Source organism: Malaclemys terrapin, chromosome 7, assembly GCF_027887155.1.
Source record: "Malaclemys terrapin pileata isolate rMalTer1 chromosome 7, rMalTer1.hap1, whole genome shotgun sequence".
Lineage (NCBI taxonomy): Eukaryota > Metazoa > Chordata > Testudines > Emydidae > Malaclemys > Malaclemys terrapin.
Window position 1 is genome coordinate 30994053 of NC_071511.1, and position 265985 is coordinate 31260037.

Consider the following 265985-nt stretch of genomic DNA (forward strand, 5'->3'; position numbering starts at 1 on the left):
TAATCTGGGACGGGGAGGAAAAGAGGGGGTAAGAGAGAGTCCCTAATGTAAAAAGGGGATGAAGGAGGAATTTTCCTTTAAAAAAAAACAAAAAAACAAAACTGGGTTTGTTTTAGAACCTTCCACCCCTTCCAAGAAGATCTGTCTGTATGTTCACAATGAAGAGAATGAGCTGGTAAAAAGATAGACAAAGTACAGTCACACACACCAATCTGCTTTGGGATCTAACTGGTGACTCCATTTATGATAGGCAGAAGACAGCGAGGAAAGCAAGGAGAGTGCCCAGAGGAGAAATTACTATTTTGCTTTTTTAAGCCGGCCTAACTGCAGCTAGCTATAAAATTCACCCACTATCACACATGCCACAGAGCAGTTATTGGGCTGATTGACATAAAAGGAGACCAACTCCAGGAAAAAAAGTGGCAAGGGAGTCATTAAAAAAAACAAACAGAATCCTTGTATTGGTTGGAATTCACTGCTTGGCAGAGAGCTACCCAGATTCATCAAAGCTTCCCTATCCGGCAAAGCACCTGAGCACGTGCTTAGTGTTAAGCAGGGCTTGAGTCCCTGTTTAAACAGGTGCTTCGGCTGAGTTGGTTTAGTGAGACTGAGGGGTAAGTTTCAGAATCCAGTCTGAGGAGGAAAAACCACTACCTGGGATCACAGAGACAGACTGAAGGAGGATTTCATATGTGGAGAAAAGGAGAAATTAAACAACACAACCACCCACTATAAACACACTACATTCCCCCAAACTTGGTACGTGGCTTTCAGACACAGCCCTCAGAGCTAAGGAGTCAACACGGGGTGTTTAGAGGGTCAAGAGTCCAGCGTACACAGCGCTAGATTTCTCAAAACAAATCTAGTTGGGACACAGATGCCAAAACTACAGGCCAAGAGTTGTCAGGTCTTAAACCTGACCTGCTTAAATTTAATGCAGTTTGACTCCCTCAAAATGCTTCCATGTTCTTTGATACTAATCAAAGCAACCTGATATCAGCAGAATGACGCGCGTGTCTGCTGAAAGACAAATACTGGGTGCCAAGGGGTTAAAACCACCCTAGGACTTCACTAATAAACTGAGTAGGGAGATAGTCATTTTCGGAATTGGTGAATTACTGTCATTTTCTCAGACATAATAGCAGGGGAATAGCACGAAATGCTCCACATCCATGTGCCATGCAAATGCAGCCTGCTATGTAGCTACAACCGGTGCCAAAGTAATCCTCTGCTCATTGCACATGTGGTGCCAAGGCTATGCTGAAGGGTGGGAGGAAGAGGGCTAACATTGGCTGCTGATGCAACTTGTTAGAAAGAAGAGGAAGGGATTCTCACCTGGCTAAAGGAGAATGCCATTCTGGCTGGGAGTTTAGCCTGCAAATAGGCAGTGAGCAGGAGTGGAGCACCAACAAAAGATGACTTGCTGTTTACAGGGTCCTCCTCATTTAAGGGATTGTGATGATTTTGATGTGGAAACAGATGCTCCCTGGTTGCAAGCAGCCCTGCCTCTGCCCTCAGAAACACAGAGCAGAGGGGCAGCATTAAGTAGGGGGTGGCAAAAGGAGCCGCAATCACAGCTGGCTACTTAGGAGAGGATGTAAGCTCATCCCTGGTATAAAGAGCTGGAGGAGGTGGCAGCAGCAGTAGGGTCCTGAGGCTTTCATGTACAAGAGAGGCACTCAGAGGAGATGCAGCACCACCTGTCCACACGCCAGGAGAAATCAGACATGGGAGGGGAACACTCTTGGAGGCTGAGGCAACATTAGGCACTACAGCCATAAGCATTAGCCAGACTGAACTGGTCAAGACAGGATGATCGAATCCAAAATGATAGCGCTGCTGAGGCTGAATCCGGGGCCACATGCCTCTGACCTTGAGCGAAGCAGGAGACATAGTGGCCATTAAGAAAGAATATCCCATCAGTTTAATGACCCGGTGCATACTAAGCAATGCCAGCAAATGACACTGGACATTGCTGACCCGGAAGAAAGGTCTCAAAAATCCCTCATGAATGTGTGGAAAGTCGCAAGTCATTGTGGATCCCCTTCATTCAGGCTGTAGGTTAATGGCTCTGCATTTGTGTTTGAAAGGTGTTAAGAGTTCAGCTTTAAACCCTGAATTCTCCATGCAGCGGTAGGAATCTTCTCTGCAGGTCAGCAGCTAGCCCCTTTTCAGCTAGTCCTTAGCCACAGCTAAGGGAGGAAAGCATGCACTGGTCGGTAACAGTTTCTACAGTGACTAGTTTATTTTTGGTTCTACCCATCTAGAGATGCCTCAGAGACATCAGTGCCTTCTGAAAACCAGGCCTCTTTTAAGATGTCAAGTTAGGAATATAAATATGGGTGCAGCCAAAATCACTAGTCCCTTCAAAAATCCTGGCCTCCATGCCCAGCAAATCTGAAGAGTGAATATCAGCAGCTAAACAGCAGCATGATTTATCCCATTGCTCCCAATCTCCCTTCAAAATGAGCATCTTTGTCCTCAAAGACGCGAAATTGCAGGGTTGTGTGGGCCAAAGTTTAAAGCATCTTTCTCGCAAAGTGCAAGTTGGCAGGGGTGGAAGGAGGCAAATGGTTAGAAGAGAGAAGCAGATCTCAAGTAAAAAGCTATTCCTGTAAAAACAAACAGGTTATTCCCTGTCCCTAAATAACATGCCTTTGTAGAAGAGCTATGGCTGGGATTTCACAGGTGCTTATCAGAATTATGGGTCCAATTCCCATGGCAAATGGGGTGTTTGACTCTCTGAAAAATCAAGCCCATATTACGTTTCTGTGCAGCAAGCCCAGCGAATGGTGGTTCTCAGAGCTAGAAAGTAGCTAGCTCAACTAGACGCATTTCACAACTCCTCCCACCCCAGAAAGAGGCTAAATTGCAGCAGAGTTCAGATTGTGTCTCTCTGTGGCAGGTAAAGCAAAGCGCTTCTACATCCAGACCCTGGGCTGGCAGTGAAGTGCTGGGGCTGCCACAGGGCATGGGAGGCTGAGAATAATGGAGCTAAAAACGACAGATGAAGGGGAGGCTCCACCCCGCAAGGAGCAGAAACAGAGGAGCCCATACTGGACCAACTGGGAGAGGGGATGGGCATAAAGAACGGCAACACTTAATGACGAATGCATCAGATCAAAAGGTCTCTGTAACTGGGTGTGCATGGTGCAACATGGATAGAGGTCCTACCCCCTAGCAGGTGCAACACTTAGTGCAAGATAGATTGATGTCCTACCCAGCATGTGCAATGCAGATAGAGGTCATTACTCCCCCATAGATGCAACACCTGGTATGACAGACAGAGGTCCTACTCCCCCAGGCAGAGGTTGGAACAGGTATAGGTCGGAACCCCCAAGTGGGTGAAATGCAGATAAAGGTTCCACCCACAACAGGGGCACCTGATAAGATGGAGACAGAGGTCCCTACCACAACAGCTGCTCTGAGACAAAGGAGATTTAAAGAGTCCCATTGACTCCAGTTGGGCCCCACCAGGATCCCCAGAGAGGGCTTGGATGCCAACACACCTCACTGAGGCAAAAGGGGGAGCATGCCCTCCTGTTTCCTGGCTCAGGATGGAATGCCATGCTCTGAGGAAGGGTAAAAGGCATCTACTGCAATGAGGAACTTGTCACTGTTCCTACCGACAGTTTGGATTTGGTAAAAATAGAGGCTGGAACTCAAGCAATGAGTCACTGGCCTGTTCTGGGGGTATGGGAGATGAAGGATTGTCCTCTCCATGCGGTGGGGGGACTTCTGTGAGCAGCTTAAGAATAAAAAGGAGTCACAGACTCCATGAAGTTTCCTATCCTTGAGAAGAAAAAGTTAGAGAGAGGCCTTAACAAAAAAAAATAAAATAAAAATAATCACAAGATCCAGAATGTTCCTACCACTGGCTGCTTTCTACAACCTCTCTTTCATGAGGCCAACAGACCATGGCTAGACCTACATTATGGATCCTTTATGCTAACCTGGTTCTCAACATGTTTCCAGTAGAGCACTAAGCTATATGACTTGTTCCAGCCAACACTGGTGTGGCGTCTGCCCCTCTCCACCCTCCCATCCATGGACTATACTCGGCCAGAAAGACTTTGTGCTTCCCTAGCGCCTGCCATCCCAGGGTCTCAAGTGTTTACAGACATTAGCTGGGTCAGCAGAATCCCGGTTACATATGGGGAAACCGAGGCACAGAGAGGGGAAATTACTTGAGCTGGGTGTCTTCAGTAGAACATGGAAGCTCAGTTTAGTCCCATACTCTTACAGTCAGGTGTAGGGCAGCTATTGCAGAGAGATTAGAGCCATCACATGAGATCTGACTATTATTGATCACCCAGTCAATACAATCAAGTAATCCCATTACAGTTGCTAGCTCCCTCAGCCTTACAGAGCTCCCAGGTCTGCTCTGCTTCAGTGGAAAGCACACTATAGCTACAACACAAGAAAGCAACAGGGTTGTGGCGTGCCAACCTCAGACTGAGAACCATTGCACATCTGCACTCAATCCCTGACTGCCACATGTAACTGCCAAGCCACATGCATTTCAGCTGAGCCAGAAATGTTCCCAATACGATGATCTTACAATCCACTTCTATGTCTTCTTAGTACTTGGTACCAACCTCAAGGAAGCAAAAACACTAAAAAGCCTCTCCTTGCCCTAGCAAAGAAAGTGAAAGGAGTTTTGCACACAAAGTTGTTAGGGATGTTTTTTTTCATCCAGGTTTAAGATCCCAAAAGTTACAGGTTGTAATTTACATTTTAAAGCCAGGAAGAGCTGGAAATTGCCCATCAAAACTTGAGCATGGCCCTCTGCATTTCCTCTGCAGAAGCCATCACCATAAAGGTGTTACAGGTGATACATGGAACCTTGAACTTGGGACCCATGAGGGCTGGGTGAAGCATAAAGAAATTCTCAAAGGTTCTAAGATGTGCCTGTGTTATTTGGCTCAGAATCTTGTATTTGCATTGAAATGGGTTCTAAGGCTCCACAGAGCACCTTGGGAAAGAACAATGCTAATCCCTAGATGGTGTTCGCAGGGAGTGAGATGTGGGTAATAAAGCCATGTCATTGCTCTTGCTCCAAACCTCTTACATCACGCAGGTCGGTGGGAGGGGGGTCGGGTGAGAGAGAGGCTACTGGCTCATTGTCCTCATTGCATGCCCTGTGCTATCGCCGCTTCCTTAACCTATGCTTTGAAGTTGCTTTCACTTAGTGTCCTCAGACTCACACCTTTGGTGCTTCCTGTTTGAGGTCAGAGCACTAGGTCCAAGAGCTGGACAGGACTTTGACTTCTAGTGCCTCCTGCACAGAGGAGAGCAATTTCATACGCACTCCGGAACGTGGTCTAAGTCTCTTGACTTAAGAGGCAGGCGGTGACCTATCTTAAGGAGTATGTGAAGATGGGGATGGCAGGGAAAGAAGATGAAGGGGTGCGTTTGCAAGGAGGATTACACAAAGAGGCGGTTCAGACTCAGTGGCAGCAGCCTCCGCAGTGGCTGCCCGAGTGAGAGTGCTGGCTCTCACCAAATTTAGTTCTTCGGCTGAGGATCTCATAGGAGCAGTCATCCCCGCAGCAGCCAGACATGCTGGGCGAGGTGTCATCAATTTCAAACCTGCAGAGGTACAAAACAACAGAGAGAGAAGCTACTTTCTGGCGCCTAGGAACTTAGGAAACACACCACGTTAGAGACTGCTTAATACTAGTCACCTTCACTTAGCCTTAGGGATCTTGCCCTGACCCCTGCCAATGGTGCACAGGTTGGGTTATCCACACCCCTAGACAGTTCTCCCATTGCACTCTTCTCTGCTTTAGCCTCAATTTACAAAAAGGAATCAGAATAACAGATTTCTCCCTAATCCTGTATTGTTGTAAAGGTGAAGTCCTGCATACACAATCCCCTGGTACAGTCTACTTCCAATTATCCGAATAGCATGATAATCAAGAGGCAGGAGCCATTCAGAAGCAGGGTGACCTCCCACATAGCTGGGAGCTCCTCCTCCTCACAGTCCTGGCTGGGGATCTCTGCTCTGCCCCACCCACTCACTCCCCTGACAGCAGAGCTGCACAGGGCTCCCTGCAGGACCGCAGCGGCTCCTTACAGAGATCATGTGTCACCAGCTCTGTGGCAGTGCAGGAAGCCCCCTGCAGCTCTGCTGTCACAGCCCTTCCCAATCACTCTGGTGACAACAGGGCTGCAGAGGGCTCCCTGCGCTGCCACAGGAGCCAGTCAGCAGCAGGATGGCCTCCCCTTGGCTGGGGGCTCATCCTCCTCGCAGTCCTGGCCAGGGGTCTCTGCTCTCTTATACGAACCGCCACATTATCCAAATCCCTTCCTTGTCCCCCAGCATGGCACACACATGGGGAATGAAAGCTGACGGAGTGGAAAGCATTGTTGATAAATCTGAAGTGATAACAAACACATCACCCAAAGAGGTGCGTTTGAGTGTGGGTGCTTCCCATTTCAGTTGGTAAATGTGTTTCTTCCCCCGTCACTTTTTGCTCTAGGCAAGAATTAGCTATGAGGCCCAAGAACCACTCTAAAGACAATATAGTTTTAGATAGCATGGTCCACCGGACAGGGCACAGGACCAGGGGTGGGGAGAGATGGGTTCTGTTTTCAAGTCACTTTCCCTCTCTGTGCATCTGTAAAACTGGGGTAGCGTAGTGATGGTTAAGTATGAGCTTTGTGGATGAAATGCACTAGACAGTCAGTAGCTAAAACAATCCTCCTCTGCATCTATAGTTAAGAGACAATAAAGAGAAAGCTCAACTGACAAGGGAACAAGCATTGGCTATAGTTAATGCAATTCAGTTCCAATGGAGCTACCTCTGTGTCACTTGGGGTGGGAGGGTATCTTGCAAGAAAGGCTGCTAGTAAGCAAGAGATGCAGAGAGACTTGAAAACCCACCTCTCTATGGTGCCTTTAAGTAGTGAGCAGATGGCCAGGTCCTCGTGCACCCGTCCTTATCACCACCACCCATTCCCATCCATCCTAGTCTACCGTCCCCACGGCCTCTCCCCTTTAGCGTAACGTTGCCATAGCACTGAAAGACAGTTGTGTGAACAACGTGTTACAAATGGAAATGACGGAGCAGTCAGTGTACTACCATATTAAATAAATAACAGGCCTCCCCCCATCCAGCTCCCTCCATGGAAAGCAGGAAAGCAAGAGTTAGGGTAAGTTCCTTACTGTAACGCTTCTCTGAAGAATTGATAGGCCCCATGATTGTGTTTAAATACTGTTAGCATGACTTTCTTCATCTGTGTGCTGAAAGGCAAGAGAGAGGCCCAGCAGTCAGTGTACAAAGAATAATACAAAAGGAATCCAAGGAATACTGACACTTAATGATCCCGTGGGGAGTTGGGAGACTCCGGGCATCTGCTGGGCCCCCTACAGGAGCTCAGGGCACGTCAATCTGAGAGTGGGGAGCCGGGTGGGCACAGCTGACTTGGGAGCGGGGAGCCAAGTGGACGCAGCCCAGCTCAGAGCTGGGAGCCCAGGCAGCAACTGGGCTGAGGGAGCTGTGACCTGGGGGACAGCACAGATTTGAGCAGGGCGGACACAGCCTGGTTGGGAGCGGAGGCCCTGGGGGCAGACGGGCTCTAACTGGAGGTTGTGGTCAGCAATCTTGTTTTTCTGTCAGTGGGACTTCCAGGTTCTCAGCACTTGGCACCATTCTGTTGGGTTCAGATTGGGCTTCAAATGCTGAAAAGCAACATTTCAGGGCCTGACTCTATACACACTTATATGCATGCTGCACTTTATAGATGCAAGTTGTCCTGTTGACTGCAACAGGTCAACTCAAAGACAAGACATGCCTAAGGCATGGTCTACACTTAAACGTTTTACCGATATAACTGTCTGTGATGTTCACCGTTCAAGTATAAGAGGAGAGAGCCAAAACTGCAACATTCACATTTTATTCCCTCTTTCACATACGCTGTTCTCTCTCATCAAGCACTTCTTGAAAGTAGTTGCTGTTCCTATGCATAATCATAGAGGAGCGCTCCATCTCGGGAAGCTATTTATCATAACAGGCTGGGGTGTGATTTTCACCATTATATCAGTATAACCCCTAATGCGGATGCAGTTATAGCAGTGTAAAGATGTCTTAAACCGATAAGTCTTATTACCTTATTCAGACAGGAAGATCTGTACTGGTATAAGCCCTTTTAAACCAATGTAACTGCATCCACACTAGGAGGATTGTACCACTTTAACTACACTGGAATAGTGAAAGCAGTACAACTTGTGTATGTAGCCAAGGCATTATGTGTTTGCAGGACATGGGCCTCAGACTACAAATGTTATTTATACAGATGCACACACTATGGCAACACACAATTTGTTCATTGAATCTTTTTTCCTACTATTTGGTTTCACAAAATTTTTAACAAGGGTGATTAACTTTGGAACACTTTGCCAAGGGAAGTGGCGGATTCTCCATCTCTTGACAGATTCAAGACTAGCTGCCTTTCTTGAAGATGCTTTAGTCAAACAAGTTATTGGGCTCAATGCAGGGGGTAACTGGTTGAAATGCTCCAGCCTGTGCTATACAGGAGGTCAGACTAGATAATCTAATGGTCCCTTCTGGCCTTGAAATCTATCAAAAAGTTTATTCATAGATTCAAATAAAGTAAAACCAAATTTTAGTCCAAGCTAACCAAAACTGACCCTTTGAACACATGCCATTTGAAGCGTGGGTGTATTAAAGATATATTTCCTTATGTTTAGCAACTCTGACTCCAAAGAGACAGAGAGCACTTGGTGGGTAAAAGTTTTCTTTTACTATTTTATGCTTCTGTGGACCTCGGAAGAGCTGGCCTAGCTGTGGAAGAGGAATCTAGAGTCTACTTTTGCTGATGCATCTTCCATCGAATTGTTAGCTACAGTCCAATTGCAGAATGCTTATCACTTGTGAGGAGGTGGAAATTGCAGAGGACCCAGCTTGACTGTCAGATCCCAGAGTCAGTTTACAATACTCGCAGGGAAGGGGGGAAAATCTCTCATCAACTGAGCAATTCTGATCAGGAGTGAGACAGACACTATGAGCTCAGAGGTCCCTGGAAAAAAAAACAACATTGTGGGGAAAAAAAGTGACAAGACAACAACCTTGTAAGTTTAGGGGTGAGTATGTGAGAAGATGGTTGTCCAACAGTCTTTGCTTTTCCACAGTGTACTAGGTGCTGTTGCTTTTACTGTGTGATGTTATGACTATACAGAGTAAGAGTTTAAGGCCACATTTAGCCTGAACTCCTGTATAGCACAGGCCAGAGAATGTCACCCAGTTATCCCTGTATTGAGCAAATTATCTTGTTTGACTAAAGCATCTTCCAGAAAGGCAGCCAACCTGGATTTGCAGACATCGAGAGAGAGAATCCACCACTTCCCTTAGGAATTTGTTCCAATGGTTAATCACCCTCAGTATTAGCAACTGGTAGCTTATTTCTAACATGAATACGTCGGGCTATAATTTCCAGCTAGTGGTTTTTGTTCTGCCTTTCTCCACTAGGTTAAAGGAATCGTTGGTACTTCAGAAGTTCCCCATGATCTTCTTTTTGATAAACTAAACAGATTGATTCACACTTTAAACTGAAGGCTATAAAACTGACAATTATTTCAAAACAGACTTTACGTGCCATGTGGAACAGCAACTCACCTGTTTGCCATGAGCTGCAGAATCTGTATGAGGAACTTGCCAAGACCTTTCCTTCTGACTTTGCTTTCCAACTGCACTTCATAGCTGGGAGGAAAGTGGGAGGGGAGAGGAAACGAATACCTTACAACATGAAGTTTCAAGATCTTATACGTGCAACGTCCTGAAATCCATACAGCCAGAAAATTTGCAGGCATCACACTAGCAATGCTTACGCACACCCACGATATATTTGTATTGCTCAACTTCTTCATGTCTTTGTTCTGCAAACACTAGCAGATGCAAAACAACACAACTTGCCTCATCACACAGAAAAAATTTCCCATTTAATTCAGGATCCAGTTCACAATTACCTTCCACGGACTCATTCCAGCCAATCTCTGAACCCCTGTCCCACCACTGTTGGGGTGAGACCCTTGTGTTTAAGAGAGACCAGCCTTTCCGTAACTCTCCACTTCATTGACTCTCCATCTCATCAAGTATCTCAGCCAGAAGCCTCTCTCTAATGTTAAACCAGCCTTGCCGCCCACCCCATGCAGCAGGCAGGCATCAGCCATATTCTGTAGAGGAGAGTTTGAGGCACCCTGGGGGGAAGGTCAGCAAATCAGTAGCAAAGCCAGGATTAGAACCCAGATTAAAACACAACACCCAGTCCTGATTCTAAGCCAGTGATACTCAGACCTCAGGGGTTCAGGAGCCAAATTAGTGATCAATGTTACCCAAATGAGCCACAGTAGTGTGAATTCGTTGTTTCATTTACTATAGTGTTATATATCCATATCTAAACAGTATGACAGAGGGAATATTTAGGTTTTTATATACATATATATATATAATTCTCAAAGTAAAACGACTGACCAAGTATTATTTTATCAACTACAATTGGTTAACAACATAGTAAAAGCATCCTGATTGGTTAATAACTTAGATTGATAAATTATTAAATCACACAGTGTTTTAATATCATATGTTGCAAAAAGCCGCAGGAGCCACTTGCAGCTCACGAGCCTCAGTCTGACTATCACTGGTCTAAGCCCTAAATCACACTGCTTGAGGGGGCAAAAGCGATATAGGACCATTCCCTGGCCAGCAGCAGCACTCTTTCCTCTTAGGAAAGACCTTGACATGACAGTTATGGCCTATAGCATGAGGGTGAATCCAGGAGAGGCACATTCTGCTCATGGAGCAAACAAAGGAATGCAGCAAAGGCAGGGCAAAGGGGTGGCAGTGTAATCTAGTTGACAGGGAACTGGACTGGAATTCAGGTAGATAAAGATCTACTTCTGGCTCTGCCACTGGCAAGCTGTGTCAAATCACTTCCCTACTCTTTCGCTCTCTGTTTAGAGGAGATGGGCAGAAGGCAATGCTTGTTCCTAAAACAAAGGGAGTAGGTGCTAGGACACATACCAGTACAGGACTTCGTCCCCGCACTCCACGTCAAACCTGAAGTGCGAGAACGCCACAGGGACAGAGCTATCTTCCCAAGCGATCAGGTACCAAGCTCTGTCATCTGTCATCTCCTCCCGCTTCTCTCGGTCTTTCCAGCCCCACTCGCTCTGCTCGTACCTGCAGGCAGGGAGAAGAGGAACAAGGGCAGCTCAACGCTCCTTCTGCAGGAAGCATGATGGTCCCAGCACTCTGGTCCCCTTGCTTCCTGCATACACTGTTCTCAGGATTTCTACTGCTGGCCCCTTCCATCTACAGAGATCCAGATGAGAAGATCAATAGATTTTAAGGCCAGAGGAACCATTATGATCATCTAGGGCACATCTAGACAAATACTTACTGCAAGACAAGTTGGGGTGTAAATATACAGCACTCCAGAAGGCCACAACCTAAATGTCCGTGTGGACCCTGCTACTGCACACTAAAAAGTTTCCTAGCGCACTTTGACCTACTGCTGTTTCAAACTGAATTATGCAAAGCGTATTAAGGAACTTTTAGTGCATAGCAGCATGATCCACATGGACAGTTAAGGTGCAGCATTCTGGAGTGCTATAGATTTACACCCCAGCTTGCCTTGTTCATCTAGACATGCCCCTAGCCAGACTTCTTGCATAATAAAGGGCAGAGAATCTCACCCATAGATTCACACATTGAGCAAGGTTGAGAATGTGTCATTTTTAGTAAGAGACGTGTGATCTTGATTTGAAGACTTTAAGTGATGGAGAATCCACAATATCCCTAAGTAAGTTGTTTTGATGGTTAATCACCCTCCCTGTTAAAAATCTGCACCTTATTTCTAGCCTGAATTTGTAGCTTCAGTTTCCAGACACTGGATCTCATTCTGCTGTCGTCAACTGGATTCAAGGCCCCTTTTCTATCTGCTCCCCGTGTAAGTACTTCTAGACAGTGATCAAGAATGAGGAAATACTTTCGCCATAACCCTGTCATTGGGGGTCCCACTATTCCCTACAGATTCAGGATTCTGCAATACTCTGGGGCTAGGTAGTAGATCTGGTTCAACCCAGGTACAGAACCCACAGTAGGATTTTGATAGATCCACAGATTTTAAAAGCCAGAAGGGAGCATTAGATCATCTAGTATGACATCCTGTCTGACACAGGTCAGAAAATAAAATTTGCTTTAGAATCATAGAAATGTAGGACTGGAACGGACCTCGACAGGTCATCTAGTCCAGTCACAACTGTGTCTAGGCTGAAAGGGGGGACACATTCCCCCATGGAAGGCTGATCACATTAACTATCCCTAGCAGAACAATACTCCAAGCACAGCCTGTGGGACCTGTGGCTATTCTACAACAGCCTAGGAAACCATCTACCAGGATGTGTGCATTCTGGAAGGGGGCAGCGCTTCTTCACAATATCCCCAGCGCCTGGTGCTTGGTTCTCATTGGTAGCCTTGCAGTTGGGGGAGGTTTTACTTCAGTATCTGTGGCTGCCAGGGAGTCCTCAGAAATCATGTCAGCACCAGCTTGCCCCAGGGACAGGGTCCCCCACTCTGGCCTGGACTTACAGAGTTTGCATATTTGTTTTGGTTAGTTCGAAAGCCCAGTCGACTGTAGCCTGGTTCATGCCCGACACCCGCTTACACTCGATGGAGACGTTTAAACTGTGAAAAGAGAGATGGGAAAGCAGCACTTAGCACCAGGCAAGCCATGCACCAAGATACCCAAGCAATTTCAGCTTGCTTTTAAACTGGCTGGTCAGATTGAACCAGGGACCTCCACAGCTCAAAGCATGAGCTATTACAGCTTGAGCTAAACAACCAAAGCTCCCTAGCTAGGCCTGTAGCAGACTCCTCTCCTGTGCAGATCAGGCACACAGAGGAATCTGTAATACACGCTCACCAGTGGGTCACACTTACTGTACAGGGAAGCCTAGTCAGCCACAGATGAAGAAGAGGGGATTTGTATCCTGACCTCAGCACTTACATGCAAGCAAGAGAGGTTTCTATTGAATTTATATATCTAAAGCACCCAGCACTGTGCTATCCCGGCATCAGGAATTCAGCCTAGCATTATGTGTATGAAGAAGAGGAAAAAGAGAAGGTAGACAAAGACTGGCCTTGTGCTGGAGACTGGAGGTCAATTGCCAGCTTTATGGCAGACTCCCTCTGAGACCTTGGGCAAGTCACTGAACCTCTCTGGGCCTCAGTTCCTCCAGCCGTAACATGGAGACAATAATCCTTCCTTTGGCTATTTAGATTGGAAACTCTTTGGGGTAGGGATTGTCTCTGATGAGGCCCATGCAGTGCTCAGCACAGTGCTGACCTCACCCTTCATCTGGGGCCTTTTGCGGGTAACACACTACTAGTATTTAAAGTCCCAACCTTTCCCCTGCCCAGTTGAATCTACTTCTCCCCACAACTGAAACCAAGTTCTCTCTCTCTCACTATGCTGTAACCTCATCTTTCAGAGAAAATAAGGGGCATTAGCAGACAGGAAAAATACTTAGTATTAATATTTTCCTTCACAACCCATCCTAGCACCAACACTGGCTTTATCTTCCTCTCACTACCTCAAAGTTGCTCAACAAGCTTTATTTTTATTAGATACATTATGGATCTAAAGCACACTCACACACACCCCACAACTGGGATGGGGGAGCCTTGTTGTGCCAGGTGCTGCACAGGCCCATGGTGAGAGAGCCTATGCCCTGAAGAGTTCACAGTATAAACCAGCAAAGTGTGGGAGGGGAAACTGAGGCACAGAGAGACGAAGGGACTTTCCTGAGGTCAGACAACAGGATAGTGACAGACTTGGGATTAAAGTTCAGGTGTCCTGGGTCCAGTGCATTGCTCTAGCCATTGGACCACAGTGTCGTGAAGGACTAAGTAAGGAGCATTTGCTCACCCATTCCTGTCGTATTTCTTGAACACTGGGAAGGCTTCTAAGGGGTCTCCAAGCTACAGGGGAAAAAAAGAGAAATCACACCCTAGAAAATTAGATGTTAATGCACATGAAGCAGTCAAACTACAGAGTGATGTTGGGTGAATAGAGGGTGTCCGCCTTCGTTCATGATTCTCCTCCTTTCATAGCTTTAAGACTCTGTTTTTACCTTGCTTCCTGAAATGCTCTGGAGAAGGATCGCTAGCCCCGTTGTCTTATATAACGAGGCACAGATGCCTTGAAGGGGGAAGAGGGGAGGAGCTTTCAGCTGTTTAGAAAAAACAAGAGAGGAGCTTTGTTCTTTCAAGGTCTATGTTCAATCACAACAGCTGAGCTGCAGCCAGCACCTGAGAAGCATTATTGTGCACCCCACATCAACACTCCAACAAACCATATTCCTTAACCCTTGCTTATTTCAAAAGCAGTCAGACTGGCTGATCAGACCATAATTACAAGAGGAGCTCCCTTCCCGTGACAGGGGAAAACTGCAGGGTATTAGAGCAGTAGAGTAGGCTGCAGAAAGTCAGAAGGAGCTGGTATTTCGCACAGATTGTTTGGATTCTCTTCATGCACGGTGATCAGAGATGAATGAGTGAGGGGTCAGCGCCATGGCAAAGAGCAGAGCAGTAGCTTATTCTGCAGCTAGAATGGTAACTCATGGGCTGACTTTACAGGGTGCAGCTCATTTTCTAGACTCTTAGCTGAGTTTAAAAGCCAAGTTGGAAAGCATTTCTGAGAACCAAGGGCACCATAGTACGGGCACAGGTCAGGCAGTCAACAAGTGGCATATGGCACATCTTGGCCTCCTTCTTTGTTTGCAGAACACTAGAGTGTCTCACAGCCACATTCATGTTTAGTGACACAGCGTTCCCCTCCCTCCCTGCTACAGTAACCACTGCGGCTCTTGCACATTAGATTCCTTATTGTCTTTGGATACATTCTTCATGATGGCTTAATTGCTTGGTTCCATACACAGCCTTACTGGAGGATGGACTCAACCATTCTTCCATTCTACAGCCAAAACCAAGTATAAACAAGAAAAATCCACTGTCTTTCTATATCTCTTATTTAAGGCCTGGTCTACACCTAAAAATTAGATTGACTAACTCAGGGGTGGGCAAACTTTTTGGCCCTCGGGCCACATCTGGGTATGGAAATTGTATGATGGGCCACGAAGCTCACGAAATTGGGGTTGGGGTGCGGGGGGGGGTGAGGGCTCCAGCTGGGGGTGTGGGCTCCAGCTGGGGGTGTGGGCTCTGGGGTGGGGCAACAAATTAGGAGTTCAGGGTGTGGGAGGGGGTTCCAGGCTGGGGCGGGGGGTTGGGGTGCAGAGGGGTAGGGCTCTGGCTGAGGATGCAGGCTCTGCGGTAGGGCAGGGGATGAAGGGTTTGGGGTGCAGGAGGGGGCTCTGGGCTGGGACTGAGGGGTTCAGAGGGCAGGAGGGGGATCAGGGCTGGGGGGCAGGAGATTGGGGCGCAGGAGGTGGTCAGGGGTGCAGGCTCTGGGTGACGCTTACCTCATGCAGCTCCCAAAAGCAGTGGAATGTCCCCCCTCTGGCTCCTATGTGGAGGTGCAGCCAGGCGGCTCTGCGCGCTGCCCTGTCCGCAGGCACCACCCCTGCAGCTCCAATTGGCCGTGGCCCACCTCTGGACTAACTACATCGCTCAGGACTGAGAAAACTTTCATGCCTTGTGTGACATAGTTAGGTCGACTTAACCCACACTGTAGAAATGGCTAAGTCAATGGAATAGTTCTTCCATCAACCAAGCTATTGCCTCTTGGACAGGTGGATTAACTACACTGAAGGGAAAAATCCCTTCTGTTGATGTAGGAAGAGTCTGCGCTACCGCGGCATAGCTGCAGCTGTGGTGAAACCAAGGAATAGAGTGATTTACCCAAAGTCTCAGAGGAAGCATGGGACACAGTAGGGAATTGAACTAATCTCCTAAATCCCTGGCTAACACCATAACCATTAGACCAGTGGTCTCCAACCTTTATAAGCCCAAGATCACTTTTTGAATTTAAGGGCAACCCACGATCTATCCCGCCCCTTCCCCGAGGCCTTGCCCCTTACCCAAAGCCCCGCCTCACTCACTCCATTCTCCCCCACCCTCACTCACTTTCACTGGGCTGTGGTAGGGGTTTGGGAGGGGGTGCGGGCTCTGGGCTGGAGCCGGGGGGTTCGCAATGTAGGAGGGGACTCTGGGCTGAGCCTGGGGCAGGGGTTGTGGTGCAGGAGGGGGGTGAGGGGTGCAAGCTCCAGGAGGGAGTTTGGGTGCAGGAGGGGGTTCTGGGCTGTGGCAGGGTGGGGTACAGGCTGCTGGCTCTGGGAGGGGGGTCAGGGCTGGGGCAGGAGGTTGGGGTGTATGAGGGGGTATGGGGTGCTGGTTCTGGAAGGGAGGTCAGGGCTGGAGCAGAGTGTTGGGATGCAGGAGGGGGTGGGGGTGCTGGCTCTGGGAGGGGGGTCAGGGCTGGGGCTTGGGGTGCAGGAGGGGATTCGGGGTGCTAGCTCCAGGAGGGGGGTCAGGGCTGAGGCACAGCCTCCTGTTGGGCAGCACTTATCTCCAGCAGCTCCTGGCTGGCTGCCGCTAAGGCAGGCTCCCTGCCTACCTCGGCCCCACGCCACTCCTGGAAGGGACCAATGTGTCCCTGCGGCCCCCGGGGAGGGCAGGTGGTATGGGACTCCGCGCGCTGGCCATCTCTGCAAACACCGCCCCCGCAGCTCCCATTGTCCACAGCTCCCCATTCCCGGACAATGGGAGCTGTGGGGGCGGTGCTTGCAGGCAGGAGCAGCGTGTGGAGGGAGACTCCTGCCCCCCCACCCGCGCTGGCTGCTTCCAGAAGCAGGCATGGGGCCGGGGTAGGCAGGGAGCCTGTCTTAGCAGCAGCCCCGCTGTGCCCCCAGAGATCACGATCGACTGGGAGATCCTCTAGGATCGACCAGTCGATCGCGATCAACCAGTTGGTGACCACTACACTAGAACATCCTTTCTCATCTCTCATTCAAGCACCTTTGAGTGTTTTATAATTACTATTATTAGTGCATACATTCCTAAAGTGCCCAGCATTATAGCACATGAGCACTACAAGACAACAAGCACCCTTGTGTGGTGGCAAAAGCATAAGAAGCAATCAAGTCACCCACCCACCATCTCTGGGGTGGGAAGTAGCAGCTAACAGTGCACGGCAATGCTAAGCAGTTAATAAACAGAACAAAAAATAGTGCATCTAACTGAAACTAAAGGGGAATTCTGGGTAGGCAGATAGGCCACTACACTGACAGCCATCTGTGTAAGAGACAAGATAGAAGGATTGTAATCACCTTTTTGTGTTTCATTTAACACTGATCTGTGAAAATATACACTGAGGCATACTTGTTTAAATGGCTGTATACTTCAAGCAATGGAAAACCTATAAAGGACTGTAAAAAGGAACATTAGTAACTACTTACGGTATGTCTACACTTCACTCAGAGGTGTGACTGCAGCATGTATAGACATATCCGAGCTAGCATTAATCTAGCTAGTTCAGGTACCAACAACAGTGAGGCCATAGCAGAATAGACTTCAGTGCAGGACAGCTGGCTGAGTAATAATAATAATTAATAATTAATGGAGATATCCCATCTCCTAGAACTGGAAGGGACCTTGAAAGGTCATCGAGTCCAGCCCCCTGCCTTCACTAGCAGGACCAAGTACTGATTTTGCCCCAGATCCCCAAGTGGCCCCCTCAAGGATTGAACTTACAACCCTGGGTTTAGCAGGCCAATGCTCAAACCACTGAGCTATCCCTCCCCCCATTGTACATAGCCAGGAGACCAGGTGGGCTTGTACACCCCACATTGAAGCTTGTGTTTTCATGACTTCACTGCTATTGGTACCCGTGTTAGCTAATTCAGATGAGTCTACACACGCTGCAATCACACACACCAACTGCAGCATGGACATACCCTAAGTTTAAGTGTGCTACATGATATGCTGACAGTTTCTTGCAAAATAATGCCAGTTATATAGGAGTTCTCATCCTTGTTCATGACCTGTGTTGACAGCTGGATTTCTCTGGGACAATGTGGCTTAAAAAGCGCATAGAGCGCTCCTGGTCGTGGGAGTCCAGCTGAGGAATGAGCATCCATAGGAGATTAAAAAGTGTGATCTGCAGTCTGACCACTTTCAGGGACCCTCCTCCGAGACAAAGCATGTTTGATCTTCTCCATAACTGGCACTGTAAAGGGGTTCTTTACTCATTGCTAGGGTGTCTCCTTGTGGCTGCATCTGGAGAATGGAACTCCCTGGCCTGATAACTCCCTGGCCTGATACCTCCCTGGCCTGATACTCCCACTATCTATCTTTCATGCTGTGTCCCCTCTCACACTCCAGGATTTGGGGTACTCTCGCTCTTCATGATACAAGGTGTTCTCTCTTCGTGGCTTGGCCCTTCAGCCAGGTCACTATGTGATTTCCCCCTTCCAGGGCATCAAAGTCTCTCCATATGAACTGTCTCAGGAAGTCTTCCAATTCACTGCCCAGACTGTGCCACTTCTCCAGTGGCTGGTAGGGGAACCAAGGCCCACCCACTAGTCTGGGTTCTAGGGACATTTGACTCAGTGGTCAAGGTCTGCACTGTCCCAAACCTGGCTGCTGTTCCCCTGAGCCTTTTCCTACTCCACCTCTATCAGGCTTCCTTCTCCACCACCTCTCTGGTTAAGTTCTTTCCTCAGGGACAGAATCCCAGGGCTTCTTCTCTCCCTATGGGTTTTCTCCTTTTCCCTCTCTAAGACCAGAGAATGACTGCAGGCTTCCACACCACAGTCTCCTTCTGCCCTCACTGGCCTTATACCAGCTCTGCCTGCCCCCTGGGGTCCATCCTCAATCAGGGATTGCCTATCAAGACTAATCCTCCTTTAGGAGTGGCCTATCACAGGGGTGGGTAAACTACGGCCCATGGTCCGGATCTGGCCCTTTGGGGCTTTGGATCCGGCCCACAGGACTGCCCCCCGTGGGGCCGCGGACCCCGCGACGCTCTCCAGAAGCGGCCGGCACCAGGTCCCTGAGGCCCCCGGGCGGGTAGGCAGAGGGCTCCGTGCGTTGCTGTTGCCTCCAGGCATCGCCCCCCTTGGCTCCCATTGGCTGGGAACAGGGAACTGCAGCCAATGGGAGCTTCAGGGGAGGTACCTGGAGGCGCAGCAAGGGCAGTGCACATGGAGCCCTCCACTTTCCCTTCCCCCCCCAGGGGCGGCAGTGCTTCCTGGAGCGGCGCAGAGCCAGGGACAGGCAGGCATGCAGGGAACCTGCCCTGGTCCCGGTGCACACCGCTGCCACCCCGGAGCCCGAAGCCCTTCTGCATCTCGCCCCCCCAACTCCCTACCCTAACCCCGCTGCCTGCACCTCGCACCCCTCCTGCACCCCAACTCCCTGCCCTGAGCCACCTGTCACACCCCACACCTCTCCTGCACCCCAACTCCTTTCCCTGAGCCCCTTCATACACCCCACACTCCTCCTCTGCCCCAATACCCTTGCCCTGAGCCCCTTCCTGCACCTCACACTCCCGCACCCCAACCCTCTGCCCCAGCCCTGCATACAATTTCCCCTCCCAGATGTGGCCCTTGGCCCAAAAAGTTTGCCCACCCCTGGCCTATCAAGTTAATTGGCCCCTTCTGAGCCCTGTTAACCCTTTCCGGGCTAGTCTGGGGTGAACCCAATCACTGACAGGAGGAAAATTCAAATACATAAATGTCTTTCTATGGTAGGTGTCCTCCACATCGCCATAGTATTTGAGCGCTTCACAATCTTTCATACATTTATCTTCACAACTCCCCTCTACTATTATCCCCATTTTGCAGATAGGCAATGGAAGCATAGAGACTAAGGCTATGGATACATTGCACACATTATAATGGGGAGCTGTGCTATTGTAAGGTGTACTGTGCAGCCGCTCTTTATCACAGGGAGAGAGCTATCCCAGCAACAAAATAAAACCACTTCCAACGAGGGGTGTTAGCTTTGTTACCAGGAGCATGGCTCCTGCCCATAAAGTGCTGTCCACACCGGTGCTTTGTGTCGTTAAAACTTTTGTTGTCCAGGAGCTGTTTTTTCACATTGCTGAGCAACAAAAGCTTTAACGATGAAAGTGTCAGTGTAGACAAAGCCTAAGTGACTTGCCCAAGATCACAAGCAGGGACTTGAACCCTGATCTCCCAGGCTACTTTCCTAACCCCTAGACCAGGGGTAGTCAATTATTTTTTGTCAAAGTCCATATTTCTTGGTCAAGATATAATCAAGGTCCAGACTTCAGAGAAATATTTTTCACAGTGCAATAACAGTAATGATAATAGTAAGTAAATAAAACGATTTTGCGGTCCATTCAAGTGTCTCCCGGTCCAGATATGGCCCGCAGGCCACCTATTGACTGCCCCTGCCCTAGACCATCCTTCCTCTCCTCCTTCTTTGGTTAAGGAGAGAAGAGCAGAAGACTCCATGAAATCCAATAGGCACCTCACCCTACAGATTTAATTTATCACTGGAAGTGCATAGATATGGCAATGAGAGCTATAGAAAACCACTAGAGAGCAACTGCCCCGGAGATTCCATTTATCCATAGAATGTGGGAGTGGCAGAATGTATTCTCTTCCCTAGTAATAATTCTCAGATATAGTACAGTAACTCCTCTTACTTAACGTTGTAGTTATGTTCCTGAAAAATGTGACTTTAAGCAAAACGATGTTAAGCGAATCCTATTTCCCTATAAGAATTAATGTAAATGGGGGGGGTTAGGTTCCAGGGAAATTTTTTTCACCAGACAAAAGACTATATTATCTATATCTATATCTACACACACACACAGTATAAGTTTTAAACAAACAATTTAATACTGGTACACAGCAATGATGATTGTGAAGCTTGGTTGAGGTGATGAAGTCAGAGGGTGGGATATTTCCCAGGGAATGCCTTACTGCTAAATGATGAACTAGCAATCGGCTGAGGCCTCAAGGGTTAACACGTTGTTAATGTAGCCTCACACTCTACAAGGCAGCACGAATGGAGGGAGGGGAGACAGCATGGCAGACAGAGAGACACACCCTGTGTGAGAGAGAGAGATGCGCATTGCCCTTTTAAGTACGCTGACCCCACTCTAAGTACACTGCCTTTTTAAATAGATCAGCAAGTTGAGACAGCAGCTTCTGCCAGCAAGCTCCCTACGTCCTGAGCCCTGTCATGTCCTGCCCCTGCTCTATGGAAATGGGGTAAGCAGGGTGCAGGAGCAGGAGGGAGAGGGACACCCTGACATTAGCCCCCCTTTCACTCCCCATGTACAGCAAGCAGGAGGCTCCAGAAAGCAGCTCTAAGGCAGAGGGCAGGAGCAGCACATGGCAGTGGGGGAAGGGACAGCTGAACTGCCAGCAAATGATAGCCTGCTGCGCGGCTGCCACACAGGGAACTTAGGGGAACGGGGAGCTGATAGGGGGACTGCCAGTCCATCCTGGTTCAAAGCTCCCACCAGCTAGCTCCCACAGGCTGGTCCTCCTGCAAGCAGTGGACAAAGCAGGCGGCTGCCAAATGGCATTATAAGGGAGCATTGTGCAACTTTAAACGAGCATGTTCTCTAATTGATCAGCAACGTAACAACGAAACAACGTTAACCGGGATTACTTTAAGTGAGAAGTTACTGTACTTTTCATCCACAGATACCAAAATGCCTTACAGAGATCAGTATCATCATCTCCATTTTACAGAGGGAGAAACGGAGGCACAGAGCTTGGATGTAACTTGCCCAAGGTCACGCAGCATGCCAGTGGCCAAGCTGTGCCCAAGTTTCCCAAGTGCTCTATCTACTAGACAACACTGCCTCTCCCCCCTGCATAACCCTACAAGGACTCCTCACTCCTGATGTGTAGGAACCCTCTGTAGAAAGAAGGTGGCATTTCAATCTCCAGTCTTTCAATGCCTGGTCTCTGAGGAAACTGCCAACACTGTTGTCAGCGTTGATGGCGGCTTTTGTAACATGGATCCATCAACTCATTTCACACGTACCATGGAATGGCCACCAGACCGTAGTGACTTTTAGGACACAACAAGCTGGAGGTGTAAAGCTCCTCATCCCCTAATATTAATCCTCTGAGCTATTCAATTGCCCAAACCCATGAGGGAGATTGGGTCTCTACCATTAGTCTCCGTGTACCCCATTAACAATCTCAGGGCCAGCTAGTCCTCAAATTATGATAGGGTGGAGTTAACGCTTGTTTGGGGGGAGGGGCGGAGGAGACACTTACTTTATTGGCTGCTTCTACCTTAGCACAAACAGCATCCATGGCAGCCCGTTCCTCCAGTCGCTTCTGTTTCTTCTCCTTGGCTTTACTTGACTTTCTCTGAAACAGAATGATTCAGGGTTACAGCACGACAACCCTCACCTTGTCTTGAACTCAAGGGCACTACCTATAATGGGCATAAAATTGAGGGCTGGTGGCAATCTGCCAGTCTGGCCCAAAGGGACTCAGCATGCAATGGTCCAAGAGTCATTTGCTTGATCGAGACAGACTATTGCACTCAGAGATCTGTAGTCTCTATAGGGCATTAAAGGACAGCTGCACGCAATACTGCAGAAAGAAGCCCAGTGGCTGCTGTCTGCCCATCCCTACATTATGCCAAGTTTCATGACTGAAACAGATCAGATATTGTTCAGCAATACCGTTCTAGTTACTGCAAAACAGACCACAGAAATTCAGACTTGGGACTTTAAAAAGCCATTTTATACCTGCTTCCAATGAAAACTGTTTTATACCAAGGTGGGTTGTTGGGGTTTTTTTGGTTGAACTATCAATGCAAATATTTTATATTAGTTTTATTTTAAAATACTGCCCACAAATGGTCGAACAGAAACACTCTTTTCACTAGCAGAGACCCACAGGCATGAAAAACCATAATCTAAGGATCAGATTCATGAAACACAACCAGTTTGATTTTAGGAATTTATCAAATAATTCCACCCTATATCCCCAAAGCAGAAGAAATTAATTGTTTACTTTAATGTAACTTGTTTAGACTTCATTCATATGCATGTTTAAAGTTTTCCTTTTTTTTAAATTAAGAACTACTATCTTTTAATATTTATGAAGCATGGGCCAGGCACTGCTGGGGACTTTCAGGGATAGCACTGTATTGGGATAAGATGAAAGTATAGTAGGAAATGCCATTCTTTAAAGGGAAGCCCTGCACACACCTCTACAGAAGTATATTTACTGTATAGATTTTCAGTACAAGAGGAGAAAGGCAAATAATGACATCTGGCGGAAGATGAGCTATGCAGTTAGCACAGCTGTTGCTGTACAGTCTGTTGGATTTGTGGTTGCTTCACAGCCTCGAAATCACTGCACATGCAGCCCCACATCCTAGCCAGCATTTGCTTTGGAGCTGATCATCCAGATGAAGAAACTGCTTTATGAGACATGAGACACTTGTTCCCCACAGCACTGGTGCTTTGTAGAGCAGATCAATATTGAGAATCTAACTCATGTCACCACTTAGGGATCACAATAGTAATTTTACTCTGCTCCACTACTCACCCTACTGCAATCATGCTTGGAAATGCTGCCATAAGTCATTTGTTTTCTGCAGTGCTGTAAAGTTTAGCTGGGTCTGCAAGTCACTAAATACTGGTGGGTGTGAGCCAGTACTATGCTTAACCTTAATGCTCACATAAAAAAATAAACCACGCAAGTTCAAATCAGGACATCAGTTCTCCTGACACGTGGCTGGCAAACATGTTCAGTCTGCACATGAACCAAGGGGAAGTGAGGCAGGAAAGCTGCCAGGCTGCAAGCTACATAAACACATGGCAGCAGAGCGTCTCGTGAACCTCCTTTGCACAGATCAGACTGAAAGTTGCATTCCTGAAATTACTTGTTTAACCCAAAACCCTGACATTGAGAAAATTCCTAGTCCCTTGCATGCACAACTTTATGCTGCCTGATACCAGGGAAAGCAGATACGGGTACTTTCTTTGGGGATGCTGAAAAAGACTCTGATTGGGATGAACTCCCTTTCACCCATGATTGATCAAAACTCCTCCCACTGAATTGAGAGTATGGGCTCATGGCAGATTCATGTCCTGATTAGCAAACTTCAGCACTTATTTCATTTAATAGCTATCCATTCTGACTGGGGTCAGTCGGGGCAAGATTGCCAGTAGTTTAAAAAATCATTATGGCAAGAGGTAAGTTCACCCTTAACTATCCCTTATTTTAGTACTGAAGTTACACTGGACTGCACTGTAACTTGCATTCTCCACTCTCTCATTTGGAGTTAATCCTTATTCTAATGCAGAGAGGTAACTTTTAAAGCTGTCTGTCTGTGAGAGAGAGAGAAAGTGCAGGTTGGCATAGTCAATCTTCTGTCTGTTCCCAGAACACGGATAGCCGCAGGCAAGCTTCCCACATGGTTTCCAGCCATCATGGTACTAGGAGAAAGAGGGAAATGGCTTAATTAATCTCCAGCCTCTCAACAAGGAGGCCAAGCACCAATGCTGGAGGTTGTTTCTGTAACGTGAACATTTGCTCACTGGGGACCAGACTGAGATCAGCAAATCATTACACAGGGGCCACTAAAAGACCATCAGATGGGAATGACTTTTAGTTGCTCCTGATCCAACGCCATATGGGAATTGATGACCTAGAAGTAAGAGACTCATTTCCAGTCTCCTGAGCCATCCGGTTAGTGGAGCACAAGGGAGAGATTTCCCTTTGGCCAGCCATAAATGCTCATTGGGACAAAACACGGGAAAAATAAACACCTGTCTAACACTAAAAAAAAGCAGGATGGTGCCAAAAAACACATGGCACCAATTATTGAGGAAACAGCTCATCCATGGAAGGATTCAACTCCAGTGTGATCTACCACAGCTTCAGGAAGACCTAAGACAAGCTTTGAAGAGCAAAATCCAACTTCAATATTACACAGATGTTTAGGCCAGCTAGAATCCTGTTTGTTGCTGGACCAGATTAAGGTCAGACATCAGTATCATGCATCTAACAGTAGCCACTATCTGATGCTTCCAGAAGGCATCAAGCAAAATTACACAAGGCATCTATGCAAAACTTGAAGTGATCTAAACGCTCTTTGGATCATGTCACCTAGAAATCAGGGATCCACAAGAAAAGTCTTATCTCCATTTTTGATACTTCGCAGAAAGGAACATCCACAGCATGGATGATGCACTATTCCTGAAAACCCTGCTAATGCTGCAGTGGTCTAAACTCACAGGATAGGGCTTGGGGTGGGTGCTGAAGTTAACCTAGCTTGTTTCTTCCAGAATTACCTAGATTTAAAACCTTAAACTTTCCCAAAGTTGCTTCTACAATCAGCCCTGCTGTTGAAGTTAATTGGCATTCTGCTAATTTAGTTATAGTCAGAACCAAACATACAACTTGAACACAATTTTAGAATAAAAAATACCTTTTCACCTCAGAAACCATTTACCACTAAGAGGAGTGATTTATTTGGAGAGGTGGAGAAGGAAGAAGACACTACCACACTTCAAAAATATGGCCAAAAGAAAAATAAACTGCCCGGTATTTTCTTTATAAGTACTTCCTCTTCTCCCTTCCCAAACCCGGATAGAACCCCATAGTCCTGACTCCCAACCGCACTGTTCCAACACCCTGCACCCCTTCCAAAACTGGGAATAGAAACCAGGCATCCTGACTCCCCGCTTTAAGTCATGGGCCACACTTTTCCTTCTAGAGCTAGGAATACAACTCAGTAGTCAGGCCTGACTCCATGCCATGCTCTAGCATCTAGAACACACATGAAAAATTAGTCAACATGGCTCACATGCAGAAGCCTCTTCTTCAAATTAAATAACTCAGCAGTCTATTTTTAAGACAGCCACACCACTATAACAACTAGAGGCCAATGAAAATAAAGACTCCAATGACTTCATAAAGTTTATTTTCGGAGGTTTCAATTGCTGAGAGTTGGGGGATGTATGTGTTTTTAAATAGACTCTGGGTCCCAATGTACAACTAGGTGCAGGGAGAGAGTCAGCATTTAAAATGCTGAACAGATTCCTTGGTTATAGCACCAAAACCCACCTCTCCTCATGGGACCAACACCCACAAAAGTCTTCATTCCACCACAGATGTTGAAGCATGAGCCTCTCCCCTAAAATAGAGCCATCTTCACCATACATGTGGTTGCATCCCAGGGAGAGAAAATCAAAGCATTTTAGTTCAGGAATGTATCTGAAGCAAACTATTTCTGAGAGTTTGCTCTCGGGGCTATATTACCTGAGCCAATAAGTTATTCCCCTTCAGTACTTGCACTTCTGAAGTGGACAGCGAGAAGGAAGAACTACATTATTTGGTTTTAAATAAAGAGATTGATGCTCTAAAACTTTACACCTGGATCTCATTCAAACATAAAAGCCTGATGCCACTTTTGGGGCAGAATATACAAGAGCAACTTGACAAGGAAAAGTATTCTTAAAGCACAGAAATCCAATAATAAATAAACTGGTATTTTTTGAGCTTGCTCCAATAAATATCCTCCCATTTGCATTAATTTTTTTAGACTCAGTGTAACCCTCTCCATTAGGGTCGTGATTTTTTTTTTAAAACGGGTACAAGTGCAGTGTGGACACAATTATACCACAACAAAGGTGCCTTATACCAGTATAGCTTATTTCCCTTCCCATATGGCAACACACTCTACCGTATAAACATGTTTGTATTGGTCTAATTACATCCACATTAGGGGGATGTACTGCTTTAATACACTGGTACAGTTAAAGTGGCATAATGTGAGTGTAGACAAATCTTTAGCAGCAGGTCTGAAGAGAATTTGTTGTGGCTCATAACGCTTTGCATTTCTTTAGCCCATTTCAACAGTGGCATTCAAAGCACTTTCCAGCTCCTCATTGCTGTGAAGTAGGCATTTTCCCCATTATGTAGATGGGGAAACTAAGGCACACAGAGGGGAAGTGATATGACTCAATATCACACAGCAAGTAACCAGTTCCTGGTTTCCCTCCTATTCTAACCACTAGACCTAGCTCCCATCCTAGAGCTGCAAATAGGATCCACTGTAACCCACTTGACACCACTCTCCTCCAAGAGCTAGAACTCAGGAGTCCACACATCCAGCACACACCCTTAACTATTAGACGTCATGCCATCCATTGCGAACTGACATTAGTGCAGTGTAGCCAGGATCTCTCACACATTTACTGATAGATGTTCTTTAACTTGTATGTTCATCACATGTACAGCCCAGGAATGTGTGCGTGCATGCATGCGCGTGCACACAGACACACTATGGCCACCTCGTACTTTGGAGTAGGTTGGGTGTTTGGGAGCAGGGCTTGAATATGATGATAAATTGGAGAGAAGAATTACAACCCCCAGACCCCTTTATGCCACCCTCCCTCTGCAGAGAGGTAAATGCACAGTCCATGGCCTCCTCCCATCCGAGGTGAATCCAGACCCCCACTCCATGACCTCCTCCCATCTTCAAGGGGGATGTAGATCATCACTCTCTCCCTTCTATATATCTCTTCACACCTGTTCACCATTTATCCACAACTTCCCCCTTATCCCACTGCTCCCCACCCTGTCTCCCCATTTGCATGGAACTGCCCAGCTCCCACTTTCACTGTTCTCCCATCTCTGATCCCTAGATCTTCAGACTCCTCAACGCTCTGCTCTCCCCTCACATTGACCTCCCTTCCCCAGATCCCCCTCCATGGACCATCCCTAGTTCCTCCCTCAGGTCTCCCACCCATGTGCCTCCCCAGATGCCCTCCCCAAAGCTCACACTCTCCCTTGACACCCTCCCACCTCCACTCAAGTCTCCCCCTCCATGACATCTATGTTGACCCCCTCCAGGTCCTACCTTAATGAACTCATCCCAGAAACCCAACCTACCTTCTCCCCGTCCCCCACTCCGCCCAGTCACACCCATGCACCCTCCAACTTATTCTCTGGACCCCTCCATTAACCCCTCACAGACCCTCCCCCCAGCTCCCACCTCACAGGACCCCCGCATGGGCCTCCCAACTCCCCCCTCAGACGTCCCCATGGACCTTCTTCATCCCTGCCACAGACCTTCCCCCAGCCGCTTCTCACCGGCCTCAGGCACCCCCACGGACACTCCGTCATGTGTGCTCCCCCAGAGACACCCCCCTTCATGATCCGCCAATTCCTCCATCCCTGGTTCCCCAACTACCCCCCTCAGTGACACCCCAGGGGCTTCTCTCACCCCCAGACCCCTTCACAACCCCTCCATGGATACTCCCCCCTGGACCACCTGCACCTTTCCTTCCTCACAGCCCCCTCACGGATCCCCCCGCCTGACCCGGGCCTCTCCCCTCCCTCTCCGGCCTGGTCCCTCCACCGGGGCTGGGGGACCCTGACCTCACTCACCCCCATGGCGGCGACAAGCGGGACCCCACCGACTCCTCACAAATCCGCGGGAGGGGGGACCCACAGGGGGAGGGGGCGAAGGGGGAACAGAAAACGGTCGGTAGGCACACACTGCGCCTGCGTGGGGCCCGCGGACGGAGAGGAAAGGGGCAAGGGGGCAGCGAGGAATACTCTGCGCAGGCGCGGAGCCAAGGGAATACGGGGAAAGGGAGGGACATGTTGCGCAAGCGCGGAACCGCGCACAACTCGCCGGCGCGCGAGGGAGATTCGTGCGCATGCGCAAAAGCGGGGGCGGGCCGCTAACGGTCGAGACCGCGCCCAACGGTCGGCGCGAGGACAGTGTTCCTCTGATTGGGTAATGGCCGTCGAGTGAGAGCCCAGCATCCCTCCACATCAGTGTGGGCGCCAAGAGAGACCCCTCCCCCTGCCCAAGCTCCCCTCTCTGGACATGTCTCCACTCTGTCCCCCATCCTGTATTTGCCCCCTCCCCTCCCTGTACTGCCTCCCTGTAACCCCTGACCTTGCCCCAACACCCTGACATCCTACCCCTCCCTGCACCCCCTGACTGAACACCCCCACTCCCCTCTCTGTGCCCCTGCCCAATGCCCCCATGTCTCCTGGCCCACCAGTATTCCTACATCCCTGCCCAATGCCCCCATGTCTCCTGGCCCACCAGTGTTCCTACATCCCTGCCCAATGCCCTCATGTCTCCTGGCCCACCAGTATTCCTACATCCCTGCCCAATGCCCTCATGTCTCCTGGCCCACCAGTATTCCTACATCCCTGCCCAATGCCCCCATGTCTCCTGGCCCACCAGTATTCCTACATCCCTGCCCAATGCCCCCATGTCTCCTGGCCCACCAGTGTTCCTACATCCCTGCCCAATGCCCTCATGTCTCCTGGCCCACCAGTGTTCCTACATCCCTGCCCAATGCCCTCATGTCTCCTGGCCCACCAGTGTTCCTACATCCCTGCCCAATGCCCCCATGTCTCCTGGCCCACCAGTGTTCCTACATCCCTGCCCAATGCCCCCATGTCTCCTGGCCCACCAGTGTTCCTACATCCCTGCCCAATGCCCCCATGTCTCCTGGCCCACCAGTGTTCCTACATCCCTGCCCAATGCCCCCATGTCTCCTGGCCCACCAGTGTTCCTACATCCCTGCCCAATGCCCCCATGTCTCCTGGCCCACCAGTATTCCTACATCCCTGCCCAATGCCCTCATGTCTCCTGGCCCACCAGTATTCCTACATCCCTGCTCAATGCCCCCATGTCTCCTGGCCCACCAGTATTCCTACATCCCTGCCCAATGCCCCCATGTCTCCTGGCCCACCAGTGTTCCTACATCCCTGCCCAATGCCCCCATGTCTCCTGGCCCACCAGTATTCCTACATCCCTGCTCAATGCCCCCATGTCTCCTGGCCCACCAGTATTCCTACATCCCTGCTCAATGCCCCCATGTCCTTGACCCTGATCCAGTTCTCCCTGCACGCTTTGATCCAAATCCATCCCTGCACTCCTGATGCTGATGCCACCTCCTTGTATCCCAACCCAACAGCCCTTGTAACTGAGACCCAATGCCCTCTTGACCCCAGCCCAACATCAACTGCTCCCTCTCCCTGTGCCCTTAACTCCAACCCAACACTTCCTGTGGCCCCAGACCCAATGCCCCCAAGATCCTAACACAATGCCCCTTTGACGCCTTCCTGGGACACCTCACCCCAAATCAATGCCCCTGACCCCATCTCAACATCCTTTTCCTACACCCCCACACACTCCTACTATGTCCAATGCTATTCAACATTTCCATCAATGACCTGGAATAAGTAAATATAAAACCACTACTGATAACATTTGCAAATGACACAAAAATTGTTGGAGTAGTATGATGAGTGGAATGAGGAGGACAGTCCTACACAGCAATCTGGATTGCTTGGTAAGCTGGGCCCCTTCCAACAAAATGTGTTTCAATACAGCCAAATGCAAAGTTATACATCTAGGAAAAAGTAATGCAGGCCATCCCTACAGAGTAAGGGACGGTATCGTGGAAAGCAGTGACACTGAAAAGGATTTAGGGGTCGTAGTGGACAAACAACTCAACATGAACTCCCAGTGTGATGCTAGGGTTAAAAAAAGGGCCAATAGGATGCAATCCTTGGATGTATAAAATGGGAGCAGGGAGATGGTTTTACCTCTGTATATGGCATTGGTGAGACTGGAGTACATCATCTAGTTTGGGGTGTCAAATTTTTAAAAGGATGTTGAAAAATTGGAGAGGGTGCTGAAAAGAGACACAAAAATTAGTTGAAGGCTTGAAAAAAGGTCGTATAGGGGAGACTTATGGAGCTCAATCTATTTAGGTTCTCAAAAAGAACATTGGGAGGTGACGTGAAAACAGTGTATAAGCACCTTCAGGGAGAGAATATCCCAGGTATGAAAGGGCTCTTTAGCCTAGCGAAGAAAAGCAGAGCAAGAACCAATGTCTGGAAGTTAAAGTTAGACACATTCCAATTAGAAATAAGGCACCAATGTTTCACAGTGGGGATGGGTGAGGAGGGAAAACTCCAGAAGGCAGTGGGGGATTCTCCATCGTTTGATGTCTCCAAATCCAGACTGGCTGCCTTTCTGGAAGATGCTTTAGTCAACAACAAGTTATGCCCCCACCCAATGCCCCCCTCCTTATGCCCCCAGCAACCCATGCCTCCCTTCTATGCTCCTTCCCCAAAGCCCCATATCCCTTTCTGACCACCTGAAGTCCCCTCCTGAAAACCTAACATCCCCATGCCCCTCACCATGCTCCCTCTCTGCACATCATGCCCTCACTTCCAAAATGCATCCCTTTTGTTTATGCCCCCTGCACCTCATCCATATGCCCCCATGCTCCCTCCATATTTTACCTTGCCTCATCCCTATGCCACTCCTCCCCTTCTACTTTGCCTCCTTATGTCCCTGCCTACAGGCAAGCAGAAAAAGGGGATGAAAGTGGAGTGTGTATGATGGAGGGGTAAGGGGAGTGTGTAGTGTGAGGAGAGGTAAAGGGGAGGATACTGGGAGGGAAGGGGAAGCAGGGAAGAGGAGGGCACATAGGTGCGGGAACAAGGGATGCAGGGGGTGCTGCAGCACCCCCAGGTTTTGCGTGGGGTCCCAACTGCCGGCCCCATGCCCAGGGACTCCGCTGCTAGTCTCGGCTGCCAGTCCCAGGTCCTGGCTGCTCCCCCCGCACTCAGGGGCTCCACTGCTGGCCCCGGTCCCAGCTTCTGGCCCTGCACCCAGGGACTCTGCTGCCACCTCCACACGCGGGGTTCCAGCTGCCGTTCCCACACGAGGTCCTGGCTGCCAGCCCCGCGCCTGGAATTCTGCTCCTGGCCCTGCACCCAGGGTCCAGGCTGCCAGCTCTACAGCTGGGGGCTCGGCTCCTGGTCCTGGCCCTGGGCTCCACCCCCACCCCTGGCCCAGGGCTCCACCTCCAGATGTGGCCCCAGCCTCGACCCCTTTGCCCCATCCAAGGCCCCCCTCCTGAAGGCCCTGCTCCCAGCCCCAGCTCTAGGGGCTGTAAGGAGGGCGCACCTCCACTCTAAAAACTGTTCCAGCACCACTGGGAGGGCAGGCGGGAATGGGAGGAGAGGACATAGGGGAAGAGGGAAGTGGGAGGAGGAGAAGGCACAGGGGGAAAAGAGGGGACCAGGAAAGGGGGTGGGAGAGGAGGGAAGACAGGGAGGGGTTTTAAAGGAGGGTGATGGATAAAGCAGGGAGGTTGTAGAGGGGGGCAGGAGATGAACTGGGTAGTGGGCCCAGCTGATCATGGGCTGACACCACACAGGGTTTGGAAGGCCTCTCAGTTGCTGTTCTTACTCCTGGCAATGGCTTCAGCCCCTAAGCATCAGCTTCACAGTTCCTAGTGTCCCCAGTTGTACTAATCCCCATGTGTCCAAAGACTTAAAATCCCCTGGCACTTGGCATTTGCCTCAGTGACCCCTGAACTCATTACCATGCTCCACCCAAGAGGCAGTGGCATCGCAGGAGTGTTCTGTGTGTAGAAGTTCTGCAGCACAGTGAAGTGAAAGGTGCAGCGTAGCTGCAAATGACTAAAAAGCAGACATGGGACTGGGAATTAGGAACTCTGTGTCTGATCCCAAATGGCTGGCGAACTCAGGCAGGTCCTTTTGCCTCTCTGTGCTTCAGTTTCCCCATTCATAATTCCAAAGGGGCTAGATTATTTTACTCATCTTGCTATCTAAATGTAGAGCGGGGTTCAAAATGATCCTATTAGGATCTTAACAAAAATAATTAATAACTCTGCTTGTCAGCTGCCATTTACTTCAGGCTGCAACACCTTCTTCATCCATTTCCCCAGGACGGGGATTTTTTGGGGTGGGGTGGGAGTGGGGAGACCATTTTTGTAATTGCCCTCAGACAAATAGATTTTGTGCTTGGGATATTGAATTTTCATTACCCTTTTTGGCAACAGGTTTGAGGTGAGACGAGAATGATTGTCTATTGATCTAAAATTTACTTAGATTGGAGCAGGCACCGTCCTTTTGTTCTGCACTACTGCAATACAGATAATTAGTAATAATAATTGCGATAAATCAATTGTCGATCCGGGCTCAAGCAGACACCAGAGGGCGCCAGCATTGCAGAGTCCCTTCACCAAGGCCAGTGGAAATGGCAAGGGGGAGGACTGAGACCCATCCTACTTGGGAGCAGAAGCGGTGAATGCATGGAAGTGGGTCGGGAGAGGACTGGTAGGGAGCGCATAATGAGGCCTTTGCCTCATTGCATTGTGGGAAGACTGCCTGGCTTGGCTGGGTCATATGATCCTAGGCTCAGGTTGTGCTACCAGACCCAGTGTCACCTTTAGAGGAAATGCTCCCCGCTGAAAAGAGCCATTTTATAGTGGCTGAGCTGAGGGGAAATGGAATCACTAAGCATGGAGGGCCAACCCTGGGCCTCGCAGGCTGCCCACAGGCTGCTCTGAGAAGGTCTCGTCAAACCTCCTCCTCCATAGCACTATCCCCATTTCTTAAGAGGGAAACTGAGGCACAGAGAAGCAGCTTGACCATAGTAGCACACATCAGACTTTCCAGACCCATGTTCTTTCTGCCTATGTGAATGAATTAACTTTACCCTAACTCTGAGAAATGCTCCTGGGAGCCTAGTGAAACTGGTTGTTTACCAGGCAGCAAGCCACAGGGCTCTGGTTCCGAAAGTATCAATGCAAACCCTAGGCTGAGGAGAGCAAGGCCAAGGGGGGGATTACAGTGGCTAAAAGGATGGCAGAGCTTCCAGGACACAGGGTGAGAGATGACTCCTCAAGCCCACTCCACAGCCCTTTGCTATCCAAGCCCTGGGGTTCGTATGTGCATACTGAGCTCTGCAGATGCCCCTCAGTCCTGACTGGAAATCCGCCAACATCCACTGTTCCAGTTCCGGGTCCCTCCTGAGCAGGAAAGATTGTGCTGGATCATAAAGCATAATCTGTGGCCTTGACTCTGCCCACAAGCTCCCCCCTCTCTTTCTGCTTGCAAACACAGTATCATTTACCCGCAGGGGTTAAAAGTGGGAGATACTCTGTCCAACATCCTCCCCAAACTCCCATCCCTGCATCACACACCCCGCATACCCCAGCAGCCTCTCTCATCTCCTCCATCCAGCCTGGCTTTTGAGAGGGTCTGAGTTTGCTACCCAGGAATTGCATCCATCCTCTTGCGGGTGGAGGTGGGGGCGGGAGCAGGGGGGCCATGCAGGGCTAGATCGCCTTTCTTTAGCTCTGCACGCAGCCAGCTCATGTATCCTGTCTCTGGGGAAAGGACGAGGGTGGTGGGAGGGGGGTGCGCTTTGCCACGTTGGCTCCTTTCCTGGCCTGCTGGAGACGGCAAGTTCCTGTATCCTTCTGGAGTGGGGAGACCCTGGAGCCCAGATGAAAATGCCCCTGCCCCAGTTAAAAGCAGGAGCCTGAGGTATGAGGGGGGAGCAGCTAATCCCAGACAGAGCAATACACCCTCAACACACACATACAAAACTATTGCATCTGCACCAGTCCCAGGAAGCTCACTGCCCCACACCCAGAGAGCTCCCCATCTTACGCCCCATTTCTCTGTCCCCAATGCTGCAGCACACTGGCTCCCTGCCTTAAAATCATCCCCATCTTAACACCACCCCCCACTGTTCTGTCCCTCATTGGTGCATCTGCACCAACCCCAGGGAACACACTGCCACCCCTTCACTAAGAACCCCCCATTTTATCACCCGTATTGCTCTGCTCACCAATATTGCATGTTCCCCAGGCCTGGGAGGCCTGTTGCCCCGTCTGTGCTGAGATTTCCACCATCTAGTCCCTCATACCCCATTGCCCAGACCCAGGAAGCGCACTAAAATCCCCCCTCTGACCTGCCTTCCCATAGCAGCCCCCTGTGTGACTGGATTTGTGGGCCTAGAATTGGGGATTCATTTCACTCCCTTTCACATGGGACTGCTCATAAACCCAGTATCCGCCCTGCCAGCTTTAATTGGGGGGAAGAGAGGGTTGCTGAGGGGGAAGCCTGGCTCGTTCCCCTCCTAGTCTGGTAGAGCGGGCAGCATCATGGCTTGGCACAGAGTGACAGGATCAGCTGCCACTGCTGAAGGTGTAATCCCTGGAGCGGTGGGACATGGGGCTCCGGGCTCTCATCACCCGGGTGTGGCGACGTGTGACCACAGGATCCCCTGTGGCTGGGTGATGTGCGCATGCACAGTGCTGTGTGTGCCCATTATTTGTTGTGTGGGCAGAATGCCCATCTAAGCTTCTATCCCTAGGCCTCAGCCTAGTGGTACCCAGCATGAGGGTGGTACCCATGTTTGTTCCAGTTAGCTCCTTCCCCGTCATACCAATGCCTCATTCAAGCAGATCTGGGGTGTAGTGAGAGACCCCTTCTTCGCCCTCCCCCATGCTCAGATCAGAACAATGGTAGGCCTAGCACCCTCCCTCCATCTCTGCAGCAGCTCAGGGTAGGATGAGGCAGGAGGGGAAAGGGGGAAAAGAGTCGGTGTCTCTTTAAGACCATCAGGTTGCAGGGAGCAGATGGCATCTGCTTCCAGTCCTTGTTCTTTGTGTGGCTGCACAAAAGAGGGAGTCTGTCTCTCCTGATCTTACCCCCGCCCTCCACTGTGGAGGAGGGGGGGTATTAAGATGTATGGGATTGAGGGGAGATTTACTGCAAAAAGTAAACTTGGATTTGCCAGGCCATGTACACTGGAGAATGGAGCAGATAAGGGCATTTGTTGCACAGGCTCCTTCCCCTTTATTGGTGGTGGTGGGAATACAATACAATTCCACACAAGGTCCCCATAAATCCCATTCAGCCCCCCCAAATCCCATCCAGAGACCACATAAATCCCTTCCATCCCCAATATCCTATACAGAGCCTCCCACCCACCTCCCAAAAGATCCTATCCAGCCCCCACAAATCCCATAGAGTCTCCCATAAATCCCATCCACACCCCAAAAATCCCATAGAGACCCCTAAAATCCCATCCAGTCCAGCCCCACAAACTACTGTCCAAATCTCTCCCCTAAAATCCCAACTCCCCCCCCCCCCTCCCCCAAGCAGATGCTTCTGGGAGCCAGCCTCCTGGTGCAGCCATTGTCTCCCCCTGACCCAACACACATTTCTGACTGGGGGTGGGGTGGGTGCTGAGGTCACAGTTTGCTTGGTGGCAGAAGCTGAGAGCTTGGGGTACACAGGATTTGTGGGAGGAAGGAGTGAGCAAGGCTGGGGGGATAACACTGGAAATACCAAGTAGTGGATTGGATAAAGTTGTCAAACAATAGCCTTAAAGTGGGGGGAAGATATGTGTGTTGGGGTGTGTGTGAGTGGGCTGTGTGTTGGGTTGCGAGTGTGTATTGGAGTGGGAGCATTGGGGAGGTAGGTGAGTGTGTGGTTGGGTGTGGGTGTTTTTATCTGTTGAGGCTGGGGTGGATGTGTATGGATGTGGGGGTGGTACATGTGAGCCCGCGGAAGGTTGTGGGAGTGTTTGACTGTATTTTGAAGCCTGAGTGCATGCGTGATTGCAAGAAGCATATGTATAAAGTGGCAGTGCATCTGTGGGAAAGAGAGGAGTGTGTGATGGGGGTGGGAGACAGCAGCCGTGTGGTGTGATTGTGTGTGTGTGTGTGTGTGTGTGTGGAGTAGCAGTATGGTTGTGTGTTGGAGGGGTGGGGGCAGGAAATATATTATGCCATTGTGTGTGTATAGCTGTGGGGAGTGCGTCTGATAGGTTTGGGGGAGAGGCAGCATGTGGTATCTGTGTGTGTGGCTGTGTGTCTTTGGGAGGGGGAGAGGAGGCAATGTGTGGTGCTGAGTGAGTGTATGGTGGCTGTGTGCGGGACTTGCAGGGCATGCAATGTGTGTATCTGTTGGGGGTGGGGGGCGAGGCAGCATGTGTTGTGTCTGAGTGTGTATGTGTTTGGGGGTGGAAGTGCATAGTGCATGTGTGTGTGTGTTTGGGGGTAGCAATGTGTGGTGCTACATGTTTATGTCTGGGATGGCAGTGTGTGGTGCTGCGTGTGTGTTAGGAAGTGGCAGTGTGTGGTGCTGCATGTGTGTGTTAGGAGGTGGCAGTGTGTAGTGTTACGTGTGTGTGTTTGGGGTGACAATGTGTGGTACTGTGTGTGTGTGTTGGGGGTGGCAGTATGCGCTGCAGCGTATGTGTGTTTGGGGGTGGCAGTGTGTGGTGTGTGTGTGTTTTGGATGTTAGTGTGTGGTGCTGCATGTGTGTGATGGGAGGTGGTAGAGTGTGGTGCTCCATGTGTGTGTGTATGTGTGTTGGAAGGTGGCAGTTTGTGGTGCTGTGTGTGTGTGTTTGGAGGGGTGGCAGTGTGTGTCTGTGTATATTGGAGGGTTGCAGTGTGTGATGCTGCATATGTGGGGGTGGCAGTGTGTGATGTGTGTGTTGGGGTGGTGCTGTGTGTATGTGTTGGAGGGTGGAAGTGTGTTGCTCTGTGTGTGTTGGGAGGTGGCAGTGTGCTGTGCTGCCTGTGTGTGTTGGCCAGTGACAGTGTGTGGTGCTGCACATGTGTGTTGAGAAGAGGCAATGTGTGGTGCTGCGTGTGCATGTATATGTGTGTTGGATGGTGACAGTGTATGGTGCTGCATGTGTGTGTGTTGGGGTGGCAGTTTGTGGTACTGCATGTGTGTTTGGAGGTGGCAATGTTTGGTGCTGCGTGTGTGTGGGATGGCAATGTGTGATGCTGTGTATGTGTTTGGGGATGGCAGTGTGTGGTGCTGCATGTGTGTGTTTGGAGGTGGCAGTGTGCAGTGCTGTGTGTGTGTATTTGGGGGTGGCAGTGTGCGGTGCTCTGTGTGTGTGTTTGGGGGTGGCAGTGTGTGGTACTGCGTGTGTGTGTTGGGAAGTGGCAGTGTGTGGTGCTGTGTGTTTGTGTTGGAAGGTGGCAGTTTGTGGTGCTGTGTGTGTGTGTGTTTGGAGGGGTGGCAGTGTGTGTCTGTGTATGTTGGAGGGTTGCAGTGTGTGGTGCTGCATATGTGGGGGTGGCAGTGTGTGATGCTGTGTGTGTGTTGGAGGGTGGAAGTGTGTTGCTCTGTGTGTGTTGGGGTGGCAGTGTGTGGTGCTGTGTGTGTGTATTTGGCGGTGGCAGTGTGTGGTACTGCATGTGTGTGTTGGGGTGGCAGTGTGTGGTGCTGTGTGTGTGTGTTTGGCGGTGGCAGTGTGTGGTACTGCATGTGTGTGTTGGGGTGGCAGTGTGTGATTTGTGTGTTGGGGTGGCAGTGTCTGATGGTGGCAGTGTGTGGTGCTGTGTGTGTTGGAAGGCAGCAGTATGTGATGCTGTGTGTGTGTGTTGGGGTGGCAGTGTGTGATGCTGTGTGTGTGTTGGATAGTGGCAGTGTGTGGTGCTTTCTCTGTGTGTGTGTGTGTGTGTGTGTGTGTGTAGGCAGCAGCGTGTGATGCTGTATGTGTGTTGGGGGTGGCAGCATGTGGTGCCGCATGTTTGTGTGTGATGCTGTGTGAGTATAGTGGCTGCATATGGGGGTGGGGGGAGGCTGTTATGTGTCTGCTGGGAAGAGTTAGGTACAGGCAGTGTGTGGAGCCCCAGTCAGGCCCCCCTCCCTGCTGCTCCAGGCTGGTTGCAGCACTGCCCCAGCCACTCCCAGGAGGGGGGCATGGCATCCTTTCATCTGCAGCAGGATGGAGAGTGGCTGGAGCTGGATAGAGCTCTCCTCTTGCTGGCCCTGCATCATCCCCCCCCCCCCCCCCCCCCGCCGCCCTTTGGCTTTGATGATCAGCCTCTTCATGATGAAACACCCAGACCTGGGAATTCAGAGCTTGAGCTGTGTGTTGCACATATGCATGCACACACATACACAAAAGCATGCATACGTGCATGCAAACACAACATACACAGGCATGCATGTACACATAATCCACATTAATGCACAAATACAAACATCCATGTACATGCACATGCATACACAAACATTCACACACATGCACATGCAATCAGTCTGAATCCCCAACTGCGAATCGCCCTGCATGCTAGGAGGAGCAGGGACTTTGCAGCAGGAACTCCATTCTCCCCAGCCTATGGGTGCCTCATCCCACAGCTGCAGCTGGAGGGCGGGTGGATGAAGCAAGCACTCCTGCTGACGGTGGCAGGCAGGCCCCAGTGGCCTCATGCTCGGCAGGCGGGCGGGGGGGCCAGGCTGCCCTCATTGGTGGCTGCTAAATTTAGGAGCCTGATTATAGTTTGGGGTTTGGAAAGGAGAGAGGAAAATTCCCATTGAATAGACACAGGGCATGAGTGCACGTGCGAGACAGAGACACATGCAGCATGAGTATGTGAGACACATGCACACAGAGTCACACGCAGAGTCACATACACAGGCAGCCTCTCTCACACACACAATCATACACAAAATCTCTGTCATAGTCTCTCTCTCTCTCTCTCATGCACAGTTTCAGTCGCATATACACAGCGTCTCTCTCCCACCCACACACACAGTCCCTCTCTGTCAAGGGCCAGCTGGCTCAGCGACCCTGCAGAGGGAATCCACCCCCAACCCTGGTGACCCTGCCCATCCCCCCTGTGCTCCTGCTGACTCCCTGTGACAGGTGCTGAGTGTTAAGTGGGTTGGGAGCAAGGGAACCAGACTTCCAGCGTAGGGGAGGTCCTGGGAGGGGAGCCCCATGGATGGCCCTCTGGGAGGGGCAGTATAGTGCTTGAGATTCCCAAAAAGCCCAGGGGGCACTAACTCAGGGGCTGGTGTGGGGGGATGACTCAACCCATCCCGCTGCTGCCATGGGAACAAAGTGTGGGCCTGTATCTCACACTCAGACTCCCCAACAGCATCTTGGCACCCCCCCCCCCATTTCTCCACTGCAAAAAGAGTGGGCGGCCAGAGCTCCCAGCTGCTGCCATCTACCTCCTGCCCTGACACTGAGCATCTGAAAATAGCTCCCTCCATCTTTGGAACATCCCCCAGGGGAGAGGGGGTCTGAGCCCTGTGCTACCATATGGGGAGGGAAAGGGGCCCTGATTCTGGCCTCCTGGCAAGAGAAGAATTGGGCCCAATGCCAACCTGATGTCTCTGCTGAGACATTTAGCCTCCTACCCCCACTCCTGTAGCATTCAAAGTGTGTGAGTGTGGTGGTGGGGGGGGCGCGGGAGTAGCAGCACACATTCAGCAGGGAGTCAGCCGATATACCATGCATGGAAAGAGGACAGGGTGGCCTTTCACTCCTGTTTGCTGCTGCTGTTCCGCCTACATTAGCACTGGGGTTCCCCACCACTCCTGCACATTGCCAGTAGCACCAGCTGGGTGGGGGGGAGCTCCCCCATACTCATGCTCCCCTAGAGTTCCCCACCATCCCTGTACCAGCTTCCCCCCAGCCTCCTGCTCCCATTTTGTCTTGCCCCGCCTCCCTCCTGCCACCCACCAGTGGTGTGTTTACAAACTCCCTCCCTGCAGCCCAGCCGTTTCTCCAGGCCTGTCTCGGTGGTGGAGAGGGAGGGCCAGGCGAGCAGGTGTCTGCTCAGACAATGGCGCTGCTTTGTTGGGCTGCAGGGGGAGGGGGTGGGGAGAGGAGAAGGAGAAAGAGGGGGGAAAAAAAGGTCATCAGAGAGCTTCCCTTACACTGGGGGATGGAGCCTGGGCTGCATCTTCTAGCTGACAACAGTGTGGAGGTTGACAGGGGTTGTGGGAGCATTTAATGGGGGGAGTTTGTGGCACTGGGGCAGTGACTAGAATACTGCCAGGATGGGGGAATTTGAGATGTAGGGGTGTCTATGGGGAAAGAGGAAGGAATGCATGGATGGGGATGGATGGATAAAGGACGTATATGGGGGGTGTATGGAGATGGAGGAATAGAGGTGTGTGCATGGGGATGCAGAGGCAGGCAGACAGTTTGTGGCACTGGGGCAGTGACTAGAATACTGCCAGGATGGGGGCATTTGAGATGTAGGGGTGTCTATGGGGAAAGAGGGGGGAATAGATGGATGGGGCTGGGGGATGGATGGATAAAGGACATGTAGGGGCTGTATGGAGATGGAGGAATAGAGTGTGTGCATGGGGATGCAGAGGCAGGCAGACACATGTGCATGGGGTGGTGGCTGGAGGCAGGGGATTGCCAAAGCTATAAGAAACTAGAAACAGGGTCTTATCATGGGAAGCATTGGGTAAACTTCTCTACCAGCTCTGCCTAGTTAGCTAGATAGATAGAGAGATAGTTTAGAGGGCTATATATGGGGCTGGCTGGATGGATAGAGAGATAGTGTTCGCTCCACTGTTGCTGTTGTCTCTAAACACAATACTAGCTGGGCAGGCCAGGGTCTCTATAGCATCAGGGGGAACAAGGGACTGGGATCCCCTTCTGCTCACCCCGCCCGGCCAGGGCCTGGAGATGGCTGCTACAGTGGAAGCTATGCAGTCTGCCAAATCCCTGGGCATTGTGTATGTTCCTGTTCCCATCCCCACCCCATTCTGTGCCGCTTGTGCCAGGCTGTTTGCTAGTGGTCTGCAGAAATCAACCCCCTTCTTCCTCCCTCAGTCACATCCAACATCGTTAGCCCTTGAACAGACCCACCAATACAACACAAGCTAGTTGGACCTAACCATCCCATTGCCTGGTTCTCAGCTGCAGCCCACAGAGACATGCTCAGGGTACAGTGGGTATGAAACACGAGCAGCACAGAATGGCAGTGCTGGGCACTTGCTTTGCACAAGATGAAGTGGGCCCACTGTATTTGTGTTTGTGTGTGCTAGTTGTGTATGATACATGTCAGTTGATTGTGTGAACTGGTTTTGTGTACATGTGTTGATTGTGTTTGCTGCTTGTGTGAGTTGGTTATGTGTGCACACGTCTGTGTTGGTGGTATTTGTGTGCTGGTTGCATGTATTCACCGCAGTCCTTTCCTGATCTGAGGTTCTGCTATGTGGTGTAAATCTGAAGTAACCAATTTACATCAAAGTAACCCAATAAATACCTGACTCCTGCATTCCAATCCAGCTAATAATCTGGGAAACAAGCAAATCTCCAGTCAGCTCCCAGAGGGCCTCCCCCCATACATACCCAACCCCCAGCAATACCAGCACCGTGAAGGTACAAACAGCCTATGCTAGAGAGTAGCTCAGCACCCAACCTACTGGAAGATCATAGAGTCTAGGGATAAACAGCTTCTTCTCTCACCCCCTGCTACTTTCCCTCCTACTGGAGAGGGATCTGGTCTGCTTTTTTGCACCTCAGAACTTTATGCAAAAGTGGGGGAGGGTTTAAAACCAGCTGGCAAAACCCAGCTATTAGCAAAGATGTGCCTTAAAATCTCCATTGGATTATTAACCCCTTTGATCCCTTCCTGAGGTTGGGGGTGTGAGTAGGGCATGAGTTTATTCTTAATATTGTTAGCATGGTCCAAACAATGTATTTTCCCCTAATCTCATTCTCAGGAATGGCTGAACTGTTTTATCTGAGATTTGCCAAAAAAAGTTTCTCCCTGAGGCAGACACCCACTATGGAAAATTTCAGGCTGAATGGTTAAAGTTTGGCAAAGTTATAAGCAACTGGAAACAGGGTCTAATAATGGGAACTGTTGGGTAAGTATGGGCTCTGCCTATACTACTTAGATAGATAGATTTGAGTTTTACTTGAGGATGCCCACTTCTCCTCTCCCCACCCATGTTTAAAGGCTTATGTTTTAAGATTTTTTTGAATGCAGTATTACTTACAATTGTGTTATTTAAAGTGCCATTGAACAGCTGCTAGGGTATATTTTACCCCCCCCCACACACACACGTGTCTCCTGGGGTGGCTAGCCGGTGACAGGAGGGCTAGAAAGCTAAAAAGAAACAAATCGAAGGAAGCATTAATTTACTTTATATAAACATATAAGAAAACAACGTTAATACTGTGCTAATAAATATATTACAAGGGATTCTCCTAGAAGTGATAGGCTGAGAGAATAGATGTTATAGATCTATATCTATCTATCCCTATACAAACACCTCTATCTATTGATCCATCTACCCATAAATATCCATCACCCTATATACCTCTCCACTTATCCATCTCTATCTGTCTCTCCCCATATATACTCCTTTATCTAATCTAGCTCTCTCTCTCTCTATTTAAATCTATGTATGCATATCTATAGTCATCCACATACGCTAAGCACATCTGGTCCAAGAAGGCAAACAGTGCAATAGACAGAAAGGGGAGGGTGTATTCTGGCTGGGGAGAAATATATCCATTGCAAAAGCTAAGCCGCCTAGTCTCCTGCTGGGGGTGAGGGGTGTCACCATAGGTGCTGGAATTAGGGGTGCTGGGGATGCCGCACCCCTTGACTTGAAGTGGTTTCCATTCTATACACGGTTTACAGTTTGTTTCAGTGGCTCTTAGCACCCCCACTATAAAAATGATTCCAGCACCCCTGGGTGTCTCTGTCTTTTAACAGCCCTCCATTTCTCTCATTCTCTCCCTTTCATCCCTTCTGCAGGGAGAGGGGCATTTTAAAAGACAACATAAAGACCCACCCAGCAGCTCCTCTCATTCAGTATATTCCCCTCCTTACATACACATCTGGGATCAACTCTCTCCTCCCCTCCTTCCGCCTGCCTCTTGCCCCTGCCTGCCCCCCTCTGGCCAGATGTGCATCCAGGCGGAGGGGTTCAGCTGGGAGGTGCTGAGGCCAGGGGAGCTGGAACTACTTTTCCCCAGCAGCAGCAAGCAGCAGGAGCCGACCGAGGAAGCTCCAGTCTGACTCTCATTGTGTGTGTGTGTGAGGAGAGACGGAGGCAGGCACAGGAGCTCCTGTAAAGCCTCCTGCCCACGCAACTTTCCACCAGGGTTCCCCCCTCCACCACACACACTGAGTCAACCCCCCTCTTCTTGCAGCATCCCCAGCCCCTGGAATCAGGACCCCCCCATTTCCACCCCCTACTCCTGGAGGTCACTTTTATTTTTGTGCACAAGTTGCTACATCTTTGGAGGAAGAAAGAAGCCATAGAAGGAAACTGGGGTCAGATCGTCCCCAGGGGAGAGTTGGGGGGAAATCCCTCATTTTTAACCCAACTCCCTCCCCCGTTTTTTGCATTTGGTAGGTTATTTTTTGCGGGGGGGGTGAAGTATCTGGAATCTCAGGTGTTGGGAGCAAAGGGGTTTGTTGGAAAGTCCCCCCCTCATTTCAGGGGAGTTTGGGAAACTTTTGAATGGGAGGAAAGATTTCAATCTGGGAAAAGAAACCCTGAAATCTTCCCCCTTTGCAGGGAATTTTGGGGATCCCTCCATCCTGGGATCCGCCCCCCATGGATTTTTCTGAGGTTGTAAGTTTCGCCCCCTCGCTGTTTTAATTTTGGATTGTTTCAAGTCGCCAACGACCAGCGCGCGCGTGTCCTCCACCCTGAACCAGGGCTAAAGTGGGGGATTCCTGTGGTGGAGGGGGCCGCAAAGCAGAGGGAGCTGGGGGGGCAATGCCTTCCGTGATGGAAAAATCCGGCCCGGCCTCCGGGATCCTGTCGAGGAGCCGGGCGAAATCGGCCACCAATGGCAATCATCAGACCTCGGAGGATGAGAGCAGCGAAGAAGAGCATTCGCACGGTAAGTGCCAGACTGGGGGCACAGCTATTGTGCAAGGGGCAGGGAGCCAGCTACGGTCCACTCCACACACGGATCACGCGTGCGTGTCCCGGAACGGGAGCCGAGAATGATTCACTTGCGACACGCATGTGGACTGGGGGGCTCGTGACACGCCACGAGTGTGGACTTAGGGGGGCTCACGCCATGCGTGCGGTCTGGGGGGGGGTGTCGTGATACGCCACGCGTGTGGACAGGAGGGTCACGCCACGCTTGCAGACCGCACCTCCTCCTGGAGGAGAAAAACTCTGCTGGAGAGCGAGGCCCTAAGGGTCAGAGATAGGGAGCTGGCGACAACTTCCCGGGTCTGGGGAAGTGACAGCGAGTGGCCCGGTTCCCCCAGAACCAGGAGGTGCGCGGGGAGGGAAGATGCTATCTCCCTAGTGACTTGAATTAACCCCACTTTCTACGGCGTCGCGGGATCCCCTCCTCACCTGGCGTCCAACGGGGAGACGTGGTGACCCCAATGGCTTCTGGGGTTAGCCGGGGCGGCCCGGGACTAAAACACAGTGTAGAATACAACAATGCTGGAATATTAATTTTCCTGCAATCCCTGCTGGGGCCCGATCCTTGGAGCGGGCGGCGGAGGAGGGGGTAGGAGGAGGAAGGACAGAACAACACTAGGGGGTTGGGAGCCAACCCCTTCCCAAACTTAGCCCCAGGGTGAGCAAAGGGACGCTCCCGGCTGAACAAAGAGCCGGGGCATCACTGGAAGGTTGCTTTTGCTAACAGCTTCGACCCCATTGTCCCCTGGCGCCCTCGTGTGTGCCTGCTGCCTCCCAGCGTCAGCCGGCTTTGTTAGCCCCCCTCCCCCCGCCGCACACCAGCGCCAGCAAGGGATGTGCTGGGGGGATCCAAGGAGATTAGAGCGGCCGATTCCTCCCACCGGCCATGTGGAATCCGTTTGGGGAATGTGTGTGGGGGGACAGTTACGCCCCTTTGCTGCTGGCTCTGGGGAGGCACAGGCAACCCCGGAGTATGGGGTGGGGGGGGGTCAACAGGGTGGAGTGGTAGTCTGCTGTTTGGACACCCTCCCTTGCCAGCCCTGTTAGCCCATCACTAAGGACACGGGGGCCTCACCTCCGAGACCTCTCATGTTCTTCCCCCAAGTGTGCAGGGGGTGGCGTCCCACCGCCCCCAGCTGGTCAAGATACTGGGAAATTCTGCCAAAGACACCCCCTCCTCCCCAGCGAGAGCGCCTGTCACAGCTGCGCCGCAGGCAGCCACCACCCCCTGCCGGGGGGGGGGTTGCATCCTGGAGGGGGGGGGTTATATTGTGTGCAGGAAGGGGGCAGCTACCTGGGTGGTACCCATCAACAGCTGGGGGCCCTTCCCACTCTATCGTCCCTGTGGGTGTGGGATCCGCCTAGGAGCAGACCTCCTCCCTCCCCACGTCCTCTCCCCACCTTCCCCTCCCTCGCGTGTGTTTCTTGGGCCCCGTTCCGGAAAGTGAAAGCAGGGCAGCTCCTTGGCAGGCGCTGGCTAAATGCTTCCAGATCAGGCTGCAGCTGTGACAAGTCAGGCTTCCTGGGAAAGGGAGCCAGGGGTGGGTGGGAAGTAGAGAGGGGAATGGGATAGTGTAGGTCCCCCCTGGTGAACCAGTGCGTCTAGAGCTAAATTGCTTGTCCAACTCTGATATGCAGCTGCCTGGGGTGGGGGGGGGGATGTTTATATACAGGGATCCCTGGTCTGGTGCTGGGATGCAGCCACCTCTGGGGAGGGCTGTCTGGGCTGATTAACAGCTAAACAAAGCTACACCTAGGTTGGGAAGTGAAGGAGAAGCTGTAGTTGTTTGACAGAGTATTTAAGAAGAATGGTATTTACCAGAGCTAGGAATTAATACTGCATTAGGGCCAGCACTGACTCTGAGGGGAGAGCCCCCTACTGAGCCCCATCTCACTTCCTGCAGCACAGCGCCCCCTAGTGCTTAACTGGGGCATTGGGGTCAGCACTGACTGCAGGGGAGAGCACCCCCTACTGAACCCCCTGCCCAGTTCCCTGCAGCAGAGCACCCTCTAGTGCTGCACTGGGATCAGCACTGACTGCAGGGGAGAGCACCCCCTACTGAGCCATCACTTCCTGCAGCACCTTGTGGGTCCTCCCAACCAACCCGTGTCACATCTCAGTCCTGTTCTGTGCAAGCTTGGAGCTCACAGGAAGGTCCAAGACTTCCCTCCCTTAGGGGAGGGCAGCTAGGGGTTGGGGCCTAACTTCTGGGTTCTCTCCTTCAACTGCAGCTGCTCCCTCACACCTGCCCTTCTCCTTCCCTTGTAGACAGCATGATTCGGGTGGGGGCTGATTACCAAGCTGTGATCCCTGAGTGCAAGCCAGGTAAGGGTACTGATGCCGTCCGGATTCCTGGGGAGGGGCAGAGACAGCAGGAGGCACCGCTCCTTAGAAATCCTTACTCCAGTCACCCAGGACCAATGGCTGTACAGTGCGGGCTTGATGGGGGGAGCAGAGAGAGGAGGGGGTAGTTGGTCTGTCTGCAGGCAGCCTCCCCCCTCACATGCTGTGGGAGCCTCCTCCCCCAAGACAGTGCCTGGGTGGGATTGAATGGGGGTGCTGGGCTTTGTTAAGGTTCAAAAGGGCGGAGGAGCAGAGGGGAAAAGTGTACTCGCTTCCTCCCTGCATGGTGCCTGCCCCTGCCAACGCCCCACCTCCCCCATTACCAGGAGCAGAGCAACATACTCTGGGCCTGATTGTGCCCATAGTCTCTCCTCCCCTCACTTGTGCATTGGCACAGTAAGAAGCTTTTCCTGGCATAGGGCCACAGCTGCCTCCGCTGCCAGCTGGGCTGCTGGGGGGCTCAGTACAATTGCTTTTCTCTCATTGGGGCTGTGGGTTGGGGTTGAGGGGCATCATCAGAGCTGTGTGGTGGGCGGAGCCCAGGGCCATCATAGCAGGGGGCTGCGGGTCAGGATTGAAGGGCACTGGCAGAGCTGTGGGGTCTTGGTCCCTGCTGCCCTCTTCATTTTGTGGAGTGAGTCCTAGAGCAGAGCAGGGGCTTGGGGGCTGTGTGATGGGTGGGGCCCAGGAGTGTCTGGTGCTGGGAGCTCCGTGCTGACCCTTTGTCTCCTGTCTGTCTGATGCAGAAAGCCCCGCTCGCTACAGCAACAAGGAGCTGAAGGGGATGCTGGTCTGGTCGCCCAACCACTGCGTGTCAGATGCCAAATGTGAGCAGCCCCTAGCCCTTATCATTAGCACATGGGCACCACAGCCAGGGCACCTGCTGGCTGGGGCTGTTCCCTCGCCCGCTTCCCTGTCTGGGCAAGGCACCAGCCCAGCAACTACTCCCCCTCCCCTGGCCCAGAAACCTCCCCTCCCCTGCCAATCAATGCCCCAATCCAGCTCAACACATGACCCTCTCTTCCTCCCTGACCAAGCCCAGCTCACTGCCTCTTTCCCCTGGCCCAGTGTACTGCCCATCTCTCCCATCTCCCATAGCCCCCTTGTTTGCCAGCCCAGCATGCTACCTCCTCCCCTCCCCAACCTCTGTCCCCCCCAGGCCCACCCAGCAACCTCCACAGCCCAGAGTGCTCCACCCTCCCCCACCCAGCAATCCCCTTTGTCCCCAAGCCCAGCATGCCTTCCCTAGCCCAGTGCACTACTGTCCCCAGCAAACCCCTCCCCCCAAGCCCAGTGTGCCGCCCCCCTTTCCATGGCCAGCAAATCTCTCTCCCCCTTTCCTTGGCCTAGCAATCCCCTCTGCCCTTCCCAACATACTGCCCCCTTACTCCTCCTCTGGCCCCCACATGCTGCTCCTCCCCTCTGCTTACCCCCACAGATACTCTAGATGAGTCATTTCTAACCCTTCAGCTCTTGCTCTGGTGGGGTTTAGGACCTGGGGGAGATGGCCATGGAGGACCTGGGGGAGATGGCCATGGCTTGCCCCCCTCCTTCTAGACATATTCACTGCCCAGGACATTGCTTCCCCATCCTGCAGGGCAGGGTTGGGATCAGAGAAACGGAGAGGGGAGGTTCCAGGCTGGGGATCAACTTCTCGCCCTGCAGGGTGCAGGGGGATTGTGGGCTTAGACAGAATGCCTAGCCTATCACTCCCACACAACCCTTGGGTGAGACGGGGCATGGGGGCTGGATGGGTCTCACACCCCAACACAGAAAGACAAACATCCAGCCCCACAGCATCAGATACCCCCCTTGCATGCATACCCCGCGTGTATCAGAGATGCCACCCTGCGTGCGCCCCTCGTGTATCACAGGTCCGCCCCGCATGCATAACCCCACATCAGACATGCTCCCTGCGTGCACACCCCTGTGTATCAGACACCCCGCCGCAACATGCATGCCCCCGCATCAGACATACCCTCCGTGCATGCACACCCCCTCGTCAGGCATGTCCCCACATGCACACCCCCTCCCCCCCATGACCCGGTATCAGATCCCTCCCACACACAAACCCAGTGTTAGACATTTCCCCTCCCTGCACATACACAATCAGTATCACACCAACCCCCACCTAACATCAGACACTCCCTGCCATGCATGTGCTGTGCTGTCTCAGGCCCATCTGCACAGTAGATGTGATACCTTGGGTGGTGGGAGTTGTGGGGGAGGGGAGGGTCCAGCAGGAAGAAGTTGTCCTGATGACTTGTCTTGTCTCTTCTCTCCCCCCATCAGTGGACAAATACATTGCAATGGCCAAGGACAAGCACGGCTACAACATTGAGCAGGTAGGGGCAATCCCCACACCCTGCACACTGCATGGGGCAGCCGTGTAGGGATAGATCCCACAGAGTTTGGCCCTTTTGATTCTTGTGTCCCACAGGTCCCAGGGATACTACCCCATCTTACCTCACCATGCCCCAGGATGCCTGACCTGGCCCCTCCAACACACACACCCCGGAATGCTACCCCGTCCTTGGGATACTGAACCCTGTGCCCCATCTCACCCACCCTCCATTGCCCTGGGGACGCTGACCCCTCCCGCCCTGTCTCACCATCTTCCCCATTCCCAGGGACACATCTCCCCTACCATACCCCCGGACACCCCAATCCCTCACCCTAGCTCATCTCCCTCATTCCATCCTGGGGATCCCCCTCATCCCCATCTCATCGTCCCCTCCCCACCCTGCGGATGCTGCTGCCCCTCTCACCCCCCATATCGCCCCAGGCCCTGGGGATGCTGCTGTGGCACAAGCATGACGTGGAGAAGTCTCTGGCTGACCTGGCCAACTTCACGCCCTTTCCAGACGAGTGGACGGTGGAGGACAAGGTGCTATTCGAGCAGGCGTTCAGCTTCCATGGCAAGAGCTTCGCGCGCATCCAGCAGATGGTACGTGCCTATCACGCCCCCTCAGCCAGCAGATGGTGCTTGCAACTCATCCCTTGCAAACAAGCAGATGGTACATTCCACTTCACTCTTCTCCCCCATACAACCAGCACACGCTACCTACAATCTCCTTGCAGTTGGCACATGGCACCTGCCACCCTGTCTCCCCGCCAGCAAATGGTACCTGCCGCCCCCACCCGCACAAACCAGCAGATGGCACCTGACATGCCTGCTCCCCCCTGCCAGCAGATGGTACCTGCCATCCCTCCTGTGGTCAACATAATTGGCATATGCTACAATTCCCCCCCCCAGCCACCACATAGTATGTTCCATGCACCCCCACCCAGAAGCCAGCAAAGATGGTACATGCCACCAACCGCCACCTGGCAGCTAGCAAAGATAGCTTGTGCCACCCTCTACTCCCATAGCCAGTGGATGGTATGTGACCCCCTCCCCCTGTAGCAGCTAATAGATAGTATATGGCACCCTTGCTTTCCTCCACAGTGACCAAATGGCATTTGCCACTGTCTCTCCCCCTGCAGGCAGCAGGTGGTATGTGCTAATGACTGCACCCCCCCCAGCAGATGGTATATGCCATGATGTCCCCATCTCCCCCTGAGGCCAACATATGTGATATATGCCAACCCCCTACCCTGTGTGATGGTGTCACCTTACCCCGTAGGGGCCTGGCATGGGGGTGCGGACTTTGTGAACCCTCCATAGCTAGGGACCCACCTTCCTTCTCATGGGGATCCAGGCAGGCCTCTCCCTCCTCTCCCCCTCCTACTTTTTCCCCATGCAGGCATCTCCTCCCCCCCCCCACCCCCGCATCCCATCTCTCCCTCCCCCTGCATCTCCTCCCACCCCTGCCCCACCCCATATCCCATCTGTCACTCCAATCTCTTCCCCCCCCAGCATCTCCTCTCTCCCTCATCCCCCCGGCATCCCTTGCCCCATCTCTCCCCCCCAGCATCTCTTCCCACCCTCGCCCACTGCATCCCATCCCTCCCTCCAATCTCTCCCTCCATCTCCTCCCACCCCTTCCCCCCCACATCCCATCTCTGCCCCTCATACCCCTGGCATCCCATCTCTTGCCCCATCTCTCCCTCCCCCTGCCCCCCCGCATTCCCATCTCTCCCTCCAATCCCCCCCTCCCCACGAGCATCTCCTCTCCCCATCATCCCCTCAGCATCCCATCCCTTGCCCCATCTCTCCCCCACAGCATCTCCTCCCCTGGCATCCCATCCCTCCCTCCATTCTTCCCCACCCAGCATCCCATCCCTCCCTTGAGTCTCTCCCCTCAACAGGCATCTCCTCACGCTCCCTCCCATTCCTTGTCATCCCATCCCTCCCTGCACCATTCAATCTCCCCACGCACCTCACCACTCCATTCCCAGATATTATATTCCCCCCCGCCACCCTCTGCCAAGCACTTCAACCCCCCGCTCCCTCCAGGCATCTGACCCCATCCCCTATCTGTCCCCAGCTCCCCGACAAGCTGATCCCCAGCCTGGTGAAATATTACTACTCCTGGAAGAAGACAAGGAGCCGCACGAGTGTCATGGACCGACAGGCCCGCCGGCTGCTCAGCAAGAAGGAGAGGGATGACAGGTGAGGTGTGTGGGGGGGAGGTACAGGCATGGGCAGGGTGGGGGGTTCTGGATGAGGAAGGGGGGCAGGCTAGATGGCCACGGAAGGGGTGGAGGGCAGACAGTGGGGACAGGGGGTTTGTGGTGAGGTGGAGGGCAGGGGCTGGGGGGTCCGGTTGGGGGGCAGCCTGGGGTTCTTGGTACCATCCCCTCTAACCCATGCCATGCTCCCCCCAGTAACGACGAGATGGAGGAGGGACGGGCAGCCAGCGAGGGGGAGTTTGATGCCATGGACCCCAAGAAGGAGGTGAGGGGTTGGGGGTGGGTTGGCTCACAGGCAGGTGGGTGGGAGAGGGCACATCCTCACTCGCTTGGGCTCTGTGCTGAGGGTGGGAGAGGGACCCTGGGCTGCAGTGGATCATTAGAGGGCAATATGCTCCAGGGATCAGCATGGGGCCAGTAGGGGGCACTGTGCCATGGGATGGTGAGGGGGGTGCTGTGCTGTAGGGGGTGTTGTGGGAGGAGCCAGTCCATGGCACTGTGTTGCAGCAGGAGTCCCTAGGGGGCGCTGTACTCAGATCAGCTCCATTCCCTGCCCAGCCGAGCTACCAGAAGCTGCCGAACAGCCGGCCGGGCCCAGGATCGGGCTCAGGGCCTGTGAGGAAGGAGGCGCAGCTGTCGCAGTATCGGCACCACCCACTGCGCTCACGCCGGCGCCCCCCCAAGGGCATGTACCTGAGCCAGGATGACATCGCTGGCATCTCGGCCAGCCCTGACGTGGGCACCCTGGCGCTGCGCCACCTCGACTCACAGCTCGTCTCCCTCAAGCGCCAGGTAACCCCAACCCCCCCCATCACCCCATCAAACCCCCAGCCCTGACATGGGCACCCTGGCGCTGCGCCACCTCGACTCACAGCTCGTCTCCCTCAAGCGCCAGGTAACCCCGACCCCCCATCACCCCTGTCAAACCCCCAGCCCTGACATGGGCACCCTGGCGCTGCGCCACCTCGACTCACAGCTCGTCTCCCTCAAGCGCCAGGTAACCCCGACCCCCCATCACCCCTGTCAAACCCCCAGCCCTGACATGGGCACCCTGGTGCTGCGCCACCTCGACTCACAGCTCGTCTCCCTCAAGCGCCAGGTAACCCCGACCCCCCATCACCCCTGTCAAACCCCCAGCCCTGACATGGGCACCCTGGCGCTGCGCCACCTCGACTCACAGCTCGTCTCCCTCTAGCGCCAGGTAACCCCTGAGCCCCCAGCTCTCACTGACAGTCCCCTTTTCTCCCCTCCCCTCAGGTCCAGTGCATCAAGCAGATCAACAGCAGCATGAAGCAGGCCCTGGAGGGTGGGATCGACAAGCTGCGGCCCCCTGAGGTGAGATGAGGGGCACTGACCTCCATGTAGGGGGAGAAGGAACCAGGCCGTTGGGGGAGGTGAGGTGCTGGGCCCAGCTCCCATGAGGCACAAGGGTTGGGGAGAGGACCTGCCCCGTGGGAGGGTGAGGGAAGGGCAGGTCTGAATCCCAGCCTGATGCTCTCCACTCTCCCGCCAGGGGAACGGCAAGTTCAACTCGCGCTGGACAACGGACGAGCAGCTGCTGGCTGTGCAGGGTGAGCTGGGGTCGGGGGAGGTGGGGGTGGGGCTCCAGGGAGGGAGTGCCGGGGTGGGTAGGCGCCCCTCCCATCATGGCTGCCCCGTGGGTATGTAAGTGACGCCAGCCTGGGGATGTAGCTGCCCCTGGACTCCCTCCCTGCATGCAGGGACCCTGCCTCCCCTGAGTAGCTGATCCCCTTCCCTCTCCCCAGCCATCCGCAGGTACGGGAAGGATTTCCAGGCCGTGGCTGGTGTGATCGGCAACAAGACGCTGGCCCAGGTGAAAACCTTCTTCGTCAGCTACCGGCGCCGCTTCAACCTGGAGGAGGTGCTGCAGGAGTGGGAGGCTGAGCAGGGGGGCTCCCCAAGGGGCCGCTCCCCCCCCCATGACACCAAGAGTTCCAGCGTCTCACTGGCCAGCAGCGAGGAGGACGATGAGGTGAGGGAGGGGTGAGACCCCTGACCTGTACCCACAGACCCCTCCAATCCCAGGCCAGCTGGTGCCCCTCAGTCCAACCAGTAGCCCCCAGCCATCCATTCGCCACACACAGCCCCCGGCTCTGCCACTTCCCTCGGTCTGACTGATGGGCCCGGGCCCCCCGCACGCTCAGCCAAGGCCCCCCAGTCCGACCCACGACCTCCTGCCCTGCCAGCCCCGGGCTCCCCGCACGCTCAGCCAAGGCCCCTCAGTCCGACCCGCGGCCCCCTGCCCTGCCAGCCCCGGGCGCCCTGCACGGCTCCCCACTCACTCTGTTCTCTCCTTGCAGGTGCAGATCACAGCTGTGTCCCGCTCTGCCCAGCAGCAGCCGCAGCCCCCAGCATCCACTGCAGCGGCTCCGCCCTCTGCCTCCCCCCGGCTGCCGCCCACCACGTTGTCGCAACCTCCCCCCTTGCTGCGGCCCACGCTGCCCACAGCGCCCACGCTGCACCGCCAGCCACCCCCCCTCCAGCAGGGACGCTTCCTGCAGCCCAGACTGTCGCCCAACCAACCACCCCCACCACTCATCCGACCTGCTGCCTCCCGCCACCATGGGCGGGGGCCCCAGCACCCCTCCTCGCTGGTGGGCGTGGCCCTGGAGCCCCCTCCTCCGTCCTCCTCCAGCTCCCTCTGAGGTGCGGGGGGAGGCCAGCTGAAGCCCCCTGCTTCCTTAGTGGCCTGGATCCTGCTTGGTTAAGGGGTCAGGGGCTCCATCTACCCCATAGTGACACACTGGGGGTGTCTCTAGGACCCCCCCTCCCCAGGGGAGGGGAGAGACTGAAGGACTTGCATTGGTTGAACCCGGCCCCCCCAGCGTGGTCCATTTGGGCTCTAAGCGAAATCCAGGCAGGAGAGTGGGTACCAATGCCAGCTGTGGGGAGCCTGGGGTAGTGGGGGGGGAGGGGAGGGGTCTTTACTTGTAGAGGGATCAGGTCTATGGAGTGGCATGCCCCCTGCTGGTGAGCCATGCCCAGTGTGGGGCAGGGACCCCTCCTCACCCCTAGGAGCCTGGGCAGGGGATGGGGGGTGGGGCTCCTATCTGTGGCTCAATGAGCTGTGGGATGTATCACCTCCTGGGGGGAGGGGCGCAGGAATGTTCTCCTGGCACTGGGGGCGGGTGGGGGAGGAGAGCTGACACTAGCCCCTGGCTGGCAGAGCAGTTGCTGGGGGGGGGGGGGGTGTTGAGGGGCAGGAGTAGCACAAAAGCCCCCCCCCAAATGGGGCACAGCTCCCTCACCTTGGGGGGCAGCACTGGCTCCCAGGGGGGACCTGAGTGCCAGGGTCCAGGTAAGAGTAACCAGCGCTAACACTGGGTGAGGCACTTGCAGGAGAGTTGGTGGGAGCAGCATGGAAGAGGCCTTGGAAGAAGCACAGAGCTGGGGGAGGGGGTTGGGCATCCCCCTCCCCCATCTAGAGGACAGCAGCTCAGTAGGCACCTGCGCAGCCATGGAGACCCCCCCCATGCTGGGTGCATGCTGCTTTGCTGGGGGAGGGGGGTCTGGGCAATGGGGCATTTGTAGGCAGGGCTTGTAGCTGCAGCCCCAGGGGTGGGGTAGGGGGAGGTAGGAGCTATGGGGGGGGGGGAGAAGGGGGTTACATTCATGTTGCATTTTGAATAAAAGTATTTTACTAGATGTGTCCTGAGCCCATCCATGTGCTGCCCCCACCCCTCCATTTCCCTCTGCCACCCTCCTGCCCCCCATTCCCCCAAACATCAGCTGCCCCTCTTCCTGCACTGCAGAGGGGCCGTGCACTCCCTGGAGCCTCCCACCCCCCATTGCCTGGGGCAGGAAGGGCCTGTGCTTGGCCAATGGGCACACCAGGCTCTTGGGCTCTAGGTGGGCTGAGCCCACAACTCAGCTGGGACACTTCCCCCAATGCCAATGTTGTCGTCATCGTGTCCCCCCCCCCCCCCCCCCCCGAAGCCCGGCCAAGGCAGAGAGTGACAGGGCCGCCCCAGCAAGGATTTAACCCCAAGCTTAGGCAAAGCTGGGAACAGCAGCCAGCTCCTCTGGGCCCTGGGCAGGCTGGGTCTGCCCCCTCCCGGCTGGATGCAGCAGGGCCCAGACTACCAGAGACGAGGCAGGTGAGGTAACAGCTGTTACTGAATCAGCTTCTGCTGGAGGCAGGGACAAGCTCTGCTCTTCCTGGCTGGAACTCAAAACGCTTGGCTGGCTCCCCCCACCCCCAGAGCTGGTCCAATTCGAGCTACTGCCTCAGCCATCTTGCCATGGGGCTGGGGCATTAGCGTGTCCCTTGCAGCAGCCAGGCCGGCGGGGCCAAGGGCAGGACGGGAACCCACCAGCAGTTGGGGCTGAGAAAGGTGCATTCACTTTGGTGGGGACAGTCCAGGGGGCCAACGCCCCTGGAGCTGCTGGGCTGGAATCTGTTGCCCTGGATTCCTGGAGCTGGGATGGGCCTGTACAATCAGCCCCTCGAGCCTGGGTGCCTGGGACAGGGGCCCTGCCAGTGACACGACACAGACAGTGAGGCTTGAGGCTCTAGGAGCATCCAACTGGGGGCCTCCCCTGGGGTGGGCCGAGGCTCCTGCACCTGTACTGCTGACTGCAAGGATGCCTGGAGGAGGGGCAGCGCTAGGGCCCAACCCAATATGTGTTTGGCTGAGCAAACTCCAGGCCCCACCCTGGCTGCAGAGCACAGAGCCAGGCTGATGAACCCAGAATGGCCACAAGGGGAGCCAAGACTCCCCCTAAAAACATGATTTCTACAGCACCTTCCAGTCCAAGCTCTGGCCAAACCACCTCCCCCCGTGCTGGGAGAGGGGGGACTGTTTATACAGGCACTGCAGTTGCCTCTGGGGTAGTGCCCAGAGAGCCCCAGTTGTGCAGCTCCTTTGGGGCTGGGGAGGGCCACCAGGAACTGAAGGAGGAACACGGGGGGGAGTGGGAGCAAGAGGAATACAAAACAGGAGGCCGCAGCGGCTCTTTCTGGAAAGTTTTAATCTAGAACCTGGAAAACTACATCGAATCGCAGCTCTGCTCCAGGGCCCCAGCGGGGCCAAAGCCCTCCAGGATGGGCCAGTGGCAGGGCCCCCCCTCCCTCCCCAAGAAGGGGGCAGCATAGAGCCCATTCCTTGACCCCCCAGCAGGGGACAGCGGCGGGGCCAGAGCAGATTTGTGTTTTTTTTTTTTTTTATTTAAAAAAAAAAAAAAAGGCATTTTCTGATCAGAATAAAACAAAACAAAACAAAACGAAAAAAACCACTCACAAAACCGAGGTATCAGTACAGATATATACAGGCTGGTGGGGAGAGGGGGAGAAGAGGGGAGGGGCAGCCCCCAGGGGCAGGAAAGTACATTATTTAGCATCACAAGTGTGGCTATGATGCATGGAGAAGCCTGGTGGCGAGGAGGGGGAAGAATGTTAGTGCAGCCAGTGCAGGGGGTGGGGGTGGGAAGCAGGGGAAATCCTGTAGCCAGTGTAGGCCCTGAAACACTGGCTGAGGGGTCCCTGCTGAGCCAGGGCCAGCTGTGATCGGAAGGGGGATTAGACCCTCTCCCCCCCAGCACCACACAACTGCTGCCTTCCCCCTGCCTATCCTTGGCTTCAAGTACCTGTGCCCCCCCACACACCAAGGCAGTGCCTCCCCCCCCCCCCCCCCTACAATGCCTAACCAGCAAACTGGAGCAGCTCCGGGCTCAATCAGGACCTCAGCCATGTGGGCAAGGTCCCTCCCCCTAGTCCCGCCGAGGGAAAGCCAGAGCCAAGAACCAATGGCTGGAGAGTGGGAGGAGCCCCTGTTCCCAGGACAGCAGGGAATCATTTGGCATTTCCAAACACAGCCCCCCACTGACAGGGGGCCCCTGCAAGGAACACTCTGTGGCTCCCACAACTCCTCACCCTGGCACAGGGACCAGGGCCAAGCACACGGGCTGGGGGAAGATGGCACTACCTCCACGCTGGAGCGGGACTTGCTAGATAGAACCCAGGAGTCCTGACTCCCCCACCCCAGAACACTAGGCCCCTTCCACTGCTCAGGGTAGGCCCCCAGTGATGCCCACTGCTGCTAGGGACCAGACTATGTGGGGGGGTCCATGCAGCCAGTCCCAGGGAGACCCTGCCCCGCCCCACATGGGGCAGAGGGCACAGCAGCAGCCCTGGTGGGCAGAGGCGGAAGCTGAACAATAGCTGGGGGCAGATCCAGAGAAGGGCCCTCGCTGAGAGCCCCCTGACACCCAACAGCCCCTCCACTGCCCCCTGGGGTCCAGCTGTGCCCAATGCAGGCCGGGGGGGACCAGGGGGTGAGCCAGCCCTAGAGCTGGGGGGAAGAACACCAAAGCTGCAGTGCAGGTTAAAAACATTCTCTTTATTGTGTCTAAGACAGGGGCTCAGCTCAGGGCAGAGCCCCCGGGGCAGAGGCCTCGGACCCCTCCAGCCTGACACCCCCACACCTGTCCTAGGGGAAGTCACCCTGGGACCGGGGAGATTCGGTATGAACCACCCCCTCTTGTGAGATGCACGGGGGGGGGGGGAGAGGAACACATCCATCTGCACCCTCCATCCAAGCAAGGGAGAGGAGGCTGCTGCCAAGAGGCCCCCTCCCTCCATCCCAGCCAGTCCCTGCACAGATTCCCTCCCACCCCCCTCGGATCTCGGACATGGCCCAGCTGGGGGAGCTACTGCCAGACCGAGGGTGACGGGGGGGACGGGGTGCAGCTGGGGGAGGGAGCCCATCAACCAAGTGCTCCAGGCCAGAGGAGGTGGAGCTCACAGCCCAACCACAGCACCCCTCCCCCTCCCGCATTGCCCCCCCATCGGGAGCAGAGCTGGGGAGGGGCTTGTCCGGCTGGGCCTGATCATCCCCACTCAGGGCAGGGGCTCAGCCTGGGAGCCCATGTGCTACAGCTGGCTGGGGGGGAGGCTGCCAACAACCCCACCCCCATATTAATGCCCATTGGGGGCACCCGCAGGAAGGTGGGGCCTGGCTTTCCCAGCTCCCTGCTGCTGCCCCAGCCTGTGGGAGCTGCCCTCAGTGCCCAGCACAGCAGGTCCAGCCCCAAGCAACCTGCCCCAGGGGAAAGGGCAAGTTGGCACCTGCAGCGGGGCTGGGTGAAAGGCATTGTGGGAAAGGGGGAGAGGTGAGGGGTGAAAGGCATTGTGGGAAAGGGGGCCAGACTTCTCTGGCTTTTGAACCACTTTTTTTGGTAAGAGCTCCCGGCCAGCATGGCAGGCGTCTGAGGGGCAGTACCACGATTTGCTGGAGCCCGCATGCTGGCGGCAGCAGGGGGCAATGTTGCCCCCCAGCCCTCCCCCTGCCACCGTCTCTGCTGCCGCCCCCACCGGGGTATCAAAAAATAAACATTTCTCCAATTAATTACAATCCTGCGAGGGGAGAAGTGTGCAGCTCTGGGCCTCCCCATGCACTGTGGGGGGCGCATGTCTGCACGGGAGGCAGCTGTGCCCCCCTCCCCTGATGCACGGCCAGGGGGCATCTCGGCACAGCAGTGGGGGAGAGGAGGCATGTTTCTGCACCCCCTGTCCTGGTGCACGGCTGTGGGTCCTTGCAAGGTGGGCAGGAACGTCTCCAATGCCCCTCCCGGGCACACAGCTCGAGGGAGGAGGGTCTGTGTCTCAGTGCCCCCTGGCACACCGCCATGGGGAGATCCTGCAGCTCAGGATCGCCTCGTCCCAGCCCAGGGCACGTGGGGTGCAGCGCAGCAGGGGGCTGGTTAAAGCTTGAGCTCGTTGGCCACCTTAGAGGCAATGTTCTTGAAGGCCATGGAGGTGCCCGTTATCCGTTTGAAGCGCACGCCATTGAGTGACAGCCGCGGCAGCTTGCACACCTCCATCTCCCACTGCACAAAGGAGTCGTGGCCGGGCGCCCCGTGCATGCACAGCAGCATGTACTTCTCCTGCAGCTCGCATTGGCAGCTGTTGGCGTCCAGCACCTTGCGGATCTCCTTCATCATCTCGTTGGGCTCCATGGAGCTCGTCGTCTTCATGCTCCAGGTGAAGCGCAGCGAGCGAGGCTTGGCCTCCCGGTTCTCATCCCGCTCCTTGTCCCCACCCACCATGTGAGGTCTGCAAGGGGGAGACAGCGTCAGTGCGGTGGGGGCACCCCACCCCAACTGCCCAGCCCCCAACCTGACAGCTGGAGGAGACAGAGTCGGCATTAAGGACAGATGGACAGACAGGAGCAAGGGCTGAGACAGAGGGTGCACTCCAGCCAGGGGCCCCCAGAGAGCCCCCAGCCAGCCGGGGACCCTAGAAGAGAGGGAGCCCCAAGCCAGGGTTCCCCACAATGAGAACCAGTCAGGCAAAATGAGGCTGAGCTGTGCCCCCCTCCCCGGGTTGCCCACTCCAGATCCCATGGCTGGGGGGCCCCAGGGAGCAGGGAGGCAGCTCCGTTCTCACCTGAGGGTCTCCACTCGGTCTTTGCTCTCTGGCTCATGCGGGTTCCTCAAAAAACAGAGTGGGAGAGTTTAGTTTGGAGGGGGACGGGGAGCGAGAACGCTGACGGCCGCACCCCACAACTGGGGAATGAAAATGCTGATGGCCCCACCCCCGGGGGCAGTCCCCTCAATTGCAGGGGGACAGGAGGGGAGTCCCCTGCCTCAGCCTGGGCATTGGCACGAGACAGCTCCTTGCATGCCCTGCTTCAGCAGCCTCACGCTTGGTGGAGCGGGAGCAGTGCATGCTGGGAAAGGGTGCTGTGGAGAAAGGGTTGCTGGGAGCCCTGCTGCACTAGGAGGACTCCCAACACTAGGGCACAAAGGAGACCCAAGAGGCAGGAGAAGCCGGAACGGACAGGGTAGGACTCCGAATGCCATTGCCTCCTCTCCCCTCAGGGAAGAAAGGAGCTCAGGACATGCTGGGGGTAAGCCTGGAGCAGCGTGTTGTATTCAGCAGCCCCAGGACAAGCTGCCACTTGGCAGCAGTGCTCACCTCCTGTCCCCAGGCAGGGACTGGGCCAGGCTGGCATGAGTACCAGGCATTCACTGGCAGCGCCCACCCCCTGCACTGCAGAGATCAGGCCAGTTTGAGAACGGCACAGTGAGTTATGGACCTGAGAACAGAGCCCAGGAGGATAGAACCCAGGAATCCTGGCTCCCAGCTCCCCACATGCTCCTGCTGGAGCTAGGGACAGAACCCAGGAATCCCAGCTTTCAGCCCCTCAACCCCTCCTGGAGCTGGGGATAGAACCCAGGAGTCCTGGCTCCCAACACCTCCTGCTCTAACCCACTAGGCCCCCTCGTCCCCCGGAGCCAGAGTCCATTCAGAAGCAGATTCGGGGGCAGGGACAGGTTTGGCACCTGCTGTTCCCAGTAATGAAGGGGCAGAACCAGCTCAGAGCCAGGACACTACCAACCCCCCCACTCCTTTCCCCCCAGATGTGCTTGGAGGAGAGCTGACTAGAGACCCCCTTCTCTGTGGCCTTTTGGGGTGCCCCCCTCTGTCACATGATGCTGCTGATCACTGTCCTCCGAGCCCACCTGCTGCACAGCCCCTGGGCCAAGGACACAGCCTCCCAGGAGCAGGGAGAGGGGCAGGCTCCAGCCAGCAGCCAGGCGGGGGGGGGTGGTGGTGAAGGGGGACTGGGTTGGGGGAACCCCCCCCCACTTTCCATTGAACTCCCACCCTGCATGCAGGAAGCAGAACCCCGGAACCCTGATCTGTGCCAAGCCCTGCTAAGGCAGCCCGAGTCCTGCCTTGCACCAGCCACCCTGCCCCACTAGGGGCACCAGCACTGCTCCCCATTTCACCACTGCCCCACCCTTCCGCCCTTGCTTCCCCTGAGGAGGGCCCCCAGCCCACACTGCCTCATGCCCACTCTCACCCAGGGCACCACGGCCCAGCTGACAGCAGCACAAGTCCCAGGGGATGGGCGTCCCCGCATGGCCAGGGCCAGGGGTCAGAGCAGCCACCTAATCCCTGCCTCAGCCATCTTCTGCTTCTCCTTGGGGGAGGGATCCCTAGGACGACACCCAGCCTAGGGCACAAACAGTGCCAGGGCCCTGATCCCAGCTCTGACAGCTAGCGAGGAAATGGCACAGAAGGGGGCACAGGAGTGGCGGGGGCAGACAGAACGTAAATCCACGGCCAAATCCCAACTCTCGCCCCAGCACAGCAGCCTGAAGCCCATCCGCTTGGCACAGCCCGCACTGCCTGGCTGGCTCCCTTTGCTGGTTACAGGGTGGTTACGGGTGCAGAGTCATGCAGGGAGCCATGCAGCACAGCGCAGCCGCCTCCTCCTCATACTCTCAGGGCCAAGAGAAGCTAGAGTCCAGGGCTCTGCCCCAGTCCTGCCTGGGCCCCTTCATCCTGAGCCACCCACTGCCCCAGTTTGCTTGTGCCCTTCCATCCTGACCCACAGCCCCCCCCCCACATCCACTGCCCCAGCTCTGCCCCCCAATCCTGACCCACAGCTCCCTGCTATTCCAGCCCTGCCCCCAGAGCTCTGCCAGGAGTCCTGACTCCTAGCTCCCTTTGCTCTGCCCACTGGTCTGATGCTGTCCCCAGGGCCTATCCTTTCTATTTTCTCATGGGAGCGACCACCGTGAGGGGGGGAGGAGCTCGTTCCCTTGTGGGGCCAAGGCGGAGGCCCCACGCCAGGCTCTCCTCATGGGGAATGGTGACAGCCCAGGCCACAGGCGGGTGGCTTGGCTGGTGAAGAGCCTGGCCATGTTTGCCAGCTGCAGTAGGGGGGACCCTGCCAACCCTGCGGATCTGAGAATGAAGCATGGAGGGGGTGCGGCTTCAAGAGCAGCCAAGCGCCCCTTGAAGCAGCCCTGGGGGACCCTGGCAGCCCCCCTAGAGCATATTCCCAGCAGGTTAGCAGGCTTGGCGAGCACCCCACGAAGCCCCGCTCCTAGTGCCACATGCACGGGGAGAGGGTTAGTCTGCGTCCGGTTAGAGATCAGAGCTCCAGCACTGCTCACCAGGGAGAGGCAGGGCCCCCTTAAAAGGACAGTGCAGCCTATCAGGCCCCGTGCCATGCCACCCTGCCACCCATGGTAGGCTATGACTGAGATAGCAGGGACTCTTCCCCCAGTCCCATGAATGCAGGGGGAATTGGAAGACTCAGAGCCAGGTGTAGGGGCGCATGCCCACAGTGGTGACCCCTCCTGAGCAGGCTGCCCTCAGGGGAGGGGATTCTAGCCAGCTCACTAGGCAAGAGGGGGCGATGCCAGGCGGGGAGATAAGCCCATTGTCCCTTTAAGCTGCTGTCAGGGCACCAGCCCAGACCCCCAGCAGACGGGGTGGGACGGGGTTAGTACGGGACGGACAGGACAAATCCGGAGAGACGCCTACCTTCTGGCAAACCTGAAAGACACATTTCTACAAAAACACAAACAGAGAAGAGAAGGGAGAACGTTGGGTGCATCACTGCGAGACCCCGGCCCATGGGGAAAGGAGAACCATGAGGATGAGATGGTGCCACACCACAGGGCAGGGCAGCACCACCCCTACACACCCACCCATGGCACAAGACTTTCAGCCATACCTAACCACTAGGTTCCCCTCCCCCCAGAGCTGTGAGTAGAATCCAGGAGTCCTGACCCCCAGCCCCGCCCCCCCAACCCACTGGACCCCACTTCCCTCCCAGAGCAGGGAACAGAAGCAAGCAGCTTGTGCTGGGTGGAGTGGGGGTTAGTGCCTAAGCAGAAGGAGCGGGGGAGCTGCCACCACGAAGGGGAATGTTGGTGTCTGGGGACCCATGGCTCCTCTCCCGGGTTCCTGGAAGCAGCCAACCTTCACCCCAGCGAGCGACAGCAGAAGGGATCAGGGTAGAGGCTGGGCTTGAGGACAGGCCTGCCCAGATGTGAAGCTCAGAGCACTTGACCAAATTCCCCCCAGAAATCAGCCCCATTTCACAGGGGGGAATCTGCCACACAGACACAGCAGAGAGTCACCCAAGACGCCACCTCTTCCTCTCCCCGAGCTGGGAATAGAACCTCAGAGTCCTGGCTCCCAGTCCCCTCCCCCACGCTCTAACCCACTAGAACATACCAACTCCAGGCAGTTCACAAGCCCCCAGTCTTTGTGGTCTCCATTGACCCCAGCAGCAGCCTTACAGCTGCCCTGTGGGTTCTGGGGAGCCTGGCAGCCCTGGGGCAGGGGTTAGAAGACACTCCCCTGCACCAACAGGCCCTGGGCCATCCCAGCCCAATCTCCAGCGTGGTCCTGTGCTCAGGGGCAGCTCGCCCAGCTGCTGGCCCTAGAGACATTTCTTCCCTTCACTCGGCATCTATTCAAAGTGCCCCCTTGTACTGGCAACGTGCCCCCACTTTATGCCCACTGCCAGTAAAGGCTTTCCCACTTCTGTACCCCCTGCTTTTTGCCCTACCCTCCAGTTCTGCTGGTGCCCCTCAAACCTGATTCACACCCCCCTGCTGTCTCAGCCCAGGGCTCCTCCCACAGCTCTGCAAGTGCCCCTCAACTCCAACCAGCAACCCCCATTATCCCAGCCCTGCCCCCCCAAACAGCTCTGCAGTGCCCCTCCACCCTGGAGCCCCCTGCCATGGGCACATGGTGGTTTTGCGATACAGGACTTTACACAGATGCCGAGGGCAGCCTAAGCCAGATCAGAGCTGCACAACACAGACAGCAGCAGACAACAGCGCAGAAGGGCGATGAGCCAGCTGGGAGCCCAGGGGTGCCAAGCCCAGTGCCTGGCACAGCACAATACAGTACACAGCTTGCTCTCAAGTGCCCTTGCCAGGGCTGCGCAGGGGGCTCACTGCTGCCTGCCAGCCTAGGATGCTCGGTGCCTTTCCCTGGCCTGGGGATGCAGGTATTCTAGGAGCAGGTGAGCCAACCGCAGCAAAACACCTTCCTCCCCCCTCTGCATGACACAGACACACGCAGGCCCCCCCGTTCTCACCTGCGCACAAACTTGGAGGTGAACTTGCTGAAGATGCTGCCAGAGGCACCCCGGCGTCCCTGGCTGTTCCCAGAGGGTGAGGCAGGTGGTACGTTGTAGGGGAGGTTCTGCTGGTCCCGGACCTGCCGGAGCTGCCCGGCGTGGAAGGTACTGCGGCTGGAGATGCCCCGTGGGAAGTTGGTGCGTTCTGGGATGGCACTGCTGATGTTGTGGGCAGAAGGTGAAGCCCCTGGGACCCTCTGGGGGGCAGTGCTGTGGTGGGGGCAGAGATCCAGTCAGGGGGCAGTGCTGGTAGGCATGCCTACCCCCCCGGGCTTCCAGTCTGCAGGGGGCATTGATTGCCAGCATCCACTCACTTCCTGACACAGGTGCCATCTGGTGCCAACCAGACACTGGGCACCTCCTCCTCTGGGGACCAGATGGATCCAAGAGACTGCTGGTGGGGTAACCTGGGGCCAGATCAGACCTGGTGCCCCCTGGAAAGGAATGGACCTGTACCCCACTCCCCATACCCCTAGGCAAGCCAGTTCCCCCCACTCTGGGCCAGATCAGAGCTGGTTCCCATGGGAGGGGAATGATCCCATATCCCATTCCCTGGACCCCAAGCCAGCCAGTCTACATAGCACCCAGTCTAAACACCCGCGGCTGGCCTGTGTCAGATGACTCAGGCTCTCAGGGCTCTGGAACCTGAGCATGGACGTCTACGCTGCCGTTTTACAGCCCTGCAGCCTGAGTCAGCTGACACAGGCCAGCCGCGGGTGTTTAATTGCTGTGTTGACATACGCTTAGTATCAATATTAAGTGTAGTAGGCACAGGCAGCTACAAAAGCCACGTCAGTCAAGATCCTGCCCCTCACCCTGGCCCCTCCCTGCGCAGCGCGGCTCCTTAGGGCCCGGGAGCAGAGGGGAGATAGGGCACTCTCGCATGCAGGAGTGGAGGTGCCATGGAGGCCAGTTGTCCCAGGGCCTCCATCTCTGGTTCCACAAGACTTCAGAGGGGGCCGTCCCCTGCCAGCTAGATGTGCAGCAGATGGTCATCTCCAGCAGCTGACCCCTCAGACTCCCCTTGTGGCTGGAGCCCACAGATCAGCTGGGGTGCAGTGAGCTAGTGTGTGGGGGACCCTAGGGAGTGGCTAGCAGGAGCTATATGGAGGGAACATTAACCCAGGGCTGAGACTCCAGCCCTGCACAGGCTTCCACCAGTTCTGGCCTCAGGGGGATCATGGGATTAGCCATCCCCTCCCTGAGTGGCTGGGTGGGTCCCTGGGCAGCGCTGGCTGCAGGGATCACCTGATGCCACCCACCATGGACAAAGATGGGGGTTGCCACATCTGCTGGGCCTCCATGGCCCAGCATCCTCTTGCTCACTCACTTGCAGGCCCGGTGGCCCAGGGAGGGGTGCGCAGGAAGTGGGCGAGGAGCAGACACTAGGGGGCACCCTGCCTGCCTACTTGCCTGGGTCTCTGGGCCTCACAATTATTTTCAGTGGGGGGCAGCGTGGGCTTGTTGGGGTGCACGGAGGCAGACATGGATTTCTGGTGCTGGCGCGGGCGCGCGGAGCCCACGGCGGCGGAAGCGGAAGCCGTGGAAGCCCTGGACCCCGGAGTGGTTAAACTAGGAAACAAAAGCAGGGGAGAAGCACAGATTTAAAGGGAGGGGAGGGGGAGGGGACATGAGGCTGTATCCAGAGCTACACCTGCTCTCAGGGTCTATAGGGCTCTCCCACCCACCCTCCTCCACAGTGCTGGGACCTGAGGGGTGGCTGGATTGTTCTCTTGCACAGCCATGGGCCAAGTAGCATCAGCTGCATTTGGCCCACTAGCCACCAGCCCGAGAGCCAAGCTTAGCTGGCCCCAGGATCAGGGAATGAGACTTGCTCTGTGGAGAGGAAAGCCCCAGCCCATGAGCCAGCTGGCAGTTCCTGCCCTGGGGCCTGAGTGCAGCCAGTGCCCCCTAAAGGGGAAAGGCACCAGATCCCATCCCCACCACCCTGAACCAGTCAGTCCCCTGCCCTGTGGCTGGACTGGAGCCGATGCCCTCTAGAAAAGAAAGGCCTCAATAGCTCAGTCCCTTAGCCCTGCTATGGCCTCCTTGCCACATTCCCTACAGAGATTTGGGGGTAGGGGCACCCCGATTTATAGCCTTACAACTTTTCAGGAAGACCTAAGCCCACTCAGGAAGAGAAATCCCCAGCCCCCCTGTGCTGCCCTAGAGATACAGTCCCATGTTGGCAGAGACAGATCAGGGAGCAAAATATACAATATACAGCCCAGTATATGTGTATATGGGGGGGGGGGGGGGGGGGGGGGGGAGGGACACACACTCAGATGCAGAATGGGCAAGGGGCGGGTGCTGATGAAGGTGAGGGGTAAAATAAAGGAGATGGGCAGTGGGCTGCAGGTGGGCACGGAGCCTCTCCCCCAACTGGGGTCCTGCAGCAGTGGGGGTTGCTGGGTGCACAATGAATGGGAGCGGAGATGGAGCAGCAGCAATGGGAAGGAATGGGGGTGCCATGCTCCAGATGGGGAACCTTTTGCTGCTCCTCAGTCTGAGCTCAGTGGCGTCTAGAAGCAGTCGGGCACCAAGAGCCCAGTCACCTGGCCCTGGAGGGGAACAGGGGACGCGCAGAGCCCAGTCACCTGGCACTGGGGGAGGGGGAGGAGATGGACAGCGGGATGCACAGAGCCCAGTCACCTGGCACTGGGGGAGGGGGAGGGGACGGACAGCGGGATGCGCAGAGCCCAGTCACCTGGCACTGGGGGAGGGGGAGGGGACGGACAGCGGGATGCGCAGAGCCCAGTCACCTGGCACTGGGGGAGTGGGACAGTGGGATGCACAATGCCCTGGCACTGGGGGTAGGGGAGAGCTGGACATGCAGAGCCCAGTCAGCAGGCGCGGGGAAGGGAGAGGGGCACGCGGAGCCGGGCACGCAGAGCCCAGAGGCTGTGGGAATGGGTAGGGTACTGGCCTAGGACTTTCCCAGCTGAACGCGCAGAGGGCAGAATGGTGTGATCCAAACCCTGGGATGGGGGCCTGGCATGACCCCCTTGCCAAATGCCCCTCCCACGCTTGCTACATCTGTGATGGTGGCAAAATGAGCAGCAGTCCCCAGGGAGCAGCAAGTCAGCTCCCTTGGGCATTGGAAGGGGAGAGCTGCCAGCTTCCGTGTTGCCGTGCCAGGGCCCCTGTTGCCCAGGCAGGAAGCCCCCTCCACTCCTCCTCAGCCCTGGGATGCAGCGCGCTCCCTGAAGTGGGGCACCACGCAGAGAAGATCGTGGTGTTGCCGAGCCCCCAGGCCCCAGCGTGGCAGAGATGGGAGACAGACGCCCTGGCGGACTCCCAGTGTGGCACTCCAAGGCTCCCAGGGATGGGATGGCCCCCATCTAGCCTCCTACCCGGGACTGCCCGGGGATCCCTACCTGTCCTTGCCATTCTGTATGGAGTTCTGGCCCAAACCAGTCCGCTCCAGCATGGGGGAATTCCGGCTCCGGTTGGTGCTGGTGGAGAGGACACTGTTCTGTGGGGGGACAGACATGGAGTGAATGGGGGCGTCTGACACCTGCTGCCCCTCACCTCATCCCAGGCCCATCCTGCACAGGGGGAAACTGAGGCACAGAGGTGAAGTGACTCACTCAACTTCACAGAGCAAGTCTGCAATCGAGCCAGGAATAGAACCCAGGAGTCCTGGCTCCCAGCTCCCCACACCCACTAGGCCCCCCTCCCTTCCCAGAGCCAGGAACACGATGCAGGAGTCCTGACCGTGGATGGGGTGGGTGTGCTCTTCTTCCTCTCGAGCCCAGTCAGCGGGCTGGCGGGCACTTTGACGGTGCTGCTGGCCTTGCGCCCAGCCTCACGCTCCTCCTCGGGGCGCTTGTTCTCCGCGTTGTTGCTCTGGGTCTTCTTGGAGTATGAAGTGGAGGTGGGGATGGCAGGGACTGTAATGACAGTGACGGGCCTGCGGGCTGAGCACGGGCAGCACCAGATGGACCCCACCCACTGCTGCTGCTGCTGTCTGGCCAGCCAGGGGCCAAGAGTCCCCCATGTCCCCACCACCACCCAGGCTGGCCAGGAACCATCCCACCTCAGTACTGTTCCCCAACCCCCTGCCACTACCACCCAGCCAGGGGCCTCAAGTTCTGCTTCAGTGCCCCCACCCAGCACCACTACACAGCTGGGAACCATCCCCTTCCACTGCTACCCGCCCCACTAGGCTCTGGCTCGCCCCCATCACCACAGGGGCCAGGCTGGCTGCCCTGGACATCTCCATGCCAGGAGACTAGAGCAGCTTGGTGTTCCTGCTTGCTGATGGATTCCAGCCCCCGAGGGGCGACCCCTGCTGCTGAAAGGGGGCTGTGCTGTCACACGGCCCTGGGATCCCTGGGACCATGGCCTGAGGGAGGAGACCAGGGAGAGAGACTGCAGATCTGAGGGAAACCGCTGCCAGCCATGGCCGAGAGCAGGGCCCCCTTTCTCTAGCCCTTCCCACTAGCAGAGCTCACAGCATCAGCCGCACCATTCACCATCAAAAGGGCTGCCTTGGGTCACATTGCTAGTCCACAGCAGAGCTGGGGATAGAAACCAGGAGACTCCCACCCTTCCCCGCTGTAACCACTAGACCTATCCCATAGAGATAACTGCCAGAATAATCATCAGCTTTCCTGTTTGCCCCGGCTCTGAGAGGCTCCAGGGTGGCCAGTGGGGCGCTGCCTGGGGGGCCACTTACCCTGGTCGCTGAAGCGCCGTTGCTTGGGGTTGGCAGAGACGCTGCGTTGTACTTTGTGCGAGGGGGAGGGGGCGCTACTGTTGGCCAGCTCGGCCTGAGGCCTCGGCTTCAGCGTGATGTTGTCGTTGTCCAGCTGGAAGAACAGGAGACAGGCTGGGGTTTCCAGAGAGCTCCAGGGAATGGCAGGGAGCTGGGCAGGGCATAGGGTACTGCACCAGCCTTCACTGCCAAAAGCCTGCATTGGCAACAGGCTGCCACCACTGGGATGGCCAGTTTCAGGGGCTCAATCCAGTCGCTGCCCAGAAAGATCATTGTGGAATCACAAGGGTGTTAGAAAACAGCCCCTACCAGAGTCCGAGGCTGTGGGTTAAGATTGAGGGGTGGAGGAGAGAGCCCAGGGCTGGGATGGCAGGGGAGCAGCTGACAGAGCCGTGTGATTGCTACTGGAGCCCACCTCCCCACAGCACCCACCTCTGAGTTCTTGTATCCCAGCAGCAGGTACGTGGCCATGACCTCGTTATACTTCTGCCCTATCAGCGACTCCTGGATCTCCTCCCGCGTGTACCCCATGGAGATCATCAGCTCTGTGGAGAAACAAACATGCCATGGTGAGGAGTCCCCTAGACACAGCCCCACACCCTGCCTGGCACAGGGGGCATCCACTGCTGAGCACAGGGGGAGAGGGGTGCCCTGGCGCCGAGGTAGCCCACAGCCCCAGTCCAACTGTGCACAGCACCGGGTGACTGACGGCGTAGGTCCCCACTAAGGTGCCCCATCTGGGAGGTGTGCCCGGGTGATGGGCAGCTGGGGAGGGAGCAGGCCCAGGTGTTTGGCCTGGCTTGTTCTAGCTCCCAGCTGGCACTGAGTAGCTCAGTGCTTCCCATGACAAGGCTCAAAGCACCTGCTGGCACCAACTGCCCCCTAGCAACAGGTACTGGGGGGTGACGACACTGAGCAGGTCAGGGACAGGTACAGTGGGGAACAGCCTCTGTGACAGAGCTGGGACTGAGCCCAGGAATCCTGGCTCTCAGCCCCCACTCCACTCCCAGAGCTGAACACAGGCATCTGGATTCTCAGCTCCCTCTAGTCACGAGCCCCCACTGCCTCTCCAGCAGAGCGTCTTGCACCTCTCCGTTATCTCTCGCCCCACTGCAGAGGGGGAGCCATGTACACAGGGCGGGGATGGGGAGCACTGAGGCCTAGGCACAGGCAGCACCGCTGGCTTGTCTGCTCTCTCCACAGCCAGTTCGGGGGGGCCCAAGCTGCCATGCCCCCGGATGCTCTGGTGCCGTACCTGTCCGCCGTGGGTCCTTGTAGTCAGGGAGGGGCTCCATGTAGGGCTTCAGCTCGTCGTCCTCATGCCCCACATTCATCCAGCGGTCTTTCATGATTTGCTGCAGTGGAGAGGGGGAGTCAACAAAGGGATGGGAAGAGGACACCCGGGGATGCAACATTCACCTCGACCCCCATTGTGCAGCCATTGAAGGAACCCGCCTGCCCCCAAGTGCGTCAGGCACCCAATGGGCCCAGCACTGAGAGGGATTTGGGCCTTCCTCAGGAGCATCAAGGTACAGGTCACTGCTGGAGAGAGGATCCTAGGCCAGAGGGGCCAATGGGTCTGATTAGGGGGTGGGGAGGGGAGGGATACTGGACTGCACGGGCCCATGGGTCTGACCCAGAGTGGCAGGGACTGGGGGGATGCCAGGCTGGCTGGGGCCCATGTGTCTGATCCACTGTGGAGAGGGTGGGCAGATATATTGAGCTGGCTGGGCCCATGGGGAAGAAGAGGGATATACTGAGCTGGCTGGGCCCCATGGGCCTGACCCAGAGTGGCAGGGACTGGTCCCATTGGCCTGGTGACAGAGGTGAATGCTGGGCCTGCTTGGCCCATTGGTTTGATTGGGGAGGGGGGAATGCTGGCTTGGATGGGTCCACTGGTTTGATGGGGGGCAGCTGCTGTTGCTGCAGAGGGGAGGAGCACTGAGGGAGGCAGGCAGGCTCCTAGGCCATGTCTGAGCATTGCCCCCGCCTCATTCTGCCTAGGCACAGGCAGCACCGCTGGCTTGTCTGCTCTCTCCACAGCCAGTTCGGGGGGGGGGGGGGGGGGGGCAAGCTGCCATGCAACTGGAACGAGAGAGGCTCCCCTTGGAGCCACCAGGGCAGTGGGCCCCGAGTGCAGCCTTCGGAGGGGCCTTTGCCCCTGTGCTAGCTCCAGGCTGGGGAAGGGGCACTACAGAGAGATCAGAGTGCTCTGTTCCAGAGCAGGGTTGGGGTGGGGTGGGGTGGGATGGCAGCAGGAACTCCCACCTTTGCCAGGCCCTCCCAACCTCTCCACAAACTGCTCCCCACAGAGGAGGCCCACAGCGCTGAGGGCATACAACAGCTCCCAGCTCCGGTATCAAGCCAGACCCCCCCGGGCCTGTGCCTAGTCTGGGAACACTCCAACTAGCGCAGTGGGAACAGCCAACTGTAGCACAGGAGACACTGTTGGGATGCGCTGGCAGGACCCCCTTGCCCTCCAATCACCTCTAAAGTGCCTCTCTTGCTAGGGTTGAGAATGAGGAATTTCTTCAGCAGGTTCTCACAGTCCGTGGACATGTAGAAGGGGATCCGGTACTTGCCCCGCAAGACCCGTTCCCGCAGTTCCTGGGGGGAAAGGAAGGGTCAGCAGGAGAGCACAGAGGGTGGGTGCACGGAGACACACGTGAGCACACACAATGTCCCCACACACAAACTCCAACTCTGTGATGCAAGGAGAGGTGCAGGATGTGATTATCCTCATTAGGCAGACGGGGGAAAAAAATCCAACAATTTACCAGGGTCAGACAAGTCAGGGAACCAAGAACAGAATCCAGGGCTCCTAGCTCCAAGTCCCCCGCTCTAACCACCAGACTCTTCGCCCCTACCAGAACAGGGAGCAGAACCCAGGAATCCCAGCCCCCTGCTCTACCCATTCCCTGTGGTAGATCTAGGAACGGAACCAGGAGTCCTGGCTCCCACCCCTTCTCGGGGTGCGCACGGTGGGTATGCAGGCTCCCAGCATGCCCAGTGCACGTTGGGGGGAAAGGTGCCAGGGGCTGATTGGGGGAAACCGCCAGTGGCGGAGGTGGGGGTGCTGTGCCCACTCACCTTGAGGTTCTGCCCATCAAAGGGCAACGAGCCGCTGACCAGGGTGTACAGGATGACCCCCAGGCTCCAAACGTCCACCTCGGGGCCGTCGTACTTTTTGCCCTGGAAGAGCTCAGGCGCAGCATAGGGAGGGCTCCCACAGAACGTGTCCAGCTTGTTCCCGAACGTGAACTCGTTGCTGAAGCCAAAGTCGGCGATTTTAATGTTCATGTCGGCATCGAGCAGCAGATTCTCGGCCTGCAGGGTATGAGCAACATGGCAGGGGGGGGTCACTGCTGCCTGGGCATCCCTCGCAGGGTAGGGAGAGAGGACAGCCAATGGGGCTGTGAGTTGGGATGAAAAGGCATTGGCAAAACTGAGTGCGAGTCCCATGCCAGTTGAGGGGAAGGGATCAATGTAGTGGGAGCGGCACCTTGAGGAGCAGGGGGAGCAGATCTGAACAGGGGCTCTGGCAGCACCACGCCCTGCTGAGAGAGAGTGTCTCTTACCTTCAAGTCTCTATGTACAATGAACTTCTGGTGACAGTACTGCACAGCAGACACTATCTGGAAGGGAAGAGAAGATCAAGATGCGGGGGGGCGGGTCTTCACGACAGAGCTGCCCGTGCGGGGAAAGGGACGCAATCACGCTTCACAATCCACCTATGTCCCCTTCAGCCTCACTGTACAGCTCAAAAGGACAGCTGAGCCCCGCTCCCCCACCTCAGGTGTCCACACGGTGCCCACCTTCATGCTATCTAAGCACACTGGCACCACTACAGACAGAGAGGAGAGTGCCCTCTACACAGCCGCCAAAATTTCCTGCTTCGTCCCAGGGGTTCACAAGGCTAAAACCTGCTTTGGTCGGACTCTCCCTCAGCAGCCTTGGGCTTAGCGGGGTCACTGTCTCAAGTGGCCTCTAGCTCAGAGGCTGGTGTGCTAACGCCCACATAACGCCCAGCACCCCTGCACCAGGGGTCAGGGCCCCGTGTCACCAGGAGCAGAACTAACCTGTCGAAATTTTGCCCTGGCTTCTTTCTCTTTCATTCTTCCATGGGCTACTAAGTAGTCGAACACCTCACCTGCAGGGAGCGACAGAGACGTTACACGGAGAAGGGTGTGGGCCTGAGCCCCCCAGAAGCCTTTGCTCTGGCTGAGGGCAGGAGGGTGTTATGGATGCCCCTTCCCAGCCCGGCGGGCACCTACCCCCGCTGGCGTACTCCATGACGAGGTACAGCGTCTTCTCCGTCTCTATGACTTCAAATAATTTAACTGCAAGACACAAAACGGGGAAGTGGGTGTCCTAGGGGTTGTGGAAGGCTGGCTGCATGATTGGGCTGATGCTCCCCCTACTGGTGATGGCAGGAGGCTCACGGGGCCAAACTTGGTGTAGGCACCAACCCACTCACATTAACTGGAGTTGTGCCCACTTGGGCATCCAGTGCTGGCATTAGCTGTCGTGCCCGGATCAGCGCTGGGAGCTCTCCAGGTGGCCGCGCACCGCAGCCCAGAACTGCTACAACTGCAAAGAGCATGAAATCCAGCTCACCAGGGCTTGGGTATGTGGCTCTCCAGCCCTGAAGGTAGAAGCTGTCTGGGGCATTTCACCCTCACCAGCTAGAGCCTGCCTTCCCCACTGGGGTGGGTGGGAGCTTGCCCCTGGGCGTCTCCGCCATCCCTCTCCCAGGACGAGCGAGCCTGGGACTGGGACAAGCTGTGTGCACTGTCTCACCTATGTTGGGATGATTCAAAACCTTCATTATTCGCACTTCCCGGAAGAGCTGGAATAAAGCAGAGATGAGAGCACACAGCTGGGGTTAAACAGCAAGGGAAGCCCAACAGTATGAGGCCAGCGTATCCCAAAGGCCCAGACCCCTACTCTAGGGGTCACTGCACAGAGCCAGGACCCTTGAGATCAGGCTGGAATAGGGTGGCCAGCCCAAATAGCCACACACCCCCATAGGCCCATCTGCCTGTCAATAGCTGAAGATCTCAGAGCACTGTCATAGGAGGCAAAACTGACTTGCCCAAGGCCACAAAGGCAGAGCAGGGACTGGAACCCAGGAGTCCTGCCTCCCTTCCCCAGTCCCAGGTTTCAGCTCCTAGGGGAGGCTGCTGCACTGCAGAAGGGTCTGAAAGCTATCTTGGAAACGGGAAGCAGAGGGACAATGCCCCCCTAACAGGGCTGCTGAGCAGCTTAGCATATGTTTGGACAACACAGCAATTCTGTTAAGTGGGAGCGCGTTACCCCTCCCCTGGGGTCAGGTCGGAATCCCCACCCCAGATTACAGATCTTGTTACTGTAATCCATTAATTAACATAGCAATCCGCTTGTGTGTAACCAGCTGGGGTAATCGGGCACCAAGACTGAGCCTCCTGCCACCTTAGCTGGGCTAGGTGGACGTGCCCACAACAAGAGAGACACCAGAACACCTCACACAATTATGCTAATAATCCCTGGCTCTTCTATAGTGCTGCCCATCCGCAGAGCTCAAAGTGCTTTACAAAGACTATCGGTATCACTATCCCTATTTTACATATGTGGAAACTGAGGCACAGAGGTCACAGCAGAGCTGGGACTAGAACCCAGAAGTTCTGAGTTGTAAGTTAGTGCTGTAGCCACTAGGCCACCCTGCCTCAAAGTTACTGTGACACAGGAGGGTCTCAGCTGCTTAATTCAGAAGGGAAGAAGCCACGCAGAGCAGAGGTACGCTAACTCTCTCACCTTCAGGCGGCTGGTCATGGGCAGGCGTCTGCAATGTGTCCCCCCCTCCCCATAAAAGAGAGAGAGAGAGAACCCAGCACAAGCAATTATCTACCAGGAGATTGACCTTGGACTGGAAATGGAGTTGTCTCAGGGGATGCCACTTCATCCAGCACCTTCTGCCACAGAGGAGCCCAGAGCTGCCCCGGGGCAATGCTGATGAAATGCAGCCACCTCTGGTGTGGAGTGAGTCAGCTGCCAGCACAGGATTTTGGGGCCTGATCTCTCTTGTGATGGGAAGCGCGGTGCAGAGTAGACAGGGCCTTTGTGGGTGATGCCCCTGCATGTCAGCATGTGAACACTGGCTCCCTGAAGCATCTGGCTCTGTGGGTGAGCATCAGGTCACGCTGAGCTGCTGCTCTGTGTACCATCAAGGGCTCAAGGGGAAACTGTCTGGGCAGTGCTCCGGGGGCTGAGAGTGGGAGCAGGTGTGGATCTGAGGGGTTGGCTCCTCTGTATCCTGTCTTGAGCCAGGGCATTGCTACCTTTTGCTGAGGGTGGGGTGGGGCTTGAGGAGCTGTGTCTGCCGGGGAGCCCCATGGCAGATATCCCATGGAGGGAAGGGGCTGGAGTTGACCCCTTGCCTTGCACAACCCACAGGGGCAGCATTGCCATGCTGGCATCTGCCCAAGTCCTGACCCAGGTAGGTGGGGCCACAGAGGAAGCACTGGGATGGGCCCCAAGCTGAGGCCAGGCCGCAAGGCCCCCCGGGGTCTGGGATTTGCCTGGATATCTGTCAGGCTTTGGAGGGGGCCATGCTTTAGGTGCTGCCAGCCTATGGGGTATGCTTGGACTGAGTGCCCAGCCTAGCAGGAGAGGGGGAGTGGTCGGGATGTGGGGCTGTCTCCCCCCTTCCACACACAGCTTCCCTCCACCCCCTCAGCTCTGCCTTGGGCTGACCCCCCTTCACTTAGCTATCCCCCCCAAGGCTCTGCCCAGGGGCTGAGCCCTTGTCCACACATGGGCCCCAGCACTGTTCTCCCAGCTCTCTCTCGGGAAACAATGCCAAGTGTCTGACTAACACTTGCCTTGTTACCAAGGCAACAGGCCACAGACAACCTAGAGTTTTCTCCTCCATTCCTTCCCTTCACGTCTTGGCTTGCAGGGACGCCCACTCGGCATCTTCCATGCCCCTACTCGCTCAGCCTCCCTGTGTGTGGGGAAGTAAGGGGGGAGCTTTTCCTTTCCAGGAGGATCTGTGAGTTGGGCTAATTTGAGGTCAGTCTCTGGATTCTCAGGCTTTTGCTCAACTTCCTGCGTGACACGGCTAGGTGGACGCGGTCCACTTGCAGGCCAGGGGAAAGCAGGCACCCTTGCCCCTTCCTCAGGGGGCCTGCCACCAGCTACAAACCCTCCTGAACAGGGGAACTGCCTTCCAGCATACAGCACATGGTCCTACACGGGGCAGGAGAACACTGCACTGGTGCCTCTGACATTGGCAAGGAGGGCCCAGGGCAGGGCTCCAGGCAACTTGGCCGTGGGTCCGTGAGAGCTGCTGCAGGGACTGTGCTCTGGCCATCGGAGCAGTCAGGGCGCCTGTGATCAGCTTCGTGCTCTGGAAAGGAAGTGGAAGCTAACGGAGAGAGCAGGGGACCGATGAATTTTGGGTCTGTATCTCAGTTTCCCCCTGGGGAGCGAGGGGGATACCTTCCTGCCAGGGAAGAACCCTGAGGCTTTCAGGATGCCATGCTGAGTGCTACCCTGCTCCTGGGCACAAGCCTGGCAGCATGCACCCAGGTCCTGCAGTGGGCAAGTGCCTTGGGGCCGGGGAACAAAGTGAGGCCCCATCCCAGGCCCTGTTTTCTGCATCACAGCTTCCCTTTGGCGACTGGCGGGGACGTGACAGAGTGATTTCCAGGAGAACCCTCCCTCCCGCAGCTGGTAGCGCAGACGCATCCCGCCCCCTTCCCCGCGTCCCAAAACCACAGCAATTAAACGGTCTATGGGCTCCCTAATGACCATACATGGGAGAGAGCTATAAATACCTCCCCAGCAAACATCTGGAGACTGAGCCAAACTGAAAACTGGCAGCCAGATGTTCAGACGCCACAGCTGCTTGCACAGAGTCAGTCACTCTGGCTGCTGGACTGTTAGCTCCTAGCCGGGTGCCCTTCGATTCACTTGATCCACAAATGCCCCACAATGGTGCGAGTATGGTCAGGTGTGAAACCGAGGAGCTGTCTACTTGGGTTCCTACCCAGCCAGGATGCAGTGACATGCATCTCCCCCCTTGCCCTGAAGAATCCTCAACAGCTTCCCAGATGGTCCACTGAGCTGAGAACACACTGCTCCCAGAGATCTGCACTGGCTCCCGGCTAGCCCGGGACACCGGTGAGCTGAGAACACACTGCTCCCAGAGATCTGCACTGGCTCCCGGCTAGCCCGGGACACCGGTGAGCTGAGAACACACTGCTCCCCAGAGAGCTGTGCTCGTTCCCAGCTAATCTGGGCCACAGGTGAGCCAGTGCTCACTAGATCTTGGTCACCCATTGAGCTGCAGTCTAAGACAGCAGCAAGCCTCTTTGTAGGCATTATTCCCCAACGTCCTGCTCTTGGAAGGGGCTCTATTGAGGCTTTACAGCAAAAGGCTTTTCCTCCAGCAACCATCTGTCATCCCCACCTCCATCTGGGGCTGGGGTACAGCCAAGGATTTAGGGATAGCTTGGGCTAAACAGCGCAGAGAGAAACAGGAGGGGATCAGCTCCGCTCTCCACTCATGGTCACAGGGATGCCTCCACCAGCCAATGTGGAGACTCTAAGTGGATGAAATGGTGCAAACCTCATCGGGACTAGTCAGCGAGGGCATCCCTTCTGTGTTGGCTCGCGAGCCTGGACAGAGCCTTCCAGCAGGACAAGGCACGTCTCTCTTCAGAGCTCCAGAGAAAAGCACTCAGGGCACCAAAAGCCATAGGTGCATGCCCGGATACTGCACCAGAAGTCGGATGAGTTACCCACTATGCCACAATACCCTTCCCATAGGAGAGCTCCCCTCCACACATCCCATAAGCCACTGCTCAACACACAGCTGCTCCCCAGGGTCAGGCATGAGGCTTTGTGCTTAGACTATAACCTCTCTGGGGCAGGGACTGTGTCCATCATGAGTTTGTATGGTGCCTGGCGCAGCAGGGCTCTGACCTACCAGAGTCCCCTACAGGACACCATAGTAAACAATAAGGCAGTGAGCAGCTGGGCTGGTGAGAAACCCCCAGGAAAGAGCTCCAGCATCCCCTCCAGCCTCAGCTCCACCCCAACAGGGTGGAGGCCGGGCCCAGTGCACCAAACTGCCTTGTGACTTGGGAGCAAACTGGGCAGGGAGGGGTTAAATGAAGCGCTGGCACCCATGCAGGAGGCCGAGGGCTGAGCTCACCCTCACCCACTAGACACCCCCTCCCAGGATGTGCCCAAAGCAGAGCCCAGAGCCTACGAGCTGGAAAGGCTGATTCTGGAGGTGGGCGCAGCTCTGTGCTGGTTGCCAGGGATGCGACGGTTGCTATGGCTGGCTTTAGAATGGGGGGGAGGGATTCCTCTGCAGGGTGCTCTGGCTTTCTGGGGGAAGGCGCCACATGCTTATGCCTTGAGCTGGAGAATCCGGGGACCAACGTTCATAGGGGCAGGAGATGGCAGGGATCACTCCTCCACAGCTGGCCAGGTGCCTTATGAGGCAACACAGCTCACCTGGGCCACATGCCTGGTCTCACATGGCAGGAGGCTGGGGGGTGGCTGGAAAGCTCCTAAGCACACGTCTCCCAGCTCCCTTTATTCAAGCCTGGCTGGGGAAAGCCTCCCCTGTACCTAGGGCTGGCATTCCTCTGGCAACAGGGCCCATCCAGCGAGGGGCTCCGCATCCTCCACTCCAGCGGGACCCAGCCCATGGCAGGGGGCTTGGTATAACCAGAGGTGGTGCTGGGAAGTGGAATGAAGGCCTGATGAAGATAAGGGAGACCTACATCTCGGTGGGGAGGGACACACCAGGGGGTAGTGGGGGGTCACTGAGGTAAGGTGGCTCCAGGAGATGCATCCTGACATGGGGAGAAATGGGATAGAAGAGGCCTCATGGTCCAGGCCCCACGCCAGTCCCTCCCTGGGTGTTCACATACCCTGAAAGCTGCAGCGGCTGCCAGCTCAGCCGCTTTGCTCAGGCTCTGTTGACAAGGCTGCATCAGCGGCTGCCAAGCCATGCAGGGCTGCTGGTGTCAGGCTCTGAGTCAAACAGGACATGGAGTAGTCTGGGCACAGAGTGCTGCACCTCCCGCATGGCCTTCTGGTGACCCATGCGGGCGGAGGATTGGCGACACCTTTGGCCATTTGGAGCCCGACTCCTGCAGGAGCTGGGGGTATCTGCCGAGCGGGCAAGAGGAGCAGTCACACCCCAGAGCACACTGAAGGGATCCGCTGGCATGGGCTCCCTGCCCCACTCACTTCCCACAAGCAGAGCTGTATTCCTTTTGTGGTGGTGGTGGGGAAAACGGGTACAGGGTCAAGCTTCCGGGGCGGGATATTCTGTGCCCATGGACATTCATACCCCCCCCCACCACTCTAGGGAGCCCATTAATGACACATCATGACCCCCTGGTGCCATGGCAAGGCTGACTGACCTCCAGCCCTCAGCAGGATGGAGCATTGGGTGTCCCATTGCTTAGCTTTGACCTCATGGGGCACAGCTCTGTGGTGTCACTCAGTCAGTACTTCACGAAGGTAGGCAACATGTAGTCTCTCCCATTCTACTTAGGCAGAGCAGGTCGGAGCTGGGAGTAAAACCCAGGAGTCCTGGCTCCCCGCCACCCCCGTAACCCACTAGACCCCACTCCCGTCCCAGAGCTGGGAACAGAACCCAGGAGCCCTAGCTCCCAAGTCCAATAGTTAGAGCAGAAGCACAACACACCTTGCCAGTTATGCTGGCAAACTGAAGCCTTGGAACTTGGTTGTGCTATCCCAGGGACTCCCACGCTCCGAATCCCCCATGCAGGCAGGTGGTTGGACAGTGCAGGGCTCAGAACACAGCACGAGCAGCTGGGCAGAGATTTTACTCTGTTTAATTCAGAGCATCACCATGACAGTGAAGGGCGTGCTGGGGGTGGTGGTAGTGGAGGGGCAGTACTTAGAGCACCTCCTGCTGTCAGGGTGCTATGCCCACATCTGAACATAGCAGAGACAGGGCCCTTACCTTCTGCAGGCTTGATGAGTTGAGCTGTGTCTTGTCAATGATTTTCACAGCCACCTGGATGGGGGGAGAGAGGAGCTCAGTTATCTCTCCCATAGTGTTGGACAAGCTGGAGCAAAACATGCCCGAGGGAGAATCCTAGGCAGGTGCAAACAAGGATGGAGGCCCCGACAATCCTCAGGCTGGCTGTTCGCTGCTGCCTCTGCCGCCCCGGTTAACGACAATGCGTCTCTGTTCCGCCGAGCTCCCCAGCGGGCCCAGCACAGGGTTGGCAGCAGGCCAGCGGGCAATTTACAGCCTTGGGAAAACTCAGATTATAGGCCAGTGTGTGTCAGACCGACTGTGGGGGCGGTTCTTCATCCTGTCTCGAGGACTTGAACCAATCGGGTGCGAAGCAGTGACTGTGTCACACTGAAACACGTGGCAGGTTCCTGGAGTCGGGCAGGGAACCTGCAGTGAATGGTGTTCAACTTGGATCCTTTTGAGAGAGCCAAATGAAGAGCCCAGACCTGCTGGCTAATCTCACAGGTGGCAGAGAGCTAGCACAGCAGCAGGTTCCGCGAGCAGCGTGCGGCAGAGCGCTCCAAAGAGGCTAGCGAGCTGGGCTGGGATTAGCCGGCTTGGGCCAGTAACCCACAACTGGGGGATGGCACTCAGTGAGGATAGTGGGGAAGGTATTTCCACCTTCCCTCAGGTACCCAAGCTTGGCTCTCACTGCTTGACAGGCCCTTGTTGCCCCACCTGTCATTCCTGTCAAGGTTTTGTCCACATACAAACTCCCCAACTTGCACTCATCCCCTGCTGGAGCCTTAGATCCATTTAGAAATGGCTGAAGCAAGATCAATCTAAGGCTACCTGGTGCATACATAAGCACTGAGACAGAACCCCCACCACCACCCCCAAGACCCAGTAGGACAGGAAAGGCAAGACACGTGGAAGAGTTTCAGCAGGTATCACCCTTGGTCATGATGCTAATCTGGAGTCCTGGGCTTTGGCAGATGACAGATGTTGTTCAAACACTTCCTCATGGGGGCTAAAGCCTATGGCTTCTAAAGTCTTTACAGCAAACACACTACTGGCTACCAGCTGGCCAGTGCGAGCCACTGACTACAGCAGCTCCACTGCAAGCCAGCATGTCAGGAAAATACAAGTCTCCCAAAAGGGAGCTCTAGCTCCCTGAGCCCCATTGAACTATGATCCAGCGAAGGGACAGCCAGCTACCACTTCAGCCAACCAGGACCCCCAGGGTAATGCAATACCGCTTTTCCTCCAGCAAACCTATCCCAACACTTCATCCTCCCTTGGATCCTAAACCCTCTGCTGCGTGCAAAGCAGGGAGGAATAGCTTGCTGCCGCCTCTCCCCACCCCCCTCACAGCCAGGGACACACACAATAGCAGGGCCTCAGTGCAGCTGTAAAAACCCAGCTAGCCTAGCAGCACCACAGCCCGCAGCCCTGCCAGGCCTCTTTAACTCTTCCCCGAGACCAGAGTTCAGTGGAGACACTGAAAGGGCTGGAGGGGTTAGGTGGAGAGCCAACAGGCTAAGCCAGGGCTGGACAGGGGCAGCAGTTGTTTGAGCACGTGTGTTGAAGGGCATTATGGCAAAGGGAGAGAGGGTCAAATGATGGGTCAGATGTGAGGGGGTTAAAACAGACCAAAGAAGAGGCTAAAACCTGCTGGGAGCCAGATCTGTTGGGCTGTGAAACTCTCCCAGGGGATGTAGTGGGAGCCCCGTGGGTCAGGACACTTAGACAAGGCATTGGGGACGATCCTGCGCTGACTCCCAGGGATGGATGTGGCTCACAAGGGGGATCCCAGCTAGGTCTCACAGCACTGACCTGCAGTGCTGACCTGGATCAATCCCTCCCACTAGTCTGGACAGGGGTTAATGCAGGAGGCAGCATGTGCTGAAGTAGGACAGAGGGAGGGCTCTTCAGAGCCAGGGGAGCATGCCTTCCTGGCTTCCACGCTTGCACTTGGGCCCATCAATCAGAATGAGAAAACCCCTCCTCTTCCTGCAGCCCCCCCTCCAGGAACTATTCCCCCTCCCCCCAGCGGAAGCCCCTTAGTGCCCCTCACACAGACCCTACTCTGTTAGCTGGAAGGGGCAGGTAAGCTAGGCTGGTGTTAACTGAGCACCAAACCCAGTGCTCTGGGCTGCAGCATAGGCAGGGGCAGGCTGCAAACACAGATGCCCTCCAAGGGCAGCCTCAGCAGTGACAACGCTACAAGAGCTGTTGGGAAACAGGCGCAGGCTTCAGGCTGGAGATAACCGGCTTCTTCAGCCTGTGCAAACACCAGGGCCCTGTGAACAAACCGGTATTTCCACACTGCCGCCAAGGCTTATTTACAGCCTACAGAGCTGGGGGGCGGAGAAAGGACGCTCACCCAACGCCCTGGCCCTGCCGCTGAGCCCATGAGAAACTGAATCCAGCTGATCCATCACTTCTCTGGTATTTCACACCCTCCTGGGAGTCTGAAGAGGAAAATGCCCCCATCTGACTGGCTGCCCTTTCCTCTTCCCGCCATCCTGAAGAGGGGCAGCCAAGCAGAGCTGCTGTATGAGGGGCAGGGGGGAAGCAGAACCACCCATGATCTGCTGGGTTCTGTTTGCTCCCTATCCTGGGAAAAACATGGTGGGACGGGGCCTGCTCTGTTCCTGTGAAAAATACACGTGTGCTCAACCAACGAACACCCACACACCTCCCCAAAGAAGAGGAAACAATGGCACCTGCCCTGGCTCCTGGTGTGGAGCGCTGCCTGGCTGAGCTGCTCTCGGGGGTGGGGCCCCAGCCTCTCAAGGAGCCAAGAGCCGTCTGGATCACTCCCCGTTTGTTCGCCCCACTCTGCCCCCAGGGCCCTTCCCGAGGCTGGACAGCCCCTTCAGCAGTGTAGCCTGTAGGGCCTGTCCTAGAGGGGCGGGATGGGAAAGCCAAGCAGCCACAAGGCTGGGTTCTTCCACCCTCCTGCAGCCCTTCGGAGCAGAGCAGGATTCTAGCACATTCCTACAAGCACAAAAGGCTTTAAGGCAGTGGGATAAACCTGTCTGGCCCCTGGTTAGGATTCAGGGCTGCCTCTATAACGGCCCAAGCGGCTGCAGCAGAGCCACGTGCTGGGGTGCATCTGTTGCCATCTGCTCCGGGGAGTGGGAGCCTGGGCTGGGCGCCTGGCAGCTTGGCAACGAACGGTACTTGGCATTTCCGAGTGCACACGCTTGTTCTGGGTTGGAGGCCTCACAGACTTGCAAAGCGCTCCAAGCAGGAGGGAGCACAACATGGTGGCTCAAGTGCAGGGCTGAGAGGGTGCGTCTACACTGCAGTTAGCCACCCTTGGCTGGCCTGTGCCAGCTGACTTAGCTTGGGCTAATAAGCTGATTAAATGCAGTGTAGCTGTTCAGGCTCTGACCTCTAGGACCCTCCCATCCCACAGAGAGCCTAGACTACAGCCTGAGTCTGAACGTCTACACTGCAATTAAACAGCCCCTTCGCCTGAGCCCTGCATGGGCCAGCTGCGGGTTTTTAACTGCAGTGTAGACATACCGGTGAGTCAGGAGACCCAGGTTCTGCCTCCCCTGGTACTTCAGCTTACCCATTTGCCAGAGGGGCCAACCCCCCACCCCCGGATGTGGCGCAGACTCTGCGCGGCAGCACATCAGACCCTGGAGAAAGGCCCATGGGGCTTTTACAAAGAAGGAAATGGAAGCAGAGATGGAAAGGACTTGCCCAGGGTCACAGTAGCGAGGCCAGGTGCTGAGATTCCCCTTGGCTCTAGCCACTAGGCATGGGGTCATAACAAAATAGTCAACAGAGGGGACCAAGCCTTAGAGAGATTGTCACGTGGATACTCCATCGCAAAGCACATCCCCCCTCCCCATTGAGCCCCATCCCCCGGCAACGCCGCCCTGGGAACATCTGCCCTGGCCTCTATCCTGCATCCCAGCCTGTGGGCTTGGCCTCACACCCTTTCCATTTAGATGCTGCTCCCCCTCCTCCCTACCCGACAGATCTCACCTCTTTCCCTGTCAGGACATGGCGCGCCAACTTGACCTTGGCGAAGTTGCCCTTGCCGATGGTCTTGAGCAAGCGGTAGTTCCCAATGTGCGGCTGCTCATCAGTGGAGGTGGCAGAGTTGCGGCCCCGCAGCATGTTGGATTTGCTGCTGGCCTTGGACTCTGTGTGGCCCAGCGCCGGCTGTGGAGACAAACACACACAACTTAGGCTAGGGAAAGCCACCAGAGGGTCATGCCCTTCCCTGCACCATCCCCTTGTGCTCAGCCCCAGTGCCGAACTGAGGCTCGGTGTCCCCACCCCTGCGTGCTCTGCGGGGCCCACTCTGGTATTCAGCTTCTCACCCTGACTGGCGGGATAGAGCCCTCAGGAGACGGGTTAAACCTTTTTGGGCCCTGCCTATGCTCAAGCAAGCGTTGCCCAGCCCCTTCTTCACTGCAGGGGATCAGCCACCACTGCCCTGCCTCAGTGGGTTTGAGCCCCAAATCCACTGACCTCGTCTCCACTCCATGCACATGTAAGGCTATGCCATGATGCATTGGGAGGGGACTCCCTTCCTGATCTCTACTGGGAACCAGGCAGTGCCCTGAAGCATGAGATGGGAAGACCCTTGCCCCAGCATGTGTTAACTAGGAAGTGGCCCCAAATTCATTCAGGCCCTTTTAAAAGGGATGCACTACGGGATTCAGCATAGGAGGGGGTGAAAGCCAAGCCCAAATGCAAGGTCACCAGGGATCATGAGGAACGACATGCTACTAACCCCTCACCCACCTGCACACACAGAGACCACGGCAAACACACCAGTCAATCTGGTTGGCTGGCAGTAGCCTCAACGTGCCTGGAGCGCAGGTCCAGCCCACACTTGCCCGAGAGGAAAGGGATCGACAGATTTCATTGCCACTAGAGCCCACCTAGGATTTGGCTGGGGTTGCTGTATGGCCTCTATGTAGCCCCTTGCTAGAAAGCATTTCACACTGCTTTGTGGAGCAGCAGGAGCCAGATGGAAAGAGCAGCATTCTCCTGCAGTCATGGGACACAGATGGGGCAGGGACACACCTCCACTAGGTAGAACAACCCTGCAAACCCCCAAGTGCAGTCCTCCATCCCTTAATGAGGGAAGCAGAGTCCCACCACCCACACTGCTTTGTTATTTGAGGAGGGCTCAGCCCTGTGCGAATGGGAGGGATTCTCTGGTCTGTGTTATACAAGAGGGCAGACCAGTTAATCTAACAGGCCCTTCCAGCTTTAAGAGCTCTGCATTGCCGCAAACTCTTTACGATGGGGATCCTGGCACCAGCCCCATACCAGTAATGCGCAATGCTGAGTGTGGATTCCTGGGTAATGCTCTACCCAGGAAGGAAAAGCAAACCCAACCCGCAGTGGGCTATCTTCCTTCCTGATGCCAGGGGAGGGAACAGCTTAACCCAGCACATGTAAGACTCACCACAGATCAGTGGCTAAAGATATCAAGTGTGTATCTCGGTGGGATGGATTCTGCCACTACCCTCCTAGACAACTGATCCAGTAATAGCTTCTGCCGCCATTAAGCCTCAGAGCCCGCCTCCCCCCCACCCGGGTATTTCCATTTTGCAGGTTGGGGATCCCGAGGGACAAATACATCTGTGCAATACCAGCGTGCTGTGTGAAATTTCAGCTCCAGCACCTGTCTCAGAGTTGGTATGAACGTTCTCTCCACTTTACAAAGGGGAACTGAGGCAGAAAAGAGTCAAGTGATTTGCCCAAGGTTGCACAGCAGGATAGTGACTGAGCTAAGAATGGAACCCAGGAGTCTGGACTTCCAGCTCTCCTCCCTCTAACCCAGTCAGCCCCGCTTCCCTCCCAGAGCTGGGTATAGAACCCAGGAGTCCTGACTCCCAGTCCTCCACTCTAATGAGAAGGGGCTGAGTTACATCTCTGGCTCTGACTCCCACCCTGCACAATCTAGACACAGAAATCATTAAATTGCATCCTACGTGTTTCCAGGGAAAATAGAAAAGGCAGAGCTGGGGAGATGAATGTGAGAAGAGATTCAAGTCCAGCACTGCTCCCATCCACGCCCCAAGCTAACAGCCACACCTGTTCCCTTACTGCGGGTGTCCAGCCAGGCACTCATGTAACATAAGTGCAAAGGAGGAAGAGATCAGAGGAAGCTGCCAAGAAAGCTAAAGTTAAAGGCCCACCTGTGCCAAAAGTTAACTTAACCCTTTGGAGGTCAGGCAGGTGCAGTGCCTGGCACGGCTGCCCTTGCTCTCTGTAAATCAATTACAGGGCTCCCCTGAGAGATCACTTCCTCTCCACATTCATGGCAATAGGATCCCTGCTAGGCAACTCAGGAGGGGTGTGGCAAAGCCTGACACTTCCACAGGCTCTTTCTGACAGTCTGGGAGCTACCAGCTCAGACCCAGGCAGCCTGGCTAGCACTTCCCAGAGCAATGAGCATGTTTTGGGGTTACACAATGAAGTGTCTTCCAGTAAAGCCTCCAGAAGCCAAAGGTTTCCCTAACACTGGAATTGCAGCCACACAGTACCAGACTCCCCTCCCCCCCCACCCTTCACTAGAAACCAGCCTCACGGAGGATTAGGCACATGCACTGCTGTGAGTTCAGACATGACCTCCCCGCGCCCCAATACACTCACACAGAGTCAGAAACATGGCTGGGTTATAGCAGCTATGGGAAACTGAAGACACTAGAAGAACAGGAGTACTTGTGGCACCTTAGAGACTAACAGATTTATTAGAGCATAAGCTTTTGTGGACTACAGCCCACTTCTTCCGAAGAAGTGGGCTGTAGTCCACGAAAGCTTATGCTCTAATAAATTTGTTAGTCTCTAAGGTGCCACAAGTACTCCTGTTCTTTTTGCGGATACAGACTAACACGGCTGCTACTCTGAAACCTGAAGACACTAGGTTTTCTATTCCTGGCTCTGCCACTGACCTGATGTGCTACTCCCGTCTGCTCTGTGCCTCAGTTCCCACTCACATCCTTTGTCTATTCTGATAATGAGCTCTCTGGGGCAGGGACTGCCTGGACTGTGTTGAACATAACATAAGAAAACATAAGAACGGCCATACTGGGTCAGACCAATGGCCTTCCTAGCCCAGTATCCTGTCTTCCGACAGTGGCCAATGCCAGGTGCTTCAGAGGGAATGAACAGAACAGGGGAATCATCGAGTGATCCATCCCCTGTTGTCCACTTCCAGCTTCTGGTAGTTAGAGGCTTAGGACACCCAGTGTGTGGGGTTGCATCCTCGACCATCTTGGCTAATAGCGATCGATGGACCTGTCCTGCATGAACTTACCTAATTCTTTTTTGAATCCTGTTATTGTTTTAGCCTTCACAACATCCACTGGTAATAGTGTTCCATTGATGGACTGTGCATTGTGTGAAGAAGTACTTCCTTTTGTTTGCTTTTAATTTGCTGCCCATTAATTTCATGTGGTGACCCCTGGTTCTTGTGTTATGGGAAGGGGTAAATAACACTTCCTTATTTACTTTCTCCAATCATTCATGATTTTATACACCTCTATCATATTCCCCTTTAGCGGTCTCTTTTCCAAGCTGAACAGTACCAGTCTTTTTAATCTCTCCTCAAATTGAAGCGGTTTCGTCCCCACAATCATTTTTGCCTCTCTCTCTACCTTTTCCAATTCCTGTATATCTTTTTTAAGATGGGGCAACCAGAGCTGCACACAGTATTCACGGTGTGGGCGTACCATGGATTTATATAGCGGCATTCCTTTCCTAATGGTTCTTAACATTCTGTTCGCTTTTTTGATTGCTGCTGCACATTGAGCAGATATTTTCAGAGAACTATTCACAATAACTCCAAGATCTCTTTCTTGAGTGGTAACAGCTAATTTAGACCCCATCATTTTGTATGTATAGTTGGGATTATGTTTTCCAATGTGGTATTACTTTGCATTTATCAACATTGAATTTCATCTGCCATTTTGTTGCCCAGTCAGTTTCCTGAGATCCCTTTGTAACTCTTTGCAGTCTGCTTTAGACTTAACTATCTTGAGTAATTTTGTATCATCTGCAAATTTTGCCACCTCACCATTTACCCCTTTTTCCAGATCATTTATGAAAATGTTGAATAAGACTTGTCCCAGTACAGATACCTGGGGGACACGGCTATTTATCTCTCTCCATTGTGAAAATTGACCATTTATTCCTACCCTTCGTTTCCTGTCTTTTAACCAATTACTGATCCAGGAGAGGACCTTCCCTCTTATTCCATGACTGTTTACTTTGCTTAAGAGTTTTGGTGACAGACCTTGTCAAAGGCTTTCTGAAAGTCCAAGTACACTATATCCACTGGATCACCCGTGTCCACATGCTTGTTGATCCCAAGAATTCTAATAGATTGGTGAGGCATGATTTTCCTTTACAAAAGCCATGTTGACTCTGTTGTATTTGTGCAGGTGCTGAGGCATTGCTGTAATGCAAATTTTGGGGGCCATTGTGATTCAGGATTCCTGGCCTGAGGTGGAGGAGTTTCAGGCCACATTTTGAGAAAGTCTGAAGTAAGGCTTGTGAAAAAGTTCCTCCTCTATCTTGGTGGGTCCTGCGCTTATTGGCGGATTTTCTTGCCTCAGAGATTCACCATGTGGGTTGGGGAACAGCCCAGAGACCTTCCTCTCTGGGAGAACCCACAGTCCAGGTCAATTGGGAGGTTTGGGGGGAACCCGGGTCCGCCCTCTACTCCGGGTTCCAGCCCAGGGCCCTGTGGACTGCAGCTGTCTATAGTGCCTCCTGTAACAGCTGCATGACCGCTACAACTCCCTGGGCTACTTCCCCATGGCCACCTCCAAACATCTTCCTTATTCTCACCACAGGACCTTCCTCCTGGTGTCTGATAACGCTTGTGCTCCTCAGTCCTCCAGCAGCACTCACTCTCAGCTCCTTGCGCCTCTTGCTCCCAGCTCCTCACACTTGCCCCACAAACTGAAGTGAGCTCCTTTTTAAAACCCAGGTGCCCTGATTAGTCTGCCTTAATTGATTCTAGCAGCTTCTTCTTAATTGGCTCCAGGTGTCCTAATTAACCTGCCTGCCTTAACTGGTTCTAGCAAGTTCCTGATTACTCTAGTGCAGCCCCTGCTCTGGTCACTCAGGGAATAGAAAACTACTCATCCAGTGACCAGTATATTTGCCCTCTACCAGACTCCTGTACCCCACTGGTCTGGGTCTGTCACAGGCTGTGAATCCAGTCACCATGATTTTGAAGGGTCAGTTCAGTAGAGGCGGTTTCTATCTAGGGATGTCCCAGTGTTTAGAGCTCTAGCCAGCAAAGCACTCCTTGTGTGGACCCAGCTTATACCAACAGAGTTGCACTTTCATCAGTCTATCTAGCTTATTCCAGTCCCCCTCCCACCCGTGAAACAACAGTTTTGGTTAAGCCCTATTTGCCAGCACAGCTCTGTGGCTGTGGCTTGCACCTCTTCACATCCCTGACCAACAGAGCTGTGCCAGCAGCAGCCCCTAGTGTAGTTCTGGCCTCAGGAGACCCAGGTTCAAGTTCCTGCTCTGCCACAGACTCCCAGTATGACCCTGGGCAAGTCACTTAGAAGCACCTGAAGTCCTGTTTTCAAAGTGGCCCCTAAGTGCCTGAGTCCAAGGCCTATTCTACACACAAGTTTTTTTGCTGATATAACAGTGTCAGTTGGTGTGCATGTGATTACCAATATAATTCTACCAGTACAAGCCCTGGTATGGATGCAGTTATATTAATATAAAGGTGCCTTTATACCAGTGTAGCTTATTTCTCTTCCTGGATGGAAACAGCTGCATTGGTATAAAGCACCTTTATAGTTCTATAACTGTCTCTATGTAATGTATTTATATGGCCTCCATCACTGCAGTACCACGTGCCTCACAATCTAACGCATTTCCCTCCCAACCCTCCTGTGAGGCAGGGCAGTGCTGTTATCTCCACTGTACAGATGGGGAACTGAGGCACAGAGAGACGTAGCGATCTGCCCAAAGGTCACCCAGGAAGCCTGTGGCAGAGCAGGGAACTGAACCCAGGTCTCAAGTCCTAGGCCAGTGCCCTATCCACTGGACCATCCTGCCTCCCGATGTGCAAAGCAGTCACAAAGGGAACCACACTGGCGATCTTCTGATCCACCATACTCACCAGGCCTCGTGATTCCATCATCTCCATCAGCAGGGCTGGGCAGCTCTAATGGGAGCGGGGTAGTTAAACCATTTCAAATTGTGTTTAGAAAAGGCCTTAGGTGCTTGTGAATATTTTTACCCGAAGTCCCATTTTCAAAAGTGACTGGCGCAGGTAGGAGCCTAACATTGTGTCTACTCTGCACCACAGTGCGGGCTACAGGGTGTGAATCGCAGAACACACCAGAGCGTCTCTCAGTAACTGCCCTGCGTGGATGCAGGTGGTGCGAATTAAAAGGTATCCTGTTTGTGTTAACACTGTCCTCTTTCAGATAGGACTATGTTTCTGTGAACTAGATACCTTTTCATTCACGCCGGCAGTGTCCACATAGGGCAGTTAGTGTGAGACGCTTGGGTGCGCTCTGCGATTCACACTCTGCGGCACAGTGTAGACAAGCCCTAAATATCACTGGAAGTCAATGAGATTTAGGAGCCAGTGTTCCTGAGACCATTTTGAAAAGGGACGTAAGCACTTTTGAACACTACCAATGGGCTTTGTGCCCCAGTTGCCCATCTGTAAAATGGGAGAAGAGCACTGGCCTGCCCAACAAAAGTATTGGGAGGCATTTGGATCCTATGGTGATGGGGTCCAGGTAAGTGCCTTAAACAGACAGATCTATGTTGTTATAAGCTCCTGTCTTAGGGGAACCTGCTGGCAACTGCATATTCCCATCGACATGGCTTGATCTTGCATACTAGTTGGGACAGGCAAGGGTGTTTGTATTTCAGTAGGACCTACAGACATCAAGGAATTCGCTCTTCTAGCGGCCACTGGGATTTTGGGAAGGGGAAGGCGGCACTGCAGTGTTTGAATTGTCAGACTGGCATCTGCTGTAGAAAGGGCAATGGTAGGAGAAGCCTTTGCCTGGAGCAGCACAGAGAAGCCTGGCAGGGAAGGGAGGGGTATGTGGGCAATACACTGGAGCCGATGCTGCCACGATACACTTTAATTGTGCTGCCTGTAGGATTGCTAGCCATGAGCCCAGTGCAAAACCTTCCCGGAATCCCCTCAATCAGCAGGGCTAAGGGTATTCCTCTAGCTGGTCTATCTGGAATAGCTCAGCTCCTCAACCCCACGGAGCAGATCGCGAACAAGCGCTACTGCTAGCGGCAATCCCCAGCCAGCCCCAAGATCAGGCTCCTGCAAGAGACACAGAACTCATCTAACCCAGGAAACAGCTGCTGTTTAATTAGCCAGGCAAAGGTTTGCAAACAGACAGAACAGGGCCCATGAGCTGCAGAGTTCCCTCCAACCTTCCCTCACCTGAGGTGCAGATGGAGGCTGCTCCAGACACCCCCGTGGCAGGGAACAGATCCTGCTCTCGGGGGAAGAGCACAGCTTGTTGAGAAGCTTGGAAGAAACACTGCAAGCCCAAAGGGTTTGGCAATATGATCTGAAGTCCTCAGCACTAACAAGCGGGCCAGAGGGCCCACCCACAGAGCCGCCTCACTGGGTGTGTGTGTGTGTGTGTGTGGGTGGGTGGGTGGCGGACGACAGCCAGCAGGAGTAACCTCTACACACACTCTCAATTGCTATTGGTATTGCAGGCATGCCTAGGATCCCACTGTGCTATATGTGTACGGAGACAGAACAAAGACACAGTCCCTGCCCCACACAGCTTTCAGACTCAGTATAAGAAGGGGCAATTACTTTAATTTCATCATTGAGGCCTGTATCTCTGTAGTATGTGAGTGCCTCACAGTCATTTATGGACTCACTCCTCTGGTGGGATAGGGAAGGGTTACACCCATTTTACCTGTGGGGGGAAACTGAGGCAACAACGCACCTTAGCTCTTTGGTGCAGGGTTTGTACAGCACCTAGCACAACGGGGGTCGTGCTGGTCTGTGACAGGAGCTCCTTGGCCACTACGGTAATACAAAGAAATACACGGAGTCTGTGGCTGAACCAAGAATGGAACCCACCTGTCCTGAGCTCCAGCCCAGCCCTCTGCCCACTAGACTACTGTTCCTACCCCAGACTGGGGAGGAGGGGAGTGAGATTCTTCTCAAGTCCAGAAGAATCAACTGAAGTGAAGTTCGCTTTGGGTACAGAGTTGCTACTGGACTTAAAAAAAATAATCACATTAGGCGTCCTCCAAACGGTACCCAAGGGCAATCAGGTTTGTTTCAGCCCTGCATCTACTGTGGACGTTTTCCTCAGCCACCACTCCCCGAACAAATAACTAGCCAGCAACACCAAGCTCAGGGCAGCAGGGTCAGACTAGGATACAAGCCCCCATAACACCTCTGGTCACACAACACTGCCCACTAATGATCTGGCGCTCAAAGGTCTTGGAGAGAGCAGAAATGCAGCTGTTTGTCTACAGGGGCACCCAAAGCAGGGGAGGTAAGATACAGATGGAAATGAAAGTCCCCTTTGCCCCTAGGGGTTTGGAAGCCAGGTACTGCTCCGTGCCCCCATTCGACCCAGGGATGCTGGCTCCACAGTGTGAAAACATAGTCTGAGAACATCTGTTTAGACAGCACACACACCCTTCCCTCTGGGTTCCTGCACTGCTTGGGTCTGGCTCTTCAAGGACATTGTGGGCCTTGGCTCTCCAGGCTCCGCCTCGGCAGGTGAGCCACTATGCTAACAGCACCAAGGAGCTGCTGCATTGCTCATCTATAATTCATGCCCTGACAGGGAAGGAGGGAGGGGGAATGCCAAGCAGAGGGAAAGCCAGAGAGAACCTTAACCCCTCTGTGCCAGGCGTGGATGTGCTTTCACTAGGCATGGACAGCGGGTGCACAGCCATCACCTGCACAGGCTGCAGGGTCTAAAGCTTGGCCAGGCCAGTTATTTGGGTGGACGACTGCAGGGGGTTGTGGGTGACTTTCCCCATCTCAGGACTCGGCACAAGGCATCAGCACAGCGTTCGGGGACAAAGCCCTGCCTGAGATGCTGTCTTCCCAAAGAGGCCTAAGATTGTGAGCAGATCAGGCTGCCAATCATGGAAGATCGCATGCCACTTTCTATGAGGATAGGGGTGTTGTGTCAACCCGAACCCAGCTCGACCTCCTGAACTCCCCTGCAGTTTGCTGGGAACAGTGTCCCTCTTCCCCATCATGAAGCGGTTGTACAGCATTGCTGGGAACCGTTACAACAGCTGCTACATTACACCTCAGAGGTTGGCACAGAGTTAAAGCGGACCGAGGAATGACGAGGAGTGTCCAGAATTTAAAATACAATCAAAGCGTCCCTACTGCCTCACGGGCTCTTCCCTGCTAGCCTCAGCCACCCTTCATTGTCCTTATTAGTTCTCCTCTAGCACAGACAAACACCCCTCATCTTGACATGAGATCTGCTACCATGGATCACTTTGCTTATATGCTGCATCCCTTTTCCCCAACTCTTTGGCTTGTCTTCAGGCCGCATGCTCTTCAGGACAGAAACCATCGTGGCTGTCTGTACAATGCCTAGCACAATAGGGCTACGCCAAGCATGGGGAAAAGACTGCCTGCCAATCTGAAAAATCAAGGAAGAGACAGTCTCCTCTCTTCCTGCAGATTCAGAGATTTTCAGGCCTTAATGCGCCAGTGATCATCCAGTCTGACCTCCTGCATAGCTTAGGGCAGAGATGTTCACCCAACAGTTCCTGCATGGAGCCCGTATCCTCTTGCTTAGCTGAGCATGCCTGGGTGTGATGCATAGGGGAGTGGCCTTTGGATATATTTGTAAGACATGTTCCAACTCCAGTCTATGAGCACTCAGATACAGACAGTTCCCCAAAGCCAGTGAGTTCAGATACTCAGGCACCAAAGGGAAATGAAGCCAAGGAGATGTCAACCAGGATCAGACCCAGGCCTGGTGCCAGGCTCTGTTGGATGCTTCAGCTAATGGCGCAAGAAGCTAGTAGTAGATGTTAGGGGAAGACCTGGCCCCTGGAAAAGTCCCCAATGGTTAGAGATTAGTTTAAGGCCTGAAGCACGAGAAGGTTCATCTCTGTTCCAAAACCTCTCTCTTTTCAGCATTTGCTACTGTAACCTAGGATATTCCTATTCTCCAGGACAAATGGGAATCGTGGCAGAAACAAGAGCCACATCTTTTCCATCTCCAAATCCAACAGAAGAATCTGTCTTCCTCCACTCCGTGCAGATTCCAGCTTCCCAAGGTCAGGCCAGCCGCAGGAGTCCCTGGCACCAGAGCCCCGTGTGACAAACTAACAGCAAAGCATGCCACGAACCCACGCCTCGCAGAGGTGACTCTGCAGAGGCAGCTTGTTCCAGCTATTCCATGAAGCTAGCATTTTAGGAAAAACAGAGGTTCTGTGCTCCTTGCTTCCCTACCCTCTGCTCTGCAAGGGCGTTCTCTAAGCCTCCATGTGTTCATCACAGCCTTTAGCGTGGGAAGCTAATGGGAAGGAGAGACCAGTTTAATACGAGGTGCAGCAAAAATAATCCACCCAGCAGGCCCCTAGGTCTGAGCAGGAGGTTTGATCTGTTGGCATTACATGTTCAAGAGCAAAACAGCTCTGTGTTTAAACTGGGACCTGTGACAAGCAAGAGTCTCCTGCCTGCTGCAGCCTTGAGAACTATACCCCAACCACGGCAAGATTCCCCTGTCCACTGCCTAACCTTCCCCTCTGGTGTGTGGGATCATTTCCTGCGCTGGGACAGATTGTAACAAGGAGAGAACCACCTCACTCCCGCCTCCAAACCCAGGCTATGTGCTCCCAATTCTGGGCAGTAGCTGAATTCATGTTCTCTTTGCTGGGATGTCTGTGCCTCACAAGTCTCCTCCTATCTGACACGACTCCAGAGCCGAGGTGTTTCATGCCTGGAGTAACGTTGCCTGGGTAAGGAGCCATGCTGGGTTTGGAGTTGTTTGAGTGCTGTTACTGATCCCCGGATCAGCCCCTGTCTGCAAACAGTCTAAATCTAAGCTGCTCTTCTGGGAGCTTGCTGGGAAGCTGTTTGCCAAGAACAGCTTAACATTCTGGCTATGACTCCCCCTGGCCCCCAGGTCTCTCTGCAGGAGGCCAGCACCATTTACTTCTTCAAACAGGCTCACAGCAGTGCTCCTTCCCTGAGTCTCCATTTTACCTTCCAGCTGACCCTGTGCTGCACTCTAAGAAACACACCAAGCTCCTGCTGTAACTCCAGACACATCTAATTAAACTACTGGCTGTGGAAAAGCTCCCATTTCAGCAAGCTTATGTTTTACAGTGAAATGAGTGCTGGTCTATTTGATTTCCCTGTAGGTAGGAGGAAGCCCTGGCCCCTCTGCTCTGATTCTAAAAGGGTCTATTCTACCCCCTCTACAGAGGGGTCAGCAGCAGGGCCAGTTCTCCTGGGCCCTCTGGGACATGGAATCCCCTCCCATAAGGATCAAGGGCCTGGTTCATTGTCCATGGGGCAAACAGTCACCAAACAGTAACCTGTTGCAGCTGCTGAGGAGGGCTTGAACTATCAACAGCTTTGCTGCTTTCATAGCTCCATGAGGAAGAAGTTGTGGGAGGCAGTGTGACCTAATGGATAGAGCACTGGACTGGGACTCAGGAGGTCTATTCCTGGCTTAGCCGCTGGCCGATTCTGGGGCAAGTCACTGCCTCTTCCTATCCCTTGGTTTCCCCATCTGTCAGTAATGACCCTGATGTCCTTTGTAAAGTGCTTTGAGATCTTCTGATAAAAAGCACTATAGAAGAGCTAGGGATGATTATTTTTAAAGATCTCAGAGGAGCTGCCCATCTCTTTGAGATCCCCTTCCCACTTCATAGGGATGTATGTAGATTCCATTAGCCAATCAGGCTGCCTGTAGCAGCCTCCTGTGAGAGGTTCACTGGGGTCATCTAGCTAAAGGATGCTTCTCAGGAAAGTCCTCACACTCTGTCACGATCCCCTGAAATGTCACATACCAAGGAGCAGCCAAGATCCTGCAGGATGTATGTGCTAATATTTGCAGAGCATGTTAGAAACATCCCAAGTTCAGCTATGGAAACAATCACAGAAGGGAGAGGAAACAGGAGTCATCATAACTAATGATAAAAATTTGGGGAGGGATATTAAACCTCATGCTTCAGGGCTTGAGCTGATCCCTGTTGATCTATTAGAGACCAGGCTGAGCCATATATATGTGGGGAAAAATTATCCCACATCTCCCCGTGGTGGATTTCTTACACCTTCCTCTGAAGCAGCTGGTGTTGGCCACTGTTAGACAGGATAATGGGCTAGATAGATCTTGGGTCTGATCCAGTCTGGCAATTCCTGTGCCTTGGTACTCTGGTATTTGCTCTTCTAACAGGTGGCTCAATAGACAATTGCTAGCAATAATATCTTAGATTTCAATAATACCTTTTCACTCCAAGGAGTCCCCCGCAAAAAAAAAAAAAAAAAAAAAAAAAGCACACACACCACTGAAATGCAGCCACCTCTGGGATGGGGAATGGCAGCTGTTTATCACTAAGCAGTTTTGGACAAAGATATTGAGTTACAATTAGACATCAGCTAGAGAGGCAGATTAAAATAACCCAAACTGGGGCTTGGCCAGGATACTGGGATTATCACCCAAACTCCTTGCAATACAGATCACGGATGTTTGTGGTCAGCACCTCAGTTTTAGCCCTTATTTGAAAGGTGGCACCACTAGCAATACAGCCTCTCCAGCACTGGGCTGGATCCTCATTTGATGGGAGACCAGTCCCTATGGAATCGCTAATCCCACTTCCTTCATGGGACACCTCTCAGAAACAGAAGTGAGATATGACAGCCACAAAGGGCCATAAGCTCAATAGTGCGTGTGCCCATAAAGAATTCTCCACAAAAAGTCAGGTTAAAGCTTAGTATTTGGGGGAAGCATGGCCACAGTGCCTTTGGAAGGCAGAGGGGATTCATAGATTCCATAGCTCCATCCACTGTATGTTGTGACCGATCACTAGCTGGCTAAAAAATACTGTCTCATTGTTTCCTTGTACTCCCCCATTGTCCTCTCTGTATCCCCCTTGTCGCCTTTCCTCTTCTGCTTAGACTGGAAGCTCTTTGGGGCAAGGACCATCCCTTTGTTCCATGTTTGTACAGTGCCTAGCACAATGGTACATGACTGGAGCTCCTGGTGCTACTGCAATACACACAACTATCCAACCTAATCTACACTGTTGCAGCAATCAGTTTGCAGTGGGATCGCTCGGGGAGCTGAATTAACTCAATTATACAGGATCAAAGATGTCATATAGAGTGGCAGCCGGTAACCAGCCAACCAACTTCCATCTCCTAGAAGCCCACCAGGCAGGCCCCTTTGGAAGTGGTTCAGGGAGCTAGTTTCCACAGCAACAGCTCCCTTCTTAGGAAGGCACATGGCATGTCAGCAAGCGCAGGGCAGGGAGAGCACAAAAGGGTGTTTGGAAGGAGGGGAAACTGGCCACTGAACCAGTGGCAGAGACACTGCAAAGTGGCTTATCATCAGGGTTGAGATTATGATGCCACCCATATAAGATGAAAGGCTCTAAAGCAGGGGTGGGCAAACTATGGCCCGTGGACTGGATCCAGCCCGCGAGATGTTTTAAGCCGGCCCGTGAGCTGCACCACGCGGCTCGGCCCCACTCCTGCTGGGGCGTAGGGTCGGGGGCCACACCACGTGGCTCGGCTCCTGCTTGGGCGCAGGGTCGGGGGCCGCACCACGCAGCTCCCGGAAGCCACGGCACGGCCCCACTCTGGCTCCTACGCACTCCAATGGCCCCCTCCAGCGCTCCAATGAGAGCTGCAGAGGCAGTGCCTGCAGATGGTGCAGCTTCCAGAGCCGCCTGGCTGCACCTCTGTGTAGGAGTCAGAGAAGGGACATGCCACTGCTTCCGGGAGCCACTTGAGGTAAGTGCCGCTCGGAACCTGCACACCCCGGAGCCTCTCCCCACGCCCCAACCCTGATCCCCCTCCTGCTCTCCAAACCCCTCGATCCCAGCCTGGAGCACCCTCCTGCACTCCCAACCTCTAATCTCCAGCCCCACCCCAGAGCCTGCACCCCCAGTCGGAACCTGCACCCCTTCCCGCACTCCTGCCCCAGCCCTGATCCCCTTCCCACCATCTGACCCCTCGGTCCCAGTCCAGAGAACCCTCCTACACTCCAATCCCCTCATCCCCAGCCCCACCCCAGAGCCCTCATCCCCTCCAGCACCACAACCCCAATTTTGTGAGCACTCATGGCCCACCATACAATTTCTATTTCCCGATGTGGCCCTCGGGCCAAAATGTTTGCCCACTCCTGCTCTAAAGCAAGTTACCAGACATGACACCACATCCACAAAGCAAGAGGATATGCAAGCCTCTGCCCCCAGCATGTAATGGAGAGAAGCAATGAGCTACAGAGAGCAAGGAAGAGTTTTCCCTAAACAGTAACCTCAGATATAGAAAGGTGTGCACCTAACTGGTAAAGCGGGGGGGGGGGGGGGGGGGAAGGGGGGGAAGAGGGAATGCAGCCAGGATTCCTGGGTTCTGTTTTCAACTCTGGAGAAGAGTTGGGTCCAGTGGTTAGCGCTAGGGAGGCTGGGACCCAGGACTAGGAAAGCCCATTCCCAGCTTTCCTCAACAACCTGCAGTTCGACTTGCACACGGACACTTCATCTTCCTATGGCTGAATTTCTACCACCACACCTCCCTCACTGGGGCAGAGGCTGCTTAAGGGACCCTTTTGCCTTTCTATAGTGCCTTCCCCCGACAATCTCCAAGTATAAGACTGCTACCCTTTCTGAAGGAGATTCTTAGGCTGTGGCTGCCCTAGGCTGTGGCTGGGAGCAAGGAAAGCAAACATCCCTTATCTCCATGTAGCTTTCATTCCCCTGCCCTACCCCAGTTTATCGGAGCTATACAGTCAGAGGTGCTTGCTCTCCATTTTGCAGCAAGAAGAGTTTACCATCAGTCTCCATGAGAGGTGTACATTTTAAAATCAAGGCTTTCAATGGCTCTATGCACTCTTGGAGTCCAACACTAGAGCTGCCAGGAAGTAGCTGCTGATTGGAAATGCATGCTGGGTAACTGTATGCAAATGATAATCCAGAGTTTCCAGGGTTTCTGTGCAGCTTTTATTACCAGAGCAGCATGCCCTGGGCAAGTATCTGCCCCAGGGTGTGGCAGCATGGAACGCTGGGCACTGAATGGGGAAAGCCATGCTGTTATTCTGGCTGGAGGAGCAGAGCGTGGGAAAGGCCACATGGGCACCCTGGTCCACGAGCTCAGATGCTGGTGCAGCTAGGGGATTGGGGCTATCTCCAAGTGCTTGCTAAGATGTTACAGAAGAGCTTGTTTGTTAACAAGCATCATTGTTCCTTGATGCATAGAGACCTGGGGAATACCCTCCCACATAAATTCCCTACCTGGGGTCGTTTCCCAAAAGCCAGCGGCTAGAATCCTGGTGCCTGGCACAGTACTGCTCTGGCTTCGGTGAGCCACTACCTGTGACCTGGGGCTGCAGAGGAAGTGCAGTTCCCAACACTCCTGGAAGGCGGGCACACCTAATTAAGTGCTGACTTGGCCAGGGAGGGAGGCAGACAGCTGTATGGCCGCTGAACAAGCTCCAACCTGACTGGGGCGACACACGCGGGGGTGGGTATCGCATGTACAGCCTGTTGCAGAGGAAGGCAATGTACCGACCTACTGCATGGGATATAGATAGAGGACACCCGTGATCCTTCATCAGGCTTTGTCTCTGAATCCAACAGCTGAACTCTAAGGTACGCAACAAACCCAACCCCCCTATCTCCCCAAACCCAAGACCCAGCTCTTTGATCATCTCTCTCCCGTTTATCTCAGGATCACGCCCTGAACACTTACTCCAGCCATGGGCCTTGTGTATGTGCTCCCTCTGCTCATCAAAAGCCGTCTTCTCCCCCTCCCTTCACACAATCTCAGCAACTCTGGCGCAAGCGCCTTCTCTGTAGCGTCTGTAGTCTGGAAGGGCAGACGCTGTATCTCATTGGCTCTCCATTCCGGACCCCAAATGGAAACGTCTCTCCCCCCTCATTTATATCACTTCAGCCAGCCGGTAAGAGAGGGGAAAATAACTCCAACTTATTCCGAGTGTGTTTGTGGGAAGAGGCACGCCAGGGAACAAAGCTGTCTCATCTCTCCTCGTTCGCCTCCGCAATCCCTCTTCTGAAGTGGTGAAGGAAAACGGCAGCAGCCAAAGTGAAACTCTTCAGAAGGAGCAAAGTACAGGAACAGCCCAGGCAAGCCACTTCCCCCACCAACCGGCAGTGGGACTCCGCCTTCGATACCTGAGCAAGCCACACCTTTCGCAATCTCCCTGATTGCTAACCCAGAGCCCGGCCTGTTTTGCAATTAATCAGTTTCAGGCTAACTCTGTAACTTCCCTAAAAAAACACCACAGGTAGCAGAAGCACTGGGATTACGGAGAGCTTCAGGGTGTTGTCTGGATCTGAATCCCAAGATCCATCAGGGGAGGAAGGCAAACTTCCACCATAACTCACTAGCACTTCTTCCCACTGGGCAAGGTGGGAGAACTGGCCTTAGGCTGGGGGAAGGACGGAGTTACAGCAACTCACGATTCTTCCCCCACAGGAAGTTGCCTGCCCCACCCTTGGTTGCAATGGGCAGGGCTCTTCAGTCAGTGAGTGTGAGAAGGAAATGCTCAGCCTGAAAAGAGAGTATGAAATTAATGCTCTACCTGCACCAGGTGGCCTGCAAGCCCCTAAGCAAGATGAACAGATATGGGGCAGCTCTTACTAGAGTTCAAAAGGGAATCAAATGCTGCCAAATGAGAGCAGTGTATGGGGCACGGGGAGATATTAGGGTAGAACGCAGTGATGTGCCACCCCCAACTCCCCTAGGGGGTGGCTCCTAGCCTGTCACATCCGTGTGCACACGCCCTTTTTGAGAAATCCTTGTACAGCAGCCAAACCACAGGCTGGGGAACACAGAGGCAAGATGGCTAAGTCAACACAATGCACCGGGGCTGTCACAGAATCGGGGGGGGGGTGGGGGGGGGGTGGGGGAGGAGAGCTTCCTCACTGGCTACAAGGAAGTCAAGAGCTATGTTACAGCACCACTTAGTTAAGGCTGTCAGCTCACAACCAACAGCCCCAAGACCCTTGGCACAGCAGCCCCATCCCATCAACAACCTGATGTTACAAGGAAGGGGGCTCAAAATTCAGCAAGAAAAACATTAATTCCTTAGCTTGGTGGGCTTATTTTCTGGTGAAGCATGCAGTATGTAAGGGCTGCGGGAGAACAGTTAGAGCAAGGGGCTGGGGGAGCTACTGGTTAAAGCAAGGGGCTGGAAGCCAGGACTCCCAGGTTCTTTCCCTAGTTCTGGGAGCGGGGCCTAGTGGGTTAGAGCAGGACAGCTGGGAGCCAGGACTCCTGGAGTCTATTATCACAAGCCTTAGCCTAGGGCAAGGAACTGTCTCTTGGTTTTCTTTGTATAGTGCCTACCACAAAGGGATTCTGGTCCATGACTGGGGTTGCTACAATACAAACCATCACTATCAACAACCTCTAACACCGTCAGTTAAACAATATACTCCTCATTAAAGCCCTTAAAGAATTGGGGAGAATAAAATCCCACCCTGTCCTACACAATCTTAACTTTAACCTTCCAACACTTTACGGTTAAGTGATTGAACAGACAACAGGATAAAGCTAGAGGGCCAGCCTCTGCTCATTCACACTGGTGCAATTAGGAGTCACCCCAACCAGGGCCGGCTCTAGGCACCAGCAAAACAAGCTGGTGCTTGGGGCAGCACATTTTTAGGGGTGGCATGGCCGGCGCCAGAATGCCGCCCCTGTTGCCCCTAAAAATGTGCACCGGCCGCCCTAGCTCACCTCCACTGCTGCTGTTGCTGCCGCTCGCGCGCCACTGCTCGCCCTCCCTCCCAGGCTCTCAAGCCTGGGAGGGTGGGGGAGATCCCGAGCGGCCGCGGTGCACGAAACAGCTGATTCGCGTGCCGCTGCTCGCCCTCCCTCCCAGGTTCTCAAACCTGGAAGGGAGGGGGAGATCCCGAGCGGCTGCTCCGCGTGCCGCTGCTCACCCTCCCTCCCACGTTTGAGAGCTTGGGAGGGAGGGGGAGACTCTGAGTGGCTGCGGCGGAGTTGAGGTGGGGCCAGGGGTGGGGTAAGAAAAAAACGGGGGGGTGGGAGGGGGAGGACATGGACGGACGACGACGGCCAAAATTGTTTTTGCTTGGGGCGGCAAAAATCCTAGAGCCGGCCCTGACCCCAACTTCAATAATTACAACTGTAATCAGGTTTCTAGAGACCAAATGGAGGAGACAGCCTAGAGTCTTCACCTGTCCACACCTCAGATACATACGAATACAAGCGTATCCTCGGAAAACTTCTTAGCAACACAGGCTTCTGACTAACAGTAGCAGGATGGTGGGAGCCCCAGTCATGGACGGGACCCCAACATGCCAGACACTGTACACGTGGGGAATCAGAACGACAACAAACAGCACTGAATGCACAGATCCGAGTTAAGGTTGTGCCAACACTACAGTGTGTGGAGTAAATCACATTCTTTTTCCTGGATAGTAGCCATGAGGGAAAGACACCAAGGATCACTGAAGCTAGATTCCCAGCACAGGGACAGATGCACACCATGTTTTAATGTCCATTCTTTTTCCTATTAAACACTGAGAAAAGTCAATTTCAGAGACAACAGGAAACAAAAGTTCCTTTCCACCCCCAACACGCACAGAAGCACAGACTCCCCATGACACAGTCTCACCACTGCACACAGGTGACTCACAAGCCCTCTTGAAACCTGCCTCTCACACCTGCTGCCAACTTAACTTCCCCAGCAGCGCCCTCTCAGTTCCTTGCATTTACGCATGAGATGCTTTGATAGAAGAGCGGATTCAAGCTGCCAAGGGGTTAACCTTTGAACATGACAGATAGCAGATGCGGCATCCATGCACAGCACTAACGCGAGAGGGTATTGACACTGATGGCAGGAGCCATGAAGCCAGAGGCACTGTCGGAATTACTTGCATCGTCTAGTATATTATGTTCCTTCAGTCGCCTTTCTGCTTCACCAATGGGTGATTTCAACAGGGAGCTGCTGAACAGCAGGAAAGTAAGGGCTCTATACTGTCCTAGATCCATACACAGCACTTAGGCTAAGAGCCTGCATGCAGTACGCAGAACCTCACTGTCCTGGTGTGGAGAGAAGCCTAGACAAAAGAGCCTTCATGGGAATGGGAGGGTGACTGACGAAATAACTGGAGAATATAATCTAGTAGCGCAGCTGGGATTCAGGGCTCCTGGGCTCTAACCCCTGCTCTGGAAGGAGAGTGAGTGGGGTCTAGTGGGTTAGAAGAAGGGAGGCTGGGATTCAGGGCTCCTGGGCTCTAACCCCAGCTCAGGGAGACCTAGCAGTTCCAGTAAGGCACTGGAAGCACCAGGACTCCTAGGTTGTTTTCTCAACTGCTTGTGAGATTTTAGGCAAGTCTCTTCACCTTTTTGTTCTTATTTCTCTATATAAGGCTAAAGCTTTATCGTTTGAGGTTTGGAGATGGGGCAGCCCCTCCCTCCCACCCAACCCACCCTTCTATTAGATCAAGGGCTGCTTCATACAGCAGCAGCACTGGCTGTCACTGAGGCACTACCTCCCATGGTGGGGTGCATACATGTGCCCAACAGTGAGGCAGACATCAAACCCAGTGCATTCCTGGCAGGTCAAGGCTGACATAACTGCTTGCAGCCGTAGGAAGCTGCTCCCTCGCATCACAACTGTCTGCACCACACCTCAGCTAGGGATACATATTGGCCTTCAGTCATCTGCTATTGACTAATCATGCTAGTAGCAGCAGGGTTAAGGGGGTGGGAAGAGTTGCCTGTAAAGACCTCCTCCCCCTACCCCTTGATGTAGGAGTCTGGGGAGAAATGGATTCCAGCTGACAAGGCCCTTCCTCCTGTGTGGTTTGGGAAATGCAAGCACTGCCCCTTCCCTCTACCTCTGCTCTTCTCTGTATTCAATTCACACACCCTCTGAATGCCAAGCCTGAAATTTCCACATGCAATCAGCTTCCTAGGTCCCTTGAAGTAAAGTAGGTAATTCATCTGAAGAAGTGAGGTTTTTACCCACGAAAGATTATGCCCAAATAAATCTGTTAGTCTTTAAGGTGCAAATGCTCTAATAAATTTGTTAGTCTCTAAGGTGCCACAAGTACTCCTGTTCTTTTTGCGGATACAGACTAACACGGCTGCTACTCTGAAACCTGTCATCTCTGACAGACATTTTGTGCTACAGGTGGTGTCAGGAAGCAAGGGGCAGCGGGGGAATAAAAGCACAAAGCTCACCAGTGCCTTCCAAGGGTACCTGCCACTCACTTGACCCATGTGAGAAAAAGGCTGATGCATTTAGTGAGACAATTTGCTTCCACGTCGAGAATATGGAGGGTGGGGACTGCAAGTGGGAGTGGGGGAAAGCTTCCACTCCTCCATCCCCTACCACAGTCATCTCCTGCTCCTCCAAGGCAACCACTAAATTAGCAGTGGCTGGAGATAACAAAAGGCTGTTGTTTAAGCCCTAACGGAAGCTCTGCCAACTGGGTAGAGGCTAGATAGACAGAGGACTCCAAGCCAAGGGCACTTCTGAGGCAAACACTGAACAGCCTCTATTGTGCTGTTTTATTTTGGACACCTTGGAGTAAGGACAGATGGTGGGCCCACAGCCCTTACACACCTAAACTCCTTGCAAAGACCTAACATACCCTGTTCTATAGCCCCTTCCAGTCAAGAAAAGCCACACAGCTAGCCCATCTTGGGTAGCTGGGGAGGGAGCACTGCAATGAGTCCCACTAATGTGGCAGCCCAGAGGATCTGGTGTCCATTAAGGCCAGCCAGGAGCTCTGTCTAGAAGCCTCATACTGGAACACTTGTCCCGGGAAGGAGAGAAGGTTGGTATTTGAACCTGTGGAGCTGGGGGGGGAGGGAGGGGGGCAGGGCTCATACATAAGGCTACGTTTTAGTCACAGGTATTTTTAGTAAAAGTCAGACAGGTCATGGGCAGTAAACAAAAATTCCCGGCCCGTGACCTGTCCGTGACTTTTACTAAATATACTGTTGACTAAAACAGGGGTGGGGGGGGGCTGCCCAGGGGCCCCACAGGTGCTGGGAGAGGGCAGCTCGGGTGCTGGTAGGGCAGGCAGCGGCGCATAGCCTGGGACCCCCACTGGTGCTGGAGGGGGATGGTGCTTACTTGGGGGGCAGCTCCCATTGGCAGTGCCTGCAAGCGGAGGCAGAGCGCAAAGCTACCTAGCCACGCCTCTGCCTAGCAGCTGAGCAAGGGGGACGTCCCCACTTCCCCCCAAGTAAGCACCACCCAGAGCCCGCCTCACCCCGTCCCAAGTCTCAATCCCCTGCTCCCTCCCACCCAATCTCTGCTGCTGGGGAGTGCCCAATAAAATTAATATGTTGCTACTTGGGCTTTAATGATAGTAACCAGGGATTTGCACGGTGGCCTGAGACTGCCCCAGCAGTGGCCGGCGCACCTGGCGCAGGGGCTGCCGGCCGCTGAAAAAGTCACAGAGATCACAGAATCCGTGACTTCCGTGACAAACTTGCAGCTTTACTCATTCACAGAATCCTCCCAGCCCTGCTGCCTTTTCCTGGAGCCTGGATCGTCACTATAAGGAGGTTTCCGCTGCAATATGTACAGAGCTATTTAATTCTACAATCTCTGGGTGGCACAAGCCATTCCCAGGACTACTGTGAAAAAGCATAGGGCAGGGATTCTCAACCTTCATTGCACCACAACCCGCTTCTGACAATAAAAATTACTACACAACCACAGGAGGGGGGACCGAAGCCTGAGCACACCCGAGCCCCACTGACCCGGTCAGGGTGATGGGTAAAGCTGAAGCCCCAGGGCTTCTGCCCCAGGCCAGAGGGGCTGTAGCCTGAGTCCCAACATACAGGGCTGAAGCCATCAGGCTTCGGCCTCGGGTGGTGGGACTCGTGCTTCGGCCCTGGGCCCCAGCAAATCTAAGCCAGCCCTGGCAACCTCATGTTGTGACCCACTTTGAGGTCCCGACCCAGTTTGAGAACCGCTAGCATAGGGTGTTAAACTACTCAGCAGCACCGCCTAGTAACAATGTAGCAAGACTAGACTACAACTGGCTATTCCTCCCCTTGCATACCCTCTCCTCCAGCCCATTAGACCTTCCCCTAGCTTCCCAGAGAGATTAACAAAGAGCAATCTCCCCAAGGTAAGGCTGTGTGTTCCATCCCCCCGTGTGGACTCCAGAATGTTTAATAAGTGTTGTCCCCCCGAGGAATGGCAGCATGGCCACCTCCCATTAATATGCTCAAGCAGTTACTTGCAGATGTGCCCAATAAAACTAATATGTTGCTACTTGGGCTTTAATGATAGTAACCAGGGATTTGCAGCCACTGAAAGTCTCTTAGCATCATTTGCTCAACAACCACCTTTTATCTTCTTTCTGCCCCTCCTCCAAAGTCTTCCGCCTGGCACTTGGAGCAGAAAAACTCAGTCCTCTTGCACACGCTTTGAGTCAAACAGGCGGCAGCTCCGATTAGGGTGGGATTTAAGCGCCAAAGAGGCCAGCCTGACCGTCCCTGCGCTCTTAAGCCAAAGGAGCAGCCAAGGCATCTGCTCAGACAGAGAACAGCTGCTCGCAACCCTACCCCAGCCATGGCTAGGATGTCAAGCACAACCTCCCAAGGAGACACACATCAATCTGATTTCAAGTAAATCCTACGTGCCATGAAGAAGGTGCAGCCACAGAGCAAGCAGGCCTGGGTCATTCTGGTTTGCAGGCAAGGGACGGTCATCGAGGCAGATTTCTTGGCACTGCTTGCTAATTGTTTGACCACTGCTTTTGGGTTGCCAAGAAAAAGACATGAGAAGCAAATAACAGTGTACAACTGAATTCAGTCCAGCCTCACAACAGGCTGATGCCAGGGAGGCAGCATAGCTTAGTGGGTAGGGCACTGGGCTGGGACTTTGGAGACCTGGATTCAATTCCTGTCTCTGGGAATTGAATCCAAGCCTGGTGTTTCTGGCCTGCTGGGTGACCTTGGGCAAGTCCCCTCACTGTAACTCAGTTTTCCCCTCTGTAAAATGGGGATAATGATACCTAGCTCCATTGTAAAGTGCTTTGAGATCTATGAATGAAAAGCATTATGTAAAAGCTAGGGATTATTACGATTATGGAATACCCCATCAAATACACTGGTCTACAATTTTTGAGAAGTCGTCTGCTTCAGAGATAAAATGTGCTATTTATTATGTATTTTGATGTGCTGAATTCAAATATGACAATTAAAACAACTGATTGGCTACTGTTTCTAAGATATTTAAGTTTTTACATTTTATGTCTATGTATATTGTGTAGATAGTAGAGTTTTAATCATAAATTGTAAACCTAGGTATTTTCTTGTGTTTATGGTTGCTTTACATGATAATATTTCACCTGTCCTGTTTATGTAACACTTTAAAAATCAGCAAAAGTGTTATATAAATAAAATTTATTATGAAACAAAAGGCAAAAAACTATTATGTACATAGTTTAGTCCTATTCAGTGTCTACTTGGCGCTTCTTGGCTTGTCTCTTGGGCCTGGTCCACGCTAACCCCCCACTTCGGACTAAGGTACGCAAATTCAGCTACGTTAATAACGTAGCTGAATTCGAAGTACCTTAGTCCGAACTTACCGCGGGTCCAGACGCGGCAGGGAGGCTCCCCCGTCGATGCCGCGTACTCCTCTCACCGAGCTGGAGTACCGGCGTCGACGGCAAGCACTTCCGGGATCGATTGCCTGCCGCCGGACCCGGAGGTAAGTGTAGACATACCCTTGTATTCATTAAATGGAGCATCTCTTGTCACTGTCCAGCAATAGTCTGCGAGCATTGATGGGCTCCATTTGCCCTGATAGCGTTTCTCCATTGTTGCAATGTCCTGGTGAAATTGCTCGCCATGCTAGTCACTCACTGCTCCGCAGTTCGGTGGAAAAAAATCTAGATGAGAGTGCAAAAAATTTATCTTTAGTGACATCTTGCAACCAAGGCTTTTGTATGCCTTGAGGAGGTTTTCCACCAACAACCTGTACTTGTCTGCCTTGTTGTTTCCGAGAAAATTTATTGCCACTAACTGGAAGGCTTTCTATGCCGTCTTTTCCTTGCCACGCAGTGCATGGTCAAATGCATCACCTCGAAGTTCACGAATCTGAGGACCAACAAAGACACCTTCCTTTATCTTAGCTTCACTTAACCTTGGAAATTTTCCACGGAGGTACTTGAAAGCTGCTTGTGTTTTGTCAATGGCCTTGACAAAGTTCTTCATCAGACCCAGCTTCATGTGTAAGGGTGGTAACAAAATCTTCCTTGATTCAACAAGTGGTGGATGCTGAACGCTTTTCCTCCCAGGTTCCAATGACTGTCGGAGTGGCCAATCTTTCTTGATGTAGTGGGAATCTCTTGCATGACTATCCCATTCGCAGAGAAAACAGCAGTACTTTGTGTATCCAGTCTGCAGACCAAGCAAGAGAGCAACAACCTTCAAATCGCCACAAAGCTGCCACTGATGTTGGTCATAGTTTATGCACCTCAAAAGTTGTTTCATGTTGTCATAGGTTTCCTTCATATGGACTGCATGACCAACTGGAATTGATGGCAAAACATTGCCATTATGCAGTAAAACAGCTTTAAGACTCGTCTTGGATGAATCAATGAACAGTCTCCACTCATCTGGATTGTGAAAGATGTTGAGGGCTGCCATCACACCATCGATTTTGTTGCAGGCTACAAGATCACCTTCCATGAAGAAGAATGGGACAAGATCCTTTTGACGGTCACGGAACATGGAAACCCTAACATCACGTGCCAGGAGATTCCACTGCTGTAGTCTGGAGCCCAACAGCTCTGCCTTACTCTTGGGTAGTTCCAAATCCCTGACAAGGTCATTCAGTTCACCTTGTGTTATGAGGTGTGGTTCAGAGGAGGAGGATGGGAGAAAATGTGGGTCCTGTGACATTGATGGTTCAGGACCAGAAGTTTCATCCTCTTCCTCGTCTGACTCAAGTGAGAATGATTCTGGTGCATTAGGAACCGGCAGTCCTTCTCCGTGGGGTACTGGGCGTATCGCTGATGGAATGGTTTGGATAATGCACAGTCCACTTTTTCTTCTTTGACACACCTTTCCCAACTGGAGGCACCATGCAGAAGTAACAATTGCTGGTATGATCTGTTGGCTCTCTCCAAATCATTGGCACTGCAAAAGGCATAGATTTCCTTTTCCTGTTCAACCACTGGCGAAGATTTTTGCACAAGTGTTGCAGCATGTGTGTGGGGCCCACCTCTTGTTCTGACCTCCAATTTTGCAATCAAAATAAAGGTGATAGGCTTTCTTAACCATAGTGGTTATACTGCGCTTTTGTGATGCAAAAGTCACTTCACCACAAACATAGCAGAAGTTATCTGCACTGTTCACACAAGTATGAGGCATCTCTGCTCACTTTGGCTAAACAGAAATGTGTCCCTTTGCAAAATCAAACACTGACAAATAAGAGCACGACACTGTATGATTTCTAGAGCTGATATAGGGCAATTTGTTCAGCAGAGTGATGTAAGCTTCATTATGATTGCATCATCCATGACTTCTAGGAATAACATGATGCACTTCATATCATGTATGACGCAATACCAGCTTCAGATCGCATCATTCATTATTTCGCCTAAAAAGCAAAGTACTGTCCAAACCCAGTCATAGATTTATTCATAGATCCAGTCAAAGATGTATTTTAGTCATTTCTGGTTTAAATTGAGATCCCTTCCCTTTATAACTCACTTATCCTCCGCCATTCCCAAGTCAAGGGTCGTATATACCGACCCAATAGCATATCTTGAAAACTAGAGCCAATCAACAATTTTAAGCATAATTTTTGTTCTCAGTGACCCAGAATTATTAAAGTTTGACTACATTTATTTCAGAAGCATTTTGGCTGTAGAGCAGTGATATCAGGACTTCAGATGTCCTAGGCTGCAGTTCTTGTAAGCAAAGTATACAGTATCTGTTACAATCCCAGTTTCCACACAAATGGATAGTCACAAAAGGTATTGTGTGTAGGTTTGGCAGAATTCAATTTTTTTAAATAGTTATAACAGATAACATGGATGTTTTAAGCATTTTAAAAATTTTTTATCAATTGACATTTTCACAATCGCAGGAAATTATGTGGGGGCACAATTATTTAATGACAATTGAAGTTGAGATTCAAAAAGTTAAAGGTTTATTGCCATTAAAACACAAACTGCCAACATCCCATGTCAAAATATACTGAGTAAATATCCTTAAATCAAACTCTAATCAGTTCTCAAGCAGCATCTTTCCTACTTTGTCTACCTGTAACTTTCTATCATCATGGATGGAAATATTTTTGCATTGGTTTGTGTACACATGGCAAAATTAATATTTACAGGTAAAAACCTCATCCTTCCAAGCCAACTTACCTGCACTACTCCGTCCTTCTGACCCCCCCACATTCCCATAGGCTCTGAGCACCTCAAACTTAAATATATTCATCCTCCCATCACCCCTGCTTGGAAGCCCTATTATCCCCATTTTACAGATGGACAGCTGAGGCACAGACATTAAGGACAACATTTTCAAAACCACCAGAGAGGGATGCAGGACCCCAACTCCCGTTTTCAGAAGTGACTCAAACACTAGAAGTCTCCCACGGACTAAGGCTCCTAAGTGCTTGAGTCACTTTTGATAATGGCACTTAGTGAAATTTTCAAAAGTGCATAAGTTATTTAGGAGCTTGAGTGACTTGCCCAAGGTCACACAGTGAATCCGTGGCAGAACAGGGACCTGAACCTGGGTTTCCCAAGTTCCAGGCCAGTGCCCCAAAAAGTGGGCGATCCTTCCTGCTGCAATCCTTGGAAGTGACATCCAAAATGTATTCATTGCAAACACCCCAATTTCCACCATCCTGGCTATTCATCCCTCTAGGAATGCACTGGAAGTCTGCACACAACCGTAACTATAGCAAACACTCTAATGCAACTTCATCAATAGAGGGAGAGCAAACAAGGCCCAGACAACAGAGAACAAACAGTTCTAGTTGAGTTTGAGAGGGACAGGAGAGAGCTGAGGAAGCAAAGAAATTGAGGAAGGTCATTCCAGGTGACCAGAACTGCAGAGGAGGCTCTTGCACTGACAACCAAGAGAGCATTGGAAAGAGTAAAAGAACCGAGTGCTAGAAAATCCAACGTGAGAAGGGTGGCCTTTGAATGGTCTTATCCTGACCAGGGTCCTACGGCATTACTTTGTTTATTCTTCTATTTGAAGCTACTACTGCCAAACAGGAGAAGAAGAGAAGAGAATTTTCCCTCTGCCAGGCCAAAGTGCAGACTGGACCACAGACAGGCTGGACCACACTGAGTTTAGTCCTATCAGTTGTTTTGCAGGATCTACTGAAGAGCCAAGTGTGAACCAGCTGGCTGGCACCCACTGCCCTTGGATGAGACTCTCAGGCCCCATCTAGTCCACAACTGCTCCTTCAGTGCAGTTCCAAGGCTCTACACAGCCTAGCTTTAAATGTCCCAAGCAATGGGGCTTCAGCCTCTTCCCCAGGAGATACGTCAGTGCCTAGACTTGAGACTTCCAGGGGAAGCCCCAACAGCCATTGCAATCTACACTTACGATCTTTTCCGCTTCCAGAATTCTTCACAACTATGGATTTTTGCTCCCAGGAGTGGGTGTTTAAAGCAGGGACAGAACCCAAGTGTCAGCACAGAACAAGGCACCAGATGCCACATTTCTCCAGATGTTGCTTTACTGCGGACTGACATAAATGGGCCAAGGGTGCTGAGTCAGTCAAGGTCTGAATCTCTGAAGTCAAAATCTACTCAACAGCGTCTTCTTTCAGAACACTCAATGACAGCTCCCAGTGTGATGCTGTGGAAAAGAGCTAGTGTGATTCTTGATGTATGAAGTGGGGAGCAGCAAGTAGGAGCAGAGAGGCGATTTCATCTCTGTATACACCACTGGTGAGACTGCACTCAGTGTCCAAATTTTAGAATGGATGTTGAAAAATTGGAGAGGGAGCAGAAAAAGAATAAAAAAATGATTTGATGGTGAGAGGAAAAGCCTTACAGTGAGACGCCTAAGCTAAGACTGAGTTCTTTATCCAAAAGATTGAGAAGTGACTGCATCACAGTGTACAAGTATCTTCGCAAGGAGAAAATACTGGGTACAAAAGGGCAGAAAAAGGCATAACAAGAACCAACAGCGGGAAGCTGAAGCCAGATCCATTCAGATTAGAAATAAAGCATCTTTTAACAGAGCAGGTGACTGATCATTGAAAAAACTCCCAAGGGAAGTGGTGGAGTCTCCATCTCAAATCCAGTCTGGATGTCATTCTGAAAGATGCTTCTCAAGCTACTGGACTGAATACAGGGATTAGGGGGAAAACACTTCAGCCTGTGAAAAACAAGAGGTTGGACTGGATGATTTAATGGTCCCTATTAGCCTTAAACTCTGTGGATCTGTTAAGTTTATCTGAGGCTTTGTTTACCTCCAAGGCATACCTGAGGGGATGTTAGGGAATGTCTACACTGGTGCTTCCTCAGCAAAACTTTTGCCGTTCAGGAGCGCTCTCCTACCGACAAACAGCAGCTACACTGTGTGGCTTTTAGCGATACGGCTGTAGTGGCACAACCGTGTCACTAAAAGCCTCGTAGTGTAGCCAAAGGCTTTGTTTCATTAGTTAACTGTGGTTCATTGACCACTGGTGGCCTGATAGAAAGCTGGATAGGTGGCGAGTCATATAGGATATATTTCCACATTCAATAAAGCTAAAAACACATTGCTAAGGTTGCTTTTCCAAAGTATCACAGGGATGTTCTTTGAACCCCTCCCACTGGTGAAGGAGACCATGCAACCCTGAGCAGGAGGGGAAGCGTCTATTAAGACGTGCCCCACATCCTGACAAAGTTAACTCATTCTTATTTGGATCGAGCACCAGATACTGGCAATAATGAGCACAGAGAGGTTTGTAAACCATTCTGTTCCAGCTGCCATCAGGATGTAGAGTCTGAGGTGATGCATGCAGACTCTCCAGCAACTTGCCTTACGCTGTTTTCACCTTGAAGCCCAACCCAAAACAGGAATACACTGCCCATGCTAGATGTACAAGACAAGGAGGACATCTGGATCACTGGAAGGCAGCATTTGGTGAGAGGCTTTAAAAATACAGTTGCCCGTGATCAGCTTATTCTGAGGTAGCAGTCACACATACAGGTTGTCGGATAGGCAATTTTGCATTGAAGCATCATATCTGGCCCCTGGATTTCATAATCGTGCTTTAAGGGACACTATCAACTTAATGATGCTACTGCTTGGAAATGTTTACCCTTCTTTTAGCTATAACTGAGATGACTGATTACTTTTGTTTACTTTGTGCATGTCACAGCACTTGGTACACGGTCTGCTTCACCATTAGCTGGAGGTAGCCATTTCCCTGGGGGTGGGTCTTTCATAAGGTAGTGAGAGAATTGGGGGTTCGAGTAGGAAAAGGTAACTGCAAAAAAAAAAAAAAAATAAAAAAAAATAAAAATCACATACATTGGCAAGAAGATTCAGGGCGAGTGTTGCACCTGTAACCGTCTTAAACTGCCTGGATTTCAGGTTGGTGCCCCTTTTATGTGCACAAATGCCTTAGATTAGTTCCTAAACCTCAAAAAAAGGATTAGATATGTAATAGATAATGAGAACCTATAGTCACAGGAGAGTGAGTATGAAAAATGTGTAGTGATATAAATCTTCATGCTTCAGAGTGGAAACCGGTTGCTGATTGACAGGGTTTAGGAGGAAAGTTCTGCTTGGGGCAGCTTATTTCATAACAGTCCACTGCAGGGTTTCTTGCCGACACCTCCAAATTTCATCCATGGATCTCAGCATTTTACAGAAGTCAGTATTGTTATCCCCATTTTACAGATGGGGTAACTGAGGCACGGAGAGGCAGAGTGATTTCCCAGAGTCCCCCAGTCAGGCCTGTGGTAGAGCTGGGAACAGAACTCAGGTCACGGTCTAGCGCGCTCTCTGCTAGACATAGACAGAACCGCTGTCTGGAGATTTGTACATTCCTCCGCTAGTCAGATAAACTAAACGTCAACTCAGTGCTGGTCTATACGAGAAAGTGTAACCCAAGGTGATAATTTAAACAGATTGCATTAAGCCAGTGAAAATTTCTTGTGCATGCTCCAATTTAGGTTTAAAAGGTGGCTTCTTGGAGGTTTAGCTTCAGAGGACTAGGAACAGATTTAGGATAAACCTTTCCAAAAGCATGGATGTGACCTACGAGCCTCCATCCTGTCAAGAGCCAGGACCCCTCAAAGAACTCCACTGCACTTTTGAAAATGGAACTTGGGCACTTTGAAAAACCTGACCCTCAAGCTAACCCAAAAGAAGCCATTTTTAAATCAAATTAAGAGTGTCCACACAGAGGCCTGCACCAGATTGAAAATAAATTTAGCGAAATGCAATTTACCCCTTAAGTTTCACTCCCATTCCAGGACAAGACGACCATTGTAGGGGATAACAATTCAGCAGAGCAAACCAATGTTTAAACACATCGTAAACTGTTTGGAGTAGGAAATCTCTCTTATCTGTACAAAGCCTAGCACAATAGGGTCCTGGTTCACGACTGGGCTCACAGGTGCTACCGGAATATAAATAAAGGCACAAACAAGGCAGAGATTGGGACCAGAGAGTCATGGCATGAAGCCAACACTCCTCTTCCTCGGTTCGGTTTTGGATTGGAGGGAAGACGTTTCCGAGAGTCAGGTTACCACTTCCTGTACTAAAGTGATCAGGTTATGCCACCTGCTTCAGGCTTCTCACAGTAGGACAAGTGTGACTAGCCCTGACTAGCATCCCTGGGAAGATTACACACAGTGACAGCAATGAGTGCAAAGCTCAGGATTGTCAAACTGAAATACCTCTCGCTTGACTGGTTACTCTCAGAGCTGTTCCCTCACTGACTCAGCACAACGAGGAGGCGAGGCCAGGACATGACATGGCTTCCCTGGAGGCTGAATTAAATACCACTGCTCCAAGGCAGGATTCACAGCACTCTCAATGAGGTGTTGCTCGCAGATTATCTTCTCCCTTTTCCAGGAAGTCTGGATCTGATGTTTGAACAGTCAGTGGACTGCCACAGGTCTCTGTTACCACAGTAACGCAATATGCCGTCAGTCACTCCGGCAGAGAGATTAGCTCAGGATACCTCTTCACTAGAGTGTTAACTTGGGCTCTCACCCAAGGATTCCTCCCATTCCCACCACCCGGTCTACACATAAATCCCTCTCACCCAAGCTTCGTGTGCTTTCAAAGGGGGCTGGCTGGCCCATCCTGGCCTATAGGCTAAAACCCAAGTGAGGCTTCTACTCAGGCTGGTAAGTGGTTCACTTTGCACTGAGGATGCAGACTAACTCACTCAAGTGCTGATCACTATACAGTCTCTTTCCCACAATTCCCCCCACATGCCCAGGACAGACTTCTCCCACAGTTCACTGGGGAAGAATCAGAATGGCTCAAGCTCATCACAGCATATGCCCCCAGAAGTCCTAGTCACACATGGAGAAGTGCAGCACCACTGAGGACAGAATCACTTGGGTTGGGCTTTGCAGGGTGGGGGCTCGCACCAAGGCTAGGTTAACATGGGTGCTCAGACTCTAGTGCCCATCACCCATGTTAACTCGACAGTGAAGTCATACCCTCAGGGAGATTAGAGGTGAGGCTTCCTGCCTCATTATTAGTTCAAATCCAGCTAGTGACAAATCACAAGTGAAGGCTAGTTGGGTGGCCAACAGAAAAGGCTCTACTGATCTCAGTCCAGTTCCTACCATGACATGTAAGTGTGTGTGTGAGAGCAAGAAAAAGAGACACACACAGAGTCCACTGGTATAACTGGTCCTTCTCTGACAGAGGCTGCCAGTAAACGTCACGGAGCCCCATGACATCATCACAAGGCACACATTAACCTCTCCAAACCTCAAGGTACAATGGGGACCTGCTTGAGGTCAGTCAGCCAGCAGGAGAACCCTGCCACTAAGTAACAACCCCCAGGATTAAGCTTCCAACCCCCTTGTGCTGCTGTTCCCTTCCCCTGCCAACCTGGTTACTGCAATAAGTGTCCATCTCCTTATTATACCACCTTCCCTTGCATCCCTTGCTCCATGCACACGTCCAAAGAGAGTTAATAAGAGATAAAGCCATTACTTCTGGCAGGAGAGGGGCACAAATAGAGTTTATGCCTCAATTAAAAATCACTCGCTAAAATAAAAAGAGAAAATACTCAGAGCAAAGAGTAACTGAATTTAGAAGAAACCTCAAGCCAGCTTTTCTGGGACAGCAACCACTCTTGCAGACCAGCTGTATTATGCAGAAATAATCAAAAATGAGGAATAGCCTTGCCTGTTGTACGATAGGATCTAGGAATTCTAATGTAATTACTTCTAGGAGAATGGCCTGAAAAAATCTTCTACTGGGACAGCTGCAATTGTCTCTATTCCCAACGTGACTCTGCTACATACAGGCTGGTGCTTTGAAATGTGTGAAGCACCATATTCTAGGTACAATTCTATTTGTTCCAGAACAGTGGGGGAAGGAATGGGCTTTAACAGAAACCTCATTTGAAATCCCAATATACCCTTCAGTTATAAGAACCTACCACCCCCAACTTCCAATTATTAGCATTTATATTGTAGTAGCACCTAGAAACTTCAGTCATTGTGCCAGGTGCTGCACAAAGACATTGACAGGCCCTGCCCAAAGATCTTAAAATCTAGGAGACAAAACATACTAAGTGGATGAGACCAAATGAACAGGCTGGCACATAACTCTTAGCCAATTGGGAGCCGGGATCACAATTCAGTTACTGGTGAAATCAAGTGGGCAGAGTTTTCATAGTTGTGTGGGAGTGTGTAAGAAGTGCATGGGTCCAATTTGTGCCATGCATGTCTCAGATTAAATGCCAAGTCCATCTTGCAAAGAAAGAAAGGAACAAAATGATTATGGTATTTGTATGGCCTCCATTGCCATAGCACCTGACAATCTTCAGTGCATTCATCCTGACACCACAGGGAGAGAGGGGAGAGCTATTGCTTGCTAAGGCTCTAGGCACTACTACAATATAATAATCCATTTAGTGTTACAGTAGGGAAACTGAGGCACCGAGATTAAGTGACTGCCCAAGGGTCGGTAGCAGAGCAGGGAACTGAATCCAGGTCTCCCAACCCCCTAGCCATTGGGCTATCCTTCCATTCCAACATTGTACAAAGTACAGAGTGTCAACTGTGCAGACGGCAGTTATTCTGCAGGCTTCTCTTCACTTAGTCTCTCAAAGATCTCCATATGAGCTTACCTGACTGTTGATGGTAAGTATTTCATAGAGTTTAAATCCAAAAGGGACCATTAAGATCATATAATCAGACTTCATGATTACCACAAGCCAAAGAATATCACCCAGTTACTCCTGTATTGAGCCCAAGTAACCATAGGCAGTGGGTATAACAGCAGTGCCCAGGACAGATTTGAAGGGGAGGATGCCTGTCACGTAAAGACTAAGCAGGTTCCAGGTGCAGCATTAAAGATAGCATGGAGAAGTGAGTGAGAGGAAGATAAGAGTGAGTGGTTAGGTGTCAGAAGCTAGGAAAACAAAGGGACACGATGCTGTGGGAAAATAAAAGGAGATCAGATGGAGACTGAAGGAGAATCATGTAGCGCCACCAGGATTAGGAACACTTGCTGTGGAAGGCAGGAAGCAGGCAGTGGAGAGATTCCAAGCACCATGCTATCATCATTGTTGGTATTACAGGAGCACCTAGGAGCCCCATTGTCTTAGGCACTCTGCAAACAGAACAAAAAGACAGACCCTGGGCCAAAGAGTTTATAATCCAAGTACACCTGGTTCAATAGTAGCTCCGAGGGCAGGAAAAGTAGAAATCTACACTATCCAAAAGCACCCAAACTCTTGGGTTCCCTTGGAGAGAGACATGGCCTAAACACAGGCCTAGAAGACAGCAATTCCTATCTTCCTAGCCCAGTTCAGACACCAACTGTTTCCCCAGGCACATGGGTGAGTCATGAAGGCTGCATGCCTTAGCATTACCATCCGAACAATGGGGATAACGGTAGGCATGCCAAGGATTAGATCATGTTTACACAAGGTGTGGAAGAGGAGGAATGTTGGATGAGAGCTAACGAGCACAAGACTTGCCTTCGAAAACTCCTGACGCCAATTCTCTCCTTTTAAAACTCCAACAGCTGGCACCATAGCTCTGCAGAACACACAGTTTGACATCGCAGTGAGATGAACAGATACCCACCCTCCCTCCAAGCGGCAGGGGGCAGTCAGTCAAGCCCAGAGGAGGTTACACATGAGCGTTTATGCAGCAAGCTTAGCACTGTGCTGCATTGACATTTCAGACTCTGATGCAAGGACTACTTTTGGATAGCAGCAAGCGTTCTCGCCATTGTTTACAGTACTCTTGCAAGGGGCACAGCTCTTCTAATTTTTTATTCAATTTTTACCATAAGGGCTTATCAGATGCCTCAAATCAATGAAATGATAAATAGCTTCCTCCAGACAAGCACATTCCACGCAGCTAGCCAGCGGGCTGGTTAGCAGTCTAGAACTGCTGACAACAGCACTGTGGAAGAACCATCCTTAGCAACAGTGCCCTGGCTGCAAGTGCTCAGCTCATAACACCAGGGAGAGTGGCTAGTGGTTAGAGCACAGGGACTACAGACTTCTGGGTCTAAATACTCCCTGTGTGATCTTCAGCAAGACACCCTCCCCCCCTTTGTGCCTCTGTTGCTCAATCTGTAAAATGGAGGGAGATGATCACCCCACCGCAAAATAAGGGGAATTCTCAGATAAAAGGCACTACAGATGTTTAGCATTACTAGGCTGGGCTGGCTGTAGCTGTTACAGTGGACACTCTGGTCATTACCCTACTCCCAAGTTGAGATATTTTCGTAGGTGACTCCATTTCATTCTGAAGAGCTGTCACATGAAACTTTGCAATGACGACATAACCAACACTTTGGCCTTCTCCACAAAGGATCACACAGTGTCTTACAACGTCCCTCTGAGGAACAGAGCTATCCTGCTCATTGTACAAACAAGGAAACAACGGGAAAGAAAGGGGAATTCACAGAGGAACAGAACCCAAGTATCCTAACTTCCAGAGCCTTCCTCTAACCATTAGACATACTCATTCCCCACACCACATGGAAACCCAGAAGATAAACCTAGTTTCTGAGAGCAAAAAGAAATGGCATTGGGGGATATTTAAAAACAGACACTGGGGTGAGCTTTGCTTCTACTGCCTTGAATGGGCAGCTGCAGCAAAATGCCTGCAGCACTGAGCCATAGAGACGGTGGGAAACCTCTTGTTGTGAGCATGTCAAGCAACAAAACTGCCCATTGTTACTATGTGCTGTGGCAGATTTGATTTATTGTGACAGGCGTGTCCAAGAATAACCCATTATCCCCATAGCTGGCTACCGCATCTATATGGACCAGGCACTTCCTGCACAAAGGGGGTTTTCAGCCTGCCCCTCAAGTGCACAGACAGGTAAGCAGCAGAACGGTAACACAGCTACATTAACGCTATTTCCTCGCCTACTTTAAAATCAGTGTCTGCCAAGGTAAAGAGACAAACCTAAGGAAGCCCTAGAGCCAAGTTTGCAAGAAAACCTCAGAAGAGGGAGAGAGGAAGGCACAGAATTGAAAATGTTATTAAGATGTTAAAAAAAGTGAACGGTACAGAGTCGAAGCGTAGAAGTTTCTTACTACAACAGGCCACAAACCTACAATGGGGCGGGGGGCAGCCTCCATCAAGAATGGAGGCCTGAAGGAGGGGGAAGACAAAGGAAAAACGTGAAGTTAACACCAGCCACAGCTCATCCTTTTCCAAACTCGGTGCATTATGCATCTGAAAAATAGCTAAATACAGAAAACTAAAAATTAATTTTATACAGCATTCCTCACAGCATTTGGAGTATGTTCTGCTGCAGCACATATGTCTCTTGCTCTCTTACTATGGGAGGGCTCCAGGCTTCCTCCAGTAAAGCTACCTTCCACCTCTCTTGATCTTTTCTCCCCCTTCTACTCCAGGCTTATTCTGCGTTAAAATTAAGCCACAATTCGCTGCAGTGCCCACAGACCGTTTGCAATCCAAGTATATTTTGCTTCACTCTTAGTCTCTATGTAGGGGGGCCGAGAGGAGAGAAAGACACCAGGTGAGAGAGACCAACAACGGGTGAGGGGGTGGGGGAGAGACACAGAGAGAGAAGTGAAACTGATGAGGGAACACACTGGGCCCTGCCTGCTGGCACTCTGGGGAGCATGATTCTAGTCAGTTTTGCTTGCTGACAGCTGGCGCTGCCTCAAAACAGATGCACTCTTCTAAAGCCTTTGCGCCAGATTTTTTATATATTTTATTTCTTCCTCTCATTCCATCAGCAAGGGATTAACAAGGTTCAGGTCTGATTCCAGTGGCCTGGAAATGGTAAAATATTTATATATGGGCCTATAAAATAAATCCTCCGTACTTGAGCATTCCATTAAAAAAAACCCACCCTTTACTGAGGAAAAAAAAAATAATTGGTACTAATACAAGGTTAATTAAAAATATCTGAGCGCTCGCAACTCTAGACTCACAGCTCGAAAAACATGAGGGTGCGGGGAAGAGACTATGCAAAAGGCACCTTAATTGAGAATACCCTGCCCTAAATTGTTTGCAGTCGTGTTGTAGCTGTGTTGGTCACAGGATATTAGAGAGACAAGGTGGGTGAGGCAATATGTTTTCCTGGACCAACTTCTGCTGGTTCTTCTTCAGGTCTGTGTAGCTCGAAAGCTTGTCTCTCTCACCAGCAGAAGCGGGTCCAAGAAAAGCCATTACCTCACCCACCATGTCTGTCACAAGTACCCATATATGCAAATCTAAAGTCAATGAACTCAGAAACAATGGTGTCTAATCTGAAGGCATGACCAGAGGAATAGTCCCACTGATACACAGGACCCTAACCTCTACACCTTTTAAAGCCAAAATAAGGGCAACCAGATCAGTGTGTGGGCCCAGGAAGATCAGTTACCATTTTACAGGCATTAACTGGGGAGCACTTAAGAGTAAGAGTCAGGAGATAACTCCATTGATTTGCAGTTTTGGGGGAGGGGACAGAGGTGGGAAGTGAACAGCTAATATGGGGAATCTTCAAATATTTTCCTGCAACCATAGACAAGTGGACATAGCTGGAGTCGTGTCTACACTACAGACTCTGCCAGCAAGCTCTATTGGTCGGGGCATGATCCCTGACTCACACAGCTGTGCCAACAGAAGACCCTAGTGTAGACACTGCTATATTGGCAAAATTGTGCTTTTACTGGTCTAGCTTGTTTCATGCAGGAGGGATGGAATAAGCTACACCAGAAAAAGCTTTAAGGGGCGAGTGCTTCTTCTACAGATATGGCCTTAGATTTCTTACAGAATTGTAACACTGGAGCCTAACTCATTATGGTAATGGGAGGGAGCACTGCCTGGTGGTTAGAGTGAAGAACTAGGAATGAGCTCCTGGATTCTATTACTGACACCACCATTAACTCACAGCATCCTTTTGCCCTGCTATATAATGGCACTAGCGCCCCACAGGCAAGCTATGGGACCTCATTTGTCAATGTTTGCAAAGTGGTCCAAGGTCTGACAAAAGCACTAGAAAATGGATTCCCCCTTCAGAATTGAGAACTCAGTCTCCCAGTTCTTTACGTACAAAGGTTCCAGTGTGTCTCCAATGCTGAGCTCTTCCCAGGGAAGTATGAGCAAACCTGAGCTTGGAGATCTATTTGGTGCCTGATGCAGTAATACTATTGCTGCTTTCGATTTGCATTAGCAGCCTCTGGACATCTGCTGTCCTGTTTGTGTGTTCACCGCAATAACAGCTTCAAAGGGATTTTTCCAGTACCTCCAAAATATCACCACTGGGGGCTGGTAACCGTGCAACCAAGCATTCACTATCACATACTCTGTGTCAGGTTGTTTTGCCCAGACCAGTTTAGAACTCGAGTTAAGTTCTCCATGGTCCAGCCCTGTGGTTTCATTGTTGTTTAATAGATCTCATACTGAGATCACACATCATACACATGAGAAATATCAAAATAAGGGGAAATTTTGGCACTTACATATCTCTGAAGACTGGTTCTCAGGCAGTTCCTCTGACAGACTTCCCACCTGAAGAGTTTAAACTACTGACACTCTTTTCTGGTAAAACAGATTTGCAGACAATCAATGCTTAAGCCCCACGACTCATACTGCATGCACCACAACAGCACCTTCCACACTGTACCATTGTTACAAGGAGCTCTTTATTAGTATTAATTCAGCCTCAACGTCCCTGAGGAATGTTATGCCCATTTTACAAATGTTTCAACTGGGCCAGAGAGAGAGAATAGGACAGACTTGCCTGACATCACATAGTGAGGCAACAGCAAAGCTGGGAATAAAATTCAGGAGATCTGATTCACAGTCCTCCTTCCCCCAACCCTGGTTCTAATCCACTAGCCCACACTCCTCTTACAGAATTGGAAATAGAACCCAGAAGTCCTGACTCCCAGCCCACCCCTCTTGCTCTAACTGGCTGGAAGTTAAAGTCGGACACATTCAAATTAGAAACAAGGCAGAAGAATTCAACCATGAGAGTCATTCATTGGAACGAACTCCCAAGGGAACTGCTGCATTCTCCATCTCTTGACGTCTTTAATCCAGACTAGATGCCTCTCTGGAAGATGCTTTAGTCAGACAGAAGTTACTGGGCTCCATACAGTAGTAACTGGGTGAAATTCTCTGACCTGTGGTACACAGGAGATCAGACTAAATGATGTAATGAACCCGTCTGGCCTTAAATTCTAGGAATCTAACCAGTAGAGTCCACTTCCTTCCTTGGGCAGGAATGGAGCACAGGAGCCTAGACTCTCAGTCCTCCCTATTTAACCACTAGCCCACATTCCTTCAGTGGGAAATTTCTCACAGGTTCAAGAGGTTTTAAGGAACCTTAGGATACTATGGGGAATCCAGGCAGAACTCTTCCACTGTAGTACAGAGCAGAGAAAAAGCTGCTATTGAAGCAAACTGTCAGCGAGATTTTAGAGCCAATGAGACTTGCATAGGGATAATAGAATCCACTTAGAAACCCAGTGGGAATGTTTTGTGATATGTGATTTAGTACAGCCCTAATCCACCTGCTGCTCTGGGACAGATACCTAACAGCGACAGCACAACTTCCCTGTGGAGCAACAATGGCCATAGTAAGTATAAGCTAAACTTATTTCAACCGGAACTGAGAACTGTAACCAATTCACTGCTTTTTCACAGTAGGGAATCTGGATATAGATGAGTGACATTTGCAGAGGGGAACATACACAGCAAGGCTTGTAAACATGTCAACACTGAGGTGGCTAAACGAGGATTTAGCCATTAATGTGGCTCAGGCCAAAGTGAGTTCAACTGTAGCTGGGAGAGTGTTGGGTTTGTCAGTTTCTGGTGTGAAAAGCTTCAGCATTGGGGGTAAGCTATTCCACAGTTGCTATTTGGCTAGGCAGCAATATTGACGCACACTGGACACCTCTGGCCATTAGAGAACATAGCTGTAACTAACAGCTGTTCTCTCAATGTGAGCAGGTCCAGAATTTTACAGCCATACCAGATTCTAAATCCAAACTACCCTTGTTTGTTTAAACCTTCCGAACCTCATTTCAAACCTTGCCCAAGGACTCCTATTTGTATAATCCCCAAAGGAGTATGTCTCATCTGTACTAGTGTATGTCACCCAGAATTACTTTAGAATCCTGTATGAGTACTGTCCCAGGCATTGTACAGACACAGTGAGACAATCCCTGCCCTGAAGTGCTTACAGTCCAAATAGACAATGCAGTCAAAGGGCGGGGAAGGGAAACAGAGGCACAGAGTAGCAAAATGACTTGTCCATGGTCACATAGCAAGTCAATGGCAGAACTTGGAATAAGACAGAACTCCATCTCCTAGTCCAGTGCTCTTGCCTCTGGATCAAACTGCCTCCCCACTGTATATCATGAGTACCTGAGGGCTGTGACACTTGTCTGACATGCACCTTCTTACACAAATCTTGTCAATTCTCCACGTTACTAGGCTCTCTGCAGGAGTAACTGGATGGTATCAGGCCTGTGTTATATAGGAGATCAGACTAGATAATCTCATGGTCCCTTCTAGCCTTAAAATCTAGGAATCCGTGTTTAGATGCTCTGGCACAGTGGTCACCAACCGGTCAATTGCGATTGACTGGTCGATCCTGGAGCCTCCGCCAGTCGATTGCGATTGCTGGGCCGCTAAAAGTCCGGTGGCACAGCCGGGCTCAGGCAGGCTGCCTGCCTGCCGTGGCCCCACGCCGCTCCCAGAAGCAGCTGGCACATCTCTGTGGCCCCTAGGGGTGAAGGGGAGGCGGCTCCACGCGCTGCCCTCGCTCTCAGCACTGTCTCTGCAGCTCCCGTTGGCCGATTCCCGGCCAATGGGAGCTGCAGGGGCAGTACTTGCAGGCGTGGGCAGCGCATGGAGTCCCGCTGACCCTCTTCCCCCCAGGGGCCGCTGAGACCTGCCAGCAGCCAGCCGCTTCTGTAGTAGTGTGGGGCCATGGCAGGCAGCCTGCCTGAGCCTGGCTGCGCTGCTGGCCGGGAGCTGCCTGTGGTAAGCGCCTCCCAGCCGTAGTCTACACCTCACACCCCCTCCTACACCCCAACCCCCTGCCCCAGCCCGGAGCCCCCTCCTGCACCCCAACCCCCTGCCCCAGCCCGGAGCCCCCTCCTGCACCAAACTCCCTCCCAGAGCTCACACCCCTCACTCCTGCATCCCAAACTCCTGCCCCAGGCTCAGCCAATGCACACCCCACAGTTGAGACTGTTCGATTGTCACAAATCAATGTAAGGATTTTGGAGCTATAAACCACAAATGATACAAATAAAAAGTAAAATTAATGAAATGTCCAGTGGATTCTATGAGATTAAGTGCAGTGTGACTATATGATCCCTGCACCCAAACTCCCTCCCAGAGTTTGCACCCCCCACTTCTGCACCCCAACCCCCTGCCTCAGGCTCAGACCAGAGCCCCCTCACACACTCTGAACTCCTCAGCCCCAGCCCAGAGCCTGCACCCCCTCCCACACCCCAATGCCCTGCCCCAGCCAGTGAAAGTGAGTGAGGGTGGAGGAGAGCGAGCGACGGAGGGAGGGGAGAATGGAGTGAGCAGGCAGGGCAGATCCAGGGTTGATCTTAAATGCAAGAAGTGATCTTGTGCACAAAAAGGTTGGAGACCACTGCTCTGGCATATAGTCTCTAGATGGTCCATGGTTCCTGCTTAAGAATTAGCAACATGAGACAGGCACCTGCCCATGATCCAGCTGCAGGGTACAGTGGAGACAACAGTCTGGAATCTTTGTTGACTCACCCTACATGCTCAGCTCCTCTCCTGCTGAAGCTTTGGCTGTGTTTGTCTTCCACAGTGTGGGCAAAGCGAAAAATCCTCATTTATGCAACACCCTCTTCCCAACCTTTTCTGCTTATTTAACCAACCCTCCCACTTGGTTCAAAAGGGAAATGAAGGCTTTGAAGATGACTGCATTATAGCATTTCCATGATCCAGACAATACTGGGTAAGAGTTTGTCTGTAATGAATTGACAAGACAAGACTTAAGATGCGACTACTAGAACTACTCATTTTTATATGACCAGCCTGAAGATATTTTATCATAGGCTATGTAAAAAACATCATCCTTGGAACTACCTACACCCTTTACTTGTAAAATTCAGCTCTTATTTCATCCAGAAAAAGTATGTATGACGGCCCTCAGTTTAAAGACAGGGAAATGGAGATATAAAGAAGAAAGGAGTCCCATATGTCTTCCCTGTCCACTGTACTGAGCCAGCTCTGCACTCATTCACCTAAACACATGGTTAAATGCTAAAGAAAATGCAGAGCTACATTGTGCAGTGCCCAGCACAACAGACTCTGGTTGGTCCCTAGGCACTATAATAAACCTGGTTACTAATAGCTAGCTACCATGTGCTATTAATTGGAAGAGATACTCCCCCAGCTGATCCAATCCATGATATACACGGAGTATGGTTTAGTGGTCAGCACACCACTGGAAATCTGGACACCTGGGTTCCACCCTCAGCTCTGCCACCGATTCGCTGCAATACCTTGGGACTTCTCTCTGTGCCTATAAAACTGGGAGGGAAGTCAGTGAAGTTGCCATGCTGGAGCATAGGAAGCACTGTAAATTGCTTGTTCAAGGGGGTTATAGATGTGTCGAGTACTACTTATGGAGTGCTGTTCAGTATACATGGTGCTTTATGGACACAGTCTCTGCCCCTCGTTAATAAGAGATGCTATTTGGCAGCCATGCTAAGGCCAGACGTATTTCGGCATAGGCACATGCTGATTAGTTAGAGCCACGGTGATAACTAGAACTGCGTACATTGGTACTCTGGGGCTAGCCCAGTTCCTTTGTTAACCTGAGGAGATACCAGCTGTAGTCAACAACTAACTGGCGAGGAGGCCGGGGAATGGAGGACAACTGTGTATGCACCACTCTGTTGGCGGCAGACTGTGCCAGCAATATGGGAACAGGCAGCTTGCCAAGCCTGCAGCTCTCACTCTTGGATATTCACAAACAGAGGCGGCAGAGGCACGGCAGCAAGAGAAATGTCAGCGTCACTTCTCAGACAAATCTACCTGAACGTGGAGTCCCCAGTAGGCTGGGTGGGCAGCAAGAATCAAACATACCCTTGGTTCAAGATACCCACTCCTCCACAGGCTAGAGAGAGGCAAAGTATATCCTACTCTTGATGTGTAGGCTCAGTTTGTGCCAATAGCATTTCTCTTCTTGATGGCAGTTTGCAACGTACCCAATATGGTAGACCCTGGAAATAAAACTTCCCATGGCTGCTTATGTATATAGCACCTGGTCTCCTGGAGGAAGGAAATTTTATGGCCTTATGAGGTGTGAACTCAGTATAACCCTTCTCTCATCCCCATCCGAAATTGCTTTGCTGCGTACGCTACTGCTGCACACATATTAGACCCGTTATCCAAGGAGTGTGCAGTCTTACAAACTTTAATTAAGCTTCTCAGCACTCTGGAAAGCCCAGAGCTTAGTAACCATATTGCCAATGGGTAAGCTAAGGCAGAGACGTGAAGCAACTCATTCAACCTTACTCAGCAAGACCATGGAAGAGCTGGGGTTGGACTCTGAGTCCCAGAGCTGAGGCTAGAATCCAGGCATCCTGACTCTCAGTTCCACCGTCTTCTAAGCTCTAGATCCTCCCTTCAGAGAGTTGGGGATAGAACCCAGGCATCCTGACTCCCAACTTCCCTGCTTCAACCATTAAGCTGCACAGCCTCTGTTTGATGCAAGAACAAATCCATTTAAAAAAACCAATGAAATGATAACCGAAGTAAAAAATGCAGAGCCAGCATTGCTCTCCCTAGATCACGGCTCCTTGCAGTTTCCCTGAAAGGAATTCTGCACGAGTGTCTTTGGTGCACTGCAGACCAGACACCTAGAACAGTTTCTTAAGCATTATGCTTGTCCTTAATGTGAAGTCAAGCAGAGGGCCAGAAGAAAGACTGGTGGGATCGCAGCACACAGATAACTATGAAGTGGGATAAGATGTGGCAGGAAGAGAATTGGGACTTTTTAAAAACAACCTGAAATCTCAGTTCAAATTCCCCACTGTCAATGGCTCAGAGAAAAGGCATTCCACCTTGTAGCGCAGTGTAGCACTCCTAGCCATGCAACCAGAACAACTGCACCTGCCTCTCCTGCTGCCCTAATAATCAACCATTTGGGGAAGTGTCTTGTGTTTTCCCATGCACCAGTCACCTGAGGCACGCACCTGCTCACAGAAAACCAGTGCTGCAGCACAAGCAGTGCTAGAAAGAATGTGGGGCCCGGGAGGAGAAAGGGGAGCACAGAGCTGATTGAAGACTGCTCCAACCATACTGAAGAGTCCATGATCCCCTCCACACTTTCTCTTGGTGCATTTTCCACATATAACCCCTCGCCCCCTACCTGTCCCCCACAAAAGCCGTCAATGGATCTTCCAGCCTCATCACTTCAGCTACACTCTGCAACACTCCTACTAAGATAGCTTAACTAGCCAGCTGATTGCTGTATCTCAGACTCCAACACCAACCGCATGGCTGGAAGATAACAGCGCTCACATGAACCCACGCAGGCACACTGTGCTCAACTTGTTTACAGGCAAAAGGATTAAAAACCTGAGGGGGGGGGAGAAGAGGGTTGGGAGGAGGGGCGACAAAGGAAAGCCAAATCCCACCACACAAGCCATTGGGAGCTTTAGCAAGGAAATACCAAGAGGGCCCCCTACCAAGAGATCTTTCCAAAGCATAAAGCAGATACCTATCACCAGCACTTACTAGTATGCCAGATGCTGCTTAAGACCAAGTGACCTTGGAGTTATTGCTAAGTTTTCACAGCTCCTTGTGCTAACAAAGCAAGGTTACTGGGAAGCAAAACATTCTTCAGCGATAACTTGAGTAAAAAAAGCAGCACTGGCCAAGTGTCAAAGGAAACAAAGCAGATATTTGTGCTGGCTAAAGTGCCAAAGCCTGAGCTCCCTCAACTCCCATGGAAGGCAGAGGGAACTGCTGGTGCTCAGCACCTCTGCAGACCTTGGGCAGTATGTGTACCAAATCCCAGGAACTGCTTCCAATCACTACGGGGCATGGAGGCTGCTACTACAATGCCAAAAGGGCCCCTGAGCAGTCAGACTGCAAGCTCTCCAGAACAGAGACTCTCTCCTTACGTGTCTGGATGGCACCTGGTACAATAGGGCTCAATCTTAGTACTAGGGTAGCACCTGCAAGCCCCAACTGAGATCAGGGTCCCATTATGAGGTGCACTTTATTAATATTATGGTAGCACTTAAAGGCTCCAACTACTATGAATGCAGACACCTTAATGGACATCCGCAATCAATTGAGGCCCTCAGGGCAGTACGGGTGATACACAATAATTGGGGCCCCTAACCTCAGTTGAAGCTTCTAGGGAATATTGTAGTACTATTACTACTAATGTGCACACCATAATGGGGGCCCTGATCTCAACTGGGGCCTCTAGTACTACCAAAATAAATATAAGGAACAAACATAAAAAAGCAGTGTTGTTGTAGCTGTGCTGGTCCCAGAATATGGGAGAGAAGGCACACACACCTCTCTCTGCAACAGGTTCACTGAGTCTCCTTTCAGAAGTAACATGGCCTAACAGATTGAGTTTGGGGCCATAAATTCAATTCCTAATCCCCACTCTGACACAGACTGACTGCCAGAATGAGAGTAGAGTCACTTCACATGTCTCGATTTTCTTGTCTACATACAGGGGAAATCCCCTACATCACAGGGATGTTTGAGGCTCAATTCATGCAGCCTTGCAAAATCCTACTTGCCACAGCGAGAATTATTTTTGGCTTAACAAATGAAGCTGTTTGTTGTCACCCTCATAATATAGTGCTAGAGATGAGATTTGGGGTTAGACTGGGGAGTTCTAAACAGGGCCGGCTTCAGGCACCAGACACCCAAGCACATGCTTGGGGCGGCACCTGGTAAGGGGCGGAAGGGGGAGCACGGCGCAGCATTCCACTGGGGGGGGGGGTGCTCCGGCGCTCGGCGGGGGGGCGGGCTCCGGCAGCGCGATGCTCAGCGGGGGGGGCGGCGCAGGTGTGGCGCGGGGGGGGTTCCGGCGGCGCTCGGCGGGGGCGGGCTCTGGGGGCTCGGCGGGGGGGCGGGGTGCGGCGCTTGGGGGGGGGGGTGTTCCGGCAGCACGGCGCTCGGCGGGGGCTCGGGGGGCGGCACTTTTTTTTGCTGCTTGGGGCAGCAAAAAAGTTAGAGCCAGCCCTGGTTCTAAAAGCCTGAGTTGAAGGCACAGGGGCAAACGCCAAGGATTATTAGAGTAGCAGCCTGGTAACCAGCCACACAAAACAGCAGGCCCACACCACCTTGTCAAACTGCTACAAGTATGAACAGCACCAGGAGCATGTCCACTCAGTGAGACGAGCTGGTGTCCTCCTACAGAATGAGCGTACAGGCAATATGGAGGACCAACCCAGCCTTGCTACGATCCTACCTTTTGACTCTAGGGAGTTTCAAACATAACACGCTGAGCATTAAGCCACATCCCAGGTTTTGCATGACTGCAAGTGGGAAAAAACTGAGTGTGTGAATTATTCACCACCACCGAAATAACATGGGGCCACACTCAGTTCTGCTGGTCAGACTATGCCATATATATATCATCAATAAAAACAGCTGGAGATATAAAAAGCGCCATTATTGGTGAGACTGCACATGCTCCTTGCTCAAAGACTCCCATTTGGCACCCTAATTCCAATTCCACTGAAGCTTTTCCCCTGGCAGCTCCTATTATTATATCGTGATTTGCAGATTTCTTGGCTTCTAAGAACAAAGGGAAAGATTGAGGGTGTGCTGTTTGCACTGGGCTAATTAGAGGCTTTAATGTCATTCTGGTCAATAAGATCCCAGAGCAAAGGGGGGTGGCAGGGAGATGGAGTTGGAATGAACAAAGACAACTGAAAAATGCTTATGCCAGGAAAGAAATAACTGGTTTAAAGAAGCTCAGTGTCCCATCAGGGGTTCTAAGAATAATTCTGACACACCCAGCCTACATGAAAGCTAGGGTGTTAGTTACAGTCTTGTCACTGAGAAATCCCAGCTTATTTAAGAGACAAAAAGGCAACACACCTTGCTGCTCCTATCACTTCTCAGGAGGAGCTAGAATAGGTGTGACAGCTGCAGTCTGCAAACACCCAGCTAGATCCAAAAAAGCACAACCCTGAGATGGCAATTAACTACAGTCCCACGTACTCACTAGCCCATTAATCTTCTTCCATATCGAGGCAGTCATCAGGAGCTGTTAGACAGGATAGCGATTCTCATGGCTGGTAACTCCGGTTTGTCCCAACTCCATACAAGAACTGAAAGTTACTTCCCTGTGCTGAGGCACCGCCCCTTCCTCCCCACCATGACATGGAGGGGAGGCAGGTTTGTTCTTAAAAAAAAAAAAAAAAGGAACTTCCTGCAGCTGGGCAGTGCAAAGCAAAAGCATCTGCACCGTGAGAAACCTGGAAGCTGTGAAAATTAAACACACAGGGGAAAAACACACCCCATGATGGTGCTCTCTCCCCACCAGAAGAAGGCTGGCATCCTTCCAGGACCTCCACAAAAATTATCACGGAGGCGCTGTGATCAGGGCTGGGGCAGAACAGGAGGAAAGGGGAGACTTAGATCACAGGAGTGGGACTCAAAGATGGGTTGAGGAAGCACTGCAACTTTAGTGGTGCGAGGAAGTATTCCATGGTATCCCTGAGCAGCTAATGACCTGGCTTTCTAGAAGTGAAGAGCAATAAAAAGGGTGGACGCTCAGCACGTCTCTGAAAATCAGGCCGCTCTAAAGCATCTTAAATTGAACACTCAAAAATCACTAGTCACTTTGGCAAAACATCAGCCAAAAGATTCTGATGGCTGAAAACCAAACAAGGTCACAGTTGGCAGTGTTCCCAATGTCGTACACCGCAGTTCTAGTCCCAAACAACTTAATCTCTAGTTCTCTATTTCTTTGGGTCTCCTTGGTTAACACCAACCTCCCCCATCACCCTTTTAGTTCACATGATCTTAGGTCTTATCTTCAGCAACTGCCATCAGCATAATTTCTTCCCATTTCATTCTCCCTCTCAGCTGAGAGTTGTGCCTAGGACTAAATTGCTTTCCCCACTTCTGCCTTTAGTTCTAACCTTCAAACCATTTTGAGGGAGACAGTTTATCTGGGAGACATCACAGAAAGAAGCTTTTACAATATCAGTCCCCAACCTAGAACAGTCATTTTAAGACTTCAAAAGCAGTTCTGGTCTTTGTTTTCAGAAATTCAGGGAATTTCAAGAGAAGTGGCAATGGTTTCATCCCAGGCTCCTCCAACCCATCCACAAAGACTGAGTGAGTGGCTCCCAAATACTTGCCCTTGCACATTCTTATCTGGGGCAGGCATTACCCAGAAAGGATGTGTGCGTGCGCGCAGAGTTTGCTTTTTCTCCCCAGCCACACCCCTTTACTGAGCCAACGACAGTAATCTGAACAGAGATTATCTCGTCTGGTTCTAGACAGTGTTCCCCAGAGATCTGCAGAAACAGCTGGTCGCAAACTAAAATCCTGCTCATTTGGCCTCCTGGTTTAATTCCACATGTTGCTGTTAAAAGCTAAACATTTGCAAGTGGCTCCAAATCCACCCTCCCTGAAGGCCGTGATGCTAGCGTTCTATACAGGATGCTACACTTCTCTACAGTGAGGGACTAGGCTCAAAAATCAACACTGAATCATGGTGCTCCACTGAGTCTGCTTGATTTGTTGGTAATGCCACCCACCCCCACCCCCATCCACAGTCTTGGGCTGGGCCTATACAACTCCCTTACACATGCTAGGACAAGATAGTCTAGATAGGTCTTTTCCATTCCCAGAGAGTGTCATCAGACATCTGAGGTGGTTGCTGGGAAGAACACTTTACCATTCTATGGTTGCCTCCTTACACCCTACAGCCCATTAATACTCAAAGAAAACTTGCCAACCCCTTTGACTGCTATGTCCTGTCGCATAACACTTTAAGTTCTAAAGTGACTTTCACCAGAAAAATCTCAAATCACCTTTAGTCATTAAGCAAACCTCACCCACACCCCAAGAAGTAGGAATTAGCTCTATTTATAACATAAATTGATTCATTAACAGATTAAGTGGCTTGTTCCTATGGTTGACCGAAGGATGGCGCAGTGGTTAGGGACTTGAGACCCGGCTTCAATTCAATGCTGCACCACAGATTTCCGGTGGGACTGTCAGCAGACAAGTCACTTAGTTTCTCTGCACCTCAGTTCCCCATTTGTACAGTGGGGATAATAGCACTGCCACTCACACAAAGATTGTGAAGATAAATACACGGTAATAGGGGCCACGTAAGTAACCAAGATAGAGTGAAAGATACATGAGCCAAGTGGCAGGATAGAGAATAGAACCCAGGAAACCTGATTCATTAATTGCCTGCTCCAGCTACAAGGTTCCAGCTATATGACAATCCCCTTGGAACATGTCTTGGTCTCAGCCATGAGATCTGACCAGCCCCTTGGTGAGTCAAAGAGGTCACAGCACATTTCAACCGAAAACCCTCTTGGAGACTGCGTGCATGCCCAGAGCCATATAGACTTCGTTTTATTGGCTGATCTTCAAAGCTACCATGTAATCTGAGACTGAACTTTTTGTAAAGGAGATGAAGAGGGTAGGAGAACACAAACATGCTGAGGACACTTTTGCAGAGGGCTTAGCCTTCCTATTCTATTTCTGCCTCTCAGCAGGGAATGGCAATTTTAAAAGGTGTTCAGAAGGGCTGAACTTCCGACACCTTTATAACAATGTCACATCCCCCTACAATGGGATCCTGAATCAACTGTTCCCTCCCCCCTCCTGGAGCTTGGGAACGGGAATAGGAAGGTAAAGTACATTCAGTATTTTAAAAATAGGAGGTTTTAAATTGAATTGTCACAGGAAACATTGGGTTTGTGCCACTCTTTATAAAGAAGGCCTAGATGGTTTTGTCCCTCTTAAAAAAAAAGCCTGTAAAATGTTTATCTATATTGTGGTAGTGCCAAGAGGCCCCAGCCAAGACTGGGGGTCCTCCACATCATGCCAGGCACTGCACAGACCCCCAAATGAGAATGCCCCCATTGTCATGCTGGGCACTGCCCAGACATATAGCAATAGACAGATCCTGCCCCCAAGAGCTTACCATCTAAACAAAGGAAGGATTATTTTTCCCCATTTGACAGATGGGAAAACTGAGGTGCAGAGTGATGCGACTTGCTCAAGATGACACCAGGAGTCCGTGGCAGAGCAAGGAATTAAACCCAGATCTCAAGTGCTATTAATTATTAATATCTGTATGGCAGTAGCACCTAGAAGCCCCAGTCATGGACCAGGACTCCATTGGGCTAGGTCCTGCACAGGCCATCCTTCTGGAAGTATCAAGGCTGATGTTTTCATTTAAAGACTCAGTGGACAGAAGGGGCTGTCTCACGCATTTGGGGAGCTCTTCTAGCCCTTTAAGGGGTAAAGAGTAGAAGGATGGTCCTGTGGTTAGGGCACTCGCCTAGCACTTGGGAAGTCCAGGGTTGAAGTCCCTGGTCTGTCACAGACTCCATGTGTGACCATCCACACGTTAGGATGGATGGATGGTCTGTGTGCCTTCCTATTCTATTTCTATATAACGGGGATAACAGTGCACTGCTCTACCTTACTGGGGTGGCTATGAGGCTAAATACAGTAAAGATGGTGACATGCTCGGCTGCTACAGTTTACACTCGAAGCAAGATGTATCTTTTCTACCAAGTGTTTTAATTAATCACTCACCAAAAAAAAAAACCCCAACACAAACACGAGTTCTAAAAATGAAAGAAAAATCATTTCCTTCTCAACGGTAGTAGGGTTGAGGCTTCCCCAGGATTATAGCCTCATAATATAATGAGTTCTCTAGTCAGCCACGGAGTCTTTTAGGCCAGAGATTTCGATATCAAAAGCAAATGGAAATTAGACCTTTCAGGGTATTTTTGTAAGTAAATAAAGGACACAAATCCAATTCCTTCACCCAGCCCTCCTTCTAGGTTACCTTTCAAACTGATTTCTGTGTCAACTCTTATGCCTGCCCTCTTTAGGGGGGTCTGTCTTCACTGCACTTAGTCCAGGTGAGAGACCCTAGGTCACTGCCTAGCATGGGTGCAAGCAGTCACGTTGCAGCACCATACCTGAGCTACTCTGTGCTACTGGTGCTTCATTTCCCTGTGTTGCCAGGGCTTCTGGGGGCATATCCCATGGTTCTCTATGCTGCAGTAAGCTGAGCTGCTCCGATTCTTTCCCAGTGAATTAACAGAGACTCTGTCTGTCCTGGGCAGGCCTAGGGAACTGTGGGAAGGCATGGGAGGACTACGTGAATGTGCAGGTTACCAGCCCAAGTGAAAACAGAACCTGGGCTGTAACCCATAATCACAGCCAGGAGTAGCCCAGGCTGAAAGCTCCACTGGGGTGCTTGTCTAAACTGAAGCAAGAGGAATGACTGTGGATGGCAGGGGGCTTGGGGCAACTCCTGGAAAAGAGACCGGGAATTGCAGCAAAGATAAACCCAAGGAGAGGATCCCAAAGCACTTTACAAATGTTGGTTAATTAAATCTCAACATCCTGGGAAGTGGCTAAATAGGATAAGCATATTTAAAACAAGTAAACAAGCAGCACTGGGAGATTTGGTGAGTAACCACTTGTTCACATTCCCATCCACACAGCAATTTAGCCCAGCTCAAGTAGCTACAAGATTACTAACCCGGATGCCCCTCCTCCAAAAGTCATACAGCAAAAGTTTAACTCTGTACAGCTGCAGATGAAGATGGTGAAGAAAGGAAGGAACTGACTAAGCACTCAATGTGGGAAGTTTCAACCTACTTGCCCAAGGTGGTAAATGAGATCAGGCATAAAACGTGAGCAGACCAGCCAAACAGGTACTTTCAAAACACAGGCAGTAAGAACAAATCTCAGCTGACTGGGGAAACAAAAACCTTTCTGGAAACAGATGGAACCTGGCTACATTACATTCAGTTCCTTGGGAGAATCAACTGAGAGGGCATTTGGATTTCTGAACAACTCTTCCTCCCCTCAGCAGACACGCTATGGAGGTGGTTTCCGGAAACTCAAAAATCGTTTTGGTTTCATAACTTGTGATTGGGTAACCAAACTGTCAACATGTTCAAAACAAGAGTTTTATAAAATCCCAGCATACTAGTGCATCTGTTTGAGGGTCTCATTGAATTATACAAGGGAATGGTTCAGTCATTTTACCTTAGGCCTAGTCTACACTACACAGTTAGGTCAACATAAGACAGCTTACGTCAACCTAATTATGTCAGTGTAAACACTACAGCCTTGTCCTGCCAATGTCATTGCCCTACTACACCGCCATAACTCCACCTCCACGAGAGGTGTAACATTTATGTTGGTGTAGTTAGGGTGACAGTGTCTATGTAGAATCAGTTTTTGGCTGTCTTGTCCCCACTCCCAGCCAGGTTGCTGCCCAGAGACTCCCCGCTCAGGGAGGCAAGAAGCCTGGGCAGCTGCTTCGCCCCCTACTTCAGGCTGGGAGTGGGGAGTCAAGAGCCCAGGGGGGCAGCTGAGCGCCTTGGCTCTCAGCGCCCCTCTCCAGTCAGTGGGAGCACTCCTGGTGAGGACGCACACCACTGACAGAAGGAGAATAGTGTGGACATCAGCCACTGCGGTGACTGTAACTCAACCTAATATAGGTCGACTTAGGGCTGTAGTGCAGACATGCCCATAGATACTTATCTGGCACCCATCACAATAGTAGCTGAGAGCCTCAAAATCTTTAATGCATTTATCATCCTTAAACCCCCGTGAGACAAGGCAGTGCTATAATCTCCATTTTACAGATGGGAAACTAAGGCACAGAGAGACTATGCAGTGTTGCCCAAGGTCACACAGGAAGTCTGGGATGGGAGCACTCTACCTCTCATTTTCCCTTGGTGCAACGGTCTGCTGCAATACAGCCTCTCTCCAAGACATGGAAGGAGGGAGACTCAGCTCAAAATGATTTTGGGCAGCACTTCTAGTGACTAGATCAGAGGGGACAGGTCGACTTTGTGCTTCAGTTTACACCCCTTCCCCCTTAACTCCCCACAAGCTAATATTCTTAAATGAAGTCTAAGTGACAGGAAAGGGACTACCAAGCAATAGTAGTATCAATAACGACCGTCACTGGGAAAACGTCTGTGGTCCAGTGTATAGGACGCTGGCTTGGGAATCAGGATTCTATTTCCAGCTCAGCCACTGACCTGCTTGTGTTATGTCAGACAAGTCACTTCCATCACTAACCTTCTATACAGGATGCTGTTATTGTTCTTACACCACTGGCTCTTCTATAGCACTTTTCATCCATAAAGTGCAAAGCACTTTTCAAAAGAGGTCAGTATCAACCCCATTGTACAGAGGGGAAAACTGAGGCACAGAGAAGGGGGGTGTGACTTGCCCAAAGTCACCCAGCAGGCCAGTGGCAGTGCCAGGAGTTGAACCTGGTCTTCTGAGCCTCAGTCTAGTGCTCTATCCACTAGACCACATTGCCCCTACTATGAAGGAGCTCTCTCTAAGGTCTACACACAGATTTTACTGTGACAACTGTTGGTTACAGATGTGACTATATTGGTAAAAAAAAAAAAAAAAAAATTAAATTACACCAGTACAAGCCCTAGTAGAGATGCAGATCTATCCGTATAGCTTATTCCCGTTCCCTGATGGGAATATCTATAGCAGCATAACCACCTTTACACTGGAATATCTGCACTCACAGTAGGGGAGTTGTATCAGTATAACTATACCAGTACAGTTAAGCGATGCAACTTGTGTTTGAGACAAGGGCTAAATGCAGTAACTCCATAACCCCAGCTTTGCCATTTCCTTCACCATTTGGGGGGGGGGGGGAGAGGGGGTTTGTTTCAACCATTTCTGGCTTTATACTAGGAACTCTCTTCCCTAGTCTCTATAGTCTAGTGCTTATTTAAGGATTTTTAAAGTTACTCCTCCAGAGTTATCCAGAATTCCCTATTGGATGCTGGCCTCAGGATGCATTCCTTTCAAAAGATTTATCCTCAGAGTGTTTGTAACTGTGCCCATGGTGGCCCCTACACTCACTCACCTCCAGTCTAAATGATGGGCCCCATGCCTTCCTCCCCTTAAACAAACAAACCACAACACTCACAGGAAAGCCTGAGGAGCAAAGTGAGGTTTCCACATGATCATTCCAGTATGGGCCAAGGAGCTTATCAAATCTCACATTCAGCAGCTGCCTCAGTGGAAGACTGGAAGCCCTTCTTTCCCCTCCCCCCTCCACATTTCCATAAGGCACCTGGCCAACCAAGCAGTATTACAGGGAGTTGGGGAGAGGAGGACAGATTCCTGCCTCTCCCAAGAGGACAGAGTGCAAACCCTTTTAAACACACTTGTATGTAAATTAAGAGCCTTTTGACTGTAGTGCCCTGGGCCTCCCTCCACCCCTTCCCGTCTGGGCAAGCTGCATAATCTTTTTGTAAATACTCTTTCATTTTGCTTTCGACCCCACAATTCTTTCAGGCATCTGCCTTTTTGTTGTGGTTGGTCAATCAATTCCATCACAATGTCCCACTGTCCTAACAAACAATTGATTCCATCCAGTACAGCAGCTAAAAGCAGTTTGCTATCCATTTAGATGAGCGCTGGGCTGGTTGTTTCCAACCCAGGATATCCCCATTGGGAAATCTGGACTGGGGGACCCAAGATATTAATTGCTTAAATGCTGGAGGTACATTCCACTGCAATGTCAATTTGCTAGTGTTTGCTGCCTCCTCTGAACATTATACATTGTTGCTGCATGCTGTTCCACCATCACTCACTCTAGAAGTGGCTGCATTGTATGGGGTTAATGGGGAGGAATTGTGAAGTGACATATTACACAGATAAATATACACACACACTCTTTATTTCACCTGGTTGTGGTGACGTTTAGTCAATATTAGCAAGATCCCTTTTAATCCGAGCATCTCAAGTAATATTACCAACACGGGATGAAGACTGGACCAGAGGCCCAAAATACCTGTGTTTTAATCCCAACTGTGACACATTTTTTTTCTCTTACTTAATTGGCCTCTCAGAGTTGGTAAGACAACTCCCACCTGTTTATGCTCTCTGTATGTGTGTATATATCTCCTCAATATTTATTCCACTCTATATGCATCCGAAGAATTGGGCTGTAGTCCACGAAAGCTTATGCTCTCATAAATTTGTTAGTCTCTAAGGTGCCACAAGTACTCCTGTTCTTTTAACTGTGACACAGACTCCATCAGTGGAATAGGCAAATCATGCCACCTCTAAACCTCCGTTTCCCCAGCTGTAAAACAGGGTGTCTACCTACCACATTACAAAAAGTAGGAGGACATTTGAAAAGCTAAGTGCATGGCGCAGGGCTGACCCGTTGGAAATATTCGAAGATATTTTAACAAAAAAAGTTTTCTGCAAAATGTGTGCACTTTTGATGGAAAATTTTGATTTTTTGAAATGCTACCGTGATGCCTCCTGGGAGTTATAGTTCAGGTGCCTCGTGTCCCCATTCTCCTCTAAGGGCCAGGCTCCCTAGCTGGGCTACATCTCCATGTTGCCCCACAGCCACATGACTGCCATGATGCACCACCTCCTCTCACCAAAAAGGGAAAGTAATGCAACATGAGAGATCTAGTCCAACCAGGGAGCCTGATCTATAGAGGAGCATGAGGAATCCAAACTATAACTTCTACAAAAGCAACAAGATGGCATTACAGAATCAAAAAATGGTTTTTATTTCTTGCCAAAATTTTCGTGAGAACAAAATTTTCTAATATGATATGGAGTATTATGCCCTGGATTTGTTTCAGCCTCCATGATTTTGCTGCAAGCACCATATGTTCGCTCCAATTACATCAGACACAAAAATCAGGTATCCTTCCATCTGCGCTAAGCAGTAATAAATCGTCATTCTCTTCAGCAGATCCTCTGTCCCCAGGTGCTTTGAGAGCAAATGATTTGTTCTAATCTTGCAACTGTAATTCTCAAAACAGACAATTCTGGGAATGAAACTAGTTTCTTTACAAGGCTTTTTGGATTTTGAGAACATAGCTCCAACCGATGGAGGTTTTCAGCAGCTCATTTTCCATGAGACAAGAGACAGTGAGGACTGATTTTTATATTCCGCCTTTTCTCCCCAGAGCACTCAACAACTTTTTTAAGAAATGGATGACAAGGTACATACACAGGAGGCACTTCACCAAGGTGCATGAAAGGTGTTGTTCAAAGAGCAAAGATTGTCACTCACTGTGTGTCTGTACAGAGGCTAGCACTGGGCCTGTATCTTTCTTGGGGCACCCAAGTGCTACTGTCATATAAATTAATAATAAAGCTGTCAATTAAATGCAGCCACCTCTGGTGCTACAGCTGTTTACAGCAATGCTACCAACCATTTAGGACTGGAAAGGAGGAGAACCACACCATTGCAAGGGGAATCTATCCATGGGTTTTTATAGTGCTGCCAATTACCATAGTATCAGAGCACCTTCCATGAATTTAAGGTGATAAATTATCATTATCCAAACAAAACATTTGCCAGGTCACTGGGACTATGTGCTCCTCCTTTGGGAGAAAGCCATGAGATTCCAAGAGTCATACAGTGTGCCTATTCGAATGCTAGCCACATGGAACACATTCATAGAAACATCTTGAATTAAAATCAAGTTGACATTGGGTCAGCAAAAAAAAAATCAAAAATTTGAAGGCACAAGTGCTCCAGACCTCACATTTTTCGAGTGTCACATGAAGAACATCAATAAGTTACCACAACATGGAGACCTAACAACTAAGAAATATACAGATTGGGATTTGTTTTTTTAAATAGGAGCCATGCAGAGTTGAAACTATACAAGCACTGTTTTTGTACTAGGCTAACTGCACAGAAAGCTGATAAATATTATCTGGATAAAATTACAAGCAAAGGGGGGTATTCCATAATTTAAATATCTACAAGAACAGAGGAATCTATTCAGAGCCTAAATGGTTTATTTAAAAAAAAATGCCTAATGAAACTTTAACATCTAGTATTTGACACTTCATCATTAAGGGATTGGTTTTACAGCTTGTATTCAGTTGGATATTGGCAGAATGCCTTATCTGCTGTAGTTCACAAGCATTTTTTTTCAACATTTCAAATAGGGGTGGGTTTAAAAAACATGTTTAACAGTATTTCTTATTTTTTAAGGATTATTCAAAGAGGTGAAAAAAAAGAGGCTTTTATGCCAAAAAACTACTGTGGTAACAAGGCAAAAGGCATAGCTTACCATATGGTTTAAACTACACGGGACTGAACTTAATTTAGAATTTAATTGCTTTCTGCATTAAATGAAATATGAATTATTGGGACACTAATTCACTGAAGCATGTGTCCAAAACATAGTCTTACCCCAATCTACTTGTCAAACACGGAGTCAGACCAAAACAAAGGGCTGTCACCTAATCAATTAGCATCCATCCCCCTCCAAGGGGAAGATCAGAGTAATTAAGGCAAAGATTTTCCTCCCAAGAAATTCATGCAGTACTGAAGTGCTAAACCACCAAAGGCAACCCATTAAAGATGCTGTTTTCATTAGCAAGAATAGCACAGCAACCTGCATTCTACAGATAATACAGCAAAATGAGCTAGTCTTTCTCAAGAACTACCTTGCCTTAGAGAAACAGCTGAATTTAGCAGCTGGTTCCTTCACTGGTGTCTCAAGGGGTATCTTAGAAATTAGAAAATCCACTTCAAAGATGAAGAAAATAAAACATATGAAGAAATAATTCTCAAGGAATGGCTGATTGCCAAGTTCTGAAATCAGCCAGAGACCTGCTTCTGTCAGAGGCTGATTTCTAAAGGCCTAGCCGTGCTACAAAGCAACTAAGCCAGGGGCTCCTGTATCAACTGACCCCCTAATCATGTTCTATAACTGGACTAAAGCCTAAGGGAGAGATGAAACCCTGTCTTCACTGTGAAATTCAACTGTGTCAGAACCAAGTTCCACGACTCTATTATTACAGAAGTGCCCAGAAACCTATGTAACAGGACCATATTTTGCTAGGAGCAGTACAAACATGTAGCTAAGCTCTTTAAGACAAGGGGTACGTCTAGACTGCCCATGTTGCAGCGCAGCCGCAACAGCACTGTGACACGGGCAGTGTAGTCACGCTTTATTGCTGGGAAGAGCTCTCCCAGCGAAAAAAACCCCACCCGAACAAGCGGTTGTAACTTTATCTCCTGGCGATAAAGCGCTGTCTACACTGGCACTTTCAGCACTAAAACTTTTGTCGCTCAGGGGGGTGTTTTTTCACACCCCAGAAGGACTAAAGTTTTAGTGCTGAAAGTGGCAGTGTAGACACAACTAAGGACTATTTCAGTGTAAGGGCTTGTCTACACCACACAGCTTTTAGCATGTGAAAACGCTCTTTGTCAGTACTTTGTCAGCACTTTTGCCAACAAAATACTTTCAGCCCCGCAAGCAGCATTAGCTTTGTCAGCAAGAGAGCGCTCCTGCTGACAAATCCGCGTTCACACTGTCACTTGCGTCAGCAAAACTTATCTTTCGCAGGGGGGCTTTTTTAAATACCCGTGAAAGACAAAAGTGTTTTCCACAACTTCGCAGTGTAGACAAGCTCTAAGTGTACTTTAGTGTGGACTGGCCCCTGCAAGTAACTTACAAGCCCCAAAATATTCTAGAAAGCCCAAGTGCTTACTTGTGCTGGTAGGCAAGAAACCCAAAATCGGCACAGTAAAAACAGAGCTAAAGGCCTGGTCTACACTAGGAAATGAGGTCAGTATAATTAAGTCTCTCTGGGGTGTGAAAAAGCCACACCCCCTAAGTGACACAGTTAAACCAACCTAACCCCCCGGTGTAGACAGTGCTAGATGGACAAGAGAATATTGCTGTCAACCTAGGTACCGCCTCTCGATGAGGTAGATTACCTACACCGACAGGAGAACCCCTCCCATCAGCATGGGTAGCATCTTCACTGAAGTGCTGCAGTGGCCTCACTGTAGACAAGCCCTAAAACTGCAAGGACATTATCGTTTAAGCAGTATGTACAATACAATATGTAATTTGAAGCGGAAGCTAAGAAACATCCTCTTTCAACATCGTATTTCTTCTTCCACACACGGAAGCTTGACAAATCCAGTATTTAGACCATAAGAAATTATACTAAAACCCCAAATGCCTTTTCCTTCAACTTTCTGAAAGCAGCCTCTACAGACTTTTACCCAGATCTGATTTAAAAATTTTATTAAGATGATGTTAAAAAAAATAGTGAACAGAGTTTGAGCATAGAAGATTCTGGTTATCAGGGAACAACATACAGGCTGCAAAGTTTGGTTTAAGGTCAGGTGGCATGAGGAATACATAATCTGCAATATCCCCGATTGGGGTTAAAAAGTTGATGGGTCAAAGTACAGACATTGAGATATGAGGGTATGAAGTTCATAGAGTGGTTGTGTTCGGGTGTGAAGTATAATGAGTGGATATGATGAGGAGGATGGATTGACCCTCATTTGGTGAGATTTAATGTTTAGGGAGTTTATGTTTCCAGTTCATATGATCCAACGGAGAAGGTCACTTGGTCCCTTTCTCGTAGTGGGAGAACGATGTCACTCTGGCTCACGCCTCCTAGTACTGTCGGCGGCCAGTGAAGTGCTCGATGTAGATGTCCCTGGACCATTGGATGGCGTCTGAGACCATGAGACGTCGCATGAGACGTACATAGCGTCGACCGATCCCGCAGGTCCGCAGCACACACTCGTTGCAGGGGTCCCAGGCGCCCAGGGCTCCAACAATCAGGGCGTCCATCTGCACCTCATAGCCCTTCGCTCTCAGGGTGTCAGCCAGGGGGGCGTACTTTTCCAGCTTACGAGCTCGGGCTTCGCAAAATGCCGGAGTCCTGTTCTCAAAGGAGACTATGACGTCGACGAGGATGATCTTTTTCTGGGCCTCGTCGGTGACGACCACGATAGGTCGTAGCTGGCTGTCGGTACCAGGGATGGTGCAGTTCACGGAGATCTCCCCCAGGCGTGGCGCGATGGCTTTCAACCAGGCGGTTCTCGATGGCATTGTGGCGCAGCTGCCAGGCTCTGGAGTGGGGTTTGCAGCTGCACAGGATGTGGGGCAGGGTCTCGTTGGGGTAGCCGCACTTCCTGCAACGCTTGTCTTGGTTCCCGTGGCGGACGGCTCCGTTGAGCGGGACACAGTTGAGCCGGGCACGGTGGATGAACCACCAGTCTACTACACTATATAAGGACTCTACTATACTGTACAAGGTCACCTCAACTAAATAAAATTGGATTACAAGAAAGGTGTCACACACTCTTACATTTACATTTTCCGTGTAGCCAGATAACGCACTGACACACTTCGTCTCTTCTCCATATTGGGGTTTTGTCGTCACTAGTAAAAAGGGTTTGTCCTTAACTCGCGTAGCTAATACAAAGTAAAATACATGTAAAGGCAAGACAGTTTGTAGTTTTAACACGAGTTACAGGTTAGGGTAAAGATATGGGGGACCCTAGGTTTACCCCAACCTGCTCACTCATGTTAAAAACCACAAACTGTCTTGACGTCCATAGAATTTTACCCCATGTGAAGGACAAACCCTTTGGGGGAGGAGGGGCCTAACAAAGATGTACCCTAGAGGGGAACTTAGCTTAGGTTAGACAGAATTTACATTTGTATTTTTAAAAAGTTTTTAAAACAGTTCTACTCTTAACAAAGCAATTAAGTGAACACAGGTGCCTTCCCACCAGCATCACAAACCCCATCACAGCATCCTCATACTGTACCAGAGCCAGAAAGTGAAAACTGGCAGTAAGAAGTGAAAATGACTCATCTGTTTTAATTGTCCAACCTGTGTTAAGTGCAAAAAGTAAACAGCATGGATGGTAAAAAAAAGTAAATTAGCTTAACAGTAAAATATATATATTTTTAAATCTAGAGCAGGGAAGAATTTTGTAAACATCTATTTTGATTAAAAATAGGTCACTCAAAGTGTGTGTTCAGAACTGCTAACGTTTCTGTCACAAACTAGAACTCTGATCCTACAATAGGGTGACCAGATGTCCCGATTTTGGGGTATTTTTCTTATACAGGCTCCTATTACTCCCCCCCACCCCGTCCCAATTTTTCACACTTGCTGTCTGGTCACCCTATCCTACAATCAGATCCACGGACCCATAGGCACCCCCTGCAGGATTGGGGCCACTGATTTGGTTTTCATTCCAGTAGTAGTCTGCACTAATTCCTGCTTGTTCTAGCTCGGTCAACTGTTGAGTTTAATGAACACTGCAGAATCCTAAGAAACATAAGCTAGATGGAGCATGTTCAGCTGTTAGTGAATAAAGGATACACTCCCAAAAACTCTCTGGTCTAATTAGGCACTGTCTATACCAGGGGTTCTCAAACTGGGGGTCGGGACCCCTCAGGAGGTCACGAGGTTATTACATGGGGGGTCACGAGCTGTCGGCCTCCACCCCAAACCCCACTTTGTCTCCAGCATTTATAATGGTGTTAAATATATTAAAAAGTGTTTTAAATTTATAAGGGGGGGTCAAACTCAGAGGCTTCCTATATGAAAGGGATCATCGGTACAAAAGTTTGAGATCTACACAGTGTTTGTATCCCTCTAGGGTGAGATTTTTATCCCAATCTAATTAGACCAGTACAAGCCCTAGAGTGGATGCAGTTACAGCTTACTCCCCTTCCAGCATGGGAATAGCTACACCCATATAAAGGCATCTCGTACTGGTATAACGACATCCATACTGCAGGGAAGAGGTTGTTGTATTGATTTAACTATCCCAGATAGTACAACTTGTATACAGACAAGCCCTTAGTAAGCATAGCTCCAAGCCCACTTCACAAAAGCCACAAGCCAAAGCACCAGAAGTTCTCTGAACCTGAATTCCGGTGGGCGTTTGTCATTCAGAGTAGAGTCAAATACAAGCACTCGGTTTTTTTAAAGAGAACAAAAGACAGATGGGAATAAAAATGGGCAGCTTCCAAAGGAGGCCTCTGGAATCCAGATAACCATGTCATGTGCGACCAAGCACAGAGCAGACAGAAGTCAGGGTACTGGATTTGTCATGCAGAAAAAACAGCTAAAGGGCTAACAGACATTTCTAACTTGGGCCCCAGTCGCCATTTATCTCAAGTACACAGAGTGCCAGGGAGAGGTTTTGTGCACCATGGACATTTTCAGCGTTAGGCGGTGATAGGAAAAGTCTTCTCATGATTCCTAGTTTATAGTGTACTTACAGGAACTGGGGCAGGGGTGCGTGTCAATTCCCTTTACTGCTTCCCGATTAAAAGAATTTGACATTTCTATAGCACCTTTTATCTGAGAATTTCAAGTGCTTTACAAACATTAACCAATTCTCAACGGCATCAAGAGGAAGCCAAGGATCAGTCCCACTTTAAGGACAGAGACTGGAGAGAGGGGTGAAGCAACTTCCAAGGTCAGACAGCAAGATGGAAATAGAACCTAGGAGTCCTAGCTCCACCCCTTCTTCTAGCCTTGGGAAAACACTCATTTTCCAAGACAATTTAAGAACAGTCCACAAAACAGCAAACACTCAAAAGGATCGGCCCAGAATATTGCTGACAGAGCAGCATTTGGACTCTGCATCATTACTGGCACCTAGAAACCACAACCAAAATCAGGGGCATCCTCTCCCGACTGTGCCAGGCACCGCATGTACAGAGAGACAGTCTCTACCCTGAAGAGATTACAATCCAAATAGACAATGGACGAGAGAAACAGAGGCACCCTGCAAGTCAACAGCTGAGCTGGGTAAAGAACCCCAGCTCTCCTGACTCTCAGTCCAGTATCCTATACACTAATTATTATTAATATCTGGTTCTTATACAGTATTGTTCATCAGCAGATCTCAATGAGTTTCATAAAGGAGGCAAGTATCACTATTCCCACTTTACAGATGGAAAAACAGGGAAGTGAGCTGCCCAGTGTCATCCAGAGGGCTAATGGCAGAGCTAGGAACAGAACCCAGGTCTCCCAAGTCCCAGTTTAGTGCTCTATCTACTAGGTCACACTGCCTTCCAAGTTGAATACCTGAAGCTTCAGCCCTAGTTAGGATCTCTGCCTCCTGCTCTTCATACCATTAAAACAAGGGACTAGGAGCAAGTTTCTATTCCCATCTTGGTCAATGATTTGTCCAGTGCAAGTCATTTGCTCTGTGCCCCCATTTGTGAAGTAGGACTAATACTGATCTACCACGCGTGAGAAATGTTAATGCCTGGAAAGTGCTTTTCAATTCTCAGATAGAAAGTGCTTGACTATGTCCACCTTGCATGTCTAAACATCAAGCTTGAAGTGCACACAGCCCACTCCCCAGCTCTTTACTTCATTGCTTGTGCACTGGCAATGAGGGCAGCACAGCACAGCTCCGAGAATGAACTTTGTAAGCAAACTAAGAATGAACACAAAACATCACTTGTGCATGGATCCAACATAATTAATTGGTATGATTGTGTCTCATGCTTCCCCCTTCATTTCCCAGCAACAGTGGTAGATTGTTTAAGACAACAGATATTTAGAATCCAGAGGACTCCCCGCAACACACTGTAACAGTATTTAAGCTCAGAAGAACAGCAGCTGTGAAATACTCAGGTGCTGCTATTATGAACGGATTGGATTGCGGAGCAGAAACAGTTTTTAAAACTGCTGTTTAACAACCTAAGGGCAGGTCTACACTATAGCCGCGGTAACTCGACCTAAGGTACATTGACTTCGTTGCATAGCGTCTGTCAACTTACCGTGGTAGTGTAGATATAGCCTAAGTATTCCCTATCACAAGTGTGAACATTCATCTATGATTAGCATTGTGGTAGGGCCTAAAGGTCCCAGTTATGGACCAGAACCCACTGTGCTAGGCCCTGTGCAAACGCAGGAGAGAGATGGTTCCTGCGCCAAACAGCTTACAATCTCTACTGGCCAGCAGGACACAAATATGAATCCTCGATATACCAGCCAAGAAAGGAATCAGAAGAGTTAATATTTGTATCAAAGCAGCATCTAGCAGTCCCAATCTAGATCAATACTCCAAAGTGATAGGTGCTGTATGTACAGACAGTATGGGACATGGGCTAAGCTTATATCTAAATCAACAAGACAAAAATTACTATTCACATTTTACAGATGGAGACACCCAGAGATGGATAAACTCAAAACTATGCAGAGGCCTGGGACAGAGGCAGGAATTGAACCCAAATCTCCTGGGTCTCAGTGCCATGCCTTAACCACAGTGCCATCCTTCTCTCAATGGCTTAGTTTAGACCCATCCAGCAAAGGTCTGGCTTCACACCAAGCTCTGAAAACTAACAAATGTAGGCTCTGATCAAATAATGCCATACCCAAGAAGGTAACAAATGCATGCCTAGAGACTTGTCAATGGTAGGATCTCAGCTGAACCATGATGGTACATGGCAAGACCTGCCCAAATAAAAAGGAAGACACCTAATATTTAGCTGGAATTAGCTCATGTAACTTAGACCTAACCTGGCAAAGTCTGTTACCTTGCATGCCTTCAAACACCCATGTCCTGGTGAGACATGAAGCCTGCTCGTGTCCCCCTCAGCTGGCAACAAAGAGCCATTATGACAAGCTACTAGAAAGAATCACACACTGAAGAGGGGATAGCGATGCCAGGGTCTTGTCTATAATGGGGTACTGTCCAGCCCTTCCCTCTGGAAGGCCTGCCAAGGGCTGCTGCCACCACTGCTGTTTCACCAGCCAGAAACCCAGTGACTGGGAAAATAGACTCCAACAATACCTGTAGTCACTGCACTATTTCTACTGATCTCCCAAAGTCCAAAAGTGCCCCCTTCACTGGGATGGGAATTATCACCAGACATAAGTTAAAGGGGCAACATCACATATTGAAGGCCTGAGCACAGAAAAGTGTCTTACCTACATCAGAATGTCTTTACCATACAATCTTTGTGTGGACGTTCTTATTCCTGTACCAGAGAGCCTTTTATTGTTTTAGCTTATGTTACTTGGGAAGGGGTTTAAGATATACTGAAAAAAGCCACTCTTCCACCAAAATAAGGGGAAGGGAAAATTTATACCACTATAACCAGTGTAACTTTCCCAACCAGACATGGCCTAGAGAGAACTCTCCCCCCTCTGTGATTCTCTGGCTAAATTCCATCCCATTACTCTTACTAATACCCTCTTGTACCACCTATGATACGCTTTGGTCAAATATAAGTTATTCGGCTCAAAACAGGGGTAACAGAGTGAGCTTTTCTGACTTACGTTATGTAGAAGGTCAGCCTAGCTAATCCCTTTTGACCTTTAAGGGTCTGGCTTGAGAGTTAATATAGGCTCTTCTCTGGGTGTCTGAGGTTAGTGGTGCTTTCAGCCTGGGCTAGCTGGCCCAGCTACAGATGTTGGTTAAAGCCCAGGTTCCCTTTTCATTCAGGCTGGTAACTTTCCCACTTTGCAGCAAAGACACAAGCTAAGTCACTCAAGTGCTGGTAATCCAATGCCTTCCCTCAGTTCCCCCATGTGCCCAGGAGGACAGACTAGTTCTCCCAGAATTCAGTGGGAAAGAATCAGAGCTACTCAGCTCACCGCAACACAAAGAACCATGGGATACGCCCCCAGAAGTCCTAATGACAAATACAAGGAAGTGTAGCAACAATGAGCACACAGCAACAAGGATAGGGCTTTGCAGTGGCTGCTCACACCAGGGCTAGTCTAATGCAGGTGTTCAAAGCTAGAGGCCAATCACCCATGCTAACTGCAGTGAACATATACTCTAATCTATGGTTTCAGAATCTCAAGTACTCCTCCCTCCCTTTTGGCATTTACACCTAATACATATACTCCACATCAGCTCCAAGATCCATCCTTCCATCCCCACAGCTGGATCTCTTGGTCAAGCCCTAATGTCCGGTCTCAACTATTGCAGAAACCGACACGCTCATCATCCCCTCGCCAGCCAATACAAAGAGGCAGCTGCTAAAGCCATCTCCCTTGTCTGTCAATTTGGTCACATCACTCTCCTCACTGAATCCCTCCACTGGCTTTTTGTTACAGTAACCCCAGCACTTAGCTCATAAATAGCACTTTTCATCAATGCATCTCAAAGTGTTTTACAAGAGAGGCAAGAACCATTATCCCCATTTTACAGATGAGAGGAGAAGTGACTTGCTCAAAGTCAACAAGCAGGCCAGTGACAGAGCCAGGAACAGAAGTCGTGTTCCCCGAGCTCTATCCACTAGGCCACATTGGATCCCTTGGTACTTGGTCATCTCCTTTAAGGTTTATGTAACTTAGCCCTTCCCTAGTTGAGATTCACATCCCCCTCCACCTGCCAACATTCCTACCCTTATGTGCCCCAGAGTCATCTCTGTGCCCTCTAAGCATGGCTCAACATTCCAGAACACATCCACAAGGGCTAAACCCCCTTCATTATAGTGGATCTTCATGATACATATATAAAATTCCCTTCTTTTGTTCCCCTTCCCACACCTTTATCAGCCCTTAGACTCTGAGTGACTCTAACAGGGACTGACCACTCTTGTATGTCTGAAAGTACTTAGACCAGTGGTAGTCAATAGGCAGACTGCGGTCCAAATCCAGACTGTCAGATGCTTTTGAACAGACCTGAAAATCTTTTTATTTACTTATTATCATTACTTTTTCTTTTTATATAATTATTTCCTCCGGAGTCTGGACCTTGATGATACCGTGACAAAAAATAATTGACTACCCCCGACTTAGACTGCGGACAGTATCACAAAGAACGAGAATTTTATACCCTCACTATCACCTCTCCAAACTATACACACTAATGTTAAGTATTACTGAGCAAAGATTTGGTTCTACAGCCAGAAACGCACGAGTCCCATTCAAACTAGCGTCATACAGGAAAGCACATTTCCCCACGGCAAAGAACAGTGAGAGCTTATGTAGCAGTTTAATCTTCAAAGTGCTTTACAATCATTAACTAATTAAGCATGTAAGACTCCAGCAAGACAGGTAGATATAATCGCCCTTTTACAGATGGGGAGGCAAGGAATCGACTTCCTCAAGGCCACAGAGTGAATAAATCTGTGACAGAGCTGGGATTAGAATTCAGACCACTGGAGCTAAATCATGCAGGCAGACGATGAATAAAGAATACAAGGCGGCTTCTAGAACACTTTGTAATTATACAGTACTTCCAAAGAGGATCTTCAAATTGCTTAAAACTTCCTCCCTTTTTAGGTTAGTTTACCACCATTTTACAGAGTGGTGGACTGAAATTAACTTAGGTTTCTTCCTTTCTCTTCTCAAACCAAAGATCAAACAGACAATCCTTGGTAGAGCCAGGAACATGAGCCAGGAGTCCTGACTCCCAGCCCCCAGCCTGGACCACTTGATAACACTCACAAGTAGCCAGAAGAAACAGCATGAGCTTTGGATGTAGACTGCACTGGTTCTCAAACTTTTGTACTAGTGACCCCTTTCACACAGCAAGCTTCTGAGTGCGACCCCCCTCCCTTATAAATTAAAAACACTTTTTTATATATTTAACACCATTTTAAATGCTGGAGGCAAAGCAGGGTTTAGGGTCGAGGCTGACCGTTTGTGACTCCATGTAATAATCTCATGACCCCCTGAGGGGTCCTGACCCCCAGTTTGAGAACCCCTGATGTACAGTTTCCTGTGAAATGCATTTCCAGCAAGTTTTTAAAACGTGCAGTTAATTTACCTAGGGACGCCGTGGAGTCTCCATTACTTGAAGTCTTTAAATCAGGATTGGCTGTCTTTCTAAAAGCTATGCTCTAACTCAAACAAAAATTATGGGCTGGATGCAGGAATCATTGGGTGAGGTTCTATGGCCTGTGTTATGCAGGATGTCATATTAGGTTATCATAGTGATCCCTTCTGGCCTTTAAATCCATGACTTACCAGGGAAGCTGAAATTCACAAGACTCTAGGCAGGCCTTTACATTTTGATTTGGGACTTCAACCATCTGAGGTCTGGTCACTCAAAAGAACAAGTGCTCTTGAGAGCCTTCTATTCCTCTTCAGACACTCAGATGGTGCCAGGCAGGGTAAAGAGACAGGCAACAGAGAAGCTGTTGAGATAATCTCTGCCAGCTATAACAGGGAAGGGAGCTACTGAAAACATTTTGCAAATAAACCTACCTGGCTACAGGGAAGAGAAAGGCAATGTGCTTTTAGACCTTAAAATAGCAACAGTGTTCATTCTCAGACTTCCACTGGGGACTACAGCAGTAGCTACTCAGAGCAGCAGTTGTTCCCGAGACAGGAAAGGGGTTATTGCTATCAGAACACAAGTCTTTAGCCCAGTTGGTTTAACAAGTCAATTCAAAAATCTCTTCATTAAAGACACTGAACTATAGCCAACTACCTGGGTGAAATCAGCTCTTGTGGACATGGAGTTCACAGGAACCATTCTGCCCCATAGCAAGTACAGAACTGTGGAACGGGAACACAAGGGAAGCAATTGAAGCTCCAATGGTTGGAAACTAGGACAGGGCAGAGCGCTGGAATATACATTTCAGAGATCGATCCCATCACTGGTATCTCAAGGTGGTGGAGGAGGGATATGGGTGATGTACTCCAATAGGGCTTTTCTGTCTCACCCAGTTAGGATTCCAAAATGGAATGGATGTGTGGCTTCAAACTTAGTGGAACTGGCTTTTTATTGTTAATCTGCAGAACAAACCCTTCCTACTCAATGCAGAGCTTCACTTATATGATCAGCAAGAACTCCATGGCCACAAGGATGAAGTTACAGCAGGTATGAGTACAAGGGCCACTTGCAGGAAGGACCAGCACGAGGGGGAAATATGGGCCAGTGATTAAGGTACCAGCCTCGGACTTGTGAGACCTCAGTTCAAGTGCTCTGCTCGACCACAAACTTTGAGCATTGGCCTGCTAAACCCAGGGTTGTGAGTTCAATCCTTGAGGGGGCCACTTAGGGATCTGGGGCAAAATCAGTACTTGGTCCTGCTAGTGAAGGCAGGGGGCTGGACTCGATGACCTTTTAAGGTCCCTTCCAGTTCTAGGAGACAGGATATCTCCACTGCAGGGCTAATAGCACTGCACTGCCATTGTGAAGATAAATACAGTAAAGATGGTAAAGCACCAACATATTAAGGGGCCAGTTAAGTACCTGAGAGTGATTTTGGAGTTTCTTGGTTCAATGGTAGTTTCCAGGGCAAGTTGCTTTAGTTTGTGAATTTCTAGTAATGCAGCCTCTTTTAGACACAGCCAGTCACTGTCTACAGAGCTCTGAAGCCAATGAGGCAAACCTGAACAGAAAGCTTCATAATGGTACCACACCATAAGGCACATCACACTAGCCCAATTGTCTATATTGCCCAAGCTAGAAACCCAGGCTCTCATTTCCACAGGAGCCTCAGTTAATTGCAATTGCTCCAGCAATTTACAAGGGAACTACAGTTGTTGCATCTTCCCAGAGTAGCCTTATGACAGATAATACCCAGCTCTTATCTAATGCTTTTCATCAGCAGATCTCAAAGCACTTCACAAATTTGGGATGTATCATCATCCTCATTTTACAGCTGGGGAAACTGAGGCACAGAGAGGGGAAGGGATTTGCCCAAGGTCACCCTGCAGGCCCGGGGCAGAGCCAGGAAGAGGAGCCAGGTCTCCTGAGTCCTAGTCCAGTGCTCTACCCATACTACCTAATAAGACAGGAAGGACGACATTTTCCATTACATGACAGCGACGTCAGGAACAGTTCTCTTTTTCTGTATCCCTGTGCTTGCACCTCAAGCAGACTACCAACTGAATCTGTGCCTGTGTTTGGATAGATTTGTGAAGACCAAAGAAATTGCCAGACTGGATCATACCCAAGGTCCATCTATCCCAGGATCTTGTCTTCAACAGCAGCTAGCACCAGATGCTTCAGAGAAAGGTATGAGAACCAGACAGTGGGCAGATGTAGGTTAACCTGTCCCCCACATAGGTTTCATCCTAGTCGCGAACAAAGATTGAAACGTAAGGTTTAATATTCCTTAAACCAGAATTTTTTCCAATTAACTGTAACACCCTGGATATTCTTGAGATCCATTTAAATATCCAATCTCTTTTGGTACTGGCCTCAATGACGCCGTGTGACAGCAGAGACCAAGTCTCAAACTAATACTAAAGCCAAAAGAAGCAGGTAATGGAAGCTTAAACCCATTTTGCTAGTGTTCAGGTTATTTCATTTCATAATTGCAGAAACGACTGTATGTTTGATCTTTTTCCTAGACACACAATCCAGCGGGCACGCACACACAGAGCAGCCTTGGAAAGCAAACTGGGAAAGTAACAGAACGTCCCATACAAATGACAGCCCCATTCTCAGAGCAAAGGAAGTTTAAGATAGATAATGTACAGGAGACGCTCACTAAACAAAAAAAGCTCTTGTAAACAGAATAGCCAGCCAACCAATTCAGGTAGATCAACTCAAAGTACATTTAGACATGACAGTTCCTTCCCTCGACACAGTTCAGCTATTGCACAACCTGGTGCTGTTTGCAAGTGTTTGGCTTCCTGATAAATATGAAATGCAGCACTCCAAAAACAGTGCCACTAATGCTTGGAAGTCCAGTTGCTTCAAAGACTGAGCTTTTGACCAAAAGCTTCTCATACCAAGCCAGTAGTTTTTCCTCTCTCTCAACTGTTAAAGTTACCAAGGGAAGAAGGCAGAATTCAAGGAAACACAGAGCTAAGCATCAGCCATGGGGGAACTTCATGAAAACACAATGCCATTAGAGAAATGCTTTCCATGGGAACATCAGAATGACTAGCTTAATTTGCAATTCAAGGCACTTCCATTTAAGAAACACCTAGTCTTTTTTAGCTTCCATACAGCCAAACATGTACAACCCACCACCCCCACCTAACAAATGTATCCAGACATTTTGAGTTTCATTTTAGATTGAAAAATAAAAAAGGACAAGCAATGTGCTTATCTGACATTAATCAGAATCTGAGTCACAGATGAGGCGATATAGAGCAACTTTCTCAGCTTAGTGTAACCAGAAGGTTAACAGAAAGGATTGGGAGTCAGGACTCAGGACTCCTGGGTTCTATTCCCAGCTTTTTCCACTCACTTGCTACAATGATGTCTTCCAGTGTGAGGCTGTGGTAATTAGAGGGTTTGGGTGGTATTTCTGGTATGTTTGCTCCCTATACTTGGAATATGTTACTGCTCTTAATCTAAATCAAACAGTCTCAAACTTATTTTTAAATGGGGGCGGGGGGGTGGACCATACCATTTTTGTCTCATGGGCATCACACAGATCTCCTTCCCAGTCTCAAATATTCCTGCAACTCTATGGCAACTGCTAACATGGAAGACTCATATTAGGGGAATATTTAACATGCTCTTATCTTCTTTCAGCAAGAAGAGGGAGCTCCATGCAACACATGGATTTCTCACAGACTGCTAGTGGGCATGCCATGGGACAGAGTGAGGAACCAGTGTTCTAAGCTAAGTCAAATGTAACTTGATATTACAGAGATAGACAACTTATAAATGCTTGTCAGAATATTGTACAAGTCAGATAACATCTTTACGCTTTATCGTTTGCATTATAGTAGCACCCAGAGGCTACAACTGAGATCAGAGGCCTATTGTGCTAAGCGCTGTGCAGACAATGGGGAAACTGAGTCATGGAAATGACGCGACTTGCCTAGTGTCAAAGGGTTGGCAGAACGGAAGGATGGTCCAGTGGTTATGGTGCTAGCCTGGGACCCAAGAGACCTGGGTTCAACTCCCTGTTCTGTTACTGACCTGCCCAAGGTTACACAGGGACTCTCAGTCTCTGTGCTTCAGCTCTCCATCTGTCAAATTAGGATACCACTTCCCTTATAGGAATGTTGTGAGAATAAGTACAGTCAAGACTGTGAGGTGCTCAGATACTATAAGCACCTTACAGAGCCAACAATCAAACACAGATCTCCAGAGTCCCAGCCCACAAAGCAATCCTGTCTCTGCTTCAGTTCAGCCATCTGCAAAAGACTATAGTGGTACATCCCTTCCTCACAAGCAGGTCACATGGCTTAACTAACTAGTGTCTGTAAAACAGAGACACGGCACTGGAGAAAGGTAGGGTATTTGTTAGGTGCTGCTCCCACGGTCTTCACCGTTGGCTTTATTTGTAGTCACTGCTGGTACAGGAAGTTCCCATCTACCAAGCACAAATCACCATTGAGCACCAACTAGTACAGGGACATCAGCTCCTACCAAGACCAGCCTAACCGGTTGAGCAAGCATTACCCTACTCTTTAGCCTCCAAGTAGGGAGGAAAGGGTGATTTAATAGCCCAGAAAAAAGCTCTGCAGCTGGGACTCCCCCACCCCCACCATCATGTGACTGTTAAGTAACAGGATGATATTTTACCCATTACACTTCTTCATAAAACAAGGAAACAGGACAGACAGTTGGGGTTCATAAGGAAGTTTCATTTGTTTCTGTCCCCAGGAATTTATCACATGAAATGTCAGGGATAATAAGGGGAGAGAAAAAATAGCAATACTGTATTAGAAAACTGCCAGCAGAAGAAAGACATCTGCAGATATAGCTCCCAGCAGGAATTAAGAAACCCAGGACTGGAAGAGACAGTAGGAAAAATATCAGTTTTGCTTGATACATGTAGTAGGCAGTGTGTCTAATAGTTAGCACAAGACTCCTGGGTTCTATGCCTCACTCGGCTACTGACTCTTTGGCTGTCTCTCAGGCGGTGTCTACACTAGAATACTGGTATAGTTTAGTGTGGGTACAATTATATCACCATAAAGATGCCTTATTCCCCTTCCAGTATAGAAAAAGCTATATCAGTAGAAGGCATCTTTATACCAGTATAACCCACATTAGCATTTGCACCATTTTAACGATCAGAAAAAAAGTTACACCATGTCTACACCGTCCACGTTACAGTGCGGCAGTGCTGTGACATGGGCATTGTAGACACATTATCGCCAGGGAAGAGCTCTCCCAGCAATTAAAAAAAAAAAAAAAAAACACACACCTCAAACTGCGCTCCTGGCGATAAAGCACTGTCTATACTGGCACTTTTCAGTGCTAAAACTTTTGTTGCACGGGGGGTGTGTGTGTGTGTTTTTTCACACCTCTGAACTACTACAGTTTTAGCGCTGAAAGTGACAGTGTAGACACAGCCTACCTAACAGTAAGTGCAAGCTCTTTGGAGTAGAACCCTGCACGGATACAAAATGTGTGAGCGCATCGATCCGCAAACATAGTCTGCAGATCTCCCCAGATATAAAACGGATATCCATAGATTTGCAGGGCTCTACTTTGGGGCAAGAGCCCGTCTTCCTACATGACAGTGAAGCACCTACCATGCCTTGGGGCCATGCATCAATAGGAGTCTGGGCTGCAGTTAACTTCACAATTTACGCTCACCTCACACCATGGGAAATCACCATAGCTTGGATCTCCTAACAAAGAAAAAAAACAGCAACTACACACACACTGCATCAGCACGCCTTAGAATCCAAACACTGCCGCCTTTGCTGGGAAGTAGCAGTTAGACCAGTGTTTCTCAACCTGGGGGGTCGAGAGACAGGTTTAGGAAGGGTTACAAGCAGGGCTGGCATTAAGGGGTAGGAAGCAGGGCAATTGCCTGGGGCCCCCTGTCAAAGGGGGCCCCACAAAGCTAATTTACATGTTTCAGCATGGGGCTGAAGCCCAAAGCTCAGAGCTTACGGTGTGTGGGGGGGGTGTCACAATTTTTTCTAGCAGGAAGTAATGATCTATTTTTTCCCTTTTTCTTTTTAAATCCAAAGGGAGTCACCAGCATAAAAAGGTTGAGAAACACTGAGTTAGGCCTTCCCACTCATGAGAACCAGGCAGTACCAATTACAGTATTTCCACTTAGCTCATCATCAGTCTCACAGTGGCGTTTTGGTCTGTTGGGTTTTAATACCTCCTTGCAGCTAATATAATCCTGAAAGTTGGACTTCCCCAGTTGGGAAGCCAACCTGAAGAATAAAACTTAAGGCAGAGAGAAGTGGGAAGTACATCACATAGGGAGGTTGCTCTGGGTCTCAGAAGCTGGACTTCTGCTCCAGTTGAGACCTCTGCTCTCAGCTACGCTGCACCATTCTGCACCATTAGCATGTGGCAAAAAGTGCAGAAGGAACATGTTTAAGCTGTAAAAACAACACGGATAGGGCCAGAGGTCCTCATTCAAAAAACAGGCAATAAAAGCCAAAGATTTCACAATTTTCTGCATCCGCCACACTATGCAGCTATATATTTTAAAATATTGTTAATTCCAACCGATGTAGGTATACATGTAAGATGCAGTTCCTGGGAGATTACTGAAATCCCTGCAATAGGGCTGCATTCTCTGTCAGTGGGTGCATTGGGAGGGTTAAGAGATGCATACGATTTCACAAAGTAGGATGTGAAAACAGCCTGGTCAAACAAGGTAATACAGTGCAACCCCTGTTTATCTGAAATGTTTCTGGGACAGCAAAAGCATTTGGATAATTGAGAGAGTTAGCCAATTCATGTGGAGGGTGAGGGTGGACAGAGACCCTGAGAAAAGGGAGTTTTGTGTTAGAGGAAACAGTGTAATACTGAGCTGTACATGTAGAAATGTTTACTTCGAGGATGAAATAGACGTCAGTTTTGATGGTCCAGACGCCTGAAATACTCATCCACAATGTTCTAGATAACAGAAATTACAACACTTCCTGTTTTTAACCTCAAAATAGTTGACTCTACCTTGAAAGCAAGAGGTGCTCAAGCTAAATTTTCCACCTAAAACAGTTTTTCAGATAAGGCCCACCTCAGTTTTGATCACAAAAAGCCACCACCACACAACAAAGTTAACTTCGGCGAAGCATTGCTCTTCAGTTTAGATGATCAGTTTAGGATGGCTTATAGTTCTCTGCTCAAGAGAATCCAAGGGTGGAAATGGTACAAGTCTTGGAGGTCAGGATTTAGCTGAGTTGGCAGAGTTGCATGGAAAAGGATTCCATACAAACCCCCTACCCTGCGCTCTGATGCTGTTCTCTTCTTAAAAGCACAAGACGACTCCAAAGTGAAAAAGCAGCAAGAGATGGAGATACACTATAGTTTGCCTGCCTTGGTTTCAGTTCTCTGACACATCTCCACAACTCCCTCTTAACACTGCCAGAGATAAATTCTTATTTTATTGATAATTCAGATTACTGCCAACTCTCCAGTCCTCCAGTTTTAACGGAAGCAGATAACTGAAATCTTGGCTCTGAATTGTGTTCTGCTTTTGCCTTTCTTTATTATGCACCACAATAGTCTACTTGCAACCCCCCATACCCCAAAAGAAAACAGGGAAGGACATAGCTAAAGAAGCCTAGATAATTGAGAGCCAGTCCAAAGTGTCAGAGTCAGAGATCTGAATTCTCATTATCCAGCCATACACACAGGGATAAGGGAAGCAGAAGCTTTATTTTTATGCTTCAGCAATTTAAAGTTGAGGCAGCTGAAGAGAGATAATGGAAACAGCTTTAGATCAATCATGCTTAAATGTCAGCCAAATTTAGTTATTTTGAAGAAATTGTTAAGAACACAAAATGAATGAATGTTATGAGACCAGTTAATAGAAACAGAGGGAGCCTCTCCCCATTTTGAAGTCGCATGCCTGCTCATTTAAAGGCACCTATGAAGAAAAGTCTATTAATTCTAAGGAGCACGAGGGAACGCAGTGAGACCACGTCCGACTTCATCCCTGTTGTAACTCCACTGACATAAGGCATGGATTAGTAGTCAAAGGGTTCAGCTAGGGCCCTCTTGACCACACGATGCACAAATGTATGTACAGTACACAATTCCACACCTCCCTGCGCTTCATTAGCAGGGAGGTCACAACCGCATAGTGGTCTCTGGACTGGGAGGGAAGCCCATTTTTTAAATACCTTTTTTTTTTGGACAAGGGTAAGGGGAAGATTAAGTAGCACATGGCTGCTACAGTGCATCCATCCACCATTAAGAATGAATCAGACTTCATGGAACGAAGGCTGTTATTAGAACAGAAGTCCAAGACCTTTCAGACTGCCCGGTCACCCCCTTGCCAGGCCTATCTAATGCAGCACGTGTGTGCAGGTATTTATCCTACCCATTAAATCAGTTAGCAAGTCACACAGGGTTTTGTCCTGCAATGATTCTCAGCACCTCATGGGACCCAGCCCAGAAGAACAGCAGCACCCCACCTCTCCCTTAATGAATCACGTTCAAACAGATCCTCTCCTTGTTTAAAAAACAAAACAAAAAAAGTCAGGTATAACACAAAGCAATGAATAATTACCCTCTGCTATTATACAACCTGCCTCAACTGTACTCTCGAAAGAATACTCTTTACAAAGAAGGTCAAAAACCACCTTTTGATTCCCCTTATGCAATTAAACAGAACACTTCAAGGGATCCTGGCTGCACAGCCAGACCCTTCTTTTCTCCACAAATCAACTCCAAAAAAAATCACTGATTGTGGGAAGCTCCCATCTACAGCAGGTCTCAACTCACAAAGACCAGGGAGAAAAAAAAGAGGTTAGATTGGTGCATTCTTATGAGCTGTTTCCTAAATTCAGCTTGGGGAGGCAATTTGCTCACTAGTTGTCACCTCTCACAAACACACCCCTGAAAGAGCAAACCACCACCACCTCACAAAGCATCTTGAGCTGCGTCAAATGAATGAGGCACTTGAGACAGAGGTAACCCCTTGGGTCTGAGACCTAATAAGGGCATAGGGAGATACTGAGTGAGCATGGAAGTGGGATCTTCCATCCCTGAGAAACCCAAGGAAGGACTAGATGTGATATGGAACAGCAGAGAAGGCAAGGAGATTCAGAGCAGGGGGCCATTTCCCTTGCCCGGTCAAAGCCCCCATCATTCATCACGGATTGATGAGGCAATTAATATGTGGGAGAGAAAGAAGAGATGGAAATGCTCCCTGCTCCAAACTGCTCATACACACCATAGGGGATGGATCAATCCACAGCCCTCTTCTTCCCATTTCAGGGGATTGTGTTGGGGGTGGGACATTAAGGGGGCACAGAGCCACTCCTGCATCATCACTCATTGGCCTTTGGATATAAGAACTAGAGAGAGAGAGAGAGCTCATTCCTGCAGCATGCCTCTCTTTCACCATGGGAGCATTACAGGGTTCTACAAGTGTCCCTGCACCCACTCTAGGGTGGGGGGATTAGGAAGATACACAGGGGTCTATAGATCTGTGCACAGAGCAGACCTATAGTAGTCTCTCCCTTACCAGTCTCCATACCTCATTCACCAGGGACAGCAGTTAGTGATGAAGTACTGGGATCATGGGTACACATACAGGGGTTATCTCTGACCTGCACCACCTCCCTTCCGTTCTGTTCACCATGGAACAGTAGAGGATGGGAGACATGTAGGGAGCTCCTGGGTGGTGGATATTTAGGCACATGTAGGAGATTCTGTACGAGTCCCCTGCCTTCCTGCTCCACATCCCCCAGCACAGGGGGGGGGGAGGCAGGTGGATACGTAAGGACCCAAGAAGGGTGCATATCGATCTATGGAGAAGAGTCAGGCTCCCACCCCTCACTTTAACATAGGAAGCATGGGGCAGAGATCTATAGGAGACGGCGTATTACCCACTCCATAGCCACTGCTTGCTCTATGTACCCCATACGGTGCAGAGAACCCCTCTCCTGCCCCCCAGCATGCCCTCCCCTCAGGGAAACATGGAATCCCGCCCGGCCGCCCTCCCGTGGGGTGGGAGCCCCCCAGCCCCCTACCTGCTCCGTGTCTCTCTCATTCACGGTGGGGAGGGGGCTCCGGCCGCTGCTCGACATCTTGGCCCCCCCTTGGCCAGCGGCTCCTGGGGCTCCGGCAGTTCCTGGGACTCAGGCCGGGGCTCTCCTCACACCGCTGGGGGGCGGCCAAGCCACCACCATGGGGGAGCCCCAGGGGAAAGGGGGGACTCAGGGAGCCGGAGGGCGCCGGGGCTCGGACATGGGTCTCCGCCGGGCCGCGGTGAGGGAAGCCCGGCCCGATGGCTCAGGCGAACCCGGGGATGAGGCGCAGGGACCAGGCCGCGCCGCCGGCAACCGGGCGTGCGCGTAGGCGAAGGATGTGCGGAGCCGGGGCTAAGGAGATCCGGAGGCCGAATGCCCCCGGCCAAGCCGCCTTCTCCGCCCCGAGATCCGGCTCCCCTCAGCGCATCTCACACTCACACAGCAGCAGCTCCCAACATGGCCGCCACCGCCGGCCTTCGGCCATTTCCGCCCCCGTCCGGAAACATCCGAGTCACCCGCCAGAGCCAGTTTCCGCCGGTTCCGGAAACACCAGCCCCCTTGCAACCTGCCGCCTCCTCACGGAAACACTCGACTCGCCCTCCCTCACCATCGCCAGCTCCCGCCTCCTTCCGGAAATAACCGAGACGGCGGGCGCAGCCCCTTTCACGTTCGGTCATTTCCGCCTCCTTCCGGAGAAACCCGAAGTTCAACTTCAGGGCAGCGATCGGACATTTCCGGACGATCGCCCGAGAGTACCCGAAGGCTGAAGATCGGCCGTTTCCGGAAAACTCCCCGCCCCCCCGATGCACCCCCACGGCAATTTCCGGAAATCAACGAAAATAGCCGAAAAAGCTTCGGTTCTTTCCGCCTTCCCAAGGCGAGTAGTAACCGAGCCCGGGGACGAAAGCAGGCGGAGCCGCCCAGCTTCGGCTATTCCCGCCACTTTCCGTAAATAGGGTCTGAGTTTGCAGCTGAAGGGGGTTATTTTCCCGTGAGGAGGAGGGTAGCGGGACGGGACGGGGGGGGGGGAGAATAAATCACCTGTCCAGGCAACTGGTCGTGCAAATGTGTACACATGGATGCACACCTGGTCGTGCAAACATGCACAAGCGTGCATGCACACCTGGGCACATATACCCACAAGTGCATCTACACAGGCACACATGGTAGGGCTGCAAGCACACACCTCCAAACGCCAGTGCCCAGCCACAGATGTGCATGCATTTCATAGAATCATAGAACTGGAAGGGACCTCGAGAGGTCATCTAGTCCAGTCCCCTGCACTCAGGGCAGTAGTAAGTATGTGACAGGTGTTTGTCCAACCTGCTCTTAAAAATCCCCAATGATGGAGATTCCACAACCTCCCTAGGCAATATATTCCAGTGCTTAACCAGTGCTTTGCACCCCCATCTAAACCTGCGCCCCCTGGAGACACAAGACCCACCTGCACACACACCCTCCCGGCCCCATGCACACCCGTGCGTCTCTTCCCTCACGCACCTACAACCAGCCCTCATGGAAACACAGGGTCCCCTTCCCCTCCCAGTGTCCTCCTCCGTGCGTGGTGGCGCTGGTGCTACCCCCCCCGCCGCCGCGCACGGCGCCGATCGGAAGACTTATTTTCCCATATGCTCAGACCCCGCCTTCTCTGCTACTGCTGCTAGAGTCTCATTACCCAGCTACATGGGCTAGTACAACAACTATAGCTTGGGACGGAAGTGCGCCAGCAGCGGCACCTGCTGGTCAGAGGTAGACCTGCAGTTGGTGGGCCCGCAGCTCATGGCCAGGAGCAAAGGCTGATGCGCTCCGGATGACGCTGGCGCTTGGGGGCGCTCAGAACCCCACTCAGCGTCCTCGAGATGCGATGGGAGCAGGGTGCTGTCAACGACGTCCAGCGCCCCAGTTAGCCCACGAGCACGAGGAATTCGTTGGGGGGGGGGAGGTGAGCACACACACGCCCTCGCATGACCTGCACACAGCCACAGCTGCATGCACACACACGCACACACAGTTGCATGCATACACATGCACATCTGTGCAAACACACATCTGCTTGCACGGCTATGTGTATGCCCACAGACACTCCTACCCTGAGTCACAGCTGCCTACACACACCTGTGCATCTTGACATGCAAACACATCCACACGATGGCCCAGTTGCATGCACACATTCACACCTACATGCACACACTTGTGCAACATCCCTTCACCCACACACACTCTAGAGCAGCGGTTCTCAAACTGTAGGTCACGATTCCATTTGAATGGGGTCGCCAGAGCTAGCTTAGACTTGCTGGGGCCCAGGTCCGAAGCCAAAACCCAAGCCCCACCACCCGAGGCTGAAGCCGAAGCCTGAGGGTTTCAGCGCTGTGTGATGGGACTCAGGTTACAGGCCCCCCTCTACACCCCACCCCCGGGGCTTCAGCTTTGCGCCCTCCCCACCCCACCCCCTCCTGCCACCCAGATCAGTGGGGCTTAGAGGGCTCAGGCTTCAATTCCCCCTCCTGGGGCATGTCATATTTTTTATTGTCAGAAAGAGGTCGCAGTGCAATTAAGTTTGAGAACCCCTGCACTAGAGAATGCTCATATACCGCTTGGCCAACATTAGCACAATCAGCATAGACTAACTGATGCTTGCATTTGTGGATCATTCCAAAATTTGGGTCTCTGTTGGTCTCCCAAACTAAATACCCTGTAAAGAGGGTAGAGATTTCCAACCAGAGTGCTAGTGCATAGGGAGCTAACAAGGAAGTAAGTTGAGCTCTTAGTGGGGTGCAGCACCAGGTGCATTATTGAAACTGTTGTGTTCAAAACACACCATGACACATTCCACACTGCAGCAGAGCTACACGCTGACTCTCTGCTTAGCAGCTTGGCACACAGCACCTAATCAGCAATGGGGGACTCCTGTCTGGGGCCAGCTCCCCGGGGATCCCTACCCAGATTTAATGGGTAACACACCAAGCAAAATTTTCAACCTGCCAGTTGAGGGCCCCAGGCATGAACAGAGCTTCATGTCACACCTGAATGTCAGCCCAGAATCACACAGATTGGGGAACTATTCTATGCAGCTTTATTGTTGTTCTGTGTATCTCAGGATCGTGTGGACCAAAATCAGGGTCCCCATTGTGCCAGAGGCTGCATAGACCCCCAACTGAAATCACAGCCCCATAGTAAAGGCAGCCTGGGCTTAAAATCTAAACAGACAAAGGTTGGGAGGAGTTATGTAGGTCCGAAGAGGGGAGGGCCCTTGCCTGAGGTTAGTGTCAGAGCTGGGAACAGAACCCAAGCATCTTGAGTCCCAGTCTGGTACTCTACCCTCTGGGACACACTATTCTCCATGGCTGTAGTTTGCAAGCCTATAGGCAAAAGGACACAGTCACAGCCAGGGCTTGGACCCAAGAGTCCTGGCTCCCAGCAGCCCATGTTTAATTGCAGCTAGGGCTCATTGAGCCAGACTGACCTGCTTGGAAGGGGGTTACATTGGCTTTCTGCTCCTCTCCCAAACTCCTGAGTCCTGGGGCTGGTGCCAGGTACAAGGAATGCCGGATAGCAGCCAGCTGGGTGCATGGGGTGGTGCAGAAAATTATCTCCCCCCATCCCTCCGCAGCTTCCAAGGCAGCGGGGAATATGCAATATGGGGGCAGGAGACTACTCCACTCACCCTGCCAGCAGGGGGCAGTGTTGCTCTCCACTAGCAACACCTGCCAAGATTTTAAGGGAACTGGGGAAATGCAGGTCACAAAGGCACCAGTCCCTGTTTACTGGAGGATCAGTTGCAGGATGGCCAGCCAGTGGCAAGCAGTGCCCACTGGCTCTATGCCCACCTGACATGTTGGGGCTTGCTCGGGAACAAGGGGCAGGGCTCAGGAGTGACTGGAGTGGGTGATTTATGGCAGGGCAGCAGAGAGAATTGTCCCTGTGCAGAGACGCTGTCCCGATCTATGCCCCACTGCTGCTGCAGGGCATGGAACACACAGCCGCCTGCCATGCCTGTTCACATGAGTAGGGTGCCCCACATAGCTGGGGGCACACAGTTTCCCAGGCACCCTCTAACCAGTCAGTTGGCAACAGCAGTTCTTACTAGCAACTGGAGCCTGGAGTGGGGGACAGGGGACAGGTTAGGGGAGAAAAGAGGCACGGGTTGCCTTGGACGGGGCACATTGGTGCCCGGGTCCATGGCAGTGCCCAGAGGAAGCGACGTAGCATTCTCCAGTGGCTCCGACGCTGGCCCAGGAGTCTAGGCTGTGGGAGGGGTGTGGGGTCTAGTGAGTTTGAGCAGGGAGGATGCAGGGCCTGACACAAAGGGGCCTCAGCCTTGGGGTAGGGGGGTCTGTGTGGCGGTACAGTAACACAGGTGCCAAGTAGCAGAACCATGGCTGATTGGGGAAGGTGGGGAGATTTCTGTGCCAGAGACTGGAGGGTTGAACTAAAAACTCAGTCAGGTGTCAGCAAACAGCATGTGTGTGACTGGCAGGCTGGGCCCAGCAAGGCTGGACTGGAAATGCAAAGGAGGATAATGGAGCGGGGGAAGCTGACCACAGGTGAGGGGTGCAGCAGAAGGAAGCCTAAAGGTGGGGGGGGGCAGCAGAAAGCTGCCCACGGGATGGGGGAGACATCAGAAGGCAGCCCGCAGGAGGAGGGGGGAACACCTAGAGGGGAGCACAAGGCATTTAATGGGCTAGGGGCCAATTGGGGGAAGCAGAAGGCAGCACATAGTCTTGGGGGCAGCAAAAGGCAGCCCGCAGCTGGAGGGGAGGAGTGGAAGGGAACCCACAGGCTGGGAGGAGACTGGAGGGCAGCAGAAGGCAGCAGGCAGGCTGGGGGGAGGAGAGGGGAGTGTAAGGGAGCTCGGAGGGTAAGGGGCAGCAGAAGGGAACCTACAGGCTGGGGTGAGGAGGGGGGAGTGTAAGGGAACCTGCGGGCTGTGGGGAGGTGGGGGGCTGTGGGTCAGGATCCCCCCCCAGCTCTGCCTTGAGTAGGAGTTTCTACCTATAAAGCCCCATGGAGGGTAGGAGGGAGGTGCTGGGGGGGGCAGGTACATGATCAGGTGAGGAAGGCAGGGAGCTACTCTGCCATTAACCCTTCACTGTCTTGTCCCCATCACCCAGCAACCCCCTGGCTGCTGGACTGAGTGCCTGGGTTGCGGGGGGAGGGGAGGGGAGGGGAGGGGAAAGGGAGGGAGCTGGGACTCAGCTCTCCCAGCTGCAGAGGGGAGTCCTGAGCACCAGCAGTGGAGGGGCCGGGGGCTCTGCAGGGACTATGCGGAGGAGCCATGCCCCCAGTGGAGAACCAGAGCAAATCAATGGCTAAAGCCAAGGCAGGAGCAAGACACCCCACCACCAGCTGGGGGTCATTAGAGGCACCACACACATTTTCTCTCCAACTACATCTGAGCCCTCCAGTTCTGTGCCCCCCAGACTCCCCACACTCCTGTGTCCCTAGACCACTTTCCTCTGAGCCTCTTAACCCCCCAGTACCTCTGCATCCCAAGCCCCTCTACCTCCCAAGGAGGTGGGGGATGCATCCCCTGGGTCCAAGAGGGAGCTGTGGCCAAGGGCACGATGCCCATCATACACATAGCTGCTTGGAGATACGAGGTGGGTCAGGCTGAGGAACCCCGTAGCACTCACAAGGGGGGCTGCTTCCAACAACAGGACTTGTTTAACAGCAGGGGGAAGCTGCAGAGTTGAGGGGAAGGAAGGGACCCCCAAGACAGAGGGTACCCTAAAGCAGGTCACACTGAGACACAGGGGTTCCAGGGATCTGTGTTCCTTCTGCCCCCCCAGCAGGACTTTCTCACTCAACCCCCTGGAACCTCGGGAGCATTACTGGGGGGCTGCTACTCACCCTGCTGCACTGTAGGTAGGGGCACCCCCAGGCCCAAGTGTATTCTAGGTAGACTCCCAGGGCTGCCTCCAGGCCCTGTTGCATTATGATTCATAGGGATACCCCCAGGGCTGCTCCTGGGCCCCATTTAATTATAGCTAGAGGCATCCTCAGGCCACACATGGGACCCATTGCATTATGGGTAGAGGCACCCCAGGGCTGTTCATAAGCCCCAATGCATTATGGACAGGGATAACCCCCATAACTGCTCCCACACCAATTGTATTATGGATGGGGCACCCCACAGAACATCTCCCAGGCCCTAATGTATTATGGGCAGAGGCACCCCCACAAGGCTGTTCCCAGCCCTGTTGAATTATGGGTGGGGGCACCCCCTAGGGATGCTTCCAGGTCCCATTGCGTTGTAAAGGATTCACAGGGAGTGTAGCAAGATAAAAAGGGGCCATAATCCCCCTGCCCACTGGGTCGCAGAACTGGCAGGATGTCACCTGTGAATGGGAATCCTCTCCCCTTGGCATGGAAACACACCCCCAGCAGAGGGAACGCAGTGCCATCTCCTAGCCAGCAGGGGGCATCCCCCCAGATGACAGGGGACATCGCCCCAGATGACAGGGGTCAAAACAAGATTAAAGAGTCGAGGAGGGGTAGGAACAGGCCATGAGTTACTGCCTACGAGAGGGCCCTACCCCCACTGCAGAGAACTCCATTGGCCCTGGGTGGGACAAAGAGAAGCCCCAGCCCACCCACCACAAACAGAATAAGACCCCCCAAAAATACAACCCCTCCAGGAGACACAGACAGAATTATGGATATGCACTCCACAACTTACCCTAAAGAGGGCATGACTGAGATGGGCTGGGATTTAAGGGCATCGGGTGGGGTGGGAGGTGGGCTGGCATAGCCAGGTGGGGGAATTATGGTTTTCAGTCTCACTCTTCCCTCTGTGATTCCACCCCAAGTCCCAGCCTCCCTGTTCACATGCTCACTGGGCACAAGCTACAGGAGAGATGATTGGATGCAGTGATACACTGAATTGCATCCGTGCAATACGTGAGGATGCTGGGGCTGTGTGTTGCACAAGGGCAGCAATGCACAAGGGCACCACCAGGAGCATGCGAGATCCAGGCACCCGGTGCCCAAGGATGGACTGGGGGAGCAGATGGCCAGCCTCCCCCACCTTCTTGGCTTGAGTAAGAGGCAATTCCCCCCCCTCCGAGAACACCCCCTCTCTCCACCCACCTGCTTTTGTCTGCCCCCTCAATCCCAGAGCCTTCAAGGCAGGGGGCCCTGATCCACCTCCATCGACCTGCAGACTTCCCCATCCCCCCTTAATTAGGGACCAGCGCTGCTCCTCTTTCCCAGTGCAATTCCTGCCCCCCCAACATAGGGAAACTCCACAGCCCTCCACCCCCAGACCTCTAGAGCAGGGACCTGCAGTACAGTACATCCTTCTCCCAGTGCATCCCCCCGCCCCCCGCAGCCCCTTCCCCATGGAATCACACACACACTTGGTGCAGGGAATTCTGACCCCTCATCCCAACCCCTACAGCAAGGACTTGCAGTGAGCTCCCCTCCCAGAGCCATTTCTCCCCTCCCCCTGTAGTCCCACCAGTACAATCTCTCCTTCAACACTATCCCAGACCATGTAACTGTGGAGCACCACATGATCTTGGGAACCATGGAAGGATGGAGCTGGGCTGCATGCACCAGAGGGGGGTGTTGATGGGTGGGACCATGTATAGGATGGGGGGACATGCTGAGATACATGACAACATGCCTGTGATCTAATATGCATGGAGGATGTTGACATACACTGGGGATGTGTAACAGACATGAGCACATACATGGAGTTGCTAACATATATGACAACATGCATGGGAATTAACACACATGGAGGATGCTAACATGAATGACAACATATATGAATTACGCTAACATGAATGGCAGGTGCTAATACATGTGACAGCATACATGAATATGCTATCATGGAGAGAGGGTGCTAACATATATGATAATATGCATGGGAACTAACGTACCTGGAGGATGTTAATATGCATAACAACATACATCAAGTATAACACGTATGGGAGACTAACATGCATGGAGCTGCTAACATTATGACCCAATGCTAATGTGCATGGATGCTAACATGAATGACCACATATATGGACTGGTAGCATGCATGACCATGTGCATGGGGGATACTAACATAGCCGAGATTGCTAGTAGCCACAGCAACATGCATGGAGACAGTAATACACGTGGTGTTCTTCACATACATGACAGCAGGCCTGGGGGTGATAAGTCATACACTATGCAAGCAGCGGTGGCTCTATGTTTTTTGTCTCCCCAAGCACGGCAGTCAGGCGGCCTTCGATGGCATGCCTGCGGGCGGTCCACGGTCATGCGGATTCAGCGGCGTTTCTGCGGGTGATCTGCCGGTCCCGAACCCGCTGCCGAATTGCCGCCGAAACCGCGGGACTGGCGGACCTCCCGCAGGCACGCTGCCAAAGGCTGCCTGATTGCCGCCCTCACAGTGACCAGCAGGCCGCCCTCCGCGGCTTGCCGTCCCAGGCACGCGCTTGCTGCGCTGGTGCCTGGAGCCGCCCCTGTATGCAAGTATAGTCTTTCCCCCTTAGATCCATACCTATGCCATGGCTGAGATGCAGCCACCACTGGGGAGGTGTAGCACAGCAAGGGGAGTGGGATTCGGGTCAGGAACACCACGCTAGAATCTTCTCCTGCAAAGCATTCTGGATAATGACATATGTAAATTGTTAATCCTGATGTGCTCAGGGGGAGCTTTAGGCAGGTGGTCTCTGAGGCCAGGTGGGTATGCCCTAGTCAAATTAATAGGGTTATGCAATGGCAGGGGTTAAGCCCTGTGTCCTGGCGTAACTCCAGTTTGGATCTTTCTATTGCCACCTCCTTGATTCTTCCTCACTGTGTATCCTTAGGTGTTAAACAGTCTCCGTGACCCATCCCAGAGGCAGCTGCTTCTCAGCACCAGGCAAGGTGTCCCTGTATCAAAAGCCCTTAGCTCTGCCCCACAGGTGGCTGCATCTAAGTGCCTCCCCTTGTGTTGTTACTCTGAATCCCATCCCCTCCTGTGCTGCCTGCTTTAAATCCTGTAGCTGGCACATCCCAGGCTAATGGGCCTTCACAGGGAGTGGTGCTGATGGGTCCCCTGGGGGCAGGTCAGCTGATCACCACCCACACAGTGTCTGTCGATACCCATTAGAGGGCAGGGTGGCAGTAGCACTGTGTCCCAGCTGCATGGCAGCACCTGACTCAAGGCTGGCGTGGGGGGAGTTATCCAGCTGCATGCACCCTCTTCCTTGCATTGCAACCTCTGCAGACGCCAGCTACTGTCCGATCACCCTCCTGCCCCACCCTGTGTGCACATGCCCTGTCCATGTGCTTGAGAAGCAAAGATGCAAGGTAAGGAAGGGCTGTTAGCACCCACTGTGAGCTGGTGTGCACCTTGGCACCTGACATACCAGCTCCCTGCCCCCCCTGCAGGCACCCACCCTCAGATTCCCCCTGTGTGCTTGGTGCCAGCTGGATCATTTCCACTAAGGGTCAGGAAGGAAACTTCCACCAGCACACCTGCAGCACTGGCCTGTCAAACAGGTGCGTTATGGGGGTTGGAGAACCCTAGGTGGGCCCAGTGGTCTGTTCCAGGGTGGAGGGGAGGGAGGGATACCAGCTGGATGGGCCCATTGGTCTGATCTGGGGTGGCAGGGAAAGTGAAGGATGCCAGTCTGGATAGGCCCATAAATCTGATCGGGAGTAGATGGGTCACCAATCTAGCTGTATCTACTCCCAGGGCAGGAGTGGATTAGAACCAGCGGAGGGCTGACCGGAAGGGAAGGTTATGAGAGCAGCACACCAGAGGTTGGGAGACAGCAGTGCTATGGGGGGCGAGGGGGATGCTGTCATGGAAGGGGAGGCAGCATTATCATGGGTAGGGTGCTGTGGGTGAGGGGGCAGTTGTGCCATGGGGGAGGCAGTGCTGTGATGGGGGGAGGCAGCGCTGTCACATGTGGAGGGGGACAATGCTCATGCTCTCAGCCTAGCGCAGGGGACAGTATCGATTTTTCTGCTGGGCCTGTTCTGGCTGCAGGGAGATCTGTGGCGTCAGAGATCGACCGGGTAGCGCGTGGGTGGGGCAAGTTGCTTGTCTCAGCAATCTCCCTCCATGTTTGGGGCAAGATGGGGGGAGGGGGGGAATCCAACAGATACCTGCAGGACTGACCCGTCCCCCTATCCTCCTCCCCAGGATTCCCTAAAATAGCACAACCCCTGCAGCATCCCAGTAGGCGCCCCCCCAGGGGCTCCCAGAAGATGCTGCCCCACCACCCCTGTCCGTCTAAGCTGATCCCCTGTATCACATTCCCTGCCCCCTAAGCCACCCAATTCCCTCATCCTTTGGCTGGATCAGAGCCAGCACCCCCTAGAAGGAAAAGACCCCGGATCCCAACTCCCACCCCCAAGTCACTGGTAACACAAGCTGTTCATAGTGTGAGTTAAATAACTGTTGGGTCGTTAAAAATAAGCTTTTACAGCCACTGTTGTCCCCAGTAACAAAGAAGAGCTTACAAGCAAGTTACACAGTGCACGTGAGAAAATAAGTGGGGAGACAAGGGGGCTGAGAGTCAGGACTCCTGGGTTCTGTTTTCAGCTCTGGGAGGGAATTGGGGTCTCACGGTTAGGAGAGGGGGGACTGTGTCTGCACGTTACTCTGCTCCAGCCTCGGAACCCAGGAGTCTTGACTCTAAACCCTTTCTCCCTCGCCCCGCCTTAACCCACTTAGACCCTACTCTGCTGGGAATAGAAATCCCGGAGTGCTGACTCCCATCCCCCCACTCTAACCCACTAGACCCCACTCTCCTCCCAGAGCTGGAGATAGAACCCAGGAGTCCCGACTCCCCAATGGCAGGAGAGACAATCTGATAGAAAGAGAGATAGAGACCCCAGACGTGTTATAATGGTTAGTTCAATTCTCCCCCCGCCCTTCCTGTTTAGCTGTGACAATGGAACAGTCCCAAGAGAATCCCCCTTCCCCCAGCCCACTGCAAAATTATGAAAGAGATTTACAACTCAGCACGGAGCAACCCATTCTGATTGGCTGATGATGACATCATTCCTGGGACCCCAGGAGTGGGATTTCTGTGGATGAGCCCAGCTGGGTAGTGCACAGTGGGTCTGGCCCTGCATCTCTAGGGAGCACCCCTACCACACACACACACACACACACACACACACACACACACACACACTGCTGGGGCAGCCCAGACACTCAACCACACAGACCCAGCACAGGGCTATAGGGTTGGGGGATCAGCCTGGCCCAGGGTGAGGCTGCGTGTTTGATTGTACATGATACACGCTCACGTTTACATGCACACCCACCCGGCACACATGCACACAACTCATGCCCACACACCCACGTGCTTAAATGCACACACACCCTACACAAATATACACACATATTAGGGAAATCATTCTAACACTAGGGCTAGGTCTGGAATAGGCTTCCAGGGGGTAAGATAGGTGGCAGGGATTCCACCCCTTTCCCCTCCCCATCCAAGCAATAGGCCTCATTCTGCTCTCCCTCCACCCAGGGACATGATTCTGGAGTCCTTGCAGCACTTCTAGATTTGCGCCTAACCACGGGATCTGGTCCTGGCTCTTTGAACCCAGCAAGGCATCCCAGCGGGCATATATAGTGCCTGGTTCGATCCTTTCCTCCTTGAAATCCCCGAGGAGCCAGAGCTAGGAAAGCCCATTTAGCTCATGGGCATGACAGGACTGTGCTCAACCCTGGTGACTCATAACTTTGGAAAGGCCCCATGGGAGGGTGCACTGGCTCCCACGCCAGCGCCAGCAGCAGGGGGAACGAGGATGCAAGGCAAGCAGTCCTGCAGCGTGACTGCTTCTGAATGAGGGATTCAAAGAGACAGAGCCCCCCAATGCTGCTGCATGTCAGCTCTAGCAACGGGGCTAGTCCGGGTGGGCCAGGCTGTTGGGTTCAGTACAGCAGTTCTGGCTCCATGCTGGGTGCTGCCCCAGACAGATCGGAGCGGCAGGCAGGAGGTCCACCCTAGGGATTTGTGGGATGGGTCCAGAATAGTCTACCACACACACACACACGTGTGTACGTACGTATGTAAGTATCAATCAGTAGGCAATAAAGGAACACTACCTCGGGCTCTAGTTCCCATTGACTCCAGTGGAGCTGTTTACACCAGCTGGAGATCTGGCCTCTGATGTTGTGGTGCCTGAGTCACCCCCACCCCATGACCTCACCAACGAATGGGCAGGCTCCAGCTCAAGACATTTCTCGTTGAGCCAGTTCCAGGCTGGGCATGTCCCTGCTCAGCTGTGTGTGTCACCCAGTGAGTAACATTCTATGCGGTCACCAGCCACACCTGTGTCAAAGTCCCCTCCCGGGATGCCAGTGGGAGGGAACCCACAGCATTCAAAACAAAGGCACTGAGATGCAAAGACAAAGCTGCCTGTACCAACCCTCCGCAGCATGCTCGGGGGCGGGGGAGCGTGGTATGGTGTTGGTGTGAGAGGCAGCGTGGACTGCAGGGCTTGGGATCGGTTGGTCGTGTACAGTGGGCGTGGCTTGCATGGATTTGGGATTCAGTGGAGGTAGAAAATGAGCATGATGTATTATCATGTGTTAATTCATTAACACATCTGTCACACATCTGCACTCTTACATGCTTAACACATACAGACAAATATGCACATATACATATCCTGTGCATGCATGCATGACCCCATGCTTGCCCCATGCACACGTGTGCATGCATGCAGACATGTGAATTCCTAGGCATATACATGTCTGTTGACACATGACACCACATGCACATACACCCGCTTGACATTTCTCCGCACTTCTCACCACATGTTAATTAAATACCTCCACTTGTCCAAACACACAGATTCCCCCCATTCCTCTGCCTGGATTCACCTCCCCCCCACATCTCTGCCTGTCCACACACAGAAACATGCTCTCACACACCAGGTTCAGATGTGGGCAAAGCACAGAGAGCTCTTCTGGCAGAAGGCACCAGACGTGTGAGCACTGGAGACATGCCGGGGCTCACACACTAGGCCCACTGCACTCCACACTCCCGCTCAGCACGGCGGGGTGGCGAGGGAGATTTGTTTTGAACCAATGGCTGTGAAGGGTTCAATACAAGAGCCAGGTCCAAAGCTGGGCTGGGTTTGGGGGGATATGACTCTGTTCTGTTTAATTTCTTGCTCACTTGATTCCTACCGTTCTTGGGAACCCCAGATATAAACAGCTCCTCCTGCTGCACTAATGCGTAGAGGGGATGGACAGACAGAGGGTTCCTAGCAGTGGAAGGACAGAGACACAAACAGACATTATGCTAATTTAGTGATTCCCTCCCAGGATCTCAAAGCACTTTGCAAAATTCATGTAAGCCACCCCGCCCCCACACACTTTGTAATGCAGCCTTTAGAGCACAGAACTCCTGAGTTCTCCTCCCAGCCCTGCTGCAGACACCCAGCATAACATTGAGCACAAGGCCCTTCCCTCTCACATTGCCTCAGTTTCCCCAGCTGTAAATCAGAGTGAGGGAAGGAGAGTGATAGTTATAAGATTGAAATAAAATGTGTTGCAATGGGAAGCGCTGCACTAAGGAAAAAGGTGGTGGTGAGTGGGGTGGACAGATAGATACCTGGATAGATGTGTATGGGATGGATGGCTAGCTGGATGTATATGGGGTGGATGGCTAGCTGGATGTGTGCAGGAATGGATGGGTAGCTGGATAATAGGATGTGTATGGGCATTGATAGGTAGATAAATAGATGTGTGGGGGATGGATGGATGGAGATCTGGTTAGATGGATGTGCATGGGGATGAATGGATAAATAGATCGTCTTGGATTGATGGATGGATCTAGGGGATCTATGGGGTTAGGTAGATCGGTTGCTGTCTATGGGAGTGGACGGATGGATCTAGGTCTCTACGGGGTTAGGTAGATCGGTCGCTCTCTGTGAGAGTGGATGGATCTGGGTCTCTACAGGATTTGGTAAATCAGTTGCTCTCTGTGGGATGGATGGATCTGGGTCTCTATGGGTTAGGTAGATCAGTCGCTCTCTATGGGGGTGGATGGATCTGGGTCTCTATGGGGTTAGGTAGATCGGTCCGTGTGTTTCTCCAGCGCCCTCCCCCGTGGACAGACAAACACACAGACAGGGCCAAGGGGGTCTCCTTCCTTCCTTTCACAATGAAGCCAGCTTGGGTCACGTGCCCCTGTGCTTCACCATCCCGGAGATCCGGGCTCGCTCTCATTGGCTACAGATGATGTCACCCCCCATAGCCCCTCCTCCTCCTCCTCTTCCTGCTCCCCCCCCATCAAAGCAAGGCTTCAACACCAGATAGTGGTGAGGGTGGGGGGAGTAAATAGACAACCCGGGGGGTGGAACCTGCCTGGGCATTGGGGGGACGCAGGGGCTGGCTTCCAAGGACCCCCCTAACCCTCTACTCACATGGGCATGAGCCACAGCGTAGGGATCTGATGCAGGTAAGAGGGTGGCTGGGTATCTTGTACCCCCTCACCCCTGGGGACATGGGGGGCTCTGATTGGCACTCAGTGGTGCTAGGGGGTTGGCACGGAGGCTGCCTCTCCCCGGGGGATTTGTTTTGGAAAGGGGAACGTTCTGGGCAAAGGGGGGGGGGCAAACATCTGGCTGGCTCAAGGGGGCCGGGGTGCGAACATGCGGGGGAAGGGCGCAGCGCTTTGTGGGCAAGGGTGCAAATATTTGGAGGTGGGGTAGAGGCGTGTGTGTGTGGAGAGAGAGAGAGAGGAGACATCCCCGAAAGTGGTGACCCCCCAGCGTAGGGGTTCCTAGCATGGTAGCAGCTTGGGGGTGTATTGTAAAACAGCTGGTGGGGGGGCGCACATCTGGAGCGGGGGCGCCGGGCGCTAATGAAGGAAGCTGGGGCAAGGGACCGGTTGGAACCAGGGAAGGGTTAAGCTGTCAAAGGTGGTGACTGGCAGCCAGAATGGCGTGGGGTGGGGGTGGGGGGATCCTGCTGTCTAAACGGGGGGGACACGGGGAGGAGGGGTGCGGGAGCGGGGACACCCAGCAGAGCGTGTGGTGGCTGGCAGCACGGCTTGTTACGGCAGAGCTTTGGGGCGCGTGGGAGGGGAAGGCTGGAGCCGCGATCATGGGTGACAGACGGGCTCCCACTCCGGGCAGGGAATGCCAGGCGGGGGCAGGATAGAGAATCGTGATGCCAGGACAGGTGATGCCAGGCTGGAGGGATGATGCCATGCTGGGGAGACGGGGGGGCAATTCCAGGCTGGAGGGGGTGATGCCATGTTGGAGAGACGGGGGGGCAATGCCAGGCTGGAGGGGGTGATGCCATGTTGGAGAGACGGGGGGGGGCAATTCCAGGCTGGAGGGGGTGATGCCATGTTGGAGAGACGGGGGCGGGGGACAATTCCAGGCTGGAAGGGGTGATGCCATGTTGGAGAAATGGGGGCGCAATTCCAGGCTGGAAGGGATGATGCCATGTTGGAGAGACAGGGGGCAATGCCAGGCTGGAGGGATGATGCCATGTTGGAGAGACGGGGCAATGCCAGGCTGGAGGGAGTGATGCCATGTTGGAGAGACGGGGGCAATGCCAGGCTGGAGGGGACCAGAGGCAAAGCAAGATTGCAGGAGTGGGTGGCTGCAATATCAGACTACGGGGGGGGATGGATGTGGGGTGATGGCAGGCTGGGGGGGACCATGGCAGACTGGGGAGATGGGGAGCAATGCCAGGCTGGGGGGATGGGTGGCAATGCCAGACTGGGGGTGCAGGACAAGTGTGATGTCAGGCCTTGGAGGGGTCTGAGTGGGATCCTGCAGCTGCAGGTGGTAACTGGGTTCATGGCTCAGCGCCATGGTGGGAGTGGGGGTATTGTCAGTCTGGCCGGCTGTGACCTTACCTTACAGGGAGCTGGGAGGCCCGTGGGACCTTGTGCCCACTCTGTGCTCAGCGCTGCAGTGACACAAGGGGTTATTTTTGGGTTGTGATACCATATTCAGGGGCTCAGGAGGGAAGTTACTGGTGGCACTCCTGGGGTTGGCCAATGAGCTCCTGGTCTTTACACCCCCACCCCCACATGAGCCGTGTACATGAGCATGAAAATGACTGCTGGAGGAACATGCATGATTGCACTCACCTATGCTGTGACACACACACACAGACGCACACGCCCATGCTCAGGTATACAAAAATAGACACCCACCATAACCTGCAAAGCTTGCACAAACACACACAAAACACGCAAAGTGTGCACACACACCCTCACCAACCACAACACATGCTTACCACAACACACCCTCCACAACAAGCCAAAGCTTGCGAAGTGCACACACCCACCAGAATACACATTCACCACATCATGCACAAGTGCACAAACACAGACTCGCACAACTCAGCATGCGAAAGCTTGCACACAGATGCATCCTAGCATTGGTGCATGCTCACACCACAGCACGCAAAAAAAGTGCACATGCAACATACAAAAGCTTGCATAGGTACATATCCCACAGTGTACACTCCCTCCCCCGCATGATGTGCCCATGCAGCCCGCTCAGCATGCGTATACTCACACATGCCTGTCCTGACACACACAGACACCCAACCACCTCATGCTCCTGTTAATTACCCCCAATCTCTCCATCAGAGGCAGGCAGCTGCCCACTAAAGAGCCACATGCTCCCAGCACTGGGATTATTTCTCAGCTTGGAATGGGGCAAAATGTGGGAGAGGGTACACCCATCCTATGTGGGATGGGGGCTGTAGCTCTACTATGGGTGTGTGTGCAGGGAGATGGGAGGGGAGGGCTGGGGGTAAGCGAGTAGGAGTAGTGGCATGGGGACAGGAGCTGGAGGGGGGTCTAGGGACAGGAGGAGACTATAGCAGGAAGGTGGGGTGGGGGCCAGAGGGGCAGGAGGAGCTGCGCAGCATTGCCCCTGTCCCTTCCACCACCCCCAGCTAGAAAAGCAGTCTGGTCCCTAGCCAATCAGAATTTCTGCTGGTGGAAGAACAGCCCTCTCCCCAACCAGTCAGAATCCACGGGGAATCTTTACTGCTGATTGGCTGGCAATGAGTATCACATACTGGGAGATGGGGTGGCCAAGGATACAGCCCCTTGTCCCCAAGAGCTGGGGGTGCTTTGGTTCATGGGATTAGGGCTGCCCCCTGCTGACAGAGATGGGGACAGCTGTCTGAACAGTCCCCTGCCCTCCCACCTCACTCTGCCCAGCACAGCACTTCTGGGGCCAACTGGTGAGCTCACCCCCGGGTGGTAACCTGAGGAAGCACAAGCCCCTGTCGGGCGTTACCAGCCCCTGAGCTCAGCTGGGTATTTTTAGAAGTGCCGTGATTTTGCTTTTCAGGGAGGGACTAAACATGTTGCCCCAGGGACCTGGACTCGCCAGCTAAAGAGCAGAGCATGTGGGCATGCATTGGGGTGAGCGTGCACCAGTATGAGTGTGCACTGGTGTGTGCATGGGCGTGCACTGGGATGAATGTGCACCAGTTTGTGTGCTCTGATGTAAGTGTGCCTATGCATGCACTGAGGTGGGTGTGCACCAGTATGAGTATGTGCCCTGATGAAGTGTGCCCTGGTGAGAGCAGGCACTGACGTGAGCACACATGTCCATGAGTACAAATGGGAGTGTGCATGGGGGTGAGTGCTGCGGGTGTATGTGAGTTTGACTTCACATAGGCGTGTGCGTGCATGGAGGTGAGTGTGCATAGAAATGTGCATCTGTGCGCGTATGTGTGTCTGAGTGCGTGTGCTGGAGAGCGTGTGTGAGCGTGCATCTGTGTATGCGTGGGGCTGAGTGTGCAGGAGTGTGTGAGCCATAGGCCTATGTATAGCTGCGACTGTGCATGGCTTTCCTCTTACGTGGATGCACGTGGGTGTCCTTAAGAGTAGCTCAGCCCGGGCTCTGCAGCCCTCGATAGCCCCTGGTCTGTTGGGGAAGGATCCCAGGCTAGAAGGGCACAGACACTCCTCTCTAGTGAGGGGGAACCCCCACCCCCAGTTCTGTCCCTCACGTTCCCCCCGCTGCCAGAGGCGCTGATGGGAGTAGCCGGCCCTGTCACCCCGCTTTAGAGCAGAGCTGCTGTCCTGGGGGAGCATGGGGAGCGAGTGCTCTGGGGCTGGCCAGATGGGGGACAGAGTTACAGGGGAATGCTGACACAAGGCAGGTGGTTGTGGGGAAAGCAGAGACCATTACAGGTGTGGGGGGGATGGAGAGGGAGTCAGAATGGAATGGGGGATGGGGGATGGGGCATGGACCCTCACTGGGAGACAAAGAGAGGAGTGGGGGGAGGTCAGAGTCGCTCTGGGGGCAGGGGCTGTGTGAGGATGGGGGGGATGGAGTGCTGGTGTGGGGGTAGGCTGGGTTGGGGGACACAGAGTGTAATTTCCCACATGATTCCTTCATGGCCCCAGTGGGATATGCTTTCCCCCAGGAGCCCTGCACCCTGGCCACGTGGGTGATGTGGGGCTGCTGGTAGCCCGAGCCCCCCAAGGCATAGGGGAGGGGGGGGTTAAATCTCTGTTGGCGCAGAGAAGGGAGACGAATTGGACTCTTTGAAGCTTACTCAGCCTCAGGGGAGCATGGGGTGCTTGGAACTGATAAGGGACCAAAATGTGTGTGGGGGGGAATCTGCAACCAGGAGCTTGGATCAGGAGGGCCTGCCCAGAGCACCCCCCAACCCATCTACTCTCCCCGCCCCCCAATTGCTATGGTTTATATAGGGACCTCCTTCCCAGCACTGGGATGCAGGCACCTGAGGGGGAGGGAAGGGGACTATTTAACTGCAAAGCCAATAGGGAGCCAGGACTCTAGTGCTCCACCCCCTGACCCTGGCTGCAGTGACTGGACCTCATCTGAAATATCAGAGCCAGAGTGTGAAGGGTTAAAAAACTTTTGGAAGGGTGTGAAATGAGTTTACAGGGTCTCAGCCCTGGTGCCCATAGCATGGGGGGCAGGGGGTTGCACAGGGAGGCACAGCTTGTTTGGGATGTGGGGAGGATCGCTGGTGTGGGGACCACCCCTCTGTGCCCCTTTAGTATCCCACACACCCCTGACCCTCTCTCCCCCCTCTCTGCAGGTCACCCTTCCCAATGCCTCCCTCACCCCTGGAAGACCGCCTCTCCGTCCTCCAGCGCCCCAAGACCTTGGCTTTGCGCCTCAATCACAGCTTCCCTGCCGACAAGCAGCTTCTGTCGCCCCGGGTGCGGAGACCCCCGAGCCACCCACCCCCTAAGGACCGAACTGGGGCTGCCCCACCCTATCAGGAGTCCCAGGCCTGCCTCCCACCCCCCCACTCCCACACCATCGACATCAAGCTGACGGTGGGGGCTGGGCAGAGCCGGGTGCGCGATCGCAACCTCTCCCTGCAGCTCGACCTCCAGCAGGGCAGCAGCAGGTCCTGCGGGGGGCCGGAGCTCAAGGTGCTGCTGCCTCAAGCCAAGCTCAAGAAGCGCTGCTTTAAGGAAAACTCACGGCCGGCTGGGGGGGACACCCCGTCACCTGCTTCCTCCTGCCTCTCCAGCCCCAGAGCGGGCACCATGCACCCCTTGAAAGGTGGCTGCCGGGGCTGCTGGCGCTTGATGCGCTGTGACGACACCAGCCCCAAGCCGGGGCTGCGCTCCCTGGGGTGCCTGTCGTGCCGCTCCAGTCTGGCCTCCCTCAGCTGCTCCCCGCCCTCGGTCAAGAAGCTGGGGTGCTTGCCCTGTACCCCGTCAGCCCTCAAGTCCCTGGCCTGCCTGGCATGCAACCCCTCAGTCAAGTCGGTCAGCTCCTCCTGCAGCTTCTGCAGCAGCGACCCCATTGTGGCCTACGACCCCCCAGCCAGGGGCTCGCCCCCCTCCAGCTACGACGAGGATGACTACAGCGTGCGCACCATCTGGCCCGAGGAGCTGGCCAAGAAGATGAGCCGTTCCCGCACCCAGCAGCAGGGGGCACCACTGATCCTGGATTGCCGCAACCTGATGCAGTACACCAAGAGCCAGCTGCAGGGCGCCATGCACTTCAGCGTTTCGGATGCGGCTGGCAGGCGGCGCCTCCAGCAGGGCAAACTGGCCGTGCTGGACTTCATGGCCTCCAAGGACCCCCATGACTCCCTGCAGCGCCTCTGGCCCAAGGAGCAGCAGAACGGCTGCTGTGCTGCAGTGGGGGAGACCCCTGCCCCTCCGGCCCCTCCCGAGCCCCCCAAAACCCTGCCCGCCCAGAACCTCCACCTGGTGCTGGACTTGCTCAATAAGGAGGTGCAGGGCAGGAGAGGTAGGTGGGCATGTGGTGACAGTGGTGCCAAGGGGGCGGGAGGTGGCCGGCTGTGGTGGGCATGGTGCCCCACCCTCTGGCAGGCTGCAGGGGGTTGGATGGGGGGAGGATGGACGGGGGGGATGCACAGAGGGGAGAAGAGAGAATCTGTCTTCTCAAGCATGCCTGTCCTGGCTGAGACCTGACAGGGCTTCTCACAGAGATTCCTAGGGCTGGGGAGAGATTTCCCCCCCCAGCCAAGACCCCTCCCAGTGCACCCTCCCCTCTCCCAGGCTTGACCCCCAGGCCCCTTGCAGTCCCAGACCCTCCAGCTCCTGCACAGTGCGCCCTGCCTTCCCTTCCTGCCCCCCAGCCTTGTACTGCCCCTCCCATGGCCTCCCCTCATCCCCTAGCGCAGGACCCTCTGACCTCATCCCAGCAGGATCCATAGGGAACAGATGGTGGAGTTAAGGGGGGGGGGGGGGTTAGTGCAGCTGTCCCAGGCTCCCCCCCTCCCGCACCTGCTCTGAGCCTGTTGAGCGGGATTGATCTCAGCCCAGCTGGTGACATGACATCACTCCCCTCACTGCCCCTCCCCCATTCCCTGCTGGGGCACTGACAGCCATTGGACAAAACTGTGACCCCCGTTTGTGATGGGAGCCAGGCACTGGGCTACTACCATCCCCCAGCTCCCCTAGTTCCATTGGCCCATCCCCCCAGATCCCCCCAGCTCCCCTAGTTCCATTAGCCCTTCCCCCCCAGCATTTCCCTTCCCTGTCCTTTCCCTCCAAATCTCCCCCCTCCCTCCACCCCAGCTTGGGCCCACAGAGAGACTCCTGCACATTTTATCCAGCTGGCCTTAGGGCGCTGACTGCACCCCCAGCCCAGCCCAACAGTGCTTGCAGGCTGCAGAGTCAGGGTGGGTGTGGGGGGTGCCATTTTCTATATCCCCTTGTGCAGCTCAGAATTTGGAGTGAAGGGTTGGAGGGAGAAGATCAGAGATTGGGGGTTAGTCTGGGTGGGGGTAGTTCAGGGCTTGAAGGTCAGTGTTCGGGGTCTTTGGGGTCAAAGGTCAGGGACTGGGGTGCATGGTGTGCTTGGGGTGAGGGTTCAGGGCTGGGGGGACTGAGGCGCTGAAGGTCGAGGTGGAGGAGGTTTGCAATCCGGCTGGGTTGAAGGTTCCAGGGCCGTAATTTGAGCTGAGTTATGAGGCAGGGCTGGTGTTTGGAGGCTCAGGCCAAGTTTGGGGGATTCATAAAAGCTGTCGGGCTGGGAGGGTCTGGGGTGAGTTTCTAGTCTGGAGTTCAGGGCAGAGTAGGAGGGGCTGAGTTTCAGGAGTTCTCAAGGGATGGTTTCAGCTGGGGAAGGCTGAGTGTGGGTGGTCAGAGTGTGGAGTCAGGCAGAGAGAATCTGGATTTGGGGCCTCAGGCCAGAGGGGTTCTGAGTTTGGTGATTCACAGGCTGGGGGGCTCTGAATTTGGGCCAGTCTGAATTTGGGGCATCAGTTGGGAGGCTTCTGAGATTGGGGGTTCACAGGCTGAGGGTGTAAGTTCAGGGGATTCAGGCCAGGGGCAGCTGAGTGTGGGGGTTCAGAGGCCAGAGGTCTGAGTTTAGGGTATTCACAGTCCGGGGTCTGAGTTTAGTGGGTTCACAGGTCAGGGGTCTGAGTTTAGGGGATTCAGGACAGGCACAGTACTGAGTGTGGGTCCATGTGCCCCCTGTGATGTTGAGCTGTTGCCTGCAGGGAGTGTGGCGGTGCCGCCGTCAGAGCCGCTGGAGGAAGCTGGGGGGGTCCTGGAGGGGGTGGATGGGGACCCTGAGGGGCCACCCCTCACCCCCGACCTGGAGAGCGCCGAGCTGAGCCCCATCCTGCCCTTCTTGTTCCTGGGCAACGAGCGCGACGCACAGGACCTGGAGCGGATGCTGAGCCTCAACGTGGGCCATGTGCTGAACGTCACCACCCACCTGCCCCTCTACCATGCCCAGAGTGGGCACCTGCGCTACAAGCGCCTGCCCGCTACCGACAACAGCCGCCAGGACCTGCGCCAGTACTTTGAGGAGGCCTTCGAGTTCATCGGTATGGGGGGCAGCTCGGGAGCGGGGCTGGGGTGGTGTCCCCAGGAGTAGAGGGGGTTGGGGACAGGAGCTGCACCCACCCTGAACACTGCACCCCTCCAACCTGAGGAGATGGGCCAGCATGGTGGGGGGGATAGCTCAGTGGTTTGAGCATTGGCCTACTAAACCCAGGGTTGTGAGTTCAATCCTTGAGGGGACCACTTAGGGCTCTGGGGCAAAATCAGTACTTGGTCCTGCTAGAGAAGGCAGGGGCTGGACTTGATGACCTTTCAGGGTCTCTTCCAGCTCTATGAGATAGGTATATCTCCATATATTTTATATTTATTTATATTTAATGCAGGGGGTTAGGGGTGCTGGGCATAGTGGGGGTGCAGGGGATTGGGGGTGCAGGGCATAGTGGGGGTTCAGGGGATTGGGGGTGCTGGGCAGTGGGGGGTTCAGGGGATTGGGTAGCAGGGTTGGGGTATGCAGGTGTTCGGGCAGGGGGTGCTGGGCATAGTGGGGGGTGCAGGGGATTGGGTAGCAGGGTTGGGGTATGCAGGGCATAGTGGGGGGTTCAGAGGATTGGGCAGCATGTTGGGGGTGCTGGGCACAGTGGGGGGTTCAGGGGATTGGGTAGCAGGGTTGGGGATGCAGGGCAGAGTCAGGGGTTCAGGGGATTGGGTAGAAGGTTGGGGGTATGCAGGGGGTTGGTGTGCTGGGCATAGTGGGGGTGCAGGGGATTGGGTAGAGGGTTGGGGTATGCAGGGGGTTGAGGGTGCAGAGGATAGGGTAGCTGGGCTGGTGGTGCTGGGGATAATGGGGGCTGGAGGGGGTTTGGTGCAGGGCTGGACCGGTAAGAGGTGCTGACCCCCCATCTCTCCCCTTCCCCCAGAGGAGGCACACCAGCGGGGGAAGGGTGTGCTGATCCACTGCCAGGCGGGTGTCTCACGCTCAGCCACCATCGTCATCGCCTACCTGATGAAGCACACACTGATGACCATGAGTGATGCCTACAAGTACGTCAAAGGCAAACGCCCCATCATCTCGCCCAACCTCAACTTCATGGGGCAACTGCTGGAGTTCGAGACGGATCTCAACGCAGGGGTCACCCCCCGCATCCTCACCCCCAAGCTCAAGCTCACTGGGGTGGAGACCGAGGTGTGAGCGGGGCCTGGGCTGGACCAGGCCACCCATCTCAGGGCGGGGAGGGGAGGGAAGGGGAGTGTGTGCAATAACTGGACAGACGGACAGGCTTCCAACAGGCCAGGTCTGGGGGCCAGATACCAGGGCACCAATGCCCATCCTGCCCACTTGTGCCCCATGTGCCGCCAGGTGCCCGTTGATAGAGGGCTGAGGAGAGGGGCCAGTTTTTACCCCAGTTTTTAATCCCTGTGTGTGCGTGCGGTGGCGAGGGCTGTTGCCTGCTATTTATTGGGATGTGTGTGTATATTTTGGGGGTCCCCATGGCCTGTTGCTCCTTTGGCCTCTCCGCTCTGGGTGCTGCTTTGCTGAAGTCCACTGCGGAGAAGGGGGGCCCTACAGGGATTTGGGAGGGACACAGGCCAACCCCCCCCCGCCCAAAAAACAAACAAACAAAAAACTAGCAGATTTTTTTGAAAACTCAGGACGATCACAGACTTTCTTCCAGACTGATTCACAGCGCCAACATGGATGGAGTTTGGGGGCCCCCATAGCCTCCCCACCCTATATTCTTTGGATTCTGCTGCTCCATACCTGACCATCAACCTGTTATACTGACTGATGTCTTAAAATGACAGTAGCACCTTTCCTGTGTACATGGAGGGGGGAGGGGATTACATTGGACGGGGAGGTCTCCTCCCCCAGTGCCCAATGTAGGAGAGATACCCCCCCACACACTCCCTCCAGGGCAATACAATTTAGTAAATCAGAATAGTCTTCCATTAGGGGATATTTATTTTTAAAGACTTGGGGAGGGGCTCCAAAGTGGGGGGTGCCTCCTTTGCTTTTGTACCATGCTGGTCCATTTCATGAGGCTGCTGGTTACTGTCTCTTTAAGATGCCCTCCTCTGGGGGGAGGGTGAGATTTGGGGGGTCTGGGGAGAATTATGGGGAGGGGAGTTTCTTATTTATCTGAGATGTAATAGGAGTTTTTGGCTTTTAACCCTTTCTTCTCCCTCCTCCCCCAAATGGGGGGGCCTCTACAGTTAATGGTCACACAAAATCCAGGGGAGGGGGAATTTCTCTTCTCCCCCCATTTTAATGTCTTCCAGTCCCTCCCCCTTCTTTCCAGTGCTAAGTTTGGCTCCCCCCCACCATGGAGGGTACAGATATGAGGGGTGGGTGGGAGTGTGGAGGAGCCAAAAATGAAGGGATGGGGACAGTTTCTGTTGGGGAGTGACAGCAAAGAGGGACCCCTCCCCCTGCACAGAAAGAGGCACTTCCCACATTCCCCCCCGCCCCACCATATGCACACTCATCCACACCCCCTCTCAGGCAGCCCTGCACACATACTGCCCACAGCCCCTGTGACCCGGGCACACCCCACAGGAGCCCCCATACATGCACCCCCCCCCCCCGAGCCATGGACATGTGCCCCCTTGTGCCCTCATGAGTTCCCAGGTGCCCCAACACCCCAGCTGGAGCTTCAACCACAGGGAGGGACCCATGGGGTCCGGCTCTTAAAGCTGGAGCCGTTCTGCTGGCTGAGCTGTAAGGCCCAGCTGTTAGCTAAGGCTGCAGCGGGGGCTAGTCAGGGCCCAGCCCCCACTGGAGGAAGGCAGAGCCCCACCCAGGGCAAGAGTGGGTCAGACATGTAGGGGCAGCCATGCAAGTGCATGAACCAAAGCCCCCCACGCACTCACCTGCCCCACCCCCATTACACCCCCATTCACAAATCCCCCTCTTCTCCCCGCAGACACCGCTCTCCCCATTCACGCAATCCCATCCTGACACAATCACACCCCTGTCTACCCCAGAGCCAGTCATTCAACCCCCCCCCCGCCCTGCCCTGGCAGCTGGCTAGGGGGCACTGCACAGCCAGGGGCTAGCGAGCGTGCAGCAATCCCTGCCCCCTCATCCCCCAGGGTGGAGGCTCGTATCGGGCTCCCCCCTTTTCCCCACGGATCTCAGAGCTTTGTATTTAAAGAAGCTCTCCCACCCCCAGGCGTAGGAGCTTGGAGTGGGGGGGGAGACTCTGCTGTTTCTCTTTGGAATTTGTCTTCATTATTTATTGAGGCCAGGAATAATTTATTAAATGTGGATTCATTTTTGTAACAAGGCTGCCATGTGCTCCATTGGGGGGTGGGAGGGACTTGGGAGGGGACAGGGAGATCTGCGATATGGGGGGGCCTGGAATGGAGGCACCCCCTGGTCACCCCCGTCCTGCAGCACAACCTCACCTAGAGGGATGGGAGCCCCCCCCCCGACACTTCTGCACACCAGGGTTGAAGGGGCCAGCCCCCACGAGTGCAGGACATGCTCTGTGTGGGGCTGCGCTAAAGCTCAGCCAGGGGGCGGGCAATTCGGCTGCTAAATGGCTGTTGGCGAGATAGACCCCCCTCCTTTGGCCATGGGAGCCCCCAGCTGGGCTCCAGCCTGGAGGAGAGGTGGCACAGGCCAAGCGGCCTCCAAACAAGGAGAGCGCCAAGCCTGCCTAACACCCACTGACCCCAGCCTAGTGCCCCTCACCTCACCATTCCACCCCCTCCTGAGTCCTGCCCCCATCACCTCCCCCCCCCCAAGACAGCCTCTGCCCACCCCCATCCAAGCCCCAAGCCTTCCCAGTGATGACCCGGCTGGAATGAAGGGGCTTGCAGCCACCGGGATGGTGCATGAGCCGGGCCGGAATCCAGCTCCCCCAGGGGGCAGCAAACAACCCGCAGCACCCGGGACGGTGAGGGCTCCTCCCTGGAGACAAGCGCAGCATGCAGGGTCAGGGCACTCCAAGGATTAAATGCCACTCGACTTCATCAAAAATAATTTATTGCTCCTGGCTCTATTTACATTCTGTGGGGGTGCCCTCATGTGGCTGCTCTGGGTAATTGCAGGGGGCATTCATCCCACCCCTGCCTAGGCAAGGGTGGAGTGGGAGAGATGGGAGCTTGCTGCCCCCTGCAGTTGGGGCTATAATGCAGCTTAGGGAGGGCCAGTTGGCACTGTGCCCCAGCACTCCCTGCCCCCACTGGCAGGGGGCACAAGGACAGGTATTTCAAGGGGAACAGTGCCAGGGGGCAAGGAGGCGCTGGATCCCCCCAGGCATGGAGGGAGAATGCTGGACAAAGGAGGCAGAGATCAAAGGCCAATTCTATAGGGTAGGGGACACCTATAGTGGGGAGGGTTGGGGGTGTGTCTCAGTATCCCTGTATGGCTGGGTCGATCGGGAGCGTCCTACCTCACCCCCCCAAGATGCTCCTGCCCCCCCGCAGGTCACCCCCGGCAGTATGTGGGCAGCCTCCCCTGTGGCGCCCTGTGCTGGGGTGGAGCAGGGACAGGTCCCCAGGTCCCCGTTCCCCCTTCAGCCTCACTCCTTCCCCATAGCGCCCCATGCTGGGGTGGAGCGGGGACAGGTCCCCATTCTCCCCGCAGTCTCACTCCTTTCCCTGCAGCGCCCCGTGCTGGGGTGGAGCGGGGGCAGATCCCTGGGTCGCTATTCCCTCTTCAGCGCCCCATGCTGGGGTGGAGTGGGGACAGGTCCCTATGCCCCCCTCAGCCTCACTCCTTCCCCTGCAGCGCCCAGTGCTAGGGTGGAGCAGGGGCAGGTCCCTGGGTCGCTATTCCCCCTTCAGTGCCCCATGCTGGGGTGGAGCGGGGACGGGTCCCCGGGTCTCCCACACCTCACGAATGGCCCGGCGCACCCCCCGAGGCAGGTGCAGGGTCTCGGCATGGCACTGGCGGATGTGGCGCATGACGGTGCCTAATCGAATAGGCACCAGTGAGTACTCGCAGACCATGCACACCATGGTGCCAGCACCGGCATCGTAGTCCATCAGGAAGTCGGCACGCCATGCTGGGTCAAAGGGCTTGGCCTGGGGTGGGGAGGGTGCTGCTGGGGCCTTGCCCCGCGCCTGCCAGCTCTGCAGGGTGCAGCGGACAGTGCTGGGGCTCAGGCGGAGGCGCCGGGTGATGCCATGGTGAGAATAGCCCTTGCGGCGGAGGCGGGGGACACCTGGGTCCAGATCCTGGCTGGGCAGCGCAGAGACGGGGCAGTTGCCAACTGCAGAGAGGGCAAAGGGTTAATGCTGAGAACCAGCAGCCAGCACTGAAAAGCAGCTAACTCTGGGGTGGGGGCTGTTTATACAGGCACCCGTCACCAGGCACTGAGATGCAGCTGCCTCTGGGATGGGGCGTATAGGGGCTGTTAATATAGGGATCCCATGTCTAGCAGTAAGATGCAGCTGCCTCTGGGCTGGACTCTAGTGGGCCACTAGGGACCCTCCCCACTAACCCACCTTGCCACACTCACCTGGGTTCCCTGCGCCCCGTCTCACGGTCCCTGCTTTGCCCAGCTGCTTCTGTCTCTTCCCCAGTGCCTGGGTTTTGCCCCTGTCCCCTGGGCTTTTCCGTTCCTGGATGCTTGGATTCTTCCTTATTTCTCTCCCTCCAGAAGCTGCAGGCAGAGAGGGGTCAGCGAGGGTGGGGGATCGCTGTGCCTCCTCTCCCTTCACCACCCACCCATGGATGTCCTCCCCAGCTCTCCCAAGGCATGTAGGTTGGGAAGGGAGTGCCTGCCCCTTGTCTCCACCCGGGTCAGGATGGAGTCACCAATGGGTGGGAACTCAGCTGGCCCCCAGCCAAGGGGAACCAGCATCTGGGGCTGGGAGCTAGCTGAGATCCTGGAGGCTGATCTGTGGGGGCTGGGATGCAGCTGGGACCCTGGAGGGATAGGACAATGGGGGCGGAGGGAGGGGGGGGGGAAGAGGTGTGCCTTCAGCTCTGCTCTGGGGGAAATGGGGGTGGCTGCAGGGGACGCCCTCTTTCCTACAGCGCCCTCACCTGACTGGGGTCTGCAGTACAGCCTGAGCGTGAATCCGGCTGGGAAAGAACCGTCAGTGAAGAGGCGGATTTCGGGGGGCGCTGAACTGGGGGCAGCCTCCTCTGAGGGGGACGTTGTCCCTGTGGGGAGAGACACAGCAGTAAGGGTGGGGTAGGGACTGAGAAAGAACCAAGATCCTGGCTCCCAGCTCCCCTGCTCTAACCCACAGACCCCACTCCCCTCCCCGGGAATTGAACCCAGGAATCCTGCTCCCTCTCCCCTCCACCCCTACCACTCACCTGGACTCACGGTGCCCCTGTCTCGTCCCTCACTCAGCTGCTTGCTCCTCCGCTCCCTGGCTGGTAGTGCCATGCCCTCCACAGGCCCCACGCTCTGTCGTCTCCTCTGGCCCCGCGGGCGCTGCCCAGGCTCCGGGGCCCTAGCATCTGCGATGAGACACCTGGTGTCACAAGAGGAAGCCCCGAAACAAAGGGGATGGGCACCCACGTGGCTGAGCATGGTCCCTGACCCCCAGCACCCGCCCAGGCCTGGCACTCACCTGGGCGGGGGGCAGGGCGCCCTCTGGGCTGCCCACGTTTCCGGGTCACCGTCTGCTCCTCTGGGTCAATTAGAACCTCGATCTCGGCCGGTTCCCTGGCCCCATGGTACTGACCTAGAGGGGGAGTGAAATTCTGGGATGGCTGCATCACTCCCCGCCCTGCTGGTGCCCTTCAATCCCAACCCATAGCCCTGCTCCCTCCCCTGCCACAGCTCTCCTGGTGCCTCTTGCTCCTGGTGTGCAGCTGCCTGCTACCCCAGCCCTGTGCTCCTCCCCACCCTCACTCTGCTGATGCCCCTCAGTGCCGACCCACAGCTCACCTGCTACCCCAGCCCTGGGCCCCCCTGATGCAAGAGGGGCTGGGGAACATACCTGGGGTGCAGGGTGGGGGTGCCCCCTCGGGCATGTTGCCCCCCTGGCTCCACGCCTCCAAAATGTTGCGCTTCTCCTCCGGGCTGAGGCTCAGTGAGTGGGCGTGGTGCTGCAGAACATGCTCCCGGGCAGCACTCGGCCCACAGGTACCCAGGAAGGTGCCACAGACCATGCACACGGCCCCGCCGCGCCCCGGGCAGTCTCCCACTAAGTACTCCTGCTGCCAGGCCCTACCGGGCCCTGCCTCTGCTGGTGCTCCCCCTAGCCAGAAAGACAAAATGTGCTCAGGGGAGCGAGAACCCAGGAGTCCTTGGCACCCAGCCCCCTTAGCTCTCACCACTAGACCCCGCTCCCCTCCCAGAGCAGGGGCTAGAACCCAGAATCCTGACTGGAAAGTCCATACCTCTGTCTAGAGGCTCCTTGTCAGCCTCCTCCAGCTTGACCCCGGGGGCGAGGCCACCCACGGGGGCACAGAGCTGGGCACAGGCTGCAATTGGCACTGGTTCCTCTGCTTCGCACTTCAGCGAGACGGCGATGTACTCCAGCCGGGGCACCTCTGCCTTCACCTCCATGTCTGGGCCTGGGCAGAGCTAGGAACAATGGGGGGGAGGGGGTTAGTCAAGGCACTCAGGAGACCCCGCCCCACTCTAACCACTAGACCCCACTTCCCTCCCAGACCTAGGGAGAGAATCCAGGAGCTCTGAGCCCCTCCCTCCCTAGGCGCTGGCTGACCTTGGGCAGAGCTCCCCCACCTTGCCTTCTCTTTCACTGCCCCCAACTTCAAGGCCGCCCCCGCCCCCACCCCCTTCTTATCTCCAGCCACTCAGGCCTAGCAACAGCCCCTTTGTGCTCTTCTGTGGGAGGCAGAGTCCCAGCTATGGGACAACCCCATCCCCAGTCAGGCCACTGTGGCAGGGAACCCCCAAAAGGACACAGTGTCTTGCCCCTCTCAGGCCAGGGGCCTGGATCCTCTCCCTTTCTACCCTGGGAAATACATCCCTCTCCCCCCGCAATCCCTGTGAGCCTCCTCCCAGTCCCCCCACATCTGCTCACTGACCCCTGAACTAGGGATGCTGGAACAATTTGTATAGTAGGGGTGCTGAGAGACATTGAACCAAATTGTAAACCCTATGGAAATTTCTTCAAGCACTCCCCACTCCAGCACCTAAGTCCTCAACACTTCATTCCCAACCCTCTTTCCCCACTGACCCTGGAAACCTCCCCTTCTTCCCAGACCCCCATAACCCTGGGCATCCCCTCCAAAGCCCCCGCCTTTTCAATTCCCCTGCTCTTGGGAGTGCCCCCCACCCCCAGGAACTGTTGGCCCCAATGACAGTTGGAGCCTTCCCTTCCCAAGTGTCCACCCCCACCCCCTTGACCCTGGGATCACCTCCAGATTCCCTCCTTCCCAGCCTCTCCAGTGACCCTGGGAGCCCAGCTGCTCAGTTGTCCCTTCATCCCCATCTGCTGGCTGCCCCATACGGGATGGTTGCAGGGCCATCCGGCAGCAGGAAAAAGGAAGGGGGAGGGTCACTCCCACTGGAGCCTGCGTGGGGGCTTTAAGGCACCAGCTACAGGGGGGTTGAAGAGGCAGTGATCCTCTCCCAGAGCCAGGGAGGGAACCCAGGAGTCCTGACTCACTGGCTGAAAGATTCCAAGATGGACACGCCAGATTGCAAAAGATCCCAAAGTGGTTTATAACCAATGCACCAGGTACCAAGATGCAGCCACCTCGGGGGGGGGGGGAGGGAGGGCACAGGGGCTGATTAATAACCAGACATCCTTTGCTATGGAAGAGGGGCCCTCAGAACAACAGACCAAGCTGCACCCCACCCTGCAGGAATAGAGAACCCATCGATCCTTCTATGGGTCTGGCCTCCTGCCCCCAATCCATGCACAATGACACCCCCTACTGCATCCCAGCCCTCTTCAATAATCCACTCTCTCCTCCAGCATAACCTAGTCCCCACCTGGAACCCATTCTTCCCATGAGAGTCTGCTCAGTCCCCTAATTCTCCTCCCATAGGGCCACCCCACTGGATCCCAATGACCCCATGCTAAACCTGTGCAACTCTTCCCATATTGGATCCCACCCCCCGACTGACCCGCACCATCCACTGGATCCTGATGTCAGCATCTTCTTCCTCCCCAGTGGGACCCACACCCCCACTCGATCCCAGCCCCTCTTTCCTCCCCAGTGTGACCTGTGCCTTCCACTGGATCCCATCCCCTCCCCATGTGACCCATTCATTCCACTGGATCCCAGACCCTACTTCTTCCCCAGTGTGATGCACACACCCACTGGATCCTAGCTATAAGTGCTGGAACTAGGGGTGCTGGGTAGCATCCCATGGCTTGAAGTGGTTTCCACCATATATGGGGTTTATAGTTTGATTCAATGGCTCTCAGCACCCCCACTATAAAATTATTCCAGCACCTCTGATCCCAGTCCCTCCTTCCTCCCCACTGTGACCCACACCCCCGCTTGATCCCAGCCCCACAGCACCCCCATTAGATCCCAGCCCCCAGCGCCACCCGCACCCCCACTAGATCCCAGCCCCTCCCCCAGCCTCCCCGCTGGATCCCAGTCCAGACCCCCAGCCTCCCCGCTGGATCCCACCACCGGATCCCAGCCCCTCCCCCCGCTGCCGGATCCATCCTGGCGACCCCTCCCCATTCACCGGCTCGCGCTGCTGCTCCCGGGCCCGGCACCATAGAGTTTCGCGGAGGGAGCGGCACCACCCACCTCCCATCCAGCCCCCACAACCTCCCTCTCTATGGTCTCATTGTCCCGGCTCTCTTAGCTTGGGGCTCCCTCCATTGCGCACAGCCAATCGTGAGAAGCCCGCCGTCCTAAGCTCCGCCTCCTTCAGCGCCGGCCAATCAGTGCGTGGATACGGGAAGGAGTAGGAGGAGCCTGGGGGCGGGGCTGGGCCATGCACCACCTACCGACCGAGAGGGGGATTGCAGGATGTGGGAGGGGAGGGGCGGGGCGGGGATTGTAGGGGTGAGCCCCGCTCTGTGGGGACAGGGATGGGGGACTGGTCTATATGGGGGCATTCTACAGGGGCAGGCAGAGGCCCACCCCCGGCACAGGGAAGGGAAAGGGCTGAGCCCAGCCTCACGGACATAGGGAGAGGGAGGGAATTCTGTAGGAGCTGAGTCCCGTTCCCTGGGCACAGGAAGGGGATTCTATAGGGGAGGGGATAGTATAGCGGCTGAGCCCCGCCCCTGGGGGACAGGAAAAAGGAGAGGGAATTCTATAAGGGATGGGGATTCCATAGGGTCTGAGCCCCACCCCTTGGACACGAGGGGGGGGGATTTATATGTGCTGGGCTTTGCTCCCCGAACACAGCGAAAGGGAATTCTTCAGGGACTGAATCGTGCCCCTCAGGAACGAGGAGGGGGAGGGGATTTTATAAGGGACGGGATTCCATGGTGCAGAACCCGACCCCCAGGACACGTATGGGGGATTCTGTAGTGGATGGGGGTTGGAGCAGTGAGACAGTATGGGGATGGCACTGGGGATGCCCGTGGAGTGGGAGACAACGTTGGGGGCAGAGGTTTCGCCCAGGCACAGGGATCGGTCTCCTCAGTGCGGGGGCGCTCTGTGCTGCATGGGGTATAGTCGCTCCCAGCACCCCCCTTCGATCGGGGTAACGGGGGCCTGCAAGGAGCACACCGCTCTGTGTTAGAACTGGGCGGTGCATTGATGGGAGTAGCAGAGACCTGGGGCAGTTCAGTGTATCGCAAACGCCCCCTTATAGCCCAGCTCCCCCACTCCCTCCTGGGTTGGGGACTCAGAGTCGCGGGGTGTGTGGGAGAGAACTGGGGCTGCTAATAACCATCGGAGCCCCCTTATATCCCAGCCCTCTACCCCATATATCCCCGTTCCCCTCCCCGTATCCCAGTCCCCGCCTTGAGTCCTCGCTCCCCTCTCTAGGGCTGGGGAGGGGACTCAGAGTCGGGGGGGGGCGGATGAGACCCGGGGGGTGCCCCCATCTCCTTCCCCCCACGCTGCAGAAATAGAGCGCGGCCCCTTTAAATTTACCCAGGAGCCCTTAAAGGAGCCCCAGGGGCCCCAGGCAGGAATCCCCACCCCGGCCGGAGCAGCCTGGCTCGGCCGCAGCCGCCGTACGGAGCCCGGGAGTACCCTCCCCGCGCGGGCAGGGCTCTGCGGCAGCCCCGAGCCTGCCCCGCGGCCCTGGCGCGGATGGACAGGCGGCCGGAGGGGGGCGGGTGCTGACGGACGCACGGACAGAGGGATGGAGCCGCCTCCCTCTCCTCCCCCCCGCCGCCCCGTCAAACGGGAGCCCCTGGACCCGGAGGCAGGTGAGAACAAAGGGGGCGGCCGGCGCCCCCTGCCGGCCCTGGGGTGTGCAGGCGCCCAGGGGACCCGGGTGGGGGGTGACGGTCCCTTTAAGACTCCCTCCAATGGTCCTTTGAAGCCTTAGAACCCCCTCCCGCCCCTTTAAGACTCTCACCCCCTCCTTTAAAGCAGCAAGCCCCCCATTTTATAAGGAACGAATTCTCTCTCCTGCTCCCCCTATGCCCCTTTAAGACCCCCCTTCCTAAAGACACACAGTCTTATAGAGCAGGTCTCCCCCCGCCACTGTCCACTCCCACTGCCGCTTTAAGGCCCCCCACCCATCTTATTGGTCAGGGTTCTTGTCCCCTGCTTCCCTCCCCTCCCCCAGGTCTCTTAAAGGGGTAAGTTCCTCTATCCCTTTTATTCTGTGGCTCTAAAGGTGTCTCTAGGGCATTTAAAGGGGAGGGGGCACCCACGTTTTTGCTGGGGACTTAAAGGGGCAGCAACCTCTTCCCGTTGCGCTCTCAAGCCTCAGCTCTTAAAGGGGCAGGACGGTCGTGCCCTTTGCTGGGGTCCTAAAGGGCATGGAGCCCTCTGGTCACCGGGCTTCTCTCTTTTGGGTAGGGGCATGGAAGTTGAGGTTGATCCCTCACCCTTTGTCCCTCTAGGTCTTTTAAAGGGACAAGAGCCCCTTCTCTTCTGAGGACATAAAAGGACAATGTCCCCAAACGGTGTACATAGCTCTGCCAGTGCCCCTCAATCCCCACCCGCAGGCCCTGGGCTTCCCCCACAGTTCTGCTGCTGCCCCCTCAGTCCCCACATGAGACCCATCCTCCCATGCATACACTCTTGCCAAGATGCCAGGCTACAGTCTCACACATCCCTGCCCATGTGGTTTGTTTCACCAGGGGAATCCCCAAGCCAGGACAACTCCGGCAGCACCGAGGCCCCTGAGTTGATGCTAGGGGGGTCCCTGGCATGGAGGACCCCCAAGGAGCACCCTCTAATGGCCCCAGGGGGGCGGAAGTACTCAGATCACTGTGAGGAGCGGGCATCTCGGCCTGGGAAGAGCCGCATCCCTGGGCGGGACCATCGGCGCTATTATCACGAGCACTGGCGGGCTGAGTACCTGATGGACTTCAACCCGGCACGGCATGGCATGATCTGCATGGTGTGTGGCAGCGCGCTGGCCACCCTCAAGCTGAGCACCATCAAGCGTCATATCCGCCAGAAGCACCCCTACTCCGGGGGCTGGGGCCCCCGTGAGAAGCAGGTCATCATCCAGAGTTGGGACGCCCACCTCGGGCTGGACGGGGAGCTTGAGGGGCACGGAGACCTCGCCCAGGCACCTGACAGCCTGCAGGGAGCACAAGGTAGAGCACAAGTCCTATGCCCCAGGCACGCCCCCCCTCCCCCCCCCCCATGCAGCCCTCCGCACTGTTCCTGCACATCCCCATCTCTGAATACCCATCCCCCTGCCCCTCTGCACCCCCAGCACTCCTCCACTGCCCTGGGCACCCACATACTGCCCTAGGCAACCCCTCCCCTGAGCGCCCCTCTCCTGAATACTCTGACACATTCCTCAACCCTTGGCACCCCCATTCCCTGGGCAGCCTTCCAAAGCATCTCCCCACCTTTCCTTTCCCACAGGCATGCACCCCCACTCCAGAAATCTCTCCTCTAGTCTCTGGGGGCACCTGGGTCTCAATGAGGGCCTGCCCCCCCTCCCTTAGGGAATCCACGTTGCCCAAATCCCCATTAGCAACAGGGACCTCGCACTCCCCCCCTGCCCCACGCACCCTTCTTGTTGGGCAGCTAAGACCCTTCCGCTGTAGGGGATGCTCCACTCTGCCCTGGTGTGAGCCCACGTGGTGCCTAGCCCTGCCATTTGTGATGGGGGCAGCTAGTAGCTGGGGAGAACAAGATGGGGGGGGGTTTAGTGGGAGGGTGAGGGCATGGCAGGGGATGGGGAACTGGGGGGTGACTGACCCATCTCCATGTCCATCTCTCAGGGGGGCTGAGGGGGAGGGGTATGCAGAAGAGCTGGGGTTCAGGGTTAGGAAGAAAGGGTGGCTGGTGCCAGGGTTAGGGGTATCTGGGGAACTGCCCCATCTCCAGCTCCTCCAGGGGCACTGTTGGCAGGGGCAGATACAGCCTGTGCCCCATGCCCATTTTGCTCAGGTGATGGGGTCAGGGTTAGGGTGATGCAGGGCGCTGACCTGTCTGTCTCCCCCAGGGTTGCTGTCGGCGGGGGGCGGGTTCCGGCGTCGGCGCCGTGCCCCATGCCCATCCCCACGGGGGGCTGCCCGGCGGCCGGCGCTCGGAGGCAGGAAGGCATCACCCAGCGCCCGCCGGCTGGAGCGCTACGTGCGTGAGTCCCTGCAGAGCTGGTTCCAGGCCGAGTTCCTCATGGATTACGATGCCCAGGGCAACCGGCTGCGCTGCATGATGTGTGGGCGTGGGCTGCCCAGCCTCAACCTGGATGACATCAAGCGCCACGTGCTGCAGGCCCACCCCGCCTCGCTCGCCTTCAGCCCCGCTGAGAAGGGCGCCATCCTGGAGGCCTGGAACTCCCGCGCCCTGGTGCTGGCTGCGGGCAAGGGCTGGGCGCCGCAGGGGGAGCGCCCTGCAGGTGAGGGAGCAGGGAGACCAGGTTGAGGGGACCCCCTCGTGGATGGGGGGGCTGGGGTGGGTGTGGGACCTCAGTGGGTGAGGGGGAGGCTGGAGAGACTTGGGTGAGGGCTGGAGAGTCTGTGGGTGAGGGGAACATTCCCTCTCCTTTGCCCTCTCTGAGGGGGTGGGCTGGGGTAACAGCATGTGTCACAGGTGGGGGCAGTCCTAGCCTGTGATGGGGAGGGAGGGAGGGTGTGTGTGTGTGATATCGATCTGTGGGGATGGGAGCAGAGTATGTCGGTGCTGTTGTGGGACAATCTGTCTGTGCCTATGGGGCACCCACATGTGAACACCCCCCAGCACCTTGATCCCCATCTCTTCCTAGAGCCCGATGCCCCCTCCCCTGGGGACCTTAGTGCTGATGCCTCTGAGCCAGGCTCGGCAATGGCTGCCCCAGAGCCAGAGGAGAGCAGCTCCCCGGAGAGCTGGGCCAAGGAGGAGCCTGTGGCGCCGTGGGAGCTGGATGCGGGGGGGCCGCTGCGGGGTAAAGACCATCGGCGCCACTTCCAGGAGCACTGGCGGCTGGAGTACCTGATGGACTACCACGGCGAGCGGCACGGGCTGGTGTGCATGGTGTGTGGGGGAGCACTGGCCACCCTCAAGATGAGCACCATCAAACGCCACATCCGCCAGCGGCACCCTGACTCCACCCTGCTCAGCCACCAGGTCAAAGCCCTGATCGTGGAGGAGTGGAACCGCAAGGTTGCCCAGCTGGTGGAGATGGGGGCACCCCTGCCAGAGCAGGCCTCAGGTGAATGGGGGTTGGGGCTGGGGCCGACCAGCTGCTGGCCTTCCCATAGGTACTTGGGACGCTGAGGAGCAAGTCCTGCCATCCAGACCTGGGCACCGGGGTGTTCCATGGGGCAGAAGTTGAGGGCCATGCCCTGCCATCCAGCCCTGGGCACCGGGGTGTTCCATGGGGCAGAAGTCGAGGGCCATGCCCTGCCATCCAGCCCTGGGCAAGATGGGTAGGGGGAGCTGCTGCTAGCGTCTCATGGGGAGAGGGACAAGCAAAGAGGATTCAGTGCTGTGTGGCTGTCTCAGAATAGCCAGGGACAGGGTGACAGGTCAGATGGAGGCAGGGCTGCTGGGGACTTCCTCCCCCCAGGGAAGATGCTAGGGGGTGCCTAGGTCCAAAGCAAGTGCTAGGGCTGCAGGGAGTAGAGGCAGCCGGGACCACATGTAGAAGCCCTGGCCTGTACTCTGAACAGTAACAGCCCTCGTCTGCCTCCCTCTGCTATCTGCAGTGCATGTACTGCAAGGACCAGAACCCCACCTGGTGGCAGCAGGTGGTACTGCACCCTGCAGCCCCTTCTGTGTTCCCCCACAGTAGCCCCAGGGGTATTGCAGCCTGCAGGAGCGCAACACGTCCCCCCTAGTGGCAGCAGGAAGCATTGCACCCAGTAGCAGCTCCATGAGCCCCCCGGTGGTAGCGGGCGGCACTGCAGCCAGCAACAGTTCCACAAATGACCCCCAGTCACCAGCAGAGAAGCTGTGTGCCTGACCCACCCCAGGACCTGTGTTAGCACTGGCTTCTCTCAAACCAGCTCTGAAAAAGACTGGATCAGAATCAGCACCAGAAAGGCCCTTCCCCCACACAGAGCCAAGCTGGATTGGAACCAGTATCCAAGAGGCCCTGAGTCCCCCTGCATTTGGGCTGGATCAGAACAGCACCATAGGTGAATGCCCCCTCCCAGCCAGGCTGGGCTCAGCAGCAGTGATCTAGAGACACCCCCCCACCACACACTGCAGCTGGGCTAATCCCCCCTTCCATGAGGAGGGAGGTGGGATGTGCCATGTGACATATCCCAGCTGTGCGGTGATCTCTGAGCCATGAGGGTGGGGCCATGGAGCTCTGCTGTGGAGCCACAGGGTCAGCAATTCCATCAAGCCCAGGGATGTGGGAATGAGGCCTGAGTCTGTGCAGTGGGGGGGGAAGCAGGGGGGCCAAGCACGGTACCTAGCTTGACTTGACCTCGCTCTGTCGCCTTTCCAGGAGACTCCCAGAATCCTTTGCAGCCATCTAGCCCCGAGGAGCTGGATGAGGATGTGCAGCTACCTGCAGAGGGGGAGGAGGAAGAGGAGGAGGAGGAGAGTGTGTTGGTGGTGGGGACGCCCCCATCCACCCCACAGAGCCCCGCTGACCCCACAGCTGGCCCCCAGACGGGCCCGGCACCTGCACCGCGGCGGGAGCAGCGGCGGAACTACCAGCTGCACTGGCGCGTGGAATACCTGATGGACTACGATGGCAGGCGGCACGGGCTGGTGTGCATGGTGTGCGGGGGGGCGCTCGCCACCCTCAAGGTGAGCACCATCAAGCGCCACATCCTGCAGGTGCACCCCTTCTCCTTGGACTTCACCCCAGAGGAGCGGCAGACCATCCTGGAGGCCTACAATGAGACGGCCCTGTGCTATGAGCCTGCCGTGGGGGAGGAGTCTGAGGTTAAGCCCTGCCCCTTCCTCCAGGCCACTCCTGCTGATGGGGAAGAGGCAGAGTTGGCCTGTGCCCCACCCACCAGCACAGCATAGTTGATGGACAGGACTCCATCTTGACTCTTGGGAGCAGGGGTGGGGGGTCCAGGCTATGGACAGACACCCCTTGCTTAGAGCGCTTGTTTGGGAGTAGAATAGGGGGTTCTGCACCCACCCATGCTACAGACGTTGCCCCCTGAACTACACAGCACCTTCCCCCACTCCCATCCCCACCCTGATGCATCTGGTCCTCACGCACTGATACTCCATAGCCCAAGCTGCGGGGTGGGGGAAAGGGCCTCGCATGGCCCCCTGTAGCTTTTAATCCCCCCCATCCCAGCTGGGGATGGCACAGAAATGGGGTTGTTGGGGATGGGGACACATGGGGCTGGAACCCAGCTGCTCAGCGAGCCAGTGGGATAGGGTGTTTGCAAGACATGGGTGGTGGGGGGAAGGGATGAAATCATCTCCCTGCCCGGGGCAGGCACTAGTGAGCAAGGGGGCAGCTGCTCTATTTAAGGGGCCAGTTCCAAACCCCTCCTGGGACTCTTCCCGGCCCCCAGGATAGCTGGTTTGAAAAGCTAATGCTCCCCGGCTGCTGCTACCAACTCCCAGCCTCCCCCGGATCCCATCTGGCCTCCAAACGGGGTGCATCTCTTCCTGTCGTCCCCCCCGCATCCTCCCCAGCTGCAGGTTTTCACCCCAGCAGCCTCTTCCTGGCACAGGTGCAGACTGGAATCCATGTCCCTTGGAGCTAATTGGATGTAAGCCCAATGCTCCCATTGACCTCCCCTTTCCCCCACCCACTCCAGGGAAAGTGCCACCCTCTGTGGAGAGTCTAGACTGGCCTTTGCAGTTGTTTATTAGCTTAATTAGCTGCTGGAGTCATCGCACCTCATCTAGATGCAACATCCTAAGAAACTTCCTTGGGCTGAAGTTAAACTGACCCTCCCCCGCCAGCACCAGGGAGCCCCGGTAAGTAACCCGCTCCCCTGCCGAATGCCAAGCAGTGCCGCTCACGTGAGCTGTGCAAGGCCTCGGCCTCCATCACACCCATTTTTATACCAGCCCCAAGGGCGCGTGGATGGTCACCCAACTGGACCACAGCGTTTTATACTCGCTTCCATCTGGTGTCAAGGGGGGAAGCGGGGTCCCTGCCTTGAGCCGTGGGGGCTGGAATTTCAAGTACTGAAGCAAGGTCGGGAGCAGGGCTGCAGCTGGGGGGCCTCGGACGGGGGGGTAAGAGAGGTTGAGGCTGGGGGGCCTCGGACGGGGGTAAGGGAGGTCGAGGCTGGGCTGCAGCTGGAGTTGGGGCGAGGCTGGGGGCGGGAGCAGAACCACAGCTGCCAACTGGAAAAGGATGGGTCATTTTCTGCTCGAGCTGCCAGGCTTCACAAGGGTCCTGTCCTAAGCTCCCAGCTGCCCCTTGTGGGGCCAATAGCCCTGTATCCCTCCACCATGCAGAGGCAGCATCTGTTGAGTGGCAGCGATCCCTCCCCTTCATTCTTGGCTCTGCACTGGCCCCCCTGTCCCCAGTGATGGGGGTGGGGATTGATGTAGGTGCCTGTGGCACTCCTGCATGGTCCTGTCTCTGACATAGGCTGGCAATGGGATACTGGGCTAGATGGGCCTATTGTTGTAATGCGGAGGGAGGAGGGGGACACTGGCTTTGATGGGCCTGTTGGTCTGAGCTGGGGCAGGGAGAAGGGAGACCTGGCCCCATAGGATGCAGGATGAAAACTCCTTGCAAACCCTTGACAAGCTGGAGCCGCTGGCCCCTGACTGCCGTAGACAGACAGGGGCAACGCGGTCTCCCCCTTCCCTGCTTGCCAAAGCTGCTCCTGCTGGCAGCAGAGAACATGATGCCGCCCTACACTGAGCACATGGGGGCCTGTTCCAGCTGCTACTTTGCTAATGCTAGCCAGTGTGCCCCTCCCTGCTGCATTCAGGGGCAGTGGTAAGTGGCTGCCACTTTACAAGGGGGAAACTGAGGCACAGAGGGGCTTTCCCTGTGCTTGACTCTGGCTTTCTGGAAGATGGCCCGGCCTTGCAACTCCAGGGGGTGGGGGAGCCGCTGGAGACAAACCCACCAGCAACCGCCTGTACTTGCACCCTTGCTCCTAGCCTGCTCTGAGCAGGGTACTGAGCCAGCTGTGGATCCACACTAGTGCACCCAGCCTCCTTCGCACAGGGGTAGAGCGTTACCCTAGAGCGTGGGGGGAGCCCTAGGGTTACCCCACCAACCCCTTGCTGCTGCCCCCACTTCTCCTCCAAGGCACTGGGGCCATTCAGTTTTGCTCATGTCACTCTAATCATCCATAGTTGGAGATCTTTCAGTGCTTCCCCCCTGTGTCATCTCTAGGCTGGGGGAGGAGGGGGACCCGCTTTCCGCTCTCTCTGACACAGCAGCTGCCCCCTTGTGCTGGGACAGCTCTGCTCACATGCAGCCGCCCCCTTGTGCTGGGGCAGCTCTGCTCATGTGCAGCCAGGCTCCAAAGTGATGGGTTTTAAGCAGCCTCCTCTTCAAAGTGCACCGGGACAGCCCCCTTTGAGGCTCCATCTCCGAGCAGCTGCATGAGCCCATCATCTCCCCTTGCTGTAGAGAAGTTGCCTATCAAAGAACAGCAAAATGCAGCCATGGGGCTATAATGCTGCATGGGAGGCAGACCTAGTGGTTAGAGACCTGGCTTCAATTCCCTGCTCCGCCATAAACTTCCTGTGGTTCCTTGGGGAAGTTATTTAGGCTCAGTGCCCCTCTCTCTACAATGGGGATAATAGCACTGCTCTGCCTCTTGGGGGGAGGAGGGAGAATAAATGCATTAAGGATTCTGGGGGGCTCAGATCCAGTGGTACTTTAGATGAAAGGTTGCAGCTGATGGGCTGTAGGGGTAGATGGGGGCCCATTGGTCTGATCTGGGAGCATGGGGGAAGCAACCTGGCTAGGCCCATTGCTCTGAGCCGGGGAAGATACTGGAGGTAGGAGGGGCTCGAGAGGCCTCTGGTTCTGATCCATGCTGCATAATCTAGACCAAAAAGGTGCTTAGATGTTACAGCAGAGTTGCCTTAGCACAGCTGAGGGGGAAGTGAACTGTGGATAGAAACAAGGCCTCATTCTCGTACAGCTCCTCTCCTCTACCGCAAGGAGAAACCCTGGGCCCTGGCTTGGCTCAGGTTGTGACAGTGGAAGGGGGCAGAGCTAGCACGTTACTATCTAGAGCCCATCATGCAGGGCTGGATCTGCTGCTAAACACTCCCCTCCTCAAGGAGGAATAGTCCCCGGACACTCTGGGCTCCGGTAGCTGTGAAGAGCAGAAACCAGCCATAGCACTGGGTGGTGCTGAATTCCCACCCCACACAGCTCTCAGGCGAGAAGGGGCAGGTCTTCCTCCTCCCAGCCAAGCTCTGCTGCAGCCCAGGGTTGGCGGGGGGGGAGCCTGATGCAAATCTAACAGCCCTACCGCAAGCCTCACATTTACTGCCCCATGGCAAGCCCCTCCTTTCAAGAATAGCTTCGTGCTCCAGCCAGCACTGTGGCCCCTGCCTGAGCTCTTAAGAGCTGGGTGTAGCGATGGGAAGGCAGGAGCTGTGCAGCAGGCAGCTGGTAGAAATACCCAGCTCCCAGCCTTCTCGACTGAATGGCTCTTTCCTGTGAAGCTGCATAGCTAGTGTTCAAGAGCTGCCTTTGTGTAATCACGCTTCCTCACGCCTGGGGAAGGGAGCTGGGTAGGGGCTGCGCTCCCTTGTGTACACCTGGACACCAACAGCACTAGGGCCCATCCGTGCAGGCCCATCCCAGCCACGAATGGAGGTTCATAGCTCTTCAGCTTCAAGGTAGAGGCCTGAAGAGCAAAGTAGGACCGTGAGCCCAGGAATCCCTTACCCCACACAGCAGGTTTAGCGGGAGGGTGGAAGACACAAGTTAACATTCCAGGCCTTCATGGGTAACACGCCAAGTGACATCAAGCCCCTGCCCCATGGCACGGGGCTGCTTTTTCACAGGAGCTGCAGGCTCTCCCTCTGGACTCAGAAGCTGCCTGCACCCTGGAGGCATTTTGCTTGTAGATTCTTACCTTGGTTTTAGTGCTAGCTCCAGCATCTCAGAGCATGCTCTAGTGACCACGCCTGATGTGTTGGAAGTGGTTATCCAAGGGGAGTCTTCGTGGTTCCAACGCTGTTGCATGGTGTTCAGAGCCATCTTCTTGGGCTTCCCTTCTTCCATTCCAGCTCTGTATATACCCTGCTCTGGAGAGCAGGGAAGGTGGGTTCTTAACATACAAAGATATGCAAAGTTAGGACATTTCACTGTCTCCATTGGTGCATGCTGCGGGCAAGTCCAGCAAAGCCGGTTTCAGACTCTCACGTGAAGTCTATAGTGATTGGTAGCTGCCATCGATTTAGGTTTTTGTACTTTACCAGCGTAGGTACCACTAAGACAGTAGGTCACTAGGCACGGGAGCAGTCATGCTTGCCAGTGTAGGAGGTAGGTAGCCCAGCGTAGAGGCCTCACTTTCCAGAATTTTCCAGGCGTATGGAGAGTAGCAGCTTGATTCAAATCTCAATCTTCCCTACCATGAATGACATTACAAAAACCAGGTGGCAGGTTGGTGTCATTTGTTACGGACTTAGCTGTGCCCATCTTGACTAGACGCTACAATCATCTCAGTTAAGCCCTACCTGAAGCCTGAGTGGTTTCGAGTGAAATGTTTTTATACACCACCCCTCCCTCCCCCCCCAGAGAGCAACTTGCTCCTTGTAGCTACCATGTAAATGTTCTGAATTATATTTATATGCCTATGTTACACTTTAGTGACAGTATTGGAATATTTGTACGTGGTCCTCGTGAAAAGGTGTTTTGCATCAGTATGTTTTTTTATATGCATATGTTTTGTAAACATGTTAAATAAAGCCTTTCAAAAGATGCAGTTTTGAAGTGCATTAATTTGCAGGGTTATCGCCTAAAAAGAACCCTACTGCCATTGCTTCTCCACTGCTTAAGTCTGCAAGATCCTTGCTTTAGGAGCTGGAGTCAATTATAATTCTTTAGGGAAAGAGGAGCATTCAGAAGAATAACTAAATGGCTCAACTGCAGAGTTTTGTTCACTGATTGAACACCTGGTCTAGCACAGATGCTCTTAGTCACTTTAGCCGTCTTAAAAATGGTTTAGTTTCTTCCTAAACCAGGTGAACTAAATGTGCGTAGAAACAGATTTAATCATTCAGTGCTACACCTCAATGCAGACAGACTCTTCAAAACTGATTCAAGCGTCTGAGATGAGTTTGGATTCCTCTCGACCTGAGTTAGGTTGGTGCCCTGAGCTAAGCAAACTGGTTGAAACGGTCAAAGTGGTGGATGAGGTGAGTGAGTGTTTATAGCTCAATGGCAACTTCAAAATACCACACAGCTATTGCGCCAGGCAGCATGTCTGTGTTGCCATCTTTCCATAGGAGTCTCGCTGATACTCTCCTGCAGAGATGAGCTTTAGCTTGATGACAGAACGGGCCTGAGGAGTGGAGTTGTCAATCACGATCCTCAGCCCAAAGCTTTTAAGATAAGGCCTGAGACTCAATGGCCCAGCCTGAAGAGCAGGCCCGAGACCCTGACGTCAACAGAGACAGTGGAAGAGAGCCAGAACAACGCCCCATGCTCTGCTCCCTGCTCCCCCAATGACAGGTGAGCTATGGGGAATGCAGATGTCTCGCGTATTCCAGCTGCTGAGGCTAACTCCATCCCACCCACCATCTACCCCGACAATCCCCCAAGACGACTGACACAGGAAACGAAGCTGGGACCTGTCCATGGTGTTTTTTATTAATACCACATCATTTGCAGTGTGACAGGAACCGGGTTATCAGCTCCCGGGGCACTACTGTAATTTATGCTGCACGCACGCACACGCACACACACACACAGAGCTTCATTAGTAGTTTGTTTCCGTTTTTTTGTCTACATGTTCTCTTTAAAAAAAACAAAAACAAATTGCCTGGCACAAAGATCTGTTCAACGTATCTCACAACAGCAGTAACAGAACAGATGTAAGAGCTGGGCCGACAACTTCCAGTGCAGAAGAGGTCCTGGGGAAGGGGTGGAAAGAAGTCAGGGCAGGATGATCAGTGCAGTTTCCACAGGGGAAAGCAGAGACTGTGGTTTGTTGCGGTGATGCTGAGAAAAGACCAGGGCAGGAGCAAAGAGGCTTTGAATTCCCTGCACTCATCCCCACAAGCTTTGCTTGGGAGGAAGAGAAGGTGGCCCAGCCAGTTATAAGCCCTATGGCTGTCAGCACGTGGCTTATCAGGCCTGGGGGCATATTCCCTGTAATAGACTACCTGCATCTAGGCTTTGAGTCAGTTGGGCTCAGTTCAAAAGCAGAGTTGTATTTTTTGTTTGAACGCTGCCTCGCAGGGCTCGGAATTCCCATCTCCATTAGCAGATGCTGTGCTAAAAAGGAGCCTGAGCGTCTGTCTCTAAAGCAGCCAAAGCCTCCCTTCTCCCTGCCCCACTAAACTGACACGAGGGAGGTGAGAATCCCCCTCGCCCCCTTGAGCCCAAATGCTGAATGAATGGCTCATTCATCCACTGGGCATTTTCCTTCCTCTCCCCTTAGCAGTGCTTCCTTCCCCCTGGAAAAGCAACAGAGGTGGGCTTTTGGTCTAGGTCTCAGCGCCGCCAGCTTTCACCGGGCACAGCAGGCTGGTTAAAGACTGACTCCTTCTGACCAGAGGAAACCCAAAGCTACCTTCAAATAAAGTTCAGCGAGTTAACAGTGTACAAAAAATACAAATTGTGAAATATGCCGCTCTAAGACTATTCTGCACACTAGAGTGTTAAGTACCATTTCTCCACCCAGCTGGGGTTCAAAGGGACCTTTGCTCCCTGCTGCCAGGACGGCAAGCGGGCAAGGCAGCATGTGGCGCTGTCTCAGTAGTTCAGCTCAGTGGTCACCCGCCCTCCGGGGGCTGAGATAGGAGTTATGACAGCAGAGGAGTCACATGCAGAGTTCGGGGGTTGGGGGGGGGGGGTGTTGTTTTTCCTCTACACAAGTTTACAGCAGTGTACAGCAGATACAGACATTTTCATCTCAGAGTAAGAAATAAAAGGTACAACCTGGGAAAGGGGTGGGGAGCACATTGCAGGAACTGGAGAGGAGAGGGATGAACCAGACTAAAGCACAGAACTGATGTCAGGTAGGGGTACAAACCCCCCTTTCGATCAGCAAGGGGGAGGGGGCAGTTTCCTGGACTTCCCACCCCACCCTTTTCAGTACAAGTCCCTGACCCCCAAGGAGCCGGCTGGGGGAGTATTTGGGGAGCAGGGAATGTGGAAGTGTAGGAAGCCAAGGAGAGGGAGAGAGGGATGTCTCCTTGCAGCGATTCCCCTTGGCAGGCAGGCAAATGTTTGGTCGAGCAGAGCCACCCTGCCCTCATTGGAGGCTGGGAACCGAAGAGGAGCCAGCGTTCAGAGCAGCATTCGGTTCCCTGCGATCGGGGACAAGACCCTTACAATCGTTCAGGTGTGCTGAGGCCTCCCTAATGGCTTTGACGCCAGGTCTCCTTTAGTCTGGTGCACGTTCTGAGCCCAATTCTAGGCTTAGAAAAGCAAATGCCAAATAATAACAAGAAACGCTTGGAATGCAGGCTCAAGCTGACTCAGCATGTTCCTTCATAGGTACAAGTAACAATGGTTATAACTATCGCATGGAGTTTAGTAATGGCTGGATCCTGGGGCTGCCCACCCCCCAGCTTATTCTGGCTTTTTCTTCACCATTCCTGGAAGTTTTGCTTGGATCCTACAGGAAAAGAAGTGGGGAGAGGGTGAGTTTTAAGGGCCAAGAGGTCAGCTGGATGCTCATTAACGTGTGACAGGCTAGTGGTTGGATCATGCAAGACGTACATGAGGCTACAAGCTACTGGACCGGAGGCTTTGGCTCAGGCAGCAGACACCCATGCTTTGAGGCTTTCTACCTCTGCAGACATGACTGGGTTGTCACTGCACTAGGTTTACTGAGGACACTCCGTGTGGCTCTCTTCTTTCTGTTCAGCACCTGTTCTAAAGAGCATCTTGTGCCCCAAATGCTCTTGGCTTGAGGGCTTGTGGAGGAATTTAGCGCTCACGGAAGCTGTGGAAGAATCAGACTAGACAAAGCTTTTGGGGCTGGAACAGTCGCATGTATGTACACACGGACGAGCACACTACACTGGGAGCTACTGAAATGCAACTAAGGGAGGGATTTTCAAAGTGTCCAACTCCCCTTACAAGTCAATGGCAGTCAGGCATCTAGAGCAGAGGTGGCCAGACTATGGTTCGTGAGCCACATGCAGCTCTTTTACAGTTTAATGGTGGCTCCTGGAGCCCACCATGCCCCCCCCTTCTCCACCTAACAGACTGGCAGGGAAGGGAGCTTGGGGCTTCTGCTCTCTGGCGGGGCTCTGGGCTTCAGCCCCGCGGGGTGTGCCTGCTGGGGCCCCGAGCCTTGGCAGGCCCCTCCCATGGGGCAGAAGTCTCAAGCCCCACCCCCTGCTGCAGGGCTGAAGCCCCGAGCCCCGGCAGGTGCGCCTGGCTCTCGAGGTTCTGAAGATTATCGTATGCGGCTCAGAGAGTCAGTAAGTTTGGCCACTCCTGATCTAGAGTGTCAGATGGAACAGGGCCAGTAGCTGTAACCGCTGCGCCAACCACCAACACGCCCAGCAGAGATGTTTCTCTTCTGCAGTAGGAAGCAGTGCTCACCAGCAGCGTTCCCTCTAATTTTTTATGTCCATGTGCGGAGTGAATTTTGCTTTGTGCACCAATATGGTGGTGCACAAAATTCATGTGATGGTGGTGGGGCCGAGGGGTTTGGGGTGGGGCTCGAGGTGGGGCTCAGATCTGGGGCAGAGGGTTAGGGTGTGGGGGGAATGAGGGCTCCGGCTAGGGGTGAAGGCTTTGGGTGTGGCCGGGGATGAAGAGTTTGGGGTGTAGGAGGGGGCAGAGGGTTGTGGTGCGGGCTTTGGGGTGGGGCCAGGGATGAGGGGTTTGGGGTACAGGCTGTCCCAGGCTGCGGTGGGGAGAGAGGACTCCCCGCAGCCCTCTCTCGCCGCAGCAGCTCGGGGCCAAGGGAGAGGCACTTCTCCCCGGCTGCGGAAGCTCCAGTTGGGCTGGGCCAAGAGAGGGACTCCTCTCACCAATGGCACCGATGGGGTCTGGGGAGGTGATCCTCTCCCCCAGCCACGGCAAGTCCAGGGCAGGTCTGCACTGGGGCTGGCGAGAGGGGCGCCTCTCCCCGCCGCGATAGGTCTGCGCTACTTGCCTCCAAGGAAGCCTTACTAGCCAAGAGCAGTTTGAAGAGACAATGAACTTGCATGGTCCATATGAAGTCAGCAGATCAGGTGCACCCCAACCCCTACTAGCAATGCCTCTCAGTCAAGGCTCATTCACAACAGCTAAGTCCAGTTCAGATTGAGTCGGTACTGCTGCACCTAGAAGCTCCACTATGCTGGCAGCTGTACAGACAGAAGGTCCAATCCTCAGGAGAGGAGTCGTCCTCTGCCTGGGACTCCTGGCTCTCAGGTGACAGGGAAGGTGCTATTTTGATAGTGGGGTTTTTAGAGAAGTGCTGAGTGGACTCACTTTGCAATAATCGACTTAGTCTGGTCCCGGATGATTCCAACGTAGTGATCGATCTGCGTCTAAGGAAGAACCAACGGGTTAGGACAGCTGGAAGGGGAAGTGTATCCAACAGACAGCAGTAGTGCTTCCCTGAATGGCTGCCTCAGTTTACCTTTTAAGGCCAGATAGGGCCATCACGACCAACCTGACCTCTGTAACGTAGCTACCAACTTAGCATAGGCAAACTTTAGCTAGGACCATGGAGACTCCAGATATGTCTGCATTTCTCCTCTGACGAAGCCACTGCCTTAAATTCACATGCAGCACATGGAATTCTGACAAAGTCTATTGCAGGGTATTTTTACAGTGTTTGGAGGAGGATCCAGTAGCTAAACAAGCTGCTAAACGACGCGTGTGCTGGGAGACTGTGATGACTCACCTTATATTTCTCATAGACAACTGGAATACCGAAAATCAGCAATTCTCCTGCAAGAGACAGACAGGTCACTGGGAAGACAATAGCTCTTTGTACTCTGGCTGCCCATGGAAACGTACTGCCTTGTGTAAAGAGCAGCCCTGTTGCTTTCAGAGAATTACTGCAATACAGTCAGCATCAGGACAGGGTTCTATCTATGCCCTCTTTACTTCAGCCCCTCACAATCTCTAACAGAGCTATCCTCCCAGCACCCCGGAGGCAGGGCGGTGCTGTTATCCCCATTTTACAACTGAGTAACAGGCACAGAGAGACCAAGTGACTTGCCCAAGGTCACACAGGATATCTGTGCCAGAGCAGGGAATTGAATCTGGGTCTCCTAGGTTCCAACCTAGTGTGCTAACCACTTGGCCATCCTTTTGGCTCCTTAATACCCATTAGTAAATGCTATGGGGTGCTCAGAGTAGAACCCTGGTTTCCTAACTGCTAGTCCCTTCCCGTAAGAGAACTAAGGGGTTAAACAGAGGTTCATTGGTTAGGGACGGACAAACTAGAAGCTGATGCAATGGCTCCCAAGGCCTAGTCTTTGAGGTCCACGTTAATCTACACTGGATGGGCTCCTTGACTGACAATGAAAGGAATAGGTTGCTAGATAGACCAGGAAACGCCCCCACCTCACAGAGGCCCATTGCCTTCTTGAACTGAGGCCACTCTCTTACCAAGAATGAGGAGGGTGATCCCATTGAACACAGCCCCGACGTACGTCATCAGCCACATGACAACTGCCAGCTGGAAAGGGAACAGTGCAGTTCTGTTAACGGGACACAGCCATGCTGCTCAGCAGCACTGACCTGCTTCCATGCAGGCTAGATCGGCGCCACATTAGATCACCAGTCACTGTATGCTGATCTGGGCACCTTGGTGTTGAGTTTTGTTTTATTAGAAAGGTCGCAACAACACTTAAAAACACTCTAAAGTCTTTGGGGGCAGGGAATGTCTGTTGTGTGTACAGCACCCAGCACAAAGCCTGGCCCATGACTGGGGCTCCTTGGCGCTGTAATACAAATTTCTAATGTTATTTCACCAACTGTCTTCCTCAGGCAATGGCCTGTCCCATTGATCTCTGGTTTATCTGTTTGTGGCATTACTTTCCCGCTTCAGATCTGCCCAGAATTTAGCTCGGGCTGCAGAGCTCTAAGGAAGATTCCCCAAGGCAGATATCACCAGAGCCAGGCTTCCCTCCTGAAGAGTCACTGCCCAACAATACCCCCTGCCACCAGGGAATCCCCCCACCAACCTTCAGGGAATCCACCAGGTCCTCCACCAGGAAGAGGCGGATGATGAGTTTGAGAGCTCGGTTGACATGCACCATTGCATCATTTACGTAGTTGTGGAAGGCCTCTGAAGAGAGTGTGATATCGAGGTCCAGGTAGGCTCTGGAAGAACAAGAGAGTTGCACCCAATGAGAGACATCAGCCCTCTACTAATAGTAGGACTCTCCCCCCGCCCTCGGGGCCAAACCATGCACAGAGGTAGAGGAGTGTGCTATTGCTTATGGTCTAATGAATCCTTTAGCTCAGGCAGTAGAGCCTCATCCTTTTAGATTCGGAGATCCCAAGTTTAGACCCCATAGATGATATGTTCGGGGCATTGTTACTCAGGGAGGACTAAAGGTAAGAAGCCCCAATGGACTGGATCCTTCCAATGCCTTCCACTAGGAGCAGAGAACAACACTGAGCAGGCCCCACGGCCAGGAGGAGAGGGGAAATTATTTGGGATTTGACCCTGGAAGTTCAAACCCGTTCCACCCTATCTGGTTCTTGTAGCAAGTGTGAGAAAGGGCAGTGGTGGGGAACTGGGACAGCACCATCCTGAGGGATAACTGAGGGAAGAAGAGGTCTTCAAACACATTTACACTTGCTTTGGAAGCACCTGCTGCATTTGAAGTGGCATCAGCAGGATTAGTGTGGAAGAACATCCCAGTATGGGAAATCTTCAGAACTGTGCGGCTCCGATCCAGTTAGTTCTTCCCTGGAGGATGTGGACATTTGCAGTGTTTATGCACTGACCCCTTCACTGTGGACTTGACATGAATATTGATGTTGAGAGGTGTTTTTGAGAGAGGAGATCACAAACTGTCAACTCTGCGGCAAGGGCAGTCATTTAATGTTTGTTAATGCTTCTACGTACCACGATGATGTAAGATGGATAGTATGGATATCATCACTGTTCGGGTTCTAAAGCCACAGGTTCCACCAATTACTTTGGGAATCTTCTCTGCTGCAACCACTGGCAAAGTAAGGGCTTGTCTACATGGGGAACTACTCCTGATTAGCTACCTGCATGGATGCTCTTATTCTGGAATAAAAGCACTTTACTCCAAATTATCTTAATCCACTTCCAAAATTCCAAATTAACTGTTCCTAATCTGCTTCAAATTCACATCCGATTTTATTTCAGATTAATTTTCAGGTTTAGATAAGCCCTAAACCATTTGCCTGATTATGGTAGCCACAAGGGACTACAAGTCAGGATTGCGACCCCACTATACATACACATTACGAGGCAGTCCCTGCCCCAACAAGTTTATGTTTAAGTAGTTTTGTTGCCCCACAAAGCTTGCTGTGTGTATAACAACCAGGATGCTGCTAGAAGCTCTTACTCCAGTAGGGGGCACTGACAGCTAGTATCACAAAGTCGCTCCATTCTGGGCAATGGTTCCAGTGGGGTGGGACGGTACCTGGCTCATGAACTGCAGGGCAGTCGCTCTCCTGGCACAGGACACAGATTAACCAGAAGAGGGGAAGGGAACATGATATTGTGTGACCCATCTTGCTCCTATTTCCACTATACCAGTGCTACCACATGCTGAAGAGCTCAGGGCACTTAGCTATGTAACTGGAGGGGCTATCCAATGGCCACACCTCTAAGAACAAAGGATTGGCTCACTTGAATGGATGTCCCTCTTCAGACTTCTGTACGGCTTGGATGACAGACTTGTAGACTCTAAAGCTGATAGTGACTGACAGCAGCGCCAGGATGAGGTAAGAAACCACGCTGATGACGCTGAAGGCAGCCAGAGAGAGTAGCATGATCAGTGACGTGCCAAAGACAAAGCCTGTCTTCTTCACATCCCGCCAGAAGATCAGATCGTGCACTGCCAAGGAAAGGGACAAAACAAGGGGAAGTTACGGAGGCGGTAACAGAGAAGTGGAGAGTGTTGGACAGTGCGGGATCCAGTACAGGCCCTTGTTAAGTAATCGTCACTCAGATGTAGCTTTATTGGCCTATAGCATAGGTTCCCTTCCCATACACTATGGACAACAGGTCCAGAGGCCCAATCATAGTCACGAATGCATTTGCAGATATGTAACATTAAGCAGGTGTATACTTCTTTAATGAAACCAAAAGGGAAAATCCTTTCTAACTAGTGTTTCTTTAGCACCAGGTAATCAGTCTCCATACAACATATCTCACAGAACACAGGGGATGGACTCAAAGCCAGACAAGAGGAAACAAACCCAAGGCAGAATTCTCTTAGCTTTCAAACTCTCGGCCCCACTGAAGAGAGGCAAGTATGAGCCTTGCTTCACACTCCAGGAAGCAGCAATGTTAAGCAGTTTGTGTGAAGTCACTCTGCAATATCAACAGCACAATTGGTAACCTCCCATCCTCTGCTCCTGCTAGGCAATGTTACCCTGTCAGAGAAGTGGGACTGTCCAGAGTAAGTGGTCATGAAAGACAGTCTGAGCAGGGAAATACCTGCTTGTCAGTCACAGTGACAGCTTAAAATCAAGTCTTTAAAAACAGCATGTAAGTTTGCATGGAGAGCATTGCCTTTATCATTGCAGATTTGTGTTTGAGTAAGGGCCTCTCCCTTCCATCACATCCCATTCCTTCGAAGCCTGAATGTGCCAAGAAGTCAGCCCTGTGCCCCAAAGGCCTAGGAATGGTTGGGATATTGCAACACAGAATTCTGATTTTGCTGGAGGGTTAAAGAGCAAGGCCACACAGTGATGCACCAAGAAATATGATGGAGGGGGTCACCCGAATGGAGGAAGGCTAGCAGTCAAGGACACTCACTGACTGTAAAACGAGAGGAGCCTGTTTAGTGCTGAGCAAGTCTTAGCAAAAGCGACACACAGGGCAGAATTGAGTGAGCCAAACTCCAGAGACTGGAAACACAACTGCAGTAGCTTCAAAATGTCTATTAGCTAGGATGAAGTCATCACAGTCCACTTATTACACTACCGCCCCCATGGGTCTCATTTTCAGTGCAGCCCTTGTACGTTTACCCGAGAGGGACTGAAGATAAGTAACATTTGTCTTTCCCCAAAGCTGATACACCAGGTTAAATCACACCCCAGGCAGCCTTCTCATAGCTTCCCACACCAGTGTGTGGTGGCTGGGTACATCAGCCCCTACCTGTCACCAAATCTACTGCTGGGTCTGTGGTGCTTTCACAGCGCCCACTGCTGTGGTATCGAAGTACTGATAACATGGGTGACATGTCCTACTTACAATACAACAGCATCATCTGCAACTATCTTTGGACTAACTTCCACACCACAAATTGCTCTCTAAAGCTCTACTCTACAAATAAGCTAACTTCTTTAACAGCTGTTTAAAACTGCAATTGGGGAACCTGGTCCATGCCCAGAGTTTAATCTCAGTTCAGAATAAGGCAGATCCCTTTGTGTAGCCCCTAGATTAGAGGGGCTTTGTTTTTCCAGCCCTTGTAAATAATGTCTCCTGATAGGAGGTGCACGCTTTGGGTATTAATTGCTTTGCCTGCAGTATGCTGCTTCCTCTAGAAGAGGGCGCCATTGTCATTAATGGCAGCACCAAGCTGAAGGATTTGCAGCAGTTCCCAACCGGTTTCCCCCTGCTGTTTATTCTATTAGTGACAGGCTGCTGGGGGGAGTTGGGGTGGGGGGGGGGTGGTAGGGAGAAGAGAATTGGGCAGCCAGTCAACCAGCACCACTCCCAGTAACACTGGCACTTGTCCATGCTCCCAGCTCAAACTCTGCAAGAAAACTATTCAGGTCTCCTCCAGGCAGAACAAAAAGAAAAGGAGGAATTTCCAGGGTTTATCCCATGTTTTTCATGGCTGCTTTAGATACGTTTAAGGCAGGGGTTGGAAACCTTTCAGAAGCGGTGTGCCAAGTCTTCATTTATTCACTCTAATGTAAGGTTTTGCGTGCCAGTCATCCATCTTAACGTTTTTAGAAGGTCTCTTTCTATAAGTCTATAATATATAACTATTGTTGTATGAAAAGCAAATAAGGTTTTTAAAATGTTTAAGAAGCTTCACTTAAAAATTAAATTAAAATGCAGAGCCCCCGGACCGGTGGCAGGACCCGGGCAGTATGAGTGCCACTGAAAATCAGCTCGCGTGCTGCCTTCGGCACGCGTGCCATAGGTTGCCTACCCCTGGTTTAAGGGTTTGGTGAAGCCGCAACTTTGAGAGGGAAAGTTTTTTGTTTTGTTTAAATATCCAGAGATGAACCCCACTAGTGTGGCAGCTTATTTAAAAACAGACCCAGCAGCGTAGTGTGTGGGGCATTGTGGTTAAAAAACAAAACAAAAAAAAAACCCCTCAAACTCTCCCTTCTGGCCATCTTCAGATTGAAACTGAGCAGAGAGCTAGCCGTCTGGTTGTTTTGGAGAAGCATAAAGGATGTCCATTTTCTCAAGTTCCTCTCCCAGGCAGTTTCTGCACCAGCAGCTTGGCATAATTGGTTTTCAGTAACTGTCAGAACAGCCAGAAGGGAAGTGTGGTAGGAGAGGAAGTGAGAACAATCTAAGATCTCTACGTTTGAATTATAATGCTGTTGAAGGCAGATCACAGGCTGCTGGAGAATTAGCGATTTTATATTTATCTTGTGCAAGCATTAAGGAAAGAGAGACAGGGCTGATGGATGAATTTCGATGAACATGGGAAGTGCAGTAACTCAGATCAGAGGTTAAGGAAACATTCCAGAATCTCTAACAGACTTTGGTTCCATCTAATTGCTCTATCTTTGCCTGCCTGTTTACAATTCCCAGCCTCCTGCTGGTCTGAGGATCATAGGCTGGAATCAGCTGCACCTTCATGTGTATACAGTATTCTAGCTTGGATTCTTGCAGCCAAGCAAAATATGAAAGCGGTGGGTTGGAAGGGAGGAGCCATATTAGGCGCCTGGATTCCTTTAGCATGCAGTAAGGACGCTACATGCACTGTGAGCACAGGACCAACTGCTCAGGTTGTGAAGGCAGATGCTTCAACCCCCTTTGGTTCAAAACACAGCCCTCTCCACTCGCATTAAACTCCTACACTGCACAGGAACCAAACTAGGTTAATGGAGTCCGCTTCGTTCTTTACAATTCATCCCCAGCCAGATCCAGAGCCCTCAGAAGAGGACAGAGGAGCCATTTACAAAGCAGCACAAGGCTGTTACTGTGAGAGACGGGAGAGGCGCTCTCTGTGCTACGAAGGAGCCTGGCAATGGGCCAAAGATAAATTTATAAAAAGCCCTTTTCAAATGGGTCGCTCTCTCCTGACCTGTAGAAAAATAGTTTATCCATGAAGAGATGCCTGGCTGTCAATCTCACATGTAACAATGCAGAAGGGAATCACGTCTGCTAGCCAAATTGCTGGAGAGAGTGAAAGCCAAAAACCACAGTTTGTCTGCACGGTATTAGACTAAAGGAGAACAAAGCCAGCCTCCCATAGAACAGGCAGGAAGAAATACACCGAGGGGATGTAACTGCCTTGGACACATTCTCACCACAGAGAATTTTGGTTAGCAATTCCTAGGTCATCTTTCTTATGCTGGAATTAGAATCCAAGCGTCTCTCAAACATGCTTTTAGCCGAGTATCCAAGGATAAAGCTCTCAGCACAACAGCCATATCAGGTGCCTGGATTTTTATGCCTCAACACAATGCATCATACCTCACTTCTATGAAGGCTGGCTTCACTTGATGAAAGCAATGCCTATGGGTGAAGTGTGGTCTAGTATTCACACAACAGCATCTTTTTGTTTGCTGCCCACACCTCAGGTGCGTAGGTTTGTCAAACTAAACTCAACTTCCACTTGGCTTTCATCTGTTACTTAAGCTTTCCTCACTTCCCTAGAGAACTGAGGGATTCCTGACCTTGCATTTGTGAATGTAAGATCAATGATGGGATGCAAATCACTCAGGTCATTTAAAACCCCACTGAGATGTATTCTTGTATGAACACTACTGCACTGGCAGTCTTATCTACAGTTCCTATGGAAATATACCCCTCTGTGGGCTGAATAGAAGACTTAAGAGATTCACAAGAACTGGATACGGAAGGGTCTCATCTCCCAGGCAGTGCAGGATATAGAATTGCTCATTACCATGTATTGTCTAATGCCCAGTCCAAGCAATGCGTCTTCCACTGCTTCCCTTGGAACCTACAGATCACCCCATTTCTCTCAGTTATCCTCCCAAATAACTGAACTGTCCTTGGTGTTTACACCCTTTCCCAACTCATACTATCCTCTCCCAGGGCTGCTTCCATTGAATCTCAAAGAAGAAGGACACATGGTATCTTAATTTTTTTGAAAACATGACTAAAGGAAGATTACACATTCTGGGCCCCACCTCCAGCCGACTCAACCATGCTCTCGGCTTTCCAGCGTTTAATTGTTCCTTGCATTCAGCCAGTATCTGAACACCAAAACAGGGGCTGGTCACACTGATGCTCCAAAGACAGAAGCGATTTCATTCAGTGCAGTTCAACAACTGATCAGGACAGACTATGGCCCCTCGCATTAATGGAAATGTTACTTGTGTCACCAGTGCCGTTCCATTCACTTGAATGGACGCTAACTGAACCCAGCTATAATCTGTGCATGAACTTCTTCCCAATACCCTTGTTATTTTATGTCCATACACTAGATGGGGAGCTTTGAAAACCAGTTTGAAATTCATCTTCCCAGCATAACCACACTGGAAGTGTGAACAGAGTTTTTATTCAGGCCTCTTTCCAATACATACTTCCCTGCCAAGCCAAGCCTTTATCTTCTGTAAAGAAATTTTCACAATAACCTCTTACAAAATAATCAGTGCTTGTGTTTGCAGACATTTCGAAAATGAACCACATGATGCAAAAGCCTCAGGGGCTTCATGTTATTAAAAGAACTGTTTGTGGCCCTGAGTATTTGCTATTCTAGCGGGCCAGCTGATTTGTAGGTAATCTGGATTAACACAGAAGTACTAGTGGAATGGACATCGGTGGGTCTTTTATTCCCAACCTTCTATGCCCCAAATTATTCCCCAAGCAGAGTTCTGACCCCAAGACTCCAGGGAATCCACTTGGGACATTGCTATTGGTGATTTTACATGGAAGGCATTCAGAAAATACAGAAATGGGTAGCAGTAGATTCAGATTACAGAGCCAGAAGGGAACACTGGGATCTAGTCTGATCTCCTGTATAAACACAGGCCCACAGGGCTGCCCTGAATTAATTCCTATTTACTCTGATTCAAACCTTTCAGAAAAACATCCAATGTGGATTTAAAAAATGGCCAGTGATGGAGAATCCACCATAGCCCTTGGTAAATTGTTCCAATGGTTAATTCCTCACTGTTCACGATTTGCAACTTATTTCCAGGCTGAATTTGTCTAACATCAGCTTCCAGACATTAGAACTGGTCAGACCTTTGTCTGCTCAACTGAAAGGCCCTCTATTGTCAAATTTCTGTTCTCTCTGTAGACTGATCAAGTCACCGCTTAACCTTTGCTTTGTTAAACTAAACAGATAGAGCTGCTTGAGTCTCTCACTATAATGCACGTTTTCAAATAATTTACAACTACAAGACAGACAGACGGACTTCAGCAAGCAAACAGCCCTGTTTGGAGAATGGTAGAAAGCACATGGACATTAATGAAGAAAAGTTCTCAAGGAAGGAGGAAAATATGATTAGAACCACCCAGAACCCAAGATGTGCTCTTATACCCATAATGCAAGTTGGCTGGTTTCCTTTGTAAACCTAGATTTCTAAGGGTACATCTACACTACCCACCGGATCAGCGGGTAGTGATCGATCTATCGGGGATCGATTTATCGCATCTCGATCCCCGATCGCTCTGCCGTCGACTCCGGAACTCCACCACAGCGAGAGGCAGAAATGGAGTCAACGGGGAGGGGCGGCTGTTGATCCCGCGCCGCAAGGATGCGAAGTAAGTGATTCTAAGTTGATCTAAGATACGTTGACTTCAGCTACGCTATTCTCGTAGCTGAAGTTGCGTATCTTAGATCGATCCCCCCCTCCTAGTATAGGCCAGGCCTAAGGGTATTAACAAGGTGAGTGTCTGACAAGCAAATAAGGACAAGAGACTGGTATTGTATTTCCAATATAAAACGTTTACCTGAAAACCCAGTCAGTAGCCTCACTAGGGCATGTTCTACCGGAGATCCAGCCACACTATCCCAGACAGCTTCTTTGGGGATTTCACCATCAGTACTAATGTGAGCTGTGGCAGGGGCGGGCTTCATATCTGTTTGCTGATGGATGCAGAGAGGTCTTTTCTCCAAGGGAGATTTCTGAGCTGCTGAGGGGCCATGGTCCTGTGCTTTTCTTCCCCCGCCCGGCAGGGAGATTTTACTTTGTGTTGGAGTCTGCTCGTCATCCAGTTTTCCACCTAGTTCTTTGAGGGCCTTAATTGTCAGCTGCTCCTGCTCAAAGTCTTGAGCTACCGTGGGAGATCTTTGAGAGAACAAAGGTTTCTGGAAGTTGCCCTTGTCATCAGTGATGCTTTGCACAGCATAATCACCATCCACTTTCACATCTGACCTATTTGCCTCATCTTTATGAGGAGCTCTTCCTGGAGCAGTGGTTTTTAGAGCTGCAGTTTCAGCCTCTGAGAAGGTGTCTGTCAGGTCCTCCAGAGAGTCATTACCCTTGGACTTCAAGCATTCCGGCATGAAATCCACCACGTTCTCCCCACTTAAGGCATCTGGATGATCTTGTTCTTTCAAATTACCCAAGGGCAGAGAGAGGGGGACTCTCTCATTCGGCATGTTTTTAAGATCCTTCAGTGGAGCTGCCGTTGGAGAAATGCTGAGAATGTCACCAGCCTTGAGTGGTTTCCCAAGGAGACCTGGATCCCAGTGGCCTGAATGCTGCATATTTATAGACGTCAAATCCAGAGTGGATGACTTGGGATATTTTGCTTCAGCAACTGGACTCCCTCCAACGTCTGGATGCGCTTCTATAGTTTCAAAGTCATCAGTGAATCCCTGATTATCTTCTGGTGTCTGAGGGGGCAACTGACCCTCTCTGCTGTGTTTGTGCAGCTTGTTAGGTGCCTCTTCATTATCTGCAGTTATCCAGTCTCTTGTTTTGCCAGCAGTAACTGGAGCGAAGGTCAGCTTCTCCACTGGTGCCACGCCGCTATCTGTGGGTTGAAGGACAAGCTTCTTGTTTCCATAGGCCAGATCTACGGGCACATCCTCTATCACTGTGTCATCAGATTCGCCAGAGCTGTCTGCATCTGTGATTTCAGCCAGGCCAGAACTTGGCCAGCTCCCATCAGCCTTCAGTTCAACTGCAGTAGGTGAAGCATTCTTCATTTTAACAGCTTCTTTGTCCAGAGGAACATGTTTCTCAAATCGAGGCGATGCTAAGTCTGTATATGCTGTGTCTTTCTGCTGGACACTGACAGTAACAGGATGAGGCGAGGGTGCTTTGCACGCTTCTGTCCTGTTGCCTGCTGGCTGCGTAGGAGTGCCGCCAAACTCTTTGGAGGTCACTGCAGGTAGGTCTGAGGTTTCAGCAATCTTTTCAGAATGCTCTACTTTAGGAATCAAGTCCCAGTTCAACAGCTCATTCGTGAAGCTGTGCATCTCGCGTACACACTTGGACACTTCTTCCAATGCAGCTGTTGTACCTGAAGACTGGCGTGATAGCCCAGGTCCTGCTGGAATGCTGCTCCCGCTGCGAGGTTTCACCTGGAACTCACAGACACGGTCTTCTGGGATATCCGTAAGAAGCTCTCTCTCACTGTGCATCACCCAGTTGCTACTGAGATCGCCAGAGTTGCTAATTAATGAATCCTTGTACTCTTTATCAAATGCTGCTTTGTCGATAATCACCTCGAATGGCGATTCGGGAGAGTCTTTTTCTAGAGCAGTCTCCCCACCAGATGGAGTGGAAGACTGCGAATAGACACCTTTGCTCAGAGGTTGCTCAGCATCTTGCTTCTGGTCAGTCAGGAAAGTAAATCTGGATTCACTGCCTGTAGTGACTCTCTTGTTTTGGTCCATAAAATCTTGGTCTTTCAGTCTGCTTTGTTCAGCCTTACCATCTTCTGACAGGCAGATAATGGTGCCCCTCACATACGTTTGTTCTGGGGAACTAGTCGAAATCACTGGGCTGTAGGAATGAGGTTCTGCTCCAATAGAAAATGGGGAGCCTTCTGACCCAGGGGACCCAATGGAGGTTGCCTCTATTCCAGAATTGGCACTTGGCCCACGGAAGCTATCCATTCTTTTGCTGTCTACAGCAACCACCAGTTCTTTCACCTCATTTGAGGGAGGGGGCTTGCTGTCTATTTCTCTGCTGCTGTCTGCCCAAGCTGTCAAGCCAGGGGTTTGATTTTCAGATCCCAGAATCCCTGAAGCTGCCTTATCAGAGAGAGAAGCAGTCCCCTCTGAGGCCAGGATTTGAGAGAGGGAGAGATTCACAGAGTGCAGTTACAAGTTAAAAGTCAAGCAGGCAACATGCTATCTTGGGATCTAGAGGAAAAAAGACAAGACCCGAGACACCAGCCTTGGCAAACATGCATGGAACTGCCAGTCGTAGGACAGGGAAGCCACTTGACACAAGAGGTTGCAATCTACACCAATACTTTCCAAGCTGCCAGTTTATAGCTGTGATTTCATAGCACATGAAGGGGAGTGTTAAGACCTGCAAAATTAAGTATGCAAAGCAGCTGTGGAGGAACTTAGGCATGCGGAGAGGGTTAACAAAAGCAATACAAAATAAGTGTGAACTTTTCGCTGCGTGCTACTTAAGGCACTGATGGGATTGCAAAACAAACAGTTCCAAGAAGAACCTAAATTCACCATCACCCAAATTAAAGTGACTCCTGAAAAAAACCTGAAAGCATCAGGACACTTGCACTCTAGTGTCAATGCTATAGCTATTGCCTCCGAACTATTCACCTCAGTATATGGAAAGAGTGAGTTCTAGTTCGCTTTCTATGTGGAGTGGAAGGCAACTAGTCCTCCCTTGCTCCACTCAAGCATGTGAGTAGGGTTCTGCCCTGTTCTTGCAGCAGGGGGGCAAGAACGTTAGTGGCAACATACCCTGCAGAGCTGGGATGGCAGTCCCATTCCAATAGTGTCTAGAAAGGCAGTCTGGTTATAACATCATCAGGTGGTGTCTCGTCTACAGCCCTCACAGTCTGAAGTGCGGGAGTTTATAGGGTGCGTGTCCCACCATCACCACTCAAGTCTCCTTGAGCTTTGATGTGCTATGAGAAAAGCTTCACCCACTGTTATTGCAGATTTGCTCAGAGCAGTTTCTCTGATCGCACTGCCAAGGGAACTAGTCTGGGCTACATGTGGTGTAGAGTCATTGGGGAAACACTCCCTCCAAACGGAATTACAATTGTGAAAGAAGCAGAGGTGGGGCCAATCCCGTTGCAGGTGGGAGCGAGTGCACCTCTGGCATAATTTAGGTCTATATGGCTGCTGTTCCTTAGTGATTCAGCCATGTTGATCAGCTTCTGAGCAACTTCATACAAGATGAATCAGAACAAGTGCCTGGGAAAATATGTGCTGTATGCTAAGTTGAGCTTCGAAAAGCCCATCATAGAAGAAAGCTGCTCAATGCAGAGCCATTAGGATTTCACACGGAATGCTGTCCACTTCCTGATTAAGTTATTTACATTAAAACATGTTGCTGTTTCATACTGAACGCAGATGTAACAAGGAATAAACCCTTGAGATCTGTCAACCTACATGCGAAGAGGACACCTGTGATGAAACCGACTTCCTTCCAAACACCACCACAACAGGCATCCCAACACAACACTTCAAAGAAGGGGTTTAGAAAAATAAATGGCCAATTTATTTTAATAGTTTAGCTTATACCCAGATAACATTAATTTCTACTATCTGTTGTATGATCTGTTGAGTCTGGAAAATTGTCACTTATATCCACCTCCCTCTCTGCTGAAAGATGCAAAAATGTAGATTTTTTTTTTTTTTTAAGCACACTACCTATATTTTTAGCTTGTCCAGGAATATCTGTCAGGATGTTGTGAATGTCAAATGCTTTACACAGCTCCACAATCACACTTCAGGCAACATACAGCTTCACACATGAAAGTTAGTCTCCAATATAGGGTTAACATTACAAGCAGGACTGCAAATGAAGTAACATATTTGGATACAGCCTGTCTGCTGTATTGACGGGTCTTGCTACTATTATATGAAAATATTACTAGCATCCTAAAAGGGAAAGGTTTTGTATGAAAAGTTAACTTTTAGCCCTCTGGGGCACCTGGCATTGACCACTGTCAGAAGACAGGACACTGAGCTAGACGGACTTTGGTCTGACCCAGTATGGCCACTCTTATGTGCTTAAATGGCCAATAGGAAACACAGCTTCCCATGATTTCAAAGGGAGATTTTGAAATCCCCATCAATGGAGGGTTAAAAGAACAGGGGGAAGGGAGTTTGCGGGGTGGGTGCTGTGGTTCTCAACCTGCAGACCATGTAACACATTTAAATCTGTTGAGAACCATTGTTCTAATGCAATGGTTTTTAACCTTTTTTCATTTGCAGACCACTAAAAAAATTTAAGTGTAGGTGTGGACCCCTTTGGAAATCTTAGGCATAAGTCCATGGACCTCCAGGGGGTCTGCTGACCACTGGTTCAAAGGCACTGTTTTAATGGATCTATAAAGGTACATTTCACCAAAAACAAGGCTCTACAATTAAAAGTTTCATCTGAAACACAGGCCTCCTATATGTGATTGACTTGTATTTTCCAAATCAGAGTATGCACAAAGAAAGAAACTAGAATCACACTACAAAATCCATATTCAAGTCAGGCAACTTGGAGAGAGTGATCTTTTAGTTTCTAGGGGGAAAACACTCAGATGTTTCTTATGACTTGAGGGATAAGAGACTGAAGGAAAAAATTCACAGAGTAAGGCCAGAAGGGAACATCAAGTCTGATCTCCTGAGTATCACAGGTCAGAGAATTTCATCCAGTTTACACTGAGCTCAAATGAGGCTCTGTCCCTGTTCATTCATGATGCATTAAGGTGGCATGAAAAGCTGCCTTTTAAAAAACTGTCTCCTTTTGCTTTTTCATTTTAAAATGGAGGATCAAGACACCTCTACTCAGCTTCTCTATGGAAATATGAAAAATTGTTAGTATCTGTTTAACTGCAATGGCAAGCATACACTTAGGGAATACTGATCTGGTATGCAACTCCTCTGTTCTTATAGCCACAGGACTGTCAAACTGGACCAGATCTGAGTCCTATCTAGATCAGTATCCAATCTCCAAGTGTCCAGATGCTTCAGAGGAAGATGCAAGAATCCCACAACAGGTTTCCTCATTTATAAAGTCAAAAAACAGGTCAAAGGTACTAAATTGCCCTCTCGTCACTTTAATATGAGCACTTCACAATTGTGAATATATTTCTCTTCACACCCCTTTGTGAGGTAGGGGAAATGTTCTTATCTTCATTGTACAGAGGGGAAATTGAAGCCTAGAGAAACTAAGTGTATGTTTACACTAGAAACGCTAATGAGGGCACAGCAAAAACACTGTAGTGTAAACACTTAACTACAGGGATGGAAGAGGTTCTTCCATCATTGTAGTAAATCCATCTCTCTGAAAGGGAGTAGCCTGGTTGATGGAAGAATTCTTCCTCGACCTAGCACAGTTGACACTGGGGCTTAGGTCAGGTTAACTAAGTGTCTCAGGGTTGTGATTTTTTCATACCCATAGCAATGTAGTTAGGTCAACCTAGCTTTCTAATGTAGACTAGACCTAGGTGACTTGCTTATGGTCACACAGGAATCTGTGGCAGAGCAGGAAATTAAATGTGGGTTTCCTGAGTCCCAGGCAAACTCCCTAACCTGACCATCCTTCCTCTTTGGGTTCAAAGCCATTTTAAGAAATCCTATAAAAGCTACCCTTAGAATGGGAGATATCTGTAGGAGCCCTGCTCAACTTACAGGTCAAACCAACTTGCTATGGACTCTTCCATGTGATAGAATTCAGTGTTGAGGTCATTTCTCTTTCAGATTTGAGAGTTAGCTTATATTTGATTCTCCTTCCGAAGTGTTCTGCATCTTACTGTCTATACTGCTTGCTTAGTTTGTTTTCATAAACTCATTAGTAAAATTTGCTACTTTAAAATCTAACGGTATGTTAGCTGATGGAAAAACATGAATTTACATCAGAGATCTGTAGCAAGCTAATAAAGTGGTGTAGCAACCACTACATACTTATCACTTTAATAGGGTGATAGACACTTGATTCAGAATCTTTAATAGCACGTGCACGCACACAAACACACACCAAGTGATTAGCTTAAAAAAACATTCAGGCTTTTTTTGCCACTGAACTAATTTGTGTTATTTCTAATTCAAGCAAATACAACAGACATTAAGATTGAAGCTAAAAACGTGCAAAGCAGTATCAGCACCTGACAGCCACAGCACCAAGATAGGAAGTTAGCCAGCAGACACTTTGCAGTCAAGCTAGGTTGCAAAGGACTTTAGTAATGGAGACAGAATAGAAAGAAAAATGTTTTTTAAAAGGCTGTAACCGGCTAACAACTTTGTTCCCACCGCTTGCCCCAAAGTTCTTCAGTATTGCAACTTCCTATTCCAGATGCCTGGAGTGTACTGTGCCAGCTAGGTGAATTGGTTAGACAGGCAAATAAAGAATTTGTATTTCTGATACTGCATAGCAGGCTTTTCCTTAGATTATCCTATTCATGTAAGTCGGGAATCAGCTCTTTTCCTTAGCCCTTTTTGAAGGATGACCAGCTTGGAAGTTTCCTAACCTTCTGGTCAACTAAGGCATGACAATCTTTCATTCTACGCTGGAGTTCTGGTTGTCTCTTATATGCAGGTGTCACAATTTATTCAAGTTTAACTGTGCACATGAAATCAGGGTTAAATTAGTAACTCTGGTGGCTCCAATAGACCCAACTTTTTGTTTATCAAGTTAAATGAACAGCACCTCCAACGACTGGCTGATACAAGGGCTAAGTTGATGCACTCATATCTTGTCTGAATACTTCTGGTGTTTCCAGCACCCAAAGTTTCCTAAATTTCAAAAGGTCTGGGCTGAAAAATTAGAATTGGTGGATGTAGGTCAAATCCACATGAGAACACTCCTAGATTACACTCTTTTGCCCCATTTGGTTTTCAAGAAATCGGACTGCTAAGGAATTGGATCTAGTTGAATTTGCCTATAATTATCTTAGGCCTTGTCTTTACAGAAAACTTGTACCATTTTAACCATGCTGGGATAGTTAGGGCATTACAACATCCCTCCCCTCCCCAAGTGCAGAGGCATTTATATCAGGATAAAGGTGCTTCCTGCTGGTATACCTATTTCTAGTCAGGAAGGGAAATAAGCTTTACTGGTATAGGGCATCCTTCTACTAGTATAATTGCATCAAATATCAGGGGTTGTATTGGTATAACTGTCAGCTAAACATTACAAAATCTATGTGTAGACAAGCCTTTGGTTTAGTGAATGGCTTTGTTCCTGTACAGCAGTGGTTTTCAAACTTTTTTCAGGTGACCTAGTTGAAAATGTTTTTTGATGCCTGCAACCCAACGCAGCTGGGGATGAGGGGTTTGGGCTATGGGAGGAGGGGTTTGGGGTGAAGGAGGGGGCTCTGGGCTGGGTCAGGAGGGAGGTGGGGGGGTCAGGGCTCTGGGCCGGGGATGAAGGCTTTGGGGTGCAGGAGAGGGCTCCGGGTTTGTGGGGGGGGACTAGGGCTGGGGTAGCGGATCAGGGCGTGCAAGTAGGGTGTGGCCTTACCTGCGGTGGCTCCCAATCAGTAGCGCACCAGGGGTGCTAAGGCAGGCACCCCAGAAGCGACCAGCAGCAGGTCCGGCTCCTAGGCAGAGGTGTGCAAGAGGTTCTGCGTGGCTCTCGCCTGCAGGCAATGCCCCCGCGCGCCCTCCCCAGCTCCCATTGGCCAGGAACCGGCCAATGGGAGTACGGAGCTGGTGCTCAGCACTGGAACGCCTAGGATCTGGACTTGTAGCTGGCTGCTTCCTTAGCCGGGCAGCACCGCTGACAGGACTTTTAACGGCCCGGTAGGTAATGCTGACCAGAGCCGCCGTGACCCAGCACCTTACATTCTGCGATTCAGGTCTGGGTCGCGATCCACAGTTTGAAAACCATTGCTGTATAGAATGGAAACTTAAGTCATGTCAGACCTCAAGCAGTTTTCCTAGCTTAAGTTCATCCTTATATAACAAACTATGGGCCAATAGTTTATCTCCCCATCCCAGATTAGAAAAAAGGTGGCATATTAAGGTGTCTAGTCATTTCTATTCTGTCAGCTACTGCACTTTAGCATCCTATTAAGTATATGGTTTAGAAAATATATTTGGTTGCTTCACAGGTATAGGATGGTATCATTTGCATTCATGACAAGACATGGGATGAGATGTGAAATGGTGAGAGAACACAGCATTCCCCACTCCTACCACTGCCTGAACTATACCGGTATCAATTTCCTCCAGGGAATCCACAGCATAAGCTAAAGCACTGATGCATTTGCATTACTGTACTTACTGTTAGATGCATCACTATATGGTGGATCAGAGTTTCATATCAACAGCAAGCTACTGTGGCTACCAGAGAAAACATAGGGAGAGGCTTTGCTATTTTCTCTCCACAGCTGTTAGGTCAATGCCATTAAGACACTGCATATACTAGTAGCCCCAATACCAGTTCTGGTGGGACCTACTGTTGGCAACCAATTTAATCAACAGGTCACAATTCCCAGCTTTTAGAAACATTATCCTACCCAAGCCTAAGCAGAATTATTCAAAGAGGAACAATCACTTATTTTAACTCTGAGCTGAAAGGATTTTACTGGGATTTTCTAAACAGTTTTTCCACTGACCAGGTTACCAACACAACATACACCTTCCACTAATACAGATATAAGCTATCATCTTTGTAAAATGCTTTCTGATGGATATTATCCCCATTCCACAAACTAGCAAATAAGGAGGGGAAGTGACTTGCCCAAGGCCCATATGACAAGTCAATATCAAAGGTAGGGGTAGAACCTATGAGCCTCGGTCCAAGTTGTCTTCTCTAACTACTACTTCTCAAATTGGGGGTTGGGACCCCTCAGGGGGTCACAAGGTTATTACATGGGAGGGGAGGGGGGTTGCAAGCTGTCAGCCTCGACCCCAAACCCTGCTTTGCCTGCAGCATTTATAATGGTGCTAAATATATAAGAATGTGTTTTTAATTTATCAGGGAGGTGGGTCGCACTTGGAGGCTTGCTATGTGAAAGGGGTCACCAGCACAAAAATTTGAGAACCAGTGTACTAGACCATGCTGCCTCCCCTCAAAATAATGAGGCACTTCTAGCAGGACAAGTAAAGCACAGTGTTCCCCTCCAACCTTCTCTGCATTGCTGGCAGGACTGCACCCAAGAAATGCGCAGACTACAATGCCAATTCTCAATCAGCAGCTGGATGAAAAGAAAAGCCACAACATACTATGGGCAGCCAGTCCTACATGTCAGCCGACTGCCTCCCTGGATTGTGGTACTAATCCACAAAGAATTCAGCAAAAGACAAGACTATCAGTAGTTTCACAGGCGCTTTCCACATGGACAGCAGCAAACCTGTCCTGTTCTTCTAAACCTGTATTTCTTCGGGGTCATTGTGTACATTAGGAAATCCCGCACGTGCTTCTTGGCTCACAGCTATAGATCCCTTTTGCCAATTTGCTGTTGATCGCACTAGCTAACTGCTGTATGAGGGGGGAAGAGCATGTCTTTATCTTTCTTACACCAAGAAGAAGGTATTGTGCACTAGCAACCAGGCCATAAGAGAGTAGCTTGGCTGCACCAGATCATTAGCCAACAGCTTCTGAGTGGTTCACACGGTGAACTGTTTTGAAGCTACTTATAGGTTTTTAAGGGATAATTCTGGACAAGAGAAAGCCTTATGCCCCAGTTACAGCCTTTCTCAACATTTTTCTTTTATTAGTGTACAAGAAAATGACAGACTTGCCTTGTGAGGTCGAAAAGAGAGAGACAGGCTGAGAAGAAGAAACAAAGGAATCTGAAAGAAAATATACAGGATGAGAATTTGACAATTATACACACTGCTTTGCAGTGAATCTCAACAGGTTCAGAAAGGCCCGGGGGGGGGGGTGAGGGGGGGAGAGAGAGCATCTTGATCCATTCACTCACCTTTCTGCAACAGCTCATTACCCTTTTTTTTTTTTTTTTTTAATAAACGAAGCAACTATGAACATTAAGCCAAACAGTCAGTTTCACCCCACTTGCTTAGAAAGGATACGTCTCCATAATATACTGTTCCATTGTTACTTTATGAGGGAAATGGGGGACAGTCAGTGCTTGTGTGAATTCATTAGGGTTTTGCAAGTCTTCAGTACTAAGTGCACATCTTCTGAAGTGGTGGTAACTGCATCAGCGACACCCATCTAATAAATGGGTTTTCAGTACTGCCACAATAGACTGTTAATGCAAGTGACACCAATGCAAAAAAGCTTGAACACATGTTAATATATGTGGGGTTACTGAATGATGCTTCCCTTGTTAAAAGTTTGATTCCCACTTGTATGAGCTATAAACTACACATCTCCCCAACCCCACTACAAAACAAAATAAGTTTACTCTAATGAAGGCTGCATGGGAAGTGTACTATAGATCCATTCTAAACATCCAACTTCAATGACAGAATCACCTCTGGCAACTACATAGACCACTTTCTTTTAGATATGGTTTTCTATTCTCATAGCATCTCCTAACAGGTATCTAAAACAGCCTTCATTAAAATCAGATGCACGTTATACAAAGAAAAGCAAAAGACACATTTTAATTCTGTGCTTCCTAAAAAGAAATACTGAAGTTCTATTACTTCATTTAATGTGTGCACTTTATCTCCAAACCAAAACCCCACCATTACACCACTCTCCCATTATGCACCAGTTCTTATCTTACGAGATATCTAAAAAAGACTGTCTAGAAACAAGGAGATTTATTCTTATTTTTACTTGCAACAGCAGAAAGGAAGTTGTTGGACTCTATTCTAAGAAAGACAGCCAACCCAGTGGGATTTTTGTCTCTCACATGGATGTGAAACTACAGTCTTTAGAATTTTAACTGATTTTACCATATACAGGATGAGTTCATCAGTCTCTGCATATGAAATTTCAAAAGCCTATTTTTCACGTTTCAAGTACATGATATACCATGTACTGGAGGCAGCATGGTCTAATGGACTGAGCATGGGACCAGGAACCAACTATATTTGTTATGATCCTGTGTGACCTCAAGCAAATGCCACCGCCTCAGTTTCCCACCTCTAAAGCTTTAATCTTGAGGTCCAATAACAAGGCAGTAGTACAGAAGAGAACAGAACCCTGGAGTCCTTACTCCCAGTCTCTTGCTTGAAGCACTAGACCGGGTTCCCTCTGTCGTTTTTTTTGTTTGCTCAGAACCAGTTTATCCAACTCTTCAGATATCTGCAGATGACTCATTTACCTTCCACTATAATCCTGTGGAAACAGAAGGACAGCAAGTTCTGGAACTTCAGGAACAAAGTTGCAAACGTTTTGCCAAGAATTCCACTGGGTCTACACCATGGGAAGAGAGTTTACCAGTCTAACTTGACAACCGTCTATTTTTCCCCACTCACAAGACCCCCTTCTTAACAGCAGATTTTAACATAAGAATTATTTATCTCTGCTTTGCATAAACAAAAGTGGCTGTTTATAGTTGTTAATCAGTCATGATTGGGATAAGGAGTCTGCACACGGTCTCCTATTGACAACAGCATATTGTATGGCTTCAGATTGCATTCTTCAGTCCTAGGTCTGTATAGCTGAACAGAGATCCAATGGAGAATTATGAAGATTCTTTCATCTCAAATCCCGTGCCTGCATTCATTGTGCTTTTCAAATCCCAGATGCTCTACCAATGAGGCTATTTAATGTCTTTAACCATAGGAATAGCTTCAAGTAAACATTTATTTTGATTTCTCAGACTTTGTAAAAAGCTTGCAAAGAGTTCTTGGAAACCAACTGCAAGCCTGACATTTTTAGTTGTTTGAAACTCAGCTTGTTTTACGACAGACCCTGCATCTCAGACCAAAAAAAACCAGTACGGCCAATAGCTATAGGATTTTGTAGTTTCAAAGGACTGCAAGTATTTTCTACCTGGTTGTATCACCTCTCAAAATGCCAGAAAGCATCCCAAAACAAAACAATTAGCCCCATCCAGAAGAGATATACCTTAGTAATATTGATCTCTGAACAAGCCCTTTGCTAAGGCCTAGGATTTTCAAAAGTCACTAGCAATTGTGGGCATCTCAGATTTGGTTAACCAGTTTGCCACACTTTAAAGGAGCCTCATTCAGTAAATAAGGAGCACCTGCCCTCTTCAGATCAAGGTGCTTTAATGGTATCTTAGGTGGGCACCCAAGAAAAGTTGAGTTACTCAAAACCACTGGTTACCTGTGAAAGTGTTGGCCTAGTGCTTCTTCTACTTATTTCCTTGTTGCACTCTCTTGCCCTTTTATATCAGGAATAACCAACAGGTTTTAACAAGAGATGCTCCAGTTAATTAAGGCTTCCTCTACTCCATTAGAAAGCCTGGAGCTGTAGTGTCTCAGTGTTTTTGGTCTGAGTGAAGGCTTTAGGTGCTAGCCTAACAACTATTTAATGCTGTCTAGGAAGATAAAGCTCAACTCAACGACATCTGCTCTCCTCTAATGATGGGCCAGAGAATGGTTTGTGCTGTGGTCAAAGTTTCTCATTTAGGAGCTGTGATTGGGTGAAAAAGAGCATGTGAGCTCTCTTCAGCAGGACACCTGTGAAGACAGTCTAGCCAAATGGATTAAGTTTGGAGGCCATATGGGCAGGCTGCCGGCATGGTGATAAATCTGGTTTAGAGAGCACATAATGCTGGGAGCTACACTCACATTCAGAGAGATTAAGTGACCTATGGACCATGTGTTCTATGGGTATTATGAGAGGCCTGTAGATTTAGACCCAGTGCTTTAACAATGGAGATATAATAGTATTCTTAAAATACACTAAGAAATATTTAACAGGTGGAGCATAGCAAATTAACCATGAGTGGTATGGTTATACTGAGACTTAGCAGGATCCAGTAAAATAAAGCATTCTTGTGCGCCAGGAGACCCAAGCTCTCACCCTGTTTCTCAGCACTTGTTATAGGACATCAGAGCACATCACTCCCTATGTGACTCAATTCTCTCATCTATAGTACTTAAAACAACTTATTGTGAAGTGCTTTCAGATTCTTGGATATAAAGTGCTGAGTGCTAAGCATTACTGTCGGCACAGTTCTGGGTCCCCATTGGTTAGATGCTGCCTTTTATCTAACAGAAATCCATTATATTTTAGCTATACAACTGTTTATTGTATAAACACAGTACAGCACAATATAACTAAGCAGCGTGATCATTATTTACCTAGTCAAAAATGGTGCTACTGTTTTCCCATCAAGAACTTGTGATTGTCATCTTTCAGCCTCTCTAACCCAAAGTCAAAGATCTTACTTTCTGGTTTGAAATACAATTTGCTTTTCTTATTAGCTCTGGCATCACTTTATTGCTCTGCGTGTAATATTACTACTTCATTTCTCCTCCATCATCAAGCTGGTAATTTTTAAGTGGACGCTGATAAGCCTGTGATCTTAACTGCTACAAAACCAAACCAATTACTTTAAAACTCCCAGCTAGGCAACAGCCTGTTGGATTCTGTAAGCAGAGGGGCAACTTATCGATTAGATAAAGCCATTTCGGCTAGCTGAGTTGGAAAGGACTTCCGATTCATAACATGGAGCTTTGAATTGTCACAACAGATGGGTTTCATTATTTAAAAGAAAGTTACATTCTGTAGCTTCAGAACTTCATTCGTCAGACACACAGCCACTGGTATTTTACGTGTTTTGAGATTAAATTTTTCATTAGAAATTAGTGCTGGTTTCACAGCCCGGAGACAGAAGTCCTCCATATTTATCGTACAGCATAGATAACAGCAGTGCATGCTTATCCAGCACTGTCCAACCCTTTTCAAAAAGACTATTCTATCACTGACCTGCCAGCTGAGATGAGGAGACCATCTGCAGAGATTGAAGGGAGCAGATGTACCCTTCAGGGAAGTTTCAAAGTTAGCCTTGTTAACTAGTAAACAATGTCTTAGCTAGTACTCCCTTGAATTAATCATTGATTAGGGAGCTGCCAGTTATGGTGGTAACCAATTCACCAGCACACTGCCCATACCAGCACTCCCCCCATCAATACAGACAGGGAGTCGTAATTCCGCCTGGCATTTCTTTGCTCCTGAATAAAATATACAACCAACACCAGAAGGCAGGCTGGCAACTTTGCCTTTCTGTGCTATGGGGGAGAAATTAGGATGTCTTACACAAGACAGAGCGTCAGAATAGCAGACACGCTTGCCGACAGCCTGGTCACTAACCTCACATTTGTGAGGCATTTGATTAAATAAAGTTATTGTTAAACTTGATTTGAGCTATGTTAGAAGTTCAATTTCAGGTCACGGAATGGTTATTTGTCACAACTGCATCTGCATCATTGTGTCCCATCAGACACTGAAATAATGGATAAAAATACTTCAAATTAAGCATATTATTTTTATCAAGAGCTACAAAGCCATGCAATAGTAATAACTATGGGTGAGAGGGGATAGCTACAAACTTGACACTAATTCCACATATTGATGCTCCCCAATGTTCAAACCCCAAGCAAGAAGTGGAAGAGGAATATGAACAGCGGCTACACCTCTGAAGCCTTCCATTTAGTTGCAGTCAAACACACACTTCACTAGCTATTTAAAATAAAGCTTTCTGGGGCTCAGAGAAGCTTTCAAGGATACAGAATGCTTGTTACTCACTCAAGAGACTAGCTTCTGAATCTCATCTAAAAGGGCCCTTTAATATAAGGATAATGCTTAAGAAACTTAAGATTTGCCCAGGGTCACAAAGCAAGTTACACCCAGGATAAGAACCCAGGATTTCTGACACCCATCCCATCCCATGTTCTAATCACTAGATCACACTGCCTCTCCAATAGCCGAAGACATGGATGTTGCATGAAGTTGTACCAAAATGATGTGGCATATCATCCTGCGTATGTTTTCATCTGAGCTTAAGGCAGAGACTGTGCATATTTAATCTTCTTGGGGGACAGAGTCCACACCTGATTCTAGAAGTAACATGACCCTGAAACCATTCTGACTCCTGATTACAACTTGTCTCTTAAACAGTAGTGCCAAGGGCCATCAAGATGGCTCAACATTTATAGAGCACTAGCTTATCTGGAGGATTTGAGGAGAAAGGTTTGTGAACCAACTCAGCTATCCTAGGAATCAAACAATTGTGGTGAATCAGAGAATAAATAGCCCTCAAATACTGGGTGAAAGGGCTGCATTTCAGAGCAGACAGGGTGATGGATTAACCTATAACCATGAAATCAAAGCACTAAACTGCTGAGTAATAACCTCCCTTTGCACCCCAGTTCAGGCACCAAGTAAAATATCTGGGAGGAGGGGGTGGAAAAGCAGCATGACGCAAGATACCAGAAAGGCAGACATTCAGACTTCAGCCCCACAGCATGCGAGTATAAAGCATGCTGCCTCATACTGCTTCACTTGCCCTTAACCCTACAGATCTGCCCTGTTCACAAGTAGGAAAGCCATTTCATCTCCTTTAAGATTAGACTCGCTTGGCATTTCAATAGGGCATTGGGGCTTTACGAGGAAAGGTGGAAACTGTTATACAGCTCATACGGTGAGATGAGCAGCGTCTACAGCCACCCTGGAAAACCAGCTTCTCAACCAAATGAAATAAATTCTATCTAGTGAGAAAAACATGCCAGGCTGGCATATTCCCACACAGGAGACAGGGAATATAGTAAGCAAATTAAAAAGGAAGCCCCGTGCCATGAATTTTTAAAGCTAATCAAGCATTTCTGCTCTAGATGTGTGTGTCAAAAGATGAAATTGGGTCTATTATTGTTATGGCTGTTATAAGAGGCTCTGCCACTTTAAGAGCTGTCACCTGCCCAGTTCTCCTCCCTCCCCCCCGCTTCCCCCCCCCCCCCCCCCCCCAAGGCATCTGCACTGCAGATCTTTGCAAGGGAAGCTAGCTTGCCAGCTCCCAACACCGAGCCTGACAGGGATACAAAGGGAACTAAAGCACAGCCTCCTCCTCCTATTTTGGACAGCTCCCCCTAAATGAAGGGGGGATTTAACCACACACTGCTTTGTTTGATATGCTCTTCCTCCATCCCCACTCCATTTAATGAGCTGCAACATGACAAAAGGGAGCATTTGCAATTGTTACCACCCCCTCAAAAACAGAGATCACTGCAAGTTTCCACCAGCTCCCCACCCCTCTTCCACCTGCCCTGAGAAATGTCTGACTGAGAAAGGGATTTTTCTAGGAATTAATGTATTTTCCCACTGCCCATGTCTGGTATTAAACAATGCAGGAGGATAGGGTGTGTGTATACATCTTGCATCATCTGCCACCCACCCCTTGTGGAGGGATGGTCCAGCGGGTATTGTGCTCTCTCCACTCTCCTTCATTTTTAGACAATGCCTGCTGTTTTGGGGCACTACAAAGGGAGAAATGTGTTGCTCTGCAGAAGTGTCCTTTAGAGACAGAGATGGTAAAAGTCATCCCCAGTTTGGGAGGTTCAGCAAGATCTGGAGGGGTGAACACCACCAAACGCAAAGGGAATCTGCTCTATCCCCTCCCTTCAGTTCAGACACTGCTCCCTGACCCAGACCCCGCTCTGATGCCGGAGGGGTCACTGTCAGAATTAAACTAGAAAATGCAACACAGACATTCTGCAATCCTCACCTCCCCAGTCTGAGTCCCCAATCCCCTGACTCCCACCAAAACTCATCCTGCCCTAAAATCACACCCTTAACCATCCAAAATCCACAGTATCTACCCAGCCCCAATCCAAACCCCACCACAATTCTCTCCCCACCATCTCTGAATGCTAAACCATGCCTTAACTCCCACTATCGCCCCAATCCACCCGCTTCCTACGCTAATCTCAGCCCCCTGAAAAACAACCATGCCCCTAAACTCAGCCCCTCGAGCTTCTCCCATCCTCAATTCAAGCCCCACACGCCACATTCCTGCCACCCTTGTACTTCAAAGTCCCTCACTAGCCCCCACAGACAGTAAACCTCATCCCTTCCCCCAAACCCTACAGCTCTGAACCCCTCGCCTCGATCCATCCTCCTGCCTGAGGCCCCTTGCCCCAAATCTCAGCCCACTGAAATCTTACCGCCCACTCACCCTCCAAACCCAAACTGCCCCCCAGCTCCTAATGCCAGAGCCCCCCCGGCGGCTCCTCTCTCTCGCCACCCCCCGCGCGGGCTATTCCCTCCTCAACGCCTCCGCCCCCCGCCTGTCATCAGGCTGATCCCCGCCGGCCGCCCGGGCTCTGCCCACCCAGCTACTTACCCGGCTGTTCCACCTCCCCCCAGTCTCTCCACCGGCTGTTCCCCCCATTCGCCGCCGCTCCCCCCACCCCCGGCTATTTGCCCCCCAACCCGGCTGTTCCTTGACCCTCCCCCCGGGCTCTTACCGGCGCAGGACTGGGAGCTTGTCCCCTTACAGTCGCGGCCGCCCGCGGGGATCGGGGTGCTACCCGGCTCAGAGGGACCCCCTCCGGCGGAGGAGGAGATATACGGCGACTGGGTGGCGGGGTCGGCCATCTCCGCGACAGCAACAGGAACCTCAACAAACTAAGCGTCCGTCCCTCACGGCGGGAAGATACGGACTGGACTGACGCCGCGCAACGGACCTCGGTCCTCCTAGGACGGATTGGGAGAGCTGCTTACTGCGCATGCGCCATTGGGGAGGGCTGAGAGGAAGGTGTATACTACGCAAGCTCTTGTAGGTGGAGGCCGGACGGTTGGGCACCGGGCATGCGCCGCTGGAACAGAGTGAGGCTCGCAACGCGCAGGCGCCAACGGACGCGAGGTATTCACTGTGCGGGTTGCTGCGCCTCTTGAGTTTCAGGGTTGGAAGCTGCTCGTTACGCTATGGGCAAGGGCGGAGTGCCTCATCCTTCTACGCATGCGTAATGGATATCTCAGCCTGAAACTAGACATATGCGCTCTGGGCACCAGAAAACCAGACTAAGGCGGGTGACGCCCCGCTGAGTCGAGGCAGGCGGGCGCATGCAGCTCTGAATTGATTCTTTGGTTTGAGTTTAATGGGAAGGGAGAATTTTTCTTTCATTTATTTCCCTCCACTCTTTCCCATAATTTTTCTCCTTATTTTGTCGCTTTCATTTTCTCTATTTCCCCATTCCCTCTTTTCTCTTTCAATTTTCTTTTCATCTTCCTCTTCTCTCTCAAATAAAAAAAGGCATTTAAATACATTTCCTTTCAAACAGCCCCTCCCCGGAGCACTGGGGCTGGGACTTAACACCCCACTGAGAGGTGCATGGGGTGGCTCCCCTCTGAGTCATTGTCACAGGCAGGCACGGGTGCGTTGGTCATACTCAGGCTGGCTCCCTGTTCTTGGAGCTATTGTCTCAGGCTCTCTGCAGATGCCACAGCATTAGTTACAACTGGATCATCTTTTCAAACTTTTCTCCACAACCACAGAAGCTAGAAACTTCCTTTGTTTATAAATGGAAATTGAGCTTTTGATGCAATCGTATGACTCCAGAAACTGCTATCCAAAAGTGCCAATAGCCCTGCATGGCTGCACCAGCGCTGTGATTGTCCCAGGATTGGGGCCCCCTACAGTAGCTGTGAGGATTGCTTGCTTCGGATCTGGCTGGAGGAGCTATCTGCACTTTGCTGCTTATCGGTCTGGTTAAGATAATGTCTTTTGTTTCCTTATCACAGTGATTTTACCTTTCCATTCTCTGGTTAAGGAACTGGATCACTGCGTGCCCCAAAGGACAGGCTATCAGTGCCCTTTAGGGCAAAGTGGGAGAGACTGCATTTCACGTATTTGAATATGTGGCAGGCTTAACTTCATCCACTCTGGAATTTCTGATGCCATCAGCAGAACCTAAACAGTTGCTGATGCATATTTGCTTTCAAACCTATTCCCATCAGGGCTGTTTCTCTTCCTGAGTGCCTACTGGAGGCAATCTTGGTCTCCAGATAGAGAAATACCACATCATTCTGCTGCAGCATTACCTAAGAGGTAGGATCAGAGAAGGGAGTGGCTTCTAGTGCGTTTGGGAACAACCCGCAATCAGAATTCCCGAGTTCTATCCCCAGCTCTAGGAAGGGAGTAGTGTCTAGTGGGCTAGAGTAGGTGGAAACAGGGAATCAGGACACCTGGGTTCTATTCTGAACTCTAGGAAGAGGATGTAATAAGACTTGTAGGCTCCTCAATCAGCTGCTTCTTCCTGCACTGTGTTTAGGGAACAGCACTGTACCACACTGGGTCATGGGGCCAGGATGGAGTGTGAGGGAAGAGGGCCCCCTACTGAATCACTCACCGTGCAGCACAGTGCCCAACAGTGCCGCACTGGAGTCCGCAATGACTCTGAAGGCTGAGTGAGCCCTGCTGGCAGCACAGATACTACAAGTAAAATTGCTTGGGAACAAATATTTTCACCTGAGAAACTTGTAGACATTTTGTAATAAATAAGATAAAATCTTTAATTAAAGGCTGAAAGCAAAATTGTTGTTTTTAAGGACATGAAAGTTTCATAAAAGTTGCACAAACATTTTCCATCCATTTCAAATTCACTGTCTTCTTGCAAACAGCAGAATTGCCACCCTTTCCACACAAACATGAGAAAAGATAGTCCAGTGGTGGGGCTGTTAGCTTTCAGCTTGAGAGATCCATGCTCAATTCCCCATTCTGCCACAGACTTGCTGTGTGACCCTGGGGAAGTCACTTTGTCTGTGCCTCAGTTTCTCCATTTGTAAAATCGGAATAAATAACCCTACCTTCCCCAGGGGGGGTTGTCCATTATAGAATATGAGGTGCTGAAATACTATGGTGATGGGGGCAGATAAATACCTTATATTATTATAATACATAGTTCTTCTATAGCACTTTTCATCAGTAGATCTCAAAGTGTTTTACAAAGGTCAGTATCATTATCCCCATTTTACAGATGGGGAAATTGAGGCATATAAAAGTTACTTGCTTGGCTTGCCCAAGATTACTCACCAAAGCAGAGGCAAAGCTGGGAACAGAATCCAGGCTTCCTGTTTCTTAGCTAGAGAGAAGCATTCAGAAATCATGCATTGGGCCTTAAAAAAATCAGTTTGAAAATCAGATGTTCTGAATATAAGACGGGGTTGCCTGCAATAGTGGGGGACTGGACTTGATGTCCCAGGAGTGCTTCCTTCCAGTTCTGTGTTCCCATGACAAGGCAGAACAGGGACATAATTTTCCTGTGCCATTGAGACATATGTTTAACCTACTGGTTTGGCATGTTTTATGCATCCCCTCTATGCTCAATCTGCAGGAAATGTGGCTCTCTTACAGCTCTCGGGTGTCTTACACCCCCCTACCCTGGCTTTCCAAAGAATATCATAGCAAATGAAAGGTCTTGGGGCTTATCTTCAAGGTGTTCCATGACCGAGACCCAGGACTTCTCAAGGTGCCTAAAGCTCCAGGACAAAGACTGTAGTTAACAACTTGGCCTTGCTAGCACCATGGAGCTCTCTGCAACAAGGGTAAAACTTGTCTGTACAGGGGCTGGTACCAGGCTTTGGAATGGACTCCCCCAGGAACTAAGGACCATTCCAAACCTACCCACCTTCTGCTCCAAGTACCAGGCTCATTTCTTTGACCTTGCCTTCTCTAACGTAAACATGAGACAAGGGGGGGTCTCACACATTGTAGGTACTGTCAGACGGGTTCATTGCACACACCAGGGCTCCTTGCATCCCTCCCTTCTCCCCCCAAGATGCCTGTGTGCAGCTCTCCCATTCTTCTCTGTTTCAGGAAATCCTTGTAACCTGTCCATCATCTCCCTCATGCCAGGGGCTCTCTGTCCCCCCATTCCACCCACCCACCATACCAGCATCTCTCATTCATGTCAGGGACTCCGTGTGACCCAAATTCCTCACATGCCGGGGACTCTGTGTCTCCTCCATTCTTCCCTTCCTGCATACTAGTGTCCCTCATTCTCCCTGCTATGCCAAGGGCTTTGTGTGGCCCCCATGCCTGCATGCAAAGGGCTGTGTGCATTGCCCATTGTCTTCTCCCCACCCCCTTCAATAACAGCAGTAGGTGCTCATGCTTTTGGCTCTGGGAGTTGCAGGGACAATCCCTCCTGTTGCTCAAGATGCAGTATCTCGTGTGAAACTGGTGGTGAACATCCTAACTGAGGTGGGGGAGACCTGATCTATACTGGGGCCTCCAGGTACTACTGGAATACATGAATAGTAATGATAACAGTAAATGTGTAGGGGCCCTGCTCTCCAGCCACGCAGGACTCCTCTTCTGCAGCCAGCCCACAGAGCTCCTTCGCTACTACAGTCAGTTCTATCTCTGGAGTCCCAGCCCCTGGGATGGAGACTCTTTCCCAGAAGCTGGGTAGCAAGGTTAACTACAGCATTTGAAGGAGCTGTTTAGAACGGCTGCAAGGTAGCTGCAATGCATGAGCTAAGGGAAGGAGTCGTGAATAGCTGCAAGGCAAGGACAATGCACTGGCTAGATTAGAGTGAAGGAACAAAGCACAGCTAGAGGAGAAAAGCCACGCATGGGCTGCAAGGCAAAGGCGGTGCACAAGTAGCAGGGATGGGCCAGGCATGGGTTGCAGAGCAGGGCTCACCTGTCTTTGTGGATGATGCTCCTTTCATACAGAGACCTCGGTGCAAAACTCCACCAATGCCTTGTAGTCAATCTGTGCCCCAGCCTTGCACCCCACAGGGCCAAGCACCCTCTCTTGCTCTCAGAAGCCTGGGTGTCAGCCTGTACTCTGCTCTGGGAATGCTTTGGGTGGCATGGGGCTCAAAGCAGCAGCGGTCCACAGCGTGCGACCCTTGGGTGCGAAGGAGTTATTCTCACTCTCCCGAGGAGGCTGCTCGAAGCTATTGTCCATAGACACCTAGGGGTACCCAGGTGAGGACTGGAGCTGGCCTACATTTCCCGGCATATACCTCTCCATGTAGTGAGAATGCCCGCCGCGGCGGTTGCTGGGACTTGTAGTCCAGGGGCGCCACAGTTTATTGAAATATACCAGTGGGGAGTTCAAAGGGACTACATCTCCCGGCATGCCTCTCCGGTCGGTCGGCTGGCTCTCTGCTTCCCCCCTCCCGCCTGGCGGTGGCCCCGCCCATCTCATCCTGGCCCCGCGGGGAGGCGGCTCCATGTTGATCCATACGCGGTGGCGGCAGCAGCGAACGGTGTCAAGCTGGAGGCGGCCGGTAATGGGGCCCCCTCCCCCCGTCCGGGTAGCCTAGGGCCCCCTATGGCGAAGGGGGTATAAGGGCCTCCTATGGTGAGGGAGTCCCCCGTGGAGACGGCGGGCGGGGCTACGGCGTCCCCTCTGGAGCTGGGATTCCCTATGGAGGGGGACAGAGGGGTTCCCTACGGAGAGAGGCGGGGATATGGGGTCCCCAGAGAGACGCGATCCCATATAGAGAAAGAGGATTCCTTATATATAGAGAAAAATGAGGTCATGTGTTCCCTTATAGAGAGAGGGCATATGTGGTTCCCAGAGAGGAAAAAGGGAGGCTATAGGGTCCCTTATATGTAGAGAGGGGGGCAAGTCACAGGGTCCCCCATAGAGAGGGGAGGCCATAAGGTGCTTATGCAGTACTAGGGAGCTGACTAGAGCAGGCACCCCTGTGTACAGAGCAGGAACTATATGTGTTTCTATAGTGTCCCCATGACCACCCTACATCAGGACCTGGGTATAGGTGACTGTACTTATGTAGAGTTGGCTGATGACTCTATGCCATCTCCCTGGATGAAAGCCCCCCTTTATACCAGCACAGCTAGAGTCCTTGAAGCACTTTGCAATCTATATTATGTATGTAACTGGGGCCTGATTCTGCAATGGAACACAGCACCACTTGGTTCACGTGGTCTGTTGTCAAGTATCAGGGGGTAGCCGTGTTAGTCTGTATCTACAAAAACAACAAGGAGTCTGGTGGCACCTTAAAGGTGCATCCGAAGAAGTGAGGTTTTTACTCACGAAAGCTTATGCCCAAATAAATCTGTTAGTCTTTAAGGTGCCACCAGACTCCTTGTTTTTTTTGTGGTCTGTTGGATACACCACTTGCTTGGGAATCAGGACACCTATGTTCGTTTCCCAGCTCTGTCACTGTCCTGCTGGGTGACTTTAGGCAAATCACTTCTCCTCTCTGTGCCTTATTTCCCCATCTGTGAAATGGGGAGAATTCTGCTCTTTGTCCCCCCATCCCATTAGGGCAGGATTGTTCCCTGTAGCCTTATTTCCCCCACACCCTATTGAGGCAGGATCTTTCCCTACAGTCTTTGCTCCCACACCCGGGAGACAGGAACGTAAAGGGATTAGAAGGGGATGAAAAGGATGTGAGGTTATAATGTTTGACCCTCATTTGCCCAAGGAGCATGACCTCTGGCTGATGATGGCTGTAAGTGAGGCTGAAAGTGGTTTGACTGCTAACATCGATGGGATAAAGCCATGCAGAGACTTGGCCAAGGGCTGTGATGGTACTGAAAGTGCTTTCTTCCACTGTCACATTAGGATGGAACCGAATATTTGGGTCCAAGGCTCTAAACCATGCTGCTTCATGCCCACTAAGCATCTGGGGATCAAGTGACCCCATAACTGCTGAGTCTTCTTTTACCTTTCTCGGAATCAGCTTCTAGAGGCTATCTGAGCCCTATAGCCTAATCCAGTGAGGAAAAAGGAATACAGAGGAAAGATAATCCAGAGGGTATGGTGCTAGGGAGGCCTGGGTTCAAATCCCTGTTTGGCCAAAGGCACCCTTAGTGACCTTAGGCAAGTCACTTAACTGCTCTGTGCCTCAGTTTCCCCATCTATAAAATGGAAATAATAACTGTCCTGCATCACAGGGCATGTGTGAAGATTATGAGATGCCTAAGGTAATGAGGGCTCTGTAAGTACCATAGAGAGGTAGATAGCTCTTTCTATGAGACGGTGGCAGAGGCAAGTATGATGCAGGCAGGGACTGGGCAGTCTTTCCTTTCACCTAGCTCTGTTGATGTTCCTCAGTCCTGACACCCAGTCCCCCTGTGAGGTGATAGTTTACATCATAGCTAGATCCATCTCCATGTCTGTCTATCTGTCCCTACCTACACCTCTCTATCATGTGTGCCAACTCCTATGCTGTCTTGAAGAACAGTTGAGGTGAGGCATGATTAGCTGCTTATGAAACATCGGGCTGTTTTCCTAGCACTGCATTGGGAACTGGTAAATTATGTTGGATGGCGCAAGGAGCCCTTCTGCCATCCCCTGCTTACTTAATATGAACCAGGCCTGGATTTCCTGACTGAGGGCAGGGTGGGGAGTGCAGACTGAGTAGCTCTGTTTTCCACTCACTGGCAGTGGAAAGAAACTACGTGCAAGTAATTTTTGGGTGTGCGTGTGTGGTGCTGCCTTTTTCCCTTTCACGGAAGTACGTATTTCAAGAGGAGATGGGGGGGGTGGGGTGGAGGGGATCCAGGCCATAGCTTAACACTTAGTCATCTGTGCAGGCAGAGTTTTTGTAACTGCTTTTGAGAGAATTTAATCTTGAATGAAGGAAGCATTTGCAAGAGAAGCCTGGGGCAGAGCCCTCTGTATGCAGCAGTTTCCCTGCCCTGGTTAACTTCCAGTTGACCTGTGTTGAGTTGCATTTTGACACCCTTGCATTGCAAATGTGTGGCCTTGCCAGTGTGTTGAGTAGAGAAATGTTGCCCTATGTTGCATTATGCAAGTGTTGTGTTGCTTTGTGGGGCTAAGGTGTGGCATGGCAAATGTGGTGGGTTGTGAACCTTTTGTGATGTGTTGCAGACACAGAGTGAGGTTGCTGTCGGACCCCGTTGAATGGTGTTGCAGATGCATTGTGTTGTTGTGTTAAAGTGTCAAGAATGCTTTGCATCGCCAACACATTGTGTTGTGAATGCTTGGTGGTGAGTTATTTGTACTGTGGTCGTACTAGAGGTCCCAGTCATGGATCAGGATCCCATTGTGCTAGGCACGGTATAGAAGCAGAACGTAAAGCTGATCCCTGCACCCACGAACTTCTAATCTAGGGATAAGACAAGAGACAACAGGACAGGTGATACAGACAGACAGGGGAGGAGCCACAAGGAAATAATGAGATAATCCAAGTTGGCATGATAGGCTGTTGTCCCAGCCCACCAACATAACCGTAGTCAAGTGTTTTGTGGGTGTCATGGCAAAGGAGAGTTTGAGGAGGATAACGAGGTGGCTTTGTGGATGTTTGCACTGTATTGCAAGTGGTTTGTACTGCAAATGTATTGTGTCCCAAATCCTTTTCTTGCAAACTCATTGCGCTAGTTTGCAACCAGCTTGCGTTGCTAACACCTTGAATTGCTTCTCTGGGGCTCAAGCTGCCCCCTGCTGACTGAACACCTGTGGCCCTGTGTACCCGGCATGTCTCCCTGAGCATGTCATATGACTGACACTGCTCAACTCTGGTTCCTCTGCTCAGGGGTCCTGGGCTTACATCATGGACCCTCCTAGCCCTGAGGCCCTGTCATTCCTTGCCCCTGTGACATTTTCCTCTGCACTCTGCAAATTTGATTCCAGGCTTGTTGCCTGCAATACTGACCGGAGGATGGTACCGGCATTGGGGTGTCAGGACTTTGCTGAGCCTCGGAAGGGTTGTTCTTGTTTTTTCCCCATCACTGCTCAGCTGCTGACACTGGGTGAAACCTCCTAGAGAATGGTTTGAAATATTGGCTTGTGTTTATATGTGTTCGCATTATTTGTTTATCACACAGGAAAATGAGAAGGTCGTGCTTGAGAGAGTGAGGCATAATGCAGGGCCAGGATAAGCTTCCTCTTCACCCAGCTCTGCCAGTGCCCCTCAATCTGGACCTACAGCTTCCTGCTGTCCCAGCCTTGGGCTCATCCTCTCCTCCCCCACACCAGCTCTGCCAACGTCCCATAATGCTGTCCTACAACTTTCCTGCTATCCTAGCCCTGGGGTGCCCCTCAATCCTGACCTGCAGCCCCGTGCTATCCCTCTTCTGCGCTCCCCTTACAGCTCTGCTGATACCCCTCAGTTCTGACCTACAGCCAACTTCTGTCCCACTGCTGGGCTCCCCACAGACAGAGCTGTCGGTGCCCCTCACTTCTGGGCTGCACACTCACTGGGGAGAGTGTCAGTGACACTGAATCTGTTCCTGCAGGTGGCTTTGGGACCTCCGTACTCTGCTTCCTGCCTGAGTCACAGTTAAACCCAGATGCCCAGAGCTCTTGTGTATTAAATTAGTATGGCACTAACGGAGTCAGAAAAAGAATGCTAATTGCTCTTTTACTGCACTGGGTGGCATAGATAAAAATGAGCTGTGTGTGGTGTTGTTTACTATGTGCATTACAGCAAATGCCTTGCCTGAGATTGGAGCCCCATTACAGTGTGTGCTTTATTAGTAGCATTATGGTAGCGCCTCAAGGCTCCAATTGAGATTGGAAGGTCCCCATTGGGCTGGACACTGCACAACCTCCTCCCCAACCGAGATTGGCAGGGCCCTGTCATGCGGGGGGCCCCATTGAGCATGTGGTGCACAGACACCCCGTGATCAAGATTGGGGGGGTTGCATTGGGCTGGGCACTGGAGAGAGAGAGACTGCCAGAGATGGACCCTGCTCACAAGAGCTTGGATTCAGAGATGTTTGCCTGACCTTTCAGGACCCATTGCTTCAAAGGAGGAGCAGGACTTGTTGAGGCACTGTCTCCAAAATCTGGTTTGTGACTCTTTCCCAGTCACTGCTGTCTTTGAGAAGAGCCTGGCCTGGACTCCAACAGCTTTCGCGCTAGCCGGAGGTCAGGGTTTGGCTTCTCCAGACATCTGTGGATCCCAGCATGATGTCTGGGTCTTTCACTGGCCTTAACCATTGAGGCACTAGCTGGTCTAGGAGAGACTTGATCTGGACAGAACCAGTTCCTCCTGCTAGCAAGATTTCAGGTTAGAGGGTTCCAGTTGGTTCCCAGATGATCCCTCACGGATCCTCTCCCTTCCGTCCCCAAGGGAAGAACAAGGGAGCAGCAGCATGTGCTGTTAATAAACAAAACCATCCCAAAACAATCCACTCCACTACATGTGCAATTTTCCCTGCCCCCAGGGAGAGGACAAACCACATGTGACACGTGTCAGTCACGTGGGGCTTAATTCACAGATACTAGAGTGAGGAGGGCAGGGTAAGAACCTGTACAAAATAGAATGGAGAGGGGAGGAAAAAGCAGCTGAGGATGGAGCCGGCGGGGGAGAAGGGACCATCCCATGCATGGAACCCCCTCTTGCTAACCATCACCTCCACGCTGCCCCAATCTCCTGGTGAGATCCTGAAATGGACTAGCTGCTGATCAAAGCTCCCTTTTCTAAATGGTGGAGCTAACAAGCAACCTTGTGATCAAAGCATGGGGAGGCTGGGTGCTCATGCCTTGGGGCGAGCCATTTCCCCTCTCTCTCTGCCTCTGTTGTTGAAAGAGGCTCATTCCATCCAAGGAAGGGGGGTTGGCGTGGATGCCTGCAAAGTGCTTTGATGGTGAAGAGCCAAGAAAAGTGGAAAGTTTTATCCAGAGGCATAGATTGGGTGTTAGTCGCTCATGGACTAGAATCCCCGACTCCCCCCTTCCTTTCTCCAAGACTTTTGCCCATCAGATCTCTTTCCATTCCAGTCCTAACCTATGGATAATCACCTGAACACAAGCTTCCAGTGCAATGCTGTGGCCAAAAAGGCTAATGAGAATTTGGATATACAAACAGAGGAATCTCGTATAGGTGTAGGGAGGTTCTGTCTGTATTTGGCACTGGTGCGACTGCTGTTGGAATGCTGTGTCCAATTCTGGTGCCCAACATTCAAGAAGGTTGTTGATAAAATTGGTTCAGAGAAGAGCCACCAGAAAGATTAAAAGATCAGAAAAACATGGCTAGAGTGGTAGACTCAAGGACCTCAATCTGTTTAGTTTAAAGAGAAGGTTAAGGGGTGACTTAATCACAGTCTAAAAGTACCTGCATGGGAAACAGTGTTGTTGTAGCCGTGTTGGTCCCAGGATATTAGAGAGATAAAGTGGGGAGTTAATTTCTTTTATTAGACCAATTTGTAGCTCTCTGTAGCTCGAAAGCTTCTCTCTCTCACCAATGGAAGCTGGTCCAATAAAAGAGATTACCTCACCCAACTTATCTCTCTTCATGGGCAACCAAACTTTGATTGTGGGCTCTTTAATCCAACAGACAAAGGTCTAAAAAGACCCACTGGCTGGAGGTTGAAATTGGGATTAGAAATAAGGTGCAAATTGACTAGTGAGGGAACTTGACCATTGGAACAACTTCCCAATGGCTGTGGTGGATTCTCCATCGCTGGGAATGTTTAAATCAAGGCTGGATGTGTTTCTAACAGTTTTGTTGTAGTTCAAACAGGAATTAATTCAGGGCCGGCCTATGTTATATAGGAGGTCAGGCTAGATGATCACTGTGGGCCCTTCTGGCCTTAGAATCTAGGACTGCACCTTGCCCCATTTGCTGCCCAAACCCTCCCCACACGATGAGGCAGAGGGTCAGACCCTTGGCTGGCCCCAGTCAGAGGGCGAGTGGGCTGTGCTCATTTACCCCAGCTGAGGAACCAGCCCAAGGCAGCTCTCTCATGGCAGCATTCCGCTTTCTGGCATATTTATCAAATCATGCTAATTTCATTCAACTGGAAGTTGTTTGGGCCAGGGATTGTCTCTTAGTTCAGTGTTTTGGACAGCGCCTGACCCCACGGGGTCCTGGTCCATGTCAAGCTTGTGCCGTCCAAAATAATACTTTGTGTAACTGCGGCACATTAGCGAGGTTCTCGTCAGCATCGTGGTAAAATCCCTCTCTGTGGAATTTGCTGCACGAGGCTGTGCTAAGATAACTGCCTCTATTTGGCCCTAGCTCAGGGAGACTCTTAAGACCAACAAAGAGCCACTGTGGTACAAAGCAGCTGCCTAAAAAAACCACTCTTCCCCCCCGCCCCAACAGTCATTCATTATTCTGCCCATTTTGCAGATGGGGAATTGGAGGTGCAGAGGGAGGAAGTGACCTGCCCCAGGTCGCATGGGGAGTCAGCCACAGAGGCAGGAATAGAACCCAGATCTCCCGAGCCACCAGGGCCTTACCCTGAGCCTGGGTTAGAGCTGGGTTAGAAGTTATCTGTTCACTGGAAGTTGTTTGGGCCAGGGATTGTCTGGATGATCTGCACGCACGTTGGCCTAGCCCAGGCGTGAGCAGCCACACTGCAGCACCATATCTGTGTTACTCTGTCCTCACTCGTGCTGCACTTTCCTGTGTGTGAGACTAGGACTTCTGAGGGCGTATTCCATAGTTCTTTGTGCTGCAGTATGATAAGCTGCTCTGTGATTCTTTCCCAGTGAATTGTGGGAGAACTTGTCTGTCCTGGGGACACAGGGAATTGTGGGAAGGCATGGGAGGGCTATCAGCCTTCCAGTGATTTTTTCCAGCATCCTCACTGCAAAGTGGGCCAGTTACCAGCCTGAGTGAGAGCAGAATCTGGGCTGTAATCCACCCCCCTGCTGGGCTACTAAATTTGGGGGAGAGGGTTTTGTATGTGGATGGGAGTGGGTTGGGATAACACCCAGGTAAAAAGCCTGGCAGTGAAGACATACTCTGAGGACAGAGTACAACCCTAGCAAGAGAGCACCAACTTCCACCTGCTTGAGCCAATTACTCTGGCAGAAAGTCTCCCAGACTGGCACATGTTCCTTGGGCGGTAGGATGAGTATTCACGGCTCTGACTGGTGGCCAGGCCACTCCCTGAATTAATCCTGCCCCTGCAGCCCCAATGGTTCAGGGGTGTGACTGGCAACAGGGTGCCGCTCGGTACAGGCTGCAGCAAATATAACCCGGCCCCACCCTGCTCTCCAAATATTTCTGGTTCCAAGGCTTCCCTGTCCTGAGAAAGGAGCAGATCCAAGCTCACTCTCACCAGCTGGGACTGCCTTGGACATCCCTCCCTTGGCTGTGTCCTGCCCCTTTGTGTTGTGGGTTGCCCTGAAGATTGGGAGGGGGAGAGGTTGTCATCTCTGGTGCAGTGTTGACATGGAGTATTGTAACCTCAGCCCTCATGAGCTCCTGGCGTGGGGAGGGGGGGGGGGAAACAGCCAGGCTTGCGATGGGAGCTCTGACCCTGGGGGCTTTATATGGCATCCCTGATGCACTAGATGCTGCTGAGCTTGGGTTTCATCATCCAAACTGCTGAGCGCCCCCCAGGCAGCAGGATTGGGACTCAGGTTGCATGTAGCCAGGTAGTTCAGCTTTCCCTGATCAGTTTGATGCGGAAGGTACAGGCCCCAGTTTAGGAGAGGGGGGCCCTGTAGCCACATAAGTGCATCTCTTCAGACGCTCCCAGGCCTTGGGAACGGGAGAGATCCACAATCCCTTCCGTCGCGAGGATGGAACTAAGCCCTCCAGGTCTGCGTTCGGGAGAGGAAAACAAGAAGCTTTACACCCTAACCCCACCCTTGGTGCTTGGGGGATTTCTGGTGTGTAGGTCAGCCCAGGGCTGTGGTCCCCTGCTGTACAGAGCGGAATATAGGAATAGTCCTATTGGATCAGGCCCATGGGCCCGACTAGCCTGTTATTCCATCTCTAATCAGCATGAAATGCTTCAGAGAAAAGTGCAAAAAAACCCCGAAGCAGCCGGATGTGGGATAATCTAAACCCTTGCTTGGAAGATTGTTCCCAAGCCCCACCTCCCCTAGGGCATTTCCTAAGAAGCCCCCCAAGCAATGTATTTGTGCCCATAGGAGGGGACGCCATGGGGCGAGGGAAGCCTGGGCCAGTGCAGATCGTCTTGGTGCACAAAGAAGCCCACTCCTTTGAGCTGGACGAGAAGGCGCTGAGCCAGGTGCTGCTGCAGGAATCTATCCGGGACATGGACGTGGTGGTGGTGTCGGTAGCTGGGGCCTTCCGGAAAGGGAAATCTTTCCTGCTGGACTTCATGCTGCGTTACATGTACACTCAGGTAAGCTCTGTTCCCATGATGCCCTGCTGCTGCATTACATGTACACTTGGATGAGCACTGCCCCTTCCCACAGTGCTTTGCATCCAGCCGACCTAGCCTTGCTCTCAGCTGAGAATCCACCCCTCTTGTTCTGCAGAAGGAAGGTGGCACGTCCAGCTGGCTGGGGCAAGAGGACGAGCCCCTGCTGGGGTTTTCATGGCGTGGGGGCTCAGACCCCGAGACCACCGGGATCCAGATCTGGAGTGAGGTGTTCACCGTGGAAAAACGAGATGGGAAAAAGGTAAGGGTGGGGGGATGGGGGTGGGGAGTGTGTCTGGTCGGGTGGAGGCATGGGGTGGGGGGAGCGTGCGTAGGGGGATGTGGCACCTTTGTGAGTATGATGCACAGATGTGGCTGCACCCCCAGCTTTGCAGCATTATGGAAGAGAGTGCACAGATCCTGGCAGTCAGCCAGCCTCTGATCTGCAGCCAGACCTCTCCTCTGCCTGCTTTGCTTTGGCCCCCTGCCGTTTGCTGCAGGCCAGTGCAGCTACTCACAGAATCTGCAGGACAGTGCAACCTGGGCCAGGATGGCATCGGGTCATCGAGCGGATCCATGTGCCATGCTAGGGGGAGGGCTAGCGTTACTGGCTGCTGGTGCGCCGGAGGTGTGGGGGTGTCGGTCTGGGTGATGCCATCTTGATGCTAAGCCTGTGGAAGGGGCAGTCCATACCGATGGTGCCCCACACACCCTTGGATGCCGTCTCCCCACTCGGGAGGGAAGCATTATCCCCACATAATGAGCCGGAGCTGGGTACTCCCTAGGTTCCAGCATGGGCATGTTAGTGCGCTTTCTCTGGTCTCATCTGGCCCACACCCTTCCATCCCAATCTGTGCCCCTCTCCCCCAGGTGGCAGTGGTTCTGATGGACACCCAGGGCGCCTTCGACAGCCAGTCGACCGTCAAGGACTGTGCCACCATCTTTGCGCTCAGCACCATGACCAGCTCCATCCAGGTGGGCCCTGCAGAGGGGAATGCCCTGGGGTTAGACAAGGGGAACCATTCCTAGACTGGAGGTGCCTGGCGTGTGGCACTGCTGGCAGGGACTGTGTCTTGGTGTCATCAGGGCATGGGGCTGTGCACAAGGGCTGCCAGCTCCCAGCCCTTAGGGGAAGTGCGCAGATGGTCACCTCGTGGCTCGGGACCTTAAGCAGTGCAGTGAGGGTTCTGAGCATGGCGTGTGGCTGGGAGATCTCTGCTCCCACTGTGAATAGAGTGGGTGGCGTCCCACCTTGCTCCGGGTTGGTGAGCCCCAGTGGGAACTTGCTGAGATTTCAGGGTGAGAGTTTGGGAGCCAGGAGCTTTAACCAGACACAATGCGCTTGGCTGGGTGATGCGGGAATAGCCTTAGGGGCGGAGAGGCCTCGCTTACAAGAAGAGGCCAAAGAAAGTGACATGGAGATGGCTGGAAAGGGGAGAGATGTGGACACAATGCTAGGATACCAGCACCATGACTGGGGAGCTCAGTGGCACCATTCCCATCTGATTGTCTGGCAGGGATGGCAGGGGAGGTTTGAATCTCAGCTCTGTGGCTTCCCTGGTGGATGCTTGACATTAACAGCATCTTCTTTCCTGGCAGATCTATAACCTGTCCCAGAACATCCAGGAGGACGACCTGCAGCAGCTGCAGGTAACGGGGGAAGGGCCTTGTAACATGAGGATGTGGCAGGGAGGTTAAACCCAGAACTGAGGGCCAGGGGAGCTTCCTCAGACAGCTGGGGTGACACAGAAACAGTTCTTTGAGCTGCAGCACCTGACTGGCTTTATTAGGCCTGGCTGGGGTGTAGGCGAGGCAGGAGTTGCTAGGTACCTGGCCTGGAGTTGCTAGGTACATGGTGCCTGGCACTGGCTGCATCTCCATCTGGCGCGTCAAGAGGGTAATGCCAGTTCCAAGCTGGCTGGCTGGGTCAGCAGGGTAAGATCTTTCTCTGCAGCTACGGGATGCTGTGTCCAAAACGGCCACTTCAATTCATGATGTATAAACCGGGGAGCAGAGAGTCGGAGCAGGGAGGGGATATTTTACCTCTGAATACGTCATTGTTGAGACCAATACTAGAGTAGTGCGCAGTTCTGGAGTGCACTTTTTAAAAAGCACGTTGAAAAATTGGAGAGATTGCAGAAAAGAGCCAGAGAAATGATCAGAGGGCTGGAGAAATGCCTGACAGTGAGAGACCTAAGAAGCTCAATCTGTTTAGGTTCTCAAAAAGAAAATCAAGAGGTGACTTGATCACGGTGTACAAGTAACTTCACGGGGAGAAAATCCCAGGTACTAAATGGCTCTTTAACCTAGTGGGGAAAGGCGGAACAAGAACCCATGGCTGGAAGTTAAAGCCAGGCACATTCACATTAGAAATAAGGCACCAGTGTTTCACTGTGAAAAAGTGGTGATGTCTCCAAAGAAAAGTGGTGATGTCTCCAAATCCAGACTGGAGGCCTTTCAGGAAGATGCTTTAGCCCAGTGGTCACCAACCGGTCAATCGCGATCTCCAGTGGTGTAGTGGGGCTGCCGCTAAGGCCCAGGGCGGGGCTGGGGGCAGGGGTCTCGGCACAATGCTCCTGCCTGCAGGCACCACCCCCGCAGCGTCCACGAGGGAACTGTGGCCAATGGGGGGGCAGTGTCTGCAGAGAGGGGCAGTGCGTGGAGCCATGTGCCCCTAATCCCCCTCCCAGGGGCCTCAGGGGTGCATTGGCCCCTTCCGTGAGCGGCGTGGTCCACGGGGCCAGGGCAGGCAGGAAGCCTGCTTTAGCCCACCCGCAGTAAGTGCCACCCGGTGGGAGGCCGCACCCCCAGCCCTGAGCCCCCTCCCAGAGCCAGCACCCCAAACCCCCTCCTGCATCCCAAGCCCCTGAACCCCCTCCCAGAGCCAGCACCCCAAATCCCTTCCTGCACCCCAACACTCTGCCCCAGCCCAGAACCCCCTCCTGCACCCCAACCCCCTGCCCCAGGCTCAGCCCGGAGCCCCCTTCCACACTGCGAACCCCTCGGCTCCAGCCCAAAGCCCGCACCCCCTCCCGAACCCCAACCCTCTTCTGCCCCAGCCCAGTGAAAGTGAGAGAGGATGGGGGAGAGCTAGTGACCAGAGAGAGGAGGGGATGGAGTGAGCAGGGCGGGGCCTCGGGGAAGGGGCAGGGCCTCAGGGAAGGGGCAGGGTAGATCCTGGGTTGCCCTTAAATTCAAAAAGTGATCTTGGGGGTAAAAAGGTTGGAGACCACTGCTTTAGCCAAATCCAAGTTTCTGGGCTCAGTACTGGGGGGAATGGTGACATTATCTGGCCTGTGTTATACAGAAGGGCAGACTAGAAGATGATCTAATGGTTTCTTCTGGCCTTAAAATCTATGACTCTGTGTTGGCCCATGGTGGCTGTTATGGGATGATGACCCATGATATGTGTGTGTGCATGCGGCTTTGTATGTCTGATGGGTCCCCAGTGATCACCGTCCCTGCCCACTCCAGCTGTGACAGCCTTGTCTTGTCCTTTAACCACTGGTCTCTCTGCTTCCTCAGCTCTTCACAGAGTACGGGCGCCTAGCCATGGACGAGATCTTCCTCAAACCATTCCAGGTACGCCCTGCAGCCCACCCTGTCCCCATGTCCCGGCTCTGCATGCCCTAAGGGGTGAATGAGCACACAGGCCAGGTGGGGGAGCTCCCTGCTACGCAGGCCTGTGGGGGGAACTGGGTTGGGCCAAGGCTCCAGGTATTCAGACGCACCTGGAGTGCAGGTATCCAGGGGTTTCGCTCCTTGGGCAGAGGTTTTTGATGGTTACCCACAATCCAGCAGGGCACTGGATTGGAGTGTGACTGCTTTAGCCTTCTTGTTGTGTTATGGAGCTGTTGGTAGCCTGGATACGAACACTTGACCTCTGGATTTAAGCATGAGTCTCTGCTCCCTGAATAGGTGCAGCTGCAGACTGGGCACTAGAGGGCCCAGTTACTCCTGTCTGAGGCTCTCTTGTCTGTAGTTCTCCATGGTCTCTTCTCCCCAGGGAGTGTCACATCCCTCCTCTCCCAGGCTGTGGAAATTCACATGAGTTCCTGCTTCTGGTGGGGAGCCTTCTTCATCCCAGTCTCAGGCTGAGCAGCTGGAGAAAATACAAGGCCGGGCCTACCTTCCCTCTGCTCTAGCTTCTGGCTGTGCACCCTTCCCCGCAGCTGTCTTTATCAGCTATATCTGATTAGCGAACAGGGCTGGCTGGCTCTAGGCCCTGGGCCTGTTACAGAGGGGTTGGTGGCGCTAACCAGCCTCAAAGCCCCAGTAGCTCCAGTCCCCTCTACCAGGTGTCTGTGGAATGAATTTGAGGGGTCTCAGCCCACTTCCCGACACAAAAAGCTGATGGAGCATGGAGATTCAATTCCCATCTCCCCCTAGGGGGACACTACTGGGACAGGGGTGGGGAAGCTGTGTCTGTGACTTAGGCTTCCCAGCAAATAAGCACATACATGAATCCCATTCTCCCCAGCTCTGTGGCCTCTCCTTCCCCACCCCTCTTTGGAGCAAAGCCCCATGGGCTATCTAGGTGTCCATCCTTGCTGTGAATCAGTTCTGCCCCTATAGAGGGACCAGGAGGTGGTGCCCCGTGCTGTCACCCTCTTCTATCACTGTTGGCCAGTACAGTCCCAGGCCGGTGGCACAGAGCAAGCGTGTCCCCTAAGCCCATGGCTGACCCCCCATGCCCTGCCTTCCCATCTCTCTCAGACCCTGATGTTCCTGGTTCGGGACTGGAGCTTCCCTTATGAGTACCCCTATGGCCTGGAGGGGGGAAGGAACTTTCTGGAGAAGCGGCTGGAGGTAAGGACTGGCCGGGACAGCCACATCAGCTGCAGATCCTTAAAGGGGGTTGCTGTTTGGCCCGAGTGGGTGAGCATGCTTGGGGCATCACTCAGTTGAGGGCCATTTGCAGCCCAGAGCTTTGAGCATGTGATGTAACTCACCTGTCCTCCAGCAGGTGGGGCCTGGCCTCCTGCCCTGAGACTGGCTTGTCCCATGGGTCTGTCTCAAACCATGCCCCCCTGGGGTCCTTGACTCTGTTGATTCCATCCCTTCAAATGTTGCTCCTGTTTTATCCCTTGGCTTTTGGGCCCTGGCACCATGCTTGTGGGCCCTGCAGGATGGCTGAGAGCTGAAGTCAGCAGGGTTGCATGGGGGGGAGGGGCAGGGTGGGATGAATCTGTGTCAAGTTTAGCCCTTTATTCCTGTGGACTGATCCCCCACCCCCCAGGCTTCCATCTTCACAGCAGAGTGATTCAGCAGCACCCCCCTGGGAAGCTATTAGTGGCTGCATCAGAGGGGATGTTCTCCTGCACACCTCAGCCTTGGCATTGATCCAAACTGTCCAGCAAGGCAGGGCAGGATCTTTTAGTCTAGTTCATAATTCCCCGGGCAGCCCTTGCTGGCAACAGGGTGGGAGGAGTCCTTCTCCTAGCACAAGGGTGTGGCTAGCTGGGATGACTGATGGCATGCGGGAGATGTCGGTCTGCCGGTAGGTGAAGACCCATCAGCATGAGGAGATTCAGAACGTCCGCAGGCACATCCACTCCTGTTTCACCAACGTCAACTGCTTCCTCCTACCACACCCAGGTCTCAAGGTGGCCACTAGCCCCGGCTTTGATGGGCGACTAACAGGTAGGCCGTGCGCAGAATTGACTCTGCTCCCCTTCCACTGCAATCCAGAATGGATAACACAGCTCCCCTTGCATGGACCCAGTGTGGCCTGTTCCTAACCGGGGCACTGTGGGATTGACAGGACTTAGGCCACAACCACTGAGAGCTGGAGCCCCGCCTCCAAGATCTGCAGGCTCAGCGCTGGGGAATCTGCATTTAGTTAATTATGATCCCTTGGAGACTGGTTTATAAAGGGGCCTCCTCATCTTAAAATTCCCCTATCTGCCTGCAAAAAATGTGCTCTGCTCAGGTTACAAGTTGAGCTGGGTAAATAATGGATTTTCCATTGGCTGTTCTGAAAAAACGGGAAAAAAAACACAAAATTTTCTGAAAGTTCAAAAAGTAAAAAAAAAAAAAATTCATTTGGGGTCGATCATTTTGATTTTTGTGCTCACCCCCCTTCTTAAAATTTTAAAATATCAAACGAAAAGTAATTTTGAAGTGAAAATTGTTTTTTTTTGTTTTTTGTGTTTTTTTTGTCTTAAACAATTTGCCACAATGGACACAAATTCATCAGCTGTTTCTATCGCCTCAGATCTGCCTTTTTTGCTGAAAGAAGTTGGGTCAGAAAATGTTGCCCAGCTCTAGTTAAAAATAGCGATTGTATTGAATTGTGATCGCGCCTAGGAGCCGCTAGGACACGTGGTGCCAGGCGCTGTGCAAACAGAACAAAAACCTGGTCCCTGCCCCAAACAGCTTACACTCTAAGGATGAGACAAGAGACAACAGCTGGATACAGCCAGATGGGGGAGCACAAGGAAACCATTAGACAGCCCCCGGCAGCATGATGGGCAGTGATCTTAGTGCAGTAGTGACCTAACTGTGGTCAAGGTTTTTGTAGGCCTCCCATTAGAGGAGAGTTTTGAGGAGGCATTTGAAGGTGGAAAATGAGGTAGCTTTGAGGGTGTTTATGGGGAGTCCTCACTAGTGTGACGGTCAGCATGGGAGAAAGCACAAGCGGACTTTTTCTGAAAATGTAACAAGTGAGTGATGCAGGCTGGGCTCAAGCCCCTGCACAGGCTCCCTGTAAGTCACTTAGCTGCTCCGTGCCTCAGTTTCCCCATCCGCACAATGGGAATAATAGCGCTGCCCTGTTTCATAGCACTGTTGTGAGGATAAATCATCACAGATTGGGAGATTAGCTCAGATATTAGTGATGCGGGCCAGATAATTACCTAAGAGATCTGAGCTCAGACTAGGTTTCATCTCACCGAATTTCCTTTAATTGATGGGGTGTTTTAACTTCTGTCCTGTTTGTTAGGGGCTGAGCATGGTTCAGCACTCTGCTGGAGTTAGCCATCAGCCTGGGAGACTGGGGTTCGAGTCCCAGCTCTTCCACAGACTCTGTGTGATCTCGGGGTGAGTCACATCCCCTCTCTGCACTGTCTGGGCAGTGAGGCTATTTCACAGTAGGCTTTGTAGGAGAAATTCAGGCATTCTGGTGCTCTGATGCAAGTGTATATATGCTAGTTTCTTGACATGTCTCATTCCTTCCTGCCCGAGCCAGACATTGCTACCGAGTTCAAGGAGCAACTCCAGCAGCTCATCCCAATTGTTCTGGACCCTCACCAGCTGTTGGAGAAGGAGATCAATGGTTCCAAGGTCACCTGCCGAGGCCTGCTGGAGTATTTCAAGGTAGGCAGAATCCAGGATGAATGTGAAAATGTAGCTGTTCTGATACATTGCCTTTCCTGAGCCAGCAGGTGGCAGCAACACTAAAGCCACTGGCTGGCAGCCTTTGCAAACAGCTGGTTGGGAGCCAGGATTTCCAGTCTGCAGGGAATTCCAACATATGGGCATGTTTTATTTTTTTCTGCAAATTGGAACAAAAAGCCAAAATTTGCAGCAAACTGAAAATTCTGACACATTTTAATTGGAGACCCTGGAAGTGTTTTGAGAAGGTAAAACATTTCCTTTTTACTTGATCATTTGGATTCTTTTCATTTAGACTTTTATTATATTAAAATATTAATTGTATTATCTCATGTTTATTGTAATTAGCATTGTATATTATTTATAATATATATTTTACATTATATTAACATACATAACTATCCATTACATATACACTTCTACCCCGATATAACGCGACCCAATATAACACAAATTCAGATATAACGCGGTAAAGCAGCGCACGGGGGGCGGGGCTGCGGACTCTGGTGGATCAAAGCAAGTTCGATATAACGCAGTTTCACCTATAACGCGGTAAGATTTTTTGGCTCCTGAGGACAGCGTTATATCGGGATAGAGGTGTATTAAATATTTCAACATAATAATTATATATAACATATATTAATTATAATATACATGTTACATTCAATTAAAACATATGTAATATCCTGTATGTAATGTATACAAATACACTATTCAAATGTGTGCCTTAATATAAAAGTCCAAACAAAATGCTCAAGTAAAAATGAAACATGTTTATTCTATTGCATCGAAACGAGCAGTGACATAATTAGTTTTGACAACTTCCCGTCAAACTCTAGTGAAATCACTGCCCTCCTGTGAAATGTTTTTGATTTTGACGAAACTGCTTTTTTCGATGGAAGACTGTTTTGTTGCAAAATCGGTGACCAGCTCTGGTTATAAACCTTTCCTGCTTCGAGTAGCGAGGGGAGTTGGGGGAAACTTCCCCCTGGGGACAGGTTACCCTGTCACTGCAGGGATCCTGGCAAGCTTCTGGTGCTGCCCCTATCAGAGACAGGATCCCAGAGTGGATGAGCCAGTGGTCTGATCTGGGCTGACTCTGTTCCTGTGATGAAGGTTCCCGGGGAAATGACTAAGAGATGAACGTGGGTACTGGCCTGTGGTTTCCTGTTGTGAGGTATGTGAGGTTGGAGCACTTACCTAAGATTGGGGAGACCTGCATTCAAGACCCTGCTTGACCACAAATGTTCCAGGCGACCTTGAGCAAGTCACTTAGCCTCTCTGTGCCTTGTGTTCCCCTTGTGTAAAATGAGAACAGCACTGCCCTGCCTTTCGGTGGTGTAGTGGGAATAAATACATTAAAGATTGTGATGGGAGCCAAAGAAGTGCCTAGCCTAGATCTCCTAGCTCTATACCTTGCTTTCATTGCTGTCGCTCTCTCCCCTCCCAGGCTTATATCAAGATCTACCAAGGAGAGGACCTGCCTCACCCCAAATCTATGCTCCAGGTGAGTTTGGGTGGTTAGGGCTAGCCAGAGCCAGGGAGAGGGGGCCAGTGGGTGGACCCCGAAGCCTCTTCTGACTCTGGCCATTGGGTAGGAAGGGCAGTGAGTGCTTCCCTGCGACGAGCTGAGCAGCATGCCCTGAAGATCAGCTGCCTTCCCCTGTCTCTGAAGGCTCCAGGGCCTGCGTCCCTCTGGAGAGCTGGAAGTGACTCCCATACAGAATGTGAACATTCCTAGCCCCTGCTGGCCCAGAGGCATCTTTCCCAGGGCAGGCAGCATAAATCCAGCCCTGCTTGCCCCTGGTGTCAGTTCTCGGCTGGAAGATGGATCCTGCTTATCAGCCCATGCTGTGGGTCAAAACTACCCGCTGGGTGCCAGAGGGTGCTATTGGTGGAGACCAAAGGGGGAAAGGGTTAAGCCTGGCTGCTAATGCAATCCAATTCCCTAGTGATAGCGGATGGAACTGCACTCTGCAGGTCTGTACCAGCCCCAGTGCCTCCCAGAGGCAGCAGGCAGTATTGCACCCAGCATGACTGCAGCAGCTCCAGCACCCCATAGGCATCAGGCGGTACTGCACCATGCACCGCAGTAGTGATGCTCATGGCAGTGCTGATCAGTGGCTTGCTTTTGCCCTCTTTCTGCAGGCTACCGCGGAAGCCAATAACTTAGCAGCTGTGGCCTCTGCCAAGGACATGTATTACAACAAGATGGAGCAGGTGCGTGAGTCATGGGGACTGGCGTCCATTGGGCAGCCAAGATGGGTGTCCACATGGTCAAACCGTGTATTCTGCTTCCCCCACATGCTGGATGTCGGGTCCCGCCTGAGCCCCCAGCGGGCCTGCTTATTATCAGCAGGACTTGTAAAGATATTGTTAGAGGTGGAGAACCCCTGAGTCCTGACTCCCCGGCCCTCTGCTCTAATGCACAAGACCCCACTCCCGTCGTAGAGCTGGGGATAGAACCCAGTTGTCCTGACTTCATCCCCCTGGTCCTTGCAGTTGCAGGTGAGCTTGAGGGAGGGTGGGGGCGAGGGGCATACTGCAGTTGGGGTATTCTGAACTCTCATAGATTCCATTTGGGCACAGAGATGCAACCTCCCATATGATGCTCCCTTCCCCCCCAGATGTGTGGGGGCGATAAACCCTACATCTCCCCGGAGATCCTGGAGGAGAAGCACCAGCAGCACCGTGCGTCGGCCCTGGAGCACTTCCAGAAGATCAAGAAGATGGGGGGGAAGGAGTTCAGCCAGCGCTACGAGGCGGAGCTGGAGAAGGAGATGGGCGAGCTCTTTGAGCACTTCGCCAAGCACAACAAGAGCAAGAACATCTTCAGCACCTTCCGTACGCCGGCCGTCATCTTCAGCGCCATCGTGGCCCTCTACTTGGGCTCGGGCCTCACTGGCTTCATGGGGCTGGATGTGGCTGCCCAGCTCTGCAACTGTGTGGTAGGGCTGCTGCTAATCGCCCTGCTGGCCTGGGGCTACATCCGTTACTCAGGCCAGTACCGGGACCTGGGCGTGGTCATCGACACTACCGCTGACTTCGTCTTGGAGCAGGTGGGCAGCACTGGGGATGGAGGGGGCACTGGGTAGGCATGGCAGGGGGACACAAGAAATGGGGGATGCCTGGGATGAGGCGGACTAGGCCTGGTTGGTACGCGTGGTGTGGGAGGGGGGTAGTAGCTGTTTAAAGGGAAGGTGGAATTGGCGAGCCAGGGAACAGGCTGGTCCTTAGGGATTCATAAGGCTCAGCCCCACTGATAACGTGGAGACAATGCGGTGTGGCTGAGGTACTGCAGGGTGCAGTACTGCCTGCTGCCCTGGCGGGGCTGGGCTGGGCCGGAGTTGGAGATCCCTGCGGAGACCTTTCCAGCACTGGGAACGTGGCCCCTTTGACCTCCCCCAGAGCAGGTGAACTAGGAATTTGGGTCACACACCCAGCAGCCGTTTCACCCGTTAGCCAAGGCGCTTTGGTGCGTATTGGGACTTTCCAACCACCCCCACCAACCAATCTCTCTCCTGCACCTTTTCTCCAGGCCACTTCCCGCATGGGCAACACCACCCGGGCCGCTGTAGCTGACACGTCGGGTGCAAGGGCTCCGCCTGACAAGAAAACCCAGTGAAGCTTTCATGCCAAGGCTGAGTTGGGGCTTTGCAAAGTCCTGTGCTCCTGCTGCAGCTGCTGCTGGCTGAGAGCGACTCCAGGCCCGCAGATCTCGACTCCTCTCTTCTTTCATTCCTGTTCCTTTCCCCCTTCATCTTTCCTTCGCTTCCCCCCTTCTTTTTATTTTTTTTGCACTTTAAAAAAAAAAAAAGACCAACTGCAGCTTTAACCTCCGACCTGTGCCAGCCAGTGCCTTGTCACCGGGATGGGGCATCCTCCCCACCGGACTCACATTCCTGCTCCTGGGAGCGGCCCCTGGACTGGAGACCACGTCTGGATCCTGGCTCCTTAATGGTTATTTCTCATCCAATGGGATTGGCTCCCCTTCAGCAGGGGGCATGGGCAGGTGCTGTTGTACAATCCCAGGCTCCCCCCTCACTTCCTGCTCCGACCCGGGAGGTGCAGATGCTTTGGTGTCTTCCCTCCAGCCCAGCGGAAGGGATGGGTCCTCAAGGCCTGAGCAGAGTAACCGTCGCTGTTCCTCATTTTCCCTCCCTGCCCCTTGTGCCTTGGTAGAACTGAACCGTGTCGTTGGGTCTCGTGGAGAAGAGGGGAACCTCCCTCGACCAGCTGCTGCCTTAGGGTGTGGTGGGAATGGTACCAAAAAATACAGAGACACCTCCACCCTTCCCCGTGCCAGAGAGAGCCTTCAGCCCACAGCATGCTGCCCAGCCCTAGCTAACATTGGCCAAGGGCCAGCGAGCCCCATGGCATGATTCTGGTGCTGTGCCGCCAGCCAGCCTGGGCTCCTTAGGCAGGGCCAACACTGCTTCTAGAAGTGCGACCCACCTGTGGGCCCCTGCCTGCATTGAGAGAGACTCCTAGCCTGTGTCTCTGGTGTGGACCAATGTGGTCCATTTAATCTCCAGCCACACTTTCCCCCATCCAGTGTTAACACCCCTCACCACCACCACTGCTTTCGGCTTTGGGGCAAAAAGGGGGCTCTCCGCTCATGGGAGATATGCCCAGGGGCTCCTTTGTGCCGACAAACCCAGTCCTAACCGGCAGCTTTGTGCTGTGGCTTGGTCCTGTGTGGGGTACCAGTTAAAATGCAGTCCTGCCCACATGGGGGTGGATGCCCTACTTAGCGCCACGCGGGAGCTCCCTTTGCTAACGTCTCTTGCTGAGTGACCAATTGTCTTAGCCCTTTTGAGTAGGGAACTTTTGCCATTGGGGCATCACGCTGCAAAATCCTTAGCCTCTTATTGGATTCCCCTCGCCGGGACCGTCGACACCATTCATCAGCCAAGCAGATCGTGGCCTCCCTTCTCCACTGGTATCTGGCTGGGATCAGTTGGGCAGTGCCAGGATCTGTGATCCGAACCAGGGGACCAGATGCCACCCATTCCCTGCCCAGTCTGACCCCAGCCCCTCCACCCATCCCAACCCTGAAGCACTCACACATTCCCGCTCATGTAAAGCACAAGAATAAAGCTCATTCCATTTCATGATCACAGTGCCTCATTTCAGGGGCGGGTGGGAGGGGAAGAGGGAGAGGGGTACAACCTTTCCCTGGGAGGCTGAACCCTGGCTAACCCCCCTTGCCTCCCAAGCCTTGTTCTGCAGGAGATTTCCTTGGCTCACCAAAATCCTCACCAGTGTCCTGCCTCCTTCGGTGGGCCTGGATTGGTGTTGCAGGCATCTGTTTGCGGGGGATGTAGAACTACCCTAGTTCCCTTTGAAATCCCCCAGCCCAGGAGCCATATATGTTTCTGGTCATGTTAATGTTGCCCATTTCAAGCCTACTATCTTCCACCTCCCTCTCCAGCCATTCCCTGGTGCCTCAGGCTGGTTCCAACCGGGCATCCCCCTGAAGATGCCCTTCTAACTGGCCCCCTGTGAAAGCCATTGGGTACCTGGATTTCAAGCCTCAAGAGAAGGGGCGAGTACATGGTAGGGGTGTGTGAAATCTGCAAAGGCTTTGAAGAAGATGGGAGTGAAACTTAGCTAAGAGTCATATAAAAGGAGTCATATAAAAAATGGAAACTAGGACATTACAAAGGATGAATATAGGCAAACAACACAGGAATGCAGGGGCAAGATTAGAAAGGCAAAGGCACAAAATGAGCTCAAACTAGCTACGGGAATAAAAGGAAACAAGAAGACTTTTTATCAATACATTAGAAGCAAGAGGAAGACCAAAGACAGGGTAGGCCCACTGCTTAGTGAAGAGGGAGAAACAGTAACAGGAAACTTGGAAATGGCAGAGATGCTTAATGACTTCTTTGTTTCGGTCTTCACCGAGAAGTCTGAAGCAATGCCTAACATAGTGAATGCTAATGGGAAGGGGGTAGGTTTAGCGGATAAAATAAAAAAAGAACAAGTTAAACATCACTTAGAAAAGTTAGATGCCTACAAGTCACCCAGGCCTGATGAAATGCATCCTAGAATACTCAAGGAGCTAATAGAGGAGGTATCTGAGCCTCTAGCTATTATCTTTGGAAAGTCATGGGAGACGGGAGAGATTCCAGAAGACTGGAAAAGGGCAAATATAGTGCCCATCTATAAAAAGGGAAATAAAAACAACCCAGGTAACTACAGACCAGTTAGTTTAACTTCTGTGCCAGGGAAGATAATGGAGCAAGTAATTAAGGAAATCATCTGCCAACACTTGGAAGGTGGTAAGGTGATAGGGAATAGCCAGCATGGATTTGTGAAGAACAAATCATGTCAAACCAATCTGATAGCTTTCTTTGATAGGATAACGAGCCTTGTGGATAAGGGTGAAGCGGTGGATGTGGTATACCTAGACTTTAGTAAGGCATTTGATACGGTCTCGCATGATATTCTTATCGATAAACTAGGCAAATACAAATTAGATGGGGCTACTATAAGGTGGGTGCATAACTGGCTGGATAATCGTACTCAGAGAGTTGTTATTAATGGTTCCCAATCCTGCTGAAAAGGCGTAACGAGTGGGGTACCACAGGGGTCTGTTTTGGGACCGACTCTGTTCAATATCTTCATCAACGACTTAGATATTGGCATAGAAAGTACGCTTATTAAGTTTGCGGATGATACCAAACTGGGAGGGATTGCAACTACTTTGGAGGACAGGGTCATAATTCAAAATGATCTGGACAAATTGGAGAAATGGTCTGAGTTAAACAGGATGAAGTTTAACAAAGACAAATGCAAAGTGCTCCACTTAGGAAGGAAAAATCAATTTCACACATACAGAATGGGAAAAGACTGTCTAGGAAGGAGTACGGCAGAAAGGGATCTAGGGGTTATAGTGGACCACAAGCTAAATATGAGTCAACAGTGTGATGCTGTTGCAAAAAAAGCAAACATGATTCTGGGATGCATTAACAGGTGTGTTGTGAGCAAGACACGAGAAGTCATTCTTCCGCTCTACTCTGCTCTGGTTAGGCCTCAGCTGGAGTATTGTGTCCAGTTCTGGGTGCCGCATTTTAAAAAAGATGTGGAGAAACTGGAAAGGGTCCAAAGAAGAGCAACAAGAATGATTAAAGGTCTTGAGAACATGACCTATGAAGGAAGGCTGAAATAATTGGGTTTGTTTAGTTTGGAAAAGAGAAGACTGAGAGGGGACATGATAGCAGTTTTCAGGTATATAAAAGGGTGTCATAAGGAGGAGGGAGAGAACTTGTTCACCTTAGCCTCTAAGGATAGAACCAGAAACAATGGGTTTAAACTGCAGCAAGGGAGGTCTAGATTGGACATTAGGAAAAAGTTCCTAACTGTCAGGGTGGTTAAACACTGGAACAAATTGCCTAGGGAGGTTGTGGAATCTCCGTCTCTGGAGATATTTAAGAGTAGGTTAGATAAATGTCTATTAGGGATGGTCTAGGCAGTATTTGGTCCTGCCATGCGGGCAGGGGACTGGACTCGATGACCTCTCGAGGTCCTTTCCAGTCCTATAATCTATGAATCTATGAATAAGAGGGACCAACTGGCATCAAGATTCTTTTGGTGTGGATGGATGATTATGTGGTCAGATTTTCCCCTTTTGTGCTATCTTTGGAAAATTCCTCTCCCAGTGTAAGAATTACCTGTGGCTTTCAAACTGGCCGCATGAAAAGCTTGGGGCGGGCGGGGGGAGTGCCTTCTCCAGATGTTAAAAGAAAAGCTACTGTTCTCTGAGAGTGCCCCAATAAAGCCAGGCCCCTTCAATTCTCGGCT

At 52.0% G+C, this 265985-nt stretch overlaps 8 protein-coding genes across 22 annotated transcripts in view; 4 read left to right on the forward strand and 4 right to left on the reverse strand.

Annotated features, from left to right (window-relative positions):
* The window catches only part of NAA40 (N-alpha-acetyltransferase 40, NatD catalytic subunit), a 30310-nt gene extending 1748 nt beyond the window's left edge, over positions 1-28562 (reverse strand). The window contains exons 1-9 of one of the 3 annotated variants that reach the window (XM_054034340.1): positions 28400-28562; positions 22256-22351; positions 14159-14257; positions 13954-14006; positions 12615-12710; positions 11046-11204; positions 9642-9725; positions 7172-7249; positions 5504-5592 (exon numbers count right to left, since the gene is read on the reverse strand). In XM_054034340.1, coding sequence (XP_053890315.1) covers positions 5504-5592; positions 7172-7249; positions 9642-9725; positions 11046-11204; positions 12615-12710; positions 13954-14006; positions 14159-14257; positions 22256-22351; positions 28400-28405 — 760 coding nt within the window. In that variant the 5' untranslated portion in view covers positions 28406-28562. Of the gene's footprint in view, positions 5593-7171; positions 7250-9641; positions 9726-11045; positions 11205-12614; positions 12711-13953; positions 14007-14158; positions 14258-22255; positions 22352-28399 lie in introns of all 3 variants that reach the window. The other 2 variants (XM_054034339.1, XM_054034341.1) reach the window with 2 other exon arrangements.
* Positions 28563-43634: 15072 nt separating this feature from the next.
* On the forward strand, positions 43635-54512 carry RCOR2 (REST corepressor 2). Its single transcript, XM_054034909.1, has 12 exons — positions 43635-44480; positions 46791-46847; positions 47612-47692; positions 49158-49210; positions 49651-49812; positions 51296-51420; positions 51636-51705; positions 51999-52232; positions 52698-52775; positions 52954-53011; positions 53207-53433; positions 53762-54512. Exons 1-12 carry the CDS (start codon positions 44354-44356, stop codon positions 54104-54106), a joined length of 1617 nt encoding a protein of 538 aa, XP_053890884.1. The 5' UTR covers positions 43635-44353; the 3' UTR covers positions 54107-54512.
* Positions 54513-56412: 1900 nt separating this feature from the next.
* Positions 56413-162285, reverse strand: MARK2 (microtubule affinity regulating kinase 2). 7 transcript variants are annotated; one of them, XM_054033898.1, is made up of 19 exons: positions 161800-162285; positions 84085-84264; positions 80077-80130; positions 73881-73929; positions 73355-73420; positions 73160-73230; positions 72659-72715; positions 72171-72407; positions 71568-71687; positions 70336-70435; positions 69513-69625; positions 69042-69174; positions 68078-68253; positions 67738-67835; positions 65774-65932; positions 64319-64570; positions 62746-62772; positions 59848-59892; positions 56413-59514 (listed from the first exon to the last, which is right to left on the reverse strand). In XM_054033898.1, the coding sequence occupies exons 1-19, from the start codon at positions 161854-161856 to the stop codon at positions 59163-59165; spliced, it is 2346 nt and encodes a 781-aa protein (XP_053889873.1). In that variant the 5' UTR covers positions 161857-162285; the 3' UTR covers positions 56413-59162. The 7 variants fall into 7 exon arrangements, with proteins under 7 accessions (XP_053889873.1, XP_053889875.1, XP_053889877.1 ...); XM_054033900.1 differs by lacking the exon at positions 161800-162285 and adding an exon at positions 131171-131257; XM_054033902.1 differs by lacking the exon at positions 161800-162285 and adding an exon at positions 131167-131257.
* Positions 162286-176042: 13757 nt separating this feature from the next.
* Positions 176043-187295, forward strand: LOC128840542 (dual specificity protein phosphatase 10-like). Of its 2 annotated transcripts, none has more exons than XM_054034651.1 (4): positions 176043-176082; positions 180827-182001; positions 183725-184057; positions 184931-187295. In XM_054034651.1, the coding sequence occupies exons 2-4, from the start codon at positions 180840-180842 to the stop codon at positions 185200-185202; spliced, it is 1767 nt and encodes a 588-aa protein (XP_053890626.1). In that variant the 5' UTR covers positions 176043-176082; positions 180827-180839; the 3' UTR covers positions 185203-187295. The 2 variants fall into 2 exon arrangements, with proteins under 2 accessions (XP_053890626.1, XP_053890625.1); XM_054034650.1 differs by lacking the exon at positions 176043-176082 and adding an exon at positions 176147-176222.
* Positions 187296-187984: 689 nt separating this feature from the next.
* Positions 187985-193667, reverse strand: SPINDOC (spindlin interactor and repressor of chromatin binding). The gene is made up of 8 exons (XM_054034759.1): positions 193604-193667; positions 191326-191512; positions 190923-191183; positions 190551-190664; positions 190291-190437; positions 190012-190131; positions 189482-189625; positions 187985-189232 (listed from the first exon to the last, which is right to left on the reverse strand). Exons 2-8 carry the CDS (start codon positions 191492-191494, stop codon positions 188790-188792), a joined length of 1398 nt encoding a protein of 465 aa, XP_053890734.1. The 5' UTR covers positions 191495-191512; positions 193604-193667; the 3' UTR covers positions 187985-188789.
* An 807-nt stretch (positions 193668-194474) lies between these two features.
* On the forward strand, positions 194475-201582 carry ZFTA (zinc finger translocation associated). The gene is made up of 5 exons (XM_054035043.1): positions 194475-195254; positions 196140-196604; positions 197468-197863; positions 198230-198655; positions 199901-201582. The coding sequence occupies exons 1-5, from the start codon at positions 195188-195190 to the stop codon at positions 200431-200433; spliced, it is 1887 nt and encodes a 628-aa protein (XP_053891018.1). The 5' UTR covers positions 194475-195187; the 3' UTR covers positions 200434-201582.
* A 4582-nt stretch (positions 201583-206164) lies between these two features.
* Positions 206165-237513, reverse strand: RTN3 (reticulon 3). 4 transcript variants are annotated; one of them, XM_054034518.1, is made up of 9 exons: positions 237283-237426; positions 229669-229719; positions 219777-222029; positions 213339-213546; positions 211687-211825; positions 211109-211178; positions 210396-210442; positions 209978-210036; positions 206165-208160 (listed from the first exon to the last, which is right to left on the reverse strand). In XM_054034518.1, the coding sequence occupies exons 1-9, from the start codon at positions 237410-237412 to the stop codon at positions 208115-208117; spliced, it is 3003 nt and encodes a 1000-aa protein (XP_053890493.1). In that variant the 5' UTR covers positions 237413-237426; the 3' UTR covers positions 206165-208114. The 4 variants fall into 4 exon arrangements, with proteins under 4 accessions (XP_053890493.1, XP_053890492.1, XP_053890494.1 ...); XM_054034517.1 differs by having other exon boundaries at positions 219777-222059; XM_054034519.1 differs by lacking the exon at positions 219777-222029 and having other exon boundaries at positions 237283-237513.
* A 15-nt stretch (positions 237514-237528) lies between these two features.
* Positions 237529-263293, forward strand: ATL3 (atlastin GTPase 3). Of its 3 annotated transcripts, none has more exons than XM_054034521.1 (13): positions 237529-237680; positions 250606-250823; positions 250960-251103; positions 251712-251816; positions 252441-252491; positions 254367-254423; positions 255558-255650; positions 256346-256484; positions 258031-258158; positions 259627-259683; positions 260325-260396; positions 260804-261235; positions 261715-263293. In XM_054034521.1, the coding sequence occupies exons 1-13, from the start codon at positions 237626-237628 to the stop codon at positions 261799-261801; spliced, it is 1638 nt and encodes a 545-aa protein (XP_053890496.1). In that variant the 5' UTR covers positions 237529-237625; the 3' UTR covers positions 261802-263293. The 3 variants fall into 3 exon arrangements, with proteins under 3 accessions (XP_053890496.1, XP_053890499.1, XP_053890497.1); XM_054034524.1 differs by lacking the exon at positions 237529-237680 and adding an exon at positions 241974-242059; XM_054034522.1 differs by lacking the exon at positions 237529-237680 and adding an exon at positions 242047-242133.
* Positions 263294-265985: the final 2692 nt, after the last annotated feature.

Bases quoted from the DNA above. Each gene is read 5' to 3' on its own strand.
- RTN3 (XM_054034517.1), bottom strand. From the start codon at position 237,412: ATGGCCGACCCCGCCACCCAGTCGCCGTATATCTCCTCCTCCGCCGGA. The intron at 210,037-210,395 runs GTGAGTCATCAC...GTTCTTCCTTAG, and splicing joins TTGTCTATGAGAAATATAAG to ACGCAGATCGATCACTACGT. The intron at 208,161-209,977 runs GTGAGTCCACTC...CTTTTCCTGTAG, and splicing joins ACTAAGTCGATTATTGCAAA to GATCCAAGCAAAACTTCCAG.
- ATL3 (XM_054034521.1), top strand. From the start codon at position 237,626: ATGCGCCGCTGGAACAGAGTGAGGCTCGCAACGCGCAGGCGCCAACGG. The intron at 256,485-258,030 runs GTAGGCCGTGCG...TGCCCGAGCCAG, and splicing joins CTTTGATGGGCGACTAACAG to ACATTGCTACCGAGTTCAAG. The intron at 258,159-259,626 runs GTAGGCAGAATC...CTCCCCTCCCAG, and splicing joins GCCTGCTGGAGTATTTCAAG to GCTTATATCAAGATCTACCA.
- RCOR2 (XM_054034909.1), top strand. From the start codon at position 44,354: ATGCCTTCCGTGATGGAAAAATCCGGCCCGGCCTCCGGGATCCTGTCG. The intron at 49,211-49,650 runs GTAGGGGCAATC...ATATCGCCCCAG, and splicing joins ACGGCTACAACATTGAGCAG to GCCCTGGGGATGCTGCTGTG. The intron at 53,012-53,206 runs GTGAGCTGGGGT...CCCTCTCCCCAG, and splicing joins GCAGCTGCTGGCTGTGCAGG to CCATCCGCAGGTACGGGAAG.
- SPINDOC (XM_054034759.1), bottom strand. From the start codon at position 191,494: ATGGAGGTGAAGGCAGAGGTGCCCCGGCTGGAGTACATCGCCGTCTCG. The intron at 190,665-190,922 runs GTATGTTCCCCA...CTCCCCCTCTAG, and splicing joins ACCCCCACCCTGCACCCCAG to GTCAGTACCATGGGGCCAGG. The intron at 189,233-189,481 runs GTGAGTGTGGCA...CCCTCTCTGCAG, and splicing joins ACGGGGCGCAGGGAACCCAG to TTGGCAACTGCCCCGTCTCT.
- MARK2 (XM_054033898.1), bottom strand. From the start codon at position 161,856: ATGTCGAGCAGCGGCCGGAGCCCCCTCCCCACCGTGAATGAGAGAGAC. The intron at 73,231-73,354 runs GTAGGTGCCCGC...CGCTCCCTGCAG, and splicing joins CATGGAGTACGCCAGCGGGG to GTGAGGTGTTCGACTACTTA. The intron at 72,716-73,159 runs GTTAGTTCTGCT...CTTCCCTTCCAG, and splicing joins CCAGGGCAAAATTTCGACAG to ATAGTGTCTGCTGTGCAGTA.
- LOC128840542 (XM_054034651.1), top strand. From the start codon at position 180,840: ATGCCTCCCTCACCCCTGGAAGACCGCCTCTCCGTCCTCCAGCGCCCC. The intron at 182,002-183,724 runs GTAGGTGGGCAT...TGTTGCCTGCAG, and splicing joins GGAGGTGCAGGGCAGGAGAG to GGAGTGTGGCGGTGCCGCCG. The intron at 184,058-184,930 runs GTATGGGGGGCA...CCCTTCCCCCAG, and splicing joins GGAGGCCTTCGAGTTCATCG to AGGAGGCACACCAGCGGGGG.
- ZFTA (XM_054035043.1), top strand. From the start codon at position 195,188: ATGGAGCCGCCTCCCTCTCCTCCCCCCCGCCGCCCCGTCAAACGGGAG. The intron at 195,255-196,139 runs GTGAGAACAAAG...TTGTTTCACCAG, and splicing joins GCCCCTGGACCCGGAGGCAG to GGGAATCCCCAAGCCAGGAC. The intron at 198,656-199,900 runs GTGAATGGGGGT...TCGCCTTTCCAG, and splicing joins CCTGCCAGAGCAGGCCTCAG to GAGACTCCCAGAATCCTTTG.